A 217,436-nucleotide genomic window follows, 5' to 3' on the forward strand; every position below is an offset into this window, starting at 1 on the left:
GCAGATCGGCTATTTTCGCTATTGGCCGTATGACAAATTATGAAGAGCTTAAAGGGGAAGACCACCCATTTTCAATATTGAACTATGTCATTAATATACCTTAGAGGAGTTGTGTGGAAATAGGAGAAAAGTTCCCCCTCTTCTGTGTTGCCTAGAACTGGAGGATTGATTTTGGGGTTCGTATTGTAAATTACAACTTGATGACATCACACATTGTACTTTACAATACAAACCCCAAAATCAATCCTCCAGTTCTAGGCAACACAGAAGAGGGGGAACTTTTCTCCTATTTCCACACAACTCCTCTAAGGTATATTAATGACATAGTTCAATATTGAAAATGGGTGGTCTTCCCCTTTAAGTGGACAATCCAGACACAATGTTTACTGGTGCTGCATGAACCCTGGAGGAATAGTCACATGGGTCCATGGCCTCGTGTTGACCTACACTATACTACTTCTTCTAGAGATGAATGCATTTTATGAATGAGTGTACTCTACATTCTTGTATAGTTGTCAGGTGTTCTGATTCTGTAGAACGTTCATTTATTTATTTTTTTCAAACAGATTATGAGAGTGGGTGAAAGAAGCATACCTAGGTGACAGCAATAGTGGGTTATGGAATACAGCCTTTGGCAACAAACATTTTCTTTTAAAAAGCTATGGAAATTTGCTGTTGAAAATATGTCATTTATGTTGAGCAACTGTGTCATGCAATAAAGTATAAATTAAGCATAAATTATTGGCTTTCCTGTTGAGGATGCCTTGAGGATGACCTCTGAATTACTTTCCATCACAGACTCCAAACTCATAGTTGTGTGCAAGTGTTTATTAAAACCTACATAAGCTCCCTTCCAGTAAGACATAATTTGAGGCCATATTTACCCACTAGTCGTCAGCTCACATAGCAACACAGGTTTAGAGCTGAACCAAGGAGCAAATAACATCAGTAATGCTTCATTCGAGCTCTGTTGTACATCAGTGTCACACACCAAAAATAGCAGATCTACAAGCTCACACTGCACGTCGTGAGCTTGTACGACAAAAGCTTAAGCAGTGAAACGTGACGCTTTAGAATAAGTGTCCTTTCCGTCAGGGTCTTGTGGTGATTGCTCTCTCCGCAAACACCTGAATATTTAAACACACAGGGGCATTTGACAGAGCGCGACATGCTTCCTAAAGGGCAGGTTGGGGGCGCAGGCTGCATCTATACATAGCCATCAGCTATCACTATGTGTATAGGCCGCGACGCGTGAGCACTATTACTGGCACGTACCCAAGAGTAATGTCGGGCCTGCAGCAAACAGACTTTTTCCACTGGTCCCTGCTGGAAAGGAAGGAGGTGCTGTGTGGACTCGAAAGGAGTCAAAGCTACGAAGGGTTATCACCTCCCGCAAAGGGCCACTAGGCCCACTACTCACCCCTACCTACCCCCACCCAAAGACCCAATTGCTATAAGAGACTATGGAACTCGATAGTTGCTTTAAAAGGTCTCATCCTCGAGCCGCGAACATTCAATTACTCTCACCTCAATTTGTCTAGACATGAGCTGCTGCCTCTCTACAGACGCCCGTAATAACCAGTGGTGCAAAATAAGCGCTGAAGGAACCGGCAACAGCTGGGATCAGTCCGATCATAACAGGAATTCACTGATCATTTACACTTGAGATGTGACATAACGTGGGCAAATGGGGTTGTGCTAATGTCCAGATCAATATGATTCATTAAAGACATGCTCCAAAAGGCAGCCCAGTATATGACTTTTTAACAACTTTTTTTATGTTCATAGTCAATAAAGGCAAACTGTAAAGTGATAGCAAAAGCCTTTGCATTTTCAAATTTCAAGGAGTATGCAGACTTGTTCAGTTTATTTGACTGAAAAGCAGATAGATCAAATATACATAATTAGAACTCAATTTAAGAATTAGCGTCACTGCGAGATAAATATAGCCATGGTTCTTGCACAGGGTTTCCCCTGAATAATTATTCCTGCGTATACTATATTGTTACTATGCTTATATCTAACCTTTATATTTTACCATCACTTATTGTATTTCTATAACACATAACAATATTTGGTAGCTTGTAGATATCTACACTAGACCTGATAGCTATTGTTTATGTTACAGCCTATCTTGTTATGATTCAGCTTGTTCTTGAAACAGCTACAGTATAACTATGATCTGAGCCCTGTGCTCCGGGCAGAACTACTGTATCACCAACCTGAGTGTTGTTGTACTTCAACCCATGATATCATGTACATTAAAGCACAACCATCACCACTTAGAACAGGGGTCTTCAACGTTTTCAGGCCAAGGACCCCTTAGCTGAGAGAGAGATGAAGCAGGGACCCTCAGATTCCATATAGTTTCATCGTTTGACAGCACAATCATCAGTGTATTTTGGATTCCTGTCAATTTGTGTTTTCAGATATTTAACCACTTCAGTCAATACTTAATAGATTTGAGCTTTCACTCTGTACTTAGTCTTCTCTTTTTCCCCTCTACACCAAAGCTCGTTGAAAATAGCCGATCTACAAGCTCACAACACCTCACAGCGCAAGGCGTTGTGAGCTTGTAGATCTGCTATTTCTGGCTAAAGTTCATGTGGTTAATATAAAAAAGGAGAAAAAAGGTTTCTATTCTATCACACAAGATTTGGAGGAACCCCTGTAGTAACTCTGAGGACCCCCTATAGGGGTCCCAGACCCCCTGTTGAAGACCCCTGACTTAGAATATTGTCTCGACTCTTATTGCCACATCAATTGCTGATTGATCCAGAATTACACGACACACAGCAGCATCTTTATGAGAGTGTTAAAGCCAGTGGATGGGAGCCGTGAAATGTCTTCAAGTCCACATGCAAAGCCTTGAAGATCCTTCCTGTTAGAAGCAGTTCTAACATTCTGTCGAGGGACAGCTGGTGCTACCATGCTGTGTGTGTGTGTGTGTGTGTGTGTGTGTGTGTGTGTGTGTGTGTGTGTGTGTGTGTGTGTGTGTGTGTGTGTGTGTGTGTGTGTGTGTGTGTGTCTCACCGATCAATATTGCCACTGTTCAAGTCATCATGCATGTGTTCATTTCTATGAAATTCTCACAGTGCATGACAAAATAATAGCCCTATTACGGGCTGGACATGTGATTACCAAAACCATGTGACTTTTTAATGTTGTGTAGAGAGTATGGTTAAATTTAGAAGTAAAATTTATGGCCCTTTGACATGACAGTTGGCAAAGATCACACCCCCACACTTAACATCCTCTATATAGCTGGATTCTATTGGTCTAGTAGTTTGTTCTGATGTAAAGGGCAAGTTCAGAACATACAGTATTTCATGAGAATTACGACCCTGTCTATGTCTATGACCCCCTGAGAAAACATATTAATGACATAAGTACATAACAGATAACCCCTAACAGATGGCAGTAACTAAATTAGCCTAAATGTTCAGAAGTTGTGAATGAACTAGGTCTCTGTTTTCTGGAAATCAAATATGAGTCTGTGCAGGTTTTAGAATTGGGCCAGGTACCAGCTGTGATGCAAGCTAACAAAATCAACAGATCCAACTGAATATTCTAAAAAGAGCTTGTACTGATGTCATACTGACGTGTATTTATAGATTATACCCCTCTGTGATGGTTTTAAACAACAACTTGTCCTCGTTCAGAAACATGTGACTCTCGCACTCCTATGACTGTTCCCTTTAACACTCCAAAATTAGGAAATGCCTTGGATCTAAGCCTTGTACAAACAATCATTTGAAGCACTGAAATCCTTTTTTTTCTCCACTCAGCGGTCAAGCGTATTTAATATCGAGTAGTTATTTCGATGTCTATATGTGTGGCATTAGACAAATTAAGCAATACTCACACAGTATGTGTTTGGGTCAATACCTCTGCTTATGGTGGTCATTAGGTTTTATGGGCCAAAGGGGTGGGAGTGAAACGAATGAGCATGTGAGCATAACATGGGAGGGGCTGGACAGGGGCCACTCATTTCTAAGCTCAAGTCACTCGATATTTGGCCCTAAAATAGCCCACCAGAGGATATATAGGGACCCTCTCCAAACGGCCCCATCAGACAACTACTGAATCGTGTGTCAAGGCAAAGTTACTGTGCAAATGCAGTTTCAAATGTAGAACGGGAGAGATATAACACAAGAGACACAAGTGGAAGGATCGGGATAAACAAAAGAATAACACATGAAAAAAAGAAGAAAGGGATTATGATACTGAGCACAGAGTGAAGTGGAGCAAGGCATTTGGAAAGTGTGTGTGTGAGTCTATCGAAGAGGCTGCCACAGGAGCTAATCAAGTTGGGAACCCAAAGGATAAGCGAGAAGTGAAGAAAAGACTATAAGAGTTTGCAGGCCACGGGATATAAAGGATATTCTTTTTTCCATTGGCTGGATTTTGGTGTGTGGTGTTGTGTTGAATTTCTCCCGTCCCTCCTCCTCCTGGGCTGACGGCATATCAGGGGGGAGGAAGAGTGGCATCCACAGCAGGGATGAAGTACAGCTACCATGTACCGGCGTCATCGTACACCCGCGCTTCACAGTACACGCCGACACACTACACCACTAGCCATTACACTCCCACGCACTACACGCCGACCAACTACTCGTCCACGTATTCCACCGTAGCAAAGTACTCCCCGACAAACTATACCTCGTCATGCTACACCCCAGCATCAACACCATCATCATCATCTTCCTCATCACATTACACAACCCCATACAAGTCCACATCGACATCGACGTACATCCCCTCATACAGCAAAGGATCACGATACAGTGACAGATCGACGCGGCAATCACGCGAGAAGGAGACTCGCGCACCTGTAATAGCACCCATAATAGTACCTGAAGCACCTCCAAAGCGCGCCGTGCACTTCCCCAACGACATCATCTTCCAGGACATTGTCAGGCGTGGAGACCTGGAGCAGATTGGACGCTTCATGAGGGCGAGGAAGGTCCGCGTGGACACTATCTTCCATTCAGGTGAGTTACGGTAACACAGGGTCACTCTGTTCTTCAAGGCCCACCAACCTTTTCAAAGCGGTGTTTGACCGCTACGGAAGAAGCACAGACAGACAAGAGAATCAGATCATATCGTCACTGTCGGGCAGAAGTTTCGTAAAGTTCATTATTCAAGACTGTCACACAAAACTAGTGAAAATAGCAGATCTACAAGCACACAACGCCTCGCGGGATGCGAGGCGTTGTGTGAACAGTTTTGGATATACATGGTTTCCACCCAACAACAACGATATATATATATATATATATATATATATATATATTCATTTTTTTAACTTCAAATACTAATACACAACGTGTGTGTGTGTGTGTGTGTGTGTGTGTGTGTGTGTGTGTGTGTGTGTGTGTGCACTAGGTATGGCAGCAATCCATGAAGCTGTGCTGACAGGCAACCTGGATGTTGTCAAATTGCTGATAAAATACGGAGCAGATGTTCACCAGAGAGATGAGGACGGCTGGACGCCTCTTCACATGGCCTGCAGCGATGGCTATCCGGAAATTGCTAGGTCAGCAACCATTTTCAATTCAGCCCGCTCTTTAGACTCTACTGGCGCCATTAATAAAATCTAAGGACGTGCTTGTGAGTGCTGTCCTTCTCATTGGAATGTAGTTGCGTAGTTACGTAAGCGGAAGATCCAGCACACATTGAAGGTAGTGAATTACAGTTTTAACTTTCATCAAATCAACAACTTTCTTAAACCTTTATCTACTAACAACCGAATGTGCTTGCTCTGTATAATATTACATGCACTTAAGTATAATTGCCTACTTTGTCACGTGATGGTGTCACTCGCCAAAAATGACTATAATTAGTGAATATGTAAATAAGTAAGTAGCCTAAGTAAGTAAAATAATAAGAGACTCCAACTTGTAGGTCAGACATATAAAGTATCAACACAGAGCATTTCAAAAACCTGGACACTATAATATTACAAAATATATTATCTTCACGGTACACAGTACACAGTAGGTACACACTACAAACATATTATCAGAAAAGCTATTACTAATTCAGACAGCACAAATATAGTGAATCACCCACTTGGACTATAAAAGGTGGTAGGATAGAGATTTGCATTTTCAAATGCATTTGAACCCAGGTTTCATGAACATGCACAAAAGATAAAGATGGCGTGAAAGTTGTTGTTGTGTGAGATAATCAGATGGTATAATATCAGATCAGTCAGTGTGGTTAATATACTTATTGATTTGCATTTTACCAGCAAATGCAGTATGAATATTCTCAATATCTAACCCATATTCGTAGTGCTACATACAGTGCTTTTCCTATGCAAACTGCTAATAACGTATTCAATCAATCAATCAATCAATCTTCTAATGTTTATTCCCCACATAGATACCTGCTTGCCATGGGAGCCAATACAGAGGTAGAGAATGAGGGTGGGGAGAAACCAGGAGACCTCGTTGACCCAGAAAACAAAGCTCTGGCCAAACTATTTGAGACAGGCATCTGTGCCTGAGCACAGACCTGTGAGAGCTCAGTGTGAAAGAATGCACAGGGTGAACTGAACAGGAAAACATACAATATGGAGTGCACCATGTAAGTGCTGTACACATGGGGCGTCACGAGGGGGTAGGAAAGTGGGACTGAGTTACTAGGGCCCAAGTTGGAGGGGCCCTAGTAACTTTAGCTATTGAAAAATAGCAGATATACAAGCTCACAGCGTGGCACCGAGTGCCGCGCTGCGAGCTTGTAGATCTGCTATTTTTTGAAAAGTCGTGAAAATGTGTGCAAATCTTTGAATATATGTATTTTTTAAGCAAACATTTGTAACTCAAATTTTGCTTCTGGGGTGTCCCTGGAACTAAATATTTTTAGATGGGGGTCCGTGGCTAAATACATATAATTTTGGGGGTCCTTTACATGAAAAGGTTTGAGCATCACTGACATGGAAACATAGGTTTCTTGCACACATTTTCACAGTTTTTCAAAAATAGCAGATATACAAGCTCAGAGCGCGGCACCGAGTGCCGCGCTGTGAGCTTATATATCTGCTATTTTTCAATAGTTAACATTCATGGGGGGCCCACAGTGAATCCTTGTACCCAGGGCCCAGAATTTGGTGTGACGCCCCTGGCTGTACACAGTAAAAATCCTCTGTGTTCATGTATCAGTTTGTAACTCTGAGAGGGTACAAATGTAACCAAGTGGACCATTTTGTTTTACCCTCGTCTCAGGGTTCAAATAATACTGAGGATATTTGTGCAAGGTGGGAAAGATAGCCAGTGCTCGGACCACGCCTCTGCTCCATCGAGTTAACTGTTTTGTTTTGTTGTTATTTTAATCTGGGGTGACACAAATAATTACTTTCATCTTTCTTTGTTTCATAACTCTGACTTTTGAGCAATGCTTTGTAAAGATGCTTTTGTCTTTCCGAAGCTTTGCTTATTTAAAGCTGTTTTTTTTCCCCCTCACATGACTTTACTGCCACTGTGTTCATAAAGTGTTTGATTTTCATTCATTCTACCAATACAAAACAGGGGGAGGGGACAGTTATAAATATTATATATGTATATAATCTGAGGTGCAGGTCTTAATATTGATTCCATGAGAAATGAGGAAAGTAGTAAAGTAACACACACACGCACGTGCACGCACACACACACACACACACACACACACACACACACACACACACACACACACACACACACACACACACACACACGTATATCATGCACTGTTGAATTCTAGCATTTCATTGGAGGTATATCATATCACTATATATAGTATTCAAAAATTGAATACTATATATTGAAGGTAGATTGACGCGTCATACTTGAAGAGTTAGGGCTCTATTTTCGTCCATGCCTTACCCCTTATCTCTAAACGTCTTTGCCTATTTTTACTATTTTGAAAAACATTTTAAAATACTTCAATAACCGATCTACAAGCTCATAATGTGTCAATGTAGATCGGCTAGTTAAACTATTTTAAAATGTTTTTTCAAAACAGTAAAAAAGACAAAGAAGTTTAAGCATGGACGAAAATATAACTATTAGTGTCCTCACTGCTGGGCAGAGCGAGGAATAACTAAATAGCAACTTCACTGGTAGGCCATCAATCAAACAATTATATGCATTCGTATTGTCATGCTGCCATTTCCCCTGGGTATTGCTGTTATGTTCTTTATGAGAAACGGTGTGCTGCAACTATAAGAAATGTCTGCGATGAAAAGTCTTATAATTGCTTCTTTAAGAATTATTTTTGTACGTTTTTTTCTTTTTCTTTTTTAAATAAAGACATATTTTATCAATATGAAACGTCTGTGCCTACTTTGTGCCAGAGGGGGTGCTATCAAAAGCAGAGGCATGGATCCCCCCGACCCGTCCCCTCCAGCAAATCCAACCCTGCCTATCCTATCCTATTATGAATCTCTGTCTGTCTGTCTGTCTGTCTGTCTGTCTGTCTGTCTGTCAGTCAGTCAGTCAGTCCGTCTGTTCCGCATGGTTGTCCTCAGTGGGTCGAACAATTGATCTGAACTTGCACACCGGCATTGACCATTGGCATATGCAGACAGTGAGGGAGCCCGTTTTTCACTTTCCCAAAACACCAGAGATTTGGAGTTCGCGTTATGGGATCTGTGATGTCATCATGGTTACAGCCCAGCCTGGGGCAGGAGGATAGACAGACGTGGCTGCTGCCTGCAAACTTATAAAGGACTGTTTTATGAGTGAGATGGCGCTTTGGATATCCTCCAATCATCCATCATACCATAGCACTAGCATACAGATTGACAAGTGCAATGTTCAAATCCATGTTGTGTTATTAGCACGTATTATATATCTTAGCTGAAACAGCTTAAACATCAATCAACTTCTCATAGTAGTGGGGGCAACGATTCCATGACAGGTCGTAATTACAGAGTTCTTATCACACAACACGCCAACACGATTGAATCACTCTCCAAAACTTAAACTATGCTTACCAAGCGCATAACCCAAAAGTTTGCATATAGTTTGGCTACGCACATTGCCAGGTAGGTAAAATGTTGAATCAAGGTAGGCCCAGTGGTGGAAAAAGTACTCACATATTTTACTAGTAAAAGTAAAAGTATCAATACTGCAAAGTAGATATGCTCCGAAGTAAAAGTCAAGAATTCAAAATGTACTTGAGTAAAAGTATGAAAGTGTTGGCATCAAAATGTACTTAAAGTACCAAAAGTAAAAGTAAAACATGTTTGAAAATAGCAGATCTACAAGCTCACAACGCGTCGCGATGCAACGCGTTGTGAGCTTGTAGATCGGCTATTTTCAAATAGCCAAAGTATAGAATAGGGCTAAAGTGCACTAATGTATGTTTTATAATATTATAATTATACCTGCAAAGTAACTAGTAACTAAAGTTTTCAAATTAATGTAGTGGAGTAAAAGTACAATATTTGGATCCGAGATGTAGTGGAGTAGAAGTGAAAGTACTGGAAATTGGAAATACTCAAGTAAAGTACAAATACCTCAAAACTGTACTTAAGTACAGTACTTAAGTAAATGTACTTAGTTGCTTTACACCACTGGGTAGGCCTAGAAAGCCTGGGTACCAAAGCTAAGGTAGGCCATTAAAATAACTGATTTCAGAGCTCAGGCCTGGAAAGCTGTCCCGTGTATATCCTCTAGATGGCATCCCAGAGTCATAGAAAAGATGGGACTGTCAGAGTAAAATAAAAGCCCACAGAAATACTAGTCTGTTTCCCAAACAATGGATCGGGACCCATTTTTAGTCGCTGTTGTGATTAAAAATGTTTTCGTTTTTCGTCTAAGTTCAAACTGAATTATTCTTCATTTTGCTTAAAGTGACCCCACTTTGAGAACATGCACAACCTTTTTTATCAGCACTAAACCATTTAAAACAATGATCTCCTCCTGTCCCAGTAATGATTGCCTTTTGTAGTAGTATCAGTATGCCTTACACTACACTATAATTTTAATCTTTCATTAATTAATTATTTCATACCCTATGCATGAATGCATAAAAAACTGTTTTATGCCTTTTAACTGCACTGCATTGATTATTCTTTTGTACTCCTTAATTTCTTTTGACTTTAATATCAGTAGAGGCCTACCTCATTCCGTCTTGATAAACAGTTCTTGATAAAGTAAGCTTTTCTAAGAAATATATTAGCCTATTACACTAATACTACTACTACTAACAACAATAATTTTAATAATAAAATAATAATAACTATTAATAATATAAATAATTAATAATAAAAATAGAAGAGTTCTTCTTACACTTCCGTTTCTCCTGCCCGGAAATGATTGGTTGGCATTGGCAACGTTTTAGCCAGGCCTTGGTACAGCCCGGGTACAGCGTACACACTGTCTGGATAAGGAAAGCTAAAGAAAAACACATCAAAGAAAAGGTTTGCGGAATAGCTTATACTTGTAGAATGTTCGTCATTATGAATTCAGTGCATGGATCGTCTAAGGCCACTCACCCCCATACCATTAAATATCTGTGAGTTAAATGATGCGTTGCCAAGCTTAGGTGCTAGCCTCGATAAGACATCAGTGTAGTCGCACTTCAATGGCCGGTTAGCATCTAGCTAACATTGTGTTAGTAATCCTTATTACAGTGGGATAACGACGTCAACACTATACAAAAAAGCACACACACCATCACAACAAATCGTCTGGTGTTTCTCTGTGGTTTAGACTGACTGTCAATGACCAGTCTCGGCTCATAGTTATGTTTTGTTATTATTGTTGCCTGGTTAGATTGCTTGCTGCTAACAATGCTAATGTTAGCCTAAACGTAAACAAAGCCCTCTAGATTCGCAGATTTGCGTTCGGGGTTGGTGCTCAGCTGCTCATACGCGGGGTGTTGTTTACAACACGGATTGCCTTTGCTATTAAATATTATATTGTCTACAGTACACCACCACCACTTGGTTAATACGTGGTTATTGACAGAGTTAAAGCCAGCTTAATTGAAAAGTATAGTTTGCACACCCTTTTAGAGCATATCGGTGGACATCGTTCACAATAGATGCCCAAAAAAGAAAATGGGGATAATGGGTGGTTATAAGGATAGATAGTTAACGATAGATTACAAAAAAGAAAATTAGGATCATCATAATAATGATTATAGTGTGTGTGTGTGTGTGTGTGTGTGTGTGTGTGTGTGTGTGTGTGTGTGTGTGTGTTTAATATATAGCTATCAAAAGTCCAGACTCATGCAGATCAGCAGGTACTAACAAATGTAAACCAATATCATGATAGGCACCTGTCCATCAGAAATCCACAGATCTATAGCGGAAAGCAACTCTAAATTCTATTTTGAATTTCTTGAACCTAGAGTTGCAACACCACCTTTGACATCCAAATAGAAAAGTCTGATTGTATTAAATGACGTAAAACTCACCAACATTGCAGCTGTACGGAAAACTCGAATTATCTTCTATCTGCAAAGTGTTTGTTTCATGAAGATTCACCGTAGATATGTTATGAGCTACTTTCTGTACATAAATTATGTGCAGGTGAGTTTAATGTCGTTTAATACAAGATAATTCAGATAGGACTTTTCTGTTTGGTTCTATCTATGGGCTATCAATGGTCGGTGTTGCAACTCTAGATTCAAGACATTAAAAATAGAATTTAGAGTTGCTTGCGGCTACACAGAGCTAAGATTCATTGTGCTAGTCTAGATACCAGAATATTACACCACTTACAATCTGTTTTTAAAGGTAAACAGTATAGCTGTTCCGATTCCGATACCAGTATCGGAAAAGCTTCACTTTCAATTACATATATTTTTGAATGCTTCAGTTGATGTTGCATGACTGTTTTATATTACTGTACTATTTACATATTATTATTTGAACAACTTTATAAATGACTTACTTAAATTACTTACTAAATATATATATTTTTTTTATTTCTAGATCAGTGGTTCTCAAACTTTAATTTCAAGGAACCCCATAACTCTTGAGAGTGTACTCTCAGAGTTACAGGCCTGTAAGGGTCCATTTGGAACCCCCTCAAGGAACCCAAATGATCCCTTAACCCCACGTTGAGAACCACTGTCCTAGATCTGTTTATATTAGACACTGGTATCGGATTGGTACTCTGTATCTACTATCTATCGACCGATATGCAAGTTGCAATCGGTACATCTCCACTAAACGATACACTAAAATATGTTTCTGAATTCTTGATTTATCACTGCCAATGTGACATCAGGTGGGTCATCGTGCTCGCCAATGGCCAAAATCAGATCTCATAATAACCAGATGCGAGACGTTTACCTCTGAACTGCGTCTGGAGGGTCAAAGATACGTTGCAGTTCAATCCTGCCCCCATCGCTGTCATTGGCTGAGATGCACACAACTCCTTTTTCACTAGGATACGGAAATGAAATACTCTCAAAATACAATTTAATGTCTCAACTTTTCACATATATACTGTATATTTGTCATTGGTTGCCATTAGTTTACATTGCTGTATATCAAATTACTGTAAAATGACTATATTACTTGCTTGACAATCACAGAATAAAATGTACCCGCTAAACAACTGTGTAATTAATTGAACTAAGTTGGTGTCGTTGATGTTTAGCCTAATCATACTTTCACTGTAAATGTTCTATTCTCCTTTCTTATCTTAACAGAAAACGTCCTGTCCTCCACAAAGTATCCATTCACCACAGAGGAGCAAAGAGCAAGTGCAGACTGCAAACAGGATGACCAGGTCTGAGGACAGTTACATGGCTATATTGGTGCCACATTATTTTAGATTACAGACTTAAGTACTTACTATTATCCTACATATAACAAGCACGTTTTGACCACAGCAGGTCTTCATCAGCCCTACTGTGGTCAGCAACCTACTGTGGTCGAAGCATATTTTGAGTTTTCCTTGTTTTAATAAAGCTTTTTCTACCTTTCCAATGAGTGCCCGGAACCTATTTTTTACACACTGGAAATTAAGTACTTCTATTCCATTATCAATCGCAGGCAGTATGCTTTTGCAAGATATACTTTCTATATTTAGTGGCATGACGATTGATTTCATTGGGACAATGTGACTTCATTCAAAATCAATGACTAAATTGAGTCACACCGTCTGAGAATACAATTTATTCTGTTGTGGCTAGTAATTACGGGTGAAATCCAATAAATGAGATTCCAATGTTTAGCTTTTGTAAAGATGTTGATAATTACCCATGACTAATTGTCTAGTTCTACTCAAATAAAGAGGAAGCACATTTACAGAAAAGTCTAGTTCTACTCTAATAAAGAGGAGCACATTTACAGAAAAAAATGCATCAAATGTACTTCCTCCACTTCATATGTTGTAGTGTTGGAGAAGAGGCCTTTGTGATTTAAGATACAATAGTGCTGTGCGCTTCTAACAAAGACAACAGGATTTGTTATTTAAGTCATTTTCTGTTAGTATCTTGTTGTTTTTTTTGTTTCGTTTTTTACATTTACATGAAAATTGTAAAACTGTAATACATCTTTCAAAATGACAATATATTATTTTGTCCACATAATTATGTCGGTATTGTATTTACAACAGCTTTAGCTGTTAAATCTTTTCTGTTCTCATGTTTGTGAAGCTCATCTGCTCCCAGGATGGTGAACAGTTATAAACGGACTTCCAGTCCACGGTCCCCTACTAACAGTGGGGAGTTCTTCACTCCTGCACATGAAGAGAATGTGCGCTTTATCCATGATAGTAAGTGAAACCTTAGATACTGATGGCTTATTATTGTATATGATATAATATTCTCTGGTTTCTTTTCTGGTGGTTTTATATGTTTCAGTGTGCACTGTGCAGATAGATGCATTTTATTTTAAGTGTGCGAGATTGTGTAACTCCATTGATGAACATGCGACACAAATAAAATTAAGACCTTTTGCCTGTAAGAAACCAAATATCACAAGCATACCTTTTGACCTTTTTATTCAATTGAATTGAATAAAAGGCCTGTATTTCAGTCTCTCTCCTCATGTCCCCACCAATAGAATCAGCATTTAGGCCTCTCACAAGATTCTCAGCACAGGATGGATGAGGCTCCTGAAAGGGGATGAAAAGCAGAGTTAATGTTGTCTCTGTTTCCTCCGACCTCCACAGCTTGGCAGTGTGTGCTCCGAGACATGAGGTCAACACAAAACAGCGAACGCAATGACCGTGGACCACAGGAATACGTTGAAAAGAACCCAAATCCTAACCTACACTGTAAGTGCCCGACAGTTACAGCTTGTGTCCACCTAAAGGCTTATGCTTATTTCTCACGTAACTTGAAAAGAATTCCCTCGATCTTTAAACCCGATAGCAGATAGGCAACTGGAGTCAGTCAAGGTCAACAGTCAGCGCTAATTATCCTTCAGTGGCACAGGCTCAAGAGCCCTGACTTTGCTGACCCACCGTCGACTCCTTGCTGGCTGACAAAATGTAATATGTTTGAATCTGAAATACCTTATGACTTGAAACAGCTCTGACCCTGCCTTCACACAGCCATTAACTTGTTCCACCAGTCACCAGAAGTTCAGCGACTCACTAGTTGATGGCTCTCTGAACACAGGCTTAGGACTGATCTAGTCTCACGGTAGCTCTGGTCCATAGCGTTAGTGGAGTAGTGGAGTTCTCCCTAACGCTATGTTCCTCTACCTCCGTATTCCTTGGCAAAACCGGAACACCCCGCCGTCTGGTCCAAAAATAACAAAAACTGTTTCGCCCCTCATCAAACCAAAGGTATCAGTGGACAGTTGAAAGCTTACTCTACTTAGTGGACGAGGTCTGAGCCCCCCACCACACGATTAAAATACATTTCTAGGGCAAAATGAAAAATATTCCACCGGATGGAGACGCTCTTCCAGGTTTTTACGAAACAGCGCTTCCAACGTCGCAGAGTTGAATAACACCCAGTGAGACTAATGCTCATTGTAATTCGGTCCTCTGACCTGCGCGGCAGTAGTGAGTTGGCACCTTGATGGCGACGACAAATAGTGAAAAACGAGAAGAAATTGAGTCTCCATCCGGTAGAATATTTTTCATTTTGCCCTAGAAATGTATTTTAATCGTGTGGTGGGGGGCTCAGACCTCGTCCACTAAGTAGAGTAAGCTTTCAACTGTCCACTGATACCTTTGGTTTGATGAGGGGCGAAACAGTTTTTGTTATTTTTGGACCAGACGGCGGGGTTTTCCGGTTTTGCCAAGGAATACGGAGGTAGAGGAACATAGCGTTAGGGAGAACTCCACTAACGCTATGGACCAGAGCTAGTCTCACGGTAGCCACTCGATTGGATTAATAGATCATTTCTGGGTCACAATTTTTTAAAAGTGGTTAAAGACTGCCACCTAAGTGTTACAGCCCTGAATAGACCAACCACGTAGCAACGGTGGACTTCTGTTACAGCCCAGCCCAACAAAGTGAGACATCCTTAGACTTTTTCTCCTAAACCTGGACATATTGACTTGTGATTCAGACCATCCTTCATAAAACAGTGGGTCTGACAATCTGAGACTAGCAATGATCAAACCTTGTACAAATAACACTGTCCCAACTCTCTGTCTGTTCTTGCAGCTTTCACACCAGTGGACCTAACTGACCTCAAGAAACGCAACACACAGGATGCCAAGAAGTCCTAGTCTTTCCTGTGATGGTCTAGAAGATATTTTTCTTCCCTCCGCCCGCTATCCTCTGGAACTTTTCTCCATCAGCCCTCTTGGCCAGTGTAGCTCAGACAGCTGATCCCTTCTCTAAACTCTGGACCATACACCTGCCTGTTTCTGTCTCTGCTTCTCTCTCTCCCTCTCCCCCTCTCTTTCTACCTTTCTCGGAAGAGGACTGGGATTTCAAAAACAGAAGTTCTCCCCCCTCTTGGATCAGATGTGTTTTTTAAACTCATAAATTGTTCATATACATTCTGTTTTTATGTGAATGGGACTGACACATACTTTCATCTATGCTGACATCCTGAAACTGAGGCACAAACTGTTCACAAACACTGCACAGGAAACAGAAAGACTGCAGTCTTAAATAGAAACACCAGGTTCTTTACAAATGTACTAATTTGACCTTGGAGGCAAATGCTGAAGGGCTGACTTTTATTTTGTATTATTGTTTTTCGGAAGATAGTTTGATAGATAAATTGTATTGGAATGGTCTTATTAAAATCAGACTATAGCTCGGTTTATACTCCATCGCATGACAGTGTCACTTGCCGACAAGAACAGATCTTCAAGCCAACAATGAGTCGCATCACCGTTGTGCGACAGAGTATAATATTAGGCATAAGGGTGAGTGTTGGGGGAAGTCAAATACAATGTAGAATGCCAATGTTTTTAATATAAATTTCCCTTTCTCTAAAAAGGACTCCCCCTCGGTCCATTGTATTTGGGAAGCCAAATACAATGTAGAATGCCAATGTTTTTAATATAAATTTCCCTTTCTCTAAAAAGGACTTCCCCTCGGTTGACTTCCCAGCCTTGAAACAAAAAATTGAATAAAAGACTTTTACAATATCCCTACTTGCTTTGATGTTGAATAGACAACAAATTGAATGCTATATGTACTGCACATGATTTTTACTCTCACCATCTGACATTTACAACATGCAAATGATTTGTATTATATATTTTTTTTTCCCCAAAGACTACAATTGAACCAAATATTAATTTGTTTAAATAAGCCATTTTGCCTAGTTGTTTGGTAGCTAGATCCAGCCTAACTAGTTCAAAATGTCTGCTAGGGGAATGTCTATTTTGGTCTGTTCTCTGGTGTTCCTGTGTGCCTGTACAGCTAAATTAATACTTGATGCTGGCACACAAACGCCCCAATAAACAGGCCTATCCTTTACTGTCATTCTAAGCTGTGGTTATGCCTCTATAGCAGGGTTTCTTAAGGTAGGGTCTGGGGACACCTAGTCCAATAGTGTTCCAGGGTGTCCCCAGCTCCCTAGCCTCTGCAGGCCTTTATTTTCATTTGCGTTCGTAAATACAACTATAGAGAACCTACAATAATGTCTATTACTGTCTCAGTTTCATTATACAGTACATATACAACTACATAGTAAAGGAATTCTGTACCATATTATGGCAGACAGACCACCATATAAATTATGTCAAACACTAAATCATCTTTGGGTTGGATCCTTGAATAGGGGTCCATGGCTGAATACATGTGGGTCCTTGACCTTGAAATTAAAAAGGGTTGAGAATCACTGCTTCATGGCACGTCATAAAATGTCTGCTGTGAAAAAGATCTATATGAAAATGTTTCAAAATATGTCTTCCTGCTATGAACCACTGGTCTGTAATAAGATCAGATAAAGAATTAAAGATGTATTGTATTGATCGGCACTTGGAGGGATCAGCTGGGATGATCACCTGGGCGGAGCCACAGGACATTGCGGGATGGCGTCACCGCTACGCACCTCCCTCTATATAGTCCAGCTGGCGCGCGTTAGGGATCTCCATTGTGATTATTCCAGGCAGACCGCCATCTTTTAGACAGGGTTGCGTGTAGGTAGGGACCAAAGAAGAGGCTAGGGACTACCATTTTCTATTCTCATTCTAAGTTTAGTGTTACTAGGCTCGGGCATAATGGCCGATAAGATGGATATGTCCTTAGACGACATTATCAAACAGAACAGGACGCAGAGAGGAGGAGGCCGCGGCGGCAGAGGCCGAGGCGGTGGTCGTGGCGGCGGCGGCGGCCGAGGAGCTGGCGGTGGGGTCGGCCGTGGAGGAGGCACCCCGGGAGGATTTGGCGGCCGGGGCGGCGGCTCCGGCCCCATGAGAGGCCGACAGAACCTCAACCGTGGTCGAGGCAGACCAACGCCATACAGCAGGGTATGAGAAAAGTTAGAGGAATGGGCAGAAAAACGGGAGAGAGCCCGTGTTGGCAACCTGAGAAATGCCTGGGCGACATCCTCCTAATCTTCAATAGCTACAACTGGCTAGCATGCTAGTCAACCGAGTGTTTGTCCTCCCATATAACGAGGAAGGCGCTCTAGAATTGCGATTAAAGCATTAAATGGAAGTTGTGTGCATACTAGTATGTCCTCTCCCCCCCAACCCGTTTGTGTTTTCATCCTTTTTTTGGAGAAGAGGCTTTTGGAAGCGAGCTAGCTTGTCGGCCATGTTGGCTAGCATGCTAATGCTAACGTTGGATCGTCTAATCTACACAAGGCCGCTGGCAGCGCCATTTTGAATCCTCAGATCTTGTGGTAGTCCTCAGCGGTCAGTAAGCAGTGCTTTCACCCCCTTCCCAAGTGTCGAAGCGATGGCAGACGGAAAAGCACCTCGCCGAGAAATGCATCTACACAAACGAAGATGTACCTCCTTTATTGGAGCGTAGCGTCTGGTCCTGGTTGTCCCGGCGCAGTGGTCCCGACCGGGCGGCCTTTGTTTGGGAGTGGCTGGCGGGTTTACACGACACTGCCCGTCGGGTGGCTTTCAACCGGTGTGGCTGTTAATTGTGGATGGAGCAGTGGACTTTTAACCCTCCTGATAGTGCTTATTTTAAACATACCGTCACTACTAAAGTGTGAATGAGTAACTAGTCACTCCGGCTCCCAACCAAAATGGCGTGGTTTCAAAATGGACGCTCGCATAACATGCCATTATATAGTATGGATAGATGACCAGTTTCCTAGCTTTATCTCGCTCCATCCCTCACTCACGGACACTTCTTCCATTCGAGCCTTTTTATGGCTGTAAACAAACTCTTGGGCGGGCCAGGGACACCTCGAGCAACGCCGGAGGCAACGCTGTTGAGGACAACCAGTGTCTACCTGAGGATCATCTCCCTCGGGAGGCGCAGATGGCAAGAGAAGAGTGGGCAAAATTGGTAGATGGGTGGGCAGTTAGTATTGGTTTTGTATAGGCCTAGAATTTGTGGGGCTTCTGCCATAAGTAATATGGGGATTCTGCCATAATTAATGTGAATAATGTTACTTGGTCAGTGTTGGATGTTAGTAACATTTGCCACCTTGTTGTAATAGAACCATAACCTGATGCATAGCCCAGTTAACAGGAGCATTTATTTAAACTTATGTACTCTATTAGTTCTTAATTTCCATGTTTTTAATTTCCTTATGTATGAACTGATGTACTGATTAACATGCATGTAGTAGTGATGGGTGGGCAGAGAACATTCAGGACCTTCATGGGGGAGGGGGAGCTGTGTACACCGGCCCTGTTGGAAGTGGAGTCCCTGCTTGCCCCAACACCCGGCAGTGTGGACTCTGTGATTGACAGAGACAGGCGGGTCCTGAAGTCAGCAGGTGCGTTCTCTTTCATCTGTTGCAGCCTAAACAGCTTCCGGATAAGTGGCAGCACGACATGTTCGACAATGGCTACAATGCCGGTGCTGGAGGCGGCGGAGGAGCTGGCGTGGAAACCGGAGGGAAGCTCCTTGTCTCAAACCTCGACTTTGGCGTCTCTGATGCAGATATCCAGGTACTGGCAGAGCCCTTTTTGATTTTGACAAGATGGGCTATGTTTTAGTATGGAAGTGAGCAACACTTTGTTGAAATGTTTTAATCATACATTGACTGTCTCGTTCTTTTACAGGAACTCTTTGCCGAGTTTGGTACCCTGAAGAAGGCTGCTGTTCATTATGACCGGTCTGGAAGGAGTTTGGGGACTGCAGATGTCCACTTTGAAAGGAGGGCAGATGCCCTGAAGGCCATGAAACAGTACAACGGAGTGCCACTTGATGGTATGTCTAGCTTTCAAAATGTATGTCAACATGCTTTGACCTCTGATTTGACACGTGAATGTATAATAATAATAATTGTTTTTGTTTTTAGGGCGCCCCATGAACATACAGCTTGTCACATCACAGATTGATAACCAACGGCGACCTCCCATGCAGGGGTATGTGTCACCAACTCGTCTCTTTAGTTTAATTAAAACTAGCCTCACTAGGTTTCTTACAGTTGTGTAATTGGCATTCCTCTCCCCCCAGTCTGAACAGAGGTGGCGGAGGCATGAATAGGCGTGTTGGCGGCTTCGGAGGGATGCAGAGAGGACGTGGGGGTCGCGGCGCAGGAGGACCCAGAGGCCGGGGGAGAGGTGGCCGTGGTGGTGCTCCTGGTGGCAGCAAACAGCAGCTTTCTGCAGAGGAGCTTGATGCCCAGTTAGATGCATACAATGCCAGGGTATGTTCAATGGTTGATGGCACGTCTTTTTGAAATTGACTCTATAAAGAGCTTCAGGGCAATGTATAGATATGTTTTTTTGTCCTTTCAGCAAGTAATTTCTCTCTTTTTCTTTTTTTGTCTCCTCAGATGGACACCAGCTAAGTGTGTAGAGCCATTGTCCACGGTTGTTTTCCCTTTCCGTCTGCACAGAAGGGCAGTTCAGCATTGAAATGTGCAGGATATTTCGTGTACCTTGTTTTTCTCCTTTTAAATGCTCAGTGTTTTTTACCATTTATGTTTTTGAACAAAAAAACTGGTTTTGACTGTAGGTTAGGGGGTGGGGATTTCCCTTTGCCTATTCCTTTCCCCTGTAGTTTGTGTAATAAAACCTGCAGTACATATTAACCATATATTGACTGCTTGTTTGTGTATTTGTTGTTGAATCTTAAGTTTGAGTAATTTGAATTGAATGGTTATTGTTGCGCACTAAATCGGTGTGTTAAATGTTCACGGGTTTCAAATGAAGTCCTTCACCAGCCATGTTGAGGACTACACTGGTTTCAATTAGTCTGATTGGCCATGGAACATTTAGTTCTATTGAAACCCCTGTGTTGGTCCCAACATGGCTGGTGTAGGACTAAATTTGAAACTGAATAGTTGCAAGAAACTATGCAGTACATCTGCTACTTGGTTTGGAATGTCTGAACTCCATGTTCCAATGAGGAATGTTAATGCTCTATGTTGGCATTGAGTTTTGATAAGAAATTCTGGTCTTTAAAAACCTGGTTGTGTTAGCTTTACTCTTAATATAAAAAAATGTATAGACAATGGGTGAGCAGTGAGCACATTATCAAACTGCCAATGTGCTACTGAATTTGTAAGCCTAGAAATGGCTATTGAGACTAGTTGTGATGGATTTCAACCATTGCAAAAATGACAAGGTGATAATTTCCATGTCTCAAATTTCTTCAGTATGGTACAACCTTTTCAATTCAAAGGCGCTTTATTGGCATGAGAATACATGTGTTCACATTGCTAAAGCAAGTGTCACAAATAAAATAAAAACTGTTGGAGGGGGTACAGCATTGTGTAAACAGCTATGTCGCATTTTGACATTTTATATATAGGCTAAAGTTTTTGGAACAAATTGCATAATTTTATTTCCAAAATGCATTCAAAGGTAGCAGCTCTGTTTCATACTGGATGTGCAGTAGTAGGTCTAGATATCAATCCATGGTTTATAGGTGGTTGTGTTCCAGTCTCTAGCCTTATTTTGTCCACTAGATGGCAGCGTAGTGCTAAGTTCTGAGTGGGACTATAATATGCAATCAAGAAGTTTAGCCGTAAGCTCAGTTGTGTATAAAATAGTGAATGCATCGTCTATCAGTTTACTACAGTCAGATGTTCAGTAATGATTAGACAAGCATTGATTTGTTAATTAGGCATGTCTAGGGGACGAACATAAACATGCTTAGGGTAATGATATTCCCGGAAGACGCGATGACGAGCGCTGTGCTCAGTGTGCTGACAAAAAGTTACCAAGAATTACGTTTCCTGTATGGCACTATTTGTTTAAATAAAAATTAAAGCATAACCGGCAACCGGTACACTTTGTCCTAAATTACAATATTTTATTCTAGGATAAAGTGAAAGTCTAAATTAAGTACTTCCTAGCCAGCCTATACCACAAAAATACATGAAACGGTGGTTCCCAAACGAATGGGTCGCGACCCAGTGTTTGTGAACCAGTGAGTGCATTGACCAGAGGTTGCAAGCCATGTGTGCTTTTACTGTGAAAGTATTCCACCGGAAATGGTCGTACTACTCATGTGAGACTGACAGCAAGTTGGAGCCATCGCCATTCAGACCTTTCCAGAGGCGCGTATTCCAGCATACTACAGCAGTACAACGGTAAGAGCCGACAGCATCGTTTAACTACACTCTTCCAAACTTTGACTTTGTGTTTGAAGAAGGTTTTAGGGGTTGAGTTGCTGATAGGCAGTTTGTTTGGCCATTAAAAGTCCACTCGGGTCATAAATAAGATAGTGTTTGTGTGTGAGGTGCTACAGTTGGACACCCAACGAGGAACTTACAACTCCGGTGGTTTCCTAAACTGTGTCGCGTGCTGCTGCTTTAGAAACATGTTGGGTACCGTTACACAGTAATCGGTGTTAACTCTGTAACAGTTTTTATTATCATGTATCAATCTTGGTATTTTCTGCGAAGTTGGGTAGCAGTTGATCAGCAGCCAGCGTGAGCTATTACCTGGATTTGATCTGTGAGATATGATCCTCCAGCCTCCATAGTGCTCAAGTAACATCAAACGAGCCGTGGCCCAAGGGGATTTGCTCAAGTATTGTTTAATTAAATACATTGATAGCTGAACGTGGTCGATGATTATTAAGTAAGTTATCTGAGAAGTTTGGTATACCTCAGAACATTTATGACTGGAGTTGATCATGGCGGCTAGTAAAGACCATTTTTCTCACACACTTCCTGGAACTGACATAGCTTTTCCATCGGTGGAGAGGAGTTTGAATTGATGATTGCTCCTGGCTCCACACCCATTCTGTGCCAAATCAAGTTAATCAACCATTTACTCTTGAAATAAAAGGCACTGTTGTTGAAAATGCTTGTGACTACAACTTTGTCTTGGCCTATATTCATTGGTGTAGCGGTGTGTGTCTGGAGAAATGGGTAGACTCTTGGCAAAAATGTCAACGGTGACACGTACTCCGAATGCTGCCAAAGGGTTCATGTTGGCAGGCCGACTTGATAAGTGTTTGCAAAGTTCAAAGACTTCTGCTGCAGCTCATTTTTGTTCATAAATCCCACACTGAAGGGACAGGCCGTTTTTTCTTTTTGAAGAAATGTATCGTTCTGAATAACCAACCAAGTAGAGTTCAGCCACTGTGACCATATCAATTTATTGGACTTTAACATATTTGCCCCCCCGCACCATATACATGTTATACATATACCGGTATATTAACTTCATGTCTCTTTGATATAGTATATATTGACTGAAACCAACATTCTATAGTTGTATTGAGGTATGATGATGACTTTATTAATTCCAACAGTGGAAATTAAGAAACGGAAACAACCTCATACAGATTAACTAGACCAGGTCAACCTGGTTGTGCCAGACCCCCTGTCTGTCATCATCATTTATGACATCATGCCTTTTGTAGGCATGTCATCATCATGTCATCATCATAATACCCTTTATATAGAAAACCCGGACAGACATTTGCTTATGTAGGCCTACCCATTTCATGGGTCTGGCAAAAATGTAGACTAATAATAATAAGAATGAAGAAAAAGGTATGAATTTACCCAAAGTAGTGTACAAGTGTTCTATATGAAAAGCTCCACCGGCTGTACACAAAGCGGTACACAGTATCTCTAAAGTCATGTCATCAACATGGATCTGTCCCATTTCCCATATTCCCTCCTGATTGCCTACGATTGCCTTCTAAAGTTTGTCTATGAGACGTGACTGTCACTTATCTCCCGATTCGGGAGTCTTAATGGTGTTACTTCGAAAAAGGAAAAGGTCTGGGTGCTCAGAAGTTTAAAACTAAAGTGTGGCGAAGGAGGTCTTTGGCGGATGACTGAAAACTTGCAACTAAGGAAAAAGAAATCAAGGCTTCTGGTGAAATGTTAAAAAGACTTTATTTGAGGCCCAACACAGCCTTCAGGGTATGTTCTATATGTAGTTTGGTTGTCACTGCTGTGTAGCATTGGAATTCTGGAATCCTTTGTCTTTACTTGTTTCCGTTCGCCTCAACATATTTCCAAATGGCTGCAAAGCGAGAAAAGTGCATGTTGTTTTCTTGAGTTTTCCACTAGGCTGAGTTGAGAAGAGTCATAGGAGAATGCATGTCTGGAAATAAATATTGACAGTATTGAATATTCAGAACTAACAGCCTATATATATAATATATATTGTGAGCTGTGACAACACTATGCAATATCCACAGAAATGGAAAAATACAGTATATCTTAAACCTTAGTATGCCCTCCACTACGCTACTGAGTACTGACCAATTTGACATGCTGTACTAAGTTAACTAGGTTGAATGTATTATAAACGATTACACAACAGTTTACACAAGCCTGCTCTACACATAGCCTCCCTTTCCTTCCGTTGTGTGATGAATGACACCGTACTGACCGTAGTATATCGAGTGTTTCTTTCCATATCCACTTAAGCACTATTTAATACTTGTAAAAAAAACATTGCATATAATGATATTGAAAGTAGTTAATACAGAAGTTAAAGGCACTGTGCATTATTTTCTCTTGATATTTGCCACCTTTGACAGCTGAAGAACCACAGCTGTGAAATCTCAGCATACAAACCAGATGTTGCTAATCTGAGTATCTGACCCCTTTGGTAGTTGCACAATTTGATTGAACCACAATTGCAAACCAGTGCTGCACTTCCGTATTGTACTTTAATTGATATTTAACCAAGAGGGTCATTTCCCTGACATCTGAGTCACTTAAAATGAATGTTACAAATTAAAGTTTGTGTTTGCTACTAGCTACTGATCTGATGGCATATAAAGTGCAAAAGTCAGAGCCACAGCACTGAGCAGAGAAAAGATTATATTGTTAAATGACAATGACTGTGAGCCTAGATCTTGTGCAATCAAATAAAAGACGTGTGGAAGATTCATAGTTATTTAGTCTAATCATGCATGACTTTATTTATTTTTTCAAAGTTATTTAGGCGACATTTACAAGCCTTTGGTTTATTTGACAGCGAACGTGGAGAGAGACAGGAAATGGCACGACAGAGGTGGCCATGTAGCAAGGCTGTGCAAGGACAGCCATTCAGACCAGGAACACATTTTGGTACATGTACAGTATGTAGCAACATATTTGTTTTTGTAATCTTTGAATAATACTTGACGTTTTTCAGAAAACGTAGGTTAGGTCTAAATGGTAATGGTGTGCACTCTACCAGGTGAGCCATCAAGGCACCTAGGCATTAAGACTTTTAATGAAGGCAATTCACTCCTCTGCTTCTGGGGGAAAATGCAGCAGGGATAATGTCTTTTCTACGAAAGGTTCTACGTTTTGTTTAGTTTTTTTGTTTTTTATCATGAAGTGGCACCTCAGTGCCACAGGATACTTAGCAAGCCTTTGTACAATATCCTTTATTGTTACAACTAATTATACATGGATTTAAGATTGGATTTGAATTCTTAGTAATAAAATAGAAATGGCGCAGGGAACAGCTGGAGGAGAGCTTTCTTTGCTATTAACTTTACATTTAACTTCCTATTACACTGTAGTCCATAGCCAGCACATCAGCCAATCAGCCAGTTTCCTCTGTTAAAAACAAAACAAAAACAAACACCTCCTGTGGAAGTGAAAAGCTTACATTCTGGTCTTATTAATAACACACACTAGCCTGTTGTTAATACACTACACAGGCTAAATCTAAATCATTGATTCGTTTACACTTTTAAAATGTGGTTTCGTCATCATTGTAATAGGGCAAGCCGCATATACAGTATGATTTTGTCCTGCATTGTTCAGGTCTTCCTGTACCCTCTAGTCTACACAGCCAACTGTTGCTGGGGGAGGCAGTCAGAAACTCAGAATGGAAGCATGTTTTTGAGTAGGGCTGGGCCATATCGTATGACTTCAAATCAATATTGTTCAAACTCTTGCTTCGATTACGAATAATGAGCAGTTATTAAGAAGATCTACTTTTGATCTTGTAGATCGGCTATTTTCACACGCCACTGAACAACAAAGTATATTACAATGCAGGGTTAAGTTTACAATGAATCTGACATAAGGGAAGAAAAAACTAGTTCTTAAATAATTATTTGATTAACCTGCATAAGTAAGAGTTGGTTATTGCTTCTAAATATCAGTTTTGATATATTTCAGGTTGATGGCCCAGCCCTATTTCTTATTCAGAAGGGAAAAGCTTTGACCTTTGAGCTGCCACAGTCGATCGCCAATTCACTCCCTACTTCCTGGTGTTGTTTATCTTTGTACTGGAGCAGTTTGTTTATGCTTTATGATAAAGATAATAAAGACTGTTACATGCAGTTTCGATTTCTCAGTAATCCTGTTATCAATGCGCTGGCCAATGGCATTATTACACCAATCCTCAGCATTCATTTATACATTGTAAATCGGAGGGCTCTCAGCAAATCTTTAAGTTTCATCAACATTGTTCTCGTGAAGCAGTTTGTTTACTGGTAAGCTTAATGATGAAGATAATACAGGTTGCCAGGTTGCGTCCCCAGTAAATATAACCTGCTGCCACCGCACTGGTACGATGGCAGTATTATACCAATCTATCCTCAGTGTTTATAGTATACATTGTAACTCATAGAGCCCCGGAGTAACCAAATGGACCCTCTATGAGATTTATTTATTTATTAAAATATTTGTTTATTGTGTTTTTGTCAGAAGCATTCATTGTATATATCAACAATACATTATTCTCACAACCCTCTATGAGATTTCTAAACCATACACAGTACTGGTCTCCTGTCCCAATGCCACAGTGTTCAGAATGCATGCTTGACCCTAACCATAATGAACTTGATTGACAAACTCCCTCAACAGAACATTTAGTTGTATTATTGCTCCTGAAAATATTTCTAAAAATGCAGAGAAAAAATCTAGCAAAACATTTTTAAAGACTTTAACAAACATATTTTGAAAAACATGAAATGCTTAAACACTTTAGCATTCAATCTTGTCTCACTCAACATGTTTGACCTAAAATGTTAATTAACATTTGTACTAAAAGCTATCTCTCTAAAAAAAAACATTGTCTGTGTAACCAAAATAATTCTGGTTTCTTACTTTGTGTTTTCTCAAAAAGAGGCATTTACTCTTAACCCATATGTGTACAATGACACCAAAAAGGAGACATTGTCTAGCTCTCTTCCTCGATAATGGAGTGCCCTGCATTGCATCAGCTTTGCCAACACTTTCTGGTGCAAGGCGCTTTTTCTTTGTGCCGCACGACAGTAACCAGGAACCTGGCCCTTGACATTGCCATTGACCCACCATTTCTCGTTCCATTTATAGAACCACAACATCCCCAGAACACACTTAATCTAGTGTAAAACTGGGCGCATCTCTCCTTGCAGATACAATCAAGTGCACCTCATTGAAGTGAAACCCTTTGCTGCACCATTACACTACAATGTGTGGTTAAGCACTCTACAGGATGTGAGTCACCAGAAAAAGGAAGCACCCCAATCAGTTCGCAGCCTTCCTACCACTGCAGAGCACACTGTTAAGACTCGGCTAGTGGCGCTAAGATAAAATAAATAAAAGACCTGTGCCAATGCACTCACGGTGTCGCATCAATCCACACATCACAAAGACACAAAGGATGAATCCATTGCAGAGACTGGGGAATAACTGCAAAGGTTTGGGCACTCTCACGAGAGCCTGACTGACGGGGAGGATCAAAGACGCTGTGTGTCTGTTTGTGTGTAAGAGAGACATCTGCAGCACAGCGCTAATGCCTAGAGACAGCACTGTGCTGGGGCAATGGCTGCCAACTCGAGGCAGGGCTTTGAGCAAATCTCAAGCGAGTGTAGATTTCAGAGATTGTTGCCTGCATCTGCTCTGAAAATATTCAGTTTCCTGGCAAAACAAAATCTGAGATCAGTATGTTTGTACCTTGGTTTTGAAGAGGGCTACATGCCTACGTGTTGGATTCCAGACTTTCAAGGGGCCCCACCATGAATTTCACATTTTTAATTTTTTTCCTTATTTTTTCGTCTTCCCAGTGTCTCTTCCAGCCCCAAAAATCCCATTTGTTAACTCTAAGCCTTGCCTTTCATTTCAGTATTTTCTGAATGGTCGTGTCTGAACTCGACTTGGAAAATCGACCCCATGCTATGTAACAGGGGGCTCATTTCCTATTGGGCCCCCTCGAGAAGGGGGCGGTACTTTTTGGAAGGCCATATTCTATTGAGACTATATGAGGTGGAAGTGGTACCATGAGGTAAAGTGGTACTAAAATTGGAACAATACAGAGAAGATTACGATTGACTGTAGTTGCTTCTCATCGTGGTTCTCTAATATTCTCTGTATCGTTCCAATTTTAGCCCAAAGAAAGCGCCCCGTTGCCAACAAAGGGCATTTTGGTATTGCATCTGAAACGGCTTGGAATTAGAGACGGACAAATGGCTGCAATCTTTTGTAGTCGCTTTGGAACATATTTTCTCAAAATGATTTTAATAGTATTCAAACAAAGCCTCAGATTTATAATGCGCTTAAAGGTAGCAGCTCTTTTTATATGTTCAGTAGGTCTAGAGGTCACTCAATGGTTTGTAGTCCTTGGGGTGGTTGTATTCCATTCGCTAGCCTTCTTTTCTTCACAAATCTTGATGCTGTGTTCGCAGCTGGCGCATATTTCTCCCAGTAGGTATGGGAGTTGTTTTTTTTTTTGTCATTGGTCATGTTTTCAAACTCACTTCGGGTCTGTGTAATCTGTGGGAAGTATGTGTCTCGGTCTTGGTATAGGTTAGGATTCCTATTTTGGGCATAGTTGAAATTGTACAGTAGCTAAAATGGCAGTTCTCCAAACTCACAATGTATCTTGTACATCAAGGAGAACAAGATCAGACTATTAAGTCAAGTATAAAATAATCAAAGATTTGTAATATAGAATAATCTCCCAAGAAAATAATCATTAGTTGTAGCCCTAAGCATGTGTGTGGAGGGTTTTATTTTTGCCAAATGTATTATTTCCTTTGACACAAGATCCTGAAAAGTCCCTGTGCTGTAGACCAGACCCCTCATTGTATACTTTAAGAAGGCTTATGCATATGGTATGATCCCTGTCTCAGAGGGGCACATTAAACTCCGTAACTGATCTTTTCAGCTCCCAGAGGATGCCAGAAACAGCCGAGGACAGCAAAAAACAGCAGAGAGCACGACTATATACAGCAAATCAATCAAGAGGTTTCATCTGGGGAATCCTCTTGATTTTTGACCACTGACACTTCTAAACAGCCCCTACCACCCCCCCAGAAGTCTTATTAAACGTAATCCCAACCTCTGTACTTTTCTTGTAGTGTTGCTAAGAAACAGTCGCCTAATCTCCCGTCTGAGCTCCTCCAAACCCCTGGTGTTTTAATGGTGAGCTCCTGAGCCATGGAGCAGATTATCTCACCCTTGGTGCCCAGAGATCACCGGAGGCTGGCCTGTCACAGTTATCGCATTGTGATCTGAAATAAAACAGCTGGACATAATCGCCTGACCACAATTATTTGAGCTAATTGCAATTTATAATCGTTAGGAAGAATAATTTCCATTCAAAAACAGCTGGATGAAATAGATGACACAAATGTCATATGTCCATCGTTATTTCCATATCGCTGTCCTGGCTCACATATTATAAACACTTTCAAGCTGGCTTCGCTCTTTTGGGCATTTAGGGTGCAAAGAACATTAACACATTTTGAAATGTTCATACATTTTCCAAAATAGCAGATCTACAGTATAAAATGATGAAGTTTATGGCCTGTTTTGTCCATAATACATGATTTATTTTAATTATTGGTACTGGTTATTTCTTTGCATTTACATTCTTTGTCATAATCTGCCCTGTGCAATTTCGGCTTACAAAATCTTAAAGGAAAACTGAAATGCATTTATTTGTTGCCAAAAACACAATTAAGCACAATTATTTGCGTGACAATTTATCGTCATCAATGTCCTGATCATGAAAGTCCTAACTGGACGCAGCGCTCTGCGCCTGCGGGTAACAGGGAGAGGCATGAGGTTGAGAGGTTCAACAGGAGGTGGTTGTGTTTTTTTGTTTTGTTTTTTCTGTTAAAAAGAATGAAATAAAATCATATGATGACCCCAGAGTCTTCCTCCGGGAAGTGGTGCAGCTGAACAATGCCCTAGGTCTACAGTATGTATAGCTCTGTCAGCCCATCATTGTTTGTTTGAGCTGCCTGACCCCGAAGGAGGAATGCATTTAGTTAGCTACCTAGGCCATAATGTCCTTATTGTTCATACTAATCAGTTTTATTGAGTTATCAGTGATGTCCATGCTGGGTTAAGTGAGTGAATAGACCTCATTCATTCATGCCAGTCATTCATTCTCTGCTTGACTGTCTAGGTGTTGGCTTGGCTGTTGAACAGCTCCAAGCCCTATGGCCACACTAAAGGTTGGCTAATTGTAACCCTGTTACTTAATGCATGCCGACAGTCAAGTGACAATTGAAAGGAACACGTGCTGAAGCAGGACACACATTAGCCGCAAACCGCAAGCATGATGTCATCGTGCACACCAGCGAGCAGGTCCCACAGTTATTTGCGTAGCCTATAGTCTATTGTCTTGCTCTGAATGTGAGGTCCCTCCTGTCTCTGTGCCAGACTAAACTGATATTGGATGACCTGGGTCGGGAATGCCGTGGTTTGTGAACATATTTTAGCTGCTCAAATCTCTGCTGCTGTTATTGCTGTGTTTGTTAAAGGCCACATTTAAAAATGTATTTTATTGTCCATGTTGGACACTGGACAATTCAGTCCATTGTGGGAGTCTCTAAACTGGCCATCAAGATCACAGTTAAAAACCAGTACCTTCCTATGTGTTGCCGTGGCTAATTCTGATTCAGGTTCTCAATGCGAAGCTCCTACAGACTGTGATTTTGACTTATTAGGTTTGTTATCATACTTATGTAATGTGATTCCTGCTTATCAGCCCTGTCACACTGCGTGTAGTATTAAACTCCACACAGTGTGACAGGGCTGATAAGCACTTCTAGTATATGACTTTTCCTCTGTCACTGTGTGACAGGTGACGGTGCTCCATGGAATAGCTTTGCGGCAGCTGTCAGATTATACAATTAGGCCCCGGCCCAAATCTTGGCTACAGCCAGAACTGCGTCAGAGGCTAGTGCTACGGGATGGATCCACTCATAGTTGGGCATCCTTGAAACCTTTGGGATCACTTTATTAGGCTTGTATTCTCATGTGCCCTTGACAGAGTCCAGATTCACATATTTATACGAGTGCTCGATGTCCAGTTCTCCCAGCTGGAGCAGCCGTATGCCGGATTTATTAGCTGTCCGTCTGCCAGAAATGGCAGATATTGTGTACTTGTAGTGCTATTTTTGACTGATATGAATTTAGCCTGAGTGATTCAGTGACTGTGTTTTTGTGGATTGTTTGAATGTTAATGGTTTTTGGATACAACAGTACATGACAAAAGTTAGTACAATCTGTGCAATACCACTTAAATGTCAAATGATTCAAAGTTGTATAATCACAGAGTAATTGCTTGCATCAATCCTATGTTGAAAAGTAAGGTATTTGCTCCTATGTAACATAAAAATACTAATAAGTTTAGATTTACTACATTAACAATACAGACCCTACCAGAACTCAACAATAAAAGTCACTAACGCGGTTTATTAGGGATATTTTATATTTCTAAAATACTAAATATTTCCACCTATTTTTGATGACATATTCAATCCTCAGCATGAAGGAGACCAATGTTGCTTGCTCTGCCTTTCTCCTTAAATTACTCCAAAACGTGTTCTGTTGGATTCAAGTCAGGTGACATAGTTGGCCAGGTCATCGCCTATTTGTGTCTTTTGTATCAGTCTCATGCCGGCCTATTCCTCTTCTGCCAAGCTTGTGGAGACTGGGAGGTCATCTTGTCAACCAGTCTTTTGGCTCCACGGGCATTCCTTGGTACAATCTGTATGTGTCCACTCATTTCCATCCCTCTGATTTTACACCACTCCTTGACTCGACTCCACTCCACGCCCTCAGCGAAGGCTTGGAATGTGGCTGGCCATTCCACATACTGCACTTTAGGCTGGGAAGTAGGCCTGTTACCCCAAGGACAGGGAGAGAGCAGTGGAACCCTAGATGGATGGGAGAAAGATAGGGCGATCGCCTTATCTGCTCACCCCCCAACGCGCCCTGGTCTCTCTGACAGGGAGCCCCTCGCTCATTCTCTCAGAGCGGCATGCGTTCACACACGCAGCTGAGTTGCCAAAACAGCACGCTGCTGCCGCAACAGGTATTTCTGCTTTTATGAGAACGTGGAGGCCCCGTTAAAAAAAAAAAAAAAAAAAAAAGAGGGAGAGAGGGAGAAAGAAGCTGGTTTTGAGCTCTCGGTTCCTGGTTGGACAACGTCCGGCTGTTTTATTTCAGATCACAATGCAAAGCAGAAGAGGTGTGGAATAGGGATGGGACAATATGAACATGTCCTATCCCGATTATTGTGACAAAATAAATCGCGATTTATGATATTATCACGCTAATCAAAATCCATTATCATGGGGCGGAACATTTGCCAAAAAACAGCAGATCTACAAGTAGATCGGCCATTTTTTGGCAAAGACATTTGATAGAGATTGAAAAAAGACTGTATCAAGTACATATTATAAGTACCTTTCACCAATACTATAGAGGGTTTAAGTGGTATCGCATATCGTCCCATCCCTGGTGTGGAATGGAGGGGGTGGGGGGGGGGGGTGGACAGCGAAGCCTCTGGTGGCGCTGAGTGGAGTTTATTTAAGGTCCACAGGCCTGGCACCTGCAGGGCTGAAACCAGTGTATGCACTCCAGTGTGTTTGCACTGGTGTGATTTACTGGAGCTGTTGCTAGGATGGCTGATAGCTAGCTGGTTTGCTTGTGGGATTGGAGCAGCTTTTGTGTACATTATCTGAAGCCTCCCGTACAGTTTATCAGCAGCTATGAACTCTCCATAAATACTGTAGGAGTGGATTACGTTTTTTTCCCTATTCAGTAAAGTATATGGTGGAAATGTGGAATATGTCTCATTTAGGAAACAGATTTACATTACTAGATTATACTTAGCTGATCTACATTACAATCACTAATATGTTACCATGCGTTGAGTGATCAGCTATTTTCTGACATTTTCACCTACAATGACATGCCCAAAATAGTGACTCCAGGGTCAATATGGTGAAATTAATTGCCAATAAATGTGAGGAAATATGACAAATGTATCTTTAAAAACCACAAACGTGTTTATCTCGGTTTACTGAGCCAAAGAGAAACTGATATCCTCTGTCCTTGGTGAAGAAAAACTCGACAGGAAGGAGGGGACACGCTCCGGGAACTGGGTCAAAATAAAGGGACTAAAGGATGTACTACTGTTCCCTGGCCATTTGATCTGGCAACTAACAAAGTATCTGGGATACTGTGTTAGTTGAAAAGTTTACTTACAGCACATGGCACATTTCATATGACATGCGTAGAGTACTAGACTCTTATGTGCTTCTATTGATTGTGAACATAATGTTGTTCATGTCCATGATACCGTGGACTTCCTGTCTCATTGTTGCCTGGGCACTGGGCAGCTTCCTTTTGACCACGTCATGCACATTCTTACATTGTTCTGGTGTGAGCATTGTTTCAGCTGCTGGGAGGGGGGGGTAAGACGGGAGGATAGAGCTGGGCCGTGTGATGATGAGCTCATGAACATGTGGCATTAGGCTGAGCTAAGGAGGGTTGAAGAAGTGGATTTATAGTAATATTGACAGACGTTAAGCCAGAGAAACATCATTGTAGACTGATTGAGGTTGATGTCCCTGTTGGCAGAGGTTGAGTTTCAGATGGTAAATTCTATTTAATGTGCTGAACTGAAAATATAACTGTCCAGTTTCTCTGATAAATCTTTTCCGCTTGAATCACATTTGCATCAGTTTGACTGGGACAGCCTAACCTCAAATGTAATGGGGCTACGACATACACACACACACACACACACACACACACACACACACACACACACACACACACACACACACACACACACACACACACACACACACACACACACACACAGAGATACTCTATTTCCATTATTTCCACATCATTGCACATGCTCTTTTAACCACTTAAACCAGGCATCCCTATTTTGGGCAATTAGGACACTTTTTTTCCCCCTATGCATTTACAAAACAATTTATGTTGTGAGCTGAACTTGTAGGTGGGTTATTCTTGAAAAAAAGGGAAAGTATTAATTAAGTATCCACAACTTTCCAACATCCCATCGTGCATTGCGCAGAAGTTGCACGGAGCTTCCTGCGCCGCAGCCGAGTGTGATCTACAAGCTCACAACGGTTGCATCTGCGACGCGACGCTCCGCGACGTGAGCTTGTATGTCTGCTGTTTAGTAAATGTTTGCAGAAACGGGTGGATATGGCCTGTTTTGGCATTATGGAACGTCACTTCGTGGCCGGGTTTGGGCGTCCGGTGGCAGCGTATGTGTTAAAGAAAAACACATTATTTGATAACTTTTCATCGTGCCCCTACGGTCGCCACTCGCCGTTATGGTGTTTCACTTGTTTATAATAGCCGGTGTCTTACACAGCATTGTGTCTTAATTATATTTATGAGAAAGGGACCGCTTCATCAGGGGTTGACACTAAGGTTCCAGAGGCACTTGCCCGTCGGGACCCACAGCTTCATAACCACTCCGTCAACCCCTCCATATCTCTGGGATGGCGAGAGGAAGACTGATGGGGCTTTAATGCGGCCCCTGCTCAGCATCAAGCCTCCCTCTGTGCTAATCGCTGGTGACTGCTAATGCACCGCAGCCGGGGAGCAGAGAGCCATTAGCGCTGCTGGTTTCCTGTCGGCCCCACAAGCCGAGGATGGGCCTGGCGATCGGTGGCCCGGGAGAAATGAGCGGCAATGCAGAAGGATCTCCGCCATGGTTCACCTCTACAGTTCAGGGTTCCCCAATAGGCGGCCCGCGGGCCATTTGCGGCCCGCGGGGGGCTACTGTCTGGCCCACACCAACCTCAGTAATAATGGTGGTATAAGAGCAGCAACAACACTAGTATATCGTCGTTGTCGGGTGGAAATCTCGTATCTCCAAATTTGTACGTTCTTTCGCAAATCATACAAGGCCGTCACACAAAAGTAGTGAAAACAGCAGATCTACAAGCACACAACGCCTCGCACCGCGAGGCGTTGTGTGCTTGTAGATGTGCCCGCCGTCGCCCCCTGCAAGGTTGTGGCCCTCGGCTTGGTACCCTAGACATAATTCGGCCCTTAGGGAAAACTAATTGGGGAACCCTGGTTCACAGCATGCATAGCTGTCCCATCTTCTGTCTGGCTGACCAGCTCTCTATCTCTCTCAGCCATGGTCTCGTTGTAGCCTGAGATTTTGTGTGTGTGTTAGGGATGGGACGATAAGCGATATTATCTTTATCTTGATAAAAATAAACACTCACAATAATCGTATCGTGGAGATTTAATTTATCGTGATATCGTCCTCCCGTCATGCACTGGGATCAATTCACCTTTTATTCGCCGAGCTGCATATCCGGTACCACTTAAACCCTCTATAATTGGTAAAAGGTACTTATAATATACGTCCTTGATACAGTCTTTTTTTCATTCTCTATGAAATGTCTTTGCCAAAGAATTGCAGATCTACAAGCCGATCTATTTTTTTATTTTTTGTTCCGCCCCAGGATAATGGATTTTGATTATCGCAATAATATCGCGAATCGCGATTTCTTTGGTCACAATAAACGTAATATGAAATCTCCCATGTCCCATCCCTAGTGTGTGTGTCACGCTCTCACTCACACACACACACTCTCACACTCTCTCTGTGTGTGTACACACCAATACACATGGTATTGGTGTACACAGAGGCGTTGACAGCCAGAGCCCTGGCCTGGGTCAAAGCTCACTGAGGTCACCCTCTGGATAAAGAAGTAAATCCACAGTAATCATGCTGCGGAGTGCAGAGGCGTCGCTGACACGCCACATGGAAACAGCTTTCATTACAGCTCACTAGTCTCACCATAATTGGATGTGGCCTTTCTGCGCAGACCTCCGACCAACAACTCCCGTTGTTCACTTTCTCTTCTTTTTTTCTCCTCTCTCGTTCTCTCTGTCCCCCATCTTCCTCCTCCTCATTCTGCTCTTCTAGAGTCTAGACGATGGCTGATGAGCCGGATCCCACACCAGAGCAGCTGGCAGCCATCGCAGCGGCCAATGACGACGGCGACAGCGGGATCAACTACAAAGCGCCCGCCCAGAAGAGCTTACAGGAGATCCAGGAGCTGGACAAAGAAGACGAGAGCCTCCAGAAGTACAAGGAAGCTCTGCTGGGAAAAGTAGACGTCTGCAAAGGTGTGTGTGGTTTGGATTTTTTTACACGCTCACACACACTTTAATTTTTATGGCATGGCCGTGGGCCAGTCCATACTGCTAAGTGCAAATAACAAGAGAGCCATGATATCTCTCTTAATACCTGATGAAGTGGAAGTGAAACTTTGTGATGTTGAGTAGTTGTTATTAACTACATAACTTAATGTTATTGTCAATGTAACATGGAAACTTCATGTCCAAATGCTTTCAGGACTCAAATTCAAAAATGGCAAAAGTAACTGATCGACAAGCTCAAAACACTTCACGCTGTGTTTCAAGCTTTCAGATCTGCTTCTTTTGATACTGTTTTGCTGTAGACTACAGCATCACATCATACTACAGTCAGTAGTATGATCGAGTAGGGCATTAATTACTTGCGCCAGCAGAGCGTGCAAGTGCTGCGACTGTGTTTGTTTAAGCCCGTAGGCCAATCAGGGACCAGTATTTCTGGCAACCTAATCATTAACAGCCAATGAGGGACCAGCATTCCTGGTGATGCCAATGGAGATGCCACCTCATGGCGCCGTCTGCTGGCACCTCGACAGAGTGCAGTTCTAGTTTAGACTTTTAGGCTTTGTAAATATGGCAAATAAACAACTTAAATATTACTATTACTGAAATACACAAAGAAATGACTGATACCAATAATGATACCTGATCATTATTGGTACCAATAATCCAAATAAATAATGTACTACATAGTACATGTTCATGTCAGAACATCGTCCATAATGATGGAAATGCAATATTTCTGTTGAACGTTAAGTTAAATGGCCTCGCTTCAAAATAACTGCGATTCGCCCAGATAATTGCAATCAGGTGATTATTATATAATAATTGTGACTGTGGGCACTAAAGAAGAAGAAAAAACAGGTCACGCCATGGTCTGGGTTCCTCTCAGAGCTGCGCTGTCAGCAGCTGTGAGTGACAGGTTGATGATTTCCAGCATGGATCTTTAGACTTGTTGTGAAGCCCACGGCCCTGCAGTCACATTTATATCGCGGTTGTCGGCCAGAGAAACCTCCCATCTCCATATTCTAACTCAGTGTTTCTTTCTTCCCAAAGTTAAGAGTCTATTTGATCAAACTACAGCACTGGTTTCCAAACACTGGTAGGGAGTAGGGACCCATTTGTGGGTCGCGGACACACTTTTATGGGTCCCTTTTTATTTTTTTGTTTTCTACATTTGTTCTTATTTTCCAGTAATTTCATTTATAAATAAAAAAATCTAAGATATTCCATAAAAAAAATAAAGGTTTAAGAAGTGTTAAAAATAGCCGATCGACAAGCTCTCAATGTGACACGTCTTGGCAAATGTCTTCATTTCTCTTTTGGGTCACGGGCTGCAAGGTTTGGGAACCACTGTACTACAGTGTCACTCAAAAGTAGCTTGGATCAGTAACTTTTGCCATTTTATTTTATTTGAGTAACAGTTTTGGACATATGAGGTTTCCACCCGACAGACAATGTTTATACTGAATCTCTCCTTGCTGACAGTTCAGAGCAGCGAAGGATCAACAGAGACTGTTTACCCTGAGGATCCTTTGCACCATTAGTGACCTGAATATTTGACTCTTTTTACTGACCAATACAAGCTTCAGGTCATGACTGGTTACCCGCCCAAGCATGCAGCATGTTCACCATTAAACAAGGAATGTGTTTTGTTCCACTCACAGCGCATACGCGACCAAGGAGAGTTTTATTAGAAGTGAAGGTGTTGGTGCAGAACAGCACGGAGTGTGTTGTTCAAATTAGGATCAGGGAACCGGCTTTAGTACCGTTCATTGTGGAAGCAGCCACTGTGCAATATGTATGGTTAATAAATGACTTTGAGAGGAAGAGCTAGAGATTTTTTGAACGTCAAAGAGGAACTTAATACAGTTTTCCCTCATGAACTGACGTGGATTCTTAAAGATGTTCTACTTTGTTCCTGTGTAGTGGACCCCACCGCACCTAATGTCAAGGTGACGCGGCTGACCTTGATGTGTGAGACGGCACCAGGACCTCTGACCCTCGACCTAGAGGGTAAGTAGTAGTCAGTGGTGTAAAGCAATTTTTAGTACGTTAATTGAGTATTTCCATTCTATATTTTGAAGTATTTCCTACTGGACTAGACATCTTTGAGGCAAATATAGTACTTTTTACTCTTACAATTATTTTATCTTTAGCCAAATTGTAGATTTAGATTGGTAATACAACGCATGCAGTACATTTACAAAGGCCTATTTTATACTTCAGCTATTTGAAAATGCAGACGAGCTCACAACGCAACATGTCGTGAGCTTGTAGATCTGCTATTTTCCTAAATAGAAAAAATCCCCAGCAAAAGTAGTTAATGTAGAATCATAATAATTTTAACCACTATTCATTTACACGTTGGCTATTCAAAAATAGCTGATGTACAAGCTTGCAGCGCGTCACTTCATGATGCACGCCTTCTGCGCACGCCTTCTGTGCACTGCACGATGTGATGTTGGAAACCTGTGGATACAGTATAGCTCTCCACTCTGAGCACATTGAATGGCTGTAGAACAAGGCTTTATTTTTGGTGTAAAGAGACCATGGGGTAATTTGGCTCCTGTAATATTTTCCATGCGAACACACAGGAGTGAAAGCGAGGGAGAGGGCTGGAAGGGTACTTATTTTGTCTTGTGCAAGCAGGCATACGAGAGCAGTGGTTCTCAACCTGTAAGTCAGGACCCCCAGGGGGGTCCCCAAATTATTTGGGGGGGTCCCCAGATGATTAACTTAATGTGCAACATTGTTTTCTCACTCAACAGTAAACAAACCAACATAAAGTTTAAGTGTATAGAGGGTATCTGCACATTTCTAAAGTGACAATTTAAGGACTTTTTAATATCTCTAAAATGACTATTATATGACTATAATGATGATTAAACATTGGCCAAATTGTCTAATATTAGAGGCAGAAATTGTGAAAATAGCCGAATACATGCTTACAACGCCTCGCAACGTGAGATCTGCTATTTCACAATAGAACTGTGTTATACAAAATATAATGCCTCAACTCTTAGTGCTCGTCGGGGCGTGGTGGTCCCCAGTTATAATATGATTATTTTGGGGGTCACGGCCTGAAAAGGTTGAGAACCACTGTACTAGAGGAGGGATGGAAATTATCAGCAATAATCGTTCTCCTCCAAACGTAACAGGAGTTGTTCATTAGCCTGCCAATTAGTACTGACACTGATGACTGTTTAAGTTTGTTATGGAGACGTTTGCTTGATGAGGCTGCCTTGCCTTCCTACTATGGCCCACGCACCAGACTACAAGGGAGGAAGGAGAAACTAGGCCAGATAGACACTGTGCCACCTAGTGGCCAGATCTGGTAACAACCCATCCAGTTTTCCAAAATGTTAAACTGCTCCATCTTCTAGTATCTCTCTTCACACAAGGGATGGCTGAACAATAGCAGGACCCATTCATAACTCTGCCCCAATTGCATCATCATCCATCCAGGCTTATCTTGTTTATTTTTATTTTCTGTTTATGCCATTTTGTCATATTGTTTACGCTTAAACTCCCCAGTTTAAGCCGCTACTCACCAGTTAAGAGTGGGGTGGCTCAGAGTAGATGACAGAGTACAGCAACTTGCAATGGGCCTGGTGTACAAGATACACTACACCACTATGATACCCAAGTACCTGTCAAAATACTTTATAAACATTAAGGATGTCCATAATTACAACACCAGAGGCAGCGCTACAGATCACTTCCAACCCAGAGTCAAAACCAACAAAGGGTCAAACTCGTTTTTCTGCTATACCACCAAAATGTGGAAAGCCTTACCGAAGGCCATAAAGGATCACTAGCATTCTTTAAAATTGCCCTGAAAAACCACTTACAGGCAGCAGCCGTTCGCAACTGGTAAAAAAAAACTAACCTAGCCCAACCCTCCCCTCCCCTGCCCCTCCTTTGTATATACTTACTGTTTGTTTAGACTTACTGTTTTCTTTTTTGTTCTCTCATTTTTTTCTTTACATATCTACTGCATAGTACTGTGTTCTATTCGTCTGTCATTCAATGTTATATGAGATACTTTAATGGTTTCCTGTGGAAATAAGCTTAGTCTTTTCATGGATCTCCTTTTAGTAGACCGTGTACCAGTGAACTGTACCGTCATGAAACTGTACCTTTTCCTATGCAAACTTCTAATAAAGTCTTCAATCAATCAATTCAATCAATAAGGTCCTTTCAGAGTAGCCTAGTAAACTGACTCCTCCCATCTTCAGTTCGAATATGTGCTGGAGGCCAGTCTCTCCTGCTCGCATTCGAATGAAGGCAGGAAGAGAGACTGGTTTACGAGGCTACTTTCAGAGTACAGTCTGCGGTGATAAGTCATCAACGCGGTGTATTTTTCTAGCTATCGCCGAGGCTTTGTAATACATTTTTAGGTGATAGCTAGAAAACTACACTGCGACTGTACTCTGATTGGGCCTTCAGTCTCCCGAGAAGGGGGGAGGGGGGAGTATGTGAGACTCAACAATACAAACATAACGGTAACAGCCAGGCTTTAACCACTTAAACCCCAGGATCCATATTCTGAGGGAAAACCTTCACAGAAACTAGCAGATCTACCAGCTTACAACGCTGTCGCTTGCCAACGCGTTTTAAGCTGGTAGGTTTGCTATCTGTGAAGATATTTAATGTGGAATGAAAATAGAAAAGACAATAGTACAGAGCCCTGAGGAAGCTGCGAGGCGTTGTGAGCTTGTAGATGGACTATTTTTGGCAAAGAGGTTTGGTGTAGAGGGGAAAAAGAGCAGACTAAGTACAGAGTGATAGGTCAAGTTTATTAAGTATTGACGGTGGAAATATCTGGAAACACACATTTACATGAACCCAAAATACACTGATGATTGTGCTGTCAAACGATGAAACTATATGGTATCTATGGGTTGTGGGGGTCCCTGCTTCATCTCTCTCTCGACTAAGGGGTCCTTGGCCTGAAAACTTTGAAGACCCGTTGTTGTCAAGATAGATCCATCACTTAGTCTGTTTCTTCCCTCTTTTGCTCTGCTCTGTCAGGGGACCTGGAGTCTTACAAGAAGCAGTCATTTGTGCTGAAGGAAGGAGTCGAGTACAGGATCAAAATCAGCTTCAAGGTGAGGCGCTTGCATGTGCATGTGGGTACATTACGTAACCAAATGGATCCTTACCGGTCCACATTGGGTTACATTGGGTACCGTCTCAGTTACAGTACAAATGGATACATTTGAACAAGCACACAGATTTATTTTTACTATTTTTGCTGTGTATATGCTTGTTCCAACCGCCCTTCTGTTTCTCTTGCAGGTCAACAGAGATATCGTGTCGGGCCTAAAGTACGTCCAGCAGACATTCAGGAAAGGAATGAAACGTAAGTAGCTCCGCATCTTCCATGCATTCTTTCTGTCCACACTTATCCACAACTTATCATAATGAATAAAACAGTATGTTAAAACAATCTGTATGGTTGAGTAGGTAACTAGCAGTGGTGGAAAGTAACATTTGCAACTTTTACTCCCCTACGTTTATTTTGAAACCTTAGTTACTTTGTACATTTTGATTATTATTACAAAACATCCATTAGCCACTTCAGCCCCATATACATTTTGGTCATTTGAAAATAGACGGTTTTCCAAGCTCACAATGCGTCGCATTGTGAGCTTGTATCTGTTTTCAAAAGATGTTTATGCATTTTAAAACTTGAAATGGGACATTTTGCATAATGAGAACTTTTACTTCTGGTACTTTTGATTACATTTTGATAACCAGTCTTTTACTCAAGTACATTTTGAATTCCAGAGGTTTACTTGTAACAGAGTGTTTTTGATACTTTTCCCACCGCTGATAATAACTAGTACATGTGAAGTGGTTGGGTAGGACACCTGCTGGTGTAATACTAGTACTGCTGCATATCACTCCCCAACGCTCTCTTCCCTACATAGTGACTATCAATAAAGGCAAGAACAACACAATAAATGAACAATAATAATGATAATGTTGACCAAAAGTGTAGAAAAATATTAATGAAAAAAAAGAAAGAAAAAGGAATGTGAGCGCGCAAAGATGACAGTTTCTATGGTGCAACTATACGTGCTGTTTTGTTTGTCTTCAGTGCACTCGCTGTGTGAATCCATGCCAGTGTGTTTGACGTTGCTATTGATTTTCCCAGGCTCCCAGTGTGTCTGCTGTTAATAACTGCAGCTCATGTGTTTAGGTTGGTGGGGAGGGGAGACTTGTTTACTTTGGCTCTACCTCCACTACCAGTTACTAGTTCAACACTGGCCTAAATATTTATCAAATGTCCAGTCCGCTGGCCTCCCAGGACAACTTTGCCATTTTGAGGTGTTTGAGGATATGCACAATCTGGCGTAACTTAAGGTCTGTGCATCCTGTGTCACAAAGACGCAGGGAAAGAAAAATCTGGTGGCATTAAAGAAAGAAAAAAAAAAGAAACGTGTTTTCACAGGAGGAGTATAATGGATGCATGTACAAATGGAACCGCATGGACCCGTAAAGGTCCAATTGGTAGGTCCAAGTTGAACTTGCGGTTGTCCCCGGACCTGCCGTTGAGAAGCGACGACTTAACCTCTCCTTTGCTCCCTCTCCCCCTCTCTCTGCCTCCTCCGCTTCCTTCCCGCCTAGTGGACAAGTCAGACTACATGGTGGGCAGCTACGGGCCGCGTCCGGACCAGGAGTACGAGTTCCTCACCCCGCTGGAGGAGGCGCCCAAAGGCATGCTGGCCCGCGGCACCTACAACATGAAGTCCAAGTTCACCGACGACGACAAACACGACCACCTGTCCTGGGAATGGAACCTCACCATCAAGAAAGAATGGGACTGATCCTTTGAACCAGCCCACCTCCCCCAACCCCCTGCCGCCCCTACACTCCCTACCGTCAAATCCCACCTCTTTTTTTTCTTTCTTAAGACAGTAAAATGTAACTCTCAAGAGTGACCAAATGTAACCAAATGCTGCCTCTGTTTAACCCATGTTCTGTATAAGTCATTGCTCCCTTGTCAAAAGTTGTCGGTTCATCAAACATCTTCTCCGTGACAGATCTTGATAACTGACCACTGCCCAATGGTTGGGTTAAACCAACATTGCTCAGCGAGATTGCCCTTACTTAATAAGGACTCCCAGGCTTCCTGGTGTTTTTGTTTCTCAGTAAGGAATTTACACTTGAGTGTCCGCATCTGCGTTTGGGTCCTTCCTCCTAACCTTGTGACAGTGGGTTCCATTTGGTTAACATTTGTAAACTCTAGAGTATTGAGGATTTTACTGTGTACTTTCTGTCTTGTCTGCCATCCCCCACACGACGTCTTTGTTTCTTGACGATGTTTATTCATCGATGATTAAAACCAATCAAGGTCTTTGCTCTCTCTCCGTCCATTCCCATCCCCAGACTCCTCACTCACGCCTGGTTTTCATGGTCGATTTGCGTGTCGGTGGCGAGCCTTCAGAAATGGCCATGCGTTGTGAGTCGTTTCTGAAGGCGCACGGCCGGCACGCAAATAAAGTATAACATCAGGCTTCACTCATTCCAGTCACTTCCATCAACATTCCTCTCCTGCAAAAGAAATACCCCACCCCACCCTAACAACCTTTTTTGGACCAATGTATGTACACTGTACGGAGAAGGCAAACCATGTGCACAGTCATGATTTTATTTTTATTTTTATTTCGTGGTTACAGTATGTATGTGTATATAAGGTTAAACACAGGATAAAACACAAAGAAGAAAGTCTGTTAAAACTAGCAATATTCATGATATTGTGGTGACTTCTTGCACCTTTTTTTGTATGATCCACTCACTCCTTTCTGTTCTAATTTTTTTATATATATATAAATGTGTGATGACCGCTATCTGCCTTTTTGGAAAGGGTGGTGGGGGAAGGAGGCATTGCTGTATACATGCAGCTATGTGGACCACTTGGCAGTCACTACAGAAGACCTCTAAAAGCAGAACAGACAGATTGTTTGTAAACTGGTTCTGCCTCATTTGCTTTTGGGAATTCAGAGCAGCTCTGGTCTACCAAGTGGTTTGGCATCCCCTGCGAAGTCTGCGCAGGGGAGGGGAGGTGTAGTATTTACCTCCAGCCTGCGTGAGGCGGTGTTTAATAATAGCTCAGCCGTTCTCAAACGTTTTGATTTCGAGGATCCCCAGTTTGGAATGCTTTAGTGCGTGGACTGCCGATAACTGAGTGTCCACCGTAAGGGTCTGTTAGGTTCCATTTGTACACTTTTCGGGGTCCCTTTGGTTCCTAACTATCGATACTATAGCTGGGGGGGTCCTTGGACCCCATGTTGAGAACCACTGTAATATAGCCCACCAACCCCCGCCTCCCTGCTGTTCCTCTTATCGGTGTGTTGAGTCAGTCGGCAGTCATGTGACCTTATAAGAGAAGCCTTAATGAAAGTCATCATGTAGACTGTACCTACAGTAGTAGACCTGTTTGACTTCAGAGTATACATTTGCCAGGGCATCATGCTAACCTACTTAGACAAGTGCAGGAGTGCCGTAGAGGGTTAAGTGCAGGTGCTACTTGTGATGCCTCGTTTTGTTTTCTGTTCTGTTCCCTTCCGACCCCGTTCAATGTCCAGTGTTTCCTTGAACAAACCCTTTTCTAAAATCATGTTTGTTTTTGCATAGTTGTGTTCTTAGGGATGTTGGCTGGGACCACAGAGTGTCCTCTCTGGCCACCGTGGACAGTTTTCAAGTCCTAACACTCCCATCAGCCAGAGAAAAGCCATCGCTTTGTGGCAATGGTGTGTGTGTGTATGTGTTTTGCACTTGTGGGCTGTGAGGAATTTCACAGTGTCTGTTAAACCGCTCACCTCGTGTTACTCAACTGCAGGATTACCAACCCTGACGCTGTGCCTCTAGCCTTTTAAAATGGCACACTGTTCTCTCCATTAGACCTTTTTCTGTCTTGTTGGGGCACCCAGGATGAAGTAAAATAACTGAAAAGTACAGTAGACTGTATCTCAACTTTGATCATGTGTATAATATAGACTCAGGCTTATTTCATCAGGCCCTAGCAATGCATGCCTCGAGTTTCATATGACACAAAAAAGTGATTCTAGCATGTGACCTTGTTTGTTTTTATACACTCCATAACCTCAGGGCAAGGCTGGATCCCATTGCTTTCTTTCATGGACAGATTTTTCTGTATGGGCTGGATTTGATGTGTGCTACTTTTCTGCGCTACCTGAAATTATTACTGCTTACCCTGTCGACAATAAAGTGTTATGACTGGGCCTACTTGTGTGCTGCTGTTATATTAAATATGTGAAATCAAGAGAGGCTGTGTGGTAATCGGAAGGTTACTGGTTCAGATCAATCTAAAAAGAAATTGAATATTGTGTAAAAATACAATTTCTTGACACTTTAATATATTCTAGATACATTGCACATTCAGTGAATTATTCCAAACCTTTTTTGTTAAAATTTCGACAATATTAATATTACACTCAAAACATGGATTTATAATGGACAAATGTCAACCCTCTGAAGTCAAGAGTTCCTTGAAGTCCAGTGGGATATTTCCGCAGTCAGTCAGTTATAATTTGGGGTGCTATGGCATCTGCAATGCTTTTTTACACAATATTCATTTTTTTAGATTGATCTGTACATGTGTTGAAGTGTCTCTGTCTCTGAGCAAGACACTTGACCCGACCTTCTGAACAGCCAGCAGCTGACTGAAGCTGAAATCGGTTGTAAATAATAATAAACAAACTTTATTTGTATAGCACCTTCCATTACATGAAATGCAGCTCAAAGTGCTTTACAGAGTGAAGCAGAAGTGCTGAATAGAAAAGGTACAAATGATTAACAAAGCAGAAAATGTTTAAAACATCAATAAGGAACATGGGAACCACAGTCTACCACATAGACTACCATAAAAATGAAACATTTTGAAAACAGTGCAGACATGTATAACAGCACAGAGATTTGAATCAGCTAAAAGCAAGATTGAAGAATTAGGTCTTAATTAATTGCACACAGAAAACCTGGGACATGGGACATTCTGCTTGTAACAGAGTTGCAGGATACTTTTACATAAGTTGAAATATTTTTACTTTTCCCACGACTGGCTGAAATGGAGATTCCCCTGAGAGATTAGGAAAGGTCAACCTATCCTTTCAAACATTTATCCTGCCCAAGATAATTGTGATTACTGATTATTATTACCTATTATCCCAATAATAGTCTAAATGAATTAATCTAAATATATCGTACTTAAAGGAATTCAAATGTCAGTTAAGTATTACTGGAATAAATTTACTTTGTCCCTGTTCCTAATAATGCCTCCCCAGCCAGCTTGATCAACTACCACCCAGCTGCTGCTGCTGCTGCTGCTGCTGCTGCTGCACTGACCTCACTGGTCAAGTGCTTTAAGAGGAAGTGGGTCCCAGCACTTGGGGCAGTTCCACCAACACCACCATCTCCCAGGTTATACATGCCGGTGCTATGGCATCGGTCAGACATTTCATTGTTCCTACATCCCTTTAGTCCAAATCTGGTGAATGTTAACCTGGTGAAAATACTATGCCTAAACCTAACCTCAATAAACCTAACCCAAACCCTAACCTCAGTAAAACTATGCCTAAACCTAACCCTAAAACCTAATCCTAACCAAATTAGGACTAATGAGATGTAGGACTAATGGGATGTAGGACTTCATGGCTTAAAATCTGAGCTGGTAGTGCGCGTCGGGAGGGAGGGTTAGGTAAAAAATCTATTATCGACCAGGGGCCCTCGCGAGGGTTAATCCGTTCCTGAGTGGTCTAATGATCTGACTTTCAGCAGAGAGGTTCCATATTCAAACCCCAGTCTAGTGAGTCTACCTGTGGTTTGATGATGGAGTCATTTTGAATGTTCTTTGTAAAGATATGCATGAGTAACTCAAAATGTTTTTGAAAATGCACTGGGCACTCATATTATGTGTCTGTGTGGCTTAGTTGGAAAAGCTCTTGACTCATCATCATTGTCAAAAGGTCATGGGCTCAAATCCCAACACAACACTGGCACCAGTAGCTATGCCCCTCCCAAAAAGCTTTTGTCCAATGCTAGCTTAGAATAACTTCCAGCTTGCCAAGGTTTGCCTTGGCAACAGCCTTGGCAAGCTGCCGGTTGCTAAGCTAGCATTGGACAAAAGCTTTTAGGGGAGGGGCATAGCTACTGGCTAATCGCCTTCTCAAAACCAGAGAAAGACACAACGGTCAGAAATGGGACTTTGTGAGGATAGAAGGTGCTAGTGGGACCCCAAAAAAAGGTTTTAAAATAGGAAAAGTGAAATTTCATGGTGTATCACCTTTAAATGTCCATTGTCATTGACAATGCATTGGGCACTTAAAGTTAAATATTTCAAAAACTACAAATCATTTCAAAGTAAAAGTCTCAAGCATGCATGTCCACAGTAAGGTTCAATTGTAATGTGTGATTTTACTTTGAAATATTTTGTAGTTTTGGAAATAATTAACTTTTAAACCCCACATCTGATAACTTTGGCACCTCGCTGTTCCTTCATACTTTCACTTAGCGACTTGATTCAAAATGCAAAAATTCCACCTTACTGTGGACATGTATGGTTGAGATTTATACATTGAAATAATTTGTAGTTTTTGAAACATTTAACTTTAAGCGCCCAATGCATTGTCAATGGAAAAAGTACAAACTTTGGCAGACTACTAGAGCTACAAACGTACACCTAGAAACACTGTTCAAACTTTATCATGTTTAGCTTACTGTGGAAATGTTTGCCTGAAAATGAATATTTGCAGTGTTTCATGGTGTTAGAGATATAGTCTTTACAAAATTCTGAAAATTAACATGGGGCTCAATGGCAGATTTGTGCGCCTCAAAAAAACATGTTCACCTAGAAACTCCATTCATACTTTTTATAATTCGCCTAAGTGCCGACACACATGATTGGAACGTTTTACTTTGAAATGTTTCGTAATTTTGGAGATATTTAACTTTTAAAACTTGAATCTGAAAACTTTGCCACCTCGCTGTTCCTACATACTTTAACCGAGCAACTTGATTCGCAATTCAAAAATTCCACCTGACTGTGAATATGCATGCCTGAGATTTTTACTTTGAAATAATTTGTCGTTTTTGAAATATTTAACTTTAAGCGCCCAATGCATTGTCAATGACAATGGCCTTTTAACCCTTAAGTTCTGTTCAGATTCACTACACCTTCGTTCTGTTCGGGTCATTTTGACCCGGGGGGTATTTGGTTTAAAAAAAACAACACTAATATAAATTTTAACTTAACAAATCATCATGATACATTGACTTTGACTCAATACCAAACAATTCATATGATATATATGGTAAATGTTTGCATTCTTGCTTTGCTATATCACATTAAACACTGAAAGAGCTAGGCGTTTTTAATGATTTAGCTGAAATTCATGTAAAAAAACTACTTTATTTAATACTGGGCAATATTGCTCATGCTTATAGGACAAAATGAAAATCAGACAATATTTTTATGAACAACATGCCCATTAATTGAATAATTGTGGTTCAACAGGACATCATTCTCACATAGAGCTGAACACACATGAACGTCACATAATATGAATACACTTGAACGTATACACTAGGACAGGTTTTCAAACACTTTGGTCTCAGGGCACCCTTGTAAACAACATTTTCATCCACAGCACCCCTGAAATACAGTGTTACTTTACAGCACCTTATGTTTATGTAAAATAATGTAAAATTTCCCCTAAGATACAGTACAGTCACAAGGAAAACTTCAGATAAGTGAGGGGTGAGGAGGGGAGGGGTGAGGGGAGGGGTGAGGAGGAGAGGGGGTGAGGAGGGGAGGGGTGAGGAGGAGAGGGGGTGAAGGGTGTGGGGGGGTGAGGGCAATAGGAGGGGGGAGGGGGGGAACGAGGTGTGACTGTGTGTCTGTGTTAGTATACATGCTTTCTTTTATTTCTGTGCATCTGGGGTGGCGGGGGGGGGGGGGGGGGGGTGGGAGGGAGGGAGGTGGGGGGGGGGGGTTGGGTTGGGGGTTTGGAGGGGAGGGGATAAGGGCGAGGTGGGGGGGGGTTGGAGGGGTGGAAGGGGTTAGGGGGTGATTGTGTATCTGTGTTTGTACATGATTCCTTGCATTTCTGTGCATCAGGGGTCAAGTGTGGGGAGGGGGGGGGGTGCAGAAAAGGGGGGGGGGGGGGGGGGGGGGTTCGGAATGGGGCTTCGGAAGGGGGGTGTTAGAAGTGGGGGTGACAAGTGGGGGTGACTGTGTGTCTCTGTTTTGGCATAATACTGTGTATTTCTGTGCATCTGTGCTTCCGGGTCAAAATGACCCGAACAGCACTTAAGGTTCAAAAAATATGAGGGGGGTGTAGCATGGGTGTAGTGCAAAAATATTTTTTTGACATGTTCATCTCAGAAGAATCTTTAAGGCCAGTGAGTTTCAGGTGGAAACAATTTAAACTTCTACCTTTTTTTTCCAAATGAAAATGTAAAACGGGTCAAAATGACCCGAACAGCACTTAAGGGTTAAAGGAGAGAAAAAATCAAGCCATCAGTGTCAATTGCAGAGGTGCTGGGATTTGATCCCATGACCTTCTGGTGATGAGTCAAGAGCTTTCCAAACAGAGCTATCACAACTCATAAAGTATGAGTGCCAAATGCATTCATAAAGACGTTTTGAGTCACCCATGTGAGTCGAAGAACTAATTGCGACCGAAGTTCGCATATACTGATATACTGAAGAACCGTGTCGCTTGAGTGTCCTTCCTTCCTTCCGTATCCTCGTGACCGTCCGTATCCTCTGTGATGTCAGTGTGATGTCAGCGAGTTGTGACATCACTTCCTGTACAGGGCGGCTACACGAAATGTGGATAACACTATATATGGAGATAGTCCAGTCCATCATGTCATATGGGACTACCGTCATAGAAAGTAGCCATTGTTAGGCCGGAGTCATTGGCTGTCTAAACATGGAGATGTGGATAACACTATATATGGAGATAGTCTAGTCCAATATGTCATATGGGACTACCGTCATAGACAGTAGCCATTGTTAATCCGGAGTCAATGGCTGACTGTCTGTACAGGAAGTGATGTCACATGACATACTTTTTATGCCCATATATGAGTCCTAACATGGAGATGTGGATAACACTATATTTTGTTGTTTGGTGTTTTGTCGTTGCCGTGTCTCTTGGCCAAAAGACAGGCTGCGGTTGAGCTTGAGACACGGCAACGACAAAAAACCAAACAACCTTCCATTGACAATGCATTAGTACGGCGCTCCTAGTGGCCATTCTCAGACGATACGGAGAAGATGCGTGACGCATATGTGTGATTCCAGCCTAAGAGAGCTGTGCCCTGAGTTTCTGACAGGTAGTAAAGTGGTCTCAGGCTGGATTAACCATTGAGCCGGTGGGACCGTTGCCAGGGGCCCTTGGCTCTCAGGGGCCATAAGGGGTTATGGTGGAGTGTAGGGGGCCCTAAAAAATTATCGGCCAGGGGCCCTCGGGGGGGCAAACCGTCCCTGCATTCCACTACATTTCAAAGGCAAATGTTGTAGCCCACAATTGACTCCACTACTTTTCTAGGAAGGGAAAAGAACATTATGAACTTGAACTAATCACGACTTAGACTTATTTAAAAACAATGGAAATAGCAGCTTTAGTTTACATCTGCTGAATAGGCACAGAACACCTTAAAAACAGTTTTCACATACCATGTAATCCACACTAAAAGCAAACATATTCTGATATCTAAAATCAGCAAAGTGCCCCTGTTGAGACATTTTTCTTTTGCCTTTCGGTATTAGATGCTTTATTTATCTTGTAAATTTTCTTGCAGCCGTTTAACTAATCTTTAAATCTATTTCACATACACAGTCTCGTTGGAACCACCAACTCAGTGACCTTGGGGTGAAAGTGTCTGCTTTTAAGATTGGTAGGTCAGGTTCAACCCCCAGCCCCAGCTAATCATAAGACTACAAAAGGTATACCCAATGCCTCCCTATTTGGTATTCAACATCAATGGTTATATTGGGTTTAAATCCCTGCAACATAGGGGGTGTACTTGTACCCTAAACTATGGGCCACAAAATGGCAAGACTGCTTTCTTAAGGTACTTCTCACATAAGTAGCTAAGTACATTTACTTTGAGGTATTTTTACTTTACTGTTGTGTTTCCCATTTGAAATACTTTTCATATTATTGTATTACTTTCACTCCACTAAATTATTTGAATAAGTTGATTTTGAAATAAACACGCACACTGCACTTTTATTCTATTTATGAGGGGGGATTCTGCCAGTGCATTTCAATGGGAAAAAGTGTGCCCCCAGTAGAAGCTCACAGCTTGTAGATCTTCTCTAAGCTACAGTATATAAATGGTCAGAAATGTAAAAATGGCATTCATAAAATCGCCGTCCTAAAGTGCTGATGTCCTCATTTGTTTTTTCCATTACGCTGATTGTTGAGAGATCCAGACCAGCTTTAAACACTTTAAAGCACCACAGCAAAGCATCCAGGTGTTGCATGTTTTTAATTGGGCGGGAACACATTTTAAATTACTCATTCATTACTACAAATGACTACAAATAAGAGGTTAATGTTGAACTGGAGATTTCACAGTGTACACAGTGTGTAACATCTAACACAAATCAAAACCCCAAGTACAAATTCAACAGTACACAACCGCAATGCATGCCGTTAAAAGTTGCTAACCACTTAGGCGCTACATAATTAGTCATACAACTAGCAGAGATAGCCGATCTACAAACTCACAACAGGACGCGTTGCGAGCTTTGCAGAACGGCTATTTCCGCTATTTTTGACAAACATGGACGCCAGGGTTAAAATGTGGTTTAACAACACGTCTGTAGCATTAGCATTTCAGGAGTCAGTGCCTTCACCAAATAAGTTATGGTAAACCATTTAAACAAACCAAACCCAGTTTACTTGAATGTAATGAATATTTATGTGCAACACATTTTGGCAACATAACGGGGAGGTCTTGTGAAGGAATGCCATCTGGACAATTCCTTAATGTTCATCCACACACGAACCACCCCGACTTTATACATAATTCATATTACTACCATCTGCATCGTCACACTGGGTCTTCTATAAATTCAAGACAACCGATTTGAGGTTTTTACTGTTGGTTGATCTTAAATCAGGTAAAATCGTAGGCCTACGTCTTTCTTCCTTTAATGGATCCATTCATTCATGCATCATGCCGGATGTACTTCGTTTCTTGGCATAATTAGTCTCGAAACATCAGCAAAATTATTTCCATCCATTTATAAATAATAAATTACTTGGCATAATTAATCGTAGTTTCAAAAAGAGAATAATGAAAAACATCATTGGCAATAGAGTTAAATCATGTTTGAATTAGTACCATCCTCCATCAATAACAAATCCCATGTAGATCACACTGGATTGTCTTAAAGTCTTTAGAATTGTTATCTGACAACCTGTCACCCAGCCACAGCTGTGGAACCTTTCTGTGTAGTGATATGTAACATTTGGCAGTTTGACGTTGGATCAAGCTAGTGTCTGGGTGCAGAGAAGGCATCCATAACATCTCGCATATCCAAAAGATCAGAGATCTCCGCCTTCCGATACCCATGGTGAAAAATCTAAATTCATTGTAGGAGGTAAAGCTGGGTGGCTGCAATTCAGAGATTTAAAAAAGAATACCTGCATTGCAGAAACAACGCAAAGACTGTATCTTTCATATTGGGACAGTATCAGGCTCGGTTTTCAAGGCAGTAGGCTTAGGGTTGTGTTCTAGCCCCTAAGTTGACTTTAGATTTCCCCAGACAGAGATCGCTAATCGTGTGGCTATGTGAGACTACCATAACAGAATATGCATCATTAAACACCTTCTGACCTGACAACAGGCATCCTGTCATTAATAATGCCTGATTTACAGCCTGTCGCCCGACGGTGTTCCTTGGCAAAAAAATAGTCGGTGAGCGACAGTGTCATAGTAGGCTTCAGACAAGAGTGGGCCAACCTAGCAGCAGTCAAAGCAGAGAGACAAATAACTTAAAGAGACGTTTTGTCTTCCAGTGCATCACAAAGTCTCATCCTCAGGCAGAGTGGGTTTTTTAGGCAGTTTTCCTTTGCTCGACTTGCCGGCCTTCCTGCCCTTGCCGGGGTTCAGGTCACTCTTGGTCTTCTGCAGACGAGAGAAGATCTCCTTGAAGAGAGCCTTGTACTCGGGCGTGTTCTGGCCCAGCCGCTTGTCCACTTGCTCCACCTGCCGGCTGATCCCCTCCAACGCCTCCGGGGTGGAGGGCGTCTGAGGGGGCGTGGGCGGGCCGGAGGAGGAGGAGGCGGCGGCGGCGCAGGCGGCCCCCGATGCGGAGGGCCCGCAGGAGGACGACGAGACCATGCTGTAGTCCTTCATGGACGGGTCCCTGGAGACGGGCCGCGACGTCTGCACGCCGGCGTGACACACGCTCTCCTCGTGGCGCCGGCACTTCCCCAGCAGCTCCTCGTACTTCTCCAGCAGGGCGTGGTACTGCTCGTCCACCTCCCGGAGGATGGACATGCCGCGCTTGCGCACGCCGTTGGCGTGGAGCGCGTAGCTGCCCTGCCGCCGGCCCGAAGCGTCGCGGGCCGAGATGGCGTTCAGGGCCGTGTCGCTGCAGCTCTTCCTCACCGGGACCCCCTGCTGGCCGGGCGCAGGCGCGGCGCCCTCCCCCGCGCCGCCTTCCTCCGGCGCCGCGCCCTCGTCCGCCGTGTCCGTCTCTGGGGCGTTGTTGAGCAGCGTCTGCTCCACACCGTCCTCCGCGTAGGCCTGGAGACGGCAGCACGTTTTAGTTGGACTTTTGATTTACAGCAGTGGTTCTCAACCTTTTCAGGCTGTGACACCCAAAATAATCATATTTTAACTGCGGACCCCCCCACCCTGACGAGCAAGAGTTTAGGCATTACATTTTGTATAACACAGTTCTATTGTGAAAATAGCCGATCTACATGCTCATGAAGATCGGCTATTTTCACAATTTCTTCCGCTAATATTTGAAAATTTGCCCAATGTTTAATTTGTCATTTTAGAGGTATTAAAAAGTCCTTAAATTGTCACTTCAGAAATGTGCAGATACCCTCTATACACTTATACTGTATGTTGGTCTGCTTACTGTTGAGTGTGAGAAAGGAATGTTAACATTAAGCTAAACATCTGGGGACCCCCCCAAAATAATAGGTTGAGAACCACTGATTTACAGCAAATGTTTATATTTCAAGGTCTCCCCCTGTACTCCCTCTAACTCTGTCATTTGTACACTGACAGAGTTACAGACTTGTAGGGGTCAATTTAGACCCCTTTTAAGCAGGGGTTCCCAAACTTTTTTGGCTCGGGGCACCCCTATAAATATATACCTTGTATTTATAGCATATTTTAGCAATTATGTTGCGAGGAAAACGTTGAGATAATAGCCATTTTGGTTAGAACTGACAGAAAACACGTTTGTACTTCAAGTTTAAAATGATACTAAATACTTTTTTAACCGGGTTCATTTGGTTTTATTTGTCAGAGTTAAGGGGAAACCTTGAAATTTGAAAGTTTGCAAACCACTGGCCTAATAGCAACCCCGCCAATAAAAACCGATGTGGCCATGCGTACCTCCATGCTACCGCCCATCAGACAGACGCGGGAGCGTCTGAGCTGCTGCATCTCCTGCAGCTCCGCCTCCAGCTCCTGCACGCGCAGCTGGCAGCCCTCGGCCCCCAGGAGGCGCTGTTCCAGCCGCTCAAACTCCTGCAGGACGGCGGTGCACTCGCGCTCGGCGCCCTCCCGCCGGCTGCGCTCCGTGGCCATGGCGGCGCGCAGCGACGCCACCATGTCCCGCAGCCGCGTGTTCTCCTCGTCCGCCGGCCGCCGCTCCACCAGGTCCACGCTGCCCGGGTTGGCCAATAGGAAGCCGTCCTCATACCTGCCAGACAAATGTTCACGATTTGTCAAAAATAGCAAGCTGTGAGCTTGTATATCTGCTATTTTTCAAAAGCTAAAGCATAAAATAAGATTAACACTAGTCTTACTGAAACTATCCACACTCATAACATGACCGACAGAGTGCATTCAGTCATTGGCTGTCATTAACCTGGGTGCGGTGCACAGCTCTTTGAGGCAGGGGAAGGAGTGCACGGTCTTGCGTCGTTCCTTCTTCTCCCTGCGGACCCTCAGCTCCTCCAGGGAGCGCAGCTCGTCCACCCGACCCTGCAGACTGTCCACCTGACCCTGCAACGCCTCCATAGTGCCCGTCAACCTATGCACACAAGACAAACACACACACACGCACGCGCGCGCGTTTGCATAAGTATGCTTGCATTGACCCTCGCTACTACATACCAGACCCATACATACATTCAAGACCCCAGTAACTGTACAAATGGAACCAAATGTACCTGTAAAGTAGGGTTGTTCGATATGGCCAAAAAATAAAATCTCGATTATTTTCTCTGAAATCCCGATTTTCGATTTCGATTTTTTGTTAAAAGAATAATACATTGTTTCAACTATTTTGTTTTCATTTAAAAAATGCAAGGAAATGATTTTTTTTTCATTATTGTTTCATTTTTTGATTTTTTTTATATAGCCAAATAGCAAAATGCAATAAAACAATAAGGGTATTAATAATAATAACTTTAGTTGTGCAACGATCACATACAACTTAGCGTCCTTAGTGTTTCATTATCAATAGTGAGTGACAAAACAGCCAAAACAAGCCAGCTCTTGGAGGCTGGTGAGGCATTTTGGTAGGCATTTCGCCTACCAAAATGTAATTCCTGGCTACGCCCCTGCCCTGCACCACTCATGCACGGAGATGTTGACTGATTGTAAACGGAGGCGAAGCGCTTCGCTTCCCGACGCAAAATTAACACAGTGACAGGGACAGTAGGAGTAAACTACAGTCAGTAGGTGGGTAACACAGAATTAATAAGCTTCTTTCAAACTACAACAAGTAAGTAAGTTTACCAGCTCAGCAGCGTTTTGTTCTGTTTGCTGCTTGAACCATCGCGAGTGAGCGCAGTGCGGTGGTGAACTCTGCTCAGTCTGACGTGCGCTAAACGTGCATCAAAGAAATTACACATCAGATAGAAAGTAGTATTAATTTGGTGTCGGACCTTGTCGTCCTGCTTTAGGAGGACGGGGCTGTGTACTTTTTGCGCGTGCAAGGCTCCAATGAGTAAGAATTTCCCTAATTAAAGTGAAAATCGATTTTACGATTTCCATTTTTTTAAATCGTCCAAAGGAAAAAAAACGGGTTACGATTAAAAATCGATTAATCGAACAACCCTACTGTAAAGGTCCATTTGGTTGCATTTGTACACTCTAAGAATTACAAAACTCCAAGAATCCATTTGGAACCTCAAGGAACCCTGAGGGTCCCTGGACCTCACATTGCGAACCATACTTACCCTAACTACAAAGGGTGGATTTTTAACTATTTTTCTTCATTCCATTTCGGTAATTTGATATAAAACCTTTGTGTCTCGAGAGCTCACTCTCAAAAGCACTGAAAACCTTCCCCTCAACCAACATAATAATAAAAAAAAAGGATTATGGAAGTGAATAAGCCATGTAATCTTGTCTTATTCATTTACCATGTGTTCATGAGTTATTCGATGACAGATGGCAGGGGTAACTGCAGGGACATCTTCTCCCTTCTGTGAGGCTTTTTGTGAGACGTTTTGCAAAAAAAAAAAAAAAAGAAGAAGATAGTTCTACAGTGCATGTACACGAGAGCAAATGTAACAATATTGTTGATAAAAATTATCAACATATTAACCCAACATAACATTATCCTAAAGCCAGTGTTCTGAACAGAAGCATATTGAGAAAGAACAGAGGAAACCATTCACATAGTAATCTTATTAGCCATTTCTGAGACAAATAAATCCCTAATTATTGTGATTATGAAACCACTTTGGGGAAAACAACACCTGATACACGGCTTATCAATTAATTAATTTCTTTGAGAAAACCAGAAGGCACTGGTCAAAAGACTGGTCAAAAAGGAGACATTCTGCACTGAAAAGATGGCATATAGGCTAGGGTGGCCAGAGGGCAGGCACGAGCGTGGTCAAACAATCTCAATCATGTTTTGAGTGCACAGCATTATCTCCTCTTTGACTATCCCGTTTTGTAAATGCCAGTTGTCTTCATACTATCTCTTCCGTTTCTTTGGAGTTTATTTGTCCTCCGTTTGACCCATGGCATCTGCATCCGTTTTGTGTCTGCTTGTGAAGCTGTTTTCTATGTATGAAATGCATGCAGCATACAAATAAAGAACTGCTGCTGTGGGTGGTGGTGTTGGCTACAGTCTCTTTCTCCAGGTTTTAATGAAAGCATCGATTGGTCATGCATACATAGTTAATCAGTCTGCCAGACAACAGCCAGCTATTTACCAAACTAGACTAGGGGGCAAAACATAATATTCATAGTGTAATCTATTCTTTTAATCAGCCCTGGATATTCCTAACCATATGATTGGAACGAAGTGGACAGTATTCTCAGGAAGGTCTTCAGTCCCACAAGTATTTGTATCAAAAATGTGATCGTCAACACCTGAATGGAACGATTCTCATCCAAATTAATATCAAACGTTTCCTGCCTCAGGCATTGCACTCATGCACCGGATGTTTAACATCAAAACCGGGAAAGCATCTGTGTCATTTTAGATTTGTTTGCAATTCAAAAATGGCACACAACCATTATTATAAGCTCATTATGTGTAAACTCGTTATGTGTAAACTATAGTCCAGTGTTCACCTGTCTATCTTCTGCTGCGACGCCTTGCTCTCCAGCAGCAGCTTCTCGTTGGTGATCTCCAGCTCCCGGGCCGTGACGTCCAGCTGTTCATAGACCTTGGCATGCTGCTCGTTCATCTCCCTCAGCATCTCCAGCTGCTTGGACAGGTACTGCAGGGGAGAGACATGGACCATGTACGGTGCAGGTCATCGACTTACAGTACATCCACCAGTAAGTCCTCCCGGTGGGGGCTCCTCACTGGCAGATAGGATACGACAGCAGTGACAGAAATGGGTATGTGGGGAGGAATCGATTGGCTTAATGATTAAATTGGGGAGGAAAAGGTGCACTCCCAATGGGTTCTCTCTTTCTCCAAAAGCCCTTGAACATTAGAAGACAGTCAGTTACTAAACAATAATTATTGTGGTTATGATACCATATGCACTCCTAAAACCTTTTTTCCCCCACAATTGCGATAATGGGCTCAAACCTGTGGCATGCATCACATTGCCGCCTTATTGCAGTAATGCGGTCATTGTTCCAGCCCTAAATTATATTCACATAATAAGTCTGTAGCATTCGATTGTCATTTGCACATCCTCCCCAAGTAGCAGCAGTTTTCCTTTTTCTGTTCAGCCACTGGTGTGTTGTGTCTGCCAGCACAGTGTACTGTGTCTGCTGATGGTACATTTCCTGCACTGTGTGCCGCTTGGCTCACAGACTAATAAGGAGTCTCTGAGCTCTAATGAGGAGGCTGTGTCACACAGGACAGGATCCTCTGTGCTCTGCTCTGGCCCCCTGCCATGCAGTATCACAGTCTTCATTCCTTCATACTTTACAAGGAGAATGGAGGTGTGCAGGAGATAAGAGTGCATCTTCTCCACACACTTGCACAAACACACTTGTATTGTTGACTTCACCAACTTGTTCGGCATCAGGGATGCAAAAGTGAATCGAACTACGGTAATCTATTTAATCAATAATAAAACATTGATTTCTTTTATATAAAATAATCGGTTATAAACCTATCTCTATTTTATTCATGTCATTACCTATAATGACATTTTCAAAACATTAAATGAAAAGAGAAAATAGCCAATCTTCAAGCTTGCAACACAGCACAACACGTTGTGAGTATGTTGGCTATTTTCACAATCTTTGCGCGACACACTTTAATCGATGCGTTGATATATACAATGTTTAGTAACATGTTAAAAAACACACTTCTCGATTACTCACTAAATGTATTTTCCTTGAGGTTCACAGTATCAGGCACATGATGCATAGCATTGCACTCTGGACCAACCTCAATCTCCTGCACTTGCTCCTCATTGTTGATGTACATCTGCTGCAGAGAGTCTTCCAGCTCCTTGTTGCGCTCCAGCAGAGTCTTGCCCAGCTCTGCTGCCAGGTGCAGGTCTAAGAAAGAAGAAAGACACATGAGCACAAACATGCAAGAGATACAGTGGTGAGTGAGTAGTGAAAACTAGGGTTGGGATCTGGAACCGAATCAAACATTGAAGGAACCGGAATCGGTTTTGTCACATTTGGAACAGTTTCTGGAACCGTTAAATAAAAAAGAAAACGGTATGTGGACTTCACACCTGCTAAATAATTACAAATACCGAACCAAATAGGGGTTCATTTGAGAGTCCAGAGTTAAATGTCCATTTAGAACTCCTATCCTCCTAATTTACTGTAGAATTATGTGTGGGACACGTCCAGAGAACAGCTGACATACAAGCTCACGTCGCGTCACAGATGCGACTGTTGTGAGCACTGGGCTCGGCTCGGCTGCGACTCCGGAACTGTCGCCCACCTTCTGCTAAATGCACGATGGGACGCTGGAAACTCATGGATAGGAATTGTTAATGGGAACCGTGAGGAATCGGATCATTAAGAGGGAATGCTTATAATCCTAAAGGATCCCAATCCTATGAGAACATTATGATTATACTTTATGATGTGACGCATGTTTTCACCACTCTTAGCCTTTAGAAAATGAAGAGAAGGGGGAAAAAATACTTTCATGATTGACAAGGCCATGCTCATCTGCAGACTACTAAAAAGCAACGCCGAATCAGGTCAAATTAATTGAAAATGCATCACAAGGGAAAAGGAGATCCTTTTCTCTATTCTGCCTATAGGGTCTTTTTCCGTTTTAAATCCCGTCTTTTCTGATTAACACATTGGCCGCCATTTTAACATTGACTGTTTGGCTCTCCTGCCATTTTGTTTAATGAAAAAATTTATAATTTTTTTTTATATTGACATTTTTCCTAAATTCTGTATTCTTTTGACAATGTCCTACAGTACCTGAAATGAAACAAGACAACCTCTAGTCTCACCAAAAAATAAAATAAATAAATAAAAAGCTTTTTTTTCTATAGTTGCAGCCATCTCAAAATAGCCATTTTTGACCAAAATCCAGCTCTAATTGATAAAACTGGAGATATTGACCTTTTTGTGATCGATCGCTTTTCAAGTGGATAATTCAGTTGATATTTGAATTTATGGCGTCAGGCACTTATCAGATAAGTGTACTAGTGTAATAAGTGTAATTGTGTAATAGGGCAATAACTGGAATAGTGTAATAGGGCTGTAATAGGTCACCTCTTGCCCTTAGGGCGTCATACTGACTTCACAGAAATAGAAATAAGCTTTTTACCTTTTATTCAACATTCAAGTGTTTTATTTTGCACAGATCACATTTTGACACACGCACGCACGCACGCACGCACGCACGCACGCACGCACGCACGCACGCACACGCACACGCACACGCACACGCACACGCACACACACACACACACACACACACACACACACACACACACACACACACACACACACACACACTTATAACTTATAACTTTATATAAGGCAAGGCCTATGTGTATAACTGTAAATATGTTCCCCATATTCAATTGTTTTTATTTATTTGTGGCACTTGCTTTGGCGATGTAAACGTAGCCTATGTTTTCTCATGCCAATAACGTTCCTTTGAATTGAATCGCTCTCATGCTCTGTTGATTGATGTGCGCAAACTGCTGGCTGCATGGCCTCAGTGGCCTGTAGAGAACTGATTGGGACAATTTGCCCTGCTTGTTGCTGATCCGTTCTGGGTCTATACCAGATGCGGAAACGTGTCTTGCATGTATCTGAGTGTTACATAACCGGATACAGTAGGCGGGCTTTAGAACAGAGCACACTCATTATAGTCTATGAGCACACTGCTGCGATGTGCGATCACGCTAGATGGTTCCAGGAGCGCTGCACGTTTAGACGTTCTCTTCTCAGGCTGCGCGCTCGTGCACGGCGCGCCTCAAATGCACATGCCTGCATGCGCGCGCGCATCGCGCGTGCACAGCAGGGAAAACCTAGCGAAGCTAAACAGTAGGCCTACTTTGGAAACAGAGCTGCCAAATGATGATCGTCGCGTTTGCTTTTTCTTACTCGTTGAAACGATTATCGTGCTTGTGATGCGGCTGATGCGACGAGGCGTTGTGTGCTTGTAGATCTGCTATTTTCAGTACTTTTGTTACATGGAGTTATATGGACCTGTCCTTGGACGCGACCCTTTCATCAGACTGGAATATTATCCACCAAAACAACAGTACGTTTAGGATGGAAACAGAGCTGCCAAATGATGATCGTCGCGTTTACTTTTCTTACTCGTTGGAGGACACTCGTGAAACGATCATCGCGCTTGGGATGAGGCGTTGTGTGCTTGTAAATCTGCTATTTTCACTACTTTTGTTGGAGTTATATGGGCGCGACGCGTCGCTTTTCTTCAGACCAGAAAAGCCTGACCGAGGACTTCGCCGGGGGGTATTTTCTCCTCTCCTCTCCTCTCCCGCGAGCAGGGCTTGAAGATCGGATTGGTAGTCGAATGGACCGGCGCTGCATCAGGTGATTCTATGTGTTTGTACTGTAGTGGGTTGTTTGGCTCAGAGGCTGAGGATCTGTTCAAATGCTTCATTATTTTATACTTTTGCTATTGAAAAATAGCAGATCTACAAGCTTGCAGCGCGACACTCGTTGCCATGCTGTGAGCTTGTATATATCTATTTTTGAAATCCCCCTATGAAGACAATTCGCCGCAGTGAATCCTTGTACCCAGTGGGTACAAGGATTCACTGCGGGCCCATGAATTTTCTTCATAGGGGGATTTCAAAAATAGATGTATACAAGCTCACAGCATGGCACCGAGTGTCGCGCTGCAAGCTTGTAAATCTGCTATTTTTCAATAGCAAAAGTATAAAATAATGAAGCCCCTTCCACCTTGGGCCCTAGTAAATCAGACTCAGTCCCACTTTTCCCTTGTGACGCTCCTGCTGATCTGATCTTCTGATCTTCGTTGTTGTGTGGCTGCCTGGGACATAATATTTTGTTGTCGAGACTTTGGGGGTTATGATGAAGCTGTGTGTTGTTGGCCAATGAGGCAGGTCATGGCTTTCCAAGTGAACATTTTACTGGATTTTGTTTGATTTGTGCAAAATGGTCTCAGATCCAGCTGCTCCGTTGTCGCTTCTGCCAGCCCCTTCACCAGGCATGTACACACATAGACATCAAAGGGGGCTTGAGCCCCTGCCCCTGAGGGCTGCATTCAATAGAATTGTCCACCAAAAGGCCCCTTTAGAAATGTCAGCCCCTGCCTCTCTAAATATTCTCTGCACATCCCTGCCCCACATCCTTCTACATGCGTGTGCCCAGTGTGTCGCTGATTGCACTCTGCGGGCTGCGCTCTGCCACGCTAAATGCATTCACTGTGGTTTATTGGGAGTTTTATTCATTTCTATTGAGATTTATACGTTATTACACTCTTGTTTTCAAACACACTTACTTTGATGAGTGATATCTTTGGTTCCTTATATGACAGAAAGCTCAAAATTTTTCACGGGCTGCAGAAGAATGTAATTAAACATTACATTATATAAAAGCAAATTCTCGGGACTATCGGGCCTGGCGGGGAGCGACATTGGAATTTTCTCGGGACTATCGGGGGAGGCGGTCAATGTGTTAAGACAAGCCACCGTGACCCCATACAAGATGAGCTCGAGAAAACCTAGATGAAAGAGGAAGGCCTTGGGAGGAAAGACCTACTTAGCAACTGGGCTTGTTTACTTGGAATACTAAAAAGGCACAGGAGACGCATATATATGTAAGACTACTCTGAGCATCCGGAGACTAGCGTGATCTGGATGTCAGGGGATACTCATGCCGTTTGCGTTTACCTCCCCTGTCGCTTTAGCACGCAGGGGATTTACTGTGTACCTGGAGGTGGGGGTGTGGTGTTTTTCTTTGTTACAGTTAGTGGGTATAAGACAAGGTGTCTGCTCTGCTGACTATGAAGTATGAAGTAAACCTGCTTCAGTGTATTGTAACTAGAAGAAAACAATCTTAAAGGGAAAAAAAAGGCTCTCGAGTCCTGCTGAAACAATTTCCAGCCAAAAGGCTGAGGAAAGTGGGGAACATGATTTTGGCATGGAAATCAACAACAGTGAATGGGACCATTCAGTGTTTGATCTGTTAAAGTGCAGAAAGTCAATACAGGGCAACACACCGGAAGCCATCTGCAGCAGGAGCCCGAGCTCCTAATAAGACCTGCCAGGCTAATAAGACTGCACGTGTGCGCACACACACGCATGCACACACACACACACACACAGTGCCCGGGATTTTCTGTTCTCTACAGCAGTGGTTCTAAAAGTGGGGCCCCCAAGGGAGAACCCCCCATATCAATTTGGGTGTTCTTGACATGAAAATGTTTGAGAACCACTACTCTTATCGCCTAAGTTGGGCATACAAGCCGTACATATACATTATTCACCTCTCACAGAGAGAGACGGCCTAGTTGGACCGAGGATTCTGCTGGCTCCAACGTACTAACAGTACCCAGGGGTACTGGGGAAGACTGAGTGAGAGGCATTGACCTCCATTACAGAGTAGTAAAGAGTAGTAATGCAGCATTTTATCACCACAATGTACAGTGTCAGCATTGACAGTAACACACAGTTTCCTCACAGGGGCAAATCACCAGGGAGAGCCCTTATGATTTACTGTCTGCCCCACCTGGAGAGGAGGCTGGCTGTGTGTGTATCTCAGCAACGTACTTACAGTAGGGATGTGTGTGTGTGATAGAGAGAGAGAGAGAGAGAAATCGCACCTTTCTTCAATTATTAAGCCAAATTATACAAATAGGTCATTGTAATATTGTCTAGCCTCCACAACTAGATTTGAATGATGTCAAACCCTGACAGAGTGCGATAAAATGAACAAAATAGCAGTGAGCTACTGTAACAGCTCATCTCCAGAGACGTGTCTAAGGACATGTTAGACTACTGTATAATGTGTGAGTGTCTCTCGCTGTGGGACAGACCTCAACATCCCCCCCCCCCCCCCGATTACCTGCCAACCCAGCGTGCCAAAGCAGCTTTGAGCCTCATCATCATCCCACTGTACAAGACTGGGGAGAAAGAAAAGATGTGTGTGTGTCCGCTGGGCTTGGCATCTCATCTGGGCTTTATTCAATATTGGGCTTCGAAGCATTCTCAGCTGATCAGATTAGGAGCTAGAAACAAAAGTGCCTCAGTGGAGGTCATTTATGTCAGGCTTTGGGGCTTATTTATTGGGGCAAATGTTCTACAATCCTGATCTGAACTCTCACTGCTCAAAGCTACAAGCATGGTAATCGCTGCAAGCAGTGCAAGCACATTTTGCTTTGGGAACGATGCCGTTATATATGCAAGTTCTGCGGTGCACACAGGTGAGTCTTGCACTCATTAGTAAGTGAACATATGTAGCATCTCTCTCTGGGCAGATGGTACAGTGTAATGATGTCACGTTCAGCTCCATTCACTCCCACAGAATGTGAGATTCACACATCAAAAGGGAATATATTTATATATAGATACTAAATGTTCAGGCCACCGAGCAGCCTTCACACCTCATGTTTAGGCCTCTGTCTCTCCCCATCTCCATATTGGCACGTGACAGAATATGCGTGACTCCAGGTTCACAAATGTGACGTCTGGATTTGAACAGAAATGTCACGTTTGTGACATTTGTGCAACCGTTGACATTGTGTTTGTGAGGTTCCAACACCCCTGTGGTCCCTCCCGCTGAATGGAATTCACACACATCAAAAGGGAATACAGAGATATGTCACATCTCACATATCTCCATAGTCACGCTCAAGTCATCCATTAACCATTGGCACACATGTGCCAACAGTTAATGCACGACTCAGAGCGTGACAGCCGTGACTGTGAAATGGCGATAGATCTGGAATGGATGCAATTGAATATGGTTGAATTTATTAAGCAAATCGAGTAGAGAAAAACCACATTCTCTGCCCTCCCTGAAGACAACAGGTGTTGATCTCCAAGGACTGGGATTTCCACAGTTCCATTTCTTGTCATATCCTTAAAAAGCCACATTGTTCTGTGATCTTTAAGGGTAAACAAGTTACAGTTACAACAACTAGATGTGAGCTTCAGACAATGCAACTTAGATGCGCACGTGTGGGTTAGTCATGTAGGAATGGAAATTGTCCTGCTGGCACAGAGTGGGTGAACACTCACTGGCTCTGCATTAACACAGACAGGCGCAGGAGAGACCACACACACACACACACACACACAATCTCCAAGTGGTCCAGACCAGTGAGCTGCCATTGTTACAAAAGGAAAATGACAGACTGTCCTTGGGCAGTGGGGGGAGGAGGAAGGACTATGTAGATGAGCGAATGGAGTTGTTGGATACATGCAATAAAAAGTGCAGGATAACTATTCAAAATTGTACACACACACACACACACACACACACACACACACACACACACACACACACACACACACACACACACACACACACACACACACACACACACACACACAGTGTGTTTTTTCAGAGTGAAAGGCAGGGCCAATTGAATTACCTAAATCTAATCATTGTGATGTGATGTACGGTAAGGGACGTCCAAATAATCTCATTAACCTCTAGCCTGTTCCGTGTAAAATATAAAGAGCATGGCCGTCAGAGACAAACAAGCTATAGTCTGTTTCAGTGTCCCTCTAATGTCCCTGTCAAAATGACTGAAAGAGACATTCACTATTCATACTGTGCCATCGTCCAGTTTTGGCAGATACAGCAGTGGTGGAAAAACTACAATTGTTGCAATGTTATAAAGTGAAAGTCCGGAGTAAATGTACTAACTACTTAGTTTCTTTCCACCACTGGCAGGGAGGGTATGAACTACAAGATATTACGCCCTTTCACAACATTCTGCACAATGACTTTCTTTGTTCCAACATTTTCCACGTCTTTGAGAATTCCAATCATGTTTTCTTTCCCCCTGTTTTTCTTTACCCAGAAAACCCTTTACCCTACGTGTTGATGATGCCACTATAGCATCTGACTCACAGCCAGCCATGATGTCAGTCATATCCTTCCATGTCACTCAGCCTCTCCAACTACAGGGACGTGCAGAGAATGTTAGAGAGGCAGGGGCTGAAATTTCTAAAAAGGGCCTTGGTGAAAATATCGAAAATAGCAGACCTCTTGGAGGTCGGCTATTTTCGGTGCTTGATACCACACTGAACTAAGCATAATCAAGTCAATACTGGAGATATGGCATCTCCAGTATTGGATTTCTACACAGAGAGGGCAATTATTTCAACATAAGATGTTGCATTCAAGTTCAGGAGAGTTTGCACAATGCAATTCTATTGAATGCTGCCTTCAGGTATGGCATGGAAAGAGGGCATTTGCATTTCTTTCACCATAGTACTACATTCATGGTCTGGAGAGGGCACTTTTTTTTTTACAGATGGGTAAAAGGGCAGGGGCTCAAGCCCCCTTTGATGTCTATGTGTGCACATGCCTGCTCAACATTATTAGAGCCCAGAGGGAATTATAATTAGCCTATTTATAAATACATCTAAAAATGACAATGATAGAGCGTGGATGATGTGACCCTCCATCACCTCCATCCATCCATCCACTCGGCTTTGTGGTGAAGGGGAGGGCAGAGAAGCAGAGATCAGTCAAGACAGAGGGGCTATTCTGGGAGGCATCACTGACACTGACGAGATCTGAATAATTGGCCATGGGAGCAGCGATCGACGGCTGTGTGTGTGTGTGTGTGTGTGTGTGTGTGTGTGTGTGTGTGTGTGTGTGTGTGTGTGTGTGTGTGTGTGTGTGTGTGTGTGTAAGAGAGAGAGAGAGAGAGACTCCCTTTTAGAAGAGGCACGATAATAATTGATGTATATTTATACCAATACAAATCTCACCGTATAAACAATACATGGATACATTCAAGGACTATACCTCCGAGTAATTTGGCTGCAAGATTTTTACTACTTCACTGATGAGCAAATGCATAAAACAAATATATATAGGTCTATATAGCCTCCTGCGATCATGTAGCTATCGTTGTACAGAGAATATTACAAGCCTCCCGTGTCCCGACATATCAAACAGTATTAAAGTGAAAACACCACTCACCCTGCTCCAGGTCCCTCTGGTCGTACCAGGGCTCCTCGTCCTCCGTGACAAACTCCTCCATCCTGGCTGCACGGAGCATCGATGGAGACGGTGGTTTCACCGGCGTCTTCTGGCCATGCAGACTGACTGAGTGCTCTGTCTGTCTGCTGATCAAGATGATGACGGCTGGCTCCGGAAGACAGCGAACGCACACACACAAAAAGCCCTTTCCGACGCAGCCTCCCTGACTGCCGGCGGTTAACCCTTTACCGCTGGAAGCCTGGCTGGAACCCCTGTTCTATTCAGCGCACCTGCTCCCTGTAACAGCCGAGCATCTGCTGTGATCCGACGGACAAAACCCCAAACCTTTGCCCGGTTCAATCAAATGGGAATTACGACCTGCTTGCGATAAATACAAGTGTCATTTCTGATTCTGAATGACTTCGGACGAACAACAACAAAATATTATATTGTTTTGTTGTTCTATGTATTCTTGTATCAATGGCCCTCCAGTCCACACAGACGTTTGCCAATCAGCCAGTGGAAAATGAGTGGATGAGAAAATGTGTGCCAGCACGGATGATGTCACTCCGTGCAGCCCGATTCATATTTGGTCGTACGACGGTGTGCGTCGGTGTCCCGTCATGCCGAAATTAGCCGGGCAGCCATGGCAGACGTACAAGCTCACAGCGCGTCGCGTTAGACGCGTCGTGAGCTTGTATATCTACTATTTTCTTCCCAGCTGTTTCAATGGATACGCCTCATGGCTACTCAGGGGCCAATCAGCAAAATACCAAGTCCAAGGGCAGGGGGGCCGCAAGCAAAAAAATACGGTCCTATCCTATTTTGGACACATTTGTAACACACTAGCACTACCCTACAACACATGACTACAAGTCTAAAATGTAGGAAACACACAAAACAGACTAATTTCCATATACGGCCAAACCTCATTGAACAAAAAGATTGTCATGGAAATGATTACGTTTCTTCTTTTGGAACAAACAAAATAGCACAAGAGACACAAATAGTTTCCTAGGGGTTTTGGAGAGAAACTGAAAAATGACATCAGAAATTATTTGTCCACACTGAAAGTAGACAAAATATATTTTTATTCTGTGTGACCATGACGGGCCACATAGACATGCTGCAGGGTCCAGGGCCGCAGGTTGAATATCGCTGTGCTAGAGCGTGCTTTGCGCCGATGTCTCTTCTCTTCCATGCCCCCGGTCCCCTGGGCTGGGGGTCCACTCACTGTATGAGAACCTAATTGTCCACACATAGTCTAGGCCCGTTGGACTTGTGCATAATATAACCCCTATAATAAATCAAGACTCCTGCAAGCTGCAAGCACCCGTTAATGAATTGACAAAGAGAGACGCCTCACACAGCAGGACTGACACACAGCATTGGATTTTATTGTAAACATTTAGGAGCAAACAGTTACTGCTAAGTATCTCTTTGCATGGCAGGCCCTCGCGCTTCATTAGTGCTTCAAAAGTGCTCTTTGGATTTCATTCGATGACTTGAGCCTAATTTATAGTTCCTTGTGCAACAACGTAATAAATTAGGCTTTAAAATGAGACAGAAGGTGGCATCTAGAAGTCTGTCCCCCCAACAGGCACTCAGTGAACCACAATGTCCAGCAGGAAACACCACCAACCACTAATTCCCTACATCATTTTTTTGCAGGTCTTCAAATAATAAAACTGAAAAGCCCACTGTCTGTGTCCAGAGTCCATCAACAAAGAATACAAAAAGATGTTACATTTTTTTTAAATGAAATATAAACACATATAAAGACTGTCGGTCAGTGTTGCACTCATTAGTTCCTCTGTTCTGCATTCAAGCAGTGAAAGTCCGTGTACCAGCAGCCCTAAGAACTGTCACTCCTGCCAAACACAGTAAGGCCTGGTCTTCGTCTGTAGCCAGAGCTCAGTCTGGCTACTAGTGAGTAGTGTACTGTATAGTGTATGCTAAACCTGTTTTATTGCTTCATTATTGGGATGCACTTAAGATAGCAGCAACAAGGCTGGAAACAGTGAGCATGTAGCAGCAAATCATGTTGGTCAGTAAAGGCTTGTGTAAAAGCCTCGGGTGGATTGATGGTTCAAGTCGGGAGGCACTGACGAAGAGGATGGTCTCTGAATTACTGCGTTTCCCCTCCTATCACCCTCTCGTTCCTAGGAGTTGTCGGACCTATCGAGTCTTTTGAGGTCCTTCCAGTCGACCTCGCTTTCACATCGCTTCACGCTGCTGAAGAACTTCTTCACCAGAGCCTTCACCTCCACTTTCACTGTTAGACAAAAAAAAAAGCATGCATTAAGCTTCATTTACACTCCCATCACGTGGCAGTGTCGCTTGCTGACAAAAGCTGCTCTTCAAGCTTACAGTTTATACCGCCAGGCTTGAGGTTATCGTGAAGATCAACCCTTGTCAGCAATCAACATACAAAAGAGTATAAACAAGGCTTTAGATCAGGGGTTTTCAACCCCTTTTCACATCAAATTCAAGGTCCATTACGTATTCGGCATTTGAGCCAAAGACCACCATTTAATGAGATTTGGCCTCTCGGACCCAAAACATGGGAGTATTTTGTTGTCGTTGGAGAGATAACATGTCAATCAAAATAACAATTCTTCAAAATTCTGTAATTGTGTAGAGTAGATTTCTTGGAAATTAAGTAATGCACATGTTTAACAATAAGTTAACTTAAAGGGATATTCCACTTTCAAAAAACGTTTGGTCATTGTATGGTCTAATCAGGCTTGTATGAACACCCTGAACAGTTTTTAATTTGCTTCATTCAGTATTTAGATATTTGATGTAAATGTTACCAGCTCCAACACGCCCAGGCCCTCTCCACATACACACCCATTGTAACTTCAAACTCCATTTTAACCATGATAGATTCATTAAAAACAATAACCTTTTTCTTTTCAATTTTCAATAACCTTTTTCTTTTATTTTTAATAATTCTTTGGGAAAATGGAAAACATTAAATACAATAATATTTTATTGAAAATAAATGAAAAAGGTTATTGAAAAAACACGGTCTGCTCACATATTAGGAGGGTATTGTGAGTCACCAGAAAAAATAATGGGTGTTTTTAATGAATCTATCATGGTTAAAATGGAGTTTGAAGTTACAATGGGTGTGTATGTGGAGAGGGCCTGGGCGTGTTGGAGCTGGTAACATTTACATCAAATATCTAAATACTGAATGAAGCAAATTAAAAACTGTTCAGGGTGTTCATACAAGCCTGATTAGACCATACAATGACCAAAAGTTTTTTGAAAGTGGAATATCCCTTTAAGAGCGTAAAATGTGACCAAATGGACCCTTACGGGTCATTTTACACAGGTCCGTTTGGTTACCAACTCTCCATCATTTAGCTGGGGACTACCTGGTCTCCAGCTAAATGGTGAGGCTCCTTGGGCCACTGGTTGAGAACCACTGCTTTAGATTCTCACCCTCAAGTGCAACTAGGCCTTTTATATTTGACTCCCTCCTTACCTTGACCTCTACCCCGACTCCTCCCCTCTGAAAGAAGGTGGGACAAGTAACGGGCAAATGACTTGAACAGCTCCTAAAAAAAATGAAAACAAGGGAAATATAGCAGTATATCATTCAAGCATTCACGCTTCACTTTTGGTGACCGATTATTGTATTGCTAAAATGTGATTAAATATATTTTCTGTCGATCGCTTAATTGATTACCAGATTAATAATCACCCCTTAAAAATAAAATAAAAGGTTGACTCCGGTCAGACGTCTCTCGCTCTCACCTTGGTGGCAAACTTCCCCTGAGAGTAAAATGGGTCCAGGCAGCGCACAACAATGTCAGCCACTTCCTTCTTGGTGGCAGGCTTGGGGGGGTCATTAGACAGGTCCAGTATGCTCTCCTGTACAGTGGGGTTAAAGGTCACCTTCCGCTTGCCTCCTTGCTCCTGGGTGGTGCGGCTACGCTTTGATGGAGGGGAAGACTCCTTGTTGGCTTTCCTGGCATCTGACAACTGGAAGACGCAAGTGTATCACATCAGCACCAATGCCACTGAAATCACATTCAGGTTTTCACCTGAATTCTATCATTCTATCGCAGTCACGTCCAGTCTACGTAAAAAAACATGTTTAAAGTGTGATCATATTTTGATGTACTCTTAAAAATATATCATTCACTTATAGTCAAGAATTACCTACCCTTTCTATTAGAGGTGATTTAGATTTTTCTTCAAGTATATTTGGCCTGTGTAAGACACAAATTATTTATTTTGAATAAGTGAGAGCAGACAATGACTTTAATGCAACTTTGATAAGCTGGAACAATAACGGCATCTTACTCTGTAGCCCGTAGGGGATTCTCTTGAATAAGTTCCATCTGTTCAGATTTAAAAACATTCTCGTCATCATCATCATCGTCTTCTTCGTCACCCAGACAAATTACTTCTGTTTTCATGTCCTTTGTGTCGTTGGCAGTGTCCTCTATAACTGGTTCAATAGGACTGGTATCCATGGTATCAATAGAAATAGCATCCAGAGTGGTTTCCTCAGAGGCGGGTGAACATTCCGCCGCGGGGCTCAAAGCACCAGTCCTACACAACGAGGTACTGGTAGTGGTGTGGCTCATTCCCGTGTCAGACTCTGCCTCCCGGCATTTCTCCGGTTGTGGCTTCTTTCCGAAGTACAGGGAAATGTTGCGCGAGTTTTTGGCGGCCTCCGCTAGCTTCTGCTGCTTCTTGCTCAGGGCCTTGGTGGGGCTGTTCAGAGACGCAGCCACAGCACTGGCCTTGGCTCTGATGGACGACGTCACAGCCGAACACGCGTCCGTCTTTGACTCTTCTTTCCCGCCCTTCTCTTTCTTCTCGTCCTCTTCCTTGCTAGCTGGCTGTCCAGAGCCTCCCAGGCTGTGGGAGCAGAACCCTCCTCCCTGGTCGGAGGACGCCAGCAGCTCCCTGGCTGTTTGGAACGGGTTGGAAGAGCCCCTCAGGCCAGCTCCTATTCTCTTACGCTTCAACTAGTGGGAAACAGACACAGACACATTTCAACCAGCATTGGAGGGAAAACAATAAACTACAAATGCTATATGAAACTTGTGTTGTTTAATACTAAAACTATGGCGAAAAATGTTTGTCGACTACCTTTTAAATAAAAACTAGACTATGAAGACTTAATCCATGACTAAATATATTTCAAATGGTTGAAATGTATATAGGGCTGGGCTGAAGTGGTGGTTAATGTATATTTTGTGATAATAATCAAAATCTTACAAAGTAACTACTAGTAACTAAAGTTTTCAAATAAATGTAGTGGAGTAAAAGCACAATATCTGGATCCGATATGTAGTGGAGCAGAAGTAAAAGTATTGGAAATTGGAAATACTCAAGTAAAGTACAAATACCTCGGGAATTGTACTTAAGCACAGCACTTGAGTAAATGTTCTCTTAGTTAAGCCCTTTGCACTCAGGACAGTTGCGTTTTTTTTCGTTTGCTGCATGAATAAAACGCATTAGATTTGGTGTGCAATGCTGTGCGGAATTGGCGCTGCGGATCCCAAAAGTAGTCATAAAAGGAGTGATGAGTTTTTTACCACATGCGACAAGACACACGAATCGAACTGGGTTCGATCGAGAAAAAAACGCACGGCCGCAGCCACTCCTCGCACGGCTAATTCGGATCCGGTGTGTATGAAGTCGTAGAGAATCATTGTTTTCTTTTTAAAAAATGAAATTGTCCGTTTTATCCGTGTGGATAAACGCGCCTATGTGCAAAGGGCTTTACTTTACATCGCTGCGTCTCACCGAGTAGACCTGAGAGGCAGACGTGAAGCCAAGCTCCTCCCCCAGGCAGGAGGAAGAGGAGGAGGCTTCTTCCTCTTTGGGGGGTTTCCTCTCCTGCTCCGGGACATCAGGGGTGTCCATGCAGGTCCCACCCTCTCCTCCTTTATCTCCTGGTGGAGCCGCCGCGCCTTTCTTCAACTCCATTACCTTCCCAATAAAAGACGGGTTAAGTGATTTCCCCCGTAAAGTATAGTGTACAGTATAATAAACAAATTGGGGAATAAAGATGGGCTAGGTCAGTGGGTCCCAAACTTTTCAGATCGCGACCCGAAAGAGAGAGATTAGACGTTTGCCCGGGACCCATACTAGTGAAAATAGCAGAGTGTTGCGTGAGTGCTGCTTGTTGATTGGCTAATTTCACTACTTCTGCGCGCACGCACACGCACACACACACACACACACACACACACACACACACACACACACAAAATGATATATATATATCCTTTTTGTTTTTTGTATGTAGGAAAATAAAATGGGATTTTTACTGATACACTGGCTAGGTCATTTCCCCATCAAACATAAGGGTTGGATGGGGTTATTGACCTATCAAGTACAGTGTAAGTGTACTGTATAACAAAGGAGCAGAATGGCTGAGAGTTACTTTCTTCAGGACGGCTGCTTTGTACAGGTTGGAGGACCTGCTGCTCTTGAACAGCTCATATTCAGCATCAACTGCCATGGAGAGGAGGTCACTGTGTGGAGGGGAGAGCAGAATGGATGTGTATTTTCATAGCACGTCTCAATGGTAATTCAAAAATATTTACAAAACGCATGAAGCGAAACAGGCATTTAATAATAGATAGATAATACAAAACTTTAAATAGAACAGAGAAGAGTGTTGTTTTTCATTTGATAAAAAGGTAGTGGAGAAATAAATACAGTATGTTTAACAAAATGTATAGAACATAGTTTAGATGTGTGATATACTAAGAACTTGATTCCAAACACATGTCTAGAGTTGCAACAAAAAACTTGTTTATTCTCACACTCCGTCACTTTGAAATAAAGACAGAAATAAACTTAAACGGCTAAATGCCAAGAACACCATCCTCACAGTCACAAAGTCTGTCTCTCCACTCAAAAAGACCTGTCGCTGATTACCCAACATCCTTAAATAACCATGGCCACCTTGGCCTTGAACTTGGAAGTGACGTCATCAATAAAATAAGAACAAGAGTGTGTGTGTGTGTGTGTGTGTGTGTGTGTGTGTGTGTGTGTGTCTGTCAAAAAAAATAATAAGTCAACCAAATAAGTCATACAAATTTCATTTATAAATCAGTGATACTTCATTTGAGGCCGGTGTGTTTATATCAGTGGTTCTCAACGTGCGGTCCAGGGACCTTCAGGGTTCTAAATGGACTCTTATAGGTCTGTAACTCTATGGGGGTTCTTGAAATGAAAAGGTCTAAATCAGGGGTCTTTAACAGGGGGTCCGGGACCCCTTGGGGGTCCTTAAGTTACTACAGGGGGGCCGCCAAATCTTTGTGTGATAGGATAATTCTTTTAAATTAACAACTTGAACCCTCGCATCCCTATTCCAAGGAGAACTTTAGCAAAAACTAGCAGATCTACAATCTCTAAACGCCTCGCGCAGAGCTTGTAGAACGGCTATTTTCGGCAAATAGATTTGGTATAGAGGTAAAAAAGAGCAGACCAAGTACGTAGTGAAAGGTCAGGTTTTCAAAATATCTACGATTTAAGTGGTTAAATGTCTTAAAATACATGTAAATGAACATGAATCCAACATAGACTGATGACAGTGCTGTCAAACAAGTCTATGAATCTATATACTGTATGAATGAAGTCGATGAAAATCTGCATCACACATTTATACAATATGTAGAGGGGGTCCCTGCTTCATCTCTCTCTCAGCTAAGGGGTCCTTGGCCTGAAAACATTGAAGACCCCTGGTCTAAATGAAAAGGTCTGAACCAATGTGCGATTACCTCCATGAGTGGTCTGCCCTCTGCTGGCTGCTCAGCGCATCTTGCAAGAGAGACACACAGTGCTCTCTGGCCTGAAATATATTGAAACTTGGTTTGAGTATTTTAAATCTTGAGCTCTGACCAACGTTTTGGTAATACTTTTCTTAAAGGTTGCCTCTATAAAACATTATTATAATCACATTTGTAATGCATTATAATGCGCATATATGGCAGAGAAAAAATATTCAAAGACTTGCACAAATGTTCACGATTATTCAAAAATAGCTGAACTACAAGCTCGCAGTGCGGCACCATATCTTCTATTTTTTGATGGTTAAAGCATAAAAGTAAAGTGTTATCTGGTAGTAGTTGTGCTGTTCCACTGAGTTTATAATGCATTATCAAAAATACTTATAACACGTTATAACCATTGTTATAAGTTGTCATACATGATCATACATATGTGTAACTTGTGTTATGATGCCCTATAAGCGCATTATAATGCATTATAAAAGCGATATAATACGTTATAGAGGCAACCTTTAAGTAAAATGTTACCAACTTTTTTTAATTTAAAATAAACACTGTAGGAAGTATATCTGTATTGCGGGGGTTAAAAAGAAATAATCAAATGAATGTTTGATCAGAAAGACATTAGTCAAATAGTATAATAACCATGTTCCACTCAAACCCTTTGGGAATAGTCAAAGAAATGTTTAAAAACTGTAAATTAACGAGAATCTAGCCGGAAACCAAGTTAAACTATACAATGTACATGCAAGTGCATTGGAAAATACACTATATATATTGTTTGAAATGCATTTAGTCATATTCATCTTAAGCCAAATTCTAGCCATTATGCACAATTAGTAAAAATCTATTTCAGAATTTACTGTATTTATATTCTTTTGGCAATGTGTTACATGAGCTGGCTAAAAGCTTTATGTAATGCCAAGATGCACCACACAGTGGCAGAAAACATCTTAGTTTAAAGTAATGTGATTTACTGTAATTCATGCTGTGCTATATATGATAACCCATTCAGAACATGACACTACAGTATGTGTCATGTGTCACATTTAACCGTTTGTAATTTTTTAAGTTTGTTGGAAACAAGCGTCGTCCTTATTGTAATTGTATCCATTTTGGCGCTTTTAATGTTGATGCTGGCTGTATGCTTTTAACTGTCGGCAATAAAATATTCAGCCTAATTTCAGGGACATAAAACCATACCCAACAACAGGAGCAGCTAACCTCTTTAAGCACGCTATGATCTTATACAGTCACGTATGACCCCTTTGTTTGAAACCCATCGTCTCTTTACAGACATTAAAACATTTGAGAGAAAGCCCAATAGTTATCAACACTGTCCTATAGTTCAGTACAGTTTATTTAATTTTGATAAAGGTTTTAAATGGACTTGCACCACCCCCACTGAGTCAGTTCACAGGGCAGATGGACACAGACGTAGCACGTTTGGACAAACGGTCTTCTCTGTTCCCACTACTGGAACAGATTCCCACCGAAGCAAGAGAGAGCACCAATTATGTAACTTTTAAATTCAAACTTGAATCTATCTCTTGAAAAAAGATGGCTTAAAGCTAACTTTGATTTGCAATCAAATGTAATTGTTGTAACTTTTCTTTATATAATATATATACTTTTGTAATGTTTTGTTTCTCTGGCGCATTCACATCAATGTTTTGATTGATGTGTGCATTGTCCCTGGTTAATAAATAAAATAACTAAATGAATGAATGAAAGAACAAGCAGCCATACATTAGCGTTTCAAAAGGGCACTGTGAGTCACTGTAATGCTATGGAGGTGTTAATTGACAGGGCAAGCATGAGGAATGTGTCGAGTCCCTTCTATAACATTGCTGTGTTACGTGTGTGAGTAACATTACCTTCACTGTGAGCCTGGGAATCCTCTGGCTGCTGGCGTCTCTGAGGGGGCAGTCGTCATCTACAGTACAAACACCAACATTAGTTACATCAGAACACGTGTTGCATCATGCAAGGATGTGCCAGCTAGCAACCTTGTACAGTTATTAAAACTAAGACCTAAGGTCAATTCTACAAATGCCTTCTACTAAATCACACTTTCAAGATTTTGAGCTTGTGTAGTGCTGCAAATAACACTATGGTTTTGACTCACAGTACTACAGAGAGTTCTACAAACTGGTTAAATTTCAAGGACCCCCCAGTCTGACATGCATTAAGGCTATGAACCATTATTTGATACAACTGTTTATCTCAGAGGCTGAGATCAACACGGTGAAATCGTCACTGTTGATTTAACAAAACAATCCATTCAGATTGGGCCTTAACTTATTCTTGTATACATTTTCAGTCTGTTTAAATCAAAGACAGAGTGCCCACCTGGAGGAACAAAGGCTTCTTTGCGACCCTCAGACGCCTAAAGGGGGGGAAAAAAGATAAATTAAAGACAAGTCACAAATTACAGGCAAAATGATAACAGATTCTCCAGCAGTCCACAATAATAATACATTATGATCTGCCAGATCAAATGAGGCAGCGAAATCAATAAATACACTTCCAACTAGATTACCCTGCTGTCCTGCTATCAAATATTCTGCTAAAATTATATCTGCTACACCAAGGAGGACAGAGAGAGAGAGAAAGAAAAATCATAATTACAGTTTTGATTGATTGAAGACTTTATTAGAAGTTTGCATAGGAAAGGTACAGTTTCATGACGGTACAGTTCACTGGTACAAGGTCTACTAAAAGGAGATCCATGAAAAGACTAAGCTTATTTCCACTGGAAACCATTAAAGTATCTCATATAAAGTCTTAAGGAATGCACTCATTTCTGGTGAAAGAACAATGATTGACAAGATGACAAACATTATTTTAATCATAATGGTGGATATTGTCTCTGTCGAGTAGAAACCTCATATATCCAAAACTGTTACTTTTCAGGATTCAGATTCAATAACGGCAAAAGCCGATTTGCACCACGTTTCAAACTTGTGGATCTGCTACTTTTGATACTCTTGTGTGACGCTGTAGTATGATCAAGTAGAGCACTCATTTACGAAAAAACACAGAGAGTTAGAATATGGAGATATTCTAAGATATTCTGCCCAACAGCAACCATATATTTGAATTTCCCCCTTGGGATAATAAAGGTATCTATCTATATTCCTGTAGAGAAAGCCGATCAGTTTGGATGAACTCCCTCCATAGTCAAGCCACTTGGCAGCAACAGTTTTGGAGAGCAGACTCCATCTTAATCCTCTCCCCTCCCCTATTACCTTGTGCAGACACTGACAAACGATATTTTTCACTTCTCCCTTTCAAGCTATTTAGTCCATGGGCCAGACGAGATGTCGGTATCAAAAAGGTGGCAAAGGTTATCATGCATTTTATAAAAGCTCTATATCAGTAGATTATATTTTGGTATGATAACCCTTTCTTAGACCCAGCTAAATTGGTGTTATCAGCCGCTAGAGTTGTTGTCCCATTAACTTTACATTACAGGAAAAAAAAGCTAAAAATGAATCTGCTTTAATTAGCATAAGAGGGGTCCAACTAGGGGGTTTTCATGATGCTGAATCCATTGCAAGCATCTGTTTTGCACGAAAAACATCCGTGGGGCTAAAACGCCCCCCACAACAGTGTGAAAAGTGATGACTCATCACTAAACCATAGTCTTGTGGGACAGTTTTTAGCCCAATGAATGTTTTTTGTGCAAAACAGATGCTTGCAATGGATTCAGCATCATGAAAACCCCCTAGTTGGACCCCTCTTATGCTAATTAAAGCAGATTCATTTTTAGCTTTTTTTTTCCTGTAATGTAAAGTTAATGGGACAACAACTCTAGCGGCTGATAACACCAATTTAGCTGGGTCTTAGAAAGGGTTATCATACCAAAATATAATCTACTGATATAGAGCTTTTATAAAATGCATGATAACCTTTGCCACCTTTTTGATACCGACATCTCGTCTGGCCCATGGACTAATTTATTAGCGTTTAGATGTCATTTTATTAGCGTTTTTATGTCACAAGATTCGGAATTCAGGCCATGTGACATTCAGGATGAATGTGCACGGCCAGCTACTAGACAGACTGAGACAGACTGCACACGGGCACTGTTAGACAAAGAATGCTCCAAGCTTATAAAGACTTTCATTTTACATGTCCCCTTTCATGAGCGGGAGGGCATTTGGATCAGGAGCGTAGCAATATTACGACGTTTGATAGTTCGATTGATGTCACATTCGTCCGACACTGGTGAATGCTAACCTGGTGAAATGCTAACCTGCCGACGCTGGTGAATGCTAACCTGGTTAATATTAACCTGGTGAATGCTACTATGCCTAAACCTAACCCTAGCCCTTACCCTAACCCTGGTGACATAATATACTATGGAAATAAGTAAATAAGTGGATAGACTAAACTATTCAGATTATTATTTATGTATTTATTTATTTTGTACACAATATACACACGGGTACTAGGAAAAACAGACTTCATTCTTTGGACAACATGCACATGCAAGGCTTGCACTATCAGTGTAGCTGTTGCAGAAGCTTTCCAGATGCGCCAGAAGCGTAGCCAACCGTTGGGCAACTGGGGCAGGTGCCCCGCCTAGCTGCTGAAAGACAGCAATAGATACTCGTATGTCAATTAGAAACAGCCATTTGCATCTTTTGCCAGAGTGAACTAACAAGGGAATTAATGGCCCTGGCTGGATGCATAGCAATGGTGAAAATGTGTGTATCCTGTTAAGTAGCCTAATGAAAATAAAATAATCTAATCACCCTCAATGACCATACAGGTAATTTTGATTGATTTTTTATGTTTATGTTTTTTTCTTAGATTACTATTTCTATGCATTCGATGTATTCATGTTGATGTATTGACGTTTTACCTTGCTTATTGTAAATCGCTCTGGATTAAGAGTGTCTGCCAAATGCCTACATTGTAAATTGTAATCAAATCAATCAACCTACTGTAGGTGGTGGTTGATTGGCTACTACCGTCAGATGTCCGGAAGCAGTCCAAAAGAGAACTATGGATTATGGATTCATGAATTAAATTACAGATACAGAGGTGACGTCTACAAGGTAAATGTATAAGACAACACTAAAGGTACATTGTGGTTAATGAATAGGCCTACATATTGGTTATTTAAATCAACGTTCGTTCATGTGTGTGCGTATGCGCAAGAGTGTGCATGTGCCGTAGAGCAGGGGGGTGGGGGTTAGGCGACATTTTGCCCACCCTAAATGTTAATCCAGCCTACGCCAGTGGTATGCGCACAGTAAATTCCACACGCGAACGCGCAATGAGATGTCTGGTGTAAATAAGGGATCAACTGCAGTTGGTAATAGGTCAAGAAGTATTTTCCACAGCCAAAGGTTGTCTATTATAGGACAACGTTCCACCTGTCCTAGCCACTGATCACTTATATCTGCAAAGGCAGTAGCAGCAGAATGCCCTCTATGCATGTTGATGATAGTATAATAGTTATCTGTTATCTATTATCCGGGACAAAGTTTGTCATACTCTCGGCACTAGTTACTTGCCCAATCAGGGACCAGCATTTCTGGCAACGTCATCATTAACAGCCAATGAGGTACCAGCATTCCAGGTGATGCCACTGGTGATGCCAGTGGTGAGTGCACCTCATGGCGCGGTCTGCTGGCGCACATGGCCTACTTTTTCACAAGCCGCAAGTTGGCACCTCGACAGAGTGCAGTTCCAATTTCTCTCTCTCTTTTTCTGATGTGTTAAGCCAGTGGTATCCAAACTTTTCACCCACAAATGGGTCCCAACCCACTGTTTGGGGAACAGTGTGTTAAGCTATTCACACCCCAAGCCCCAAAACCTCACGACTGCCAAATCAACAGTTTCGACATCATGTTTTTGCTCATCATGATTACTATCAGAGAAGTGAAGAATGGCCTTGTTATGTCTGTCTGTTATTTATACTGAAGGACGCGTGCGTGTCATGCACCGTTCTGTGACGCGTTGTAAGCCTAATAAATAAGGCTAATTATGTTGTAGGGTTAGGCTATTTCGGCTATTTTCCGTGCACAACACACAAACACAACTAAATAGAACTCAAGCTTTAGAGAAAGATTGGCAGGAATGTGCACTCATAGGAGCCAACCAGATGCCTTCATGGGAGAAAATACCCTTTTTAATGCCTATATAATTTCTCTCATTTATATCCTCTGCCCTGTTCTCATTCAATACAATTCAATTCCAGGCCAGGTCATTTTGGTTCCCTCAGACTATGATGGGTTCCAAGTCAAAAAGTCACTCAAAACACTAAAAAAAATAAGCACTGTATGTAACACTTTCAATAACACACAGCAACAAATACTCTTCCTCGGCATTTCTGATACATACACAGTAGCATGTGGGTGTGAAGTCTGGTTTTAGAAAAGAGGACATTATGCAAATGTATGAACTTGCTAGGTTCTACTGATACAGGCTTAGCAAGTTTATCTGTCAAAATGTGTAAGTGAAGTCTAAAAAAAGTATACATTTTGCTTTAGTGGGTCTAGATTGTCTAGCTTCTCTGGTTTCTAAATTTGATACTGCCCGTACTGTCAGTAATGATGAACAGGCTGTTTTCTACTTCTAAATTCTGTCTACATTCAGTTTGTAATTGCATAATTATTATTAACATTGTGTTTTCAATAGAATGCATGTTGATAGTAGAAGGCCAGTAAGACTGACGACCGGACCGGGGGAAAAAATTTACCAATACCCAATACTCTCCAGACTTATTATTTAAAATCTTTAGCCAGACTGGCCCTGTGCAAACTCTCTGGACCCGTGGTACTGATCCTGTGTTACAACAAACGTTCTTTCGGGCAGGCCGCACTTGGCTCTGCAGTGGAACTTTCCTACAGCCCTGTGGCAGTTCCACTGCACATGTGGGAACAATTTACCACAAGCTGCACTGACGGCAGGGCCCCCAAAAACCCATACCATGCCTTCCTGCATGCCCACAGCTGGCAGACAGATGTGGACAAGAAGAGAAGAGAGAGGGGTCTCTTTTCCCTGAGTGAACTCACAGACATGTATTTGTTAACACCCATTTAGGCCTAGAATTATAGCAAAAATAGCAGATATACAAGCTCACAGCGGGGCACCGAGTGCCGCGCTGTGAGCTTGTAGATCTGCTATTTTTGAAAAATCTTGAAAATTCTAATTTTGACCCGATTTTTATCCGATTCTATAAGTGTCTTTTGAATCCTTCTAAGGTTTTTTTTTGTTGAAAAAACTATGTTTCTATGTCAGCAATCTGGCTCACCATCGTCAAAGAAAAGATCCTTTTCACTTAACTGGAGCTCAGTTAGTCTGTTCTTGAGAGACTACCATGTCAGTGTCACGTGAAGGACCCCCACAATGATACATATTTGGCCACGGACCCCCATCTAAAAATATTTAGTTCCCAAGGACCACCCAGAAGCAAAATTTGAGTTACGAACGTTCGCTTTAAAAATACATATATTCAAAGATTTTCACGACATTTTCAAAAATAGCAGATCTACAAGCTCGCAGCACGGCACTCGGTGCCACGCTGTGAGCTTGTATATCTGCTATTTTTCACTGGTTAAAGCATTCAATAATTCTAGGTCTAAATGGGTTTAAAAACAGGAAGTGTGTGTTCTGAGGGCGATTCACCTTCCGCAGGTTCATCTGCTTCTTGAAGACGTTATTGAACACCTTCTTCCTCTTCTCCGCATCTTCTCCCTCAGTGCCGCCCTCATCATCCTCCTCGTCGTGCCTAAGGGCACAGATGTCGGCTATTATTCTACATGTACGTACTCTTCACGTTGCAAAATAACTTTAAAGTTAACGATGTCTGTGCCAAGTGAGTTCAGACATTTTCACTGACAGCACCCCCTCCCTACTGGGGCTGGGCACTTCACCACTTCACCCTCTTTAACTGCTCATGTAGGTTAATTGAATAATCAGGAATAAGGTTTTATTTATCAATTTTTGAGCGGTGCGAACTACTCCTACGTCTGGCTTTGTGTGTATGTATGAGTGTCCATACCGGAACTCCATGTATGGGGATAACTGACGACAGTATGAGTGTCCGTATGAGCACGAGATGCATAAGAGTGTGACGTGACGGACAGCTGGTGGAGGTTTTGATAGTAACTTGCGATCTGACGGTCGTAATCAAAGAAACAACACAAAAAATACATATAGATTTTGTAAATAATCAACTAAACTAGTCCGATTAACCACTTAACTCTGTATAATACTTTGTTGTACAATGGCGTAATACGGAAAAAGCTAAAAATTATATTGATTTGAAGTCATATCGCCCAGCCCTACACCCTACTGTACCTCTCAAAGCCGTAGCCCTTCCTCCCTCCGGCGTAGAGGCCGCGGTCAAAGCCCTACTGTACCTCTCAAAGCCGTAGCCCTTCCTCCCTCCGGCGTAGAGGCCGCGGTCAAAGCCGAAGGGTCCGCTGGACTCTGTACTGGCAGCCACAGTGGTCCTAGAGGTGAGGCTGGCCGCCCTGGCCAGCTGCGCCCGCACGGCCTTGGGGTCGCGGCAGAAGTCACAGGCACCCGCACAGTCCGGCTTCTGGTCCCCAAAGAACTTGGAGATGGTTGCATGGCGGCAGCTGAGGGAGAAGAGATGGTACTTTAGATCAGTGGTTCTCAACCTGTGGGTCGGGTCCACAAATTATTTTGGGGGGTCCCCATGTGCAACGTTGTTTTCTCTCTCCACAGTACACAAACCGTTTTGACAAATTTAAATGACAAGTTAAACATTGGCCAAATTGTCAAATATTAGAGGCAGAAATTGTGAAAATAGCCAATCGACATGCTCATGTGAGCATAATGTCCCATTTCACAACGTTTCACATAAAATGTATTAAAATATTTTGAAAATAGCAGATCCACAAGCTCATAATGCGTAGCGATGCATTGTGAGCTTGTAGATCGGCTCTTTTCAAATGTAAATAGGGCTGAAGAGGTTACTGTATGTTTTGTAATAATAATACAATTATGGAGTTAAAGTATAATATTTGCCTTTGAGATGTAGTGGAGTAGAAGTAAAAGTACTGAAAATTGGAAAACCAAAAAAAAGCATAATTAAGATATTAAAAAGCTATGTCCAAACGTTGTCACTCTAATGCATACAAGATTAATATAGTACAATCTTAATGTATACAGTATGGAGCAAAATGTGGCATAATACATACATATACTATGTAACAGAAAACACAAAACATTTTAGTTCAAAACTAATCTAGCCATCCATTATGGTTTGGGAACATACAAAATCATTCATTGTCATGTGTCATGCACACAAGATTTGGCTACACCAACTAGCACAGCATCAATCAATATGCTATTGTGTAACTATGGTCCATTACCGTGATCAATGTTTGACTGTCATCAAAGAAGTCAAATGAGGCTCCTACATAATCAAGACCTACCTCAACCACCCACAGTAGGTTGATTGATTTGATTAGATCATTTTATTTTCAGGCTAATTAACAGCTCACACAATGCGCCATTGATATGCATCCAGCCAGGATCATTAATTCCTATGTTAATTCATGCTGGTAAAAGGTACGAATGGCTGTTTTTGATTGATACAATTTTTGCAGATTATTTTTTTTCTGACCTCTGTCTTTCAGCAGCTCATAAGATTGCATTTAAATTACATTTACCACAATCACATATCAAGTTAAATAATATACTGTATATGTCTGCCACACAGAAACTATATATGAAGCATTTTTTAACTCCACGCCCCTTCATAGCATTCAGAGGAACTTGTCTGAAGGGTGGTGAGTGTCTGACAAGCACTCAGCAAATACAGAATAAGAACAACAAACCTTAAGCCCTGTCTTCAAATCAACCACTTTCAATTTAAAATTCCCCATTTTGGGAATTCCATTATGTAGGTGAACGTTTTAGAAAATGCTCAATCTTGTTTTTAAAATTTAAAACAAAATTCTGCCATTTAGGGATTGTTGTGATGCCTCTCTCACTACTTATGCATCTGATTAACTATTATGTAATGGTTTGTGTACACACACACACGCATGCACGCACGCACGCCGCACGCACGCACGCACACTTTTGGAGCTTTATTGGCACGAGAAAACATATGTTTACATTGCCAAAGCAAGTTTCAAAATACAATAAAAACTGTTAGCATTGTGCAATGCACACACATACGATACGACCACAGGCAGCCAAACACACAGACAACCTCTGTGGGGCATAGCCTGCTTTTAGAAGCCCCCCATAAACACATGCAATGAAAACCTACTCTTCACAACTATCAAAGGGGGGTGGGCCGCTTCACAACGGGAGGAGGGGATATAAAAGAGAGAGAAGAGAAGAGTGGAAGTCAGTTTAGTTTATACACTACTCTGACTACTGTCAGAACCGTCAACACCTGAGGACTTATCCCCACTGACCCTAATCTTGGAGTGACTCTGGGCTCGGGGCTGGACCTTCATTCAGGACACCTCCTCCTCTCTCTCTCTGTCTCTGTGTCTGTGTGTGACGCAGCCACACCGCTGGCTCAGTCAACAACAAACACACGCTCAAGACCAACAACACACACTCTCCCACTCTGCTGTGGAGGCTGCGTGCGCTCCACCTCACAGTCCCTCAGGTGACAGAGACGCTTGTTCCGTCTCGTCTTCAACCAACTGGTCCGCTCAGCTCTCTGAGCACTAATGTGATTATTAGCCTGGACTTTAGTTGACTCAAGTGCGACGCTACCAAGAAGACTCCTGTCAGGTGAGTGAAGTTCATATGTGTCTGTCTGTGCAGGGTGAGTACAAGAGGCTAAAAACCTAGACCCCTAACAGAAGAATGCAAAGAAGGAATTTGTCCACGTGTGTGCTGTCTGCTGTGTGATGAGCAGTATTGCCATGTTGGCTTATTCCCAGCAACTTTTGTCTTGTTTTTTTTTCTCCCCAGAGTTGCGGGAATAACTTTTTATTGGCAGCTTCTTTGGCAAATCTAATGCATATCATATGTTTTTATTAGAAATATATAGCCATATTATTGGGCTTGTTTTGTCTTGTTTTCCGAGGTGAAAATTGGCTTATTTCTCTTGCAATATTTGGCTTGTTTTTGCAGGTGGGTTGGCTTATTTCTCTCACGAGAGTTGGCAACAGTGGTGATGGGTTTCTAGCTGTTAAGCACTTTAACTTAGGCCCAGCAGTATTTCCCTCTAAACCACATCTCTTAACCAATCTATGCACAACGCATCACAACGTGAGCTTGTAGAATGACTATTTTGGATATAGGGACACTAGGGCGTTAGGGTTCATGTGGGTAAATATCCTGTTAAACACGTAACCCTGAAACAAGTGAATCCACTCACTGTGGGACCTAATCCCATCACCACAACTTGTCAGTGCTTTAACAGGATGCAAGTCTGCCTTGGGGGAATGTAATGTGTGTAGAAAAAGCCAAAGTGATGAGTGACCTAAAGTAGACTGTAGCGTTACAAATGTAATATGTACAGTATATAAACCACTGTGTTGTGTGTGGGTGCTTCAACTGGACAGAATCAATACTCTGTTATCAATAAATAGGCTGGCATCGTCAACTGGTGCAGTCACTGATTGACAGAGACATGGTTCTCATTCTCTTGATGAATAGCCAGACTAAATGGGATTAGACCAAGTTGTTACAGTTGTTTCAAAAATCCCTGTATTATCAGGAATTGGAGTAAAATTAGAACCAGAGCACTAGAATGCTGGCCAAGAAGGGGGAAAGGTTTTTTACATAAGAACACTCATGCTATGCACTAGCTTTTAACCTTGCTGTCCAGCAGAAGTAAGTCTCACTAAATGAAATAAAACGTGTGAGTGACCAGGAGGCAGACTAAAACTATGACGAAAACTGAATATTAACTACGCTACGATGACTAAACCTATGACTAAATATATTGACAGTTTCGTCAACAAATAAAAAATGGCCTAAAACACTAGGGAGGGACTAGTGGAGGAGAGATCCAGTAGAACTAAAAGACAGGTAATTTTATGTTTAGTTGCTCTCAACGTGTTGCAGCGTAAAATCTGCAATTGTGACACAAGGCCTGCCAAGATACATTTTAGTTGACAAAATCAACTGCAGATTTAGTTGACTAAGGGTTAGGGTTTGGGTTAGGGTTAGAGATCTCATGATATTTAGTCAACTAAAACTAGACCAACACTAAAACATTTGAGATTGCTAAAATATGACTAAAACTAAATGAAAATGTATTCAAAAGACGAAAAATAAATCAAAACTTCCTGTCAAAATCAACACTACACACCGGTGGCGGGGGGACCATGCAGGCAAGGCACCAACCTGCTCATCGGGAGCAGTTGGGGGTTTGTTGTCTTGCTCAAGAACACTTCGACACTAACACAGGGGGAGCCAGGGATCGAACCGGTGACCGTCCCGCTCTACCTCTTGAGCCACTGCCGCCCCAAACAAGGAGGTAGAGTAATCTACCGGACCAGGATCCTGTCCTGGCAGCAAATAGCTGTCACACCCAAGGTTATAACTACGGCAAATACACTCAGCTGACGGAGAACAGTCAACACTGATGCCTTAAGTCTCACTCCACCCATTGAAATAACACATTTACATTATAAATACAATGACACACACCGAGATGAAGAAAGGTCCGAAGACTCTTTTATTCTGCCCAAGTCAAAAGAGAACAGGATGCAGCTGTTGTTACTTATTATAATCTTTTCCTTATTTTGTCTGGGGACCCCCCCATGGGTCCTTGAAGGGGTTCGAGGGGTCCCAAGCTAAATTATCGATGAAATAAATACGACACGTACAGGTCTGCAACTCTGAGAGTGTACAAATGGAACCTTACGCGTTAATTTGCTTACATTTGTACATTCTCAGATGTACAAACATGTACATGACATGTTCCATTTTCCCCGGGCAGGCACTAAGATATCTTTTCCAAGACACACAGGAATAGCGCCTGGTTTGTGTCAATAGGAATCCAGGAAATGCAACAAAAAGAATTGCTTGACAGTTGACAGATGAGAAGTGATGGAAAGAGCGTGGCCGCGATTGTGCGCTGCGGACATGTATATAGAGAAAAGCCCGTTCCTACTGGCTCATGCTTTCATATGTAGTTTAAAAACATTATCTGAGAATAATCATGTTAATATTAAACTGTCAGAATATCACATCTCTTAGGCATGAGGAGACATTAGGCTACAGTAATCATGAAGGGGGCGGCACGTCAACCTACCTCTCGTTTCCATCATGTATCACTTTAGTGACACCGATTCGTTTTATCAACGCCAGACATAGCCAGGATTACTGTCTATACTTCGACCGAAACAGAAGATTTCGGTCAAAAGGTCCTTTTCGACCATAAAATTATATTCCTCGCGACTTCTGAAAAGCATTGGACCGAATGAGAGTTCGGAAATTTGCACGTCGGAAAACACAACTCACCGAACCGAACAAGTATAGACAGGCCTTAATTCAGGGCCATTTAGCATGTTGCACTCGGCACAAGATAACAGACATACTAGTGCAGTTGTTCTCAAACTCTTTCATGTTAAACTGATGTGTATTTGGCCGCAGACACCCCCATATGAATTGTTTTGAGTCAGGGACCCCCCAATCTGGGTTCCCATTTGAGCTCAGTCCCATTTGAGCTCCCAGAAATACAAAGCTAAGCATAAACAGCTCACCCAGCCAACTGGGTGAGCTGGTCGTAGGCCAGGATGCTTGTCTCCTGATGATATATGAATATTACTATACTAGAAATCATCTGGGATTTTTGATATCTTAATACCATGGTATGGCTGGTTTTAATCACTTACGCCATAACTCTTTCACTGTCGTCGACGACTATGTTCGTCCGCATGTGGCACATGCGGACGGATTAATGAATGAATACCTGGCAGTTAAAGAGAGTTAAAATGGTACACTTTTCACAAATAGCTGATCTCCAAGCGCTGCTATTTACCCCCCCCCCCCCCCCATATTATACTTGATTGCACGGCCAATATTTCACAAGCACGTCCGATTGTGAAAGCCTTTTGCTCAGTCAGCGCTGTTCTCTCTGCCCCCAACAGGAATGGATGACAAAGTCTGGACCGCAACACAAATGGATGCCAAAGAGCAGACGTTAAGTCTCATGGGCAGACTCTGGACCAAACTGCAAAACCTGCCCACCCTCGACCCCGTGGACCAGGGCGGCTTCGTCATCATCCTGACCTTCATCAGTGAGTTCCATCTCCATCATGATTTCTACCAGTGGTTGCATTGCCTTTGCCACCATTCTCTACTAGGGCATTAACGACTTGTGATTTTTGCACGTCGACTCGACTCAGTAAAATGTTGAGTTGAAGTCGACTTTATCGTTTGATGACGTCATCACATCACACACGACCCCCCCAATTATTTTGGGGGGTCACCAGATGATTAACTTAATGTGAAACATTGTTTTCTCACCCGGTAAACAAACCAACATAAAGTTTAAGTGTATAGAGGGTATCTTCACATTTCTAAAGTGCCAATTTAAGGACTTTAATACCTCTAAATTGACAAATTAAACATTGTCCAAATTGTCAAATATATAGAGGCAGAAATTGTGAAAATAGCTCACAACGCCTCGCGTTATATAGATCTGCTATTTTCACAATCGAACGTTTTTTTTTTTCTTCTTCTTTTTTTCAACTTCAACTTTTGACTTTCTCTGGTAGGAGTCGACTTGTCGACTTTTTCGTTAATGCCCTATTCTCTACTTAACTCATGTCTCAGTCATTAAATGCAATTATTAACAAGTATCTATGAAGGTAAAATAGATACTGTATGACGCGAGTCCACAATCACTATTTGGTCTCAACCCAATTTATTTTAGGTGCGCCATGACAGATTAAGTGGAGGAACAGAATATTGGTGGAATGGTTGATTTTCGGTTGTTGAGAATGCAAAGACAAATATTCACAAATGGGTAGATTGATTTACATACAGTATATACAATGATGTTGTAAAACTTGTAATCCAACATTTTATTACATTTTCTTTTTTTCTTTTTTACTTTTCCAACTCCAAGTGACGAATCTGCATGCCTTGCCTTTTGCAACTTATTGCAATAATTGTGTTGCGTTGCAAAACTTTAATTTGTAGCTGGCTGTGGAAGTGACAGTTGACAGCTGTGACAGCAAGTGGCAGCTGTGGTGGATGTGAGAGTGTTTGGCAACACTATTATAGCAGTTAAATGTTGTGAAAGTCACCACTTTGTGACGCGAAAGAGGATGCGAAAGTCACCACTTTGTGATGTGAAAGAGGACATTTGTGAAGTTGCAGTGACCGATTCAAGTTGTAATCGCTGAGTTGTAGTTGTTCTGAGAAAATGGTCACTAACGTAAAAAAGTGGATTTTTGGATTACAAGTTTGCACCTGTCATATATTTATGTAAATCTAAATATACATCTACATTGACATTATTGAGTGAAAATGTCAACATTCAAGTTCTCTTTTTCTCAAGCTTTTGTGTGTTCTGTTTTCTGTCATTTCAATTTTTCAGTGAATATTTTCTACAAGTGGAAAAGTAACAAGTTACATGTTTTGTTCTACAACTTCTCAAATCAGGTTATCTCATTATGCAACCTATTTATTTACCTTTGGAAAATTCAAAGGTTTTTGAGAAATTTAATTAGACCCGATGCATTGAAAACAAGTCCTACGGAAGTGGCCCTCAGATGCCTCTAAAAGGACTGATTGACAACAATAACTACTGTTCAAGTCATATCAGAAACATACAGTATAGACAGGTCTTAAGCGCCTACTTCAGTGTTGTGTTCACAGCCACCTGCTATGCTTGGGCAACCTGCTGATGTTTATTGCTAAGGACACTGTAACCTTCGTTTGTTCATATCGAACAAACAAACATATCCGTATTGACACGGAAACACAGCGCTGCTATCAACGTAAACGTCTGTTCTATGCTCTTATGTCTATGGTTCGTGTGCTCTCTTCCAGTGGTGGTGGTGCTCATGGGAGTGTGTGTCTGTGCGACTTGCTGCTGCTACAATCGCACGACCGAAAGCAAGAGGCGCAATATCGTCTGAGCTACTGCCATGTCATCTGAGCAAGTCATCTACTGGGGTGAATGCAGAGGAGTCATTTCCCCAATTCACACGGCGATACAACACTTCCCCACACACACACACAGGAGGAATGAATATCCATTCAGATCGGCATTTGATTCGCCAAAGGACGAGGATACTGCAAAAGAGCGGTTCGTATTCTAGACAGGTCCTCCGTACGGACTCTCTAAATGCTCTCCCAGGCTCGAGGAGCAACGCAGGGAGAATTAACATTAACGTACTTAACATACTTCCCAGGGAGGCATTGTGGCCTCCTAGTGCCTCTAGGCACTATAAAAGGCATGAGGCCCTCGTACAGGCCCTGTGAAGATGTGTCTAGGAGGGGCTCAAGCCTTGAACAATGGCTGCTGACAAAACACTTTGGAGGGTGTGTTAACACAGGCTGCCAAACACACCCACTAAACACTTCCAGGCATTCAGGAGTAGCAACATTCCCCAGAGCATCCCTGGGCTCTGCAGGACGGCCAACAACAACGATGCCTTCCACCTGAGAAAGGCCCACGGCCGTCTCAATGCAACACCAGGATCTGTTAGCAATAGCACAGGCAAATACAAGGACTATCAATGAATCACGTGCAAAGCAACAACAACAACAGGAAGCTCACAGTGTGCTATTATTACTGTATACTGTATTTTCGTTGGGTGGAGAGCGTGTATGTCCAAAACTGTTCGTTTTGTATTTATCATTTTTTAAATGACTGAAACTAGTGACAGTTGATCTACAAGCACACAACGTCTCGTGGTGCGAGGCGTTGTGTGCTTGTAGAGCTGCTGTTTTCACTACTTTTGTGCGACGGCCTTGTATGATGAAGCAGGGCTTTACTTTGCGAAGAAAAAAACGTACAATTTTGAAACTTGGAGATACGAGGTTTCTGCCCGACAGTGACGATATCTTAGTTAATTATTATTATTTGTATTACTCTTGCTTATGTGCTTGTATTTTATGTTTCTTGATATGTTCCGTCTATGTGGTTGTACGTCACAAAAAAATAAAATGGCGCTAAAATATTTTTCAAAAAACATCATTACTGTTGTTTATTGTCGCTTTTCTAAATGCTATTTTGACTTGTTACTAAAATGTTGAGGAACCGAGACCTACAAATGTTACTTTTAAATAAAAGTAAAGTTAACAAAAGTTAACAATGCCTAGATGGCAATAGAACATGATAGACAGTGAAGTTAGTTTGCTTTTCTAAACCTCTGGTCCGTTACATTATCCATGCCTGTGTGGTAGTTGTTTAGATTTGATAGATTCTTGCTGAAGGGGCCAAACTTCCTTCAGATTCAACAAAACAAACTCAACTAAAATAAAGAAACACTGCCCCCTGCTGTACACATGCAGAACAACTGGCTGTGGATATAAATATTAAATATATGAATACAAAACAATACGATACAATAAAGTTTTTCTAGTTTATATAAAAGTATATAAGTATATATTTTCCTCTACAAAAAGGACACCACAATTACTTTTGATTTACACAAAATTTGTAGAAAAAAATCACTGAGTGATATCGATTTTTATTTTTTGGTGAATCTAGCCTGTGTGCATGCATGCTTGTGTGTGTGTGTGTGTGTGTGTGTGTGTGTGTGTGTGTGTGTGTGTGTGTGTGTGTGTGTGTGTGTGTGTGTGTGTGTGTGTGTGTGTGTGTGTGTGTGCGTGCCTTGCCTGGATAACTTACCCTTCTTGTTCACAAAAGGACACCATGGCTTGAAAGTCTGTGATGGCTGATTTATCTGCCTCCTTTTCAGATCCACGCTTTTTCTACAGAGGAGTTTAAAACATTCACAAAACCATGTTAGGATCTCTCTGCCTGAACGCAATTATTTGAAATCATCGCAATTCTTTTTACATAATCGCCAGTATCGTTTCCATTGATCTGTATGATTCGGCGAGAATAGCCGATGTACAAGCAAGCTCACTATTTTATCTATTTTTTATGTTTTTCAAAATAACTGAAATTATGAATGTATTAAATACACATACAGCCTGTTTTGGACAGTACATTATCTATGTACATTACTTGTGCTGATTATGGGCACCAATATATGCTATATTTAACCCATTAAACCCAGGAATTAAAGCATCAGTTTCATTCTAGATTTTAGCGTAGGCTATTCAAAAATAGCAGATGTACAATACATCACTTCGGGCTAGGCTGCAAGCTTGTACATCTGCTATTTTTGAACGTTAAAAAAAGAATCTTGAAACAGTGAAAACTGCTGATTTAGAAGGCATTTGTAGAATCAGTTCAGCTCTTAATGGGTTTAAATAAATAAATAAATGGTGCATTTATATAGCGCTTTTATCCTAGGCGCTTTACATAGATTGTGCATTACATTCACCCATTCACACACACATTCATACACCGGTGGCGGAGGAAACCATAGAAGGCACCAACCTACTCACTGGGAGCAACTAGGGGTTCAGAGTCTTGCTCAAGGACCCTTCGACATTAACTCAGGGGGAGCCCGGATTCGAACTGGGAACCCTTCGTGCTCTAATAACGGTTTCTCTACCCCTGAGCTATGCCGCCCCTGCCGGTTTAATGGGCAACTTCCGTTTACAAAAGCCTAAATGTCTTATTATTTATTTCTACGTTTCAAAGTTCCAACACACACAAAAGAAAACACTATTAAATCATTAATGGCAATAATTTGCGCGACAATAAACCGTCAGTTAAAAATGGCATGACGGCTGCCAGCTCTGCTGAGTCCTGCTGACCTGCTTGCGGCCGATCTCCTTGCGGATGAGGAAGTTGAGTTGCTCTCTATCCCGGTGGGAGTAGTAGGTTCTACAGAACGACAGCAGCCCGTCTCTGCCCGCTCGCCCCGACTCCTGGTAGTAACTGGCCAGGGACTTGGCAATGTTCCAGTGAGCTACAAACCTGTTGGGATTAGGGATGGGACGATATGAAATGTCATGTCACGATTATTGTGCCCAAAAATTAACGTGATTTACGATATTATCGGACGTGATAATCAATACATCCCCAACGTCCATTATCCTGGGGTGGAACATTTGCCAAAAAATAGCAGATCTACAAGCTCACAGTGAGCTTGTAGATTGGCTATTTTTTGGCAAAGACATTTGGAAGAGAGTGGAGACTGTATCAAGTAGTCATTTCCACTGAGGTCCGTTTAGACTAGTGTTTAAATGGTACCGGATATGCAGCTCGGCAAATAAAAGGTGAATTGAACTCAATGCATGACGGAGGATAATTTCACGATCAATTGTAATCTCCACGATACGATTATTGTGAGTTTTTTGTATCCCTAGTTGGAATTGATACAAAAATATATATTTGTATATAACAAATCTAGACATATCTTGCCGCTGTCTGGTGGAATCTTTGTATGTCCAAAGCATTACTTTATAGGAAATAATTGGACAAAGAAACTGTGTTCCGGTTAATCTAGTGTAGTTATTATTTTGTTATAAGTGCTTACTAATACTTTTCATTGGTCAAATATGTAAAAAACCACAGACACTCTTAACCACTTCCAAGTTCCAACCTGGCCTCCCTATTTTGGGCACGTCATACAACAAAGTATAACATGGCTCTAATTTATGAAGGAAAAGTAAATGATCTGATCTGATGCATACAGGGTTTCTCCCCAAAAACAACTGTATTTTTGTTTATGACCAAGAGCTGACAAGTGAAATCCTTAAGAGATGCTGCCTTACCTGACATTGGCCTTGTCGACACCCATACCAAAACTGATGGTGGCTACTATGACCAGCACGTTCCCCTGCATCCAATCGTTCTGGGCTTCTGTACGATCTCCTGACTTCAGACCTAGAAGAAAAAAAATCACACTCGTGTGAACTGAGCGGTGGTGTGTGTGTGTGTGTGTGTGTGTGTGTGTGTGTGCAACAGCGCCCCTCCCTTAACATGTGTGGTCAGAAAAGGTTACTGCAGGCTACAGACCCGGAGACAGACAGACAGACAGACAGACCCACACACACGGCCACGTATAGGAGCGTTGTGACCACCGCTCAAAAAGGGTCTTTGATACACCACAGTGTAGCCTGCGTTGAGGGTGCAGACATAACGCCCCTCTAGCCCAATAAGACCTGAGTCCGATAAGACAAATGCCTTCTGAATCGGTAGTTCTCACACTTGAAGGGTTTTTTAACCCATTTAGAACGGGTACACATATTGTGTATCATTATTTTATGCTTTAACTATTGAAAAATAGCAGATATACAAGCTCACAGCTTGTAGAACTGCTATTTTTGAAAAATTGTGAAAATTAGAATTTTGACCCGATTCCTTCTAAGACTTTTTGAAAAACCTATGTTTCTATGTCAGCAATCTGGCCAGCCATCGTCAAAGAAAAGGTCCTTTCACTTAACTGGAGCTCAGTTAGTTTGTTCTTGAGAGACCACTATGTCAGTGGTTCTCAAACCTTTTCATGTGAAGGACCCCCAAAATTATATGTATTTGGCCATGGACCCCCATCTCAAAATATTTAGTTCCAGGGACCACCCAGAAGCAAAATTTGAGTTACAAATGTTTGCTTTGAAAATACATATATTCAAAGATTTGCACACATTTTCATGACTTTTTCAAAAATAGCAGATATACAAGCTCACAGCGCGGCACCGCCTGGTTAAAGCATTCAATAATTCTAGGCCTAAATTTAAATGTTCAAAACTAGCAAATGTACAAGCTTGTATATCTGCTAATAATTCTATATAATCTAAAATGTGAATGTAATATCTGCGTTGGCATGTTACCTGCATGATAAGGCTTGGCCAGCACTCCCAACCTGGTCAGTTGGTAAGCCACTGTTTCACAGTTGTCTCTGGTACGACAGTAAACGATCCCACAGCCCTGCTCACAATCATCACACAATGTAAGGAGTTAATGGTGTGGAAATCTCATCAATATTATCCAAAGTTAATCTGTATTCTTCCTTCCACATTCCATTCATTTTTATTATTAGGTCTATTATTATAGTCTGGTGTTCAGCAAGAGTTTTGGTGGCACGCAGTTGAGGCCATATGTCAAATTGAAATTGACCAGCTTCATCGGGAATCGAATCCTTGCATTTTGCTAAGAGATAAATTATATTTATATACATGTATTCGTGAATTAATTTTCTCCATTGACTTTAATTACAATTTTAACTTTTCCCAAATATGGAGATGACTGACATCATATTTGTCTGACATCATAGACCACTTGAGAAGGACACAGTATTGTCCATATATGGGCTTTCCAAGATATGGGCTTAATATTGATGACATCAGGGATCTCCATAACTGGGCATAAAAGGGAAAAGGACTGACACAGGGATCTCCATATATGGCCATTAATTTATGTGGATTCTAACCCACAACCTCTGTAGTGGTGGGTAGGGACATTACCACTGAGCCAGCTGAGCACCTCATTCCATTCATTATTATTGAATACATGTTGGAGGGGGACTTTGTTGAGAAAATGTAACTAATTCGGCGACAGTAACATTAGCGTTTTCTCACCATCTGTTGATTCTTCACATCCATGACTCAAACCACTGAGATCATTTGTTTATGTTTGTGTACCCTGGCTTTTAGTTGCTTGATTCAGTATTTATATATGTGATATTCCTTTTATCAGACACACCCTAAAATGGTAAAATCCATTTTAATCATGTTAGATTCATCAAAAACACATGTCCTTGTTTCTGTTTCCTTCTAATGTGTGAGAGGGCTGTGTTTCCTCAATTCCTTTTTAATGGATAATGAAGAAAAAATACAATAAAAATAGAAGTAATTGAAAAAACACGTCCCCTTATGTATTAGAAGGCCAACATATCAGTCACCAGAAACGGTTTGAGAGGTTGGTGCACACGCACTCACACACACACACACACACACACACACACACACACACACACACACACACACACACACACACACACACACACACACACACACACACACACACACACACACACACACACACACACACACACACACCTGCCAAAATAGTAAAAGAGAACAGTTCTGGACAGCTTTGTATGTATGTTCTTAACAACACCACGTGATGATCTCCCCCTGAGAGCTCTCTGAGAGCAAGCTGCCAACTTGCAACTTGTGCACTCGTAGCCATGTATGACCTGTTTGCCAGCAGAGCATGCCTTGTTATTTACGTATAATATATTTATCAGGTCGCACTTGTTGTTGGTGAGGTTACCAAGAATGCTGTTCCCTCATTGGCTGTTGATGGTGACGTTACCAATAATGCTGGTTCCTGATTGGCTACAGGCGTGAACACAGAAAGATACGCAACAGATACGCCACCGAACGCAGTACTTGCACACTCTGCTGGCACATGTAATTATGTAGCATAATTCATAAAGCATACAGTATTACTATTAACCTGTCCATCGGGTCCATTGCTGAGTGAGTCTTTGATGAAGGCGTGGAGGTGGGCATAAGCGTCCGGCAGCAGCTCTCTATAGATCACATCGTAGCGCAGGTTACTGCGGAACACAGGTGCAGCAAAGGACCGCGGCGACTTCAGCCTCAACGACTGAGTGATGTCCTCTTGCACCTTCTTGGGGGCCGTGGCTGTCAGCGCCACACAAGTCACCCCGCGCAGGCGACCACGCAGTGTGCCCAGTTTGAGGTAGTCGGGTCTGGAATTAGGAGAGCAGCAATTCATCTAACTAATAATCAATTATATTAACAAATATCAATAATAAAATAAGAAAACAATTGATTAATAATTGATCCCTAATTATAGGTGAATAGTTTAAAAAGAAAGACAAACATTTTGAAAAATCTACAAGCACAAAATGCATTGCATTTCACATGTTGTGAAATTGTAGATGTGTTATATTCACTAGAAGTTTTACATGACACGGTTGTGTGATGAATGATATTGTTGATATATTAAAAATATCATATATACTGTATATTTTGTGCTTCTCGATTAATCTCAAAAGTAATGGCTAGAACAGGGGTCTACAACATTTTCAGGCCAAGGACCCTTTATTTGAGAGAGAGATGAAGCAGGGACCCCCACAACCTTGTCAAAGATTCCATATCATTTCATTGTTTGCCAGGGTATTTTGGGTTCATGTCAATTTGTGTTTTCAGATATTTATCCACTTGAACCATCAATACTTCTCTCCTCTACACCAAACCTCTTTGCCGAAACTAGCCGATCTACAAGCTCACAATGCGAGGCGTTGTGAGCTTGTAGATCTGCTATTTTTGGCAAAAGTTCTCAGAATCTGCTAAAAAGAAGATTTTCTTTTTTATCACACAAAGATTTGGAGGACCCCCTCTAGTAACTCTGAGGACCCCCTGTTGAAGCCCCCTGGGCTAGAATAATGGCAGAAAGAAAACAACCTGAAATCATGCCCCCACTGGGAGACACAGTGAGCCTCGTCCACAGCCAGGTAGGAGAGAAGGCCTCGGGAGCAGAGGCCTGTCAGGCAGGGCTGGAAGGACTTCGAGGCCACCATCTCTGGGGTGATGTAGAGCAGCTTCAGCCTGGGACTCTCGCACTCCAGGTCGGATAGGATCATGTGCCGCTCCGCTGCATTGAGCTTGGAGTTGATGCTGGCAGCAGGTATGTTCAGCTCCCTCAGGTGATCAACTTGGTCCTATTTTAGACGCCAGGGGGAGAGAATCAAACAAAAACAGCGACGCTGAGGGAAAGCAGCGGTAATAACACAGATTCGTTTATTCGGTAACCAGTCTGTTCGCCCTAATTATTTTCTGCCGACCTCACGCCGACCGCTTGGTGGGGCGTTTTTTGTATATTTGTATTTGCTATTTTAGACAGTTTAGAGTTACCAGCCAGGTGAGCCAGCCACTGCAGAATAGGACCTAAACTCTGTATGAAATAGATAATATGACATGAAGAGTGATGTAAAATAACTAAGTACATTAACTCAAGTACTGTACTTAAAATGTACAATTATTTTACCAGTTTGATGTTTTTCTTTTACTTTACTTGATTATTTCCAATTTCAAAAACTTTTATTTCTACTCCACTCAATCTCGGATCCAAATATTGTACTTTTACTCCACTACAATGATTTGAAAACTTAGGTTTTAACCGTTTTACCGAGGTTACCTTTAGGAATAGCAGGCAGTGAGGCATAGACCGTGTACCGTTCCACCGGATAGACTCCCGGGGCGAAGGGCGAACAGACTGGTTTATTTCAGTGGTTCTCAAACCCCCATGACTCTGAGAGTGTACAAAATGGAACGAAGGTTTACAGACCTGTAAGGGTCCATTTGGAACCCCCTCAAGGACCCTCAAGGAGGGTCCCTGCTGCTGCACCCCACTTTGAGGACCACAGATCTATTTGAATAGCTTATTTTGAGCGGTGGTAAACCGCTCCATAGAGTGGCTGTGCGAGTGTCTGTAGCCACTTTTCCTCAGCGTTTTGCCATAGCAATGTGTTTTCCTCAGCGTTTTGCCATAGCAATATGTGTGTGTGTGTATAGCCATATTACATCACCAATTACATGCTAGACCTATCTGTAGCCACTTTTTCCTCAGAGTTTTGCCATAGCAATATGTGTGTGTGTGTAGCAATATTACATCACCAATTACATCCTAGTCTTTTTCCTCAGCGTTTTGCCATAGCAATGTGTTTTCCTCAGCGTTTTGCCAAAGCAATGTGTGTGTGTGTAGCCATATTACATCACCAATTACATGCTAGACCTATCTGTAGCCACTTTTTCCTCAGCGTTTTGCCATAGCAATATGTGTGTGTAGCCATATTACATCACCAATTACATCCTCGTCTTTTTCCTCAGCGTTTTGCCATAGCAATGTGTTTTCCTCAGCGTTTTGCCATAGCAATGTGTGTGTGTGTGTGTGTGTGTGTGTGTGTGTGTGTGTGTGTGTGTGTGTGTGTGTGTGTGTAGCCTGTATTACATCACCAATTACATATTTATTATTAAGACGTTATGCAAGCACGACCACCGCTCACTTCACATTGGGTGTGATTTTTTTTAGACTGACTGACCTGAATGAGTGCAATCAAGGGTGAAATAACAAGAGTAATGCCCTTGGCCAACACTGCAGGGAGCTGGTAACAGAGGGATTTCCCTGCTCCTGTGGGCATGCATACAAAAACATCCCTCTCTCCTGCAACAGGAAAACAAAACAAAATAAACACGTTTCATGAATTAACAACACACCCTCAAGTTTTCTCTGTCACCATATTTTGCATATTCACATATCAAAATATCCCCTGCCAAGGCTGTTATAAAAGAAATGATGGGTCCTCCTGTCATCTAAGACAGTGGTTCTCAAAGTGGGGGTCCTTGAGGGAGTTCCAGGGGGTCCCCAGCTAAATGATAGTTAGGAACCAAATGGACCCTTATGGGTCTCAGTGTACAAATGGAACCAAATTGACCAGTTAAAATAAAAACACAGATTTTACTATATAAATCGGGGTTTCAGAGATTTAAAAAAGATTACTGTAAATGGGTCCTTTAACTTAAAATGCTAGAGCCGTAACAATCTTGGGTCCCTGGCATATCATTTCAAATGGGGGTCCGCGGGCTAATTAGTGTCAATTTGGGGGTCCTTGACATGAAAAAAGTTTGAGACGACGATAGACAGCTAACATTTGCTAGCCTGGATATCATAGCTCTGGTAATTAGCTTTATGAGGAGTTCTCCATAACGCTATGTCACCGAAGAGCCATTGCGCTCACAGCCGCGGCAGCCCAGGTTGCTCACCTCTCGTCTGTAGTAAAAAAATAAAAAACACACTTTCGCTACTCTCCAAAACAAAGACGTTGTTAGGGTGTTGAAAGCCTACTTTCAGTGGGGACACTCGGAGCCCCCGACGGGCCCCACCTCACGTCTAAAATACACTTTTTAGTTTAATATAAAATATTTCACTGGAGGTTTTAGCGTCTCCACAGCGCCCTCTACAGATCTTGTCAATAGAAGATTCCATTGACCAGATTTTGCCTTCCGGTGAAATATTTTCTTTTCGGTCTAAAAGGTGTATTTTAGACGTGAGGTGGGAGTCCCAGAGTGACTCCACTAAGGAAAGTAATATTGTGACTCCTTAAAACCGTCTTTGTTTTGATGAGTAGCGAAACAGTATTATTTATTTTCACTACAGACGAGTGTGCGCAGCCTTTCCTGCGGCGCAGGGCTCATCGGTGACATAGCGTTGAGGAGAACTCATTCTAACGCTGTGGACCAGAGCTTTGTTTGTTTTAACCTATTTAACTTGTGCGGTCACATTACCTTTGATGACTGCTTTAACGACATCTTCCTGCAGCTTGGATCTGAAACCCTCGAACCCGAAGGTGCTTTTTAAAGCCTGCTGTACGGAGGTGGATGTCATGGTTTTATTCATTCACAGTTAAATCCAGCTCAACAACAAACTTCACTCTCGCCCGTCGCACGAAGATGACATCACTGTGATCACAAAGCATTCACGGATGACCAAAATATAATTTTTAATGTATTATAGCTAGCTAGCTATGTTATATAAAACATTTTTTTTAACGAATCAGGAGGTTTGTGGAATTTTCCCCCAACTATTTTCTTTCTTATTTTATATTGACACATTAAAGACAAGCCACGTGTTCATGTTTTGCGAGACTGCGAGACAGTACAGACAGCAGTGATTGGACCTACGGAGCCCCCCAGTGGCTCCGTATGGATCAGCTACGCATCACCACCAGACTTTCCACCACTTGGAAACCAAACCACTTATCTGGAGAGATGATGATGATGATGATGATGATGTTTAATATTATTAATATTATTAACTTCTTTCTTTCTTTCTTTCTTTCTTTCTTTCTTTCTTTCTTTTTTTTAATCTGTATCTTTTTGTTTAAAGGGGAAGACCACCCATCTTCAAAATTGAACTATGTCATTAATATACCTTAGAGGAGTTGTGTGGAAATAAATAAAAAGTTCCCCCTCTTCTGTGTTGCCTAGAACTGGAGGATTGATTTGGGGGTTTGTATTATAAATCACAACTTGATGACATCACACATGTTGTATTTTACAATACAAACCCCAAAATCAATCCTCCAGTTCTAGGCAACACAGAATGGGGGGAACTTCTTTTTTATTTCCACACAACTCCTCTAAGGTATATTAATGACATAGTTCAATATTGAAAATGGGTGGTCTTGCCCTTTAAAGTGATATTTTTAGTGAGCCACTTCAGGACAAGGTTGTATTATATTTCTGCAGAGATCCAAACATGACAGTCTTTAATCGAGAGCATGACCAAAACATATAATGTGTTTATGTGGTAAGTTTGCTGGAGATGAGTGGCATGATCTGGCATCTATCACAATCACAGAAATGTCAACACTCAGTGGTAGCTGAAATGAGAATGGTTAAGCTCAGCCTGTCACATGAGGTAGGCCTATTTCCATTTACTTTGTAGATTCTATTCAGTTTAGTACTTCTACTTTATTGTTACTTAAAAGTATTCGTGACAATACTTTTTTACTTTTACTCAAATAACATTTTGAACACAATCTTTAAAAGGTAATACAAATACAGGTGCGCCCAAAACATCTGCCTACATAACAGAGTATGTATATTGTGGTATTGCTACTTTTACTAGTAAACTACAAGTATCTGAGCACTTCTTCCACCACTGCATTGGAAGTAAGTGTCCTCCTCTCACGTCCACATTCATTATAATTCAGACATGGTGCATGACAGATGGTATCTATCTTCAGCTGTAACTTTCAGTGACTTTGAGCTGCTGGAGCTCAGCTGACCCCTCTCTGCTACCCTCCACTCTGCATGTGGTTCATTTATCATCTGGGAGTAGAATGTCGTGTATTTTAAGATTCTCTGTCAGAAACTCATGAAACATGAACTAAAGCAGTGGTTCTCAACCTGTAAGTCAGGACCCCCAGGGGGGTCCCCAAATTATTTTGGGGGGTCCCCAGATGATTAACCTAATGTGCAACATTGTTTTCTCACTCAACAGTAAACAAACCAACATATGGTTTAAGTGTATAGAGGGTTTATGCATATTTCTAAAGTGACAATTTAAGGACTTTCTAATACCTCTAAAATGACAAATTAAACATTGGCGAAATTGTCAAATATTAGAGACAGAAATTGTGAAAATAGCTGATCGACATGCTCACAACGCCTCGCGTTGTGAGCATGTAGATCTGCTATTTTCACAATAGAACCATGTTATACAAAATGTAATTACTCAACTCTTAAGGCCCATTCCCACTGGGCCAGATAACAGATATCTGGAGATATTTCTCCAGATATTTTTCCATGCAAAGTGGATGGTAGATACAGATAAAAAAAAAGTCTACCACAGATATTTGCCACAGATACTTTTATCTGTGGCAAATATTTTTTTTATCTGTATCTACCATCCACTTTGCATGGAAAAATATCTGGAGAAATATCTCCAGATATCTGTTATCTGGCCCAGTGGGAATGGGCCTTAAGTGTTCATCAGGGAGGGGGGTCCCCAGTTAACATATGATTATTTTGGGGGTCACAGCCTGAAAAGGTTGAGAACCACTGAAGCACATCTTTGATAGGGCCTACTCTAATCTGCCTTGACGTGCTTTTAACAGTAGTTCCTAAAGAAAAAGGCCTGTATATTTGTGAATTAATTTGACATTACTTTATCAAATGCATGTTATAGATTTCACATACAGTAAATCTCTAAACTAGTGGCAGTTCATCTTTTTGTAAGTCATTGCTGCTTACCATACCATACGTATTTACTATTTAATGGCTGTAAAGTTAATCAGATCCTTCATAGTCTACAACACCATTCAGTAGCAGACTTGACTAATAGATTGAACAAAAGGTAGGACATTTGGTTTGGTTTATTCATTATTCACAGAGAGAGATAGAGAGCATTGTCACTGTAGGATTACTATTGCACATTTCATGACATTAATACTATGTTCTTTCAAATGTATGAAAATACATTATTTGAGCAAAGAGTAGCGCGATAGCTCTAGTGAGGGAGGAGGAGACAGGAACAATCACATCGTATACTAGCAGCATTTATAGTGGTCACACAGAATAGCTATTCAATAGTGTTATGATGGTCATTTATAGGTAGGGATCTTTGATTACTCCCAGTGACTACATTAATTCAAGTTCCTATATAGTATATATACGGTATATCGATGTCTAGTGGAGTAGTGAAGGAGAGAGAGATCACTAGGAAGGAATCGAGAGGAACTCAAGCCCAAAGGCAGACCGTGGGGCAGAGGCAATGAGTCTGTGACCCCGGTGACTTGATCACCAGATCGTTGATGATCTCCGTCGTGCCAAACAAGGGGAACAGCTTCTCGCCGAAGCTCTCGTTGTAGGTGTAGATGTGGGCGCGGCTGTCCACGTCGTAGAAGGACAGCTGGTTGTGCTCGTGGTCGAGGAAGACGCCCACGCGGCGGGGGATGAGGCCCGGCGGCAGCGCCGTGTAGGGCACCGTCAGGGCTTTGAGCTCGCTGCCGCGCTCCAGCCGCAGCGTCAGGTAGCCCGTGTCGGTGTTCAGCGACTTGAAGCCCTTCCTCAAGGCCGACTCTTTGGCCACGCCCAACCGCCAGTCCCTCTCGCCCACCTCCACCTCCCAGTACTGGCGGCCGGAACGGAAGCCATCCTGCCCCACGGCGCACCACCACCCGTCGAAGCGCTGGTGGAAGTTGGGCACCTCCTTCCTCTCGAAGCCGCAGCGCATCTTCTTGTCGCCAGAGATCATCAGGTCAGGGTTGGCCGTGTCCAGGTCCAGAGTCACGTTCACTGTAAGGGTGAGAGCAGGGGTTAAGAGTTACAGGAGTGAGCTTATTCAAATGGAATCGTTACAAGGACGTTATGGTGTCAACATTTTGACAAAACTAAATGGTTTACCTAAAGGATCCGTGATCCACTCCCATACTGTGAAAGCAATAAAAGCCATTTAATAACGCACTTTGTTCATCCGAGTGAGGATCAACAGTAAAATGAATGGATCAAAAACCAAATGGAGCTCAACTGTACATATTTACCTGCATGAGGAATGTAGCGCGTAGCACCTGAGGGGAGCCAGAACATTTAATTCACTTCATTTCAGATGGAACGTATTCAACATTCCAACTAACAGAATCAGTTCAGATAAAGACTGTTAGTACGCACCAATTTTGTGAGACCTCTGTTTCCAGATAAGCCACTGCAGGGGTATGTTCTCCTGCAAGAGAGTGAAGGAACGTGAACAGTACAACTTTGGTCAATCTTAGATTAGGAGGATTGTGTTGTTACGTTTGCACTGCTGGTCTACACAGCAAGGTTCTGGTTATTGGTGAAATAGTGTGACACACCCTACCTTATCTAGGGTCTGTGACATCAAGGTCCACATGACGAGCTCCATGGCCGTCAGCAGGTTGGGCATGCGTCCCCATCGCCAAGCAGACTCCAGATCATTCAGAGCTTTTGCCACAGAATCCCCAGGCCATACACTTTTCTAGAAGGTTCAATCAACATTACATAAGGTCAGGTTTTAATCATTAAACCACTGGTTCCCCACCATTTGTGGATCACAAACACATTTTTATGGGTCCCTTAATATTTTGTTTCCTGCATTCAAAACATTTTCCAAAAACATTCAACCAAAAAAGATTTGGGTGGAAAATAAATAATACATAGTTTTCTGCTGACATAATCAGAAAAAAAGGCGATTGCTTATTATTATTATTATTTTTAATTTGTTAAAACCACAGGGAAAATTCAGTTTCAGCGTACCCCAGCTGAGTGCTGCCCACAAGGAGCATGGGGGTGGGGAGCAGTTAGGGGTTAGGTGTCTTGCTCATGGACACTTCAACACATAGCTGGAACTGGAATCGTACCTGGGACCTCCGGAGTCCTAGGCATGGACACTAACCATTCAGCTATGGCCGCCACTTATTTCACTAGTGGCCCATCAATGCTCCCTAAACAACCTAGTCTCTGTGACACTTCTAGGGGCTGCAGTCTGCCTCCAAAACATTTTTAACTCAAATCTTTGAGGGGTCCCTGGAAATAAATATTTTGAGATGCGGGGAGCAGAAGCCAAGTACATATAATTTTGGGGGTCCTTGACATGGAAAAGGTTTGAGCATCACAATATAAAACATAAAACCATTAGGATTTAGAAGACATTTGTAGAATCTGCCTCAGGCAAACAACGTCCTACCTCAGGCTGGGCTCTGAGGTCTTTGATCCAGGTGAAGATGACCATCTTGGCCAGCTCCACATCTTGTTCAGTGGCTTGATCAAGTTTGCTGCAATCGATCTCTGGCCAACCATCTGTCTGCATTGGCCTCTTCTACAGACAAAAATAAATAAAATAAGGCGTTTCAAATGAGGGTCCGCAGCCAAATACATATCAATTTGGTGGTGCTTAACCCAAACCGGGAAAGGTAACTGTGTAATTTTAGACTTTTAGCGTTGGTTATTCAAAAATGGCAGATGTACAAGCTCACAGCGTGTAACTTTGTGCCACGCTGCAAGCTTGTACATCTACATCTGGCTATTTTTGAACACTTGAGAAATCTTGAAAGTGCCGATTTGTAGAATCGGCCTCAAGTCTTCATGGATCATCTCAGACCGGTACCTTGCTCTCCAGCATGGAGGCCCACTCTAGGATGAAGGCCCTGCAGACGGGGGTGGGCCAGACGTCCTCGATGTTCCAGATGTGCTCCAGCACCTCTGACTTCTGTAATGACAGCGTAGAGAAATAAAGAGTGGTTCTGATTTTTTTTTTTAACACTCACAATAATCGTATCGTTTACATTTATTGTGAAATTATCCTCCGTCACGCACTGGTATCAATTCACCTTTTATTTGACAAGCAGCATATCTAGTCCGACTTAAACCCTCTACAATTCATAAAACAGACCTGGAAATAATGTACTTGATACAGTCTTTTTTTTCCACTCTCTACCATATCACTGTCAAAAATAGCTGATCTACAAGCTCATAACACATATTTTTGGCAAATGTTCCACTCCAGGATAATGGATGTTGGGGATACAATAATAGTGACATGAAATGTTCATAGCGTCCCATCCTTAGTCGGGACCCCCAGGGAGGTCCCCACGTGATCTTTAGGGGTCTAGATCAGGGGTTTTCAACCTATAGTGAACCAGGGACCACCACCCTGACGAATCAACCTGGGGACCACTGTTGTGTTGGGTGGGGATATACTGTAAGCTGAGTGCTTTGGTTACTTTGGTAACCTTGCTACGCATCCCATGTCTATGCATCCCACTGTTTCTCAACCAGTGGTCCACACCACAGACTAGACCTACAAGTGGTCCATGGTTTAATTAGGCCTGCAGTTGCTCCGTGGGGAAATGTTTTAAAATGTATATGAATAAAATAAAATGCCTTTGTTTAATATGTTTAAATGCTATTTCAAAAGTCCATCAAATGTAACAAAACATTTGAATGAATAGGCGTGGTGTAGGAGAAAAAGCTTGAAATGAAATAATGACTGACTGTGCAACACATTATAAGTAGCGGAGGCATTATTTAACTGAAAAGTGAGAGTGGTCCAGAGCAACAAAAAAAAGAAGAAGCTTGAGAACCACTGATCTATTCCTATTATTATTAGATCTTATTCTATTCTCTTACTTTATCCAACCCTTACCCTCATGCTGAGATACTGATTTGTATCGTATGTATGAAGCAGACACATGTGATTACATGGTCTAATTTCCTAATAACTATGACTCAACCAGGCAGTCCGCTACACTTCCGCTTCTTGAGATTCTATCTCCCTTTTCTGTGGAGTTACTTGACTTACGACTTCCCGCCTAGTAACTGATAACATTGCCATGTTCAACAGTTCATTGATGCACTGTTCTGTGGAATAAAAATAACTTTTTTCACTTTCCTTCGTTACTACTAAATGCATGGTCAGGGACCACATGTAATACCTTCACGGACCACCAGTGAAAACCCCTGCTCTAGATGACAATTTAAGGTCTTTTAGGACCTTTTCAATACCTAAACAAACGCAATGTGAGGCGTTGTGAGCCTGTAGATCCATACATTATTTATCTGTGGAACTGAGTCAAACTAAAAGTAAAGCCTCAACTCCTACAATTCCAAGTGCTTGTCAGGGTTGGGGGGTCCCCAGTTCAAATATAATTATTTGTATTTTTTTTATCCCCAGCTAAATGCTTGATAGTTAGGAACCAAATGGACCATTACGTCAATACGTGGCCGTAATTCCGAGTGTGTACAAAATGGAACCAAATGAACCTGGGCCATTTTTTTGTACAACCTCAGATAAATTAAAACTTTAGATTTGAGATTTTACAGTGTAGATTGCGGTCCCAGTTATAATAATCGTTTGAAATGGGTGTCCTTGGCCTAATGAATGATCCAAAAAGGGTCTTTGAAATGAAAAGGGTTGAGAAGAACTGAGGGGGACCCTGGCTTAGCCCACTGGATGACATGTGCTGATGCTGCCACCTAGAGGCGTGGGACATGCTTGATATAATGTTTTCTGTGCCTGGAACACTTTGTTTTACACACAATTATAATGTTCTTATTTTGATCATAACACCCAATTACTGAATGCCAGTCTACCAGGTTTTCTTCAGAATATGTATGACACTGATTTACTACAACACTCAACTAGTACTAGTGGTTCTCAAACCTTTTATTTGCAAGGACCCCCATAACTCTGAGAGGGTACAAATGCAACCAAATAGACCATATGGGTCCATCTCAGAGATATAGACCTGTTATGGTCATTTCCGGGCAATCTCTTTTTTGGTAACTTTATTGTCTGCTCATTTTGTATGTCTGTGGCAAAATTGGAATTTTGACAAAAATGTCCACCACAGGTCAACATGGCGATGACCCCTGCCTAGTGCCTACCTGGCACACAGTAAAATGCCATGATGGTGATGTCCTACCTGGCACACCCGGCTCAGGTCTCTAGCCAGTTCCACCACAAACAGCTGGTTCTCTTCCAGGGGCTCCCTTTTCGCATCAATTGCTTTCTTGCGAGATTCCTGTGGGGAAAAGTGAGAAAAAAGGTTTCTTGGGGATGAAGATAAAGCAGAGCTAGGAGAGAGTAGTCAGCAGAAAGAGACAGAGATTTAAAGGATGATAGTGCTGGGGCTGGCAAGGGCTTCCGATGATTAACGCTTGATTCTGTGCACAACAGTGTTGCGTGCCGGATATAGTCAAACTACAAGCTCACAACAAGTCACGTTCAAGACACGTTGTGAGCTTGTAGATTGGCTAATTTGAAATGTTACCCTATTTTTAAGCATACCGTCAAACCAGAAATTAAAGTCACTTGACCTGATCAAAATGCACATCATGTCCTTTTGCAGTCAGGGGAAAAGGTGTTTTTCTCTCAGAAAATCGCCTGACTCACCACCTTTATGACACCCTGATGACACTCTATGAGCTAAAAGAAATAGAAATACCGCATCACGGTTATAAGCACTCCGCCATCCAGTTAATGTTTACGACCGTGTCTATCCAGACTTGTATAGTAAATGCAGTGAGTTTAACCATTTAAATTTGATTTAAACTGGATCTGAGTTGGCTCTGTACAATGTACCGCTTTTTTCCATCTACACCAAATCAATTCGCCAAAAGTAGCCGATCTGCAAGCCTACATCGCGTCGTGTTATAGTCTTGCAGGTCCGCTGTTTTTAAACGATTTTCCTCCCATAATATGGTTGCTGGGGTTCAAGTGGTTAATGAACTTGACCTTCGATCACCTACTTCTAAATCAGTTCATCCTTGAGTCCAAGTGGATGTTTGCGCCAAATGTCATGAAAATCCCTCTCACATTTCTTCATTAGGATAAACCCTGTGAGATCCTGAGATATTGTGTTCACACGGTTGGGACGGACATGTGGATGGATGTTTGAATGTATACGCACATACGATACGTACAGTACTGTATTAGTGCTATAGAGTACTGCACTACAGACAGACGGAAAACGTCGACGAATGCCCTGCAGAACTGGGCCACCTGGTAACATGAGTCATGGCTGGCCCTGGCCCTGCGTGGTTCCGAGGCCGCAGTGTAATGTCTCATGTGTCACTAAACAAGCAGTCTGTTGGCAGGGGCGTCACAAGGGGGGAGAAGTGGGACTGAGTTACTAGGGCCCAAGGTGGGCCCTAGTAAAAAAATATTTTATACTTAAGATATTTTATACTTTAGCTATTGAAAAATAGCAGATATAGAAGCTCACAGCACGGCACCGAGTGCCGCACAGTGAGCTTGTAGATCTGCTATTTTTGAAAAGTCGTGAAAATGTGTGCAAATCTTTGAATGTATGTATTTTTTAAGCGAACATTTGTAACTCAAATCTTCCTCCTGGGGGGTCCCTGGAACTAAATATTTTGAGGTGGGGGTCCGTGGCCAAATACAGATCATTTTGGGGGTCCTTCACATGAAAATGTTTGAGCAACACTAGGAATAGACTATGTGACAACCAGGAATAGTTTGGTGACCACCGGAGACTCGGTTGACGGCCGGAATTTAGACGGCACCCGGAAGCAGGTTGGGTTAGCGCCCCAGCCTGTGTCTTCCGTGAGGAAGAAGCCCAACAAATCCACGGTGAGGCCTTTAGGAGGGCCATTCAACTGCAGCAGCTGAATGGAATGTTTGGATTGGGGTCTGGTGCAACGCACAGGTTCTGAACCTGGTGAGAGCAGGAGAGGACCTGGTGAGACGTAGGAGGAGCCCGGCCAGGAGTCAACCCATAGAGCCTAGTTCTTCCACGCGCCAGAATAGTACCCCCAATCCCGGCAGAGTAGTTCCGGTGCAGCACATTGAGTGACCCTGTCTTTCCCTAATAGGACTGATCGTGGATAGCTACTGGGACGTAAGTCGGGACTTGATCAACCCCGGCTGGGTCACCTAGGCGAGGGTGTATGATGTTGCGAGACCCGAAACACCCGTCGACCCCAGGCTACATCACTGATGATACGTCCCAGTTGCATCCTTGTGATGTTTTTTTTTTTTCACATAGAAACGTGTTGGCGGTCATTATCGAGAATTAAATCCTGACAGGGTGATTAGGCACCAACGCCTATACGGAGGTGCCTCTATCATCCTGAAGGGATTTAATTTAATGACCGCCGACACGTTTATTATACCGCTTATTACACGGCTACACAATAAATACATGAATAAATTGACCCAAAAGTAACAACAAAACAAAGTATTAACTTGCTTAGGGTTGTGAAAGTATTCCATAAGTGTTGCACTAGCCACCCGCCGAGCACAACTAGTGTTGATCAAATAGAATAACATGTTCGATTATTGCATTGTCTATTTCTCGCTTCAAATGTTTTCAAAAACATTCTTGAGAGCAACAATTAGTTGTAAATGACATATTTCATGCTGAATACAGCATAAAATTCAACCAGTGCAGCTAGGTGCTCTGAGCCTTTGATTAGACAGAGGTCTGTATAGAGCAGAGTGGTCATTATCAAGAAATAAAACAACTCTGAAATCAATGATCAGAACCAAGCATTCAACCAAGCCGTGTAATAAGACATGATAAAGCCAACGGCATAGGCTGCCCACCAGCGCTGGTATTAAAATGCTTTCATTGAGCCTTTCTGTCAGTGTTTGAGAGTGTTTGGGATGTGGGACAGGAGGACTGTTGCTGTTGGTACCTTAATCTTGACCGTTAAGTTCTTGGCCGGCTCCACCATGAAGTGAAAACACTGCATCATCTTGGCAGGTCTGCAATAGAGTCTTAGAGGGGAACACACACAGACAGACATACACACACACACACACACACACACACACACACACACACACACACACACACACACACACACACACACACACACACACACACACACACACACACACACACACACACACACACACACACGCACACAACAATAATTTTGTTTGCTTCCAAAATTCCAGCCATAGTCTTTACTGTTTAAACACCTTTGTCATTACACGAGCAATGGAAAATACACGTGGGTGTGGTCACATGGTCTCAACCTGTCTACCATCTTGTATCAAAACAAAACAGCGACCTGGACTTTGAATTCTTAACTTAAGTAATGATTGCCTGACCTATAAATGACCCACTGACCCAGTTATTCAAGTTACACAGTGTATACGGAGATCATACACCTTGGTCCGGTAACCACCGCAGGGTCCAAATGGACCTGTATGGGTCTGTAACTCTCATAGGGGCCTTTTCCACCGGTTCGGGTTCTTTCTCCAGTCTATGGGATGGCAACTTTCTTGGAACCTTGGTTCGTTCTTGCGAACTGGCCGCAAACCAACTTTTACGGTTCGGAACCAACTCGGTTCTCGGTGGAAAAGCTCACTTCTGGTTCATCCAGTAGGCGGGAGAAAGAACCTCAACCAGTTCTTTGCCGGCGGAAAAAGCCCTGTAGAGTGTACAAATGGATCCAAGTGGACCCTTACGGGTCTGTAAGGGAACACTGAGGATTTTACAGTGTAGATTGGGGTCCCGGAGAAGAATATTGGGGGCGTGAGCCTACACCGACTTGAACTTGAAGTTAAAAAGAATCACTGGAAAGTGGAAACCCTATTCAGAAATGTTCACCCTATAATGACGCGCCGAATGCCCTGCAGAACAGGGCCACCTGGTAACATGAGTCATATGGCTGGCCCTGTGTGGTGCCGAGGCCGCAGTGTAATGTCTCGTGTGTCACTAAACAAGCAGTCTGTCAGCAGGGGCGTCACAAGGGGGGGAAAGTGGGACTGAGTTACTAGGGCCCATGAGGGGCCTGGAATTATTTTATACTTTAGCTATTGAAAAATAGCAGATATACAGCTCACAGCTCACAGCTCACAGCGCGGCACCGAGTGCCGCGCTGTGAGCTTGTAGATCTGCAATTTTCGAAAAGTCGTGAAAATGTGTGCAAATCTTTGAACATATGTATTTTTTAAGCGAACATTTGTAACTCAAATCTTCCTTCTGGGGGGTCCCTGGAAGTAAATATTTTGAGGTGGGGGTCTGTGGCCAAATACATATAATTTTGGGGGTCCTTCACATGAAAAAGTCTGAGCACCACTAACATAGAAACATAGGTCTTTCAACAAAAAAAAAACTTAGAAGGATTTGAAATATTCAAAGACTTGCACACATTTTCACAACTTTGCAAAAATAGCAGATCTACAAGCTTGTATATCTGCTATTTTTCAATAGTTAAAGCACAACATAAATGCCTAACAATACGTTCCCAGTCTAGATGGAGAACATTCATGGGGGGCCCGCAGTGAATCCTTGTACCCAGGGCCCAGAATTTGGTGCGACACCCCTGTCTGTCAGGGATGCACATGATCTCTGTCCCTGTCTCATCCTCTCATCTCCATCTTTGTTTTCTGTTCTTCCTCCCTTTATCTACATCCACTTTGCTGCCAGCTGTAAATATTACTGTAGCACGTGTCGTGTGTGGGGAATGGATGGCACTTTGGCCTTGATGCGATTAGTGGATTATAAGGAAGAGCTTTTAATGTCTTCCTACTGCAGAGATGGATAGGGGGATTGTGTAAGGCAAAGCAGTCAGGAGGAGTGAATGCAACTCAATTAGTCAATGGCAAAATGCTACGGCTGCCTCTTTTTTTAATGCATAACCTTGATGAACAAGAGGGAAGGAAAAAATAGAAAATAGAATTACAAATATATAAATAAAAAAAGATATATATAGAATTATAAATATATAAATAAAAAAATATATATATAGGCTACAAATACGCATATGAATAGAATTCCCGTTGGGAAAAATCCATCTTGAACCTTCTACTGAAATGATGTTGGTCTAGTAGACTCTAGTTTATGTAGACCCTAATGGCTCCAAAACTTTTCAGGTCAAGACCCAAAAGAGACCGGCGTAGACATTTGCCCTGGACCCAAAATAGTGTAAAACAACGCTTGTAGATCGGCTATTTTCACTACTTCTTAATTAATATTATGATTTATTAATGGAATTTCTTACATTTGTGCTTAGATCAGCTATTTTCACTACTTCTTAATTAAATATATATATATATATATATATATATATATATATATATATATATATATATATATATATATATATATATATATATATAGTCTATATTAAATGTATATAATCTCAGTAATGTATCGTGGGAAAGCATGACTGTGCAGCTTTGACAGTGAGAGTGACCCAGATAGGCCGTCCACTGCACTGCACAAGGTAAACACATCCTCCCTGGCTGCAGCCAAGTGACTTTGCGGCATTGCTCTTTCACTGATGCAGCAGCATTTCACCAGCGGTGGGATAAGTACTCACATCACATATCAAGAAATATTCTGTCAAAGTCCAAAATGTCAAAATGTACTTGAGTAAAAGTATGAAAGTGTTGGCATCAAAATGTACTTAAAGTACCAAAAATAAAAGTACTAAAATGTTTGCAAATAGCAGATCTACAAGCTCACAACACAAGCTCACAATCAGCTGTTTTCAAATAGCCAAGGTATTAAAATAGGGCTAAAGTGGTTTATGTATGTTTTATAATATTATAATTATATCTCAATATCTGAAAAGTAACTAGTAACTAAAGCTATCAAATACATGTAGTGGAGTAAAAGTACAACACTTAGATCCGAAATGTGGGCCTATAGTGGAGTAGCAGTAAAATTATTGGATATACTCAAGTAAAGTATAAATAGCTGAAACGTGTACTTATGAGTGCATTACTTGAGTAAATGTACTTAGTTACTTTACGCCACTGATGCAACATTTCACCTGCATCAGCTGCATGACATGACACAGTGCAACATGGCTCACTCTGCACATTATGCATCATGTATATTCCATGAACACATCCACCCGCATCATAATGTGATCCATAATCCATGCACGATGTGATAAATTATGAATGTCATACGCAAACAAATCAGACGATGGTATATCCACCTACCTTTATCAGAAAGACTGTAAAGATCCAATGATGTCCTAGTGTTTACTCTGCAACAGCAAAAGCCCCCTTTCGTCTAGCAGTCCAGTGAAAAGTCTTGACTGCAGTGTCTGTCTGACCTTGTTTACATACAGGAGGACTTGTTTGGTGCGGTCGGTCGGGCTCGGGACTGTTCGTTTGTTTCCGCTGCCTGTTGGTGTGCTCTGTGACTGTGGATGAACAGCGCAGCCATGTTGGTGAGGTAAAAGTAATGACCTTACTTGCATTCTGGTTCCCAAACACTGGGTCAGATATTTGTGTGGGTCACGGTCCGGGTCCACGGACACTGTATATTTATGGGTCCCTTCATTTGTTTCCTACATTTAGTTTTGAATTATTATTTCAAACCATTTTCAAAATAATTTTGATTGAATAAAAACAAAAATCAATCATATCATAAATAAATAAAATAAAAATAAAATAAATTCCTTTAGAAAACAGATATTTAAGAAGTAGTGAAAATAGCCGATCTACATGCTCACAACGCGGCACAAAGCGATGCATTGTGAGCTTGTAGATCTGCTGTTTGTTTTCTCTAGTTTGGGTCCTGGTCAAACGTCTAATTTCTCTTATTGGGTCTTGAGCTAAAGAGTTTGGGAACCACTGGCTTATAGCCTGCCATGCAAAGGCTTATTGTAGGCCTACATGATCCACTTTTGTTTTAACATTTAAAACGTGTTGCATAAAATAATATTTTAGACATTATGGTGTCAAATATATCTGTTAATGTCTTTTTTAATTCCCATTGAAATTTAACCCTGGCCTCCCAATTTTGAAGAAAAAAAGGAAGAGAGCAGAAAATAGCAGATCAAGCTCACAATGTGTCACAGTTTAAACATTGTTTTAATTTGTGTGGTTAAGAGGCTAAATCGGTATTAAATAATATAACTTGCATAATAGAAAAAAGTGTTCTCATCGTCATATTTCTTCTGACATTAGCACTTTTACTAAAACTAACAAATCACACCTGTGAGAAGTGAGCAGGGCAAACACGACACACGTGCATATATCCTTGTATGGGCAGGTCTGTCCGTGACATCAGTTACGTTATGTGTATTACTAATACATTCAGTCCTAATACAGACAGAGTCTGTATTTTTGAGCAGTTATATTTAAAATCTTTACAGGCAGAATGATTTCTTCACACTGAGGTCAGCTGGACGGTCAGCAGTGTGAATAATTACCTCTCTCTCGCTCTAACACACACACTGCACACACACACACACACACACACACACACACACACACACACACACACACACACACTCTCTCTCTCTCTCTCTCTCTCTCTCTCTCTCTCTCTCTCTCTCTCTCTCTCTTCCAAGTGCAGCACAAACAAATGTATTCATTAATTTATTTTTCTGTAGAGAAATCATGAATGGTAACTCATGTTATGTGCATATAAATACATGATACATCAGAAGACAATCAGTGTGTTTGTGCATACTTAGTTCACAAAATATAACTCTGTGGGCTTTGTGACAGGAAACAGGTCTTGACAAAGATCTTGGCATTAATTTCGCAAGTGGTTTCATTCCCCTTTCACTTCATTAAATGCTCTTTCAAGCTTTTACTGTTATTGCGCTACGGGGGAATGAGATGTTCATTAATTTACTTCTTGGATTGGGCAAGGCCAAGTAGAGATGGGACGATATGAAAATGTCATATCACGATTATTGTGACAAAAGAAATCACGATTTACAATATCATCACGATAATCAAAATCCATTATCCTGGGGCGGAACATAATGTTGCCAAAAAATAGCAGACCTTCAAGCTCAAAACGCGTCGCATTGCGACACGTTGTGAGCTTGTAGATCGGCTATTTTTTGGCAAAGACATTTGATAGAGAGTGAAAAAAAGACTGTATCAAGTATGTATATTATTATTACCTTTTACCAATTTAAGTGGTTTAAGTGGTACCGGATATACAGCTCGGCAAATAAAAGGTGAATTGATCCCAGTGCATGACGGGAGGACGATATCACGATAAATGTAATCTCCACGATACGATTATCGTGAGTGTTTTTTATCACGATAAACGATAATATCGCTTATCGTCCCTAAGGCCAAGTCACTCTGACTGCAAACATTTGACGAGGGAGCAGTGGTGGAAAGGAACTATTAAATTACATTTAGGGTACGGTCACACCAAAGTTTAAGTCTACCTATATGGCGTTTTTGACAACGTTTTTCAAGGAACATACAGTAGCATATTTTTAGAGAAATCCACGAATGGCAAAAAAACAACACTCCATTCCCATTGAAATGCATTGGCAGAATCCGCCCACATAGGTAGAATAAAAGTGCGGTGTAACCGTGCCCTAAAGCACTGTTTCCCATTTACAAAAAAATATAATATTTGCTCTGCTACCACGTGAACATGGTGTTAACTTGAGTTAATTAAGTGATTATGATGAATTCCATGAATTTAAACAATACAATATCAATCAGTAAAGTAAAAATAAAATGCAACTTTTAAGAAGTAGTGAAAATAGACGATCTACAATGCGACTGACTCGCTGTGAGCTTGTAGATCTTCTATTCTCACTAGTCTGGGTCCTGGAGAATTTCTCTTTCAGAGGCGTCAATTGGGAAAAAATTAAATGTACTTCTTAAAATAAAGGTATGGCAACATGACTGGTGTCTTCTTCGCGCGCGTTGCCATACCTTAGCTTTTGCTGAACGTGTTAGTTGTTCTCTTTTGGGTCTCTCGAGCAAAAAAAAAAAAAAAAGTTTAAGAACCACTGTACTAAAGTACAATTATGAGGAAAGTGGTCAGAACATTGAGTCATGATGACCTTTGTGAACAGAATGAAAGGAATGCTCAGCACCACCTCTCTAATTATGTTTTAGGAGTTTGTGCTTAAAGGGCTGAAACTCCATTGTGTTTGTGCTTATTCTTGACATGAAACTTTGCAGAAACGTTCTCATAATAATATCGACCAGTGGTTCTCAAACCTTTTCATGTCAAGGACCTCAAAATGTATGTATTTGGCCCCCATCTGAAAGTATTTTGTTCCAGGGAGTCCCATACAAGATTCATGTTGCTAAAATGTTTCCAAAATGTTCCACACAAGTTTCTCAAGATTCTTTTGAAAATAGCAGATCTACAAGCTTACAACGCATCGCGATGCAACGCAAGTAGTTAAACTGTTATATTAAATAATTTTGATGGGGACCCCCTGGAACCCCCCAAGGACCTCTGGGGGAGTCCCACTTTCAGAACCGCACTAAAGATAACTAAAATTATTACAAAACTTGCAGGATGTTTAATAACACTGTTGAATCATGACTGTAAAATGATTTTGAAATCACCCAATAAGGGGTCAGTTGCAAACATGTGCACATGGGCTTGACGCAAATGTGGACATAAATCCGTTGGTTTGTCCAAACGTCACCAAACTAGGTGGGTACAGGTGTTTAATTAAGCTGCCAAAACATTTCAAAATTTGTTTTGAAATTGAACAGTAGGGCATGACAGCATTGCAGGCCCGGCACAGATTTATCCGTAAATCAATGAACGTCTGTTGGATCGTCATAACACATAACATTTTTGTTATCCTTAATACGGGTGTCAGAAACTGTCGAAGTCTAGAGACCCTTCCCAGATTTCAACTTCTAACAGTCTGTTGGCATGAACTCCCGAATCACCACTTTTTTTTTTTTTAAGATTTGTTTTTGGGCTTTTTATGCCTTTATTCGATAGGACAGTAGACTGACAGGGAATGGGGAGAGAGATGGGGAATGACACGTGGCAAAGGTCTTCCGGATCGGGAATCGAACCGGCGACGCCAGCAGGCATCATAGCCTAGTATGTGGTATGCGCCTTGACCACCAGGCCAGCGGGCGCCCCCCGAATCACCACTTTGTGGCTATATTTGTTGCTAGTTTTAACAAGTTGAACCCCATGCAGAAGCATTCCAGTCACAGCCAGTGATTCAATAACACAATTCTTTATTAAATAAGTTACAGGTGCCTCCAGCTTGGCCGGGCACTCGGCAGAGGGTATGAAGCCAGCAGGGGAGGATGTCCTCTGTCGTGGCAATAGCGACTCCTACAGGTTGCTCGGGGAACCTATTCAGCCCGGAGCAGAATGTTGAATGGTCCTCCGCACGTGTTTTGCCCTCCCAGTGAAACTCCTCACTGTCAGGTGACAAGAAGCGGTTGAGCCCATGTGTATCAGAAGAGACAAAGTCCTCCCCAGACCAACAGCAGCGGTTTGGCAATATGGAGGTGAATTGGTATAACGACTAAAAACGTAAGATGATGTGACAACTTGATCACAGTATGAAACTCTTGCAAAGTTCAGTTTCTGACTCAGATATAGTAAAAAAAGGAGAGCGCACATTTTTGCCAAAACACAGTATAATCCACATAACATTATTTTTACCAGTCACTTAAAGTGAACAGAAATCACTTAATTTTTTATGTTAACATACAATCCTTGTCATTACCATCTTGTTTTTCCACCTGCATGCTGGGACAGATGTAGCCAGCTCAGATGGGGTGATGGTCAAGTTAATGGATTCCCTTTTCAGTGGTAAAAAAAAACCTGTCAAGTATTAAACTCCTCCGTAGTAGGAAGAGTTGTTTGAACATTCAAAGTTGTCATCTATGATTCATCGAACGTTGCTGGGTGTGCAACACATCTTTGGCAACACTTTGGACAATCCTGCTGACGAGAGGTCTCTAGATCAGCACGTACTGAAGTTAAGAAGGATCACATCTCCATCAGTCTGTAATCTCTCTATTCATACGGTAACTTCACCTACATGAAGCTACACAACATTTGGCTGATTTTATCGCACAAATATGTGTCCATTTCCGATTGGATCACACGGGGAGAACAGTGCTGTGGGCGTCATCGTTGGTGGTGAATTGGAAAGGCTCTGTGTCAGGTGGCGTGGGATAGATGTACTGAGGAGAGGAGACGTCCAGATGAGATGCAAGGATGTCGTATGGAAGCACCACAGACTGACGCATGCTTTCCTCATATGTTGGTGGTGGCTGTGGGAAAGGCAGAAAGACAGGGAGATGTTATAGGGTTGAATAGGGACAAGGCTAAAATCTGATTTATATGCGTACCAAGAATGGCTGATCTACAAGCTCACATCACGGCAAGTTGTGAGCCATCTTCGGTGTGCAACACTATTTATTGTATGATGGTGTATTATTTAAGAATAAAGGATTCAGTGCAAGGCTTTTGACTGGATGGTTTTAGGGGAGAAACAATTAACAGATAATTGATTAACCGATTGTCAAAACATTAATGAACCATTCATGTAAAAAAATCGAAACGATATGCTGTTTAAAACTTGGTCAAAATGTGCATGCTTGTCTTTGCTCCAACTTCCTTATTACTGAAAAGGTATGTTTTTTTGGGTAAACACACAAGGGTTCAGATTTAAATGAGCATTTTACATAATTTTCTATTTTATGACCATATTTCCCTACCATTGTATGGTTTAAATTGATCACAGATTAATTGAATACTTGAAGCCTATTGTACATTGTCTACATGAGACCACTATTATTAAGAGAGTGAAGCTCTAACGTATTGAAGTTAACTTTGACCTTCAGCAGACTTATCCAGCACAATAGTCTGCAAAACAAAGCAGACCTTAGCTCACTCTCATTGTATGCAGCTTAATCAGCATCATAGGCCACAATACTGACTCACTTTGAGTCACCCACACCAAAGTAACACCACGTTACGAGATGGGAATAGAACTGTTCCTGCCCAGCTTCAGGACAGTGAATAGTTTTGTCCGGGGTGGTGACAAGAGAAGAAAGCAGCATATAGCCTGCTAAATAGATAATGTGAGATTAGCCCTGCTCTGGATGAATATGTTGCACAGAGAACGCCGTGGCTGATACACCCTATCTAAAGTGGAATATAATTGGAACATGTTTGTATTTACATTACTGATTAATCCGTCTTCAAACTGGCTCCCTGGAACAGGGCCGCATGAATCCATATCTCCCTGATCCCATCAGGCAGATGCACACTCTCTGACTGAGTCCCCTTATCTTTTAATTGCTTGGGGGCCCTCGGGCAACAGATCCTCCCCTTGTCCGATATGAAAAGCCACACACGTACTGGGCCACAAAGTTTTACAACTGTCCTGCTTCAGGTCACAGAACACACAGGGGGCAATTAAGGGAAGACTCCCACCACAGTCTGGGGGAGGTGGGATGCTGACAGACAGAATGAGTGGTCCCCTTGTGTGTGTGTGTGTGTGTGTGTGTGTGTGTGTGTGTGTGTGTGTGTGTGTGTGTGTGTGTGTGTGTGTGTGTGTGTGTGTGTGTGTGTGTGTGTGTGTGTGTGTGTGTGTGTGTGTACGTGCGTGCGTGCGTGCGTGTGAGAGTGTGTGCGTGCAAGAAATGGTCACTCATGCTACTGGCTGTTTAATTAAGGAAAGGGTGCACAAAAGCTGCATTCTAAAGGCTCTGTTTGCAGTCAGGATGCAGACTTTAATTATGTTTGATGTGCCTTTTTCTCATTACCTTGTTTGCTGGAGCGTTGCGCAAGTCAAAAGCTCTGCGTAATATCAACACTGTAAAAAAAAGGAGCGCCTTGAAAAGCGCCCACCAGCCCAAGTGGACAGGTGATGAGCAGATGAGCATCCTGTTTACAATGCCCTGAAGGCAGCCTAATCTTTGAATAAGCTCTTGTAACAATATTGTGCGACCGCATGGTCATGATAGAGACGACCCAACTTGAATAATCTCCCATTATTACTACAGATGAGGGGCCTCCTCCATACTCGGTTATAGGGTTGCTTTGAAGTTTAACCACTTAAGCCTGATTTGTTCTTTGTCTTATGACTGTGTAGCATGGAAATAATATCCAGTCTACAAGCACACAACACGTCATTGTTGTTGTAGATTTGCTATTTTCGGAAAACGTTTTTCTTGTTGCTGTTGCGCAAAACAGGGCTGCCAGGGTGAACGTGGCTGATGGGAGTACAGCTTCTTCCATATTTCTCCTAGTAACGCTGAAGGCCATAGAAGAACGGGCTGAAACGCTGCATTGTCTTGTCTGTTATGAGCTCGGACCGCATAGGGCACATAAATTGCCATGACAAGGTCGTAGTCCCTATAATATACCCTACCTCCATGATAATGGGTCCATTGAGACCAAAGCGGTCGGCGATCATCATGTGGATCTGCCTCTGGCGGTCCTTCTTCCTGACACTCTCGTAAGAGGGCAGCCTCGGCAGGGGCCCCTCCATAGACGGCAGGGTGTAGCTGGAGGGCCCGCCGACGTAGAACAGCTGACCTGCCTGCGAGAAAGGACACACACACCAGGGAAATGATGGGATTGTGAGCGAGGCAAAGCACACTTTAGGTCGGACATTCATTTTCGTAATTGAATGCCCTACTTGAACACACTTCAGCGTCACACAAAAGTAGCAGATGTGCAAACTTTTGAGCTTAAGATCTTCTACTTTAGCTATTTTTGTATTAGAATCCTGAAAGTCAGTGGTTTTGGACCCAACAGAGACCATAACCAAATCGCTAGTTATACTTGCAGATATTGGTTATTTGTTCACACATTATATTTAGATAGACATTGTGTTTGCTTGACCGCAAATACTAAGAATGTTAGATAGCATGTTGTTTAGACAGATGCTAGGTTTGATGTTTGCTTGGTATCCTAGTTACTTTGAAGCACTCAATTGTTTTCCTTTGCACTCTAATTATGTACCATTCACTCTAATTACAGCTACCATTTCTCCTGTCGTTTGTTGATTAGGGTTCATTGCATTTTTACTCAGATCTCGCTCTTGTAAAAAAGTCGCTCCCGTTTAAGAGTGTCAGATACATGCCTAATTGGTAAGTAGGTTGTAAAATGGCAAGCACTACTTGTCATGGTCCATGGATACTCAGTCACTTTGAACTGTTGGCTCTGAAACCACTAGTCTTACCATGCAGCCTGTGTTCATTTAAACAACCCAATGGTTTACGGCCAAAATACACCTCTGACTATGTTTTTACATTATGAACCCTAGAGACGGTATCCCGGACCGGCCTATTGTTCCCAGAGTTTAACCACTTAAGGCCTATATATTTGTTGTACGACAAGTAGCGTAAATAGCAGATCTACAAGCAATGCATCGTGAGCTTGTTGATCTTGATATAATGATTTTATATTAATTATGTTTTCATGCCTTGTTATGTAATGCACTTTGCATTGCCTTTGTGCATGAAATATACCTGAAGTTATGGTACAAATAAACATGCCTTTGTTAACTGTGTTTGCCTAAGTATTGTACAAGGTGGCGGGGGGCGTATCGGGCTTAGTGTATGCACAGGGAAAGCTTGTTATTGCTGTGGCTGATAGCAGATACGGCTGCTGTTAGCCAGGTGAGGTAAGCTATGGTACACAACCCAGGGCTCTCTTCAGGGGCGTCACTCCAAATTCTGGGCCCTGGGTACAAGGATTCACTGCGGGCCCCCCATGAATGTTAACTATTGAAAAATAGCAGATATACAAGCTCACAGCGCGGCACCGAGTGCCGCGCTGCGAGCTTGTAGATCTGCTATTTTTGAGAAATCGTGAAAATGTGTGCAAGAAACTTATGTTTCCTATGTCAGTGGTGCTTAAACGTTTTCATGTGAAGGACCCCCAAAATGGTATGTATTTGGCCACGGAACCCCATCTCAAAATATTGAGTTCCAGGGACCCCTCCCCGGAGGCAAAATTTGAATTAGCTGTTCATCTGGCCTCCAGCGCGGCACTCGGTGCCGCGCTGTAAGCTTGTATATCTGCTATTTTTCAATAGCTAAAGTTACTATAGGGCCCCTCCACCTTGGGCCCTGGTAACTCAGTCCCACTTTCCTACCCCTTGTGACGCCCCTGGCTCTCTTACCTGAGTGTTGTCGTCATTGATGATGTGAGTTGAGTCCAGACAAGCTGAGCTCACCAGTGTCTGTCTGCTGCTGTGGTACTGTGGAGCAGCCGCCTGTGTGAACAAACACATGACAACAATGAACTCGTCTGCATCAGTTCAAAGGATGTCACTTCAGAACTATAAAATATAACAACACTGTATAGAAACAGGTGGCCGGGGAAAGGCTGATGTCAGTGCTCCGTTTTTGTACTTTTAAGCGCAAAATAGACCTCAAGAGTGCAGAGAAAACAATCTCAATATCTATACCTGCCGTTTTCCACCACTTTAAAAGGGCAATTAGTCAGAAGATCCACTAATTTCAGCTTAAGTGACCAATTTTCATGCCCTATTTGACCACTATGGACGCTGACTTGTTTAGCAATACCATAAATTATCCAGCCAATGAGACGCTGGCCACCCTCCGATTTCCATGCCTCCCTCCCTCCCAGACCGACCCACCCGTCCCCTCCTTAAACAAGGCCCACACCAGGGTCCCACTGTAAAGGGTACTAGATCCTTTAAATGAAAATAAAAAGAGTCTTGCCGGAAAACTAGGTGATTGCGTTGGCTTAAATGAGCATCCTTTGTGAGGAGAACAATGTGGTGTCCCACTGTGACTCCAGCATCCCTAGGCAACCAAACACACAGAAAGGTCTTTTGAACATCTCTCTTCCCCTTGTAACTACAGCGGGCTCCTCTTTAAACGAGCGCGCTCCACTACACATTATGGCCTCGTACGTCACTTGCGGCGGCGTTACAACAGAGTCAATTTGTCGTCAGACTATAAGAGTCGGACCACCATGATGTCACGGGGCGTCAGGACCACAGTCGGTGAATTGCCGGGCAAGCATCTCCGATAGCAACAGCAGACATTTATCACTATCAAAGATATCAGGGCATATCACTTTCCCAGGCCCGGAGTAAACAATGACATCACTCAAAACGCGGAGTGACGCACTCTATTGACCTTTGCCATAACCCTTACGTCATGTGACAGAGAGAGACGGGACAGAAAAGGTAATGTCAAAGGTCACCTTCCCCTTGCCAGTTTGCACTTTTAAGGGAGCAAAGACGTCCTTAGGAAAGAAAGGAGAAAAAAGAAGGAGAAGAGAGAGACGTCCTTTTGTCTCCTGCCACTGATTCAACCAGTGTGAAAAAGCACAACCGTGTAAAATCAGAGTTGAAGTCGGGGGAGGACCCTGTCGGCACTGGGCCTTTTTTTCACAGCCGCAGCCTAAAGGGGGACCATTGTCCCTTGTGTCCCCTGTGTCCCCAACACCCACAGAGGGGTCTGGGCCACTATTCATGGTGCAAACTGAAGCAGGGAGAGCTATGTGGTTACGAAGTCGTCAGAAGACACGTTAACGCTCCCTATGGGGACACGATGAAAGACACTCGCTTTCATGTGGATTCACATGTTCGTTCCCTCGCACCCCTTCACCCCCTGGCCTAACCTTTCCCTGCCCAACCATGCACCCAAATCAATGAACCACATTCACTTTCAGGCAGCAAAAGTTCTACTACATCTGAAATAAATGAATTACTATACTGTGCAACAAATGACAATAGGCTGAGGCTGTGTGACCCAACACCTTCTCACCTTGAGGGCTCCCTGAGGCCTTGCAGCCTATTATACAGTGGTGTTCTCAAACTTCGAAATTGCAAAGACCCCCAGTTTAGGCCAGCGACCCCCATAGCTCTCAGAGTATACAAATAGAACCAAATGGACGTGTACTCCGTACACACATACGGGTCCATTTGGTTCCTAACTATCAATCATTTAGCTTGGGACCCCCTGGAACATCTTGGGGTCCCCGAAAAGGGGCTCAAGAGAACCGCACTGGCCAACAGTCTCAGTTCTCAAAACCAGACCATAGGTTCAGACATGGCTTGTTGGGATTCTGTTATTTGCCACCATGCCACGTTGGCCACGTAAAGTATGGGTGAAAGTCAATATGGTCATTGGTCAATATGTAGCGGTTAAACAAGGTTCCTGTTCCTGGTGTGAGACGAGACGTAACAACAAGACCCTGCCCAAACGTAACATCCTGTCTACAAGGGAGGGAGAGGGGAGGGGGGGGGTATGATGCCATGTCCCTGCACTCCGAAGATAACATTAAACTTCCCCCCAGGGTCCAGTGGAGGTGGGACATAAGCCAGGAAGAGGAAGTACAAGCGGACGGGTAAAGCAAGTCAAGAGGTACCCCCATGTGGAGAGTTTACATTTCCTCAGCACGGTTTCCTGTACCTCCATATATCACCATAATAACAGAAAAACAGTTGTTTGTTCCTCCTTCAGAAACGAAACTTCGAAAGATCTGTTGTTGCTTCATGCGCACTTGCCATTGCCAGACGTTTCTAATATGATTGTGTTTGATGTGCGTATTTATGTTGGTGCTGAATCCATAACAATGTCTGTTCCAGGTGCTAATGTTGTCCACATCCATTAGAGTTAGTGCTGCACTCTGAGATATTTCTGGAGGCCAGATGAACAGCTAATTCAATTGAGGCCAATCCATGCCCTGACAATGATCATATCAAGTTTATTCTAGTCCTCCCATTGCGATGCAAATTAAATCTGACACTTCTTGACCACTTAAGCCCTATTTGACACTTTGTCACATGATGGTGTCATGATGGGACTTGAGCTTGTTGAGCTGCTATTTTATTTTGTTTGAAAGATTTGAGAAATGTTCGCCTGCCCTATAATGATCAATCCCACAATAGGTCATGATGTTAATAAGGTTTTGTTGGTTCCCATGGTCCACCCAGTAATCTGTCCTGCTGATATAGTATGGATTGGATATAATGTCCTCAGTAAAATAGAGTGTTTACTCACCATATCTCCATGTGACTCATGATAGAAGCGAACTTTGCAGCACTGAGGGTCTTTACGGTAGATAATGGACAGTAGCGCCACAATCACCGAAAAAAAGATCAGAGAAGAGACTGGAATAAAGTGAGAAGATAGTGTGTTAATCCTTTTTAATCAGGCATCGGGTTTTATTTGTTTAGAACTACTAGGCCTATTACGTACATAAAATACAGTGGTTAGTCAACTAAGTCTAGATAAAGCATAGATTTTATTTAGAATGCTAAAGGTTACAGTGCATGTAGGCCATGTCACAGATACAGCATTCACAGTGAGATGGGGATTTATTTACTCATGTATTTGTCTGTCTACAAACTTTAAGCAATATTTAATGTGAAATAGTGCTGCATAATATATTGTTATCGTATCGTTATCGAGGTATGGGCAATATATCGGCCATATCGTTTCCCATATCATTGCCTCTTGCCTTTTGCTACACTTAGAATATCAAATAACAAGTGTGGGAACCCAATAGCACTTAAAATCAAGAGTGATATTGACTTGTTATTACCGTATGCTCTTTTTTGAATAATGCTTAGTTTTCACTGTTGCAAAACTTAAAATATGAAATTTGTATGTGAATATTGTTTATTGTATCGATATCACAATATTTTTGAATAAATACCAAGATATAAAATTGTGTCCATCCTTCATGTGAAATGATTCAGAGAGCTCTGCGTGAAATACAGTGGCTAGTCTAAAAGCATTTAGAATGCTAAAGGTTACAGTGCATATAGGCCATGTCACAGATAAAGCATTCACTCACTGTGAGATGGTGATCCATGTATTCACTTTTGGTCTGTCTACACACTTTAAGCATCTTAAATGTTATTCAGAGAGCTATATGGAATGCAGTCTTTTTGTAGCATTGTTTAATACACAGCAAAGTCATCTGTGTTAATTTAACTCTAGTCTCTCTCAAGTCACACTCTAATGTAAAGATGAAGATGGACACAAATGGACCATTTGTCACCTTGTGTCAATTTTAACACTCTTTAAATGAACGCTAAGGATTTGAGGATTTTACTGTGTGAAGTGTCACAGTAAACTGGCTACCAGATATTTGGTCTCGTTTCACAAGCAGGCTCATCCGTTTACTTTTACAACTTGGTTGGCTATAGGATAATAACACTATTAAAGTAGCCTAAAGCCTACTTTTCAGATATGGTTCACCTTTTCGCATTCTAATTTCAATTCGCAGAAACAGCAGTTCACATGGGCTAACTACAGCAATAACATGCAGAAGGGTTGATGATGATACCATATGCCCGTCTAAACTCAGGTTGATGGCTCTTTCGTGGAAAATGTAATATTGAGAGCTTAAAGGCTTAACTTACATGATGCCACGATCACAGTGAGTTGATCCGATGTAAGCAGTGAGGAGGAGAACGCTGGACTTGCTGTGGTAGACATTTCTGTAAAGAGTGTAAGACTGTTCCCTTGAATCCTCCTGAACTCCAGCTAAAAAGCTTCTCGTCATCTCACGTTATTCACGATCACGAGGAATTTAGACCAGATACGCGCTCCATCTTCCAAACAGTGTGACAGTCAGACAGCACAGCAGTCTCCAGATGTGTGTGCGCTCTCCTAGTCGGTTCAGCCAAACTCAGCAGCAGTCAGTCAGTCAGTCACCACACCACAACACGTGCTGCTGTATTTGAGTGCTGAAGGAGGACTGTCTCTGTCGCCCCTGTCCAGTCCAACCCCCGTGACGTCGCCCAGCGCAGGACCTGTTTGGTTTAGAGCAGTGGTTCTCAAACTTGGGGTCGGGTCCCCAAATTATTTCTTGGGGTCCCAAGATGATTTAATCATCTGGAGACCCCCAAAAATAAATTACATCAAGCTAATAGCTTGATGTAATTTATTTTTCTCACTCAAGGGTATATGCGACAAATAAAAACGTATTGAACTCAAGTCTCCATGGCCTTAGTAGCCTAATCAATAGAAAAAAAGTAATCTTGGGGTGAACTACTCCTTTAAGCTTTAAGTAGGCCTACAGCACTTAATTAAATGTATTATGTAGGCCTACTTAGTTACTCCAATGAGATCGACTACAGCAAGTAAGGGCGCAATAGTCCACATGACTGCTTACTTAGGGTAATTAACTTAGATTGTTTTTCCTCGATCGGTTGCCTTGGGTGATTATTATTATTATTATTTTTTGGCCGCCTCGGGTAGAAATCTGTAGGCACCACGTGAAGCAGAAACTTCTGATTTGAAATAGCCACTCAGAGTCCACGATCAACAGATTCCCTTTCAACGAACTAGCTGGAATATTCTCGCATATAATGTTCCGAATTTAACAACAGCAGTGTGTTTGTTTATCTGTGCTTTGCTGTGCAGTTCAGGTGATGAGGGGACATCGCAGTCGTGGCACCTTGGAGATGGCAGATGGAGATCTGTCTTGAATCAATAAGCTTTCCAATTTATTTACTTCAGTCATTTGAGGCCTGGGTGTCAACTTCAGACACATTTATAGCTTAATATAGGCATTATTAGGCTAATTGTGGGACATAAGCTGGGTGAAGCTGAAACTGAATTACCCCCATGCATGGGATTATTATCCATATAATAAATAATAATAACTAGAAATACTGTTCCTACGAAACAGTGTGGGCTCGCATGTAACACCATGTATGGGCACAAAGATATATCCTTTGGCAGCACCTCATTGGCTAAGGGCCCTGCCTTTGTTGGTACAAAGGCAGTGTCTTATGTCATTTTGAGGAGAACTTGACTGATAAATTACATCATTTTGAGGAGAAATTGACTGATAGATTACATCATCTATCAGTCAATTTGGCAGCGCCACAGATCATGCATTTAAGGGTGGGGCATTCATTCCCTCATCGTTCCTGAGTAGACCACCCTTCTAATAATACTAATACAAAATACAAAATCACTTCAATATTTAACTTGTTTACTCATTACTAGCCTTGTAATATTTTACAATTTAATTGGCTATGCTAGCACTACTATATGTTTTAGTAGCCTATAGCCTACGATTCTTTGCCAACCTCTATTATTTTCCACCCCTTTTTTATTTTATTTTTTTCTCCCCAATTTACTCGAAAAATAATTCCTCCTGACCTCCCCACACACATTTTTGTGTGTTGTCACTGTGGTTGAGGAGCCCCCACCGGGAGGACATAGACGTGGTCATAGAGCCTCCAATTATAAAACGATTATTGTTAAGTTACTTTTGGCAGTTAGTCTGTGTTGATGTAAAGCGTCCTTGTGTTTATTTAAAGGAGCTTTAAGAAACTTATGGAACCATATCAAAGGCCACTGGGGGGCCCCAGACTCTGATATTAGCCTGCTGCAAATTAGTAGAAACTCCTTGGCCTTGCAGCAACCTATGAGTGTGTGAGGATGAGGATACACTATAGGTTTGACTGATTGATTGAAAACTTTATTAGAGGTTTGCATAGGAAAAGGTACAGTTTAATGACAGATTAGTAGGCCTACACTGGTACAAAATATAGGCCTAATAATTATCACAGTCTGTCATACAATGATGCAGATGCTCAATTCAATTAGCTTTATTGTCATGAGAAAACATCATAACATATTTAGCCTACATTGCCAAAGCAAGTGTCAAAACCTAACTCTATGGTCAAAACATAATAAAAACAGTTGAAAAGGGGAACATACAATCTGCAGTTCTGGGGTACACTAGCATTGTAGCCTACACACACACACACACACACACACACACACACACACACACACACACACACACACACACACACACACACACACACACACACACACACACACACACACACACACACACACACACACACACACACACACACACACGGTGTTCGTGCCGCGCGACGCCGTCGCACGACGAAGCACACAAGTGGAGCGGAGGAGCGTCACTCACGGCGTGCGCGCGCAGTCCCGAAGTTCACACGATAGAAAGCAGCTCTCGCTCTATTATCATGGTTCACACGCAATCACGCAATCCCCTCTGGCGTGCACGCGCCTGAGCGAACGAGCGAGCGAGCGAACGGCGGAGTCTGAACGGAACTGAGCCGAAAGAGAAGGAGGAGGAAAGATGGTGGCCAGCGCTCGGGTGCAGAAGCTCCTCCGTCGCTACAAACTGGCGATCGCCGCCGCGCTGACCATCCTCCTGGTGCAGGGTCTGGTGGTGTGGAGTCTCCGGAGCCTGGAGGAGGGCGAGGCCGAGGTGAGACGCGTGGGGGTCCGTGGGGGTCCGTGGGGTTGCGTGTTTTGTCGGCGGCGGCATGGTGGTGGACGGACGGTACGTGGTGGCAGCCTGGCTGACTGGCTGGCAGAAAGAGAGAGAGATCCAGCTCGGGTTCTTTAATTCTAGCGCTGGTTTTAGTTAGCAACGTTAGCGGCTAACTGTACTGTTAAACCAGTGGGTTTTCAACCCTTCCTTCACGTCAAGGACCATTGTTTATTTGGGCATTTGAGCCACGGACCACCATCTGATGAGATTTAGACTCTCAGACCCATAACTTAGAATATTGTGTTGTCGTTGGATAAGATTTTGTCCACAATACCATGCTGTATTGATGTGGTTTTACTGGTTTATTGTGGTAACTATAGTAAATATTGATCAAATATATATTATCAATTAAATTCTACATTCTCTAATTGTGTAGACCTCTTGTAGATGTTTAACAATAATGTAACTGTCAACAGTTAAAGATCTACAAGGGTCCATTTGGTTACCAACTGTCCATCATTTAGCTGGGGGGACCACCTGGAACCCCCTCAAGGACCACTGGTGGTTGATGATATCTATAAAGTTGCTGTCACCGCCTTTTTAGTGTTTTGTGATTTAAATCTGTCAAAGATCTTTATAACGGCGGCGGGTCGTGCTGTGTCTTGGCCGTCTGTTGTCAGTTCGGACTGACTGTGATACTTAGCGACTAGAACTGATTTATTACAAGCTAATGTGCACCAGATCTCGTCGGCAGAGCGTGGACACCGTGGTACGACGGAGCATAATTCAAGATTGAGATGTAGACAGGAGGATTGCTTCACAAGCATTGTGGTGTCAGCTGGCTGTCTAGTGCCAATGTCACTTCTATCAAAGACTGTATGCTCTGATTAATTCCGACTGACAGGAACATAGGACATCTGAATCAGGTCTATGCACATCTTGACAGCTATTCTGTAATATCTATCACAGAGGTCTTCAACGTTTTCAGGCCAAGGACCCCTTAGTTGAGAGAGAGATGAAGCGGGGACCCCCACAGCCTTTTCAGAGATTCCATCCAGTTTCATTGTTTGACAGCACAATCATCATGTGTATTTTGGATTCATGTCAATTTGTGTTTTCAGATATTTAACCACTTGAACCGTCAATAAACATGACCTTTCACTCTGTACTTAGTCAGCTCTTTTTCCCTTCTACACCAAAGCTCTTTGCTGAAAATAGCCGATCTACACAGCCGAGCTCACAACGCCTCGCAAGCGCGAGGCGTTGTGAGCTTGTAGATCTATTATTTTTGGCTAAAGTTCTCAGGATATGGACACTAGGGTTCAAGTGCATGCTATTAAAATGGAGACAAAAAATGTTTATCACACAGATTTGGAGGACCCCCTCTATTAACTCTGAGGACCCCCTGTTGAAGACCCCTGATCTATCATATTGCGTTTTCGGCTATCCCTGTAACTATTGTGGAAATGCACACTTTTTTCTGTCATCTCTGCGCTGTTAAGTCCTTTTTTTTGTCTCTCTCTCACCCAGAGATCAGCACACGATAGCCACACTGTTGAGACATTTGCTGCTGTTTCTTTTCAATAGTTAGGGTTCCGGGCAAACGTCTAATTTCTCTTTTGGGTCTCGACCTGAAAAGAAGAGAAGCTGTCTCTCTCACTGCCATGCCCCTCTTTGAATGCCAGGATCACCCACATCTGAACTTAATCAGTGTGTTTGCTATATAGGCAACACACTATTGTATTCGGTCTGAGATTTTTTTTGCCAGCAAAGTGAACCTGCTTTTTGTTAACCTTTTGACTGATGTTATACGGGTTGTAAAGCTGGATATCTTGGACAATATAATGTCCAATCAGAAAGGATCGGTCATGCTTCACTTGACATCACAATATCTAATGTAAATAGTAAGACTGAATTCAGTTTCCACTGGATTTGCGTCCACACTTGCAATTTCCTAAACAATTGCACCTTCTAGTTTAGTTTTGATTCCATTTTTGCCAAGGTTTTGGGTAAACTCTGTTCCTCTTTTAGACCAGTACTTCTCCCAGGTGCCTTTTCCCACCGGCAAAGAACCTGTTCGGGTTCTTTCTCCCGCCTATGGGATGAACCAGAGGTGAGCTTTTCCACCGAGAACCGAATTGGTTCCAAACCGTAAAAGTTGGCTCGTGGCCGGTTCACAAGAATGAACCAAGGTTCCAAGAAAGTTGCCATCCCATAGGTGGGAGAAAGCACCCGAACCGGTTCTTTGCCGGTGGAAAAGGCCTCCAAGTGGGGTCCAGAGAACCTCAGGGTTCCTTGAGGCCGGGTTCCAACTGGACACACACACACACACACACACACACACACACACACACACTCATAACGTAAATCCTAGGACTATCATCTATACTATAATTTCGCGAATGTCTGAGTGAGTGAGTGAGTGTCTGTCTGTCTGTCTGTCTGTCTGTCTGTCTGTCTGTCTGTCTGTCTGTCTGAAACAGCGTTTCTCCTCAGTGGCTGGAGCAATTGATCTGAAATCGCATCACCATTAGCATATGAACACACCTGACATAACTGTGAAGCCTGTTTGTCACTTTCACAAATTGTATGCTGTATATTAGCATTTTTATGGTGTATCTACTATCTATTCTGCATCTAGCTTGAGGCACATCTATTCTGCATCTAGCATGAGGCAAAATGTTTAACCAGCTCTGTGTGTGTGTGTGTGTGTGTGTGTGTGTGTGTGTGTGTGTGTGTGTGTGTGTGTGTGTGTGTGTGTGCAGGCGGGTGGGCGGGCGGGCTGGGGGGGGGGGGGGGGGGGGGAAGTATCTCTGTAGCCATTAAACGAAACGGGTTTCTTACATTGATGCTCCTACAGTACATCATGCAAGCACCAGTTAAAGTTACTTTCCATCCCTCATATACTGTGTGCACAGTGCACATCCCATAACCCACACACTGCACATCATTTTGGAGCTCATATCTTTGAACGGGTAAGGGCTAGCGTTTCTCCTCAGTGGCTGGAGCAATTGATCTGAAATCGCATCACCATTAGCATATGAACACACCTGACATAACTGTGAAGCCCGTTTGTCACGTTCACAAATCATATGCTGTATATTAGCATTTTTATGGTGTATCTACTATCTATTCTGCATCTAGCTTGAGGCACATCTATTCTGCATCTAGCATGAGGCAAAATGTTTAACCAGCTCTGTGTGTGTGTGTGTGTGTGTGTGTGTGTGTGTGTGTGTGTGTGTGTGTGTGTGTGTGTGTGTGTGTGTGTGTGTGTGTGTGTGTGTGTGTGTGTGTGTGTGTGTGTGTGCAGGCGGGCGGGCGGGCGGGCGGGCGGGCGGGCGGGCGGGCGGGTGTGTGCAGGCGGGTGGGCGGGCGAGCTGGGGGGGGGGGGGACAGTATCTCTGTAGCCATTAAACAAAACGGGTTTCTTACATTGATGCTCCTACAGTACATCATGCAAGCACCAGTTAAAGTTACTTTCTATCCCTCATATACTGTGTGCACAGTGCACATCCCATAACCCACACACTGCACATCATTTTGGAGCTCATATCTTTGAACGGGTAAGGGCTAGTAGTCCTTAACTAAAGAGAATAAAGCTGACTGAGGCCACCCCAAAGAAAGTCTTTGAACCAGTCATCGTAACCTTGGGCAGCAGAACCTCTCTGTGTAGGAACCTTCCCTCTGTACAGTAGCTCTCATGCACACCTGGAACAGTGCCTCTGGGTTATGCCCCAGACCCTCCCAGTTCTTCTCTAAATAAGGTAATTGTGAGCTGTTAACAGATATGGCTCCCAGAGGGCTTCGCATTTTTCGCCATTATGCTTTTTGAGACACATGGATACAGTGGAAGACACAGGAATGTGAGCTGAAATGTGAGTTTGGTAGGAACCCTCTGCCCTCTTTTCCCATCATGATGTGACATGTGCGGAGCCTCCAGAACACCACAGATATCTGCCTGAAGGGAGAGACAGGCTGCGGAGGGAGTTATGGAGGCTTTCAGTCAGTGGAGATGTTTAGAAAAGCAGATCTGAGGGAAATATCGGGGATCTGTTCTTGATGCCCGACATTTCTGCCGAGAAAACTCCACACTTGAGTGTCAGTCAGTGTGGACCAGCTCAGACAGTGGCCCCATGCACAACAACAGCCTGCTAAGCTCTATTCTCTGCATTTCTCTGGCCGCCCGCCCTCTCTGGATAAAAATAACACCGGCTAAGACGCAATTAATCCATTTCCTCTGTACAGACGTCAGTGTAAACAGGAAACGTGAAACGTGACATACGATGCCCCTTGAGGGAAGGAAGCAGCGTCCGTTTTTCTGACCCCACTCACTCAGCTGTGCGCCCCAAGTAACGCATGCTTTCCTCCCTCATCAGGTTCATTCTGATGGAATGGAGTGACTGTTCACTGGAACGGTGTTTCTCAAACCTTTCAGGACACGACCCCTAAAATAATACATATATATATATATATTTTTTAAACTTTTGTTTATTGTGTTTTTTAACAAGCATTCATTGTATGAATCAAGAAAATGTTTTAACAATGCTTCGTATATCCCCATTATCACAAAAAACATCTTAATTATATATAATTTCCCCCCCCAAACAAGAGAAAAAGAAAAAAAAACACTTACAAGAACAATAAGACAAAAAGGAAATAACAATAATAATAATAAAATAAAATGAACATACAAAATAGACACCTCAGTCTGCTTAACCATACAGGTAGGATTATTGTACAGTATACCCGACAAAGCTCCCGACCTAACACACATTTTTCAGGGTTTACACATCACCAGACCTCGCACAGTGCTTTAATCTGGAATGAAAGGGAAGCGTATCCTATGTACTGGGGACCCGCCCCCCCCCCCCCCCCCCCCCCCCCCCCCCACACACACACACACACACACACACACAGACGAGCACTGAAGAGTTGAGGCATAACATTTTGTATAACATGGTTCTATATTGTGAAAATAGCTGATCTACATGCTCACAACAACGCCTCGCCTATCTTCACAATTTCTGCCTCTAATATCTGACAATTTGGCCAATTTGTCATTTTAGTGTTTTTAAAAAGTCCTTAAATTGTCACTTTAGAAATGTGCAGATACCCTCTATACACTTAAACTTTATGTTGGTATTGTGAGTGAGAAAACAATGTTCCACATTAGGTTAATCACCTGGGGACCCCCAAAATAATTTGGGGAGCCCCCTGGGGTTGCAGACCCACAGGTTGAGAACCACTGCACTGGAACACTGTTCATCAGAGCTCAGAGCAGAGAGAGGCATTCTGTGAGAGTTGTTCAGTGGGGGAGGCATAGCAAGGTGGGGTGAGACCGAGTGATTCCTCACAGCTCAGCAGTGTCTCATGTCAGCTGTGTTCTAATCAGCAGCTGGCTGCAGACGTGTGAACATGGCCACGTGTTTTTATTAAGGCTGCATGCTGAACAGAAGGAGCAGGCAACGTCTTGCGCTCTGTTGGACTCATTCTGTGCCTGTTCTCTCTGGCTCTCTCCTCCTCTTTCGTTCCAGCAGATTACGGCGCTGATATGGCTTCGCTCAGCTCTAATTGGAAAGAAAAGAGGCTTCTTGGCTCGCTTTTGAATCAATACATTTTTGACACGATGGTGCTAATTAAAAGCTGTGAAAATGGGCGATAAGAAACATTTTAACGTTAGGCCCTTGCTCCATGCAGCTGTTTTCTGTGCGAGAACATGCACTCATAGAGGCCTCTTTATCGAACATGAGAGAACAATAGTCTTTAAAGGCGAGCTCTCACTCCCGCGCAGCTGTCAAACTTAAGCTCTCTGTCCTCCGATATGTTCACTTGCCTGTTAACTCGACTCTCGGGAGAAGCGAGGCAGCAGGCAGTGCAATGCGTGGTATGTTGCTGGGCCGTACAGTGCCTCTCACTGTAATGGCTTTTGGAGTGTGATGGGATGTCTGCTAGCTGACTGCGCTGTATTGGTTGGCTGCTGCCTCGTCGCTGGCGCTCGTTTATCTGCTCTGTGACGTCCCACCCCGCTGGCCTGGCCGCGGCCCCTGTTCTGTTCCCACTGTCCCTGGCAGGCTGTCGGTGTCCCAGCGGCTTGTGGCAGGAGAGCCTGCTTTCTGCCATGTCGTCGTCTGACACAGGCAGGAAGCCCGCGGCCCACTCACTGTTATTCTTGCCCCCTCTCCTCCAAGTGCAAATGTTTTGAGGCGCCTTTCGCAGGATCCAATAAACCAGCGTGGCAGGGATGTGATATTGCTCATCCAGAAGAAGCCAAAATAAGCTCAAGCCCTGCTTTTGCGACGCCTATCAATTTTCGGAGGCCTGTTTTTGTATTCCACTGAGGCCGACCATGCGGCGAGCTGTGATTTGCACCGTTCATCCCTATTATACACAAGAAAAATGCTGCATGACGGCAGCAGAGGATGTGTTTAAAGAACCACCTATAAGAGCAGCATGCCAATGAAACCCCAGGCTAGAATAGCTTTTGCCATAACGTTCTCGGCTAAACCTTTCCCATTTGTGCTTGTTTCTGTTGTTTCTCTTCTGGTTCAAATCCCCAGTGCAGGAAGATGAACATGACCGATTCCCCCAGACGGAACTGTATTGTCTTATTGATCTCTCGCTACACTGTTGCTTTGAGATTAAATTGTGTTGTATATAGGGGAGTCAGGGACGGTGAAGTATGATGTTGAAGTAGCCTAGTCCAGTGTGGCCACAGATCAATAACTCAAGATGATGGTATTGCCAGCAAAGCATGTTAAACCCGGTGAGGTACAAAATTTACCTGTATTTGTTCCATTTTGAAAGCTCTCAGAGTTAAATTAACACTGAGGATTTATGTGTTTTTTTATTTTGTGTTACTGGGAATTGGGAAGATGGACATCTTATACCGGTATTTCATGTAATGGATGTTTTTAACACAATTCTCTCAGATGAACACAGGCCTCTAGAGCTGCGTTGTAGTGTTGTTTTTCCTCTGTGAAATGTGGCTGTTGTTACAGATACGCCTCTAAATCCCATGCTCTTTTTGGATTTACTGTCAGCGCGAGGAATTCCGCCAACAAAACCTCAACTTGGTCATACTTCTGGGATTTCGTTTATTATTACTTCAAAGCAGATTATAAGAGGATCACGTCTACCCGCTAGGAAGGTGTTTTGAGGGCCATGAATGAAGTCACTCAGTTAAGTATTTTTTTGGTGCTCTGTCTGTTTTATTGTTGTTGTCGTTTTCAAGACGTAGATGTCACCTTCATCATGACGACTCTGTAGTGCCTCTAGCCATGATCTGTTCTGGGTCTGTTGGACTTCTTAGCTGCTGCTGGATCAGCAATGTGAGACAGGGCTGTATTAGGCTGTCCTGTTTAATTTAGTCACAAATGACAGGTTGTATCACTGTAGACAATGTGAAAGATGAGAGAGAGAGACACACACACACACACACACACACACACACACACACACACACACACACACACACACACACACACACACACACACACACACACACACACACACACACAGCGCCTTCATCAGAGGACGATAAGAAGAAGATCAGAGTTGCCTTTTTCTGGTCAAATACCTACTTTAGTTTCTACCTGTTGTCCCCAACCCCATTTTGGGCTTGTCATTATAGTAGTTTTCCAAGATCCTTTCGAAATGAGAAAATGGCAAATATTGTCTGTTTTCAAATATCCGAAGTTCGTGTGTGTGTGTGTGTGTGGTGGGGCAGATGACGCAGATCACCACTGGAACTGGCAGGGTGGCTGCTGAGTGCTGATAGGTCTATTTGGCTCCACTCCAACAAGGATGCTGGCCAGCTGTGTTGAGGATGGCATCCCTGGCTCCAGCGGTGCCCTCCATTGTCCATTTGAAAAGGCCTCCTGTGATTGCTCTGCAAAGGGCCGCCACGCCGCGGCCGTCACGTGTCACTAGGGATGGGACGATATGAAAATTTAATATCATGATTATTGTAACAAAAGATTTATGATATTATCACGAATCACGACAATCAAAATCCATTATTCCGGGACGGAACATTTGCCAAAAAATAGGTCATCTACAAGCTCACAACGCGTCGCATTGCGACGCGTTGTGAGCTTGTAGATCGGCCATTTTTTGGCAAAGACGTTTGATTGGAAAAAAAAAAGACTGTATCAAGTACATTTTACCAATAGAGGGTTTAAATGGTACCGCATATGCAGCTCGGCAAATAAAAGGTGAATTGATCCCGGTGCATTACGGAGGACGATATCACGATAAATGAAATCTCCGCGATACGATTATCATGAGTGTTTTATCACGATAAACGATAATATCGCTTATCGTCCCATCCCTACGTGTCACAGAAACACGCTTGCTCAGACATGGATGTCTCAGGTTGGCCCTTTTGTGGACCCTCAGTATGGTCTCCCGAGCTCTCTTCTACGATTGATTTTTGTGCGTTCATATGCCAAATGCGGTGTGTAGAGCAGGGTGTTAACGAATTATGATGAAGTTTATTTATTTAGTATTTACATTATGAAAAGTGAAAATGGCAGATCTACATGCTCACACACTATTTCTGTACGCCACCATTGAACAAGGAACTATAATACAGGGTTAAGTTGTTAATGGATGTAGTCAATTATAAAATATTTGAAAATGCTTTCTCATCATTCTTCTTCTTTCGTGTATCATCGTCCTTGATGATTGGTTTGATATATACTGTAAGAAGAAGAAGAAAAAACAACGCTTCTCTGTTAATCGATTGACCTACACGAGAAAGGTTAAGTCAGTATTTGTTTCCAAATCATTTTTGATATATTTTTGGATAATTGTCCAACGTGCACGCAAGCTTTGTCACAGAGGTTTTGTTAAGGTCCCCAGACTCCCCACACGGAATGGCTTCATTCTGTGTCTTTGTAAGTGTGCCGCCTTAACCTGAACTGTTTCTCACAGATTAAGTCCACAAAAGGCAGAGCTTTGGCTAAAAATAACTCAGATCATAGGGGGGGTAAACTGAAAACCAAAGTGGAGTAAACACATCCCTGTCTCTGGAGCTCCTGTCTGTTGTCTTAGCGGGTTTCTCTCTCTTGTCATGTTAGAGGTTGAATCATCCGCCTCCTCCTTACAGCAGCAGTTGCCCCCAATGTTCTGCTGTTATGACTGGCAAGACATCTGGGGGTGGAATGGATTCTAAATCACATCTCTCCTGTCTACTCCTCTGCAGTGGTGGAAAAAGTACTCACATTTTATACTTAAGTAAAAGTATGAATACTGCAAAGTAGTCATACTCCGTTACAAGTAAAAGTCCAGAATTCAAAATGTACTTGAGTAACAGTATGAAAGTGTTGGCAAGTACCAAAAGTAAAAGTTCAACATGTTTGAAAATGGCAGATCTACAAGCTCACGCAACGCGTTGTGAGCTTGTATTTTCAAATAGCCAAGGTATAAAATAGGGCTAAAGTGGTTTATGTATGTTTTATAATATTATAATTTATATATAACACTCAAGTAAAGTACAAATACCTCAAAAGTGTACTTAAGTATTAGGGATGGTCCGATCAGGTTTTTTGGAACCGATCACTGAGCACCGATCACAAAAGTTTGATCACCCGATACCGATCAATCACCGATCCGATCAAGTTATTATTTATATTTTCTAAATGTTAATGTTTTAACTTTAATTCATTCATTCACTCATGAATTCATTTATATATTTGCCTTATAGTTATTTACCAGCATTACTATGTATTTATTATCATAGCAGTAACTAATTATTCCTTCAGCACTGTGGAAATCAATACCCCAAAATGGCCTCAAGTGGGCATACTGAACGGCTGGTTGATCAGATGCACCTATCCGATCGGATCGGTGAATTTACCTTTTGATCTAAACCACCGATTATCGCCGATCACGCTTTGATCGGCCCGATCCGATCCATTGCCGATTGATCGGTAACATCTCAGTATATTACTTGAGTAAATGCACTTAGTTACTTTACACCACTGCTCCTCTGTCACTTCTCTCTCCCCATCTCCATGGATGTCCATGAATTAAATACAGAGGGCTTCCAACGTAAAAAAGACTGTAAAAGGTCTTATTTGGGATGTTCCTTTTAGGCAGGTTGTTTAACTGTACTTGTACTGTACTACGGTACATTTCAATTGTATTGACTATACTTGTACTGTTTTCCATTTCTGTCTAATAAAATAATCAATCAATCCCCATCTCTCCCCCCACTCTCTTTCTCTCTCTCTCTCTCTCTCTCTCTCTCTCGCCTTCTCCATCTCCTCAGAGGAAGACGAGGCGGTCTAAGCTGCCCGACCACAACAGCCAGGACCCCAAGCGAGACGCGGTGCCGTGGGACCGGCAGAACGCCCTGTCGGGGAGGAGCGGGGGCAGCCGGCTGCAGACGGGCGGCGCGGCGGCCAGGGGCGCCAACCGGGGGCGCCGGAAGCCCCCCGGCGGGCCGAAGGGAGCCCAGGAGCAAGGCATGACGGGGGCCGGAGTGGACGTCCTCCCCCATGACCCCTCCAGCAGCCGCAACTTCAGCGAGGCCCGGGGAGCAGGAGGCGGCGAGGGCGGCGCCAGGCTCCCGCCTCCCGTCATACCGGGCGAGCCGGGCAGCGTGGACGGGGTGCCCCAGGGCCCCGGCGGGGACTTTGTGCCCAAATGTGACATCATGGGCAAGGACGCGCTCTCCGCCTTGCACCGCGCCAACACGCAGCAGTGCCGGCAGGAGATCGCCAACATTGTGTGTCAGCACCAGGCTGGACAGCTGATGCCACAGGCGCTCCCTCAGTTCTGTCCTCATCTCGGTGCGTTCACGTCTCGCCTCTCCGCCTGGGTCACCATGACGGCATTTAAATTTAGGCCTAGAATTATTGAATGCTTTAACCAGTGAAAAATAGCAGATATACAAGCTCACAGCGCGGCACCGAGTGCCGCGCTGCGAGCTTGTAGATCTGCTATTTTTGAAAACGTCGTGAAAATGTGTGCAAATCTTTGAACATATGTATTTTCAAAGCGAACGTTTGGAACTCAAATTTAGCTTCTGGGTGGTCCCTGGAACTAAATATTTTGAGATGGGGGTCCGTGGCCAAATACATATCATTTTCTGGCTAGCCAGATTGCTGACATAGAAACATAGGTTTTTCAAAAAATCTTAAAAGGATTCAAAAGACACTTATAGAATCGGGTAAAAATTCTAATTTTCACGATTAAAAAAAAAATAGCAGATCTACAAGCTCGCAGCGCGGCACTCGGTGCCGTGCTGTGAGCTTGTATATCTGCTATTTTTCAATAGTTAAAGCATTCAATGATTCTAGGCCTAAATGGGTTAAGTTGACCTCATTGTCCCATTAATGATTGCGATTAACGATTTATTTGTTTTTTAGCATTGAACATAAGAATACAAAATTAATTTCTGTTTGCCTTTTAGGCTTTGTTATCAAAAGTTCCATAGGGCAGATATGACAAATAAGCGGTGCGGGGGCAGCAGGCTTACAGATCTTGTAGATCAGCTATTTCAGCTTTTTTTTCTTTTGCTGTATGTTTGAAAGGTTTTCAACATGGAAACAATTATGATGAAATAATTGTGATTAGATGATTATATAATAATTGTGACAGGCCTATCTCTCTCTCACGCGCTCTCATCTCACACGCACTGCAGGTTTTTAAAGATTTATCAGCACAATTCTCTCTCATTGATATGTTTATTTTATTTTATTTAAGATTTGTTTTTGGGCTTTTTATGCCTTTATTTGATAGGATAGTAGACTGACAGGAAATGGGGAGAGAGATGGGGAATGACAGGTGGCAAAGGTCGTCCGGATCGGGAATTGAACCGGCGACGCCAGCAGGCATCATAGCCTAGTATGTGGTATGCGCCTTGACCACTAGGCCAGCGGGCGCCCCTCATTGATACGTTTTTAATGGAAAAGAAAGGAAAAAAACACTGCCTTACGACCATATTTGTATCAATATTACATCCTATGCACGTCTCGGTTCTGTGTCTGAATGTTCCACCCTGTGCCCAAACAGTCCAGACTCTACAAACACACACCCATTCGCCCTTTCATTTCTCCTTCCCTCTCTCTCTCTCTCACCGCAATAGAGTAACAAAGTCATGACATCACTCATCCCCCGGTTCGCAGAAGTAATTTCTCTATGGAGAATAACATTGAGTCATCTTAAAATCGTCTCATATAAGCATTGTGGTCCAAAAATAAACGGTCTCTACGATATTGTCGGGGAGGTGGCTCTGTATGGTTTATGATAGTCAGTCACTAATATTTGATACAGTCTGTTTCTGTTGAAAATGTAACTAATTTGGCGACAGTAACATTAGCGTTTTCTCACCATCAGTTGATTCTTCATATCCATACTAGTCAAACCGCTGAGATCATTGGTTTATGTTTGGAACACAGTTCTTATATGACGCAATATGCTCCATTCTGTAAAAGGAAGAAGAACTCGTTCCTGCTGTTGCCAGCTCCTTGTGCCAGTGTGCCTACGCTTTTCATTTGCGCAGTGTGTCTTGAGCAACATTTGAATGGCAACTCGGCAGCAATGTCGCTGGCCACACTGTGAATGTTTCGCATTAGGCTGGAGCATCATGTCTCTAACCCATTAAGTCAATTTTATACTTTGGCAGTTTGGCTATTCAAAAATAGCAGATATACAAGCTCATAGCACACCACTTTGTGCAGTACTATGAGCTGGTAGATCGGCTATTTTAGAATGATTGTGAATATTTGTGCAAATCATTTGAATGTACACATAAGTATATACATTTTTTTAAGCAAACATTTTTAACTAAAATCTTTGCTTCTTGGGGTCCCTGAAACAAATATTTTCAGATGGGGGTCCACGAGCAAGTTTAGTAACATGTGTTATTCAGAGAAATGTCTTTTTACTTTTTTTTTCTTCAGAGAATAAAGAAAGCTTCATGAATTATGAATGACTTTTTAAGGAACTTCTTAATGGTCATGTCTTAATGGGTTGACGTGCATGTCGTTGGTCTTCTAGGAGTGTCCAGTCCGGTGCAGGCAGGTGATGAGCTGGCCAACAGCCTGTCCAAGGTGGACAACCCTGTGCGGGTGGCCTTTGTCCTCATGGTCCACGGCCGTGCCGTCCGCCAGCTCAAACGTCTCATCAAAGCCATCTATCACCACGATCACTACTATTACATACACGTGGACAAGGTAAGCTCTAGTGTGGACTGGACTATTGCTGCCACGCCACTGTTTCCCAAACAGTGGGTCGCGACCCATTTGTGGGTCACGGACCAATTCTTATGGCTCACGACTTGAGTAAAAAAAAGTTTTTCTTATCCTACATAAACAAATGTATATTTCAATAGATGTTCCCCTCCCCCCAAAAAACGATAGAAATGTAAGATCAAACAAACAAATTAATTATTAAGAAACATAATAATTAAGAGGTAATAGGCAACCTACAAGCTCGCAACATGGTGCGAAGCGACGCGTTGTGAGCCTGCTATTTTCACAAGTTTGTGTCCTGGACAAACTCTCTTTTGGGTCTTGAGCAAAAACGTTTGGGAACCACTGCTACGCTGTACTACACATTTGTAAATGGATCAATCATAAATGTACAACGACTGGACTTTTCCCTACTGAGTCAGACAAACGCACATATGCCACCACACACACATAAACACACACACAGAGCATCTGAATCAAAATGATTAGTCATCTCTGCCATAGCATAAGCCAGCCTTTTATGCCAGCGAGATGATGCCTCGGTGCACTGTGTGCCCCAGACCACTAAGGTGTTTACAGGCTGGTTGTTCTGTTCTCATGTCATAGGTCTAACGCAGTGTTTCTCAACCGCTGTGTCTGGGGACCTTTGGTGTGCCCCTGAGAAGGGTCAAGTGTGCCCCTTGAAACTGCTTGAAAGCCAGTATTGTATTTATCATTTAAAAAATGATTTAAACTAGTGAAAACAGCCGATCTACAAGCTCGCACCGCGAGGCGCTGTGTGCTTGTAGATCTGCTGTTTTCGCTACTGTTGTGCGACAGCCTTGTATGATGAAGCAGGGCTTTACTTTGAGAACGATGACGGTGACGATATTTACACCCCCGTATTATGTTGGTGTGCCCATGGATTCTTCGGACATGAAAAGTGTGCAGAAAAAAGGTTGAGAAACACTGGTCTAGCGTACCCAGAGGGTCCTGGGAGTTAGGTGGATTTGCCCGGAGAGAGGGGCTTGCTATGCGTGGTTAATTATTCCTAGTGTGGTGGAGGAAAGTGCCCGTGGTGTGTAACATGACGACAGAGGCACATGCTACAATGCTAACACTGAAGCGTGGGCTCCCAGGGGGCGTTCCAGCGCTGACAAGGCGGTGGATCGTTGCTCTCAGCGTCTGTGCACCTGTGCACCAGCTGGATAAGGTCGCTCCCTCAAGCCGCGGGGAGCTGCCTCTGCACAGCCGCACCGGGACTCGCAGAGAGGCTAGCGCGACGCGCTGAGCAGCGGTTGATGAATGAGGAGTGAGACGGGGCAGTCACCGCGGAGACCGCAGAGTCAAGCCCGCCTCATCCGTCTCTGAGGGAAGGGGACGGTTTGAGAGATGGAGCCGGGGGTGGGAAAAAAAAGAGGCAAAGAAAGGGGTCAAGTTGTACTGCTGGAATTAGTCCACCCTCCCTTCACCACCTCCTCTCCTGCTGTGCGTTTTCTGCTGAGCAGGCCACTGAGACTGCTGGGAGTTCAGGGCTTAAGCCCTGCTGGCTGCACAGCTCTTTGACCTTCAGTCTTTTATTTGGTATTTTTTCAATGTCTCTCATTTGCTCCCTCGTGTTTAATCCACTGTCTGAGAGCTTTTCTCCAGCGTAGCCTCTAAACTCGGTTCTTGTTAGTCCTTATTTGTGTCCTGTTGTCGGAACACCTATTGAACAAAGTGGGAAATGTACGTTTTGCACTTGCAAAACAAATAACCTGAACCGTCTCCGGTGTCACTGACGCACATTTCCAGCCCTGATGTCATACAGACTCTACAAACACACACGTACCATCTCTCAACACAGGCCAGTTCTCCTCGGCTGCCCCCAGCAGGGTGGCGGCAACCGATCAGGCTAATGCAGACTCTGTCACCCGGCCAAAGCCAGATTATCCTTTGTGTTGAACGACGCCGTGTCATTTACCACTCATTTAACCGTGTGACCCTCTTTTTTTTTGCTGTGAACTCTCTCTTGCCAGCGATCCAACTACATGCATCGGGAGGTCCTGCAGATTGCCCAGGAGTACCCCAACGTGCGCGCCACGCCCTGGCGCATGGTGACCATCTGGGGCGGTGCCAGCCTGCTGAAGGCCTACCTGCGCAGCATGCAGGACCTGCTCTCCATGCTGGAGTGGAAGTGGGACTTTTTCATCAACCTGAGCGCCACAGACTTCCCCACCAGGTTGGTTAACACACACACACACACACACACCCGTGCTTAACAGAGTCAGGGGATATTTATCAAATCTGGGAATAAATTCCTTACCAAGAAATGTTTTATGTGTTTGTAAAGGTGTCCAACACATCTAACAAAGTTTAAAATTCAATACCTAAAGGGGAAATTTTGACAGCTGCTGAAAGTTGGGGTCCCGTTCATGTACTATACTATTAATACTACCGTATATGGAAAAAAAATAGCCCAAAAGAATCTGCTTTAAGTAGCATGTGAGGGGTCAAACTAGGGTTTTTTCATGATTCTGAATCCATTGCAAGCATTTGTTTTCCACAAAAATGGTTTAGTGATGGTTAGGCTCTGGCCGCTTTTAGCCTAAGGAATGTTTTTCGTGCAAAACAAATGCTTGCAATGGATTAAAAAAAAAGGAAAAAAAAAAGGTTTGACCCCTCACATGCTACCTAAAGCAGATTTCTTTGGGGTATATGTTTCCTGTAGAGTAAGTGAATGGGACCCTAACTATCAGAAACTGTCAAAAAGTCCCCTAGGAATATTGAATTTCAAACTTCCCAGCAAGCACGGTCAGGACCTGGACCAATCTGTGACGTCTCGATTGGGGCCAGATCAAGTCAAACCATAACTAGTCAGATCTGGCCTAGAATATCACCTGATTTCAACCAACATAAATCCTGCCCACGAACACCTTGGATTAATCAGAGAGGGTCCGATCGAGGCCATACATAGTCAGATATGTCCCAGAATAAAACCTTACATGCTCATATTTCTTTTTTTTATGATTAGTATTTTATTAACTTTTTCAAATTTTAAACACAAAACAGACAAATACAAACACAGTACATGAAAACATATAAAACAAACACAATAAAAAGAAATTAAAACAATAATACACGGTTCAAGCACACAGAGGCAGTTGGAGTACCACAGCTAAACCATGACGTCACTGAAAGTGTATACCAGTAGGTATGTCTCGCCCACAAGCTTAGACCGCTTCAGAGTCCCGCAATATGAAGATGACCCCATTTCAGTTCATAAAAGTCCATCCTATCATGTAGCCTATATGACAGTCTCTCATATGAGGATAGTTGGCCTACTGCATTCATTGACCCAATGAGACAATGCTGGAAGAGATGAAGCTTTCCAGTCCTTGATCAGCAGCCTCCTTCCTGCCATTAAGACAGTTTGTATCCATTCTGCTAAAGGGGGGGCAATGTTTTTTCAGAATCTTAGGGTCTCCCAGTATAAACAAACTAGAGGTGTATAAAATCGTAACTCCTGTTATTTCACAAATTCTCTCATGTATGGCCTGCCAGTAAGCCTGAGCCTGTGGACAGGACCAGAGCATATGTACTAAAGTTCCATCCCTATCCTGACACCTCCAGCACTCTGAGTTTTCTTACATGCTCATATTTCAACTAACATTACAAACAATAACAATAATCCTATTGTCCATATGACTTCCTGGTACTGACATCAAGATCATCCCTGTATGGGCTGTGATCTGGCCTAGTTCTGAACGTCACCAGAGTCACCGGAGGACGTTATCATAATGTCTATCATGACGTCATTTGGCTTGCAGGGTTTGTTAGATGTGTTACTAGACACCTTTACAAACACATTGGTGAAGACATTTCTTGGTAAGGAATAACTGCAGCAAATGCATATTAATCCTTGCCATGAAAATGATCCATTGGTTGAATAACATTAGGAAACAAGCCCAAATAATCAACTACACAAGCCCAGAAAACTGCAGCCCGCAGCGACCAATATTTACAGGCCCAAAGTCGCTTATAATAAGCACACATGGCAACTTGACTGGTGTGCATGTGTGGTGCGTGTTCATGCGTTTATCTCCGCGTAGGGATGGGACGACATGAAAATTTCATATCACAATATTGTGAACAATATTATCGCGATGATCAAAATATCCCCAACATCCATTATCCTGGCCTGGGGCAGAACATTTGTCATAAAATAGCAGATCTACAAGCGTGTGAGGAGACGCGTTGTGAGCTTGTAGATCGGCAATATTTTGGCAAAGAGATTTGGTAGAGAGTGGGGAGAAAAGAAGACTGTATCAAGTACGTATATTATACGTACGTTTAACCAATAGAGGGTTTAAATGGTACCGGATATGCAGCTTGGCAAATAAAAGGTGAATTGATCCCAGTGCATGACGGATTTCACGATAAATTAAATGTCCACGATACGATTAAAGTGAGTGTTTTTTCATCACGATAAACGATAATATTGCTTATCGTCCCATCCGTATCTCCACGCTGCTCAGGCCTGTGTATCCCAGATACACTACCAGGCACGAGGTTTGAGATTATGATGATTAGTGCTCTGGCCCAACCCCTTTATCATCAGTGGCTTAGATTCCCAGGACTGCTTGGTCGGGGATTTGACTCCTTTACTCCGTTGACCTACAGTGACTTTGACTCGGCGAGCTACAAGATAAACAACGGCCCAATGGAAAGGTCTCGCTTTTAGCTGCATTAATGCAGTGGTTCACAACCTGTGGGTCGGTCCCGCACATTATTTTGTGGTGGTCCCCCACATTATTTTGTGGTGGTCCCCCACATTATTTTGTGGTGGTCCCCAAATGACAGTGAGTGAAATGAGACAATTGAGACCTTTTTAATACCTTTTTAATAGGAAAAAATGACCATTGCTGCATCGAAAGTAATCAACTAACTATACTATAAAAACATTGGCCAAATTGTCAAATAATACAAGAAAGAGGCACACATTGTGAATCTAGCCAATCTACAAGCTCACAACACAGCATTGTTGTGAGCTTGTAAAGAATCGACTCCTACAATTCCAAGCGTTTTTTTCAGGGTGTGGGATGTCACATCACATTGTGACATCACATTCTGTCCTTGTCCCTTGTATGCACATAATTGGAGATCCCTGATGTCATCAATACTAAGCCCATAGCTTGGAATGCCCATATATGGACATATTGTATGAGTCTCATGTGGTCTATAACATAAGACATCTATGATGTCAGACGTCAGTCATATCCATAATTGGGGAAATATTTTGTCCAACTTAAACAACCAACCGCAACTCGAATCACACTTGCAAATGAATTCCGTCCTGTGAGAATTCCGTCATGCACGGAGGTCGCGTTTCGCCCTTAAACGTCTTACTGGTTATTATTATAATCAAGGCAGTGATAGGCCAATCCTTGCTGCAGGACTATGTGTACACACACGTCTACACATCTACATGCGGACAAGCTGTGACAATAAACCCCAAAAGGCCAAAAGGACCTATCAAGTCACAAATGGTGCATTTCGCGATCATTTCCTCCATTGTTCAAAGCTGAGAAACGCTCGAGACATGGCCATAAAAACCAACCAATCAAAACACTGCACTGACGCACCACACCGCCAAACCCCATCCTCTGAGTAGAGTTCTTCAGTGTGTGCACTGTGCACTCAGCACACCCGGTGTGCAGCGCACTGGATCTCCACACTGAGTGCACCGAATAAACAAACGACAACATGGCACACCATTGCGTTGAGTGCGCATTTCCGAACGCACCCTCTGTGTGGCCCAACCTGTGAGATTATATAAAACAGGACACGAAGCATCCTCTGTTTGAGTAGGATTCTCTGAGCTTTCAAAAGAAATGACAGGCTGCTTTAAGCAGAAATTCTATATGTCATGAATCGTAACCAAATACAGCATTACAAAGCAATCTTTTATCTCACACAGTTGTCTCAGGCCAGAGGCTTGTGTCCTTTGTTAGATAACACAAAATATTGCATTAACACATTTGGGTACAGTATAGGAACCGGTTCACTTGGGACCTGGAGGTGACCAAGGACATCTCCAGCTGTGTTTCATAAGACAGCGGATAACGTGGCATTGAACAGTAACTTGAGAGTTGCCCCTGAGGAGAATAGGTTGGAGCGCTTGGATGCACTCATCAGGCCTCTACCTCACCAATTCTACAAAGTCATCTCTCACTCCCTTTTATGCAGCTGGAAAGAATCAAGCATATCAGACTGCCTACCCAAGTTGGCAAGTGAATAATATCATCATGGCCTTTTTTAGATATTCATAATTATCCCTCCACCTCCCATACCCACCCACCCACCCCCACACACACACACACACACACACACACACACACACACACACACACACACACACACACACACACACACACACACACACACACACACACACACACACACACACACACACACACACACACACACACAGAGTTGTTATATCAGCCAGCATTTCATTTCTGTCCTAATGCCTGTGTGTGTCGTTTGCTTTTTGTTTAGTTTTTTTCCCCCTCATCATTTCTGTTCTCTTCTCTTTTTTATCTTGTCAACTTCCCACAGGACTAATGATGAACTGGTGGCGTTCCTGTCACAGCACAGAGACAGGAACTTCCTCAAGTCCCACGGGAGAGAGAACGCCAGGTGAGAGCTGTCACGCTAGAGTCTAGTACATTAGCGATGGGACGTTATGAACATTTCATGTCATGATTATTGTGACCAAAGAAATAGCTATTTACGATATTATCGCAATAATCAAAGTATCCCCAACATCCATTATACTGGGGCGGAACACTCGTGCCGTGCTGCGAGCTTGTATATCTGCTATTTTTCAATAGCTAAAGTATAAACCAGGCGTCTTCAACAGGGGGTCCTCCAAATCTTTGTGTGATAGAAACTTTTTTTTTTCTCATTTTTATATTAACCACTTGAATCCTAACATCCATATTCTAAGAACTTTGGCCAAAAATAGCAGATCTACAAACTCACTACGTCTCGCGTAAGTACAGAGTGAAAGGTCAAGTTTATTAAGTATTGACGGTTCATGTGGTTAACTGTCTGAAAACATACATTGACATGAATCCAAAATACACTGACGCTTGTGCTGTCAAACGATGAAACTATATGGAATCTCTGAAAAGGTTGTGGGGTCCCTGCTTCATCTCTCTCTCTCAACTAAGGGGTCGTTGGCCTGAAAAAGACCCCTGGTATAAACTAATTCCAAGGTCTTAAAGGGTTCAAACAAAACCAAAACATCCTGTGTCCAAATCAACACTGGGACTAAAACCTTCGCTGTGTTTCCAGGTTCATAAAGAAGCAGGGCTTGGATCGCCTCTTCCACGAGTGTGACAACCACATGTGGCGGCTGGGCGAGCGCAGCATCCCAGAGGGCCTGGAGGTGTCGGGCGGCTCCGACTGGTTCTCTCTCACCCGCCGCTTCGTGGAGTACGTGGTCACCTCCCAGGACAAGCTGGTGTCCGGCCTCAAGCAGTTCTACACCTACGCACTGCTCCCTGCCGAGGTAAGCAGGGGTGGAAAGTAACTTAAGTTAAGGCCTCTCCATACTTCGACCGAAATGTTCGGTGAGTTGTATTTTTCCGACGTGCAAATTTCCGAACTCTCGTTCGGTCCAATGCTTTTCAGAAGTCCCGAGGGATATAATTTTATGGTAGAAAAGGACCTTTTGACCGAAAACGGCGGTTTCGGTCAAAGTATGGAAAGGCCTTTACTCCACTACATCTGAGAGGCAAATATTGTACTTAATATTGTACTCCACTACAATTATTTTACTAGTTACGTAGATTTAGATTATTATTGCAAAACATACAATAACCACTACAACCCTGTACACATTGATCTACCATTGTGAGCTTGTAGATCTGCTATTTTATACTAATAATAATATAATACTAATAATTGAAAACATGTGAAATGAGACACTAATGCTGATGTACCGCATAATGAGTACTTTAAAAAGTTGACGAAATCAACATAACACACACACACAGTGTATGTAGCGGGGACAGACAGCTCAATAAACACGTCTGTCATGGGGTCTCTCCTCCCCCTGGGCGGAGAGACGGGCCACACATACAGTAGGCTGCATAACTGCTGATACAATGTAGTCTGAGATGTCAAGTCATTGATTTCTCAGCCGGGGCAGGGCTCTACATTCAGGCTCCGGGAGCAGCAGGCTGTCAGACTAGAAGGGGGAGTCGCATTGCGTTGGCCTGTTTGCTTGCCTGGATGAGTGGTTTTATCATTTTAGAACTGAGACCAAGAGATTTGTTTGTTTGCTGGAAACAAACGTTTGATAAACAGATTTAGCTTTGTACAGGTTTTGCTTTGTTCAGGACAGGCCTGCTACTAGACCGTTTCAAACAGGGAGATTTTTGCATTGGCTATTCGAAAATGGCAGATGTACAAGCTCGCATCACGGCACAAAGTCACCCGCTGCGAGCTTGTACATCTGCTATTTATGATTATGAACATTAAAAAATTAAATAAATCTTGAAAGTGTGAGAATTACTGGTTTAGGAGACATTTGTAGAATCGGCCTCAGGTCCTTATGGGCTAGAGCAAGGGGTCCGGGACCCCTAGGGCATCCTCAGAGTTACTACAGGGGTCCTCCAAATCTTTGTGTGATAGAAATATTTTTATATCAACCACCTGAACTCTAGCGTCCATATTCTGAGAACTGTAGCCAAAAATAGCAGATCTACAAGCTTTGTGAGCTTGTAGATTTTCGGCAAAGAGGTTTGGTGTAGAGGGGGAAAAAGAGCAGACCAAGTACAGAGTGAAATGTCAAGTTTATTAAATATTGACGGTTCAAGTGGTTAAATATCTGAAAACACAAATTGACATGAATCCAAAATACACTGATGATTGTGCTGTCAAACGATGAAATTATATGGAATATATGAAAAGGTTGTGGGGGTCCCTGCTTCATCTCTCTCTCAACTAAGGGGTCCTTGGTCTGAAAACATTGGAGACCCCTAGGTGTACAACTTCTCAAACCTTTTTTTTTATACCACAACCCCGTTTTATTAGGGAACTTTTTCTGCCATTTCTTGAAAAAATATTTCTTCCCAGGGCCCCACTTTGGGTCGTGACCCGTAGTTTGAGAACCGCTGGGCTAGAGAAACTGAGAACGAACAGGAAGAAGGAACACAACTCCAGCTGAAATGGAACCGCAAACGTTGCAATTATGTGGTCAACACACTAGTCTAGCACGCCTCTGGCTATTAGAATGTTTTCTTTTTTTTTGTTGTTGTTCAAAGACATTTTTATTAGTAAAATATTACAAAAACATTTAGTTAACCCATTAACTCATTCTCTGCCAAGTTCAACTTGCCTGTGCAATAGAACTGCCAAGGATTTCTGACGATTTCACTCATCTTGGAGGGACAATTGCGCATTGATGTTGAGGCATAAAATAACAAAACAAAGGCCTATTGGAAAGGCCTATTCGTGTGCTTTCCAGTGGTCCAAACCATACGTTTCAAACATGTTCGCTTATCTCAGAAAGTGGAAAAGTAAGGGCATGGTATGGGGTCTTCACAGGCTGCTGAGAAGACATTTTGAGTAAAAGCATGTTTTAGTTTTGAAAATGGAATAACTTATGAATAAAATATGATTGCTATTATAAACTATACCTTGCTGGAAAGGCAAATTCGTGCTCTTTCCAACGCTCTAAACCATACGTTTCAAACATGTTTGCTGATCTCGTAAGGTGGAAAAGTATAGGGTATGGTATGGCGAAAAAACGGCTTCTGAGAAGAGTTTTTTTTTGGGGGGAAAATTGAATAAATATGAAGGAGCTATGAATACTATATAAACTATACCTCTCTGGAAAGATGAAGTCGCCTTCTTTCCAGTGCTCCCATCCAGATGTTTCAAACATGTTCTGTTGTTTAGAAAATTGGCCATGTATCACCCAAAACACCTCTAGGAACAAACTGAATACATGTTTTAGTAAAGTAGACTCTCGATCAGAACTCCTTTCTGCCTTTTATTTTTGGCTTCAGTGATGCAGAAGATATTTACAGTGTTTTCAAACAAAAGGGAAAAATAACAATGAATAAAAAATAAAGTGATTTTACAGACTTCAAGTGCATTCACAGTTCTCAATAGTGCTTTTTGAAATTACAAAAACAAGTGTTCTCATTCTCTCAGTAGTGGTTCAAGTAAATGACAATGAATAAAGGAACATTTCAACCCCCCCCCTCTGTAGTGGTTTTCAAGTAAACTACAAAATATGAACATTCCACGCCTTTTCAGTAGTGGTTCAAGTAAATGGCAATGACAAAAGGAACATTTCCCACCCTTTCAGTAGTGCTTCAAGTAAATGACAAAGAATAAAAAGTTCAGTTCTCACGTTCGCTGAGGGTTTCAAATGAAATAAAATAAAAATGTCAGGAACAGAAGAGCTGGGCAGTGAATCCACTGGCTCAGAAGCTGAAAAACACAATATAAAAAATAGGCTAGTTATAGTTTTTGCAAGGTAATATTGTGCACAAAATCAGTAGGCCTACATTGTTTCCATCCCCATCATGTCTCAATGTATGCATTTTGACACTTAGAATGAATGAAGACTTTTACAGTTGCTATGTGGATGTTTGGATTTTTAGATGGATAAAAGCATTGAACACAGATACAATAAATGTAGGCCATCTGTAACAAAAATAACCGTACCTTGACTAAAGCCAACCAATGATTCGCTGTCACCTGCAGATGGACCTGGCTCCTCACACTCAAGTGTCTAGATTGATCACAAAGAAACAAAGCACACAGATTTAGTACAAAACTAAACTGCAACATGCGTGCACACCCACACAGTGGCGCTCTCGCTCAATCTCTCTCTAGAGAAAGATCCACAATACATGTGGGCATACATTGTATATACTGTTTGTTCAGACTTACTGTTTTCTTTTTTGTTTTTCTTTACATATCTACTGCATAGTACTGTGTTCTATTTGTCTGTCATTCAATGTTATATGAGATACTTCAATGGTTTCCAGTGGAAATAAGCTTAGTCTTTTCATGGATAACCTTTTAGTAGACCTTGTACCAGTGAACTGTACCGTCATGAAACTGTACCTTTTCCTATGCAAACTTCTAATAAAGTCTTCAATCAATCAATACATGAGGAAAAACAATGCTGCCATTCGTTCCAAAAGCCATGTAACTATACAAATGCCACAATGTTTGGGCTCATTGCGCGCAGATCAGAGTGGGTATGGCAGGGGTATGCAGCTGCCATACCTTGGCTACAGAGGTAAATAATAAAAATGTAGGCTCTACTTTTCATCGTGCCTGTTGCTAAGGTATGGCAACATGACTGGTGTCTTGCACGCGTGCCCTGCACGCGCGCGTGCAAGACACCAGTCATGTTGCCATACTTTAGCTTGTTCTGAACTGACGCCACTGGGAGAGATGCACTCACTCCGTATGCAGAACACAGCGATCACATACAGTACAGAGAGAGAGAGAGAGACTGAAACACGATACAAATGCTGTTCCCCCCTTCTGATTTACCAAAGTCATGATTTACACAAAATGAACATTTGTATTTTATTCTAGAGCAACGAGCGCGCGCGCACACGCAACCTCAACTAGGCAACACAACGAGGAGCACAGATCCGTTGGGAAAGGCCTGGCGTTGTTTGCCAACGTGTTTGGGCTCATTGCGCGCAGATCAGAGTGGGTATGGCAGGGGTATGCAGCTGCCCGATCACATACAGTACAGAGAGAGAGAGAGACTCAAACACGATACAAATACAAATAAAATGCTTCGTACCACTGGTGTTGGCAGCATCCCTACGGCTCCATGTCGCCGTGGTCCGTCTCTTCCGAGTCGTAGGAACTTTCAGCCAGATCCCTGAACGCAGTGACTCTCAGGCTGCGTCTAAGACCTGGAGTCGCTGCCATCGGTCTCCACTCTCCACTGCAGCAGCCGCGGGTGCCACAGGGCGCTGGCTTCTTCTTGGGCGCTGCGCTTCTGGAGCCGCCTGGACAGCAGGGTCGGCGACGCGTCGATCAGTTGTGTGAACATAATCGGCACCCGATTGTGCATTGAAGATGGAAGGTTTAGGAGGATTGTTCAAGTGAGCTGAATCAAACTCGTTCACGCCATGGCCAGAGCCCTAGAGTTGCGTCACTCCCGTTCACTTCATGGGGCCAGGTCTTCTACGCACACATTGGCGTATAGTGACAAACGGCGAACCGGAAGTTTACAAAATGCATTGAAGTCTATGAGGTGTAAAGTGACAATGAACCACGTGACCAGCGCTGTTTCTGACCCCGCGGTGACACCACTCTCTGATTATACTGCTCTGGCCATGGCCAAGCATGCCTGCAGGGAGAAAAAAAAGAGGAGAAACCGATCGCTAACGGTCTGTTTGAGCGACCGTCATGTTTCAGGGTTTATGGATTATAAACTATCAGGTAAGGCTATGTTTTACAACCATTTATACAGCGATCTGTCTGTGTTGTTGTTGTTGTTGTTACTTTTGGCACTGAATTGAAATGATGTTGTACTGTCTGAAACAGAAAGCGGACTGGTATCTGCTTGCTGGATTGCTATAGTGTGTGTGTGTGTGTGTGTGTGTGTGTGTGTGTGTGTGTGTGGGGACATCACGATAGTTTTTCACTTCGACGTGCTGTGTTAGTTGTGTGAACATATCGGCAATGTTTTACAACCATTTATACAGCGATCTGTCTGTGTGTTGTTGTTACTTTTTTTTTGTCTGAGAAGGGTAGAGAGAGGTTTTGAATGTTGTACTGAAACAGACAGCGGACCACCCAGCTGATTGGCTGGCACACACACACACACACACACACACACACACACACACACACACACACACACACACACACACACACACACACACACACTAGCACGCCCACACACAAGCCACGGCTTTCTGGTTACCCGTCTCGCTCTCATTGTATAATTGGTTTCAGGTTTCTGAGAAGAGGTTTTTCTTTTTGGACAATTTAATGATGTTTAATTTCATGTGAGGCTGTGCACTTTTGTTTAATGTTGTAAAAAACACTGTCAGACTTTGAGGAAGTGTATCATATGTTGTGAGAGGCTGGATAAGGCTGAGATCTTTTGTGTACAGTATGTACAGTAAAAGACGTCCAGAAGACGTCTGGCACCGACATCCCCAGGGGAAAAGACGTTCTGAGGACGTTTAGCAGGGAGTGAGTTAAGACCTGAGGCTGATTCTACAAATGCCTTTTAAATCTCAGAAATTTCTGAAAGCTCTATGTTGCTATAATCAGTGTAATCAGTCTTTTCATGTCAAGGATCCCCAAAATGATATGTATTTGGCCACCAACCCCCATCTCAAACGGGGGACAAAACCCGAAACCACGTGCTTAATTCCATTGAGAAAATACAGTTGGAAAAGGAGAGAATCATTTTGTCCTTGACAATAAGCAATCCTACTGTTTGAATGCTGTACACACGCACACATGGAGCAAAAATAATGATGTTTTTAGTTTCGACTTTCGACTTTCCCTGGCGGGAGTCGACTTGTGTATTGAAGTCGACTGAGTCGACTTGTCGACTTTTTGGTTATTGCCCTAATATACTGTATATATTCAAAGATTTGCTCACATTTTCAGAATTCTGCGACGCGTGGTGAGCTTGGAGGTCTGCTATTTTCGATGTTTTCACCAAAAGGCAATTTTTAGACATTTCAGCCCCTGCCTCTGACTCTCTCTCTCTCTTCTCCCTCTCTCCCAGTCGTTCTTCCACACGGTGCTGGGGAACAGCCACATGTGTGACACGCTGGTGGACAACAACCTGCGCGTCACCAACTGGAACCGCAAGCTGGGCTGCAAGTGCCAGTACAAGCACATCGTGGACTGGTGCGGCTGCTCTCCCAACGACTTCAAGCCACAAGACCTCATCCGGATCCAGGTCAGCCTCAACCTGCAGTTACTATGAATAGCTGCTGTTCTGTCACTTAAGCTGGCTGTGAGAGAAACCGTCTTTTTTCTTTTATCACACGAAAGAAGCAGTTAGATTAATTAATACGTAATTAATTCCCTACCTCGTCATTCTGTGTCACACAAAAGTAGCAAAAATAGCCGATGTACAAGCTCAAAACATGTCGCAGTGCGACGTGTTTTGAGCTTGTAGATCTGCTATTTTTGCTCTCTTTTTTTTTATTGCAATCCTGAATAATTCTTTACAAAGTAACCTTTTTATTTAATTTCAAATGCATTTAGTTATACTTATGTTAACTTTATGAACTTAAATACAAATATATTGGACAAAAAAAAGAGAATACAATTTTAATACTAATCATTAAACTAATACTATATAGACTGAAGTCATTAAAGCAGGTCATGTTTGCATGTTTGGAATTGTAACAGCTCAATAATATATCAGTATTCGGATATTAACCTCCGGGACGCATTAAGTTAAGGTGGGGGCCGCATGTGGCTCAAAATCTTTTTCTACTATCATCAATTGTATAGAAAGCAGTGAATGAAAACATTTGAACGCTCATCTTTTCTTTTCTATTTTCTATAATCTTTTCTATAATCTATAATCTAAAATACGAACCCTTGTTGTAAAAAAAACATATGGGAGAAGCACCTGACTCTTATGGCCTGTCATGTCTTTCACAGCAACTGACACGGCCCACGTTCTTTGCCCGTAAGTTTGAGTCCATGGTGAGCCAGGAGGCCATGGACATCCTGGACACCCACCTGTATGGCCACTATGCCCCGGGCACGGCGGCCATCAAGGCCTACTGGGAGAGCCTGTTTGAGCGTGAGGACGGGCTGGGCTCGCTCAGCGACGTGGCCCTCACCGCTTACTCCTCCTTCTTCCGCCTCGGACTCAAGAGCCTGGAGAAGACGCAGAGCAACCTGGATGCGTGCAGGTCAGTGGGCTGAGTTTGTGCCACTGTGGCTGTACTCTACAGCAGGGGTTTTCAAAGTGGGTGACGGGGCACCCTGGGGTGCCGTGGTGCCAGTCCAGGGGTGCCGCGAGATAATTTGATAATATTTGGAATTCATCAATATCACTACGTCAATATCACTTCACTATGCTTAGTAAAACAGACCTGATTTGCACTGTACTTTGATGAGTTCTTTTTCCATCTACAACAACTCTCTTCACCAAAATAGCAGATCTACAACGTTGTGACGCGTTGTGAGCTTGTAGATCGGCTATTTTTGGTGAACCTTCCCCCCAGAATAGGCATGCTGGGGCTCAAGTGGTTAAACGTCAAGTATAACGTTATTTTCAATCAGTTCTGATGGCTACAGATATTTCTCCAATATAATGTAAGATTCTAAAAATTAACAGTGTAACTCAGGGGTGCCGTGGATGAAAAAAGTTATTCACAGGGGTGCCCTGAGTCAAAAAAGTTTGAAAATCCCTGCTCTACAGCAGTATTTCTCGAACTTTGAAATTTTAAGGTTTCCGTAACTTTGACAACATACAAATGTCAAAGTTACAGACTTGTAAGGGTCGATGTAGCAACTCATAATGTAATAACGGCTCATAATGTAATAAGGGCTCATAATGTAATAAGAAAAATGTAATAAAAACTCATAATGTAATAATCAGCTCATAATGTAATAAAAAAACGAGCGCATAACGTAATAATGGATTTTTCAATAATGTAATAATGTAATAATGTGTTACATTAAGAACCTCCACATAGGAGGCTCATAATGTAATAAAACTTCATAATGTAATAACGTATTTTTATTACATTATGAGCTGATTATTACATTATGAGCTTTTATTACATTTTAATTATTACATTATGCGCTTGTTTTTTATTACATTATGAGCTGATTATTACATTATGAGTTTTTATTACATGTTTTTATTACATTATAAGCCCCTATTACATTATGAGTTGCTACACACCCTGCCAACTTTGTTGATGAAGAATGGAGCAACTATCTGCTAAACATGCAGCAAATGAATACATATGGGGATCATTTAACTGTACAAAGAGCATCCACAATGTTCAACATACAGTTTGTGATTGTATCGTCATTGGGTGTTGATGCAACATCGATAATATCCCCATGTGGTCAGTATGACGAGTCCGACGGTCTGCCATTGCTAGATCTGGGCCACTTTGCCGAACAGGCATTGACACTAAGGCTTGCCCACCTGCCCCCGGAAAATAAAACTTTGGGGCAGGTGAAGTTTGCTTTCAGGTTGCCCGACCGGGCAAGTGCTCATTTGAGAGGGGACACGACCGTCTATAAACACGACACAAGATATCTGTGTAAACACCTGAACGTGGCCATAAAAAAAATATATAAAATCACAAAGTGTGAAACCATAGCAATCATAACTACCTAGGTATTTGGATTTGGAGGTATTGAGGTATGATTAAAAATTGTTATCGAGTTAAATTGAGTGGTAATTAAAATCTTACCTATCATTTTATAATGGACGAGTGTTGCGCAAGTGTACATGACCTTTGGGCAAGTAGAACATGACCTGTACTTGCCCGACGGGCAAGTGCCTATGATGGACCAGTCACACACTTGATTCAAAGAGTGCACCACTTCGATCTGTCCAGACTTAGGGCCAGAATGAGGTACCGGGTCAGGGCCAGAGTGAGGGCCTTACGGCGAGAGTGAGGGCCAGATTTAGGGCCAGACTCAGAGTGAGGGACCGAGTCAGGGCCAGAGTGAGGTACCGAGTCAGGGCCAGAGTGAAGGCTAGACTTAGGGCCAAAGTGAGGGACAGATCGAAGTGGTGCGCCATCCTCTGCTTCGTGGACTCTTTGAATCAAGTGTGTGACTGGTCCATCAAGGCTTACATAATGATCCCCATGACCTTCGGCAAAGTGGCCCGGAACTAGCAATGTCAGACTGTTATACTGACCACATGGGGATATTATCGATGTTGCATCAACACCCAGTGTCGATACAATCACGAACTGTATGTTGAACATTGTGGATGCTCTTTGTACAGCTAAACGATCCCCATATGTATTAATTTGCTGCATGTTTAGCAGATATTTGCTCCATTCTTCATCAACAAAATTGGCAAGGTGTGTAGCAACTCATAATGTAATGAGGGCTCATAATGTAATAAAAACATGTAATAAAAACTCATAATGTAATAATCAGCTCATAATGTAATAAAAACAAGCGCATAATGTAATAATTAAAATGTAATAAAAGCTCATAATGTAATAATCAGCTCATAATGTAATAACAAATACATTATTACATTATGAAGTTTTATTACATTATGAGCCTCCTATGTGGAGGTTCTTAATGTAACACATTATTACATTATTACATTATTGAAAAATCCATTATTACGTTATGCGCTCGTTTTTTTATTACATTATGAGCTGATTATTACATTATGAGTTTTTATTACATTTTTCTTATTACATTATGAGCCGTTATTACATTATGAGCCGTTATTACATTATGAGCCGTTATTACATTATGAGTTGCTACAGGGTCAATTAGACTCCCATAAAGGAACTTAGAGAGTCCCTGAAATCCACTTTGAGAAAAACAGCTTTACAGAGCTATCTTTGCATACGCTACTGTGGCATTTTGCTGAACTCATTGCAATGTTCATTTTGGCAGCAAACTTTGATTTAGTTTAGTCATAGTCTTTTTGAATAAAATGTAATTTAGTTGTAGTAAAATTTTAGTCGACTAAATCTACAAGTGATTTTGTAGACAAAAAATTATTTTGGCGGGCCTTGATGGCGTCCTAATGGCAGATTTTACACTTGGTTGCATGCTGAAAATAGCCTACAAGCTCACAAATCTACAAGCTCACAACATGTCGCAGCTGTGCGCTTGTAGATCTGCTATTTTTAGAGCGCAACACAACACAACAAAACATAAAATGACCTGCGTTTTAGTTCTACTGCATCTCCTAATTTTAGTCTAGTTTTTATTTGTCACTTTTTTTAGTCACCATAGCTTAGTTTTTATTTCGTTTTAGTCAGTGTAAAAAGATAGTCGACAAACACTTTTTGTCATAGTTTTAGTCGACAAAATCAACACTGACTCATAGCAAACAACAAAATCACACCTAGTGTGAATTGAGCAGTGCTATTTATGAGTTCATTTCATTAAGCGTGCCGCGAAGCTTGGCCAATGTGACCCTGGGCGTACAACAAACTTTGAGACTTTTTGCCAATATGTAGGCCACACTTCGCGTCCTGGACAAAGCCAGATGTTGGAGCTTGGCTCCTTCCAGGAGGATAAAATCTCGATATTTCTACGTTTCATTAGTTCGACTAAGGGTTGGGGTTAGGTTTTAGGGTTAGGTTTAGGCATAGTTTTACAGAGGTTAGGGTTTGGGTTAGGTCTAGGCATAGTAGCATTCACCAGGTTAAAATTCACAAGGTTAGCATTCACCAGTGTAAAAGTTTGGGAATTGATCAAGGGTCCTGGAAGGTCCTGGAAAAAATGGCTATGCATTGTCTTTGGTTATTGATTTTGTTTATATCTCTGAAATGACAAATTCAACATTGGACAAATTGTCAAATATTAGAGGCAGAAATTGTGAAAATAGCAGATCTATGTAGATCTGCTATTTTCACAATAAAACTGTGTTATACAAAATTCCTCTACTCTTAGTGCTCGTCAGGGTGCTGTTCAAATATGATTATTTCGGGGGTCACGGCCTGAAAAGGTTGAGAACCACTGGCATACACTACCTGTCTTTGGGCATTGCGCATAGGAGTAAGCGACTCGTTATTGAGCTGAATTATTGTTATATAGTCCTGGAAATCGGGTTAAATATTCTGGAAAGTTTTGGAAATTAATTGGTAAAGATGTGTGGGAACCCTGAGGAAAAAAGCAAACATCTGATATTGCCTCCCTGCAGGTACGAGCCGATGGGCCACCCGGTGGCAGTGCACGTGTACTTCTACGACGACCGCTTCCAGGGCTACCTGCTGCGTCAGGAAGTCCAGAACCCCAGGTCCAAGGTCAGGGAGACGCTGGAGGTGTGGGCGGTGCCTCAGGCCACGCTGGTGCTGGAGAGCAACCTGAAGGAGTTTGAGAGGCTCAAGAACCTGGAGGTAAGGAGACTGCTCTGTAGGGATTAGGGCATTCACCAAATATTCCAATATTCCAATATCAAAGTCACTATTCGATGACGTTGTTCACCGAAGTCGAATATTCGTTATTTTATTTTTTTGTATTGTTTTCACTTTAAAAAATATAGTTCATAAAGCTTGGCTAGATAGGAAGTCATAAGAATGAGTTGTCAGTGCCCCTGGGGGATGAATTTGTAAATGCTCTATACCAGGTCTTCTCAAACCTTTTTTGGCCGTGACCCCCAAAATAAACATATTTGAACTGGGGACCCCCACCCTGACAAGCACTTGGAATTGTAGGTATTACATTTAATGTGACTCGGTTCCACAGAAAATAGCAGATCTACATGCTCACAACGCCTCGCAATGCGAGGCATTGTGAGCATGTAGATCTGCTATTTTTACAATGTTCGCTTCTTGCTGACTTAATATTTGACAGTTTGGCCAGTCCTGTCAAATATTCGACTATTCAAATACTTAGAGGTCGAATAATTCGAATACTAAAAATCACTATTTGTGAATGCCCTAGTAGGGATGGGACGATTATTGTGACAAAATATAAATCGCGATTTACGATATTATCGCGATAATCAAAATATCCCCAACATCCATTATTTTCCTGGGGCGGAACATTTGCCAAAAAATAGCCGATCTACAAGCTCACAACACGTCGCGTTGTGTAAAAAAGACTGTATCAAGTACGTTATTGGCCCGTTTTACCAATTATAGGGTTTATATGGGTACGGGAATATGCAGCTCAGCAAATAAAAGGTTAATAAAAGGTGAAATTTAAATCTCCACGATACAATTATAGTTTTTTTTCTTTTTTATTGCGATAAACGATAATAACGATTATCGTCCCATCCCTACCGCTTTGGTCTCTCTTTTGGTTTCGAGAGGTGCCGATCGACGCCACCCCGGCTTCTTCCGCTAAGATGCGATCAAAGGCTGGCGTTGGGTTCAGGCTCCGGGCTACGCTGTCTTTAAGTTAAGCATCAAAGTAGTTGCTGTCACAGCTGAAAAAAAAAGGATAAATATTGGGTGCTCCGAGAAAACTGCTGAGGGAAAGAAAACTTGGTTTTAAGATTACCACCTTGATATTTTAATATCGGTTTCAAGGTAACAGGGCTTGATCTCGCCACAAATATTCTCTTTGATGTTTAATACAACAACATTGAGTACATTGTCTATTCCACTCCATCCTTTGGACCCTACACACTTAAACAGCATTAAAGTATTACAGTTATGTGACTGCGAAACACTTTATTACAGGATCCTTTGCCAAAAATAGCAGATCGCGCTGCAAGGGGTTGTGAGCTTGTAGATTGGCTATTTTCAGCAGAGGTTTAGTGTAGAGCGAGAAAAGAGCAGACTGCAGAGTTTCACCCCTCTATCTCTCTCAGCTAGTGGGTCCTTGTACTGAACAATGTTAAAGACCCCTTCTGTATTATATAAACTAGTGGTTCCCAATCTTTCCAACCCGAAAGAGAGATTAGAAGCCTGCACAGGATCCAAAATAGTCAAAATAACAATACACACAATGTATCGCTTCGCGCCACATTGCAAGCTTGTAGATGGGCCAGTTTGTTTTAAAGTCTATACAATTATATAAAAAAAAAAATAACACATTATAAATGTAGGAAAAGAAAATGGGAGTTTTTACTTGAGCCATGACACAAGAATTGGTCCGCGACCCACAAATGGGTCCAGACCCACTGTTAAAGGAAAGTAAACACAGCCGTCTTGTCATTGAGTACTGCAAGTGGTGGTCCAACAGCACACTGCTGCGTCTCTTGGAACTGTAAAAAACGATTCATGAAGAAAAAGGTAACTTTGCAACTGCCAAAATTAGCGCTTTTGGCTGAATTGCATTTAGCCACTTTTTAGCTGTGAGGAGGGGTCGGGAGAGGGGGCACCAATAACAGAAATCCACCAAACCAGGTAGGAACAATCATGATAAAAGGCAAATGAAGGGGGGCATAATGTTTTAGCATACCAGCTCAGTGGCCTAGTGGTTTGAGTGTCTGCCCTGAGACTGGGAGATCGGGGTTCAAACCCCGGTCGGGTCATACCAAAGACTCTTAAAAAAAATGGGACCAAAAAATGCTGAGTGCCCTGCTTGGCACTCAGCATCAAGGGTTGGATTGGGGGTAAATCCCTGCGACATACTAGCGTCATGTCCAGGGGGTGTACTTGTACATCAAGCTGCCTCACTCTACAGAAACAGGAGATGGGCTCCTGCCCTATGAGCCTCATAGGCTCGGCCGAGTCATGGCTCGGCAAGGCTTACTACTTATATGTTTTAGCATGGATTTCCCTTTTAATAAGTGAAAATTGTAAACTATGCATCAGAATGTGTTGTCATGGACATCGCCGACCGTGACCGTAACCTTGCATCCTGTGTCTGTTCGCCGACAGATCGGCACAGAGTGGGACCCCAAGGAGAGGATCTTCCGTAACCTGGGCGGGGTGATGGGTCCCCTGGACGAGCCCGTGGCGGTGCAGAAGTGGGCCCGCGGGCCCAACCTGACGGCCACCATCGTGTGGGTGGACCCAGCCCAGGTGGTGGCGGCCTCCTACGACATCAGCGTGGACGTGGACGCTGAGTACACGCAGTACCGGCCACCGCTGCAGCGCCCCCTACGGCCCGGCGCCTGGACGGTGCGCGTGCTCAGGCAGTGGGAACGGGTGGCCGAGGTCCGCTTCCTCGTCATGCCGCTGGCCTTCAAAGGAAAAGAGCCGCTACGCAAAGGTGAGTTCTCTTTTTTATTTTATTTTCATTAAGCCAGGGGTCTTCAACGTTCTCAGGCCAAGAACACCTTAGTTGAGAGAGAGATGAAGCAGGGACCCCCACAACCTGTTCATAAATTCCATATAAGTTTCATCTTTTGACAGCACACAATCATCAGTGTATTTTGGAATCATGTAAATTTGTGTTTTTAGATATTTAACCACTTGAACCGTGCATACTTAACTCAGTCGGTGCCATATTTAAAGTGGGATGACCTCTTATCTCATATGCTGCCAAAATTTCGCGATGTACCACCCTGCCACGCCCGAGGAACCCGAGAATTTTTGAAAAAAAAAAAAAAAAAAAAATCTTTTTTACCCCAAAACATTTAGTAGGCATGATAGCGATCGCGAAATTGCATGTTTAACCCCCATAGCAACCCCATCTTTCAAACATGGCAGCCATCTTTGTTTACATTTTAGGAAAACATAATGGCTGCTATCTCATGAATGCCTGAACGGATTTCCATTCGGATTTTTTTGTTTGAAAGCTGTGAGCAATGTGGACACACGTGGTGCATTATCTAGGCATGGGTGTGCATGATCCGTGCACTATGAATTACATGGAAGTCTATGGAGACAGTTTGGCATATGAGAGTACGAAGGTATTGTTAAATGGCAGCAGATGATTGCCGGTTCGCCAACAAAGGGTTAAAAAAATAGTGTGCACGCTGGTGCACACATTCATGCACAGATCATGCACTATGCATGTGCATGCTTTTCACAGCTTTCAAACAAAAAAATCCGCTTGGAAATCCGTTCAGGCATTCAGGAGAAAGGAGCCCTTATGTTTTCTTCAAATGTAAACAAACATGGCTGCCATGTTTGAAAGATGGGGTTGGTATGGGGGTTAAACATGCAATTTCGCGATCGCGATCATGCCTAGTACACTGTTGGAGGTCCAAAATTTTTTTTTTTATTATTATTTTTTTTTAAAAGACGTTCAGAAGACGTCTGGCAGGGAGGTCCATAGTGAAAAAGACGTTTTAAAGACGTTTTTATCATAGAAACTTCTTTTTTGGCAGGGTATGAGTTAATAAACTTGACTTTTCACTCTGTACTTTTCTGCTCTTTTTCCCCTCTACACTAAAGCTTTTTGCTGAAGCTCACAATGCCTCGTAGCACGAGCCATTGTGAGCTTGTAGATCTGATATCTTTGTCTAAAGTTCTCAGAATATGGACGCTAGGTTTCAAGTGTTTATATAAAAATATAAAAAAGGAGAAAAAAATTGTTCCTATCACACAAAGATTTGGAGGACCCCCTGAAGTAACTCTGAGGACCCCCTACGGGTACCAGACCCCCTGTTGAAGACCCCTGCATGCACTTTGGCATTGTGGTTTATGACCTCGTCAAGTTTTAGGAGATCAGTGGTTCTCAACCTGTGGGTCGGGACCCCTAAAATATTTTGGCGGGCCCCCAGATAACTTAATGTGCAACATTGTTTTCTCACTCAACAGTAAACAAACCAACATAAAGTTTAAGTGTATATAGGGTATCCGCATTTCTAAAGTGTCAATTTAAGGACTTTTTAATACCTCTAAACATCGGCCAAATTGTCAAATATTATAGGCAGAAATTGTTAAAATAGCCGATCTAGCATGTAGTCTGCTATTTCCACAAAAAAAACGTGTTATAAATGTTATGCCTCAACTCTTAGTGCTCGTAGGGTGGGGGAGGTCCCCAGTTAAAATATGATTATCTTGGGAGTCGCGGGCCTGAAAAGGTTGAGAACAACTGGATTAGATCAACGATTCCCAGTCTGTGGGCTGTGAGCATATTGAAAGTGGGCCAACTGGCAAAACACCAACATTTGAATGATAATATAACGTTAATATAAAAATACATTATTTTATAGAAAGAAAGGTCATGGTTTTAAAATGAGCTAATGGCTTAAAAGGAGTAGTTCACCCCCAAAATGACTTTTTTTTAATCGATTACTTACCCTATTGGGACTTGAATTCATGTATATTTTTTAGTTTTTGTTGCATTTCCTAAGCCAGTAATTTGAGGATAGGGAACAAACTCTTTGTGTCTCCATAGGGAACCACTGCTGGTCATCAAATTATTGGCTTAGGAAATGTGACAAAAACAAAAAGAATATTCATGAATTCAAGTCTTCATGGGAGGAGTGAGCGATGGGGGAAAAAAAGTCATTTTGAGGGTGAACTATCTCTTTAAAAGTTGTTTTCATTGTGATAGTAAAGTATACTGTGTTAGTTTCATTGATCCAAGTCGGAACACAATCGATCGATCGATTGATTGATTGAATATTTTATTAGACAAAAATGGAGAACAATACATGTATAGTCAATACAATAGAAATGTAGTACAGTTACAGTGCAAGTACAGTTAAACACCCTGCCTAAAATGAACATCCCAAATAAGTCCTTTTACGGTCTTTTTCCTTCAATTCATGGACATTCAATTCAACATGCTATGAAAGATACGTTTGCGATGTTCAAGTGGGTTTGTAGATCGGCTATTTTTTGGCAAAAAGATTTGGTAGAGAGTGAAAAAAGACGTGAAATCAAGTACGTTATTTCCAGGTTCGTTTTAACAGTTATATTGGGTTTAAGTGGTACCAGATATGCAGCTCGGCAAATAAAAGGTAAATTGATCCCAGTGCATGACAGAGGATAATTTCACGATACATTTACATCTTCATTGTCCACGATACGATTATTGTGAGTGTCTTTTATCACAATGAAAACGATTATCGTCCAATCCCTAGTCACCTTGCATCATTTTGTTCCTCACCTGTTTTGTCCTTGCGTTGCAGAAGAGGACAGCTGGCTCCACTCGGGGCCTCCTGGTAACCTGTACCTGGAGCAGGGCTTCCAGCAGCTGAGCTCCATGCTGAAGCTGCCTCCCCAGGAGCCCGCGCTGCTGGAGGCCCAGCGCAGGGCCCAGCTGGTGGGCAAGGCCCTGGACGCCTGGGTGGACAGCAGCGTGGGCGGCTTCTGGGTGACGGGGGACCTGTGTGCCACGCAGACCTCTTCCTGCCCAGCGCTGGGACCCTGCACCAAGTCCTCGTGGAGCTCGCTGTCCCCAGACCCCAAGTCTGAACTGGGGCCCGTCAAAAGCGATGGCCGCATCAGGTAGCCGCCGGAGCGTAAAAGGGACAATGATGCTTTTTAACAAACACACACACGTGCGCGCGAACAATGGCAGAGGCAGAGCGTTGGAGCTCTGGAGAGAACCTTTGTGAACGCCAGGAGGATGCCGATGTCTCTTAAGGTCGGCTCGGAACCCGACGACACTTAAAAACAAACGAGGCATCTTCCAACACTGGAGAGTCGAGACGATCTCAGCGAGGTGGCAATACGGACTGAGAGGAGGACGCGCCTGCTGGATATTTGCACAGCGACTGCAAAAGGAAAGACATGAGACGTTTTGCGTCGTCTTATCTCGAGAAGTTACTCAAGGGTTTTAACGTGGCTGTCTGGTGTATTATTCCGTTTTCCTGCTGGCACATGAGTCCTCGAGTCAGGGACAGGTCTGGTTAGGACTTTGACGAGGGCCCTCCGCACATGTTTAGAACTCTGTTGTCCTCACACAGTTCAAATCCTCCTCTCCTGTATGGGTCGTCATCAATCCGGCGACACGCTCAACTGCTGTGTTCTTTCTGAAGTTCAGAAGAGCAGAGCGGAGTCTTTTGAACCGTGTTATCGTGCTTATTTTGAAGCATTGTTATGTGAGCGTAGGGACCGGGAGCAGACAGATGAAGTGCACTTTACTGTAAGATTATAACGTTAACGCAGAGGTCACATCAGCAGCAGCCACGTGAGGAAGAGGAGCAGAAGGTGAAAAGTCACAGGTAAGGCGTCGGCACGACGTCCTCGCCCTTTCACTTCACAGTAAGGTATCTAAAGTGCTGCTTTAAGGTTTACATTTGCAGCATCGTTCACTATTGCACAGACATATCAGAAATTACATGGACGTGTAATCTCTCTGGTTTAGGAATAGCACGGAATTGGTCCCGTCTTGTCTAACAAAAATATTGTCAGTTTAGAGGGTTGTCTATTTTATTTTTTTCTGTTTACTGTGAGATTTTGGAATGTGTGATTTTAGATTTTTTTATTTTTTTATTTTTCTTTGTCTGAATGTCTGGAATGGACTGTGACATTCTTCTAGGCGTTTGATGTCCATCACTGCAAACAATGAGTTTGTTTGCCTTGTCAGAAGAAGTGCCTAAACTGATGCAGCAAGGCTGCAAATGGGATGGCTCCGTTTGAAATAATATAAAGAGAAAAACCGCTCTGACAAAAGATGAAGAAAACATTTTTTATTTTGTTTTTTAAAAACGGGTCTGGTTGGATTTCACATTACTACATACCTCCCGATGAGTATAAAATGCAGTATTGGTATAGTATCTGTCCGTTTACCCACATGGCGAATAGCCTTTCACAACAAGCATTTTAATGTTTTTGGTTTTATTTGAACGTAAAAGGTCCTCCAGCCCAGAAATGGACAATGTGATAGTTTGCTCAGCCTAGTAGAGAAAAATCTATGCTGCCTTTATTTAGTTTGTACGATCAATTGTTTACCATGGAATAATAGCTTCAAGAGATGTGCAATTAATGCCTTTTTTTAGAGAGATTATGCCCCTCCTCTCTCCCTTTGTCCTTAGTGTCTTAGTTTATAATATAATTGTTATAGAACTAGTTTTACCCCCCATGTTATGTTGTAGGGATGAGACGATATGAAAATGTTACGATATTATTGCGATAATCAAAATCCATAATGCTGAGGCGGAACATTTGCCAAAAAATAGCAGATCTACAAGCTCACAACGCGCGTTGTGAGCTTGTAGACCGGCTATATTTTGGCAAAGACATTTGATAGAGTGAAAAAAATATACTCAATACCTTTTACCAATGGTAAATGGTTAAATGGTACCAGATATGCAGCTCTGCAAATAAAAAGCTGAATTGATCCCAGTGCATGACGGAGGACGATATCACGATAAAAGAAATCTCCACGATATGATTATCGCGAGTGTTTTTCATCACGACAAACCATAATATCGTGTATCGTCCCATCCCTGCTATGTTGTTGATAGTCTTGACACAATGAGTTTTTCAAGTGACCTTGTTTACCTTGCACAGCACACTTCTCTTTCAGCGACGCTCTGCCGCTCTCACTGAAAGCAGAATGCAGACCAGTGGGGTTTTAAAAAGAGTGAAAAGTCCATTATTTTTCTATACACGTTGAGAGGAAAGACTCCATTCAGACTGCTTGTTCTCACCGCTCTGTTTGACGGTTGGGAGCCATTATTGTCTGTTGTGTTCTAGTATTGGACAGCCATCCACCATCCCTTTCTTTGCAGATGAGACTAGGGCTGTCACGATTATGACATTTTACATGACGATGAACTTTCTCTCAAATAATTGCGATTAACGATTTAATTGTGTTTTTGTCGTTGACAATTACATTCCTGTTTGGCTTATAGGCTTTGAAGTTGCAGATGGCAGATATGACACATAACCTATTATGCAAAGAAATTCCTGACATATTTGACAACTTTATACTTAAAAAATAACATTGATAGTGGAAATAACTGATCTACAAGCTCACAACGTGTCGCGAGCTTGTAGATCTGCTATTTCCACTATTTTTGTACTTTAAAAAAAATATATGAACATTTTTCAACATAACGAAACGACTATGAAAAATAATCACAATTACCGGTATGTCAAATAATTGCGATTAGACGATTATGTTATAATTGTGATAGCCCTAGATGACTTATCCTGAGAGCGGGTTGGAGGTGGTTTGCTGTATTACACAAACCACAGCCCAATTAGTGAGTCATCACAGCCTAAAGCCTGATTTATGCTTTGCCGCGCAACCGTTTTTGACGGTGTTGTGCACCGGAAAATAGCCGATCCACAAGCTCACGGTGCGTTGCGTACGCGTCGTGTGAGCATGTACATCGGCCATTTTCGCCCCATGCTAATGTCATGCGACAAAGCATAACTGAAGCATCATAATGACAGGCACGCTTGTCTCTTCTAAGTTTTTCTGTGTAGTAGACGGCTTCTTCTAGCCTATCCCACTGTGTCACTGGGGAAGACGGGACGCATCTTGAATGATGGCTCAATAAAGTGAAAGAAAAAAACAAATGACCCTGCTCTTCTGTGGTGTTATTTCATTCATGTTGACAGTTTGGAAAGGAATTACATTAGCCTGGAGCATCCTGGTATGATGTACGTTCTCTATGCAAATGAGGCGGCTTCAGACCACGGCTAATGGAAGTGTTTTCAGTGGTGTTCTACTACTACACCAGTGGTTCTCAACCTAGGGGTCGGGACCCCCAGAGGGGTCCTCAAATCCCCAGATTATTTTGGGGGGTCCCCAGATGTTTAGCTTAAAGGAGTAGTTCACCCCCAAAATGACTTTTTTTCTATTGATTACTCATGCCATGGAGAGTAGAGTTCAATAATATTTTTTGGTTTTTGTCACATTCCTAAGACAAAAATGTGATAACAATAAATTTACCCCCATTCATTCCGGATGGTGACCCGTTTCGAAACGGGTCACCATCTGGAATCAATGGGGGTAAATTTACTCTAATTACATTTTTGTCTTAGGAATGTGACAAAAACCCAAAAATATTATTGAACTCTACTCTCCATGGCATGAGTAATCTATAGAAAAAAGTCATTTTGGGGGTGAACTACTCCTTTAATGTTAACATTCCTTTCTCACTCAACAGTAAGCGGACCAACATACAGTATGTTAACATGTTTGTATGACTTAACATACAGTAAGTGTATAGAGGGTATCTGCACATTTCTAAAGTGACAATTTAAGGACTTTTAAATGCCTCTAAAATGTCAAATATTAGAGGAAGAAATTGTGAAAATAGCAGATCTACATGAGCATGTAGATCGTCTATTTTCACAAGCAAAGAAGAACCGTGTTATACAAAATGTAATTTTGTATAACTCTTAGTGCTCGTCAGGGTGGGGGGGGGGTCACCAGTTAAAATATGATTATTTGGGGGGGGGGGGGGGGTCACAGCCTGAAAAGGTTGAGAACCACTGTTCTACACCAGTGGTTCTAAACCTCGGGGGCTTTTACCTAGAAAAAAGAAGGAAAAAAAAAACATTGGTCAAATTGTTTTCAGATCTTGTAGATCTGCTGTTTTCACTATCAGTGGAAACGAGTCAGTACTAAATGTACTAAATGTAATGCCTCAACTCCTACAATTCCAAGTGCTTATCATTGTGTGGGGGTCTCCAGTTCAAATATGGTTATTTTGCATCACTGCTCTGCACCACGATTCACATTCAGTGTGGAAGGACTGCATCCCAGCTAGATAAGGGACCAAATCGACCCTAAAGGGCCTGTGTTACTCTCAGTGCATAAATGGAACCCACTGGTAGACCCTTATATTGAATTAATAGGATTTTACAGTAGATTGGGTTCCTGGAGATAACGATCATCAAATGGGAGTCTGCTCTGTGGCCTGATGCATATTAAACTGTTTGAAATGAAAAGAGTTGAGATTGAGAATCATGTCCTTGTTTATCGCTCCTCCTCGTTAACCAAAGGAAGAAAGCCTCATTTTATGCTCCATTGTACGGCGGTGTCGTGCGTGGAAAATGGCAGACTCACCGCGCCACGTGCTGATATATAACCATTAACCAGTGGCATAGAGTAACTAAGTACATTAACTCAAGTACTTTACTCAAGTAAACTTTTCTTTTCTTTACTGGAGTATTTCCAGTTTTCAGTACCCCACTTTTACTTCTGCTCCACTCTACATCTCAAAGGCAAAAAGGCACAATTATTTGAAAACTTTGGTTACCAGTTACTTTGTGAATTTGGATTGTCATTACAAAACATACATTAACCACTTTATTCTACTGTTTCTTGATACTAAAGGTTAGGAGGAGAGAGCTGCACCGTTAGCCTATGGCTGCACAGGACTCTTGACCCTAATTGTGACATTCGGTAGGTGGTTTGAAGACGCCACTTTTGGTGTAACACCACACAATGGCCAGTCACAGCTTTTAGAGTTACATGGTAGAATAAACGTGTTCTCGTTCTTTCACCGTCAACTTATCAAAAAATTGCTTCGCCCCATTGCACATAATGGACGAGTCGTCGACCACACAATTATAAGATGTCTGTGGGGCTAAACCTGATTAACTGAAGCATGTCAAGGGTTGGCTTCCTGGTGATGAAGGCTCTCATGTTGCCATAGAAACATCATCAGGACCTCTGTCCTTGCTGCACCTCTACCCCTGTGACAGACAAAACCCTCGCTCCCTTCACCGACAAACAAGCACGTTGACATAGTTGAAATTAACGTAGCAAATGTAATTTCCTGTGTCCTGGTGACATTTGGGAGTTATATACCAAATCCAGGGGAAATTACAATTCAGGAGCACCGCAGGAGATGGGGTCGAAATTCAGGAGACTCCTGCCGGATTCAGGAGTGTTGGCAACCCTGATACACTGCCCACATAATTACCTCTGTCTTTTGTTTTCCCCTATAAACAATTCCACTATAAGGAGTTAACATGCCTGCATCGAAAACTGAATGAAGAGACTTTGGTGGTAATGGTGGGTGGTTTTTACATGCAATACAACTGCAATACACACACACACTCGCGCACGCACACTTGCAATGCATGTATTTTACCCATATACCTCAACCCCTGTTCCACTCACCCATCAGTGCACAGCCTCCACCGCTCAGTTTACACGGGTGTGATTCTTTACATGGGCCTTGTGGCAGTCTGACAGGCCCGGCCATCTCTGCTTCCACAGCTTCCCACAGAGCTACTCATACAGACAGTGAGTCATGTGAGGCTGTAGGCGGCCCGCGGGCCATTTGCGGCCCGTGGGGGGCTACTGGACTTTGGTTCCAGAGCCTTTGCTAGGTGGCTGGTATCTCCCTTAGAGATAGGGTGAGAAGCTCAGTCACCCGAGAGAGACTTGGAGTAGAACCGCTGCTCCTACACTTGGAAAGGAGTCAGCTTATGTGGTTCGGGCATCTAGTACGGATGCCTCCCGAGCGTCTACCTAGGAAGGTCCTCGATGCACGTCCCACTGGGAGGAGACCCCGTGGCAGACCAAAGACCAGATGGAGGGATTATATCTCCAAACTGGCTTGGGAACGCCTCGGTATACTCCCTGAGGGAGTTGAGGAAGTTGCTCGGGATAAGGAAATCTGGAGGTCTCAGTTGGAAATGTTACCCCCGCGACCCGATTCCGGATAAGCGGTTGAAGATGGATGGATGGATGGATGGGGGGCTACTGTCTGGCCCCCACCAACCCCAGAAATAATGGTGGTATAAGAGCAGCAACAACACTAGTATATCGTCGTGGTTGGGTGGAAACCTCGTATCTCCAATTTTGTACGTTCTTTCGCAAAGTAAAGCCTGCTTCATCATACAAGGCCGTCGCACAAAAGTAGTGAAAACAGCAGATCTACAAGCACACAACGCCTTGCACCGTGCTTGTAGATCTTCTGTAGATCGAACAGTTTTGGACATACAAGATTTTCACCCGACAACGACGATATCTGAACTGTCGCTGGAGTAGCAATGTTGTGGCCCTCGGCTTGGTACCCTAAACATAATTCGGCCCTTGGGGAAAACTAATTGGGGAACCCTGCTGTAGGCCGACTACGCCTCCAGGTAGCATCTGCTTGTGTCTCCATACTGCTAGAAGGAGACCAGCCCTAACGGACACACAGACATCAGCGGTTGAAGCATCCATTCAGTCAATGGCAACACCCCAGCCCAGTGAGAGACAGATTTCGCAAGATTGAATCGTGTTTGCAACTCTATTGTTACGTACTACATACTGGCCATATTTACTCAAGTACTGTACTGAAGTACAATTTTGAGGTATTTTTACTTGAGTATAACTTTCATCTCATGATTTTTTAACCCATTTTTCACCCAGTGCCAATTGCCTATAAGCTGTAATCCTGGGCGCTGTGCTCCCTCTGCCAACCTGGGGAGAGCACCGGAACTGAGCTCATGCTTCCTTCAGTGCATGAGGAGTGAGCGGGCCGCTTCTTATCACCTAGGGCGGAGTTTCCCCGGTTGGACGTACTAGCACGTGGAAGGAACACGTCATTCCAAGCAGTTCCTTTCCACTCCATCAGGCCAGGGGGAGGCATAGAGACCAGGCATGTTTTTGTGAGGGTACGTACCTACCCTAGGAGACACAGGGAGAACATGCAAACTCCACACAGAATGAACCTTTATCCAACCCCACCTAGGGCGTGGGCACTGATGACGCAGAGGAGAGAACACGCCCACAGCGTCCCAGCGGGAATCAAACCCAGGACCTTCTAGCTCAAGCTGTGAGGCGACAGCGCTACCAACACCATGGTTGCCAGCTGATAAGCAGATTCTGCCAATACATTTCAATGGGAATGGAGCGGATTTGGGGAGAAATCCTCAAATGGCAGATTTCTTAAAGAGTCCTCTCCATTCCCATTGAAATGCATTGGCAGAATCTGCTTATCAGTTGGCAACCATAATTTGAGCTGACTGCGTCTTGCTCGAGGTTTTCGAAGCCTGATCGAGTGGTTTCAAAAGGTCTGTGCCGGTCGTCTCTTCGTTGTCTCTTCTGATAAAGGTCAGCCTCTTAATGAGCACCGCAGTACTTCTAAGAACCACACCTGCTCACATTTTCAGCCCACGCATCTGTTAGAAATGTCAACTTAATATATATATTTCTTTTGAAGCGGTGAAAGCCGCTTCCAAGGAGTGGCTTTGTCTGTCCCGTACATATTTTTTGAGGATTCCCATAGATTCCCAAGGAGTGGCTTTGTCTGTCCCGTACATGTCCCGTGCAGAATTGAGGATTGGTCAAGCTTCACATGACAATTTGGCCCTCCAGACAAAATCATTCATTCATTCAGAATTCATAAAAATATAGAACTAAAGCACATAGAAAGTATAGATCTAGAACACAGAATGTATAGATCTAGAACACAGATTTCATAGCTCTAGAACACATAGAATAAAAATTCACCGCTTCACTTCGATTCACTTTGATTTTTAAAGATGCATAGACTCAGTCATTCAACATAGTTTTTAAGCATGATTTTGGCCTATAGCTCAACTTGTCACATCACGTCGTGCTGTGAGGTTGTAGATTGTCTGTCTTCTCTTCGGGCCGCAACACTGTCATAATGATGGAGTGGATGTTATCTGAGATTGGACATTTTGGAAACATTCATCTAGTACAGGCGGGCGCGTCTCCATGGCACGATGAGAACCACTGGTTAAAATAATAATAGAATAACCAATGCTTAAGCATACATTATTCCTAAATGTAACGTCAGTAAAACTATGCCTAAACCTAACCTTATTCCTAATCTTAACCTCAGTAAAACAAATAGAGGGTATGCACATGCATAAAGTGAATGGCAAATCAAGTGGCAAAGTGAGTTTAACGTCATTTAATGCAATCAGATGTTTTCAGTTTCTGTAAGTATGGGCTGATACAAGTATGAAAATTGGCATGAGCAGCCTCTGTGGGTCACTTGACAATAAGCCACTCAAGCTACTTGAAATTTCAATATGGCGGCCATTTTTCAAGATGGCCACCAACTTAGTGGAGTACTAAATAAACCATCATAGTATCACTTAACTGCTCCACAAGGAGGAGAATAAGCAGTTATTCTCACCATGGGGCAAATGGGGGGGGGGGTCTATTACCCCAACGCTGTCATTGCAAAGAGTGTCATCTTAAATCTTAAACCGTTCTTTTTTTTTCTTTTAAAGTGATAATTTATAATAAGGCCTTCCTAATGATATACAAAAAAATAAGTGAAGAGGTTCAACTTATTTACACAGTGTTTGCAATATTTTAAGGGTGACAAAGATTTAGATCAATCTATCTTAAATGTGTTTGAGCAAGAAGATTATGACCTGGATTAGGTGAGACAATGAAATGTTGTATCCATGAAGAGCTACTGTAAGGATGCCAGGAATGTGCTGAAATCAAATAGGTTGCCACCTTGTACTTCTGAAGTCAAATACAGCTGGGGAGCTTATTACCCCAGGGGGGGGGGGCTTTTCCTAGCCTGGCAGGGCCATCCCACATACTGCCTTCACTCACTCATTCCTTCCACAGTATGATTGTGGAAAAAACACATGCGCGCACACACACACACACACACACACACACACACACACACACACACACACACACACACACACACACACACACACACATCATCATCAACATGACATCACCCAGGGAGATTTTTGTTACTGGTTTACAGTGGGCGTTTTGTATCTTCTGTGGGATCAGTTCCTGCCAACAGTTCCTGCCAACAGTTCCCACCTGATGTTGTGTGGGAGTCCAGACTGCTCCAGACTGTACCGAATAACTGCTACCTTACATAACGTCTTCAGACGAGGACTCAAGTCTAAGACGTACAGGTCATCGGGTGTCTTGTCTCCTCCAAAGAGGATGATACGATTTCCCATCATGCAACAGCACATATTGGATGTCGGAGATGGTCCTTTCCCTTTGGGCTCAACCTTCTTCCAGCAGAAGGTGTCTGGACTCAATTTCCACGCATCACTGAAATGCTGCTTGCGATCGCGGCGGCCGCAGTTACGCAATATGGGCGTATATGTTCTGTGGCCACCAAATATGTACAGCTCTCCATCGTAGGTAAAGGCTAAATGACCCATGCGTCCTTCTGGAAAAAGCTGTGTAGAAGCTTTTTTCAGCCAGCAGTTGGTCTCTGTGTCAAACACTCTGAGGGTGTTGTAGTGATTCTCATATGGCCCCACTCTCTCATTATAGCCCCCAAATACAAACATCTTTGTCCCGTTGATGGTGGCAGAGTGACCTGATGAAGGAGGAGGTCGAGTTCCTATGGTGTTAATTAAAGACCAGACCATAGTGATGGTGTCCAACTTGTAGAGGTCATTAGTATCAGAGGTTCTAGTAGGGGTCCATCCCCCATGAATATACATGACCTTCCCCAAGACACAGGCTGAGTGTTTTTGCCTCCTCTGTGGTACAGTCCCTGAAACCTGTGGTTTGAACCATCTGTGGGCGTCAACATCAAATGCATAAAGCACATTGCAGTAAGGATACCCTCCCCAGAGGTAGACATTATCTTCAATCAGCACAGCTGTGTGGTACTCCCGAAAGGGGGGAACCTCAAGGTGGCATTGTCCTCTTCCAGGTGTCACTGGGGTCAACCTCTTCCAGAGCAAAGACACTGTGTTGAAGACAAACACACCAATCGGATTATTGCCCTTCATTCTGAAGCGTACTCCAAACGAATACAGCTTGTTTCCCACGGCAACGGCAGCATGATGACAGAATCTGTTTGGTGCGTGGTTGAGATGAACGGTCCACTGGAACATTTCACAACACCAGCAGCTACTGTGGACCAAAGAGGATTCACTCAACGTTGCTCTTGATAGAAATGCAGGTCTATATGTGTGTTCTGTCACTTATATGGGTACAGTCAGTGACATCATGTAATATTTGATCAATCCGTGAAGCCGATGCCTGTTGTTCTCCCTATTATGGTAAATTGATCACCATGGAAAGCCCAGCGCCGCATTACGCAGCACAGTCTCTTCATCAGTGTTAGATGACGGGTTATGGTGTTCTGACACTGGAGGGCGCTGTTCGCTATCCTTTGGGTCACCAATTATTTTCAGATTCCACTGAAGAGGACGGAATTAGTAGAGGCTGGATTTTCAGTCGAGGCTGGATTTCAGAAAATGTGTTTATTAACCTGCAGCAGTTGTCTGTCACACTGCAGCAGTTGTCTGTCACACTGCAGCTGTTGTCTGTCACACTAGTCATCTGGGAATGCCCATGCTGTATATGGACATTTTATTTATTTTATCCTTTATTAATATATAGTCCATATACATATATGGACTTAATATTAACGTTTTTGGCCTGGGATTGATGACATCAGAATTCTCCATATATGGGACGTTTTATTTTATTTAATCCTTTATTAATAATAATATGTATCCATATACATACAATATATTTTATGCCCATACATGGAGATCCATATCTGAACCAGCCACACAGATATGGGCCATGCCTTTGCCATCTGGCCAGTGATATCAATTACATCAGGGATCTTCATATATGGGCATAAAAGGGATACCCACTCAGCAAGCCATTCAGCCAGCCAGCCAGCCAGGCAGTCTGTCAGTCAGGTAAGGTAAGGTAAGGTAAGGTAACTTTATTTATAGAGCACTTTTCAAAACAACTGTTACAAAGTGCTGTACAATAAACAAGCAATAATAAAAACATGACACAATGAACTAAAACCACAGCCAGTCAGTCAGTCAGCCAGCCAGCCAGCAAGCCATTCAGCCAGCCAGCCAGTCAGTCAGTCAGTCAGTCAGTCAGTCAGTCAGTCAGTCAGTCAGTCAGTCAATCTGAGCAAAGCGTTGTGTGAAAGTTGTGTGAATGGATGACAGGACTTACTTCTGCATCAACCAAAGGCAATGGGGTGAGACGTGGCATGCAGCTGCCAGCATGTTGTCTGACCAGAGAGAGAGAGAGAGAGAGAGACAGAGAGAGAGAGAGAGAGAGAGAGAGAGAGAGAGAGAGCGCGCAATTCACTTATGTAACATAAATAAACCGTGACCTTGTGTCATCATGTAGGCCTATGTCAACACCTGGCACAGCGGAAATGTGAACATGCCCTTGCTCTGTCATTTTGTGTGTTTTGAACACTGGGGGGAGACAAAATACTGCAGCAAAATGTTCAATTCTTTACAACATTATTTTTAGGCAGGTTTATGGCATGCAAATTAAGAGGAGGATTAGAATATTTGTGGAATCTTTAGTCATTAATACTATTTATTCATCCACACATGAGGGGGATTATTGCATCGATTTGTTTGTAGCTAATCTTTATTTAACAACCTATTTAGGCCTAAATGTTGTTATGAGAGAAGTAGCTTTATGAAAGAGCTAGTACGAAAGAGAAGACTATTTATGGTTTCACGTATGGGAGATTAGGCCTATATCCCTAACCTGTAAACACTCTCTCACACACACACACACACACACACACACACACACACACACACACACACACACACACACACACACGCAAACAAACAAACAAACTGAAAACCCCTTTTTGTGAAACCTTGTTGGTCAGGTTTTCCCTTTCTATCCTGACTATCTTATCTCTATCTAACCTCGCATCACCAGGCTTTCCGCTCTATCTCTCTCTGCTCTCATGAATGAAACACTGCTACACCACCACCTGTAGAGAATGAGTCACGCACACACACGCACGGCACGCCACTCACACCCAACTTGCAACACCTGCTGGCATGCAGGCTGACTGCTGTAGCCCCGTGCCGTGTGATCGACCTTGCAACTTCAGGAGGAAATAAGTAAAACTATTAAGTGTCACATTTCACTTTGTTGCCAAGATGCCAAAAGATATGCTTCATCATCATCATCATCATCATCATCATCTTCCCACGCGTAATAGGATGATGAGGATGCAGTGTGCTCTGAACATTGTTTCCGCCTAGTTCATGTCATGTTGTTATTTCCTCCTGCACCGGGTGGAACTAAAGCGGGGACATTTCATTGCGTTATTCCCTCGGCGCTCGGCAGGTTCAAGTTCGGATCACGGCGATTTCATTCGGATCATAAGGATCATTCATTTCCTCGGCGCGGCGAGCGCTCGGTGAAAGATTTTGGCGACGCGCTATGATTACCGACGGACTGGACGCCCTCCGGTGACTGGCATCGAATCACGGACCTCTCTCTCTCTCTCTCCTTGACAGATCTTGCAGACAGACTTGGCATTTCATCCCTCTACTCTTGTATCATTGCGATGTCCACAAGAAAGCATCCGTTGTCACCGGATAAACAGCAGACCAAAAACGGGACGTCAAAATACGTGTTGTCGAGATGCGCGTCTGTTAACGAGTATTATGATATTGTCTTCAAGGTGTGTATGGCATTCTTTTTTTCTTTTTTGTATAGTGTATTGATTTGCGTTTGTTTAGACTGTTGTAGGTTGTGATAGGCTAGCGGCTGAGATGTTGAAAAGCCAGCAGAGGAACAGGTGTCTTTACTGCATGCATGCATGGTTAACACAACTGGGTGGATTTGGATCTGCAGGGAAGGCTGCAGCTAAGAAACATAATTTTGTTCACAGTTTAATGTGTTGCTGAATGCTTCTGCGATTGTAGGCTGGTCTAGTTGTGGTTTGGCTGTAGGCTAGTAGTTGGCACTGGTTGTGTCTCATGTCACCCTACTGTGCATTGCATGGCTGTTCTCTGTTATGGCACTGGGGAGTAGGGCTATAGAGAGGGGGACCGTATAATGTATTTGATATGTATTTAGCTGCAGATATTATATTGATTTTGTGCCAGCAGCCCCCATATAAGTGAAGATTTTTTTCTCAAACTGATTCCACATTTCCAAAACATTTCTAGATTGATTGAAGATTGTTTTCTTTATTTTTACTGAAAATAGCCCAAGTGCAAAACAAATAGGATTAAACTGATTAAAATTATTTTGATGCTAAATTAATGGCACCTCTCCAAGCCTGGACCCCAGTTTGAGAACCACTGCTTTGTATGACCAAGTAGACTGATATTATATGGCCGCTGTCCATTGAAAACATTGATAGGCCTATGTCCAAAACTGTTCAGGAAAAATAATAGTTTTTATTGACTGATAGATTGAATATTAACCGATTTCAAAAAGATGTACAGTTATAGGCTACAATAATGCTAAAGGATAACACAAAAAGCCCTGAGGGCTTGTTTCCATTGTGGCCCTGTATATTCAATTCAATAGACAAAGTTTTTCAAAAATAGATAAAACAGACAATCTACAAGTAAAGCTCACAACACGTAGTGTCAGCTTGTAGATCGCCCGTTCTTGCTACTTTTGTGTGAATAACCTATAGGCCCTATATATGGGGTGATATATGAGGTGTGACATATGAAGTGTGATATGAGGTGTCATATATGTGTTATCTGCCCGACAGCGATGATATGATGCTCTCATGTTAAATGGGTCCACCCATGGTGATAGGCAAATGTTTGCTGAGGGAGGACTTGTTGCGCCTGGCCAACCCTCCCACCACTGTGTTTTTAATAAGCCTGTGTTTATTGAGCTCACAATCAACTGTATTCCATAATTTTGTGTCACCTCTGGTCTCCTAAATCCTCCAGGGGTCATCAATATGTCCGTACATACATGGACAAATGTGTCTGTGACAAATGTTATATTAGATTTTTCCACACCATAAAAATGTTCTTATTTTGATCACAAGACCCAAATACTGAATGTCAAGTCTCCAGGATTTCTTCAGAATATATATGACACTTACTTACAAGCTACACCACTATGGCATATTGGAGTCCAACTAGTACCAGTGGTTCTCAGATGTTCGCGAGACTACAAGGACCCCCTTAACTCTGAGAGTGTTTTGTACACTCCCAGAGTTACAGACCTGTTATGGTCATTCAGGGCTCTTTCTTTGTTTCTGGTAATATTATTGTCCACTCATTTTGTAGGTCCGCGGCCAAAATAACAATTTGTCAAAAATGTCCACCACATACAGTACATGGTTGCCATATAGAATGTGCCGTCTTGCCAGCATTTAGGAAGGCCTATGTATATTGTATGTACTGCTTGTTATGAGGAAGCCTCTTTGTGGATTTTGTGATTACACGTCACTCCCTCAAATCTCCTCACAGTATTGACAGAACGAAAAAAAAACACAAAAACAATGGTTTGTGGTGTGTACCCCTATGTGTGTACCGTGGGTGCCCATAGGTTGTATCACAATCACCTAACCCTAAACATTACGCTCGGAGTTAGAATAACACTCTAAGAACAGAAGAGTTTTACTAAGAGTTTTAAGTTTTACTCATGTACCAGTACAAAAGACGTAACAATAAAGTACAACCTTGAACCTTGAGAAGAAGACAAGCAGACAAATTGAACTTGAGATGTCATATCATCGTCTGACTCAAAGCTCTCAATCGTGATTGTGAAACTTGAGTTTTAAAACTTCTAACAACATAATTGTGATTTCATGATTGCTCCACATCCCTACGTTAAGCTGTAACCAGCAAGAGTTTTGCAAGACAAAAAAAAACAAACACATGGAACAATAACACAAGACTCTGTCAGTAGCCTACTATTGTACTAGTAATTGTATCTTAGACCAGGGGTCTTCAACAGGGGGTCTGGGACCCCTAGGGGGTCCTCAAAGTTACTACAGGGCGTCCTCCAAATCTTCCAATCCTTTTTATATTAACAACTTGATCCCTAGTGTCCATATTCTGAGAACTGTAGCCAAAAATAGCAGATCTACAATCTCACAACGCCTCGCACTGCGAGGCGTTGTGAGCTTGTAGATCGGCTGTTTTTGGCAAAAAGGTTTTGGTATAGAGGAGGAAAAGAGCAGATTAATTACAGTTGAGTGAAAGGTCAAGTTTATTAAGTAGTGATGGTTCAAGTGGTATCTGAAAACACAAATTGACATGAATCCAAAATATACTGATGATTTTGCTGTCAATGAAACTATATGGAATCTATGAAAGGTTGTGGGGGTCCCTGCTTCATCTCTCTCTCAACTAAGGGATCCTTGGCCAAAGTCTTAGACAGTTAGACAAATAATCCTCAGTGTTAATGAATCCAGTTTGTTATTCAAGTATGGTAACCTTTACACAGTGTCAGAGTTAAATGAACTCTGGGCATTTTACTGTAACCAGTGGTGGGAAGTAACTAAGTATATTTACTCAAGTACTGTAGTTTTGAGGTATTTTTTACTTACCGTACTGGAGTACGTCCAATTTTCAATAACTTTACTTCTACTCCACTACATCTCAAAGGCAAATATTGTACTTTTACTCCACTACAATTATTTGGAAACTTTAGTTACTAGTTGCTTTGTAGATTTTGATTATTATTACCTGAGTAACTAAAAAAATGTGAGTACTTCTTGTATCATCTCTCTGGTGTTGTGCTGTTGTATTGCTCTCTAGGTGATGATGCTGGGGGACTCCGGTGTGGGCAAGACGTGTCTGCTGGTTCGCTTTAAAGACGGAGCCTTTCTGGGAGGCAACTTCATCGCCACCGTGGGAATAGACTTCAGGGTGAGACATTCTTCCTCTAAAAGCGCCGCCCGAGCCACCGAATGGCTCCACCACGTTGGCCATGGCTTAAGACATCCTCCTCCTCACGCAATAGTGTAAAGCAGTGCTTCTCAAACATTTTCGTGTCGGCCACCAAATTGATATGTATTTGGCCGCGGACCCCCATCTGAAATTATTTTGTGCCGTGGCCCTCCAGAAGGGAAGATTTGTGTAAAAGAAAACTATTATTTTTGCTGGGTACCCCCTGGAACCCCCTCACGGACCCCTGTGGGTCCACGGGACCCTACTTTGAGAACCACTGCTGTAAAGTAACTACAGTTCATTTATTCAAGTACTATACTTATGTACAATTCTATTGTGCTTTTAGTTTACTTGAGTATTTCCATTTCTTGATACTATAATAGTTATCCTCCACTACACCTCAGAGGCAAAACATACTTTTTACTATACTACATTTATTTAGCTTTAGTTACTAGTTGCTTTGCAGATTAATTATGAATTAAATATCTTAATTCTATTAAAAAAATAGGAGATCTATCTACAAGCTCACAAATGAGCTTGTAGTTTGCTATGGAAATGCTAAAGTATAAAATAATATAGTGGTTAACAAGTGGTTATTGATCATAGTCAGAAAACATCATATAAACATTCTGAAGTGACTATTCTGCACACTTTTACTTTTGGTACTTTAAATATATCTTAATGTTATAATTTTGTAATTTTCTCAAGTAACATTTTGAATACTGGACTGGACTTTACTTGTAACAGAGTATTTCTACATTGTGGTATTTCTACTTAGAAAAAAAGAAAAAAGAATCACCATTGTCCTCACATCATCATTCATGATTTGCCGTCATTTGCGATTTTACCCTTTTCTTTTTTTCTTTTTTTTTTTTGCTCATTTGAGATTTAATCCATTCACATTGTGCGCCATTGATGCCAAATGCATCAATTGATATCCAGCACTTGGCCGCCATTGATGCCAAAGCGCGTGAATTGGTCTTTTATGTGGTTTAGCATTGACTGCGATCTCCAGCACCTGGGACTGATGCAGTGATGCAAAGACTCCAATTACCATGATGCATCTGGAAATGATGTCATCCGGAAATCCCTGTATCCGCCCAGACCAATGTTATGATATTCAGAAGAATGGATAGATCTCGGATCTTACTCCCAGATTGTGTTTTAGTCAAAACAAGCTTTTTTCAACAAAACATAACTAAAGAATGGATCGTCGCGGTTGCAATAAACAGTATATATTTTTTGGTAGATAAAGAAAAGATTGTTGGATGTTACAAACGGCGTGTTTACACATCGTGGTCACATTGTGTGTTCCGTGGGTCGGCAAAATAAGCTAAAAACAATGAAAGACCTGACAGCATGTTGCTGTATCAGTGGTGCTCAAAACCTTTTAATGTCAAGGACCCCCGAAATTATATGTATTTGGCCCGACGACCAACGTCTCAAAATATTTTGTTCCAGGGACCCCCAGAAGCAAAGATTGGAGTTCAATTGTTTGCTCCACGTCCCTAAATGAAGCTGTAACCAACAATAGTTTTGCAAGACAACACTTTAAAATAAATATATATTCAAAGATTTGCACCAGTTTACAAGATCTTTCCAAACAATAGCACATCTACAAGCTTGTATATCTGCAATTTTTGAGTAGTTCAGAATAATGGTTAAAGTGGTTAAATAGCTCACATTTATAATGTCACTAATGCTTTCCCAGTTTTAACGGGTTAAGTGTTAAAGAACCGTTTCATCAGGGCTGTTTTTCATCTCCATGTTTCAGCACTTTATAAGGACATTTATTGTCAGCCCGGGGAGAGCATGACACAAGGTGCACACGCGCGCGCGCGCGCGCGCGCGCGCACACCCTCTCTCCAGTCAGTCAAGTTCACACACCACTTGTGCTGCGAGGACGCAGCATCATAAATGGCCCAGCCGATGGCCGCCCACGTCGTCCCTGTCTCCAGGAGAGAGATTGTCTGCCTCGCTGTGCAGACTGCAGAGGCATGGAGGAACTGCTGTACCGTCAGACAACCTCTGGCCTTCTGTGGATACCGCGCCACCTATACTCCCACACACGGCACAAAGGCAGTACATGCAAGACCGTAGGCCACGTCACAACAGTGATTCTTGAACTCTTTTGGTTTCACGGAACCTCAGTTTGATATTAGGACAATGGACCCTTGTTTGATGCCCTCTAACGTTTTTAGCTCTGGGTCCCCAATCTCCACTGTAAAATCCTCAGTGTTAATTTGAATTTGATTCCATTTGCACACTCCAGACCCAGTTACATGCAACACTCTCTCTCTCAACATGACAATGTAACATCAATGAAATTACATACTGTAAGTGAAACATGGTATATATATATCTGTGTCCTACTGTTTGTCCCTTTTCTTGTGACAGGGATCATTCTAAAAACATTTGTTCTTGGGGTCCTTGGGGGAGGTTTTCCAAAAGTAGTTTTCCAAAAGTAGTTAACATAGTATCACAATCATTTTAACCACTTTGTCAATTTCTATGTTGGCTATTAAAAAATAGCAGATCTACAAGCTTGGACATCTGCTATAGAGAGTATGCTCATGATATCATCATCATACCCGGAAGTTATGTGGGAACGCCTATTGAGTGGCAAAAAACTACTTTCTGGCCTTCCCATACATCCAAACAGAAAAGTCTTATCTGATTGTATTAAACAACGTTAAACAACGTTAAACTCACTTTTCCACTCGATTTGCCACTCACTTTATGCAGGCGCATAGGCTACCCTCTATTGTTGAGCATTTTTGAAAAAGTCCCTGGAACAAAATATTTTCAGATTACTAATTTGGAGGTCCTTGTTTTTGAGAACCAATATACTATACATTGGTGGATTCATCCATTGAGCGCAGAGCAAGAGGTGGATTCATCTACTGAGATCCTGGTATTCATCCATTGAGTGCAGAACAAGTGGTGGACTGTTTGACATTTGCAGTGGCTGATCAACTCCAGAGGCTGTGGTCTGATCCCCAGTGGGATCCCCACCCCATCCATTTCCCTCCATTCAAGGCTAAACACTCACGCTAATGGCAAGTCAAGTAGGGTTTGGTTTGAGGGAGAAATTGTGTTGCATTAGGGCGGCGGAGTGATGTACTGGTCTTGTTCTGATGGCAGTGACATTAGGGAGCATAATGGATGTTTGACAGATGGAGCCACGTCGAGACAGTTTATCCCGTAAAATGGACATTTTTCTTTCCCCCTTAAGCAAGAAGAGCAACAGGTGTTGTGGCCATTGTCTCTTCGACAGGGCTATTCAATGATATACTGGTGGGTTTATAGCAAAGTTCCTGTTTAAAATGTAGAAATGATCACTTGTTTTTAAGTTTCATGAGGGTCATCAATGCCTGCACGGCCTGCACAGTAACATCTTCAACGTTAATTAAATTTATAGCGTGTAATGGACCTAAATTGATCCGTAATGGTGCATTTGGGTCAATTCTTGAATGAACACTGAGGGCTTTACTGTGTGTTGAAGCAAGGAGTTATACTCTCTAAAGATGCACACATGCTCTATGGCTCTGACTCTGTGCTGCTCACTATTCTTCTGTGTCTTTGTAAATGAGAATGCACCTGCTGGCTTGCATAGGTAAAGGGCACAGAAGTGTTTCCGAACCCCAGAGAGAGACAGAGGATACTGCATATCTTGCTGAATCTCATTCTCTGCGGTTGTGTGCGTGGACAGACAGACAGACCGACAGAAAGGCAGGCTGCTGTTTACCGGGCTATTTTTGGGCCTGTTTCCTTGTAGCTGTTACTCAGCATGCTGGCGTGTCAGAACGGGCGTGTGGGCAGCTCTGTCAACGTCATGAGTGGAATCCCATGGCAACTATTATGGCAGAAGGGTTGAACTAAGTCCATTCTGGCAAGGTGGACAACTCTGCAGGTGACGGCAGTTAATTAAGAGGGACCCAGCTTCGGTTCAGACATGCTTGAACGATGTGTTTGCCGTGTCGCAACAAGCTATGCTCTCACTGCATTTCTGTCACCAATACAGAAGCTACTGTACAGACTGACTGAGGAAGTCATGCACAACCCTGGCTACCTGCACTTCCTTCATCGACATTCCTTTAACTTCTTTCTTTATCTCTCTGTTTCTCAGTTTATTTTTACTTTTAATAGTTATTTTCTCCCAATTTAGTCACCAGTGGCTCTAAAACCATCAAAATAATGGACCACTGGCCTATTGTGTTGGATGGAGCGCCTGTGGAATTCAACCCCATTCGCCACAGTGGTAGGCAGGCACTTGACCCCAGTGGTTCTAAAAGGATCACGCTGCGATGCGTTGTGAGCTTGTAGACCCGCTAATAACGTTTTAACAGCATGAATCTTGTATCAGGGTCTCTGGCACAAATGTCTTTCAGATCAGGTCCTTGATGGGGTTCCAGGTGGTCCCCACTCCCCAGCTAATTGATGGAGAGTTGGTAACCAAATGGATCCTTATAGATCTTTAACTCTTGAGAGTGTAAAAGGAAACCAAAAGGATATGGTTATTTTATGCTCTCAAGAGTTAAACTGTTGTTAAACACCTGCATTACTCAATTTACAAGAAGTCGACACAATTAGAGAATGTAGAAGAATTGTTATTTTGATGAACTTTTGCCTGTTATCTCTCCTATGGTACCAACATCAATACAGCGTGGAATTGTGCACAATTCGAGCCGATAACAAAATCTTCTACGTTTTAGGTCTGAGAGGCTAAATCTCATCAGATGGTGGTCTGCGGCTCAGAAAATTCAGAATAAACTATGGACCTTGATATGAACTGTATGAAAAGGGTTGAAAACCACTGCTCTAGATTCTCGTTGCTTGTAGAGATGCAGCATGACAGTTTTAACTATCACTAACTCGCTCAGTCTATTTTCTTTCAACAAGCATTTTCTCTTCTCTCTTTCTTCCCCGGCTGCAGTCTTTTCCTCCCACCACCGTATTCGTCACTCGCAGCATTCGTCTTTCCGTTATCTGGGCTGCTTTAGAACTATTTCAGGTTAATATCAGCTGAGCAGGAAATGGCAGGGTGCCCCTGACAACTGCAGTAGATTCATGAGGGACTGTACTGTTAGTTCTTCCTTCGCATTATTGTGCAATTAAGTCTAATCTCAGGACCTTGTTGTTGTGTGGGTGTTGCAAATTGCCTTCTCCGGCAGCATTCAAAGCCCGTTATTTTTCTGGTTTCCTGGGATACATGCTGCGTCTGTGGCCTTCTCCGTCTGCTGTCGAAATCATCAACAGTTCAAAGCCCTCTAATCTTTAAAGCAAACTGCAGGTGGAGGTCTTTTTTTCGGGGGAAAGTTCCCTTAGGGGCCCAGGCCAGAATATTCAATTTGCACATGCACAAATTGGAACATTTGCCTCCTTTTCACTTCCGTTCCAATGCAAGCGAAGGGACGAATAAAACGTCAGTGGCAAAAGCAAATCCTCATCTCCTGCTTCACGTGGGGTTTAACTTTGAATGATGACATAAACTAAATGGCAATGACGTGTCTGTTTTTGCATCGACTGCAGATGTAGCTCAAGAAGAATCAAGAATCAATCTTTATTGTCACATCACATTACAAGTAAAGTGGGTGAAATTCTTAGTTGTGTAGGCTCATCATTGCAGGTAAAAGATAAAGAGTTCTCATAGATATGAGTAATCTGCATAATACAATAATGTGACTAAATGCATAATTTAAAAATGTCCTGGAACAGGAGCTATAGCTCCAACATCTTGCTTTGTCCGGTCAAAAACCAATGGGAAAACACGTTAAAAAATGTCCAGGCTTAAATAAGCTGAAGCTGAAGTTTGTTATCCGGTCAAAAAACTGGAGGAAAAAACTTGTTAAAAAATTTCCAGGCTCAAAGTTTGTTGTACGCTAGGGTCCCATTGGCCAAGCGATCTACAAGCTAACTACGTGCTGTGAGCTTGTAGATCTGCCATCATTTTGTACTTTTACTTTAAATATATTTTGATGCCAATTCTTTTGTACTTTTTACTTTGAATTCCGGACTTTTACTTACTATTTCTTTACTTATGTAAAAAATTAGAGTACTTCTACCACCACTTGTCCCTCCATCATTTGCGCCACAACGGGGGAAAAGTGGGACTGAGTTACTAGGGCCCTAGGTGGAGGCATGGAATTATTTATACTTTAGCTATTGAAAAATAGCAGATATACAAGCTCACAGCCCACCGCGTTGTGAGCTTGTAGGTCTGCTATTTTTGAAAAGTCTTTGAATATATGTATTTTTTAAGCGAACGCTTGTAACTCAAATTTAGCTTCTGGAGCACCACTGGTTTGAGCACCACTGACATAGAAACATAGGTTTTTCAAAAAAAGATTTGAAATAGTCAAAGACTTCACCCGCACTGTGAGCTTGTATATCTGCTATTTTTCAATAGTCAAAGTACTCAGGGCCCAGAATTTGGTGCGACACCCCTGTGTACGTGTGTTGAGTTCCTCTTCCTCTGCTCCCCAGAACAAGGTGGTGACTGTGGACAACTTGAAAGTCAAACTTCAGGTAGGAACGCTCACAACGCCATACTTTATTTAACACAAAACCTGCAACAAGACTGCAATACAACATACGAGTGGCGCCAGTTCAGAAAAAGCTAAGGTATTGCAACATGATTGGTGTCCAGTCATGTTGCCATACCTTAGCAAGAGGCATGATACATTTATTTTAAGAAGTACATTTTTTATTTTTCTACGGTTTCTTGGGCTGGATATGGCAGCCTGGAACGGTTGTTCAAGTGCAGCTAAACTTGGCATATAGTAAACGTGCCACAATTAACAATAATGAATTGCACCTGTGCAGCTGACTTGTGGAACCTGGGAATATAGGCTACCATTTTTTCAAGATGGGGAGAATAAAAGTGTGGAGAATATAATTATAATACCTTGTTAAAGTGACCATTTTTGTTACATTTTGCATTTGTAGTTATTTTACTGTAATTTAACAACATAATAACCAGAACAGACAAAGAGACATTCATGGATTTATATTTAAAAGTAACTTTTATTTTCCCCCTGGACCCATGGTATGGCAGCTGCATACCCCTGCCATACCCAATTGACGCCCCTGCAACATACTCTTTATTTTATGTCAAGTTACCTGGGATTGCCTGATGGGTTGTGGATTTCGACGACATACCGTAGGCTTATCTCCTCTGTTGTCCTAAACTAAGCCAGCTCACGAGGCGATCAAACAAAGATAAGGCAAAAACCAAACAGTAATTTGCAAACGCTATTTGACCAAGGTCTACACTTACACCCGACACGTTGATTATTTGCATTGCTAATCCTCTCAGATTTTGCAAATTCAGTTGGTATTTTAGGTGGCACGAGGCGCTACTGTACCCGGCAGGGCTGTTTGCCGACATGCAGGGCTTATCTAAAGCAAACAGCTTGCATCACATCCTGCTCATTCAACCCTGCCGAGTGGGAGGCGACAAAAATTAGCCTCTCTTGAGAATGGCCTCCACCACGACAAATAGCGTCTTTCGTGGGGGGCCTCACTCACAATGGTGGAAAGTAACTAAGTAGTATTATTTACTTTTCTGGAGTATTTCCAATGTTCTGTACTATTACTACACTCCTCTCCATCTCAGAGGCAAATATTGTACTTTTACTCAATTACTACAATTATTTGAAGACTTTATTTACTGGTTACTTTGGAGATTTAGATTATTATTACAAAACATAACCACTTCAGGCCTATACATTTCGGTCATTTAAAAATAGCAGAACACGACATATTGTGAGCTTCCCTGAATTAAAGAGAATTCCCTGAATTAAAGATTGAATTCCGGCCTTTTACTTGTAAGGGCAAGGTCACACCAGACTGTTATTCTACCTATGAGGGTGAATTCTGCCAATAATAGTGCGTTGTGACCGTGCCCTAACAGAGTATTTCTATTTACTTACCTACTTTTTCTTAAATAAAACATCTGAGTACTTTTTCCACGACTGCTCATTCATAATGTACAATTCAAAAATAATTGTGCCATCTTCACGCTGTGTCTTACTAATAGCACTTGTTTGAATCATTAGATGTTATTGTTTAAGATCCCTGGTTATCTGCTGTGTAATTATGCTGTTTGTTCCAGATCTGGGACACTGCGGGCCAAGAGAGATTCCGCAGCGTAACGCACGCCTACTACAGAGACGCCCAGGGTAACACCTGCTCTTAAAGACCCATTTAGGCCTAGAATTATTAAACGCTTTAACTATTGAAAAATAGCAGATATACAAGCTCACAGCGTGGCACCAAGTGCCGTGAGCTTATAGATCTGCTATTTTTTTAAAGTCATGAAAATGTGTGCAAATCTTAGAATGTCATGTATTTTTTTAAGAGAACATTTGTAACTCAAATTTTGCTTCTGGGTTCCCTGGAACGAAATATTTTGAGATGGGGGTCCGTGGCCAAATACATATCATTTTGGAGGCCCTTGACATAAAGGTTTGAGCACCACTGACATAGAAACATAGTTTCTTTTTTTTCTTTTTTCAAAAAGAAGTAAGCAATTTACCCCGAGTGAGAGGACATTATGCTCTGATAATGTCCTGTGTTAGGGGGTGATCGGACGAGGCGAAGCCGAGTCCGATAACCCCCTAACACAGGACATTATCAGAGCATAATGTCCGACCCCGAGTGGTAAATAGCTTTTCTACCACTTTTTCCCATATACATGAAAGAAAACACATAGTTGTAACTTGCAAGGATCTTAAGTTACAATCATTATTGCCTATAAAACTTCCGCCATAACAACAAATAGTGCCACAAACAACATCTTCTACTCACCACCAGATGGCGCCAACTCCATGCTGAGACAGATGTCGCCTTACGCGACCGAGTATTTCCCGGTGAATCTGTGCGCAAAGGTGGGGGCCGATGGGCAAGGAGGGTTGCGAGCTTATGAGAAACAACTAAAATAAGACCTTAAAACCTGGCGAAAACAGTTGCGTGCATTAGCGCAAATGGAAAACATTCAATTAACTTCTGAAAAGCCTACACGGCCTTTAAACAGCGTGCATACGGTGCATTAGATGAGGATAAATGAAATCATTAAATGGAAATCATTAAATTAACTTCTGAAAAGGCTTCTTCTAAGCCTACACTATATAGCCTACTAAAAACGAGTGAATCTTGCCACACGTGAATAATTGTGGTTCAGTGGTTGTAAACAATAACACAGACAATATAAAATCCTTAGTCTAGTTGTGGGAAGAAAAGGATATCATCATCATCATGGCCCCAAATAACTTTTAAATATCTTGCAATTGGAGACGAGTCTCTTACTAAATCGGCAAGAGTGCCTCTCATTTTCAATACATAAAGGCTAAGCTATAGAACCTCTCCATCATCAGCAATAGTCAGTGGTGGTGCGTGTCCCCCAGACCCCCACACTCCCAAGCCCCCACCTTTGCGCACAGATTCACCGGGAAATACTCGGTCGCCTAGCTTACAGCTAAGCTAACGTCAGTTAAAAGCACCGTTCCGGCCGTAAATAGAGGCTGTTCGCTTCCAGAAAGGTATAGGTTCAGAGAAAAGGGGCTTTAAAGTTGGCGGATTGCATTGGATCCAAATAAATCGGCGACGATAGTACGCACGTTGGTAAACATAGGACCGCTGCGACCGTCATTTGTTGGTGGGGGGAAAGGTGTTCCGACCATAGCGTTCCGACTCCCTCCTGAAGTCCCCGGATGCGTTCATCGCGTATTGATCTCGGAAATGTGCCTCATTTGCATGTACATCCGGGCATTTCACACATTCCGGCTATTGTGGCCTCATTTACTACTGTTTTAAGCCAATCACAATCCAGTATTTGAACACGTGACTAGAAAAAGTGGTAGAAGACACTTTTATAATCGGGTCAAAATATTCAAAGATATTATATTTTAAAGGTTTTTCAAAAATAGCAGATCTACAAGCTCACAGCATGGCACTCGGTGCCGCACTGTGAGCTTGTATATCTGCTATTTTTCAATAGTTAAAGCTTTAAATAACCTGAGGCCCATTCCACCGATGCCTTTTCAGTTTTTCTGATTCATAATAATGCTGCTATGTATCATTGTTGTCGGGTGAAAACCTAGTCCAAAGTCCAAAACTGTTCCTTTTATATAGAAGATTTTAAATGGTTCAAATAGACGATCTGTGTGTGCACAACGCCTTGCCGCTTGTAGAGAAGATGTTGTGAGTTTGTAGATCCAGGATAATGGATGTTGGGGATATTTTCGCGATATTATCGTAAATCGCAATTTCTTTGGTCACATTAATCATGACGTGAAATGTTCATATAGCCACGGACGAGGCCAAGGCTTTACGACAGACACATGATGTCTGTGACATATTGATGATGCCTGGCCGTGACCCAGGGGTGAGGGGAGTGACGTCGGGACTTCAGTACTCTATTGCAATGGTTCTCAACCTTTTCAGGCTGTGACCCCCAAAATAATCATATTTTAACAGGGGACCCCCCACCCTGACAGGCACTATAAGAGTTGAGGCATTACATTTTGTATAACACGGTTCTATTGTGAAAATAGCAGATCTACATTGATCTTCTATTTTCACAATGTCTGCCTCTAATATGGGGGCGGCATAGCTCAGGGGTAGAGAAACTGGTATTAGAGCACGAAGGGTATAAATCCCGAAGGGTTCCCAGTTCGAATCCGGGCTCCCCCTGAGTTAATGTCGAAGGGTCCTTGGGCAAGACTCTGAACCCCTAATTGCCTCCGGTGAGTAGGTTGGTGCCTTGCATGGCTTCCTCCGCCACCGGTGTATGAATGTGTGTGTGAATGGGTGAATGTAATGCACAATCTATGTAAAGCGCTTTGGATTAAAAGCGCTATATAAATGCACCATTTACCAATATTAGGCAATTTGGCCAATGTTTGATTTGTCATTTTAGAGGTATTAAAAAGTCCTTAAATTGTCACTTTAGAAATGTGCATATACCCTCTATACACTTAAACCTTATGTTAGTTTGTTTACTGTTGAGTGAAAAAACAATGTTACAGATTAAGCTAATCATCTGGGGATGCCCCAAAATAAATTGGGGCGGGGGGTCCCGAACCACAGGTTGAGAACCACTGCTCTATTGAGATGCTCTTCTCTTTTCTTACGTGAACCTGTTTGTTCTTCCCCAGCTCTCCTCCTGCTGTATGACGTCACCAACCAGAAGTCATTTGACAATATCAGGGTGAGTGGGAGCTCCTCATATCCTAGCAGACCTTGATATGAGAGAACAGGAAGTATACTGTACATATTGAGCTATATTTTCGTCCATTCCTTACCCCTTATCCTTAAACCACTTTGCCTTTTTCTTTAACCATTTTGAAAAACATTTTAAACTAGAAATACTGTTCCTACGAAACAGTGTGACTCGTGACTATATTCTGCAGCGTGCTAACTGTCATGTGAAGCTCAACCAATACTCCAGCTAACACCACTCCCAGATTTTCCGCACCTCATTGGCTAAGGGCCCTGCCTTTGTACGACGTGGCCTTCGGCTCTTTCCTGCAGCAAGGCTGGCGTGCAAATAACCACGATAATGCACACCCTCTCATGCATTCTCTATTTGCATCATTCTCGAGTAGGTCGTTACCCAATGGGCACCGGTCTATACGAATTATATCTCAGATTTTTCCATTTCTATTAAGCAGCAAATGAGATAATGCTTTGTACTAATTACATTTACAGTAGGACTTATGTTCGCGACTGCAAAGACAAAACGGAAGTGAGGGGGAGAGGTGGTGGTGGACATGACGGAAGGGTTTTATGGCCATCGGGCAGAAACCTTGCATCTCCATATTTCAACTTGATGTTTTTCTGTCACTTAATTTAACACCCTACTTCACCGTACAAGAGTGTCAAGCTAAAGTTGTGAAAATAGCCGATCTACAAGCTCACAGCGTGCACGTTATCAATTTAACTTTCTCTCTGAACATTTTCGACATTCTTTACTTAATTAAAATCTTGACTTAATTAAAAGTATCAATACTGCAATGTAGAAATATTATGTTACAAGTAGAAATCCTGTATTTAAAAGTTAGTAATTGAGTAAAAAAGTATTGATATCCAAATGTACATTAACGTACCAAAATTATAAAGTACTCATTGTGCAGAATGTCCCATTTCAAAATGTCAAATGTATAAAGAATCTTTTGAAAATAACAGATCTACAAGCTCACAATGCGTTGCATTGCTATTTTCAAATGGCAAAAATGTATACAGAGCTGAAGTTGTTAATGTTTTGTAGTAATAATCAAAATATGCAAAGTAACTAGTAACTAAAGTTCTCAAATAAATGTAGTGGAGTAAAAGTAGAATATTTGGACCTGAGGTGTAGTGGAGTAGAAGTAAAAGTACTGAAAATTGGAACTACTCCTGTAAAGTAAAATAACCTCAAAACTTTACTTAAGTACAGTACAGTACTTAAGAACATGTACTTAGTTACTTTACACCACTGCCATTTCCTGAGAAGTGATCGATGGTTTTGGACATACACGGTTTCCACCCGACAAGTGGTGGTATTTTGAGAAGAGTGTGTGAGGCCAGCGGTCTGTCTGGTGGTGCGACTGAGTGTCTTATGCGTCTGTCTCTCTTTCTCCCACTTCCTCCTTGTTCATCTTGCTTGTCACAAAAAAAGCCACTTGAGCTGAGCGTTTCCTTTTGAAACGCAGAGCCCCCCACTCTGCGCTTCCAGGGTTTTCTAATGGCTCCTCTTTGGAAATGGCACAAGTGTTATCAGTCCATTTGCAACCTGCAGTGTATGGCTTCTGTAATGAAAAGACATGCACTGTTGTAGAGGTTTAATAAGGACATACAGTGAGTCATCCTCTTGAGCAGGGGTCTTACTTCAACGTTTTGAGGCCAAGGACCCCGGCCCTTAGTTGAGAGAAAGATGAAGCAGGGACCCCCACAACCTTTTCATAGATTCCATATACTGTAGTTTAATCGTTTGACAGCACAATCATCAGTGTATTTTGGATTCATGTCAATTTGTGTTTTCAGATATTTAACCACTTGAACAGTCAATACATAATACACTTGACCTTTCACTCTGTTATCTTTTTTTCCCCTTTATACCAAACCTCTTTGACAAAAATAGCCGATGTTGTGAGCTTGCAGATCTGCTATTTTTGGCTAAAGTTTCTCCGAATATGGATGCTAGGGTTCAAGTGGTTAATAAAAAAGGAGATTTTCTAGGAGAGTTTCTATCACACAAAGATTTGGAGGACGCCCTGTAGTAACTCTGAGGACCCCCTAGGGGACCCGGACCACCTGTTGAAGACCCCTGCTCTTAAGTAATGAATCAAAAGCAGCGGTTTTACCTTTTTCTTTTCCCTAGCAAAAGTTAATAAAATTAATCAATTTAATTTATAATATAACTAGGGCTGGGACTTGATTAAAAAATGTATCTAATTAATTAGAGGCTTTGTAATTAATTAATTGAAATTAATCGCATGTGTAATCGCATATAAATATTTGACCTGAGAAGCAATTTTATTTAAATTAAAACTAATTTTGTTTGTTTTTTTACATAAAACATTTCCATCCACTGGGCCGAGCAAATAAGTGGTCTGATCGGCGGCTTCTTCCATTGCGTGCACTGGGGTTTGTTGACTGTTGGTTGGTGCACCGGTATGGTCGGTACGCCTGAAACTCATCCAGTGAGAAAGATTCTATAGTGCAAAAACTACGTTATTAAAATGTGTTAATATTTTTTAATCACGTACATTTTCTGTAATTAATTAACCTAATTTAATCAGTTAAATTCCCAGCCCTAAATATAACATAAATGATAATACAATAAAATAACCCATTAATAAGCAATCCATATTTTGGGCATACAAAGAAAAAGGAAAAAGAAAATACATACATACATACATACATACAAAAAGAAAATACAAAATTGATCAAATGCTATTTCTTTTTACGACCCTATTGTGTGACAAAGTATTAAACAATGCTTAAGTGGTTAGTTCATTCATTGATACTAAAACGCGTATTCATTATTTGATTAATCGAAAAAGTAATGGCTAAGAAGATGACCGATATTGCCCTAAGCTGATCTCCTTCCTCCCTACCCCACTTCTGTTCTCTCTCTTCCCTGTCTGTCCGTCTCTCCTGTGTCTGTCTGTCTGTCTCTCCCCTGTAACTGTCCGTGTCCCCTGTAACTAACTGTCTCTCTTATATCTGTCTGTCTCTCTTATATCTGTCTGTCTCTCCTATACCCGTCTTTCTCCATTGAAGGCCTGGCTGACAGAAGTCCAGGAGTATGCCAGGAAGGACGTGGTCATTATGTTGATCGGCAACAAGGTGAGCAAAGCTTCTCTTTAGCATCGCAGAAAGATCAGAACGAAGGGCTTTGACCTGTAATACAAATGTCTTCCATTCTCATCATTCCGCGCCAGACGTGTGCTTGCTTAAACAGGCATACTGTTAGTAGGACCGGTGGTTCTCGCAGACTGTCCATATCTGGGGGGGGGGGGGGGGGGGGGGTGAACTACTAGCGCCCAGCGCTGCATGTGAGCTTGTATATCTAGTTTTGAATAGCCAACTTATATAATATAAATTGGTTAAAACGATTGTGATGCTGGACCCCTGGGGGTTCCTGGACACCACTTTGAGAACCACTGCTGTAGGCTATATTGTACTGTATATACATGCTTTCATTTTCTTATATCCGTGGTTCTCAAACGTTTTCATGTTAAGGATCCTCAAATTGATATGTAGGCCTATTTGTCCGCAGACCCGCAGCAGAAAGGATTTTGTCCTGTTTCAACAATATACTAAATAAAGTAATATTAATACACCAAGGGTGGAAATGGCTTGAAGTTCTTGCCGGAACTGCCGGAGTTGAAATTCAGGGACACCTCTTGGCCGCAGCTGAATAAAAATCATGAAATATGAAAATGAATGATAGTGATCCACAGATAAGCCCTAATCATTTTGATATTTGAATCTGTTAAAATGACTGTCAAAAGAACCTACAGTAAGTAGCAAGTTCACACTTTTGAGTGTTACTTGCATACAGTAATATGTAAACCACACTTCACACCCAAAGATTCTGCTGCGTGTTTTTAAAAGTGTTGCATAGCGAGTAGCCTACGGAAAACTTAATTTGATATTTTTGTGCCCTCTGGTTTTAACAAGAAATAGGAGACTGCCATGCTCAACTAAAACATTTACTAAAACTGGTTCAACAAGACCGTCACTATCAGGGACTAGGGCAGGGGTTCTCAAACTTTTTTCTAGCACGACCCCATATGAGGGATTTCTTTTGGCGACCCCCCCACCCTGATAGACAACTCCGCAAGGGTACAGAATACAGATGGATCTAAATGGGACCACTTACTTGTACCACCCACCCCCCATTTTTTTAACATATTGCAAAAAGAATGTTGGGATCCAACTCTCGACAACTGGTCTGGTTCTCTGTCTGTCTGGAATGATCTCCCCAATCCGAGCGTGCGGGTCGGTAATGTTACATCTCGTTGCGTGATCGAAATTTAACACTGTGAGGGTACAGATGGAAGTTGGAACCAAAATGGACTAGTGGTCCATGAATTTGTACCACCCGCTGATATTAAACATAATCCTAGGAAATCGTTTATGAACGTTTAACTTAAAATCTGTTTGTGTCTCTAAGCCTCTGCTTACAAGGGCTTGCGAATGTGTCTGCTAACCTCGCGTCAACATGCAGTCTTTCCTCTGTGGTTTGTGTGTGTGTGTGTGCGTGTGTGTTAGAGAGGGAGAGGAGTGTCCATTTGCTTCACGCTGGTCGCAACAACTTTTAAGCGTTTCTTGGTTAAAACATATTAATTATCTTTATTGGTCTGCAATGTGCGAGCCCAATGGCACCTTCCCGCGACCCCACGTTGGATCGGGACCCATAGTTTGAGAACCGCTGGACTAGGGAGTCAGTCGCTGCCAATGAGATTAGTGCTGAATTGTCAGATGTCAAGAAAGCTGTGAAGAAACTGTGAAGAACACACTGCTCTACTTCACAATTCTGAGGCTTGATAGATTTTACATTGTCACACATTTTTAAGTTATGTATCTAGTCAGGAGTTTTTACTTCTCCAAATGAACTGCACAGAGCTGGCTGACAATTTCAATGACGATGTCTGGGTTGTGCAGCTGCACAGAATTTTAAGGTTCTATGCAAGGCTCGATTACAAAATGAACACCTAGGTGTTCATTTTGATCAGTCCATGCACCTTGACACACACATCAAATCAGTGTCTTCCAGCATGGGAACATTGCAAAGCTTAGGTCAATTGTCTCGTATCCTGATTTAGAGATGCTTATCCATGCTTTTGTCTCCTCACGCTTGGACTATAGGCCACTTTTAACCGCACAGATTCGGCGGCGGAAGGCGGCGGAAAGCGTCTGTTGCCGAACGGGAGCTCATCGTCAGGTTTTCGGCAGCGGGTCGGGAACCTTATCGACCGAAAACTGGAAAACTGGACTTGCTCAGTTTTGTTCAGTCGCCCCTCGCCGTCGGTAAGATTGAGGGAGTTGTAGAATAGTTTACTACTGCTCCAAAACCAAGCCAAAACAAGCCAGAGACATTTTCCCGTCGCATATTTTTACTAAATACCATATTCTCAATCTCAACTCTCAATTCCTATTCCAATCGGATCCAAAGCAAAGCTAGTAGTAGGCTAGTAATAGTCCATCAAGTGCCCGTGTTGTTGTTTTCTTTTTTTTCCTCCTCTGCACGGAGAACAGAGCTGCCTCCGGCCGGGTTAGGGTTGCCAGATTCTGTGAGTGAAATACGCGACCAGGTCTATGAAAATAAGCCCAAAAGCGCGACCAGTTTCACCTCTGAACTCTATTACATTAGTTATTTTATAAAATAATGTTGAAAGCAAGGCCAAATAAGCAACTACACTTCAGAAACAAGCCCAAACAAAAGCAACCCACATCTAGCAACATTATAGGAAAACAGGATCAACGTTGCTTATAAGGAGCTGACCTGGCACCACTTCCATACAGTAACTACAGTCGGCGTCGTCTGAAAAAAATAAAATAAAAAATAAGTGCTTAGTTTTTTGCAGTTCTTTGCAGTCTGTGTAGTCAGAAGGAGTCTCCTGTAGGCTGTTTGGTGTGTAGACACCTTATTGCATTTCACTTTTCACCTGCCACAGTAAAACCTCTCCCTAATAGACCCCATGGATAGTCATTTGGGATAAATATAAGTAAAAGAAATTGAGCCTAGATGTTAGTAGGACCGGTGGTTCTCAAACTTTTTCACTCCCAAATTGATATTTATTTGGCTGCAGACTGTCCCTATCTTGGGGGGTGAACTTGTGTACAAGCTCCCAGCGCTGCATGTGAGCTTGTATATCTAGTTTTGAATAGCCAACTTATATACTATAAATGGATCAATTGGTTAAAACGATTGTGATTCTGGACCCCTGGGGGTCCCTGGACACCACTTTGAGAACCACTGCTGTAGGCTATATATACATGCTCTCATTTTCTTATATCAGTGGGTGGTTCTCAAATGTTAATGTTAAGGACCCTCACAATGATATGTATTTGTCCGCGGATCCCCAGCAGAAAGGATTTTCCCAGTTTCAACAATATACTAAATAAAGTAATATTAATACATCAAGGGTGGAAGTGGCTTGAAGTTCTTGCCGGAACTGCCGGAGTTGAAATTCAGGGACACCTCTTGGCCGCGGCTGAATAAAAATCATGAAATATGATAAAATGAATGATAGTGATCCACAGATAAGCCCTAATCATTTTGATATTTGAATCTGTTAAAATGACTGTCAAAAGAACCTACAGTAAGTAGCAAGTTCACACTTTTGAGTGTTACTTGCATAATATCCTATGTAAACCACACTTCACACCCAAAGATTCTGCTGCGTGTTTTTAAAAGTGTTGAGTAGCCTACGGAAAACTTAATTTGATATTTTCGTGCCCTCTGGTTTTAACAAGAAACAGGAGACTGCCATGCTCAACTAAAACATTTACTAAAACTGGTTCAACAAGACCGTCACTACACAGGGACTAGGGCAGGGGTTTCCCAAACTTTTTTCTAGCACGACCCCATATGAGGGATTTCTTTTGGCGACCCCCCCACCCCGATAGAAAACTCTGCAAGGGTACAGAATACAGATGGATCTAAATGGACCACTTACTTGTACCACCCCCCATTGTTTTAACATATTGCAAAAAGAATGTTTTGATCCAACTCTCGACAACTGGTCTGGTTGTCTGTCTGTCTGGAATGATCTCCCCAATCCGAGCCTGCGGGTCGGTAATGTTACATCTCGTTGCGTGATCGAAATTTAACACTGCGAGGGTATAGATGGAAGTTGGAATAGTGGTCCATGAATTTGTACCACCCACTGATATTAAACATAATCCTAGGAAATCGTTTATGAACAGTTAACTTAAAATCTGTTTGTGTCTCTGAGCCTCTGCTTACAAGGGCTTGCGAATGTGTCTGCTAACCTCGCGTCAACATGCAGTCTTTCCTCGGTGGTTTGTGTGCGTGTGTGTGTTAGAGAGGGAGAGGAGTGTCCGTTCGCTTCACGCTGGTCGCAACAACTTTTAAGCGTTTCTTGGTTAAAAATATATACATTATTTTTTTGGTCGGCAATGTGCGACCCCAATGGCACCTTCCCGCGACCCCACATTGGATCGGGACCCATAGTTTGAGAACCGCTGGACTAGGGAGTCAGTCGCTGCCAATGAAATTAGTGCTGAATTGTTGTCATGAAAGCTGTGAAGAAACTGTGAAGAACACACTGCTCTACTTCACAATTCTGAGGCTTGATGGATTTTACATTGTCACACATTTTCAAGTTATGTATCTAGTCAGGAGTTTTTACTTCTCCAAATTAACTGCACAGAGCTGGCTGACAATTTCAATGACGATGTCTGGGTTGTGAGCTGCAATGAATTTTAAGGTTCTATGCAATGCAAGCACCATTCACGTTTCTGTATGACAGAATGGAAAGCATTCTAGGAAATGCAAATATACAGTATGGGGTCCCTGCTTCATCTCTCCATCAGCTAAGGGGTCCTTGGCGCGTGCGTGCGTGCGTGCGTGCGTGCGTGCGTGCGTGCGTGCGTGTGTGTGTGTGTCACCCTAGGGGTCATAGCTGTCACACACTCGGCAATCACTGTTGCCAGATTATGTGAGAGAAAAAAGCAACCAGGTCTATGAAAACAAGCCTTTAAGCCTATATACATCAGCTATTTGAAAACAGCAGATCTATAAGTTCACTATGCAACTCGTTGTGGTGGAGTAAGACGGATCTTTAAGTTCACTATGCAACTCGTTGTGGTGGAGTTAGACGGATCTGTAAGTTCACTATGCAACTCGTTGTGGTGGAGTAAGACGGGCGCATTCGTCTCCAAAAGCAGAGCTGCTGTGGTGAGACGGCGGCTATAGCTTGTGGCAGTCCGGATATAAGCAGACACAGGACACAGGCTGATGTGACAGTACATTACCTTGTCTGTTTGCATTTTTAACTAGTGCGCTCACAACTATCGATTGTCATCTTAGTGGTTATTCTGTTGTTACATTTTCGATTCATCGTATAATCGAGAAGCACTCATGCCATTTTATACAACGGCGTCATGCAAAAACATTAGAATTGTATATTTCATTGCAAATGGATTACCGGTAGTTGTATTAACTGTTGCACCCTTTATCCTAACAGTCGGACATGGCTGCAGAACGGGTCATAAAGACTGAGGATGGAGAGAGGCTGGCTAAGGTAAGAGGATCTCTCTCACACCCAGCACCACAATACCCGTAACGGTCCTTTTGGTTCCATTTGTACACTCTCAGAGTTACAGATCTGTTAGGGTCCATTTGGAACACCTATAGGAATCGTTAAGGAATCAGTCTGTTAACACCTTGAAAGCCGCGGCAGAACCCTCTGAACAGAGGTAGCGCCGAAGAAATAAGCCATTTATTTACAAACATGTTTTAAAAAAACAAAGCCCACATGATAACAACACGTAATGGAGTGCTCGATACAGCGTACATATTCATCCTGCAGAGGTCGGCGATCTTACTTTGGCGAGGCGGAGGGGAGATCAATTCCATTCGTTTACGTGCGGCGAAGCAGGGAAAGGAGCGATAGAGAAGCGGCGCCCGAACATGATTGAGACCGCGATCCACGAACAGAGACAAAGAGCAGCCATGTTGTGTGCCCTTCTTGTCGAGTTTCAACAACGTGGAGAGTAGGAGGCCACTCCTAGCCACCCATCCATCCAGAATGTGAGTCAACGGCGCGGCCTGCTGGATACTACGAGCATCACACCCAGTCCCAGAAAATGACTGAGAGAGGATATTAACCGTTTCAGATGGCTCCAAAATGACACAGAGAAGAATGGCCGATGTTTTTTTTTTGGATTATTATCATTTATATCAAAAGTCCGGGAATAGACGTGTGGCTGATTGGACCAAGTAGGAAGTCCGAGGGAGTACGGCCAGGCTTAGGTGTTAAGAGGGAAGAGGGAGGCGTTGTAAGCTTGTAGATCTGCTATTCTTGGCAAAGAGGTTTCTCTAGAGGGAAAAGAAGAGCAGACTAAGTATTGACGGTTCAAGTGGTTCAATGTCTAAAAATACACATAGACCTACACTTGCTGTCAAACAAGCCTAAACTGTCTAAGAATCCATGAACATTTTTAATCTGCAACACAATTTTATACAATACGTAGCAGGGGGTCCGTGGTTTATCCCTCTCTCTGCAAAGGGGTCCTTGGCCTGAAAACGTTGAAGACCCCTGTCCTAAGGTGGTTGACTGTATTGGGTCCCTCGAAACTAATCTGCGCTCCAACTTCAGAAACCTAGGTGTTCATTTTGATCAGTCCATGCACCTTGACACACACATCAAATCAGTGTCTTCCAGCACGGGAACATTGCAAAGCTTAGGTCAATTGTCTCATATCCTGAGTTAGAGATGATTATCCATGCTTCTGTCTCCTCACGCTTGGACTATTGCATTTCACTTTTCACCTGCCTCAGTAAAACCTCTGCCCAATAGACCCCATGGATAGTCATTTGGGATAAATATAAGTAAAAGAAATTGAGCCTAGATGTTATTTAGTGCAGAGTTGTCCTTAAAAACCTTTTTTGTTTTGTTTCTGTTTCATGTTAAGCACTTTGTGAGATCTCTCTGTGAGAAGAGCTATACAAATAAAATGTACTTTCTTACTTACTCGCATCGAAGTTTTTTTTTAAATAGCCAATCTACGAGCTCACAACTCGTGAACTTGTGTATTGGCTGAAGTATGAATTAGGGCTTAAGTGGTTAATGTCTTTTTTTTAATAATAATCTAAAATCTTCAAATTGTAGTGGAGTAAAAGGTGCAGGTAAGGTATTTGCCTTTGAAATGTGGTGTAGTTGAAGTATAAAGTATTGAAGAATGGACATACTCAAATAAAATGTAAACTGCCTCATAAGAAGTAGTTTTCCGTATATATCGAAAATATAAAGCCACGGTGGTCACTGGTCGCTGTTATATGTCCCCATTCCGACATGGTGGCTGGCTGAAAGCTCTGGTTAATCGTGTTAGAATGCGTTCTCCATAACATTAATAGTTTCAATATATAAGGATAAAAAAAACTTCTTATGAACGATGTTGGGGTAAGAAAGTGATTTGAAGGAGGATATATGCAGTATATTGTTTCAGAAACGCTGTGTTTATCAGCATTTCTCTCCCGAACAAGAAGAGGCTGTCTGTCTCCCTCTCCTCCGCGCACTAGATGGCTGGCAGGCGGGGACAGTCAAGCCTGCCCTCTCGCTGATGAACCAGGGGGACTAATTTTAGCATTTTCGCCATTTCAACAAATAAGCATAAACAGACATATTCACATGAACAATGTTGATGTAACAACCAGATTTGTGTGGAAATATATTGTTTATATATACACAGATTTATATAAGAAATACATTTCCGTGTAGAGTTTCTTCCTTGTTTGTGTACAGATTGGATTGAAGTTGGAGGGGGCTGCGGGCGATGGGATAATTGGAATCAATCAGACTGTTCTCAGATAGACCATGTGACCAACTGTATACTACTATGATAATTTCGGGGCGTGTCAGCGGAACTTTAAGTAAAATGTATTTACTTTACACTACTGGTCAGCTCCTCAATGATATGCATTACAAATGGCTGACTGTTCTCCTAACTCCACCTCCGTCTCAGGAATATGGCGTGCCATTCATGGAGACCAGTGCCAAGACCGCAGTCAACGTGGAGCTGGCCTTTCTCGCTTTGGCAAAGTAGGTCTTATAAATACATGATGTCAGGGGTGTCACAAGGGGGGAAAAGTGGGACTGAGTTACTAGGGCCCAAGGTGGAGGGGGCCCGATACCCAGGTTGAGAACCACTGGCTCTAGAGTGCTGACAAGCACAGGGGTCTTTTCTGTCCTCGTCTGGACACACAGACCAAACTGACTGTGACATTACATCCTTCCTCCGCCAGCACACATCATACGCCTCTGGCTTGATAGTGGGTGTACCTCGGTAAACAAATCAAAATTAGATTTGGAATTTAATTCGACACTTACACAAGTCTATCTATGATTGTTTGATGCTTATTTTAGCCTACAGATTAAATGTTTGCCTTAATTTCTTGATAGCCGTCAAAGGATGAAGTCATCTTCAAAAGCCTAGTAGTGCTTTGAATGAATAGGATGAGGCGCTGTTTCTCAGCGTCAGGGGTCCAAACGGACACCCTGAAGGACTCTGTGACTCTAGAGTAAAGGATAAAGCCTGTTTGGTTCCTTTTGACACGCTTTGAGAGTCAAAGGAACCAACATCCTCAATAAACACTGAGTATTTTAGGACAGTGTAGGACAGCGTGGCTTGGGGTCTCAGAGATGAGGGTGGAAAAAAAGAGAGAAAAAACATACCAACTGGGGGTCCTTGAAATAAATTAAAAAAAGGTTGAGAACTACCGGGAAAAAGGCAGCGATGTGGGCCTCTCACCGTCTTCATGCGATAGGCATTTCAAGGGCAGTTTGGATTAGATGATTCATGCCAGAGGAATTTTGATTGAATTGCTGCACTGACTGTTGTTTTTCTCCTTTCTCTCTCTCTTTGTACTTCTATCCCACACACGTCTCTCCGTCTCCTCCCACTCCTGCTCCCCCCCCCCTCCTCCCCCCCCCCCCCCCCTCGGTCTCTCCATCTTTCTGCCAGAGAGCTAAAGCACAGAGAAGCTCAGCCGGCCAACGAGCCCAAGTTCCAGATCCACGACTACATTCAGTCTGAGAAGCACAAGTCTGGCTGCTGCGGTCTCGTTTAGACCCCCCCACTCACCCACGCACGCCCCAATTCATTCTTGGACGTGTGACTGTGCCAATCGAAGGGGGGGAGGTGGGGGGGGGGGCTCATTATCCCTTCTCTAAATGAGCTTTATTCTGAGTGATGCATCTGAACTGGGGGTTGGGCAATACCCTTAATCTAAAAAAATGTGAAGTGAGGTTTATAACGTCAACCGTGGAAGTATGTGTGGTCTTTTGTGGTGACGGCTGTATCGAAGCTACCGAGTCTGAGGAGTTCACGTCTGGAATGCTGTATCCATCTGCAAACAAAACAAAGTAGAAAAAACAAAAAAACACTGCCATGGCTTTATCATGAAATAACCGATACATGTCTGTTTTATATGAATCATCCAATGTGACTGTTTTGAAGTGAATGGGTACAGCATTCTGCGGTGAAGCTGTGTCAATCGTGAGCTGCACTCCCCAATCGCCTTATAGTCACTGTTAACGCCTTTGGGATTTTGTATTTTTGGCGTCTTTGAGAATTATGTAAATTTGTATGTATTCTTTTTGTGTGTGTGTCTCGCAGTCTGATTGTAGCTGGTAAGATTTCCTGTTTGTTTCCATATATGCTGGTGTTAGGTAGAATAAAACCCCACTGTTTTCAGTGTTGTGTCTCCTACATCCAATTCAGGAATTCAGCCTCTTTAACCACATGGACCTTAGTGTCCCTATTCTGGGAAAATGGAAGATCTACAAGTTCACAACTAGTCGCTTTACAATGCTTTGCAAGCTTGTAGATCGGCTATTTTCGTTTTCGGCAAATATTTGGTGTGGAGTTATATATACAGACCCCCATGGGACCCCTTGTATTTGTACAGGCATTGTACAGGTAAATGTACTTGATATTATTTCTGCTGTTTACTGCATACATCATCATTCAGGTCATTTACCAGAGCTAATTTGGTAGATTGATTTTGTATTCAAGTCCCAATTGGTTGGTTTATTAATGTCCTTAACGTCTCGATCCGTTTCCTGATTGTCATGATTTGCTTGGAATCTCGTGCCATTTGCAGCCGCGCCACGTACACCAACAGGAGAGCACCCTCCAATGTCCCCTGTCACTGTGGCCTCGCGTCTCCTCCTCAAGACGCCTGTCCTTGGTCCGTTCTGCAATGCAGCTATTGTGTGTTTCACAATCGTCATGGTGGAAGCTGTTCCTTTTGTACAATGTTAATTTTTTTAAATTGAATGTTTGCTTGTTGAGATGTCTGTGTGATCACAAAGTGGCCGTTCTGCAATGCAGCTGTTGTGTGTTTCACAATCTTCATGGTGGAACCTTTTCCTTTAGTACAATGTTCATTTTTCAATGTTTGCTTGTTGAGAAGTCTGTGTGATCACAAAGTGCCATGAAAAAGTGCTTGGTTAATTGTATGCTCTATAAAAAAGTATTTTGTAATGTAGACTGAGTACACAAGTACAGTGAAAAGTCAAGTTTTGACGGTTCAAGTGGTTAAATATCTGAAACCCATATTAACATGAATCCAAAATATACTGATGATCGTGCTGTTTGTTTTATTGGCTATATAGGCTATTCTATATCATCTTGCCCATTGGTCAATGGTTCTCAAAGTGGGGTCCTTGAGGGAGTTTCAGGGGGTCCCCAGCTAAATGATAGTTAGGAACCAAATGGACCCTTATGGGTCTGTAATTCAGAGTGTTTACTTTGATCATAATACCCAATTACAGAATGTCAGTCTCCAGGTTTTCTTTATAATAATGACACTGATTTACTATGACACTACGTATGTCACTAGGAGTCCACTAGGTCAGTGGTTCTCTTCTCATAGTTCTCAAATGTTTTATTTTCAAGGACTCCCATAACTCTTGAGTGAACAAATGGAACCAAATGGACCCGTAAGAGTTCCTCAGAGCAAAAATAGAAATTTCAAAACTGTCCACCACAAGCCAGCATGGCGATGACCCCTGGTTCCTATGATTCATGCATGTATTTTTGTGTGGGAGGAAACTCACCTGAACACAGGAAGAATACACATAGAAAGACCCCTGATCAGGTTTGAAGGGGAAATGAGGGGTATTTTTGTCATAGTACATTGTATGCTCTGTTTGACCCATCCGCTGTTCGGAGCACAACCCAGGACCCTCTTGTTGGGAAAAAGTACTTAAATGATTTTCTTAAGTACAAGTATCAAGACTGCAATGTAGAAGTCTGGTATTCAAAATGTACTTTGAATATTATTGGAGTACCAATAGTAGAAAGTACTTATGCAGAATGTCCCATTTCAGAAGTTCTCAAGTCAAATGTATAAAAAAAGCTTTTGAAAATAGCCAATCTATCAAAATCGTCTATTTTCAAATTACCAAAATAGTTGTAAAAAGTCTTAATTGTAGAGCAAAAACCTACAGTATTTTGCCTCTCAGATCTGGAGTTGAAGTAAAAGTACAGAAAATGTACGTAGTTACTTTTTTACAACAACTGGTCAGACTCAGTGGTCATTAGGCAACAGTCTGGTTGACCACGAGATGCAGTCATGTAAGTCTTAATGGGTCGTTTCTCCCACCTAGTGGCTTGTTGATCACACAACATCTTGATATACCATGGAACTTAGTGGGGCTGCTTAAATTAATATTTCATTGGTATCGTTCGCTTGATGGTAGCCTACGTCGGTACAAGCACCAAATTTGGCACAGATGATGTCCAGGATGTAGCCTACTTTCTAAGAAAAGTAGGCCTACGATATCCAGCAGAAATAGTTTTTCGTGCAAAACAAATGCTTGCAATGGATTCAGAATCATTAACAATCCATAGTTTGACCCCTCATAGATATATGCTATACTTGAAGCTGATTTCTCCTTTTTTAAATATGTTTCTGTTCCTGTGGAGTCAATGGGACAGTGAATATAGACCTACAAATGTCCATAACCTTTTTTCGCAATATTTCCGGCCGAGCAGACCTCTCATTCTGTGGACCTTAATGACCAAATTAATAGATAAAACTGAAATAAGTGCGGCAAAACATCACAGGTCATCTCACATTCTGGGTGAGTGGGTCCCTGGCTATGGGAACCTTCTCAAGATCACACAGGGACAGGCCGGGTGTCTTGGAACTATTGAGTTCCATGGTAGATGTTGTGTGATCAACAAGCCGCTAGGTGGCAGAAACGACCCTTTAAGACTTCTGACTGTTACCCAATGACCACTGAGGTCATGTGAGTTGTAGATCAGCTATTTTCAAAAGATTTTTATTTCAGAACTTGTGAAATGGGACATTCTGCGCAATAAGTACTTTCTACTACTGGTACTCCAAAAGTGTTCAAAGTACATTTTGACCAGACCTTTACTTGTAACAGTGTTTCTATATTGCAGTCTTGATACTTTTACTTAAAGGAGTGGTTCACCCCCAAAATTATTTTTCTCCTATTGATTACTAATGTCATGGCGACTTGAATGTATATTTATTTTGTATTTGTTGCATTCCTAAGACAAAAATGTGATTATAGTAAATTTACCCCATTGATTCCGGATGGGGGTACATTTATTAAATACATTTTTCGTCTTAGGAATGCGACAAAAAACTAAAAATATTATTGAACTCAAGTCTCCATGGTGTGAGTAATCAATAGAAAAAAGTCAATTCTGGGGTGAACTACTCCTTTAAAGGACCTACACCATGAATTTTCACTTTTTCTATTTTAAAACCTTTTTTTGGGGTCCCACTGGCACCTTCTATCCTCACAAAGTCCTATTTCTGTACATTGTGTCTTTCTCTGGTTTTGGGAAGACAGAGATGAAAAGCTTTCCACAGGTTCTCAGAACAGTGCTGTTCTGAGAGTTGACGCATGTGACGTCACACGCGTTTCCCGTTTTTTTTCAGTCAAAAAAAAAAAAATTCCAAAAAAAAAATTTTTTCAAAAAGTTTTTTTTTTCAAAAGTTTTTTTTTTTTGAAATTTTTCAAAAAAAAAATTTTTTTTTCAAAAACTGTCAAAGTCAAAAAAAAATTCAAAAAAAATTTTTTTTCAAACTTTTTTTCAAAACTTTTTTCAAAAAATTTTTTCAAAAAACTTTTTTTTTCAAAAACTTTTTTTTTTAAAAAACTTTTTTTTCAAAAAACTTTTTTTTTTCAAAAACTTTTTTTTTTTCAAAACACTTTCAAAAAACTTTTTTTTTCAAAAACTTTTTTTTTTCAAAAAACTTCTTTTTTTTCAAAAAACTTCTTTTTTTTCTGGAAAAACCCCACTAGATGCGCCCCTGAGCAAACAGAGGCCGTTTTGGTATTGCAGCTGGAGAGCCTCATTATAGTAGAGCTAGAACAAACAAAAAGAATGGTCAGAGTGTTTGTTGAGGGTTAAAACCTGTCTAAGACTCAATTTTGAGCATATATTTATACAAAAAATATAGTTTTAAAAGCATGGTGTAGGCCCTTTAAGTAAAACATTTCAGCACTTTTTTCCCCCCCAACAAGAGGGTCCTGGGTTGTGCTCCTACAGAAAGGAAACAGAGGATACATTTCAATATACTATGACAAGTTATACCCTCATATCCCCTTCAAACCTGTGTTCAGGTGAGTCTCCTCCCACACGGAAATACATGCATGATAGGAACCAGTAACCAGGGGTCATTGCCATGCTAGGCATTGGCAATGACCCCTGGTTAGTGGTTCCTATGATGCATTGCTGGCTTGTGGTGGACATTTTTGGAAATTTCTATTTTTGCCATGGTAGACAAACACAAAGAGCAATCCCTAAAAACTCTGAGGAACCTTACGGGTCCATTTGGTTCCATTTGTTCACTCAGTATGAGCGTCCTTTAAAATAAAACATTTTAGAACCACTGTCCTAGTGGATTCATTCCATACATAGTGTCATAGTAAATCAGTGTCATATATATTATAAAGAAAACCTGGAGGCTGACATTCAGTAATTGGGTGTTATGATCAAAATAAGATTTTAACATACTGTAAGGCTGCGCAAAAAGAAAATCTAGAATTTGCCATGGAGGACGGCAAGTCTTGCCAGCAACAGACACATTTGTCCGTGTACGGACAAATTGAAGACCCCTGTATGAACTTACTCCTGCCAGTGCCCTTGAGCAAGACACCAGCCCTAGAGCTGAAAGAGCTGCTGGTCCCCGGATGCTGCTCAGTGTCTGTCCAGTGCTCCTCCTCATTACGTAGGACAACCTATCAGGATTGGACAAATGTATACTTAACGTAGAATAATACGAAAAAATTGGTTGAAATGCAAAAGCAGGTTGTAAGGCTCAAATAAGAGATAATTTCTTGTTATTTATTGTATAGGCTACTCACATCATGGTCAGAGCAACATGGTTTCAGATCACAGGATGGAACCCGCTGAGAAGAACCACAATCTTATCCAAGCTTGTGTTTCTGGGCTAGTGTATAGCTCAGTGTGTCTGGGCTATAGTGTATAGCTCAGTGTGTCTGGGCTATAGTGTATAGCTCAGTGTTTCTGGGCTATATAGTGTATAGCTCAGTGTTTCTGGGCTATAGTGTATAGCTCAGTGTTTCTGGGCTATAGTGTATAGCTCAGTGTGTCTGGGCTATAGTGTATAGCTCAGTGTGTCTGGGGCTCAGTGTTTCCAAAGAAATGGCTCAAGACTAATTTTTACGGGTCTTGAGTTACAAAAAACTCAAGACCATGAATTACAGTAGACTCAAGACCATGAATTACAAAATAATAAAAAGTGAAAAACAAACGTTTGAACGTTCTTTTAGCTTGTAGATCTGCAATTTTAATTGTTGTTGAAATGGGGATTAAGTGGTCAATTCATAATTTTTTGTTTTAGTTTGGGGCCCCGGGAGACACCAGATTTATCTCTCCCTCTTAACCGAGCTGAAAAGGTTTGGGAAACTCTGGTATTCTAGCAGGAACAGGATGCTCCTGTCTGAAATGAATCATGTAAAAACTGTGATAGCATATGGTCCCATGGGGAGTGATAGAGTGGGTGGAGGTTCAGAGAGGTAGGTAGGCACACATACATAACATACCATCTTTGGCTGTACCTTCCTCTCCCTTCACCAGTGGTGGACAAAGCTACTCAACAGTACTTGACTCAAAGTACAGACACTGCTTGCTTTTGAATATACGCAAGTATTCAAAAACACAATGTAGGCCTGCATTTTCTTGTTAAGTCCTGTCTTGTTTGACATGCAGTGGAGTGAAAGTCATTTACAAACATACAACTACAAAAAGAGGTTTCTGCCTGACAACAATGTTATACTGATATATATATATTGTGGTGGCTCATTATTTTTGAATTGAACAAATACCTACGTTGAATGAAACTGCTCTGTAACCAGAATTGTGAATAAATGCCCAGTGTTGGCAACACTTATCTTGCTCTCTTGTGTCTTGGTGTGGTTCAGTCTCTACAACACACACACACACACACACACACACACACACACACACACACACACACACACACACACACACACACACACACACACACACACACACACACACACACACACACACACACAAACAAACACACACACACACACACACACACACACACACACACACACACACACACACACACACACACACACACACACACACACACACACAATATAAGTACAGTACTCAAGTTCATGTACTTAGTTACTACTACTGCCCACCACTGCTCTCCCTCAGTCTACATGTATGAATCATAACCCTACCACCAAGCACGGCATCAGATCACCAGCATGATTACAACAAACCACACCTTTCCATTGAATCCCATCCCATCTATTAAAACATTATGTCATGGAATGAAACACATACATGGCCTCTTATTTATTGATCTGGTTTTAGTATTGCAGTTTAAAGTCCATCACTCACTGCAATAGGCCTCTATATCGCAGTGAGAGAGAGAGAGAGAGAGAGAGAGAGAGAGAGAGAGAGCCTGGCAACGTTCCCAGTAGGAAAAGTCAAAAGTGCTGCTGTGGTTTTAAGCGAACAAGAACCCTGCCAAGTTGTACATTTTACAGTTGATGGCAGGCACAACAGGTCTTTCCAGGACTGGGGGAAACCCTATAGGTTGTCCCAATCCAAAAGGTTGAAACAGGAAGCCAAAAACTGTGACTAGTGTAATTTAGGGAGCACTGAATGCTAACCTAACCCCACCTGAAAGAGGGATAATGCACATGTGCAGTGGTTTAAAGTAATGAAGTAGCCTACATTTACTCAAGTACTGTACTTAAGTTTTTCTTTTTACTTTACTGGAGTATTTCCAGTTTTCTGTACTTTTACTTCTTCTCCACTACATATCAGAAGTAATATTGTGCTTTTACTCCACTATGATTATTTTAAAACTTTACTAATTACTTTATAGAATAGTAGGCTGTTATTATTACAAAACATGCATTTACCACTTAAACCCTAAAAATATGTCAAAAATAAAATGTCATGAAGCAATTGGAAAATTAAGACCATATTATTGACGCCCAATATTGGGTCTGTCTCCCACACAAGAGAATTACCGTAACCACGGTCATGGACAACTATAGTTCATATAGGCCCATGCATGTCACAATTATTACATAATCACCCAAACGTAAAAAAAAAAAAAATAGTGGAAATGGCACATCTACAAGCTCAAACCCCGGCAAGTTGTGGCGTGTTTTGAGCTTGTAGATCTGCTATTTCCACTATTCAAATGTTTTTTTGCATCATGTAAGTTATTGATGGTACCTTTTGTTTACAAAGCCTTTTTTAATTCATAATGTTACAATTTTCAACGACAGAAACACAATTATATCATTAATCGCAATTAGTCATTCATTGGTCGCATGATGAGACCGAAGAGTTGTGTCCATTATGCACCATCACCATCATGATGGATAGATGATGGTCGTCCTGTGTGAGTGGAATCCCTCTTCCTGACTGGCTAAAAGGTAACTTGTCGCCAGTAAGTTACTAAGTAGGCCTACATTTTCTCAACTGTCAAGTATTGATTTAGGGCACGGTCACACCTATTCTGCCCATGAGGGCGGATTCTGTCCATACATTTTAATGGGAATTAAGCGTTTTTGGAGTGTTTTAGTTTTTTTGTAGAACTCTGCAACTGGCAGCAAACCCCTCCATTCCCATTGAAATGCATTGGCAGAATCCACCCTCTAAGGTAAAATAAAATGCGGTGTGACCCCCTAACAGAGTGTTTTTTTCCACCACATGATGGATGGATGATGGCCCCAGACGGGGCCCCCCTGTGTGACTGCAGCTGCACCTGATACACGTGTTACACACACACACACACACACACACACACACACACACACACACACACACACACACACACACACATTATACGTTAAATAGCTGTACCTTTGTACAGCTAAATTGTACTTTTTCTGTGTTGTATGTGTCTATGGAGTTAACATTATAGACCCAGCCCAGGTGTGGCTATAATATGCAAGTGTCTTCCCTGTGTATTTTTGGTTGCTTCCTGAATCCTGAAATCATCTGAGTCAAATAAAAAGGTCAAA

At 42.3% G+C, this 217,436-nt stretch overlaps 9 protein-coding genes across 9 annotated transcripts; 6 read left to right on the top strand and 3 right to left on the bottom strand.

Moving 5' to 3' along the window:
- The first annotated feature begins 10,330 nt into the window (after positions 1 to 10,330).
- On the top strand, positions 10,331 to 16,493 carry mcrip1 (MAPK regulated corepressor interacting protein 1). Its single transcript, XM_080724013.1, has 5 exons — positions 10,331 to 10,414; positions 12,661 to 12,740; positions 13,612 to 13,730; positions 14,130 to 14,234; positions 15,583 to 16,493. Exons 2-5 carry the CDS (start codon positions 12,733 to 12,735, stop codon positions 15,645 to 15,647), a joined length of 297 nt encoding a protein of 98 aa, XP_080580139.1. The 5' UTR covers positions 10,331 to 10,414; positions 12,661 to 12,732; the 3' UTR covers positions 15,648 to 16,493.
- Positions 16,494 to 17,490: 997 nt separating this feature from the next.
- Positions 17,491 to 20,559, top strand: alyref (Aly/REF export factor). The gene is made up of 6 exons (XM_080724391.1): positions 17,491 to 17,852; positions 19,314 to 19,463; positions 19,578 to 19,725; positions 19,817 to 19,883; positions 19,975 to 20,167; positions 20,297 to 20,559. Exons 1-6 carry the CDS (start codon positions 17,604 to 17,606, stop codon positions 20,309 to 20,311), a joined length of 822 nt encoding a protein of 273 aa, XP_080580517.1. The 5' UTR covers positions 17,491 to 17,603; the 3' UTR covers positions 20,312 to 20,559.
- Positions 20,560 to 22,018: 1,459 nt separating this feature from the next.
- arhgdia (Rho GDP dissociation inhibitor (GDI) alpha) lies at positions 22,019 to 45,853 on the top strand. The gene is made up of 6 exons (XM_080723577.1): positions 22,019 to 22,060; positions 36,111 to 36,313; positions 38,270 to 38,356; positions 41,378 to 41,454; positions 41,645 to 41,708; positions 42,980 to 45,853. The coding sequence occupies exons 2-6, from the start codon at positions 36,121 to 36,123 to the stop codon at positions 43,177 to 43,179; spliced, it is 621 nt and encodes a 206-aa protein (XP_080579703.1). The 5' UTR covers positions 22,019 to 22,060; positions 36,111 to 36,120; the 3' UTR covers positions 43,180 to 45,853.
- A 7,563-nt stretch (positions 45,854 to 53,416) lies between these two features.
- cdr2l (cerebellar degeneration-related protein 2-like) lies at positions 53,417 to 67,691 on the bottom strand (the record flags this gene model as incomplete). Its single annotated transcript, XM_080723168.1, has 6 exons — positions 53,417 to 54,145; positions 54,974 to 55,283; positions 55,452 to 55,616; positions 58,124 to 58,272; positions 59,409 to 59,521; positions 67,613 to 67,691. 6 exons carry the CDS (start codon positions 67,689 to 67,691, stop codon positions 53,417 to 53,419), a joined length of 1,545 nt encoding a protein of 514 aa, XP_080579294.1.
- Positions 67,692 to 69,103: 1,412 nt separating this feature from the next.
- Positions 69,104 to 101,827, bottom strand: recql5 (RecQ helicase-like 5; the record flags this gene model as incomplete). The annotated part of the gene is made up of 20 exons (XM_080723169.1): positions 69,104 to 69,887; positions 71,109 to 71,181; positions 71,381 to 71,608; positions 71,793 to 71,838; positions 71,933 to 72,606; positions 73,391 to 73,576; positions 74,034 to 74,124; positions 75,379 to 75,449; positions 77,265 to 77,323; positions 77,740 to 77,776; positions 83,035 to 83,137; positions 83,772 to 83,993; positions 93,179 to 93,261; positions 94,222 to 94,384; positions 95,185 to 95,296; positions 96,241 to 96,337; positions 97,871 to 98,129; positions 98,848 to 99,104; positions 100,485 to 100,606; positions 101,728 to 101,827. 20 exons carry the CDS (start codon positions 101,825 to 101,827, stop codon positions 69,775 to 69,777), a joined length of 3,096 nt encoding a protein of 1,031 aa, XP_080579295.1. The 3' UTR covers positions 69,104 to 69,774.
- smim5 (small integral membrane protein 5) lies at positions 86,015 to 91,621 on the top strand. Its single transcript, XM_080722953.1, has 3 exons — positions 86,015 to 86,139; positions 89,457 to 89,606; positions 91,369 to 91,621. Exons 2-3 carry the CDS (start codon positions 89,459 to 89,461, stop codon positions 91,455 to 91,457), a joined length of 237 nt encoding a protein of 78 aa, XP_080579079.1. The 5' UTR covers positions 86,015 to 86,139; positions 89,457 to 89,458; the 3' UTR covers positions 91,458 to 91,621.
- Positions 101,828 to 104,312: 2,485 nt separating the features above from the next.
- On the bottom strand, positions 104,313 to 115,504 carry LOC308282565 (butyrophilin subfamily 3 member A1). The gene is made up of 10 exons (XM_080722951.1): positions 115,394 to 115,504; positions 112,123 to 112,204; positions 109,386 to 109,484; positions 107,069 to 107,170; positions 106,649 to 106,780; positions 105,803 to 105,940; positions 105,616 to 105,667; positions 105,489 to 105,515; positions 105,352 to 105,378; positions 104,313 to 105,243 (listed from the first exon to the last, which is right to left on the bottom strand). Exons 2-10 carry the CDS (start codon positions 112,180 to 112,182, stop codon positions 104,687 to 104,689), a joined length of 1,194 nt encoding a protein of 397 aa, XP_080579077.1. The 5' UTR covers positions 112,183 to 112,204; positions 115,394 to 115,504; the 3' UTR covers positions 104,313 to 104,686.
- A 15,743-nt stretch (positions 115,505 to 131,247) lies between these two features.
- xylt2 (xylosyltransferase II) lies at positions 131,248 to 172,543 on the top strand. Its single transcript, XM_080722948.1, has 11 exons — positions 131,248 to 131,396; positions 141,676 to 142,198; positions 144,411 to 144,586; positions 146,602 to 146,804; positions 151,184 to 151,264; positions 151,925 to 152,141; positions 158,376 to 158,552; positions 159,269 to 159,525; positions 163,488 to 163,683; positions 166,120 to 166,453; positions 169,272 to 172,543. Exons 1-11 carry the CDS (start codon positions 131,265 to 131,267, stop codon positions 169,592 to 169,594), a joined length of 2,619 nt encoding a protein of 872 aa, XP_080579074.1. The 5' UTR covers positions 131,248 to 131,264; the 3' UTR covers positions 169,595 to 172,543.
- A 9,588-nt stretch (positions 172,544 to 182,131) lies between these two features.
- LOC308282566 (ras-related protein Rab-37) lies at positions 182,132 to 210,415 on the top strand. Its single transcript, XM_080722952.1, has 9 exons — positions 182,132 to 182,456; positions 185,518 to 185,628; positions 192,136 to 192,177; positions 193,766 to 193,832; positions 196,809 to 196,861; positions 199,918 to 199,983; positions 205,359 to 205,415; positions 207,859 to 207,935; positions 208,858 to 210,415. The coding sequence occupies exons 1-9, from the start codon at positions 182,340 to 182,342 to the stop codon at positions 208,961 to 208,963; spliced, it is 696 nt and encodes a 231-aa protein (XP_080579078.1). The 5' UTR covers positions 182,132 to 182,339; the 3' UTR covers positions 208,964 to 210,415.
- Positions 210,416 to 217,436: the final 7,021 nt, after the last annotated feature.

This window comes from Nannobrachium achirus (assembly GCF_963921795.1).
Source record: "Nannobrachium achirus genome assembly, chromosome: 4".
Classification (NCBI taxonomy): Eukaryota; Metazoa; Chordata; class Actinopteri; order Myctophiformes; family Myctophidae; genus Nannobrachium; species Nannobrachium achirus.

What these genes read in the sequence shown, in the direction of transcription:
- mcrip1 (XM_080724013.1), top strand. An exon ending in TGTGCGCTTTATCCATGATA is followed by an intron (nt 13,731 to 14,129) that starts GTAAGTGAAACC and finishes CGACCTCCACAG; the next exon opens with CTTGGCAGTGTGTGCTCCGA. An exon ending in CCCAAATCCTAACCTACACT is followed by an intron (nt 14,235 to 15,582) that starts GTAAGTGCCCGA and finishes CTGTTCTTGCAG; the next exon opens with CTTTCACACCAGTGGACCTA.
- alyref (XM_080724391.1), top strand. Translation starts at nt 17,604, where the DNA reads ATGGCCGATAAGATGGATATGTCCTTAGACGACATTATCAAACAGAAC. An exon ending in GACCAACGCCATACAGCAGG is followed by an intron (nt 17,853 to 19,313) that starts GTATGAGAAAAG and finishes CATCTGTTGCAG; the next exon opens with CCTAAACAGCTTCCGGATAA. An exon ending in CGGCGACCTCCCATGCAGGG is followed by an intron (nt 19,884 to 19,974) that starts GTATGTGTCACC and finishes CTCTCCCCCCAG; the next exon opens with TCTGAACAGAGGTGGCGGAG.
- arhgdia (XM_080723577.1), top strand. Translation starts at nt 36,121, where the DNA reads ATGGCTGATGAGCCGGATCCCACACCAGAGCAGCTGGCAGCCATCGCA. An exon ending in AAAAGTAGACGTCTGCAAAG is followed by an intron (nt 36,314 to 38,269) that starts GTGTGTGTGGTT and finishes GTTCCTGTGTAG; the next exon opens with TGGACCCCACCGCACCTAAT. An exon ending in ATTCAGGAAAGGAATGAAAC is followed by an intron (nt 41,709 to 42,979) that starts GTAAGTAGCTCC and finishes CTTCCCGCCTAG; the next exon opens with TGGACAAGTCAGACTACATG.
- smim5 (XM_080722953.1), top strand. Translation starts at nt 89,459, where the DNA reads ATGGATGACAAAGTCTGGACCGCAACACAAATGGATGCCAAAGAGCAG. An exon ending in CATCATCCTGACCTTCATCA is followed by an intron (nt 89,607 to 91,368) that starts GTGAGTTCCATC and finishes GCTCTCTTCCAG; the next exon opens with TGGTGGTGGTGCTCATGGGA.
- LOC308282565 (XM_080722951.1), bottom strand. Translation starts at nt 112,182, where the DNA reads ATGATGCAGTGTTTTCACTTCATGGTGGAGCCGGCCAAGAACTTAACG. An exon ending in ACCTGAGCCGGGTGTGCCAG is followed by an intron (nt 107,171 to 109,385) that starts GTAGGACATCAC and finishes CTGTCATTACAG; the next exon opens with AAGTCAGAGGTGCTGGAGCA. An exon ending in ACAGAGGTCTCACAAAATTG is followed by an intron (nt 105,516 to 105,615) that starts GTGCGTACTAAC and finishes GGCTCCCCTCAG; the next exon opens with GTGCTACGCGCTACATTCCT.
- xylt2 (XM_080722948.1), top strand. Translation starts at nt 131,265, where the DNA reads ATGGTGGCCAGCGCTCGGGTGCAGAAGCTCCTCCGTCGCTACAAACTG. An exon ending in GCCACAGACTTCCCCACCAG is followed by an intron (nt 146,805 to 151,183) that starts GTTGGTTAACAC and finishes AACTTCCCACAG; the next exon opens with GACTAATGATGAACTGGTGG. An exon ending in AAGACCTCATCCGGATCCAG is followed by an intron (nt 158,553 to 159,268) that starts GTCAGCCTCAAC and finishes TGTCTTTCACAG; the next exon opens with CAACTGACACGGCCCACGTT.
- LOC308282566 (XM_080722952.1), top strand. Translation starts at nt 182,340, where the DNA reads ATGTCCACAAGAAAGCATCCGTTGTCACCGGATAAACAGCAGACCAAA. An exon ending in ACTTGAAAGTCAAACTTCAG is followed by an intron (nt 192,178 to 193,765) that starts GTAGGAACGCTC and finishes TGTTTGTTCCAG; the next exon opens with ATCTGGGACACTGCGGGCCA. An exon ending in GCCTTTCTCGCTTTGGCAAA is followed by an intron (nt 207,936 to 208,857) that starts GTAGGTCTTATA and finishes TCTTTCTGCCAG; the next exon opens with AGAGCTAAAGCACAGAGAAG.